Below are 243,793 nucleotides of genomic sequence, written 5' to 3'. Positions count from 1 at the left end.
AAAGATGCCCTTAAAACATTTGTAAAAATAATTTGTAAATATATGTAGAGTCTAATCGTGAAGACACCACAAATTATCAGTTTTATGTATTGCATTGTTTGACATGCTAGTCTTTGTTTCTTTCAAGTATTAGATAGCTCTTTCTAATTCACAGTAGTTTCTGTGATGAATGATATTTTTATATTTTGTGAATCTCAGTATAGCAAACGAATTAAGTTGTTTTGAACCATGTGATTACTAGCTTTCAAAGTCAAAATACAACTTTAAATACAACAAAATATAATTGCTCTACAGTTTTATTATTGTCTTTAAAATACATGATACATTCTGCAAATAATTTTAAACAAGAGTTATGTCTTTTTGAAAATAAGAATGTATTGCTTGCTTCTAATATGTAATTGAAACTATAAAAGTCTATTTTGCAGACTGTTTTTCACACTGAACTTTGAATCATTGATTTAACAACTGCACTAAGTGTAACTGTGATAGCTGTAGTAGCCCATTCTGAATTAGGACAATATATTTAAACGCTTATTATATGAAAAGTATATTCATAGGAAGTACACATCAACAAATGAATTGCAAAACAATCTCTATCCTAATACAATAAATGTGAAAAGTAAATGGAATGGAGCATATTTCAGACAAAAGTAAGTTAATAAAAGTGAAGCTTGCTTTGAGAAGTTAACAACTCGATTGTTCTAAGAATTAACCGAGATAGTATGCATTGACAGCTGTCATTGAAAGGGAACCAGTCATTTATCAATATTCTCTTACAAATTATTTTCAAACATTCAATTCCTTTCATGATTTGAGTTTACATAAATTGCATTGAATTACAGTCTACCACACAAAAAACAGGCTGTTCAGCCCAGATGGTCTAGCAATATTTGTTCTCCACATGAACGTCTTTTCACTCCTTTTCGTCTAAACCTACAAATAAATCCTTCTAAATAAAAACTGAAAGAACTGCAGATGCTGTAAATCAGGAACAAAAACAAAGTTGCTGGAATAGCTCAGTAGGTCCAGTAGCATCTGTGAAGGGAAAAACAGAGTTAACGTTTCAGGTCCGGTGACCCTTCCTCAGAAGGGTCTGGGGAAGGGTCACCGGACCTGAAACGTTAATTAAATAAGTCCTTCTGCTCCCTTCCCCTCCATATTCTCATCTAGCTTCTCTATAAATACATCTATGCTATTTACTTCAACAGATATAATAATAAAATAATTTGTATTGAAAAAAATTAAAAGTTGTATGTTTCTAATAGTTTGCAGGTCTAGTTTTCCCACCACAAACCAAATACATCTTAAGATTAATGTTCAAAAGCAATTTTGTTTACATTTTTAACACATTATGCTAGCTGCAAATATCCAAGTCTTGAGTGATGAGTGGATATGGTGCTCATATCCACATGAAATTGTGTATCACACTATTTTTCTTGACTACTCATTCCATAGACTGCACTGTGAAGATTTTCAGCTGAGGAACAAGGCATAATATACAGAAAAATCACGTGTGCTTGTCATTTCTATCACATACAAAATAGACAAATTTGAGCAGTGCACAGAAGTTACTATAATGCAGTAATGTTCCTATTAATAAAATAAGGTTACATTTTTGCATAAATCTACCTTACCAGTAAATACTAAACCTTGAATTGGGTTTTTTAGTGCTAGATTCCAGATCATCAGAAGTAGCATGCTTTACACTTGCTTCAAAATTGCTCAAATAAAATGTTCATTTCCTAACATGTATGTTTGTAGAAACCTTTCCTGTCAGGCCCTTCGAACGCCTCTGTTGAAAAAAAATGAGAAAAATAAGTTAAATAACATTTATTACCTCAAAATCTTACTGTTCCAATGCCTCTTACTGACCCTTCATCTACTATGCTCTGTTAACTACAGTTTAGTCCTTTGATACTACATGTTGTCAAATGCAGCACTTTTGTCTTAACTCTGCTCTGGAATTAAGCTTTTTTTTGTTCATGTTTGAATTAATTTTCAGTGAGGACTGGAGTTGAATGGTCCTGGCAGATTGAAACTTATGGATAAATAAATGACACTTGAAAGCTCTGTTGGCGGACTGGCACATATAATAGTGGGAATTTTGGTGAAGGCTGAAATGATTCATCCACTTTGCAAGGATCTACAATCAGAAATGCTAATGTTCAGTCAAGTCTTCTGTGGTAATGTACTTGGCTTTGCTGTTATTAAGGCTGGGGATGTTTGTGGAGCCTCCTCCTTTTAAATGTTTTAGCATCCGCCATCATTTATGGTGAGATGTGAAAAAATTGTAATGCTTTGTTAGGCTGGAAGCATTTAACTGTTTAAGTTAAGCTGCTTAAGTTTATCATGAATATCTGTCCTGTGTTGCAGCTTGACCAAACTTACACAAGGTTTTTGGTATACTTTGTGCCTCTTCTGATATGCTAGGGATGGGCAATAAATGCTGGCCAACCACTGATGCCAAGTGAATTAAAAAAAACTTCTGAAAGTTTTTCATGGGATGTGGATGAGGAGTAGGCGATGGCCTAGTGGTATTATCGCTAGACTATCAATCCAGAAACCCAGTTGATGTTCTAGGGAGAGAGATAGTAGGAACTGCTGATGCTGGAGAATCTGAGGTAACAAAGTGTAGAGCTGGATGAACACAGCAGCCCAAGCAGCAGAGGAGCAGGAAAGCTGAAGTTTTGGGCCTGGTTCTAGGGATGTGGATTTGATTCCCACCATGGCAGATTGTAGTATTGGAATTCAAAAAAAAAAGTCTGGAATTAAGAATCTACTGATCACAATGAAATGATTGTTGGAAAAAAAACACATCTGGTTCACTAATGTCCTTCAGGGAGGAAATCTGCCACCCTCACATGGTCAGGCCTACAGGTGACTCCAAGCCACAGCAATGAGATTGACTCTCAATTGCCCTCTGAAATGGCCTAGCAAGCCACTCAGTTGTACCAATTGCTACAAAAAAATCAAAGAAATGAAACCGCACAGATCACCTGGCATTGACCTAGGCACCAGAAAAGACAACGGCAGAAAAATTATTCTCACTATCATTTGGGGGCTAGTGCCAAAATGGAGACAGCTGTCTCACAGACCAGTCAAGCAACAACCTGACATAGTCATACTCACAGAATCATACCTTACAATGTCCCAGACACCACCATCACCATGTCTGGATATGTCCTGTTCCACCAGCAGGACAGTGGTAGACAGTCGGGAGGGCGTTGGTCTAGGGGTCCTCAATATTGTCTCCGGACCCCATGAAGTCTCATGGCTTCAAGTTAAACATAGGCCAGGAAACCTCCTGCTGATTACCATGTACCATCCTCCCACAGCTGATGAATCAGTATTCCTCAAAGTTGAGCAACACTTAAGGAAGTACTAAAGATGGCAAGGGCACAAAATGTACTCTGGATGGGGGATTTCAATGTCCACCACCAAGAGTAGCTCGGCAGCGCTGCTAGATTGGGTCTATGAGGGAATCAACAAGAGGGAAAAGCATACTTGACCTCATCCTTACTAATCTGCCAGCTGCAGTTGCATCTGTCCATGACAGTATCAGTAAGAGTGACCATTGACAGTCCTTGTGGAGACCAAAGTCCCAGCTTCACATTGAGAACAACCTCCATCATGCTGGGTGGCACTAATCACTGTGCTAATTGGGACAGACTTTGCACAGATCTAGCAATTCAAATTTGGGCATCCATGAGGTGCTGTGGGCCATTAACAGCAGCTAAATTGTACTCCAACAAAATCTGTTACCTCACAGCCAGGCACATCTCCCACTCAACTATTACCATCAAGCCAGGGGATCAACCCTGTTTCAAAACAGAGTGCAGGAGAGCATGCCATGAGCAACACTAGGTATACCTGAAGATGAGCTATCAACCTGGTGAAGCGATCAAACAGGACTACTTGCATGCTGAACAGCGAAAGCAGCAAGTGATAGACAGAGCTAAGCGATCCCACAACCAACGGATCAGATCTAAGCTCTGCACTCCTGCCACATCCAGTCGTGAATGGTGGCGGACAATTAAACAACTCAATGGAAGAGGCTCCGCAAATATCCCCATCCTCAGTGATGTAAGAGCCCAGTGCATCCGTGCAAAAGACTGAAGCATTTGCAGCAATTTTCAGCCAGAAGAGCCAAGTGGACAATTCGTCTCAGCCTCCTCCAGTGGTTCCCAGCATTACAGATACCAGTCTTCAGCCAATTTGATTCACGCCACATGATATCAAGAAAGGGTTGGAGACACTGGATACTGCAAAGGCTACCGGCCCTAACAACATTCCGGCAACAATACTGAAGAACTGTGCTCCAGAACTTGACACTACCCCTAGCCGAGCTATTCCAGTACAACTGTGGTATCTACCCGAAAATGTGGAAAATTGCCCAAGTATGTCCTGTAGATAAAAAGCAGGACAAATCCAATCTGACCAATTACCACCTCATCAGTCTCCTCTGAAACATCAGTAAAGTGATGGAAGGTGTCATGAACAATGCTATCAACCAGCACCTGCTCAGAAATAACTGCTCAGTGATGCCCGGTTGGGTTCCGCCAGGGCCAGTCAACTCCTGACTTCATTACAGCCTTGGTTCAAACATGGACAAAAGAGCTGAATTCCAGGAGGTGAGGTGACAGTGACAGCCCTTGGTATCAAGGCTGCATTTGACAGAGTGTTGCATCAAGGAACTCTAGCAAAACTGGAATTAATGGGTTTTGGGGGCAAACGCTCCAGTGGTTGGAATCATACCTGACACATAGAAAGTTGGTCATTGTTGTGGGAGGTCAATCATCTCAGCTGCAGGACATCTCTGCAAGAGTTTCTCAGGGTAGTGTCCTTAGTCCAACCATCTTCAGCCGCTTCATCAATGACCTTCCCTCCATCATAAGGTCAGAGGTGGGGATGTTCGCCGATGATTGCACAATGTTCAGCACCATCCCTGACTCCCAGATACTGAAGCAGTCCATGTTCACATGCAACAGTTCTGGACAATATCCAGACTTGGGCTCACAAGTGACAAGAAACATTCTCACCACACAAATACTAGGCTATGACCTTCACCAATAAGAGACAATCTAACCACTGCCCCATGGCATTCAATGTGTTACCATCACTGAATCCCCCACTGTCAACATCCCGGGGGTTACCATTGACCAGAAACTCAACTGGAGTCACCACATTAACAGAGTGGCTACAAGAGCAGGCCAGACGCTGGGAATACTGCAGTGAGTAACTCATCTCCTGACTCCGCAAAGCCTGTCCATTATCTACAAGGCACAAGTCAGGAGTGTGATGGAATACTCCTTACTTGCCTGGATGAGAGCTGCCCCAACAACACTCATGAAACTTGACACTGTCCAGGACAAAGCAGCCCACTTGACTGGCACTACATCCACAAGCATTCACTCCCTCCACCACTGACACTCAGTAGCAGCAGTGTGTACTATCTACAAGAAGCACTGCAGAAATTCACCAAAGATCCTCAGATGGCATCTTCCAAACCCACGACCACTTCCGTCTAGAAGGACAAGGGCAGCAGTTATATGGGAACACCACCGCCTCCAAATTCCTCTCCAAGTCACTCACTATCCTGAACTGGAAATATATCGCCATTTCTTCACTGTTGCTGGGTCAAAATCCTGGAATGCCCTCCCTAATAACATCGTGGGTCAACCTACAGCAGGAGGAATGCAAAAGTTCAAGAAGGCAGCTCACCACCACCATCTCAAGGGCAACGAGGGATGGGCAAGAAATACTGGCCAGCCAGCGACACCCACATCCCACAAAATGAATAGAAATCAAAGGCTTGCAAGGTCAGCAGCTGTCGCCCATCCTTACCTGCCTTTGAACTAAGTGGCTCACTAGGTAATTTCAGAGAGTTGTTCAATCATTTTGCTGTGGGCCTGTAGTTGAGTAGATCTGACCACGCAAGAATGAAAAGAATCTTGTCCCTTAAAGGATATTTGTGAAGCAGACATTTTCACAGCAAGAGACGATATTTATGCATACGCAATTTGGGACTAGCTCTATATTTCATATGTATCAATGGAAGTCAAAAATCTACCTGCTGTCGTGGGATTCAAATTGTTATGGACCAAACCAAACCCCCTCAAAATATGTATTAAGATGATAGTCTAGACCCTAACCTTTTCTTATTCTTGAGGCGTATGTAAGGCATTGCATTCCATACGCAAACTGATTAGTCAAACAGTGAACTTTAAGCGAAACACACTATTTTTTACCACAGTTAAAATACAGCCAAATTTAAAAGAATTGTCTTAAATATAACTATTGAAGTACTGAACAGAATAATAAGATAAACATCTGTATATGTTATATAATGGTATGGTTATAATCTGCTACTAGTTGTCTGTTCCAATGTCGTAATATCCCAAAAACACACACTTAGCAAAGGCAATTTCAGAAAAAAACATTGCCTCACATGCAATTCTAGTGGCAGGAGGAAAATCCCAGATTTGAACTGTAACAGAGAGAGGAATAAGAATTTACACATCTAGTTTCAAGATCACAGCAACTGCCAAAAGTTAAAACTAAAAATCCTGGTTCTGTGAGAGCTTGACCCCATACACTCAGGCTGCTTCTATAGTTCCATCTTAAAAAGAAAACACAAGGCCTCACACACTGTTTACTTAAATGGCTTTGAGCAAACTGTTCAGCAAGTCTGTCTCAACCCTTTTTCTTAAATAAAAAAACCCAGGACCAAATATAACGCTTAAAGCCATAGACTTGTCAATCCATTTCCCAAACAATTAGCTTCAGCCCGTGCATTACTCAACCAACGACATCCCCAATGCCCAATGATCTCCTGGGCTCCTCACTGTATCAGGCGGAGTGACGGATATGCCAAGCCATAAGATTACAGATTGGGTTAGAATACAATTCTGCTGCTGCCAGTAGTCCATACAGTTTCTTGAATACAGAGGTTCGAACTGCAATGTGTTTTGAAATGATCTTGTGTAATGTGGTGGTTATGCCACAAAATATTGTACAGGGTGCTTTTAATACAGAAGCAAACTTTCATCTTCACGACAACATTGTTGTGGTCACTGCTACCAATACTGTTACAGATAAACGCATCAGTAACAGGTATCTCAATGATTTGGTAGTCAAGTAGGATTTCCTTTTGTTGTATCTCTGACTATTTATTGCAGGTCCAGGCTAGCAGCTACGTCATTCAGTTTTCAGCAAGTTTGGTGAGTAATATTGTTACTGGGCCTCACTGGTTATGAACATTGAAACTCTTCACCCAGAGTACCTTTTGTGCTATTGCTACACTCTGTGCTTCTTTCAAGTGATGTTGAATATGAAGAAGTACAAATCAATCAGATAAGGAAAGGAGACCATCAACACAATATTTCCTTGGCTATATTTAACCTCAGAAGTCACAAAAACAGGTTATAGTGCAACAGAATAATAAAATGTGAGGCTGGATGAACACAGCAGGCCCAGCAGCATCTCAGGAGCACAGCTTTTGTGCTCCTGAGATGCTGCTGGGCCTGCTGTTTTCATCCAGCCTCACATTTTATTATCTTGGATTCTCCAGCATCTGCAGTTCCCATTATCACTTACAGTGCAACAGGTTTATTTGAAATCACAAGCATTTGAAGCACAGATCTTTCATCAGGCGGAGTGAAGAATAGTACACAGACACCTATTTTATTGGTAGAGAAATGTAAAGATTGTACAAATGGTGTGCGTGGAGTGTTAACAGGCAGAATAATAAGTCCCTGCAGGTGATCAAAAGTATCAGATAGTGTGACATGTCAACAGCAGAATAGCAAGGGAAGGGCTGACCCATAATTTCATTGATTGAGGCAGAGAGATATTAAAAATAATGTGGTGCTGCAAACAAACTAAATGGCTAGAATAACGATAGGTATAAGAGTCACATGCTGAGGGACTAACCAAAGTAACAAGTAATCTAAAACTATGCAAGCTAATTAAGGTAGAGAGACTATAAGTTATCAAGGTAATGGTGTCATAACAAGACAGTAAGGAAGATAGTACATTTTAGTGTGGTAACACGTAGCACAAAATGAACCCAAGATCACGGTTCAGTCTGTCTTCATGGGTACAGAACTTGGCTATCAGTTTCTGCTCAGCGCTTCAGCATGTTGTGTATCTCAAAGGCCGCCTTGGAGGATGCTTATCTGAAGATCAGAGGCTGAATGTCCTTGACTGACGAAGTGTTCCCCAACTGGGAAGGAACACTCCTGTCCAGTGACCGATTTCCAGAGCAGACATGATCAACAGTTAGTTTCTATCCAGTGTGTGGTGGATGGGAAACTACATATCAATGAGATGAAATAGCATAATAATGAGGATGTCAGCACATGTCTCACCATGTCTTCAACACCTGAAAATGTGACTTGTTGTCAGATGTCTCATGCAATTTTCCTGCCAATGTCCACATCATTCAAAGGCTGGGAAGATTCTGCCCCAGGTTGCTGATAAAGGCGATCTAATAAAGCATATTTTATGGGTAGAGGGGCAAGCAACATCAAGATCAGTGAAAGAACTTGACAGTTAAGAAATATCCATACTTCGAGTCATTGGGTTTCCTTGACCTCCCTATTTAAGGGACCAAATCAGGCTGTCAACATGGGTTTCAATTACATTTCAACCGGAGTGGAACATGACACATCTGCTACTGTACATTGTAAACCATTGCAAATCTTTCTTTGCAAACGATGAGATGTGTTTTGTTTTAAACAGGCCAAAAAGATTACAGTTCTGCATCATTTGCAAGTCTTCAGCAGAGGGATAAGCAAGTGTGACAAAGAGCTCTCAAAGCTTTAGGATCAAAAATGCGTGGTAGCTTTTGTAATCATAATCTCTTCTCAAGTGCATTGTGCGTTTGTCAGAGTGTGCTTGTGGATGTGTGAATGTGTACATATTTGGGTGTTAAATAATAGACATATTTCTTTTAGGCAACACTGGTCAGTCATCTGGTCGCGACAATTACAGCATTCAGGGGTTAAACACTTTTGTTTTAGAAAAGCACATATAAACACTCTGATCATTTAAGAGGTGGGATAAAGAAACTGTATTGCCATATCAGTTGCCTGTCTGTAACACCAGACATACGATTTTCCGTAAATCAAACCAAAATTAGTTGATGCTCCCAGGGTTCATTGTTGCTCTTTTCTCAGCTTGCTAGCAGTGAGACTTTCTTTCCCCACAGAGTGTCTCTCCCTCTCGAGTCCAAACCAACTGACGATTTCATATTTCTTTCACCTCACTATGAATTTGGACCTTTTTCATTTCAGCACAAACTCCATTCCACGTGCTGAGCCATTGAAACAGATTCAGGAAGATGAAAAAACATTTAATATCCTGCTACATTCTAGGAAAGCCTGCAAAGTGATCTTTATGATGTTTCCTCTGCACCCTTCCTCATGGCAATATGAATCAGAATAGCCTAGTATCTAAGCTGAAATGATAATCAGATTTCATGATAACCCAACTCGAACATAGAGTTCTCTAACATACGGACAGTTAAAAAGAACTGTTTAGGCAGTTCATTTAAACTGTTGCCATTTAAGGACGGATCAGGAAAGAGTAAATACAAAAGTAATATGAAAAACATTCTTCATTTAACAGATTATTAAGATCTGAAATGCACTGCTTGAGGAGGCAGGTTCAATTGAAATATTCAAGATTGAATGAGATTGCTATTTGAAAAGAAATAATGAGCAGCATTACAGGAAAAGGCAGGATAAAGGCAAGAGGTGAGGAAGGTGTTGGGTAGGTGATGCATCTTTTATGGTTACAGCGGAAGGTACAGGGGTGGGGTTTGGAGGGGAATGTGGCATGAACTAAAAAGTGGCATGAACTAAGGAGTGTTGAATGAAATGGCCTGAACAGAAAACAGAGAGGGGTGGGGAGTGGAAGATGTTTTGAGTGGTAGGGTCTAATTGGAGTTGGCTGAAGTATTTGAAGATGATATGCTGGATGCAGAGACTGGTGGGGAGGAAAGGGAAGACAAGGGGCCCAGTTCATTATTATGGTTGGAGGGGGATTGGTGGTTAAGAGCTGTGGAGTGGGGAATGGGGGAGGCATGGTGGAGGACTGTCTGGATGACAGAGGGAGGGAAAAGAACGTTGTTTGAAATAGGACGACATCTGGGATGCTTGGGCGAGGAACGTCTCCTCATCAGAGCAAATGTGATGGAGATGGAGGAATTGGGAAAATGGGACGGAGTTTTTACAGGATACAGGGCGGGAGGAGGCATAGTCCAGGTAGCAATGGGAGTCAATGGGTTTGTAGTAAATGTTGGTCAGTAAACTGTCACCGGAAATGGAAACGGGGAGGTCAAGAAAAGGGGAGGGAGGTGTCTGAGATAGACCAAGTGAATTTGAGGGCAGGATGAAAGTTGTTAGGTCAGTTGATGAACTGCTCCAGTTCAGCTTAAGTGCAGGATGCAGCGCTGAGACAGTCATCGATGTAATGGTGGAACAGTACCGGTGTACATCCTGAAGAGGGTCCATTCAACATATCCAACAAAGAGGCTGACGTAGCTGGGGCCTATGTGAGTGCTGATGGCACCCCCCTGGATTTGGAGAAAGTGGGAAGGATTGAATGAAAATTTACTGAGGGTGAGGATTAATTCAGCGAGGCAGAGAGGGGCATCTTGGTGGGATTGGGGGGCTCACTGGATGGGTTTGTTGGAGAGTTAAAATCTCAGGGCCAGTAGGCTGTCCTTGTGGGATACAGACATGTATAAGGATTGCACTTTTTTTGGTAAAGATGAAGCACTGGGGGCCAGGGAACTGGACGTTTCCGAAGAGGTAGAGGGTGGGGTTTGTGTCCTGGATGTAGGTGGGGTGTACCTGGACCAAGGGGGAGAGAATAAAGTCCAGGTAGGAAGAAACGAGTTCAGTGGGACAGCAGCATGCGGAGATGATGGGTCGGCCCGGGGAGCTGGTTGGTGGATCTTGGGGAGTAGGTAAAACAAGGCAGTGCTGGGCTGGGGGGCTATAAAGGTTGGAGTAATGGAAGGCAGATCATAGAAGGTAATGATGTCATAGACAGTGGGAATCGGAGGTTTGAAGGGCCATGATGGGGTCAAGGGGGGAGGTAGGACACGGTGCTGGAGCGTTGGCATTCGGCCTCTGCAGCAGAGAGGTTCCGTATTTCAGACTGCCACCGCCCTGCCTTTGTCCGTGGGTTTGACAGTGAAACAGGGAGGTGGGGGGATTGATGCGGAAAGAGTGGAATGTTGCATGTTTGGCGGTGATGTTTGAGTGGTGAAGGGGGTGGAGAAATCGAAGTGGTTGATGTCATGTTGGCAGTTAGCAATAGAGATCCAGGGCTGGTAAGTCCAAGGGGAGGACGATGATTGGAGGGGTCCCTGGAGGGTGGTTGGGAACATTTATTGAAGAAGCTGCTACAGGGACATAGTTACCGCTAAAAATGAAGGCAGTTGAGTATCAGTAAGGTAAGGAAAGGGAAGGAAACAGTGCAGGGATCCCCTGTCGTTGTTTCCCTCAACAATAAGTATACCGTTTTGGATATGCAGGGGACAACCTACTGGAGTAAGCCACAGAGACTGGGTCTCTGGCACTGAGTCTGGCTCTGTGGCTCAGAAGGGAAGGGGGGAGAATAGGACAGCAATTGTAGTGGGGGATTCAATAGTTAGAGGCACAGACAGGCGGTTCTGTGAACATGAACAAGATAAACGGATGGTATGTTGCCTCCCGGGTGCCAGGGTCCGTGACATCTCGGATCGCGTCTTCAAGATCCTTAGGGGGGGGGCTGAGCAACCAACAGTCATGGCACACATCGGTACGAGCTACATAGCTAGAAATAGGACTGAATGTGAAAAACACATACAGGGAATTACGTTGGAAGCTGAAGTACAGGACAAACAGGGTAGTTATCTCTGGATTACCACCAGTGCCACGTGATAACGAGATAAGAAATAGGGAGAGATTGCAGCAAAATACGTGACCACAGTGCTGGTGTAGGAGGGAGGGCTTCTATTATGTGGATAATTAGGGCACATTCTGGGGAAGGTGGGACCTGTACAGTAAGGACCAGGTTGCACCTGAACTGGGAGGGCACAAATATCCCAACCGGGAGGTTTGCTCAAGCTACACTGGATTGTTTAAACTAGATTGGCAGGAGGTGGAGAACCGGATTTGTAATTCAGAGGATGAGGTATTCAGCTTTCCAAGAGATACAACAGGGAGTGGGGTTGTTAATAAAGAAATACAGTCGTTGGAGCGTAATTGTGGACACAGGGATGGTTCGAAGTGTGTAAAGTAGAGGTATAGAAGTATCAGAAATAAGGCGGATGAACTTAGAACTGGGTCAGTACTTGGAACTACGATGTTGTGGCCATTACAGAAACTTGGGTAACTCAGGGACAGGAATGGTTGTTGAAAGTTCTGGGATTTAGATGCTTTAAAAGAAACAGGCAGGTTGGTAAAAGAGGCGGGGGAGTGGCATTGCTAGTCAGGGCTAGGATAGCAGCTACTGAAAAGCAGTTTGAGAATGATATGTTCACAGAGTCAGTTTGGGTTGAGGTCAGGAACAAGGAGCAGTCACTTTGTTGGTTTTTTTAAAAAACAGGCCTCCTACTAGTTGCGGGGGAGTGGAGGAGTGGATTAGGAGGCAGATACTGGAAAGTTGCAGAAGTCACAAGGTTGTAGTCATGCGCGACTTCAACTTTCCAATTAATAATTGGGAACTTTTTAGTTATAATAGTTTAGATGGAGTGGATTTTGTCCAGTGCATTCAGGAAGGATTCCTGATACAGTATGTAGATAGACCAACACGAGGAGTTCCCATTATCTCCAACACGGGGAGCGACCACTTTGGATTTGGTGCTTGGCAATGAATCAGGCCAAGTGTTAGACCTGTTGGTAGGAGAACACTTTGGCGGTAGCGATCACAACTGTTACTTCTACAATAGTCATGGAAAAGGGTAGGTACATACAGCTGGGTGAGGTTTATAAATTGGGGGAAAGGTAATTATAATTCTGTTAGGCAAGAACTGGGTAACATAAAATGGGAACAGATGCTGTCAGTGATGAGCACTGTGGAAATGTGGAGATTGTTTAAGGAATGCATACTGCATGTGCTCGATATGTTTGTTCCCGGCAGTCAGGGAAGATGCGGTCGAGTGAGGGAGCCTTGGTTCTCAAGAGAGGTCGAATGACCAGTTAAGAGGAAGTAAGATGCTTATATAAGATTTAGGAAACAAGGATCGGAAAAGGATCTAGAGGGATACAAGTTAGCCAGGGAAGAGCTGAAGAAAGGGCTTAGAAGAGGTATAAGGGGGCATGAGAAAACCTTGGCAGATAGGATCAAGGCAAACCCCAAGGTTTTTTTTTTATACATACATGGGGAATAAGTGAACGACCAGAGAAAGGGTAGGGCCGATCAAGGATTGTAAAGGGAATTTGTGCACGGAGCCTAAAGAGATGGGAGAAGTCCTTAATGAATACTTTTCTTTGGTATTCACAACTGGAATGGACCTAGTTGTAGGGGAGGGCAGTGTGAAACTGGCTGGTAGGCTAGAGGAGATTGATGTAAGTAAGGAAGATGTACTGGGAATTTTGAGGAACTTGAAGATAGACAAGTCCCCCAGGCCTGATGGGATTTATCCAAGGATTTTATGGGAAGTGAGGAAAAAGATTGCAGGGCCTTTGGCGATGATCTTTTCGTCCTCACTTTCACAGGAACAGTTCCAGAAGACTGGAGGGTGGCAAACATCATTCCCTTGCTCAAAAAAGGGAATAGGGATAACCCTGGAAATTATAGGCCAGTTAGTCTTACCTCAGTGGTGGGAAAATTATTAGAAAGTGCTCTAAGAGATAGGATTTATGATCACTTGGATAGGCACTGTTTGATTTATGATAGCATGGATTTGAAAGGGGTAGATCATGCCTCACAAACCTTACTGAATTCTTTGAAGAGGTGACCAAACACGTGGATGAAGGGAGAGCAGTGGATGTGGTATAAATGGATTTAAGTAAGGCTTTTGATAAGGTTCCCCATGGTAGGCTCATATAGCAAGTGAGGCGGCACAGGTAAGGGGGAAATGTGGCAGATTAGATTCAGAATTAGATTAGATAGAGTGGATAGCCAGAGACTTTTTCCTAGGGTGGAGGTAGCTATTACGAGGGGGCATAGTTTTAAAGTGAGTGGAGGTAGATACAGAGGAGGTGTCAGAGGTAGGTTCTTTACTCAGAGTGATTGGGGTATGGAACGCATTGCTGGAGAGGGTAGTGGAGTTGGCCTCATTAGGGGCATTTAAGCAGCTATTAGATAGACATATGGATGATAGTACAAGGTAGGGGTGGAGGTTAGATTGACCTTAGGATTAGGGTAAAAGTTTGGTACAACATCATGGGCCAAAGGACCTGTACTGTTCTATGTTTTAAGACACCATGCAGGTGAATGCAGCAGCAGAAGAACTCTATTTTGTGGCGGGCATGGAACTCACTGAGGTGGGGGCACAGACTTAGAGATCCGGGGGGGGGGGGGGGGGGGTGGTCATGGTAAATATGCGGCAAGGTTCTGGAGTGGGGTTTTATCGGGGGGTGGGTCTTGAGGAGGTTGGAGGGGGAGGGGCATGATGGGTAAGGGCTGGACATGGTGTGGTTGGTGGGGAGGGGGGAGTAGTTGTTGGAGGGAAAGGAAAGAGAGAGGGGAGCGAGCTGGGGAGTAGAATGGAGGTTTGGATGACGGGAGGGTGAGGGTTGTGGGGCAGAGGAGGGAGGAGTGATAGGGTGTATTGTGGGGGTGGACAGACGAGGAGGGAGAGGTGTGTTGGCTCGCTAAAGGTGCGTAGTAAGATCCAGGATTGACCCCGGGGATAGGAGTCCGGGAGTTAATTGGACAGTGGTTGGAGTCTGGAGCAGAGGCGAAAGTTGCAAGGAAGTTGAGGGAGGTCCCAGTCCTTTGGTCAGTGGAATCTAGGGCAGCGTTTGAGGAGTTGTGCAGAGCAGAGATGGAGGTTGAAGTTGAGTTTCTGTGGGTCTCGATTGATGACTGTGGAGGATCGGGTGGCGGAAGTGGCATCAGACCAGAGAGGCCCAATGCTGGGTGAGGTCTGCATGTGCATAATGACGGCAGCAGCACGAGGGGCCTGGAGGTGACCAGAAAGAGGGCGCAGATTCTGAGTGGTGAGCTGGTTCTCCCATTGTAGGTAAGTAGAAGACAGTCTTGAGAACTTACAATTTTTAACGTCTGATATGAAGCAGAAAAGCAGTTTTGTTGAGCGTCCGGATTATGAAGAGTACAGATCCTCCTCTAGTTTGGGAAAGGGTGGCCTTGAGCAGGGGGAGGGATGTGGAGAAGGAGTGGAGGTGCCAGCGCACTGAACAGAGGGTTGAGCAGAGAAGCCAGAAAGAGAATTGTTTCTGAAGGCATCTGAGGTGTTGAGTATGGAGCATCGAGAGTGGATCCAAATTTTGACGGTTTAAGATTTACCCATAGGCCTTGAGGATTGAGGTGGTTGAAGACAGGAGGTAAGCAAGGTCATGTGGCTGTAGTAGTGGGTTTGTTTCATGGTGTGATCGAAGAACTGAAGGGGTCCTAGCAGTGTGGCAGTGAGAAAGGGACTCACTGAGTTCACACCTGAGGAAGGCAGAGAACTTTCCACAATGGAGTATCTTTTGAAGAGACCTTGCAGTGGTATAAACTTGGTTAGAAACAAAAAAAGTACAGATGTTGGAATCCAATGTAGACAAACAAGAGGTTGGAACAACACAGCAAGCCAAGCAGCATCTGGGAGGAAAGGAGAAGGCAACGTTTCGTGTATTACCCTTCTTCAGGACTATTGGGGTAAGGGGAACTGCAGATAAAGAGATGGGGGGGTGGTTAGCAGAATGTTGGTGATAGTTGGGCATTGGCGGTAGGTGTGGCCTGGTTGGTTGATGGGAGGGATAAATCTGGTTGGTAGCTGGAATGGAGGGTCAGTAGGTGGAATGGAAAGGAGGCGGTGGGGCTGGAAAGGGAGCCAGGAGATGGGTGGGAAGGTTATTTGAAATTAGAGAATTCAGTGTCAAGTCTTCCGGGCTGTATGGTGCCTAGGTGGAAGATAAGGAATTGGTCCTCAAATTTGAGATCTGGTTTACTGCAACCCTGGTGGAGGCCAAAGATGGACATGTCGGAGGTGGGGGCGCAAATTGAAATGGGTGATGGCCAGGAGATTAGGCTAGCCGTTTCGGGCCAGGTGAAGCTGCTCAGCGAAATGTTTGAGAGAAATATGGGCCAAATGCTGGCAAATGCGACTGCATTAATTTAGGGTCTGGTTGGCATGGGTGAGTTGGGCCAAAGAGTCTGTTTGCATGCTGTGTAGCTCTTTGATGAAGTGAATGGCTCAGAGCACCAGTACAGTCACAATAGGCCAAATAGCTTCCACCTGCAATGTAACAAGTTTGTGATTCTGTGAACCCCAGACTTTCAATGCCTTTTGGAGGCTTTGGGAGACTCAAGGATCTAACTGTTGCAAACTCAGAGGCTGTTGTCAGTGTCCCCAACTGTCAACACCTCATATCATCACTTCAGTAACTCAATTTAGATCTTCCTTTAATCTTTAACCACCTAGGCCTGTTGTCAAGCAGACTTCAAGTCACATGATTCCTTCATTTTCACCTTAAAGACACTGTACCAAAACATAATTTTATAAACCTCAACTGTAACAATATATCAGTTGACTGCATTGAAAGTGCATATTAAGACGACATTTTTGAAATGGGAGGTGGTTGTATCAGGTCAGAACGATTGATTATACTGAGAATGAGTAATAAACTGTATCTGAAAGCAAGTAATTTGAATAGTATAATTGTCCTAAGTATGCAGCGCAGAAGACTGTTTATACCAATCTGCAAAGGGAGAAGTTGACAAAGAATAGTAAAATGCATGTCCTAAATCAATTGTGGACATCTAGGAAATGCAAGGTATGAAGACATAGATGTCTAAAATAGCTATAGGAAGCTACATGCAATGCCTACAATGTAAAATATAGCATCAGATAATTCACCAAGGCTCCTTAAACAGCAACTTCAAACCCACAATCACTACTATCTAGAAGGACAAAGGCAGCAGATACATGAGACTGCCACCACCTGCAAGTTCCCCTCAAGTCACTCACCATCCTTACTTGGAAATACATCATCGTTCTTTCAATATTGCTTAGTCAAAACGATGGAACTCCCTCCCTGACAACACTGTGGGTGTATTTCCACTAAATAGACTGTAGCAGTTCATCACCATCATCTTCGCAATGGCAACTAGGAATAGGCAATGAATTGTCCTCTTTGCTCTGTTACAATCTTCTCTCTGCTACCTCAGTTCAATAAATCTTCTACTACACAGCCTTCCACCAAAGCTCATAGTCTACCACTCCCACTGATATGCTACATTTTTGCTCAACCTTGTTATGCATTCCATCTATCCAGAATCCTATTCTCTGCACCTCTTACTTACTCACAAGGGACAGCTCACCACTTTTCTTGCACCATCACCAGCTGCTGTAGTAGCCACTTTCATCCCATTTAATCTCTGCTCATGTCTCATTCCAGGAGAAAACACCCTAAAACAGGACAGAGTGGCCAAGGCTGATGCTGGTGTGCCCAATATTCATCTGTTCATTGGGGAGAGAATCCTTGCCTTAGTGGGAGTGGATTGTGCCTACTTCGGCAGTGTGTAGATCTCCATATCTCAGCAACCAAGTAAGATTCATCATCAAATACTGCATTGCTCTCTCATAATGGCTGCGAGATTAATTTTAAACATGCAGAAAGCCTCCCCACATTTCATAAAACATTCTCTTTCTTGCCATCTGATGGCAGAAGCGACACCCTCACAGTGTCTGCCCTGAACAGACAAGTGCCTCTGGACATAATCTCCTCTACCTCAAATACTGATGACTACACGGGTACTTTATCTAGATTAGGCTTGGTGGGACATTCTAGTGAGCACATGGCTGGTATGCCTCTGTAGTTAGTTGAGCAAGTAATGTCCCAGGACACGGGCACTTAGAGCACTGCTGGAGATAAGGCATTTATTCAGCCCCAGGCAGGAGTGGAACGTATATTGTCATACATTAATAAGCTCATTAAAATGCATACAATAGCAACAGCCAGTTTGTTGGAAATGTACAGCAAACTGGATTGACATTTGGAGACCATCTACACCAGCTGTCCTGTGCTGGTTCCAGCACATGTATATTTGGCTGTCTCTGAAAACGGGTTAGGGACTGCCATGGAGAGTTAGTTTCAGCACTTGCTGTTTGCTGAATATGTGCACAGACTTACACACCATCACTGTAGCTGTTGGCATGTAGCACCAGTGGCAAGGTAAAAGGAGCACAAGGGACCTTGAACATACTCCAGTAAGGACTCAGTCAGAGAAATAATCACAAAGGCGGCACCACCACACGCACCCACCCCCCTCACCCCAACCCATCCCCACCACTCCCCAGAAGTACTCCCTCCTAGTACGCTAGAGGTGCCAGCACACTCTTACCATCACCATGCCTGTGAACTTCAATCTTGTAGATGTACAAGTCAAGATCCTGCATCTGGGATGGCCATGCTCACATGGGTGCATGGGGTCATTCACCTAAATGCACATGGGGTCATTCACCTAAACATACAAACAAACCAACAGGGCAGGCTCCCTTCACTCCAGCTGCAGACCCCAGAGCTGTACCCCGATGCAGTATGAGGGAAAGGGAAAAGAAAACTGTATGGGGCACATAAAGCACATGGGTAACACTTCATTCTGCACAGAATCTCACACTTGTAAAGTAACCTGTGCGATATTGTCATTTTGGCTGCAGCTACGAGAATATTAAGCAGAGAAGATAGTCATCATCACTGCTACACAACGCTGTAAAAGCCTTTCTGAAGGACAGCTAATTTTTCCATAGCACCTACTTAGCACAAGACTTCATAATTATTAAATAAGGGAAAATCTGATATTTTGAAGGCTTCCAACAGTTTGTAATGTTATATTTTGATTAACAAGTAGCAAAGGAAAGAAAGAACATTCGCAGATGGGAATTAACTGGGGATGCTTGACTCTCCAGGATTGAAACATACAACAATAAGTAAATGATGACTTCTTTCAATTCTATCCCTTTAAAATGATTGTCATGTCCTGTTTGTGTTGCTGCAGGTGATGAAGCTGTACCATAGGGTGATGAAGATAATGATCCATTTGATGAACATCCTTATGTTCCTAATTGGTACAATGCTGTGGCTTATCACTACCTGTCACATATACTTGTTGCATCCTCCAGTTTTCTGGAGGAAATCACACAAGGATTATGTCGTTCCTTCAGTGTACTGTACTGCAAAGAACTCCCAGATCAGAGAAATCATAGGAACTTCATGAAGGTATTGCATTGCACACACATTGGGTCTTATGACATGACATTCTGACTTCTACTTCTGCACACTGAATGCTGCTGACACAGGTTTGTTCATACAACTCATTCAATTGAGCCTCTGCCCCTCTCTCATCCGGACAACATTCCATTGAAGAATGAACGTGGGTTTCTGGCATTTTTCCACATTACGATGCTGGAAACTTTGGATTAGGAGGCTGTTATAAATCTGCGAGTGGATGATGCTTGTCCTAAATTTCCATATGCCTTGGTTCCTCAATTTTTGTAAACTCTCTTTAGTCATTGGACATAGAGACAATAGCAGCTGTTATGCCCAGATCACAGAAAGGCAGCACTGCATATAATGTAATGGCGATGATGCTTTAACTAAAAGTTGTGAGGTAACCCAATCCTGAACCTTGTGAAGGGTATTAGACCTCGCAACATGATTGTGAATTGGGGAATCTACATGAAACTTAAAAGCCTGGCTGACATATTTCACCTTCACAGCCGTTATGGGGGCTGATTTGTAATGATCAATGCTACTGTCAAAACCATAAGCAATAGGAACAAGAATAAGCCAATCGCCCCTTCGAGTCTGCTCTGAATTCAGCAGGATCATGACTGATCCAACATTTCTCATGTTCATTTTCCTGTATTTTCCGTATAACCTTCCAACTTCCGACTAATCAAGAAGCTCTCTGTCTATCTCAGTCTTAACCACACAAGTATTCTGCCCCTACTGCTCTCTATGGCAAGGAGTGCCAAAGATACTCAACACTCAGAAGAAATGCCTTCTCATCTCAGTCTTAAATTGACACATTTATTCTGATACTATGCCCTGTGGTCCTAGACTCTCCCAACAGGAGAAACATCTCAGCAGTTACCTTGTCAAACCACTTAAGAAACCCTAATGTTAGTTCTGGCCAGGACCTAGCTGGTCACTGCATGAAGTTTGCATCCAGAATTATGCAATTACAGATTGTTTTAACATGAACTGTGCAAATACTTAACTGATGCAACTGGACTTTGAAAGACATCTGATCACTCGCAAGACAACACACTGCCTATTCTCGGTGTGGTAGAAACCATTTTTCATTTTAATTACACACAAAATTCAGATGAGAATGGAAGGCAACACAAGTTGCACTTCATAGAGTGAGATGCAAATTCAGATTGTTATCCGTGAACCCCCAAACCTCATGTTCCTTTCTACCTTGCACTCCCTGTCAATCTCATCAAGCATGAGTCTTCCCATATGCCCACCCAACTTTTAATTTATGCAAAAACTGAAAGAACTGCGCAATAACAAAAACAGAAGTTGTTGGAAAAGCTCAGCAGGTCTGGCAGCATCTGTGAAGAAAAATAATCGGAGTTAATATTTTGGGTCCGCTGATCCTTCCTCAAAACTTGAACAACAGCCCCGAATAATGACTGATCAGATTCCAAAGCATATCTGTGCAGCTTCAAAACTAATTTCCTATGAATCAGTGGAGTTGTTGCACTGGACTGCAGGACTGACTGCTTCCCACTCCTGGACCACAAGGATAAGCAGCTCCTGACCCTGAATGGTAAACTGGCCATGTTCTAGCTCTCAGACTGATACTGAATGATACCCTTGACTTATTATGCTGGTATCGCTCTGACTGACAACCATCTCCCCAGAGCATGAGATATGGTTATTTGACTGAAGCATTTTCAGTGCATAGCCATTTAAGCTGCTGGTACATGCTGCAGGTGCGAGACTGACATACCTCAGTTTGTACATCAATCTGTTAACTCCAATGATTGATCATTCCTGGAAAACATGACAAGCTGCATGGCTTCAGGTCTGGATTAAAGTTCTGACTGAGCTGACAATGTGCAAAAAAGCAATGCAGACATACTGTGAGCATCCAAGTAGGTGCAAAGTGAATGAGTGCTAAGAAAGCCAGCTAAGAGCACAGAAATATGTCTTGTTCTGACAAATGAGACAGTTGCCTGTCCTTGCATGAAAAGTGGCCTGGGAGCAGCTTTGTACTGTAAAGCGTTGGTGACCTGCATACTACAGCATTGAGGTGGTGAACTGTTGTGAGTTGGAGATATGCCCTGATAATATATGGGCTTGGTGCCAGCCTTGATGGATGGAGGATGCAGACAGTCAATGCCCACGGAGTGTGACCCGAGGTGTTGTGGAGTTCTAGCCAAGTTGGAGGCCTGAGGAAGATGCCAGCAAGTTAGGCTCACCAGGCACCTGTTCAGGCCTCATATGTTGGGAATTGTCACTGTCTAGTTTTTCTCAATTACCTGGGGAAATAGCAATCTGGATGTAAACGAGGAAAGGTTAAATAATAATGAGATGTTAATGCATGAAAATAGCACCTTGTTACTCACTTGCAAGATTCTCATTTAGCTGTTCAAAGCTTAACAGAAAAATCAGACTTTCATTCCTTAACTGAGAATCTAATTTTTCCATTCTTGCTGTACCATTTCCCACATCATTTAGGGGCTAGGAAAACAGCATAAACTTACTTTTAAGCTGAGTGTAGAAATTTGGGGGAACAATGGCTATTCATTAGATTAGCTAAAATGAGCTCAAAAATTGATTGCTTGCTTAAGTTGAAGAGTTTTTTTAAACATCTGGCAATATAATAATTAAAATCATTGACTGATATGCTACTAGCATGGAAGTAAGCAATTTGAGCAGAACTGTAATTCAGTTCCGTTGTCACCACTTGAAGAGTCTTTTCCGAATCACCAGGTGGACTGTCAAATGTAGAAAGCAATTCCAACTTGAGGAATATTCGGAAGCACCGCTTTGATCCTAATGCATAACGAGATTATGGCCACAAACTGTTAACCATAAAAAAAACCTTTGATGGAATTGTATTGTAATGGTCAATGGTAAATATCAGAAATCACACGACACCAAGTTATAGTCCAACAGGTTTATTTGAAAATATAAGCTTTCAGAGCCTAACATCTGAAGGAGGAGTGAAGCTCTGAAAGCTTGTGCTTTCAAATAAACTTGTTGGACTATAACCTGGTGTGTTATGATTTCTGACCACATCCATCCCATTCCACACAGTACCTCCACGTCAATGGTAAATATGTTAGCCAAACCACAAAAGTATCACTTCAATAAGAAGCAAATTACAAATTCAACGTACTTATCTGGTGACAAATTCTTTCTTCAGGCAAACTTTGAAACTTGGGTATCCCTGTGTAGACTTGTAGCCCTATTGAGTGCAAGATAGAAAGGAAAATGCTGTAAGTGATGTACAAGTTGTAGATTTAATGAACTCTGATTATAAAACCTTAAAAGTTAAGTGTACATTATCCAAATCTGGTAAATTTTGTAGTAAATATTAGATTAGCAAAATCAGAGTCAGTGGAATTGTATCTTATTTTGATACAATACTTTGGTAAAATTAAAGTCATTTAAATGAATTTCTTTTACAAATTCTTTTAAAATAATGTAAGTTAGCACTTGAAGTTGAATCTTAGTAGTGTAGAAGCAAATCCGACTCATCCTGTTATACTCTGATTCAGTCTGAACAACACTGCTAAGGACCAAGCAGAGAGGATGCTGGAGAAACTCAACAGGTCTGGCAGCATCCGTGGAGAGAGAAAGAGCTAATGTTTTTTCAGACCTGCTGAGGTTTTAAGCACGACTTTCTGTATTTATTTCAAATTTCCAACATCTGTGATATTTTGTTTTTACGATGGCAAGTACTAGCCACTTTTACTAAGATCACTAATATTAATTTTTAAACGTTAACTCTTTATTAATTCACAGGATGAGCATGTTGGATTTAGGCAGCATTTATTGCCCATCCTTAATTGCCCAGAAGGCAGTCGAGGGTTAATCATATTGCTATGGGCCTGGAGTCACGTGCCGGTCAGACCGGGTAAGAATGTCTGTTTCCTTCCGTGAAAGGGATCAGTAAACCAGATGAGAGTTTCCTGACAATTGGGAACGGATACCTGGTTATCATAAGATTCGTAATTCTTAGAAGAAAGTATGGACCACTTTTCTATACAAAGAAAAAAGTTGTTACTTCTTATAAGTAATTAGACAACAGCTATAGTTAGGCACATAACTACCAATTAAAAACTTGATAAACAGCCTCTCTCACACACAGACAAAGAGTGAAAAGTGATCATCAGTGAAGGTAGAAGCAACCGGAAAGTCAATTCAGTGGTCTTTGCTGCCTAATTCGAATGTTGAGATCATCTTTCTTTGGCTAGCCAGGCCCTCAGTGTTCTGTTGTCTTTTTTTAAAGAGTCTTCCACTGGTTTGTAAGAAGTTCGGAGTGATTGATTCACTTGGAAAATGTCTCTGATTTATTAACTGAAAAGTCACAGCAACTGCTGTGACTGTCACTGTAACCCATTTCCGTTTCCAATCTGCTCAACTTCACTTGTAAACAATTCCTTGGCTCCAGGTTATCTACAATTGCAGGAGCCCACAACCACAAAAGCAGAGTGCACAATAGGTATTGGGGCATTGGGACCCATACAAACTGGACAGGTTAACTTGGGCAGGACCAAGACTGATGGCCTTGGGGAATACTTGGTAGAGCAGTTGGGAAGGTTTAAACTAGTATAGCAGGGGGATGGGAACCACAGTAGAGTAGTTGATGCATAATTTGAGGGAGAGGTAGAAACCAAGGCAAACATGATGAAGAACAAGAACAGGCAGGGAAATGCTGAAAAGAGCAGGGGAGTTGGTCTGAAATGCGTATATTTTGATGTAAGAAGTATAACAGGAAGGAAAATGAACTGAGAGCTTTGGCTAGTACTTGAAACATTACTACGATTATAGAGACTTGGCTGAAAAGGGGACAGGGCTGGCAGCTAAATGTCTAAGGATTTAGATGTTTCAGGTGGGATAGAAAGGCAAGTAAAAGGAGTGGAGGAGTTGCATTACTGGTACAGGAATATCTCTCAGCTGTACTGAGGAAGAATACATCAGAGGATTCAAGCAGCGAGGAAATATGGGTAGAACTCAGAAATAGCAAAGGTGAAATCACAATGTTTGGGGTATATGACAGGCCTCCCAACAGCCAGCGGTAGATAGAGGAGAGAATATACAGACAGGTTTTTGCAAGAGACCATTCAGGAGGGTTTCTTGGCACAATACATAAAAAGTCCAATCAGGGAAGGGGTAATACTGGACCTGGTTTTGGGAAATAAGCCTGGCCAGGTGAGTGAAGTTTCAGTGGGGGAGCATTTTGGGAGTAATACTTTGAATTTCAAGATACTCAAGGGCAGGGGTAACAGCAGTCCTCGGGTGAAAGTGTTAAACTGGGGAAAGGCGGACTATAACAATATTGGCTAGGAACTGGAGAATGTTGACTGGAGGTGGCTGTTTGAGGGTAAATCAAAATTGGACATGTGTGACTATTTCAAACGGCAGTTGATAAGAGTTCAGGAGCAACACGTTCCTGCGAGGATGAAGGATTGGTATGGCAGTGTTATATGTAACATGGATGACCAAGGATGTTATGGCCTTGGTCAAAGAGAAAAAGAAAGCATACATAAAGTCTACGACGATGGGAACTGATGAAGCCCTTGAAGTATATACGGAAAATAGGGAAGAACTTAAACAAGGAATTAGAAGGGCTAAAAGGGATCATGAAAAGTTATTAGCAAACAGGATTAAGGAGAATCCCAAGGCTTTTTAGAGGTATATAAAGCAGCAAGACGGTAGCCAGGAAAACGATTGGCCCACTCCACTCAAGGACAAATGAGGGAATCTATGTGTGGAGCCAGATGAGGTGAGTGAGGTTCCAAACATGTACTTTGTGTCAGCAATCAAAGAGAAGGAATTGATGGAAGATCTCAGGGAAGGGAGTATTGAGTTTCTGTGCCGAGTTGTTATTAAAAAGGAAGAGGTGTTGTGCGTCTTACAAAGTATTAAGGTAGATAAGTCCCCAGATCCTGATGGAATCCATTGCAGAATATTGAGGGAGACAAGAGAACAAATTGATGGAGCACTGACAGCCATGTTTGTATCCTTGTTTGCTACAGGTGAGGGCGCAGTGGAGAAAACAGCCAATGTTGTCCCATTGTTTAAAGAAGGGTAACAGGGATATTCACAGGCATGTAATTTCTAGGAATCTCATGTCAGTAGTAGGGAAATCATTCGAAAAAGATTCTCGGGGATAAGATCTATAAGCACTTACAGCAAATGGACTTATTAGTGATAGACAGCATGTTTTTCTGCAGGGGAGGTTGTCCCTCACTAACTTGATCCAGTTCTTTTGAGGAGGAGGTGGCGAAGATGATTGATGAGGGAAAAATGGTTGATGTTGTCTACACGGACTTCAGTGAAAGCTTTGACAAGGTTTCTCATGGCAAACTGGTACAAAAGGTGAAGTCACATGGTATCTGGTGTGAGCTGGCAAAATTGACAGAGACTGGCTTAGTCACAGGGATTACTCAGTAGTCATGGAAGAATGCTTTTTGGAATGGAGGGTTATGACTAGTGGTGTTCCACAGGGAAAAGAGCTGGGACTTCAGTTGTTCACGATCTATGTAAATGATTTGGACTAAATCGTATCTGGTCTAATTAGTAAATTTGAGGATGATTCAAAGATTGGAGTTGCAGAGAGTGAGGAGGGTTGTCAGGGGATATAGCAGGACATAGATCAGTAGGAGACATGGGGAGCAAAATGGCAGATGGAGTTTTATCCGGTGATGCATTATGAAAGGTCAAGTACAACTGGAAATTAGACAGTGAATGGCAGATTCTTTAGGAGTACTGATATGCAGAAGAATGTGTTTGTGCATGTTAACAGATCACTGAAGGTAGCAGGCAGGTAGATACAATATACAAAAGCTCAAAAATCTCCCCTCCCCCTACTGCATCCCAAAACTAGCCCAGCTCGTCCCCGCCTCCCTAACCTGTTCTTCTTCTCACCTATCCCCTCCTCCAACCTCAAGCCGCACCCCCATTTCCTACCTACTAACCTCATCCCGTCCCCTTGACTTATACGTCCTCCCCAGCCTGACCTATCCCCTCCCTAACTCCCCACCTACACTCACCTCTACTGGCTCCATCCCCGCTCCTTTAGCTTGTCTGTCTCCTCTCCACCTATCTTCTCCTCTATCCGTCTTTGATCCGCCTCCCCCCTCTCCCTATTTATTTCAGAACCCTCTCCCCATCCCCCTTTTCTGAAGAAGGGTCTAGGCCCGAAATGTCAGCTTTCCAGCTCCTCTAATGCTGCTTGGCCTGCTGGGTTCATCCTCCTCTACACCTTGTTATGTTAGATTCTCCAGCATCTGCAGTTCCTACTATCTCTTGGACAGACTCAGTTTGTTTTCACTGAAATGCTGGAAGTTAAGGGGCACCCTGATAGAAGTTTCCAAAATTGTAAATAACAGAGTGGAAAGAGTGAAGTTTTTCCCCCAGGGTGGAGGAGTCAATTACTAGGGGACATGTTCAAGGTGCAAGGGTTGGGGGAAGGGGTGTTTGAAAGAGATGTGCGAGGCAAGCTTTTGCACAAAGGGTGGTGGATGCCTGGAATGCACTGCCAGAGGTAGTAGTAGCAGACACAATAGCAGCATTCAAGAAGCACCTGGATGAATACATGAATAGGAAGGGAATAGACAGATACAGATCCGGTGAGTGAAGACAGTTTTAGTATGGAAGGACCAAATGTGTTGTCGTAGGCTGAGAGGGCCAAAGGCCTGGTCCTGTGCTGTACGGATCATTACTCTTTGCATCAAATTCGTTCCTGTGAAATTATGCAGCCGTTTTGGTAAATCCATGTTTTTAAAAGTAGTTCATTCTCATTGTGGTCCACAGTTTTTAAAGGCACATTAAAAAAATACATGGCCCTTACATTCATTACATATCCAAGTAGATTTTAGGATCAAAGGTGTCATTCATTACACTTACCTATGTATTTCTGCAGGGTTTGAGAGATTTTTAGCCGGTAGATAGCTAAAGTAACGTGACTGTCTACAAGGGGATCTGGGATCTAAGAGATTTAAGCAGGCGATGGTGTCTTTTCAACAAATCAAACTGAAGACTCCTTAAAGGAGCACATGTAGTCTAAAAGAGGAAGTGTAAATTGAAATATTCGATTCAATGTAAAATTACATGCCAAAGCAAACAAGATGACAAAACATACATTTTTTAAACAAGTGTGAAACAATAATTAAAATGAAAAGCAATGAGACGTGTCTAAAATTAAATTTTCAGTTGTTGTTTGGCAGTAATTAAAAATTCACTTAGGCTTGAATGATGACTCTTTTTTCTTAGCATTTTATTAGGTACTAACTGTCAGGATGTGATACAAGTCTCTGGCTAGGCAGCATTTATTGCCCATCTCTAATTGCTCTGAGGGCAGTACACAGAGTCAACCACATTGCTCTGGGGCTGGAGTCACATGCAGGCCAGGCCAGATAAGAAAGGCAGTTTCCTTCCATGAAGGGCATTAGTGAACCAGATGGGTTTTCCGACAATTGACAATGGATTCATGGTCATCATTGGATTCTTACTTCCTGATATTTTTTTGAATTCAAATTCCACCATTTGGTGCCATGGTGGGATTCAAACCTGGGTCCCCAGAACGTTATCTTGGTTTCTAATTAACAGTCCAGTGATATTACCACTAGGCCATCGCCTCCCCTGTTTTTCTAAAAATAAAACCACATGAACATTCTTGTGGTGCTAATAGGAACTAGTTCATATTATGAAAGTTTACCAACAAAGGAAAAGAAAAACTATTGAGTTGCTTTCAGTTCGAGGAATTAGGAATTGATTGCTTGAGGGAGAAAACCAGTAAAGTTTTTGATTTATTTTAGTTCACAGAAGTCCTGTTCAGATTTATATGTAATAACATAATTCCTTCCACAGAATTGAGATAATTCAAACCAAATATGAAATATGTTACCTTGGTATAAGGATTTCAGTTTGAAAGTTCCAGCCAGAAGAGCTGGTTCAAACCCTCAGGTGTTATAGGATAATGAAAAAGTTTAAACTCGATTGTGTGAATAGCAAAGAATGGGCTATCAAGCTCCCAAGAACTGGAACTGAAGTTAACCGTTAAATCTTTAGCTCTGATACAGAGGTGAACATTTTCTCTGGTGTGCGAAGTAATAATGTTGGGATAGGTGGGATTGTATATACCATATGTTTTAAAATCTTCTAAACTGTGTTTTATGCAAATAGCTTGATTTATTTTTATTAAATTTTCATAATGAACTTCTGCCTTATTGTTAAAATCAAATCTACAGCATTGTACGCTTATGTTTCAGTGAAAGTCTGTCTCGTTGAATAAAACCAAGACAAAATATGATTTATCAAGCTATATTTCATTCGTCAATCTGACTTGCCCAGCAAATAGCAAGAACTATGATCATAGCAGGGGAGACTCATTCAGGATTTGAATTTTCTGGATTTGAAAGAAATTTTAAAATATATGTAAGTAATATCTATGTGGTGGTTCTGGACACAAAATGGCATTGTGGTGATGTTTGTTTAAATAAATTTGAAGATATAACAGTGGATTATCTGAAATCTTTATCAAAAGCTAAGCAGAAGATAATGGAAAGGGACACAGTTAACAAAACTCAAAATGCAAAGTAATGAACAAGAGAAACAAAGAATAAGGGAAAAGAAGAAAAAATACAAAAAAGGCAAGTGAAGAGATGGGACAAACAGCTGACTAAAGGAAACTGGGGAGAAAAGGAAAAAGGAGAGAAGATGGAACTATTAAAACGTAAACTCAAGAAGATAGGGAACTGGGACAAAACATTGTTAAACAAGTGTTCAGAGTAAAGGAAGAAAGAGGTCGTAAAAGTGGATGATTCTCATTCCATTAAGGGATTTGGTCTTACAAAAGAATATAGTAGAGGATGAAAAGGTATTTTAACTAATTTAAGAAGGTAGCTAGACAGATGAAGTGACCTAAAGATGTTTAGACAGCTACATCTATGGATGTGTCAGCCAGTTTACCAGAAGAACGATCTGCAGAGTACAAAGCAGTAGAAAAAGGCAGTACTCAACGCTTATTGTCCCTGAAGCTCACCAATTAAAATTTAGGGCTACTAAGAAAGAACCTTAATCAATTGTTTTCGAAGTCGTAAGAGGAAAAGTGAGGTTCACCTGGCAACAAGTAGCCTGTGGCCTGCGGAGCTGTCATGACAAAAGTTTCCTGCCTACCAATAACAATATTAGGGCAAGTGAACAGCATGTGTGGGGGAAATGGACAGTCAAAAGTCTTTTGGATCTTTTTTGCTGTTAAAAATACCTAAAGTTTGAAGAAAGCCAATTTATTTCCCCTCACCGGTTTCTGTAAGCTTTTAACAATAAGTCAGACTTTATAAGTTGTGAACCTGTGACCGTGAGCCTCCTGCATCAACAATGTCTGGAGATGAGAGACTGAGAAGTAGCTAGCAAAAAGGAACATCTCAGCGAACCTTGTGTACAAGGGCCACTGAACTACCTTTCCAGTTTTTCACTCCACTAATATCCATGTCTTTTTTTGTCTGCCTGTGCCTCTTGGAGGGGTGTTATAAAGAATTAGAGTTTTAACTAGTAGAGTTATGTGCTGATGATTCAAACTTGTTTATCTGTAGCTAGAATCTATTTTTGTAACAAATCATAATTCTTAACAAGTACAGAAACCTGGTCCATGATTTCTGTTAACCTGGGTCTAACAGGGACAGGTAATTTGAAAAATTTGACATTCTCTTATAAAATCTATTTGTGCTTCAAAGATGAAGACTGCAAGCTACTCACAAAGAAACAAAGCTAGAACCTTGCCATGTTGAATCTAATGTTAACTGTACAATAAACTATACAAAAATTGCAGAAGTCTATTCAAATACACTATGAGAGAGAGTGGACATGTGAGCTGCCCATTGTGTAGCCCCTAGCCTTGAGTGTCAGTGCACACCCTTGAAAAACTGGCATATAGAATGAACCTTTTTCTGCAGCGAATGCTGATTCTGTACTTAGTTTAGCTCAGTTGGTTGGACAACTGGTTTGTGATGCAGAATGAAGCTAACAGCATGAATTCAATTCCCACACCAGCTAAGGTTACCATGAAGGATTCTTGTTCTCAACCTCTTCTCTTGTCTGAGGCATGGTGACTCTTGGGCTATACTACTACCAGTTATCTCGCTCTCTAGCGAGAGATCCTATGATCTGGCAAGCCTATTGCGACTTTACCCTCATCTTGAGGGAAGGTAAACGTGGAAAGATATGTGCAGGTCAGGAATTAAACAAAGCACATTCACTGCACATGTTTAGCCTTTGTACTGCCAATGTTAAGGTGCAATATCTTAGCTGCAGTCCTCAACATGATGTTTCTTGTATCCCTGACATGAGGTTATCAGAGTTGGCTGCCTGAGAGATGAGCAATGTTTGCCCACTACAATTACTTTCAGCCTCAGGATATCTCAAGAGGCTGCTCATCTTTCACATGGGTGTTACTTTACAAAGTCCGACAGTGAAAACTATACTATGGAGACACCATAAATGTAAGTAATGGTATAGTTACAGAAATGAATATTATTTTTCACCTGAGCCAGCAAGTATTCTTCATGCTTTTCCTGTTATTGCCTCCAAGGGCAGTTGTAACTTATGCAGGTCGGGTGGAGCAAGTCTGCTCTGTAGTTGGCTCTTTTGCCTGGGAAGACTTGGGATATCATCACCTGGTACAATTCAGCCAAGGGGGCCCAGTTTTGCTGACAGCATCCTGTCCAGCTGGAGGCTCATCCTCCTCCACTTGAATTCGAACATAGAACAGTACAACACAAGAACAGGCTGTTCAGCCCACCATGTCTGCACCAACCATGATGCCTTGGTCTAATTCCATCTGCCTGCACATGGTAACTATTCCTCTATTCCCTGCTTGTTCAAGTGTCTGGCTAAATGCCTCTTAAACATTGCTAATGCATCAGCTTCTATCTGGCACCCACAACACCATGTCACCAGAGTTGTGCCGCACATCTCCTTTAAGCTTTCCCCCTCGCACCTTAAACCTCGCTCACATCATACATCCTGGCTCCAAAAGTATTTGGCATTTCCACACTGGATTAAAAAAAAATCTCCAACTATCCACCCTATCCATGCTTCTCATAATTTTATATACTTTTATCAGGTAGCCCCTCAGCCTGACACTCGAGCAAAACCAACTCAAGTTTGTTCAAGAGATAGTAAGAACTGCCGATGCTGGAGTCAGATATAACACAACGTGGAGCTGGAGGAGCAGTGTGGGCCGGGCAGCATCAGAGAAGCAGAAACCTTGACATTTTGGGTTGGGACCCTTCTTCAGAAGTGTTGAAGAACTTCTGAAGAAGGGTCCTGACCTGAGATGTCAACTTTCCTGCTCCTCTGATGCTGCCTGGCCTGCTGGGTTCCTCCAGCACCACACTGTGTAATCTCAAATTTGTCCAATCTCTCCTCATGGCTAATATGGACCAATCCAGGTGACATTCTAGTTGGGAATAAATTACTGCAGATGCTGGAATCTGCACTGAAAATAACAAATGCTAGGGATCACAATGGGTCAGACAGCATCCATAGAGAATGAACTAACATCGAGTCTAGATGACTCTTCACTTCAGCTCTGGACTCGAAACTTTAACATTCCAACTATCTTATTTTCCACCCTCTCCCAAGCTACAAACAATTAATTTTTATTCCTCACACTTCAACACATTATACTCTGCCATCTTACTGCGTATTCACTTAGCTTGTCTAAATCCCTTTGCAGCATTTTGTATCCTCCCCATAGCTTACATTCTGACCTAGCTTTGTACTGTCAGCAATTTTACACCTAGAAAGTAATGTATCTCAGTCATTTAGATCATAAATAGTTGATCACTAATCCTGTGACAAAGTCTGCCAACTTGAAAGTGTCCCATTTATTGCTGCTCTGTTTCCTTACTGTTAACCGATCCTCTGTTACGTTACTCCCAACAATTGTTAGCACTGCTGCCTCAGCCCCAGGGACCTGGGTTTGACACTGGCCTTGAGCAACTGTCTGTGTGGAGTCTACATGTTATCCATGTGTCTGTGTGGGTTTTCTCCAGGTGCTCTGGTTTTTTTCCCCCACAGTCAAAAGATATGCAGGCTAGGTGGATTGACCATACTAAAATCACCCCACTGTGTCCAGGTTAGATGGGTTAACCATGGTAAAAACCCCACGTGGGCATCACATGAAGGGGTGGGAATGTGTGCGCATGCAAACTCAATGGCTAAATGACTGCCTCCTGCACTGTAGATGTTTTGTACCCACTCCAACACATCCACGTCCTTCTGGTAGTGCAGTGACCAGAACTGTATGCAATATTCCAAGTATGGCCTAACTAAAGCTCTATAAAGCTGCAGCATAACTTGCTTATCATTATGTTCAATTCCCCTTCCAATGAAGGGAAGCATACCATAGATACTACAACTCATCTTGCTCATTACATTGTTTGGAAATCCAGTTACACATCTGCTTCCCCTAATCCACCTTACTAGTTTGATCTCAAAAAATCCTCTAACAAACTTCTTAAATACGATTACCCTTCTGAAAAATCATACTGCCATTATTTGATCATTTGATTATTTCCTACGTGCTCTGTTAAAACTTCCTTAGTAGTAGATATCAGCTGGTGACTGATGTCATAACTAGCCTCCAGCTCACTGTTTTCTCTCTCCCATTTTTAAGTAATTCGATTTTCTAACCTCCAAACTGCTGATATGGTTCTAGAATGTAACGATGCCCATCTAATCCTCACTGAAATACACTTCCATTGTATTTAAGCAGCCACTATCATTGGATTTTTCTCACTATCAGGCACTCAATATCAGATCAAGGGACATGGCAGCAGGGAGGGTGGTGCCCTTTCTTATAAGGCAATAAAAATATAGGCACATTATCAGGCTATTTGCTCCCTCAAACTTGCTTCACCACTGCCACCTACTCTCCTCAGTCCATGGCCCCTTTCCTATCAATTGCCAGCCTGCACCCACAGGGCTTGCATTCTGGCTGATTCTGGGCCTGTGGTTACGTAATGCTGCCAAACACTGATCAAACTGATCCTAGGCGGATTAGCCATGCTAAATTGCCCGTAGTGTTCAGGGATGTGTAGATTAGGTGGGTTATGCGGGACAGGTCTGGGTGGGATGCTCTTAGAGTCAGTGTGGACTTGTTGGGCTAAAGGGCCTGTTTCCACACTGTAGGGACTCTACTATTCAAACAATGTCAGCAAGTTGTACGAATACCTATTTTTGACACAATGTAAACCAAACAGGGAACTCAGTCATTGGTTAACCACTAATTTCACTCCAATAGTTGTTTCTGGAAGCTTCCCCACTATGGAACCACTGCAATTCTCCAGTCTTCTAGCACCTCCTGAGTTTGGGGATGACAAAAATTATGGCTAGTACCTCCGTAATTTCGATTTTCGCTTTCTTCAATTTTATTTGATGCATCCCATCCATTCCTGGTATCTTATCCAGTTTCAATAACCTATCAATTCAATGAATAACTTTCCTGTCAATTCGCATGCCAGAACTTCTTCCCCTGTAAAACATTAAGTTAATTCGTCAACTATGCTGCTTATGTACAAGTGTAAATCCCCTATCTGGGCCTTAAACAGTCCTACTCTTTTTACTGTTGATATGGGTAAAGATGACTTTGGGATTCCCCTAAATGTCAGCCACCAAGCTTTTCTTAATCCTTCTTTGCTTCCCTAATATGCTTTTTTCACCTCCTCCTGAACCTTCCATACTACTGTTGGTTCTCTGTTATATTTTATACCTGACCCTGTCATAAGAACACTTCTTAATCTCAACTACTATCTTCTTTTTAATCCAATGAGCTCTGGAATTGTTTGCCCTCTCTTTCCCTTTTGAGGGAATATTTCTTAACTATAACTTACCATCTCCTCTTTGAACGTAGTACATTGTGTAGCGACAGAATTTCCTGTCAACATTTTGTTCTAGTCTATCTGACCCAGCTCTAACTTTGCCCTATTGTAGTCAGCTCTCGAAGGTGAATTATTCTTACCTAGAATCTTATTGTTCTTTGCGAATCATAAACCTAATCTTGTGATACAATGACTACCGTCTTCTAAACGTTCTCATACTGACACTTGATCTACTTTGTCAACCTCATTTGCATGAACTAGGTCTAAAATCTCACCCTTTTGAGTTGAACTGGACATCTGCTGATGTAGGAAACATAATTTCTGAACATTTGCCATTGTGCACCCTTAATACTACCACTGTGCCAATCTATATTTGGGAAGTTAAAGTATTCAATTATCACCACTCTGTAATGTTGCGATTTTCTCTTTTATTTAAACAGAATTGCTTCTCTACGTACTTCCCGCTAGTTGATGGTCAATAGAATACACCGAGCAACATAATTTTATTAGATAAGAAAGCGTGGAGCTGGATGAACACAGCAGGCCAGGCATCATCAGAGGAGCAGGAAAGCACATGTTCTGGGTCAGGGCCCTTCTTCAGAAAAACAACTTTATTGTTTATTTATGGGATGTGTGCCACTGGTTGGGCCAATATTTATTGTCCATCCTACTTGTCCTTGAAAAGGTGATGATGAGCTCCTTTCTTCAGCTGCTGCACTCCATTTGTTGCAGGTAGACCCACAATGCCTTTAGGGAGGGGATTTCAGAAATTTTGACAACACAATGCTGAGGGAACACCAATATATTTCCAAGTCAGGATGGGTGGCTTGGGAAGGAATTGTATACTTTTTTTTTCCTTAAATCGAGTCAGATTGATTTCATACTTAAATCTTCTGGACCATCCCCTTTCTCCAGCATTGCCATGTTTGATTTAACCAATATCAACACCCGTCTACTTTTCCTTCCTTGAGCCACATTCAGTATCACCACATGATACTTCCACATGGTTATCTATGCATGTGACACCTTAATCTTATTTACAATACTGCATGCATTCACATACATATGCATTAACTTTGATTTAGACTTTATTTCTTTCTCTGTTACTCTGACTTCAACTAATGATTTTCTATTCTTTATGCTACTACTATCAGGCTTTCCAAACATTTTGTGTGCAATAGTATTCTTCTTTAATACTCTTTTTTGGTTCCCACACCCTGCCAAGTTACTTTAAAGCCATTCCAATAGCAGTAGCAATACACTCCACAAGGAAATTGGGCGTTACTCTGTTCAGATGCAAACCAACCGCTATGTACAGATATTAACTTTCCCAGAGCCAATTCTGGAAATCTAAAGCTCTTCCACCTGCATCATTTTTCCAGCCACATATTCATCTGCCCAATTCTTCCATTTCTGTACTCACCTGCATATGACACTGGGACTAATCCAGAGATTATCACATTTAGGGCTTGCTTGCTGATTTTCTATCTAGCTCCCCAAATTCTGATTGAAGAACTTCTCCCTTCCTATTCAAGTCTTTGGTACCAATGTGAATTAAGGCTTTTGGTAATTCAGCATCCCTCAGAAGGATGATGTCACACAGCAGTTGCATAACAAAGAAGAATGAAGAACAAAGAACAATACAGCACAGGAACAGGCCATTTGATCCTCCAAACCTGCACCATCATAATTTGCCCTTCCATACTACAACTATCTTCACTTTCAGGATCTGTATCCCTCTATTCCCTTCCTATTCATGTATTTGTCCAGGTGCTCCTTGAATGCTGCTATTGTGTCTGCTTCCACCACCTCCTCTGGCTCCATGTTCCAGGCATTCACCACCCTTTGTGTGAAAACTTGCCTCTCATCTCTTTTAAACTCCACGTGCCCCCACACCCCAACACTTTGTGTCCTCTTGTAACTGATTCTCCATCCTGGGAAGATGCCTCACACTTTCCACACTGCATGCTATTCACAATCTTATAAGCTTCTATCAGATCACCCCTCAACCTCCTGCGTTCCAGTGAACACAAACCTAGTCTATCCAACCTTTCTTCATAGCTAAAATTCCCCACACAAGGAAACACCTTGGTAAGCCTTTTCTGTACCCACTCCAAAGCATCCACGTCCTTCTGGTAGTGCAGTGGCCAGAACTGTACGCAATATTCCAAGTGCGGCCTAACTAAAGTTCTATAAAGCTCCAGCATAACTTGTTTATCATTATGTTCAATGCCCCTTCCAATGAAGGGACACACACCATAGACACTTTCTACTACCTTATCTACTTATACTACCACTTTCAGCGATCTGTGGACTTACAGACCCAGATACCTCTGCATTTTTTTCCCGGTCACCTTGGAGGCAACATGCCATCCTGCAGTCATGTTCTACAGACTCAGAAAACTGTCTGTTCTTACAACTAATGGATCCCTTTCATCATTGCTCCTCCTTTCTTCTTTCTCCCCACCTACACAACCAAGTTGCTGTGATGTCACAAACTTGTGTCGGACTACACTCTTTCGAGGAACCAATATGTTAAACACCTTCAAAAATAGAAGACTGGTTCGAGAGCGGGTCCCTGGGGAACTACGACATGATATGCATGTTCGTCTTGGCTACTTGGTGGCCACCCATTCCTTTCTGCCTCCAGGCCTTTTTAACTGTGGTATGACCACCTCTCCGAACATGCTAACCATGTAAAGCTCAGTTTTGCCGATGTGCCACAGTGAATCCAGCTGCTGCTAGCATTTTGAAATCCAGAGCACAAACTTTCTGCGACTGCCAGCAATCTCTGCACACGTGGACATTTAGGACACAGTTTGGGTCTATAAAACTTCCCACATATCACCAGTCAGAGATTCCACTCCACTGAACTGAGCTTCCATATCTTAAAATCATTTACCTTACAATAAGCTTTACCCTGATGTGAATTACTCACATTACTTTATTATATTGACTCTAGCTTTTCTTTACCACTGAGGCTTCTCAGCCAAATCCAAACACGGCTACTTCTTTCAAATGATACACCTCTCTAATTTACACCAATTTAAAGACAATCCCCAGTAGACATTTTGTGCCAGTGATTTTACAGATTCTGTTACGTCAATGTTGCTTTAATCAGAGGGAAATCTCAATTACGTGGTTATCTTAGATTTTTATGTTTACTTGTAAGGCAACATGTTTGAAATAATAATTGATAATTAAACCACGAGTTAGTTTGTTCAGTAATCTGCATATTGAACCATGTAGTTGAACAGATTGTTGGAAAATAAAATAGCAAAGAATGGGTCCTCCACTGAGGACAAGACAGGCAAGCTAAACCCAAAAGACTATATTCCACATTAGTTGCCAACAGGTGATCTTATTAGCTGTGAAGAAAAGGTTTCTCATCAATATCTTAATTACATTAGCCTAAACACATTGCTATACTGGCTGAGAGAAACAAAAACAAAAACAAAATAAATTTGTAATAATGTGTAATGGCGACAGAATCATTAAACTGGAAAGAGATGACTGAGGAAAAGTTTATGAACAAAATATCTCTAACAAAAGTCTACATAATGTTTGAAGTGAGCTCAAAGTTACAACCGCATCTGACCTTGTGTTATGCGGCAACTATATTATCATACCTCACCGAGGAATGTGTAGTCAAAGCAGAACATGAAGGTCACCAGGAAACTGACAATACCAAACAACTCCTTTGGGGAAAGGTATGGTCCCTAGGTAATGGTTGTCAAAGTTAGTGCAGACTGAAACATGGAATTCAGAGCTATGCCTGACTTTCTTTCATTAACAGATCTCAGCCTTCCAAATATACTAAGCTCAAACCTTTCTTTCACCTCTGGGTTGATTCTGCCTTGCTCAGGTCCCAGGTGTAGCAATGAATGTGCGCTGTGGAACCCTGAATTCCCTCTGTGGTGGAAGTCCTGTTTGCACATGGTCTGCTGTTGGTAATGGTTTGCAATCCATGTTGAAAAAAATAGGCTGGGGTGTGAATAGAGTTGGAAAAGTTGGCATGAGTCTTCTCTCACTGCCATCCTACTTCAAAGACGAAAATTATGGCTGTTAATGCAACAGTGCTCAACTATTACATCTCAGAAGGGGAAACAATCTAATTGAACACCAGTAACCTGCTTTTAAAATGCTCAGAAACAAAAGTGTTAAAATAGACAAGTGTCTCAAGAGACAGTGGAGCACAGACCAAATCTTGGACCTTGTGCTCTGACCCACCATAGTTCAATAAAATGCAACTCCCAGGTATGTAAAGACAATTATTCTGGGTCACAGAATCCCTACAGTGTGGAAATAGGCCCTTTGGCCCAACAAGTCCACACTAACTCTCTGACCCCTCCTCCACCACCAACTATCCCTGCAGTTCACATGGCTAATCCACCTAACCAACACATTCTTGGGCTCTATGGGCAATTTAGTATGGATAATCCACCTACCCTGCACATATTTGAACAGTGGCAGGAAATGGGAGCACCCAGTGGAAGCTCACGCTGACACAAGAATGCGCATAACTCCATACAGCACTCGAGGCTGGAATTGAACTCAGGAATTCTGGTCACTGACATGGTGGCTCAGTGGTTAGCACTGCCTCACCATGGTTTTGGGAATTCTTTCCCAAATGCAACAAACCCAAGAATGTATAAGCTATTAAAATTCTGTTTTATTAAATACTTGTTTTAACTTTGACAGATATTTTAATACAAGTATAACCCAATAGATGGCAGCAAAGTTTACTGAAATTGCACTCATCTTCAGTAATAGTCCAAAAAATCCTATCAATAAAACGTGGAGCTGGTGAAGCACAGCAGGTTAGACAGCATCTGAAGAGCATGAAAGTCGATGTTTCGGGTCAGGATCCTTCATCAGGATTCTTCAGTCAACGTTGCTGCTCCCCAGATGCTTTTTGACCTGCTGTGCTCTTCCAGCTCCACATTTTATCAACTCTGACTTCCAGCATCTGCAGTCCTTGCTATCTCCTAGTCAAAAAAAAATCTTGTAATTGGTCAATGAACAGTGTCTGCAATAGAAAGATTTATCTGTGACACGTTGCAGTGCCAAATACTAAAATCTCCTTTCAAAGTCTAAGGGCTCATCTTACTAGCAATGGTAGAGGATGAACAACTACTGAGTCATAATGAGAAGTAGCACTCATATTAACAACAAGTCATAGTTTATTGTATGATAGAAATAATGACCAGTTGCATAGGCTAATTACACTGACCAACAGGAACCAGAGATGGAGCTTCCTGCTAGGCTCTTCCAGTTCTTCACCCAGGGCTATGTGATATCAATCAGACTGGGTGGAACTTAATGCAGTTTCAACACTAACATTTTCAGAGCTTATACAACATTAACCATGTCTGGCAGCATCTGTGAAGAAAAATAATTAGAGCTGATGTTTCAGGTTTGGTGACCTCTTCTCAGAATGGATGGTAGCTGGGGAAATGTTGGTTTATATGCAGAAAGTAGGGAGGGGGGATGGGGTAGGGAGTAAACGATAAGGTAAAGGATAGAGCCTGAAGAGAGAGAGGAGCCATTGGACAGACAAAGGAGTTAATGATGAACTGGCTAGGAGGGTGAATAGCTGTTAGTGGGGACTGTTAGTGATTAACAGTAGGTAGTATGTAAGGCAGGCTAGGAGATAACAAGGCCTGGTGGGTGGGGTACGGGGTTAGGACATGGGACAGTCTAGGCCCTAAAATTACTGAACCCGATATGGAGTCCGGAGGGCTGCAGGGTCCCCAAGGGAAAATAAGGTGTTGCTATTCCAGCTTGCACTGAGCTTCGCTGGAACTCTGCAGCAAGCCTGAGAGAGAGATGCTGGCCAGGGAACAGCTGGTGTGTTAAAAAGTGGTAGGCAATTGGAAGCTCAGGATCTTTTTTGCGAGCAGAATGTAAATGTTCTGCGAAGTGGTCACCCAGTCTACACTTCATTTTCCCAATGTACAGCAGATCACATTGTGAGTGCAATACAGTAGGATTCTGTGAAGTGCAGGTGGTGTTGCTTCACCTGGAAGTACATTTGGGCCCGTGGAAGTAAACAAAGAGTGGACCAGGGTGTCCCAGAGGGAACGGTCTATCCAGAAGGCAGACAGGGGGGGGGAAGGGAATGCATATCTGGTGGTGGCATCTTGCTGGAGATGGTGGAAATGACGTCTGATGATTTTCTGGGTGTGGATGCTGGTGTGATGGTGAGTAAGGACAAGGGGAACCCTTTTGCTGTTGTGGAAGGGAAAAGAAGGGGTGAGGGCGGAACTGTGGGTCATGGGTCAGACCAGGTTGTAGACCTTGTCAACAATGGTGCTGGGGATTCCTCGGTTAAGGAAAAAGTTGGATATTTTGGAGGCTCCCTTGTTCAGATGGGTTGGCTGATATTTAATACTTATCACCTTGTTAAAATGATACTGAAATTATTTCTCTTGACTTTGAGACGAGCTTGTTGCTTATCTATAACGCAAGGGCAGGAACCTCATACTGCCAAATGCAGTTAAACTGAGAACAGTCACTTATGTGAAGCTAATGGTGACAGTGCATCTCTAATAGCAAATCAATTTTCACAATCAATACACATCTGTCCCAGCTTGAGGTTGCTGTGAAAAATGACAGACTATTATCACCAGGCTATTATTTTTAACCATTTTTGGGCTAACGAATATTGTTTGCAACAGTATCTCCTATAAGAGCTGATTAATTTGATATCCATGATTGGAGATATTGGCTCGAATATTGTGGTCAAGGAACAGCACTTTCCACTGACTTTAAAGAAAACTGCTGGAAAAGTTTAGTGGTCACTAATTTCACATTCAAATGCAACTTTCAATCTGATGCATCTGTATGGTCTAGGAACAATGCTCTCCGAAAATAGCACATAAAAAGTTGAAATTCATGTTAAATGTTAGGAACGGTGGAAGGGATGATAGGCACACATCTTTTCTTCCTTCACATACCTCTTGACTAAAAGCATATATTTTAAAAAAAGAGATGTTTTAACTCCAAATGCTTTAATTGTCGGTAATAAGCAGATTACATGTTTTTCTAAGAAAATAAATATCTATTATTCAACACCCAAATATACACCACTATATACACACTCAGGAAAGGATTACATTGATAGGGGCAGTCATACAGTTATTTCTTATGGTTTCAATATTGCTTTATTACATTTGCTTTTCCCTCTGGTGAAGGCTTAAAAACAATGCAGATCTATAGTCTTTCTTGGCCACTGAAGCAAACCTCCAGTAATTTAGAAGAATGGATTGGCTGTTATATATTTGCTATAATAGAATTATCTTACTATACACCACTGAAGCTACAATTTTCCAGGTAGAAAGTTCAACTCAGGTCTGAAGAAGGGTCACTGGACCCAAAACATTACTTCTGAATTTCCTTCACAGGTGTTGCCAGACCTGCTGAACTTTTCCAGCAACTTCTAATTTTGTTCCTGATTTACAGCATCTGCAGTTCATTCAGTTTTTATTTATGTTTCAACTTGGGTCTCTGTCTAGATGTGGCGTCAGAGGAGATGTTTTTAGTAGGGCTCCTTTTTTGTGTTGACAGGTGTTTCTGCCTGCCTGACCAGCATATACCTTATTAAAACACTAATCAGAAACCTTGTGTCTGTCATGTGTCCAAAGCATCTCTTTTGATTGTCCTCGTAAATAGTTTCTGATAGTTAGGCCCATTGTCTGAAAATGGACTGCAGATATCATTCATCCACATATCATCCTCATTAACTAGAGCTTTACACGAATTGCTGAAGAAGGGTCTAGGCCCGAAATGTCAGCCTTCCTGCTCGGCCTGCTGTGTTCATCCAGCTCTACGTCCTGTTATATCTTTACATGCATTCTGCTGGTTTGAAAATTTGGAATTAAAGTGGACACAGCAGTACTTTTAATTAGTTGGAGATATGAAGCCACCACCAAAGGAAAAGAAGTTTTAATTACTTCATCACAGCTTATCCAGATATGAAAACTAGCTCAATGTGCTCATAGTTCCATGTGCAAGAAAATCAATCATTTCACCACCCAAATTCATTTTGAGGCTCTGGAAAGTGTCCAAGTTTATATTTTATAAAGTCATGCTTAATAGTTCATAAGATCATTTCACATAAGTGTAACTAAAAGAACTCATTTTGTTTTGATTCCGTCTCCAAAAACCGCAACAGCAGAGCCGGTGAACAAGGGCATCAATGACATTGACTTCCACATTTCCCTATTTAATTCCATATCAATGAACATCAGACGTTGCTGTCAATTTTATCAAGTAATGGTGGGAGATGCCAACACTCTGCTAACAACTACAATTGCAAATTTTGGACCAGTGTGTGTTTCCATCTGACTATTATTAACTTGGCCACACAATACAAAGCAGCAACTATTACACCTGGTGTCATTAACAATCCGAGAGATTTTGATCACTAACTGCACTACTGATATGATGCTCAAACATACTGATACATTGGAGGAACTAACTTAATATCCTCTCTGGAGCTCAATAATATGTGCTAAAAATTACACAAAGCCCCAGTAAATTGGAGTTACTAGATATACATGGCAGCAACACTGCAAAGAGCTGCTTCATCAGGACTTAAGTGGCTCTGGCAAAACCTAAACTGAGTGCCAGCAAGCAAGTTTTATTGGATGACATGGCTGCTTTCGTGCTAATAATTGTTTTTCTGTTTACTTTGCTTAGACATCCTCTAATGCAACACTTGATGCTAGACTCATATGTAAGTACATTCCGTAATGATGTATGTATGGCATTACTTGCCCAAGTTTCTTTTATATACTAGTCCCAAAATAATTGCTGGAAATTCAAGGTTTCAGAATTCTGCATAGTGGTCTTAATTCATCTATAACAAAGTACAAACAATGATTTTAAATAATTTTGCTACATTGACGCAGCACAAAATATTTGGTATAATAGCATTCTACAATTTTTTTCAAATTCTGCCAAAATGAAGACAGGAAATCTCCTTAAATTGAAATAATATGAATACCACTTCTGCAATGTGATAATGTGTAAATTTATGAAGCATTTTAAAAAATTGTCAAAGCAAATAGTGTAATAAACAAATTCTAAAAGTAACTTTGAATCTGTTCATGGTGGACTGCCATTTAAATAGGCCCTGCTTTCAATGGACAAAAGATTTAAAAGCAACATAGTTATTTACTGCGACTAAATTTTATAAAGGTATCCTTGGAAGTTTAAACATTAAATAGTGGTCTGTGATAACACTGGGCTAATCCAAGAGTGCTACTGTTTACTTCAGCTACACGTGCTTGGCATTCTAGTTGTTTTCAAATGCATTAAAGATGTAATATGTGTTTTTAGATTGCAAGATTCTAAGGTAATTATCACCTATTAAGTTGTAAAGATAAGCAAATATTCTTTCAAAGCAATCTGCCATTAATCTTTTGTAAAATTATATGTGCTTACCCTAAATCCTCTGTGCAGTCGATCTTTCATAACACCAATGAATTCTTTGTAACTTAGTTGATCATCTTTGTCCACATCAAAGATTTTGAAGACTGTATTTACCAAGTGTGAAGAAAGCTTCAGGCCTGTAGCCACATATACAGCACGCTTGAACTCATCTGGATAAATATGCAAAAACATTAAAAAAGTGAGATTATAAATTGCAATTTAGAAAAGCTTAAAGTTGAGAACCTTTTTATACTTTGTGGCCAAGTTAGAAACAAGAATTTTAACAATGTCTTCTCTACTGAAGTACACTTAACACAATAAAAGCTAACTTGCAGAATTATATGGACTCTGGAAAGGCAACCTTTTCAAAAGTTATATTGTATACACCACATCTACAAAAACATGACTTGAATGAGTAAATGATTTATTGAAAAAGTGATGTCTGTGATTTAAAGTATTAAGAATGACTTCAATTCAACGATTTAGTCAATAAGTAACCCTTTGGAAAGTGATACAGCTTGCTTTTTTGTTTCAGTTAGTGACAATTTTCTAAATACACAAGTGTTTTTCACATATGTCTATGACAATCTATTATCTAATACCATATAAACTCAAATAATGGTTGAAAATATGCAAGTTTGGATGCCCATCGTTTGGCCAAAAATTATTTTTCCCTAATTTTTTATATATCTCATGCATGAGATGAATCCTAACTTTAACTCCAAAGCATTTGCACTTATCACTTGCTCACCACAAAAGTCAAACTTGTTCTAGTTCAAATCTACTTAATGGAATCATTAAATAGGGCACCAGTGAAGGTTGCTTTTCAAGTCTTCGTGTCTTTATAGGCCAACACATGATGTCAAGCCTACCACCTCACTGATGCAAGCACCTACCATCCAATCTGCAACATGGTATGACAAAGAACAGGAAATGCACAGCCCAGTTCAAACTTAAAGGTATTAAAATTACATATTAGACTAACTGTATGGCAGCTAGAAAATTCAAGCTATCAGAAAAGAATATTAGTGATCAGAGAAAGGTCTCTGCACAGCCTTGACTGATGCCCAAACAGAGAAAAAACCCTGACTGGTGGGTGACATTAGATAACAAATTTGCAAAACACATTTTTAAAAAAATTGCCAGAATGAACATTTCGACTTGGACATCGGCTGAATCTTTGCACAGATATAAACAAGAGAAAGTATCAGAGATAATGGGAACTGCAGATGCTGGAGAATTCCAAGATAATAAAATGTGAGGCTGGATGAACACAGCAGGCCAAGCAGCATCTCAGGAGCACAAAAGCTGACGTTTCGGGCCTAGACCCTTCGGGCCTCTAGGTGCTGTAGTTTCCTCCCACAGTTCAAAGATGTGCAGGCTAGGGTCTAGGCCCGAAACGTCAGCTTTTGTGCTCCTGAGATGCTGCTTGGCCTGCTGTGTTCATCCAGCCTCACATTTTATTATCTATAAACAAGAGAAAGCTGGATTTCAAAACTAGTCCCAATTATCCACCAGATTTACGAACAGAAACAATTTCACACTGCAAAAGAAAACCAAAGTATCACACTGTCTTCTACCAGAATTCGATGACAGGCCTATTGGATTTCAGCAGTATATGTCAAACATTAGCAAAATAATGAAAATAAATTGGCCTATATTTATTAAAGAGGAAGAGTCTCTATAATTTTTGGCATGTCAGCCAGCCAAAGGTGAGCAAAATTGAGCAGTGACTATTGTCAAATCATTCAAGAAATGTGGGATACCCAATGCACCTGATGACATTTGTTTGTGGAAAGATATGGATGATTACAACATGACTTATGAAGATGATGAGGTTGATGATCCACATTATGTTGCCACTCATGGAGGAGATTGGGATCAATTACTTGATTCTGAAGGTAAGGAGGGAGGATTATTTGAGGTGGTTTGGTGGTTCACAGTGCCAGGAACCCAGGTTCAATTTCAGCCTTGGGTGACTGTCTATGTGGAGTCTGCACATTCTCCCAGTTGTTGCGTGTGTTTCCTCTAGGTGCTGTAGTTTCCTCCCACAGTTCAAAGATGTGCAGGCTAGGTGGACTGGCTAAGCTAATTGCCCATAGTATCCAAGGATGTGTAGGGATTCTATATGATATGGATTTTAATACAAGTTCAGAAAAAGCTCTGTTACTAATATTCTTTTCTATATTGTGAAAAAAGTGAATGAAATTGTCTAAGTATAAATGGCTTTTGTTATTGATGAAATTGATGAATTTAGTATGCAGAAATTAATGTCTATGTCATTGAAAGTTATTATTTAATAAATAAAAATACTTTTTGACTCCTTTCCACTAATTCTGGCTGTGAGGTGTGACAGGAGGATAGGCAGCATGAGCAGTCTCTGATGCAACAACTCTGCAATAGCATTGCAAAGGGAAATGATGAATTTCAAACTCTAAAATATTACTTGAGTAAGAATTGATGCCTTATTTTTTAAACTAAAAATTAGTCTTGGAAGCTCTACTTTTACATGAAGATACTTATTTCCTCACAATTCACTGCCAAATCTTATATTACTATGGAGTCAGTCAAGTGATGCTTTACATTTACATCAGACCATCATTCTCTTCATGACTGTTTCACCCTCTATCTACTGCATTCAGGACATGAACCAGATAACCTTAAGAAAACTATAAAACAAAATTTAGTCCATGTATTACGTGAAGAATATCTGTCAGTGAGATTAAAGTGGTAAAATCTACAAATTTGACTTAGCAGAACTAGCATTGAAAATAAAGCTGAAAACTAGCTAAAAATGGGATCAAAATATTTTATGATGTAACAATCTGAGGACCAAAACTAGGCAAATTAAACAAATGCTTACAATATCTATGGAACCTGTAAAGCTCAGCTAAAAGGCATTAAAACTGACTAGGTATAACATACATTTATGCTAATAACCCAAAATAAGTAAGTAAATATGCAAAGCAGACATTGAGTAAAGCCTACTTTACTAATCAAAGCACATAGCTGAAATAAGGTCATGGGCAAAAATAATTTTCCAATGAAATTGTCCTTATGAAAACACGTAGAAATGAATACAGTAACATTATACAATTTTGCTCACCTTGCCCAATTGATCGATTTGCAAAATTATACATCTGCATTGCAATGGCAAAGTCCTCCAAGTTATTCAGGAATTGAAAGAAGGACCTGAATTCATCAAAAGTGATGCCCTAAAATGTAAACAATATGTAAGTATCAAGTGAAACATTCTGCAACTCAAGTAGTATATAGGTTTCAATTAAGATACCTATAATTGTAACTGATTGGGTACTACATTTGATTTATTGTTGTGGGGTTCCATAACTAACACTTCATGTGTGATATGACCTAGCAATAGAAGGTTAATACTAGACTTGATGATCACTCAGAGCGAAAAATCTTTGAAGGTCAGCAAACTTTCCACAGATTAGGTCAAAGATTCTTTCACCTGCTCTTTTCAACACAATGAAGCTGAAATAAAGTTTTGGGAAAAAAAGCACTCTTTAATGAGTGCCAAGTACTAATTGTTTACTTACAGCATTCAGGCAACTTTTAGTGTCTGTAAACATTGCCGTCTAAGGCAGATCTTTTGACTTTTGACACTAAGTAAAAGATTTGCTCATGTCTGTCTGAAAATTTTAACCTTTAGAACATTGCACAACTTCACCTACTGCCTATTACCTTCTGAAGGTAAGAAAAGTAACTAAATCCTTAAAAAAGCAACTTACCTTTTTCATAGAAAATGGAAACAAAAAATATTACACTACAAAACCCAAGTAAATGGAAGAAATCATAGACAGTGTCTTCATCCAGTATTTTTGATATGACCAAGTATTAATGTGAGCAGAACAATGGCTAACTAACTTTTATATCAATAAAGTTTCATTCCTGTATTCCACATTATATTATTTCTTCCACAAAAATATTTAAAAACTATTGTAGTGCCTTCAGGGGCAACATTTTACTAAATTTTAAAACAAACATGCATTATAACACCTGTAGATTTTCTTAAATGGAGCATTATATTCAGTTGAGGAATAGGCAGTCAACTTGTTCCTGGTTTTTGAAGAATACTCAAACTCAAATTGAACCTTCCCAGGCCTGTAAGGCCGAGTTTAGAGGCAACATTGAAAATAGAGGAAAATAGAGGGGAGCTGCATGGGAGTGGGTGCCCAATATGTTCCCACCCTCAGGGAAATTTCCTTTCGTTGGGGATCTAGATCAGCTCCCCACGCTGTGGAGGCTGACAGCCAACTGAGTTGATTACGGATCCAAATTGATCTAATTATGCAAATGTACAAGTCTTTTGCCACTGGCAAGCTGGCCTACTGCAAATGAGGACACTGCCATCTCCATAGAGGCAGCCATTCTGCAGCAGGCTGAGGGATCATTGGAGTTAGCAGATCCATGCCATAGCAGAAAAATACAATCCAAATCATAAACCTAATGTGTTTTTGCTCTGTTTAAGGGACTGAAAAGCTTTGACGCTAATTAAATGTTAATCTGTTTTGATATGTTTTAGTCTATCTCAGCAACAATTGCCTCTCCAGGCAAGGCTGCTGAAGATCTAAAGTTACTGGGTCTCTAAATAAGCTCTCAGCATTGATCAACCTATTGGCCATCCTCTGGAAATGGCCTGCTAGGGGATTTTAACCGGACGACTACAAGATCAGGATAGCTGCTGGTGTGAACTACGGATCCACACCTGACCCAGATATTGAGGTACTGCTGAAGCCTGTAAGAATATCTAATCAGAATTGGTTCAGTGTATGCCCTCTTGCCTCAGAATTACAATTAAAATCCCACTCTAGGTGGCTGACCACATTGTCATCGCTAAGGGAGTGCTGTACTGTTGGAGAATCATATAGCAAAGAGGCCCTTCAGCGTATTGAGTTTGATCACCAAAATCAAAATCACTTTTTTGATGAGGCATAAAATTGTGGCTCCATTAGTTCTTTAAAGTTGATAGATGAAGACACGAATTAGGAGCAAGAATAGGCCATTCACCCCTTTAAGCCTGCTCTGCCATTGAATAAGATCATGGTTAATCAAATTATGGCCTCAACTCTACATTCCTGCCCACTCTGAATACTTTAGACTCTCCTGTTAATCACGAATAGAGGCTGGTAATCTCAGTTGGCCAAATGGCTGGTTTGAGATCCAGAGCGATGCCAACAGCACTGGCTTGATTTCCATACCAACTAAGGTCGCCCTGAAGATTCAACCATCTCATCCTCTCCTGCCTGAGGTGTGGTGAGCCTCAGGTTAAACTCATCATTAGTCTTATCTCTCTAACAAGAGGGCAGCCTGATGGTCCTCTAGGTCTATGAAGACTTTCATCATGAATATATCTACATCTGCCCTAAAAATAATCCATGACTTTGCCTCCTTCTCAGGAAGGGAGTTAAACTTAAAAAATTCAAAAGGTGAGAGGGTTACACTGATGTTACTACTTAAAAAAAAGACCAATTTCTCAGACTCCATTTCACAGAATGAACATAATCTAGTCTAATATTATAGTATTAATGTTTGGGATCTTGTAAGCAAATTGGTAAACACATCTGTCTACTTTACAATTGTGACTATATTTCAAAAGTACTTTATTGACCATTTCAGCACTTCAAACTTCAAGCCTGCTTGAGAGCCAAGACTTAAGAAAAAATTAGTTTGTTTGCACAGGCAAAGAAGAGTGTTGAACTGGATTTACACCTCAATCGCAATCTTGAGAATGCTAGAATACAACAGCAGGGATGTACCGCTGAGGTTGCATCATGGACTGGTCATATCAGAATATTTTTGGCAGTTTTGGGCCCCATATCTAAAAGAAGGATGTGCTGGCCTTGGAGAGGTTGAGAGAAGTTTAAGGCAGAAATGATAGTTGGATCAGGGGTATTTGGACATAGATTGTAGATGGCCTAGTGGGGTTCTTGGTTCTCGGGGACTTTGTCCCATTATTCTGTTCAGTATTAGGTCCTCTTGTCCTCAATTCCCCACAAATCCACATGTCAACTTATGTCGTAACCCTTCCCAATATATTCTACTTCCACGCCAAGACGTTTCCCACACATATAATCCCCACATAAACTGAACCAACTTATGACTGCCCACCCATCGACACTGGCCCTTACAGCTGGAAGGTGAACTTAGACCCTAATCATGATACTCCATATACCTGTGATCATGTGTCAACACACAGCCAGCTCTGCACCAATTGCTCTTAAATTCTCTGTGTCAACTTATCCAATATCCAGAGGCAGAGATAGTAGGAAGGAAGGTCCAGACCTGAAATGTCAGCTTTCCTGCTCCTCTGATGCTGCCTAGCCTGCTGTGTTCATCCAGCTCTACACCTTGTTATCCACCAGAAGCAAATGTCAGAAATCACGTTATTTATTGGAGAAAGTTCATGAAATACAGAAACCTTGCCCATTCATGAAATCCCAATTAATATATTTAAATCCACTCAGGTGCTCAAGCCCTTTATGAAATATTCTTATTCACTACCTCCACATCAAACACTACTAATCTTTTTGAATTTTGAACCTATTTGAACTTTCAAACTATAACTTTATAACCCCACCACCATTATAATTACAGGCTATGGAAAGCAGCCAATTCGTATGCACGATAGCACTTATGGTTATGGCAACAAACATCAATTGGAACTACTAGAATTTTTTTTGACTCTTAAATTCAGGCAGACAGTTTTCTATTCAATTATTAATGGGCTTTCTATTTAAATAATCCAATAGCTTTGCAGTTCTACAGATCCTATCTACCCTTTAGGGGCATTTATGAGCTTTCCACAGATTTGAAATGTCCACACTGCAGAATTATACACTTGCTCCCGCAGAAATGGGCCCTGCTGACTTTGGGTTTCTCGTCGTAGATTGGTTAGCAACATGTGGAATCCATGTGATCCAAGGGAGCTATCCAACCGGATACAAAATTAGCTGGAAGGTAAAAGACCGAGGGCGATAGTAGAGGGTTATTGTTTGGGTTGGAGACCTGCAACCAGCAGAATGCTGCAAGGATTGGTGCTGGGTCTACCGCTTTTCATCATTTATACAAATGATTTGGTTGTGAAGATAGGTATGGTTAGTAAGTTTGCAGATGACACCAAAATTGGTGGGGTTGTGGACAATGAAGAAGTACAGCTTTGAACGGATGGGCCAATAGGCCAAGGAGTGGTAGATGGCATTTAATTTAGTTAAATGTGAGGTGTTACATTTTGGTAAGGCAAACCAGGACTTATACAGTTAATTGCAGGGTCCTGGGGAGTGTTGCAGAACAAAGACACCATGGGGCGAAGGTGCACATTTCCTTGAAAGTGGAGTCGCAGGTACATCAGATGGTGAAGACAGCATTTGGCACAGTTGCCTTCATTGGTTACTGCATTGAGTATCAGAGGTGGACACCATGTTGCGGCCATATAGGACATTTGTGAGGCTCTTTTTAGAATAGTGTTCAATTCTGGTCTCCTTGCTATAGGAAAGATATTGTCAAACTTGAAAGGAGGTTGCCAGGGTTGAAGGGATTGACTTGGAGGAAGAGGCTGGGGCTGTTTTCCATGGAGCATCAGGGGTGGAGGATTGACCTTAGAGGTTTTTTTTGAAACCAGAGAAGTATGGATAAGGTGAATAACCAGGGCCTTTTTTCTAGGATGGGGGTTCCAAAACTGGAAGTAATAGGTTTAAAGGTGAGAGGGGAAACATTTAAAAAGGACTTGAGGGGTAAATTTTTCACCCAGTCTGTGGTGTGTGTATGGAAGGCGTTCCAGAGGAGGTGGGGTACGTGAATAGGAAGGGTTTAGAGGGATATGGGCCAAATTCTGGCAAATGGCACAAGTTTTATTTAGGATACCTGGTCAGCGGGGACAAGTTAGACTGAAGGGTCTGTTCCTGTACAACTCTATAACTTGACACTCTATCCTCAGAAAAGAAGTGGGAGGGTGGGGACTTCCTCTGTGTTATCTACGAATCTGCCAAAAGCAGCCTGTAATGTCTGCAAATTTGTAGGTGCACTTGTCAACTAGGTCGAGAAACAGAAGAACTCAAAGACAGTTAATGCGTTGTTTTGTGTTGCCTACTGGAGGATGAATATTGCCTGAAGTTCAAGGCAAACTCCCAGCTCTTGTTTGAAACTGTGCAATGAAACTCTTTATGCCCATCTGAACAAAGGTCAGTTTATTGTCTCATCTCAAAGATTATCCCTCAAAAACACATATTACTGCAACGAATAGTCAGCCATAATAAAGTCCCAGAATAGGTCTTAAACTGTCAATCTTTTTAATCAGCAATTAAAGTACTTTTAATGAACTAAACTGACAGTTATTTCCTAATAAATGTGAGAGAATATTACATAATTGCAAAAAAATAAGCAAATTTAAAAAAAAAATCAGAAATGAGATAATGATTTTGAAAATCGGGAACAGACAACGTAGAGCAAATTTTCTGTTTTAATATGAACAGTTTCTGATAAATTCTGATCAACATGGGCAAATCTTCAGGTTTCATTATTGTATTAGATATCTATTTGGACAAGTGATATGTAGTGGGTTTTTAATCTGACTACAGTTAATTAATTGTACATAATTATAGAAATTCAGGTTACTTCCACTTATTTCAATTCTGGCATTGTATACCTTAGTGACGCTATGATCTGAGTGTTGGTGAAAGAAAATAATGCTCTTGGGAGTGGGGAAAATGGGAAGGGAAGACATTAGGCATCTAGGTGTGTGTGAGCAGTATTTAATTGGTAAGACTTCTCAGTATACACAAGCCACAGAAAAACAGACACTGAAACATAGTTGAAAAGGGAAAACTAGTTTTTGAGGGGTGAAGAAATCATCTATGAGAAAAGTAAAATGATTCTATTATTGGAATTTGATTGCTATCAGAACTTGGTTCCATATTATACATTGATATCATGCGTCAGATGTTTGCAATATCAAAATGAAATTACATATAAATAAAAATTTTAAATACTGTATGCCACATTAAGTACAAAAACTGTAACTCAATTCAAATCAAATTTAAGTAGCTTACTACAAGAAGAACAGAATTCTTTAGTGCTACATTTTCTAAGAGGAGACCACAAAGTTATGCAATGCAACTAGTATGCAAAATAAACAGATTTTTCTCGTTTCACAAATTTAACTTTCAAAGCTGCTAACATGCAGCAATTTAAAGCAGCTAGAATGTTTGCACATTTTCAAAGAAAGATTAAGCTGATCCTTCTATAAACAAAAACAGAAGAAATATATCCAAAACATCCCACACCTGAAGGCTTACTTGTAACATCAGCTCTATTGATTTGCATTGATGCAATTACTTACCACAAGATTTTTCTATTGCTCAGATACACCACTGATAACAGACATCTGTTATCAACAAATGAAGTGATGAACAATAACACTCTACTATTCTCAGCGGTTTGGATTCTTTTAAAATCTCTCTTCACCTAATGATAAGCATCTGACATCAATAAACTTAATGACTGGCCAATTAAATCAATGATTTGATTTTAAACATGGTTTTTAAGGACGATGTTTAGGTTATTCTGTTTTAGAGAGTGATGAAATGTGTTTTTGTAACATGAGGTTTTCAGAATATAAAGACAACACCAGAGTGCCAAAATGGATTAAAAATACATTTATTTCTGCTCTTGTTTCTGATAATTGATAAATGGGCAGATGGCTCTAGAAGAGTACACAAAAAAGGATAATATAATGTGGGACTCTATGGTTCAAAATACTATTATCCAGTAGAACAGCTGGAAATGCTATGCCCACAATCACTGCACTGCTTTGCTTTCTTTACTTTTTCTCCACTCCTCCTTGACAGTTTAACACATTCCAATCCCCAAAGTAAGGTGGTATGATCAATGACTCATTCTGATTCATTTGCCAATCTATCACATACAAAAGAAATTGAAACCTATTTTTGTGATTAATTTTTAACATTATTGCACTGGTCTTATTTCACTTTCACCAGACTTTTTAATAATTATTCATAAAGGTCAGAAGACAAGAACAGACCATTTAGCCCCTAACTTCTCAATCATTCCTAAATACACGTTTTTTTCCTCAAATCTTAATTCCGTGATTAATTTTGAATACATTCACACTTTTATTTCACAATTAAACATGTCTTACTTTAAAATTTTCAACATTGATCCATGGCCTTCTGGGCAATACAATTCATACAATCTTTGGTTAAATTCCACAAGGATTCCTCAAATACTGCAGTCATTCATTTAAATCCCTTAATTATTGAAAGATCTCAATCAGGTCATACTTTAACTTGCTAACTTCAGGATATGAAGTTGTGTTATGTTTTACTGCTTCAAAGTATTAGACACTTACTTGGATTCAATATTGCTGGCTATATCAGAATGATGCTTTACATGTCTAATGTAAATTTTGCAATATCCTAAAATCAAATGAAGAGGTTTCTTTTTATTTTTTTAAACTAAAACTATATATCAATGGCTAAGCCACAATTCTTTACACATCATTAATTGCCTTCAAGTGGTGGTGGGAAGCCAATTTCTTAGACTGCTACAGTGTATCTCGTGTATGTAGCCCAAAGTACTGAATGGAGGAGTTTCACACAATGAATGTGTAAAAACAAAGTCCAGGTTTGAGCTGATAAATTGCAATTACCACTGACATCTATTTCAAGCCCATGACTCCCACAGCTACCTAGGCTACATCTCCTCTCACCCACCCTCTGCAAGAAGGTGATCTCCTACTCCCAACTCCTCTGCCTCCGCCGCATCGGCCCTCAAGAGGGAGCATTCCACTCCTGGACATCTTAGGTGTCTTCCTATTTCAAGGACTGCAACATCCCTCCTCCGGTGATCAATAATTTCGTCAACTGCATCTCTTGCATTTGCTGAACTTCTTCCCTCAAACCTCCCCCTTGCAACAAAAATAAAGTCAGAATCCCCTTTGCCCTCACATATCACCTCACCTACCTCCTCACCCATTGTATCATTCTCCACGACTTCCGCTACCCTACAATCCGACCCCACCCCGCCAAAGTCACACAGCTGGCTTTTGTAAGGACTACTCACTCTGCGACCACCTTGTTTGCTCCACACTCCCCACTAACCCCACCACACCCAGCACCTTTCCCTGCAACCACAGGAAGTGCTACACCTCCCAAATCACCTCCATTCAAGTTCCAAAGCAAACCTTTCACATCAGACAGGGGTTCACCTGCACATCTGCCAACTTGGTCTCCTGTATCCACTGCTCCCATTGTGCCCGTCTCTACATCAGTGAGACCAAGCATAGACTTGGAGACCATTTCGTGCAGCATCTGTGCTTTGAACACGGCAAACGACAACACCTTCTGGTTGCCAACCATTTTAACTCCCCTTCTCACTCCCTTGTGACATGTCCATCCTGGGCTTCCTCCACTGCCACAAATGACACCCACGCCAACTGGAAGAGCAACACCTCATATTCCACATCGGAAGCCTAGAGCCCGATGGCCTAAATATGGAATTTATCAGCTTTAAAATCTCCCACCCTGATGATTTAGGCCCTTGGAGGTGAGCAGGGAGGTGGTGAAGGGGCAGGTATTGCACCCTCTGTGGTTACATGGGAAGGTATCAGGGAAAGGGTGGGCCAGTGGTGTTAGTGGTTGAGGAATAGGCGAGGGTGTCCTGGGGGGAATGGTCCCTGCGAAATGCAGAGGGGGGAGTGAGGGGAAGATGTGTTTGGTGATGGCATTTTGCTGGAGTTGTCTAAAATGGCAGAGAATGATCCTTTGAATGCAGAGGCTAGTTGGATGAAAAGTGAAGGCAAAGCGGACCAGATCACACTGTTGCGAGTAATGGGAAGGGGCAACAGTGGAAGCACAAATGACAGGTCAGATGCGGTTGAGGGCCCTGTCAACCATAATGGACAGAAAACCACAGTTACAGAAAAAGCAAGACATGTCAGCAGCGTCTGGCAAAAGTGTGGAGAGAAAGCAGAGTTAATATTTCAAGTCCAGTGACCGTTCTTCAGAACTGGCAATATTGCAATGATATAACTGTATAATATGTCTGTGGCATGGTGGAACTGGACTGAGCTGAGCAGAGCAGATGGGTTGGCTTCCAGATTGATGCCACCAATGTTGGAGATAAACTATGTCACAGTATGTGCTGATCTTTACATGTAATGATGTAATCAGGTGAAAAGATCCAGGGGAATCCCATTCAGGAATGTGACAGGTGGCCATAATGACACAATCATGTGAACATGAAAGTGACAAAACTGGCAAAAATGCAGGTGATTTTGATTACTCTATCACTCAGTCTACACCAGCAAAACCTGAACTAGCTTCCAAGTATAGATTGGAATTTAAATTCTGCCAGTTGGGAGAATGGGATTTGGACCCGTGTTCACAGCGTTAAGCTGGGCCTCAGGATAAATTGTATGATAATATGATAATAAACTCTGTCCCTCCTAAATGTTGTTCCATGACTTGAGGCAGTGGCATCAGTTGTCCTAACCTTGGATTAAATCTGTCATCTTAAATTCTTTGTTATTTCCAGTGCTTTCATTATTTTTGAAAGCATGCTTGAGATCTAATTTTTCAACCATGTTTGTCTCTTAATTTCTTTGCATTTAAATCACACCCTTATCAAATGCAAAGTCCTTTCGATTTTAGTAAGGAGAGAAATCTGATTTAAAGTACTTCGTCTATTAAATACAGAAAAATATTAAATTTGATTTTAAAATCAAAGATTCTACCTTTCTTCTGGGGAAAGATTCTACAGATCACAAGTGCAAAACTAACTACCTTCTCTTCAGGAATTCTTTGACGAACAGACTCCAGGTAAGTGCTTGTGTTGTCTACATTTGTATAACGTAGCAGAATACGAGCAAAGTCCTCTTCACTAATTGTGGTCATGCCTTTGGAGTATGAAAGGAATTCAGTTTCCAAAATTTCAGTCTGAATATTATCCATGAACCTAATGCAATACAAAGACGAATAAGTGAGGAATCACAAATCAATTGTCCTTGTAATGTAAAAAATTAATTGGGACACTTTTTGGAGTAGGATAAAAGTAAAAATTATTAAAAACTGTAGTAGTTCTGAATAGGATGCATCTAAATGTGGAAATTGAGTATCAATTGGGTAAACACTTTCTTAAAACTGCTAGCGATTCAACGTATGTGCAAACATACTATCGTTTACAGTGCATTAACACCTTGTGAATCTGCCAGCCAGCATTCGAAGTACAATTAATAATGCATTAATAATGCAAAATAATAATTATGCTTAAAAACATTAGTGAAAAATAATGGAATGGTAAGTAACTTCTGTTGTAAGCATAAATTAATGGATAGAGCAGGTATGTTTCACAAATATAAACAGAATTGATGATGTGTAAAAGAAAAGGCACCAAGTATGGTTCTAGCATGGAGCCTACAGTCAGAGGCTACCACATGCAGCAGGCCATTCAGCCAATCACAGCCTGCTCTCTCTACAGAATCTAGTGTCAGTCGTCTTCCCTCATTGTATTGCTGCAGCCCTGCAAATTTATTTCCTACAAGTCCAATTTTCTTTTGATATCAATTAATCGTTACCACTTCCATCTCCTATATCGGCAGTTAGATCCAGATCATGCCCAGAATCTGCATATGATGTCAAAAATCAAACACTACCAGGTTATAGACCAACAGTTTTATTTGAAAACAAGGTTTCGGAGTCTCGCCTGAAGAAGTGAGACTCCAAAAGCTTGTGTTTTCAAATAAAGCTGTTGGACTCTAACTTGGTATTGCGTAATTTCTGACCTTGTCCAGCCCAGTCCAACAGCGGTAGCTCTGCACATAAAAGTTCTTATTCAGATTTGGTCCGCATTCATTACCAAAATCTTAAATATGTGTTCCATGTTTTTGCACCTTCAACTAATAATAGCTTTTCATTATTTACTTTAATGAAACTTCCCATAATCTTGCTCAAATCTCAATTTCAAAGGATCTATCAAATCGCAAATGATTTCAGAAAAATCAGTAAAATGTATTAGTCAGAGAAATTGTTTGGCCATTTAGATGAAATTCTGTACAATTGTAATCCTTTGCCTTTTATATAAGTGTCCACATCAGGAGGACAGTCTCTCAGCTTTGGAGCTAGTACATAAACTTTTGTTTTTCAATATCATCTCATATCTAAGGCTTCCAAAGTAGCTTGCAACAAATTGCAAACTGTAAAACAGTCATAAACATAACCAGGAGACTGCGTCCCTGGAGAAGGAGCACGCAGTGTCCACCAATATTCTTGACGTCTTTCGGGAGAGGTGGCATTGCAGGGTGTGGGGTACTTTATTTCCCCCTCCACTTCTATTTTAATTTGATCCCTACTCTGCTCTTCACCTTTTCGGCTGCATACGCATTGCCCCAGGGGGCTCTGCTTGCTACTGTTCTTTGGTTACATGGGTGTTCTTCCTGGTGGTGTACTATCAATAAAATTATTTACACATCTGGATGTTTCTTACACAGTAAGAATACCAGGAAATTAGAATTTCTTCTGTTCAGGTGACTGACTCTGAGCTGGCTGATCACAGCCAGTGTACTGGAAATAAGGAATGACTTTGGGATGGGATACCGACTTCTGTGCAGTTATTTCATGAGTCAAATGAAAGATCCCAGATCCAAAACAATGGCTGGGGTCTTGACAGTCACTGCAGCAATAAGCCCTGATAGGTAAAAGAAATATAAACAGGAGGCTCCCTCCCCTTCACTCTTTCTTACATGTAGGCATCGCCCCTATGGGGTTGTGCTTGTCACTTTTTTTTTGGCCACACGTGTTTTTCTTGGTGGTGGACTATTAATAAAGGTATTTACACAACGCGTGTTTTTCACTGTGTCCTGCACCTATACACACACACACACACACACACACAAACAACATGGGTGCTGGAGAAATGAGCACGACTGCTGTATGGCAGTTAGTCACAAAAGAAAAGCAAATAATTTAAAATAAACAGCAGACTAGAATCTCCTTAGTTCTGGTGATTGACTCTGAGCTGGATGGCCACAGTTTTCTGTGGAGGAAGAAACTTGGTGGAGGATTGTGCTGTGGGCTCAAGTCTCCTTTTGGCTGTATTAGCCTTCTATTTTAACTGCTGCTGCAGCCTGGGCCAATTCTGCTGTCACCGCTGTCGCCTTTACGCTCTAAGAACTGGGACTGTTGCTTTTGCTGGGGCCTATTGAGAATGGAGATTGCTGCAGTTGTTAAGGGAGCACCCACCAGAAGACCCCCAAAATATCGGGCCCCAGCCACACTTATGCTGGGACGTCCACAGCCTTAGGTTCAGCTGCCTCAACCCTGGCTGCAACCCTTTTTCCCTTTAGGCTCCTTACCAAGGGTCTAGGCGTTATGGCTTACCTGCAGCCAAACATGACCAGCAAGGCCATGGCGAGTGTGGTCAGCCCACTAGCCATTATTGCTGTGGCCAAGATGCATGGGAAAGCCATATTTTTCCTGCAGTCCAAGCAGGCAGTACACCTGGCCATGTGAAAGGGGCTCAGTGTGGACAGGGCATATTTACCTGTTGATCCTCTGGAAGTCATGGCCCAGTGGATCGTGATTTCCAACGTTCTGCCCTTTGCTGCCAGTGAGTTCCTTCGCCCCCACCTACAATCACTGGGGGAAATCTGCACGGGTGTTACACTGCTCTTGCTCAGATGGAAGGTCCCTGCCCTTAAACATGTTTACTCCTTCCAGTGCCTGGTCTTTATTTGCTTGGCCTGGGAGGATGTGACTGAAGGCTCATTTCCTGTGATCCACAATGGCGCGACCTACCATGTCTTCTGGTCGGCGGCTGGCATATAGTGCCATCTCTGCTGAGAGGTAGGGGCATGTAAGAAAGGACGGTGCCACCCTGAAGACCGACTGTATCACACCAGGTGGCACTGCTGCACCCACTCCTCCTGCCTTCAAAGCAACACTGGGAGCCTGACAATTGGGGCCCAAGCTGGAGGTCACTGTCACAGTGGCCTCTGGCGGGGAGAGTGTTGGGCATCTGGCCAGTAAGGCAGCATGGGGAACAACTACGAGCCCTAGGGCCTCCCTCATGGCTGCATCCCCTTGGGCTCTGAGTCCAACCACCACCTTGCAACACCAGACCTTGGGGACTCCAAGCCTGACCCTGTCCAGTGTTACTGGGTCCCCGCCAAACAAAATTGGACCTTGGGGGCTCTGTTGTCAGCCCCCATCCTGTGGTACTGACACTGAAGATTCCAACCAAAAGCTAGGCCCCTGCCATGTCCACTATCATTTGACAGCCATGTGCCAGGGCAGGAAGTGATGCAACTGGCATTTTCTGCCCTCACTATGCCCCCTGCCTTCCCCCAGCCAGTAGTGTTCCCGGAAAGGCTGGAGGAAGGGCCTTCAAACTCCTGACGACCAGGACAGGTCGTGGAGGGGAGGCCATTACAACAACCATCATGACCAACGGAAAGATGTGCTACTCGCTGCAGGGAGAAGACTTCCCTGTCACATGGGTAAATCGTCGTTCCTCCCTAGGGGTGAGCCTGCGGCAACTCCTGCCTCTCCTGTGCAACTGCTGCACCTCCACTGGTCCCCAGTGACGAGCCAGAGACTCATGTAGGCCACTGTGCAGGCACTGCAACTGAAAGCCCTGCTGGATCATTGAGCGGTAGAGAGGTAGGTGTTTTCTTTCCTCCCAGATTGTTTTCCTGGGCCCTCTAGCTCTGGGAAACTACCATTTCCCTGAGGACCTGGGCATCCCGGTGTTGGGAGAGGAGTGGGGTCCAAAGTATCTGCTGCCCGATGACCCAGACCGAGAGTGGATCTCAACGGAGCACATTGAGGACGTTCCTGCCAGTGAACCTAAGGGGATTGGAACCAGCTGGCGGTTCAGGACCAGCCCCCACACTTGCCACGAGTGACTTGCTGGCTGACAAGGATGACCACCTGGAGGAGTGTTCTGGCTCGGTGGTGGGTTCTGGGGATGACATGGATTCTGTCTCCAGCAAGATTTTAGACTTCCTACTGCCTCCCACCAAGCTCTGGGCCTTTACAGAGGGTACTTGTGGTTGCCATGATAGAGGACGGGTGGCTCTCGACTGTTGGGAAGATTTTGAGCTGGTCTTCTGGTCCAACCAGGCTGCTCGTCATGCACCTGGGTTCGACCAGAACGAAAGGTGGCTGTTTATAGGATTCCTTGCAATGGAAGGGACCTGTATGCCCCAGCTCCATTCTCCCAGTAAATGTTTCTAACAACAGTTTCACTAGTTGTGGTTACGCACTACTACTGACAATGTAGACTCCCATAGTCAGCCTCAACATGAACGGCAGCAAGGAGTCACAACACAGATTCCAGAACTTCTCAGTGCTTTGGGATGGGAGTTCGTGATATGCTTCCTGCAAGAAACCCGTACCACTTCAGAAGACAAAACTACCTGGCTCCTGAAGTGGCAAGGAAGGGGTCTGCATGAGTCACCTCACCCATAAATCTGGCGAGATGGTTAGTTTGTTAGCCCAACATTTTCAGCTAGAGATGCTGGGGGTCAAGAAGCCTGTGCCAGGCTGTTCGCTTCACCTGACGGTGTGACTGGGAGGCACAGTGTTTCACTTTGTGAACATCTATGCTCCCTTGGTCAGGACCAAGCAAACACACTTCTACGGAGAAGAGTCCACTCATTTCGCCACCATTGACAAAGGCCAGTGCGTTGTCCTTGGTGGGGTGTGGGGGCATTTTAACTGCATCCTTGAGGACAGGGACCATGGAGGCGCCGGGTCTGGTTTGGCATCAGGTAGGAGATTGGGGGATTTGGTCAAATCCTTCCATCTGGTGGATGTCTGATGAAATCTCCATCCCGATTCCATCGCCTTCACCTTTGACAGGCCTGGCGTTGGAGCATCGAGGGTCGACTGTCTATATATTTCATGGGCATATGCTTCCTGTGGTCCAGTGTCCTCCATTCAGCAGGTGCTGTTCAGCACCCAGCTCTGGTCTGCGTACTGACGTTTTAACAACCTGTTGCTGGAGGACAAGCAGTTCCTGGACTCATTTTGTATCAGAGATAATAGGAACTGCAGATGCTGGAGAATCCGAGATAACAAGGAGGGGAACTGGATGAACACAGCAGGCCAAGCAGCATCATAGGAGCAGGAATGTTGACGTTTCGGGCCGAGACCCTTCATTTAGGCCCGAAACATCAGCCTTCCTGCTCCTAAGTTGCTGCTTGGCCTGCTGTGTTCATCCAGCTTTACACCTTGTCATCCTGGACTCAATTTGTTGGTTCTGGGCCAGCTGGGGAAGGAAGCAGGGGGAGCTTCCACTCCTTAAGGCTATGGTGAGGTGTGGGCAAATCTCACATCCACCTCTTCTGTCAGGTGTACGTGAGGGTGTCAACAAAGAGGCGGAAGTTCAGGATCAAGGAGTTGGGGGGGGGAGGTGCTTGACTTGGAGTCACGTCTCAGTCAGCCCAATGTAGACCCAGCCTTGCAGGACGTATAAAAAGAGAAGGCCACACTTGGTGACCCACAGCTCGTCAGGTCCTGGGATGTGTACATGAGATCATGGATCAAGTTTCTCCAGGACCTGGACCGCAGCTCCCCCTTCTACTCTGCTGGAAGAAAGGCATGGCATCCATCAGCAGCTCCTTGTGGTGTTGGCTAATGAAGGGTCCCCGTGTCAGATCCACCACCAGGAAAACACCCATGTGGCCGAGAAAGCTGTGACACACAGAGCTCCAGTAGGGCCAAAGCTTGCGTTAAAGATAAAGTGAAGGAGAGGGTAAGGACTAAATCAAAATAGAATTGGAAGGGGAAATAAACCACTCCACACACATCCCCCACAGTGCCCACCTCTTTCTAGAGGCATCAAGAGTGTTGGTCGTCACCACAATCTCCTTTTCCAAGGACTCCCAGGCTCAAATATAACAGGAAGATGGGCAGAAAGTCAGCAGAAATAAATCCCTCCTTGGCCCACTGCCTGGACCTGTTAACAGCCAGCTTGGCCACTTCCAGGAGCAGAGGTGGGAGATCCTTTAACCTGCCTGCTCCCTTTTGCAATGGGTGCCCAAACAGCAGAGCATGGCATTGAAGTACAACCAAAATAAAGGAGAAGGTCTTTGAGAAAACTAAACAGGGGGCACAAATTTACACAACCAACATAGACATGGTTCACAGATTCCACAGCACCGCAAAAAAGACGGTTAGGTAGACAAAAGGGGTGACCATGGGTGCCCTCATGGGCCCATGCTAGGCCTGCCTCTTTGTACGATACATGGAACAGTCCCTCTTCCACAGCTACACAGGCACTATCCCACACTTCTTCCTCCATTACATTGATGAGTGGATCGGTGCCGCCTCATGCTCCCAAGAGGAGCTCAAACAGTTCGTCCATTTTACTAACAGCTACGACCCCAACCTTAAGTTCACCTGAAAAAAAACCTCACCCCCACTTCCTACCTACACAACTACTGGCTTCATCCCTGCCCCTTTGACCTGACCATCTTCCCTCCTACCTATCTGCCCCTCTCTCCTCACTAACCGACCCCCATCCCAACTCCGTACCTACATTCACCTTTACTGGATTCATCCCCGCCTCCTTGGCCTATCCATCTTCTCTCCAGCTCCGGCTCCACTACACACTTTCTATCACCACCTCCCCCTCTCTCCATTTATTTGAGCCCCTTCCTCTCCCCCATTTCTGAAGAAGGGTCCAGACCCGAAACATCAGGAAGCGGAGGCCTTCAGGTCAAGACCTCCCTGTACATGGACGATGTCGCCGTCTTCTGCACCGATCGTCGGTCGGTGAGTAGACTATTGGACATCTGCGGCCAGTTTGAACTGGCCTCGGGTGCCAAAGTCAATAGGGGTGAGAGCGAGGTCATGTTCTTCGGGAACTGGGACGACCGCTCCTTCATCCCCTTCACCGTCAGGACGGACTACCTGATGGTGCTGGGTGTTTGGTTTGGTGGAGCTGGGGCATGCACTAAGACTTGGGAGGAGCGTATCGCCAAATTGAAGCAGAAGCTGGGCAGGTGGATGCTCCGGTCCCTCTCCATTGCGGGTAAGAACCTGGTTGTCAGGTGCGAGGGGCTTTCGGTACTGTTGTATGTGGCGCAGGCCTGGCCTATTCCCCGGACCTGCGCCGCTGTGGTCACCTGGGCCATCTTCCACTTCATTTGGGGATCGAGGATGGACCGGGTCCGCAGAGACACCATGTACAAAGACCTGGGAAATGGGGGAAAGGGCGTACCGAACGCCACCCTCACCCTGACGGCTACCTTTGTGTGCGGCTGCATCAAGCTGTGCGTAGATCCTCAGTACGCAAACACCAAGTGTCACTACTTACTGAGGTTCTACCTGTCCTCGGTGTTGCGAAGGATGGGCCTGGCCTCGTTGCCGCGGAACGCTCCAAGTAGTTGGACCGTTCCGTACCACCTGTCCTTCGTGGAGAAATTTTTGAAAGGAAACACCTTTGACCACTCGGCCGTCAGGCAGCGGTCAGCACGTAGTATCCTCGGGACCCTTCGGGAAAAGGAGAGGGTGGCTCCCGTCGTGTGGTTCCGCACGCAGACTGCCAAAGTCGTTTGGCAGAATGCCTCATCGTCAGAACTTTCAAACAAGCACAAGGACATTGCTTGGCTGGCGGTGAGAGGGGCTCTGCCAGTGAGATCCTTTATGCATGCCCGGAATCTCTGCACCACCGCACGCTGCCCTCGAGGTGGCTGCGGGGGGGGGACGAGACTGTCGATCACCTCCTTCTGGAGTGTGCCTATGCGCAGGAGGTCTGGAGGGGGATGCAGTGGTATTTGTCGAGTTTTGTCCCGAGCAGCTCCGTGACGCGGGACTCCGTGCTCTACGGGCTGTTTCCGGGGACGCACACTGAGACCAACATCAACTGAGCCTGGAGGACCATCAATGTGGTGAAAGACGCTCTTTGGTCTGCCCGCAACTTGCTAGTCTGCCAGCTGAAAGAAGTGACCCCGACCGAGTGTTGCAGACTGGCGCACTCCAAGGTCCAAGACTACGTGCTGAGGGATGCGCTAAAGCTTGGGGCAGCTGCCGCCAAGGCGCAGTGGGGAAAGACCACCGTATGAGCCCCCTCGTCCAGAAAAGGGAAAAGAACCCTATCTGGTAACTGGGCCCAGCTGGCGCCTTCCCCAACTGGTCAGGGGGCCAACTGGGACTGTGCGGGGTGACGACGGGGCGGTTTCTTTGCTTTGTTTTTTTTTTCTCTGTTTTTTTTTCCCTTTAGTTGGTGTACGTACCCCCGGGTAACCCGGAGCGGCTTGCATGACTGGGTAGGCGTATAAATGTTTTATTTTTTGTACATTCTATGAATAAAGTATATTTTTTCAAATAAAAAAAAGTGTACCCTGCAAAATTAAATAAATGGCGACTTGGTGACGGGTTACTGGGCTTTGTGCAGTTATTTAGGCCCTTTAACCAAGAAAAAAAATACTGGCATTGCAGCAGTCCAGAGTAGGTTCATGAGGTTGATCCCAGCTGTGGAGGGATTTTATAAGGAGGTTTTGACTAGGTTAGCCTTCCACTGGAGTTTATAAGAACTAGAGGTAATCTTACTGAAACAAATAATATTTTTAGGAGGCTTGACAAAGTAGATATGGACAGATTTTTCCCTTGTGGGAGATTCTAGGACCAGAGGATATAATCTCAAGAGCTTGGTTACCCATTTAAGATGAGAATGAGGAGGAATTTCTTCTTTCAGCAGGTAATGAATAGGAAGAATTCTTTTGCCACAGAGATATATATAGGCTGGGTATAGTTTTAATCCTCAAGTATGTTCAAGGCTGAGAATAGCAGACCAATAATGTAATCAGTTGGTATGATGAAAGGCAGGAAAGTGGAACTGAGGGCTATTGGATCAGCTATGGTCTAACTGAATAGCGGATAGACTTGATGGGATGAATGGCCTTCATATGATCCTTTATCTCTGTTTCATATCTAAAAATAAAACTGATAAAACATCAAAAAAACTATAAACATGCTAAATATAACATGAACATCTGGAACAAAAACAAAGTTGCTGGAAAAGCTCAGCTGGTCTGGCAGCATCATTGAAGAAAAAAAATCAGAGTTAATGTTTTGGGTCAAATGATTCTTTCTCAGAACTGAGGAAGGATCACTGGACCTGAAACATTAACTCTGATTATTTTCTTCACAGATGCTGCCAGACTTGCTGAGCTTTTCCAGCAACTTTGTTTTTGTTCCTGATTTACAGCATCCACAGTTCTTTTAGTTTTGAACTTAGTGAATATCTGAAAGCTCGGTAATCACTAAATTAGCAAGCATATCTAAATTTATGAAGACTTTCAATTGATGACTTACCTATAAAAATCATCAAAATTCAGCTCAGCTTTGCCTTTTCTTCCAAAAAAATGCACAAGTAATGTAGTATCTACAAAGAAATTTTCTTCTGCACGCTGGAACAAAACAGATAAAAATGATCATAGTCACATGATGCTTTAAAAAGTTTCCGGTCTTAAAATTTATCACTTTTTAAAATCCATTTGTAAATTTACATGTTAAGGCTTTTTGTTGGAATCAAAAATCCCAAATTTAATCAAAACACTTCCCCGATGGAAGTATCAATTTTATAAAATAAACATATCTCTTGGTATATTGCATTGCTAACTGGTGAGTCTCATCTAGCACCTCTCCCATACTCCCAGTCGCAAACCATTTCAACTCCCCCTTCCATTCCTTAGACATGTTCATCCTGGGCCTCCTGCAGTGCCACAATGATGCCACCCGAAGGTTGCAGGAACAACAACTCATATTCCGCTTGGGAACCCTGCAGCCCAATGGTATCAATGTGGATTTCACCAGCTTCAAAATCTCCCCTCCCCTCACTGCATCCCAAAACCAGCCTAGCTCGTCCCCACCTCCCTAACCCGTTCTTCCTCTCACCTATCCCCTCCTCCCACCTCAAGCCACACGCCCATTTCCGACCTACGAACCTCATCCCGTCCCAAAGAACAAAGAAAAGAACAAAGAAAAATTACAGCACAGGAACAGGCCCTTTGGCCCTCCAAGCCTGCACTGATCAAGATCCTCTGTCTAACCTGTCATCTATTTTCTAACGGTCTGTGTCCATTTGCTCCCAGCCCATCCATGTACCTGTCCAGATATATCTTAAAAGACACTAACGTGTCTGTGTCTACCACCTCCGCTGGCAATGCGTTCCAGGCATCCACCACCCTCTGCGTAAAAAACTTTTCACGCATATCTCCCTTAAACTTTCCACGTCTCACTTTGAACTCATGACCCCTAGTAATTGACTCCCCCACTCTGGGAAAAAGTTTCTTGCTATCCACCCTGTCTATACCCGTCATGATTTTGTAGTCCTCAATCAGGTCCCCCCTCAATCTCCATCTTTCTCACGAAAATAATCCTAATCTACTCAACCACTCTTCATAGCTAGCACCCTCCAAACCAGGCAACATCCTAGGGAACCTCCTCTGCAACCTCTCCAAAGCATCCACATCCTTTTGGTAATGTGGCAACCAGAACTGTACACAGTACTCCAAATGTGGCCGAACCAAAGTCTTATACAACTGCAACATGACCTGCCAACTCTTGTACTCAATACCCAGCCCAATGAAGGAAAGCATGCCATATGCCTTCTTGACCACCCTATTGACCTGCGTTGTCACCTTCAGGGAACAATGGACCTGAACACCCAGATCTCTCTGTTCATCAATTTTCCCTAGGACTTTTCCATTTACTCTATAGTGCGCCCTTGAACTAAATCTTCCAAAATGCATCACCTCGCATTTGCCCAGATTGAATTCCATCTTCCATTTATCTGTCCAACTCTCCAGTCTATCTATATTCTGCTGTAATCTCTGACAGTCCCCTTCACTATCTGCTACTCCACCAATCTTAGTGTCATCTGCAAACTTGCTGATCAGATCATCTACACCTCCTTCCAAATCATTCATGTATATCACAAACAACAGTGGTCCCAGCAGAGATCCCTGTAGAACATCACTAGTCACAGGTCTCCAATTTGAGAAACTCTCTTCTACTACTGCTCTGTCTCCTGTTGCCTAGCCAGTTTTTTTATCCATCTAGCTAGCACACCCTGGACCCCATGTGACTTCACTTTCTCCATCAGCCTGCCATGGGGAATCTTATCAAATGCCTCAGGGAAGTCCATGTATATGACATCTACAGCCTTTCACTCATCAATCAACTTTGTCATGTCCTCAAATAATTCAATTAAGTTGGTAAGACATGATCTTCCCTGCACAAAACCATGTTGCCTATCACTGATAAGCCCATTTTCTTCCAAATGGGAATAGATCCTATCCCTCAGTATCTTCTCCAGTAGCTTCCCAACCACTGACGTCAGGCTCACGGGTCGACAATGACCTGGATTATCCTTGCTACCCTTTTTAAACAAGGTGACAACATTAGCAAGTCTCCAGTCCTCCGGGACCTCACCCATGTCTAAGGATGCTACAAAGATATCTGCTAAGGCCCCGGCTATTTCCTCTCTCGCTTCCCTCAATAACCTGGGATAGATCCCATCCGGACCAGGGGACTTGTCCACCTTAATGTCTTTTAGGATACCCAACACTTCCTCCTTCCTTATGTCAAGTTGACCTAGAGTAATCAGACATCTATCCCTAACCTCAACATCTGTCATGTCCCTCTCCTTGGTGAATACCGATGCAAAGTACTCATTAAGAATGTCACCCATTTTCTCTGACTCAGCGCATAACTTTCCTTCTTTGTCCTTAATCCTTTCTCTAGTTATCCTCTTACTCTTTATATAAGATTAGAAGGTTTTGGGATTTTCTTTAACCATGTTTGCCAGCAATATCTCATGTCCTCTCTTAGCCCTCTTAACCCGTTTCAGATTCGCCCTACATTCCCCATATTCCTCCAAAGCTTCATCTGTCTTCAGTCGCCTAGACGTCATGTATGCTTCCTTTTTCCTCTTGGCTAGTCTCATAACTTCAATGGTTCCCTAATCTTGCCATTTCTATTCCTCATTTTCACAGGAACATGTCTCTCCTGCATGCTAATCAACCTCTCTTTAAAAGCCTCCCACATATCAAATGTGGATTTACCTTCAAACAGCTTCTCCCAATATACATTCCCCAGATCCTGCAGAATCTTGGTATAGTTGGCCTTCCCCCAGTTTAGAACTCTTCCTTTAGGACCACTCCCATCCTTGTCCATAAATATTGTAAAACTTACGGAATTGTGGTCGCTATTTCCAAAGTAGACCCCTTCTGTAATTTCAACCACCTGGCCGGGTTCATTCCCCAACACCAGGTCCAGTATGGCCCTTTCCCGAGTTGGGCTACATACATACTGCTCCAGAAAACCCTCCTGGACACGCCTTACAAATTCTGCTCCATCTTGACTCCTAACACTGCGTGAATCCCAGACAATGTTGGGAAAATTAAAATCTCCCATCACCACCACCACCCTGTTTCTCCTACACCTTTCCATTATCTGTTTACATATTTCTATCTCATGCTCGCTGTTGGAGGCCTGTAGTATAGACCCAGCATTGTTACTGCATCCTTCCTATTTCTGAGTTCTACCCATATTGCCTCACTGCTCGAGTCCTCCATGGGACCCTCCTTCAGTACGGCTGTGATATCGTCTTTGACCGGTATTGCAACTCCTCCACCCCTTTTACCTCCCTCTCTATCCTGTCTGAAGCAGCGATATCCTGGGGCAACTAGTTGCCAATCATGCCCTTCCCTCAACAGTCTCAGTAATAGCAATAACATCATGCTTCCAGGTACCGATCCAAGCCCTAAGCTCATCTGCCTTACGTACTACACTTCTCGCATTAAAACAAATGCACCTCAGACCACCTGCCCCTTTGTGTTCATCATCTGCTCCCCGACTACTATTCCCTTTAGTCACACTGACTCCATTATCTAGTTCCCTACAGGCTTTTGTTACTACCACTTTTCTGTCCAATATTTGGTTCTCATCCCAAGCCACATTAGTTTAAACCCTCCCCCACAGGTCCCCTCGACCTGTCCGTTCTCCCCGGACTGACCTATCCCCTCCCCACCTCCTATCTACACTCTCCTCTTCTGGCTTCATCCGCGCCTCTTTAACCTGTCTGTCTCCTCTCCACCTATCTTCTCCTCTATCCATCTTTGATCTGCCTCCCCGTCTCTCCCTATTTATTTCTGAACTCTCTCCCCCTCCCTCTTTTCTGATGAAGGATCTAGGCCCGAAACATCACCTTTTGTGCTCCTAAGATGCTGCTTGGCCTGCTGTGTTCATCCAGCTCTACACTGTGTTATCTCGGATTCTCTAGCATCTGCAGTTCCCATTGTCTCTGTCCCATAGACAACTCTTCTCTCATCTCCATCTTCTGCACCATAATATTTTTGAGTCTTTTTCTATTTTCCACAGAACTCTTCTCTTTCCAAAGCTTCAAATATTTTTGTTTACATGCTCTACTAAACCATGCATTCATTTTATATTAAAATAAAGACTTGGAATCATTGAGATGTACAGCACAGAAACAGACTCATCGATCCAACTTGCTGACCAGATATCCTAAATTAATCTAGTCACATTTGCCAGCATTTGGCCCATATTCCTTCAAACTCTTCCTACTCGTAGAACATAGAACATTACAGCACAGTACAGGCCCTTCGGCCCTCGATGTTGTGCCGACTTGCCGTACCAATTTGCAGCCCATCTAACCTACACTATTCCATGTACATCCATATGCTTGTCCAACGATGACTTAAATGTACCTAAAGTTGGCGAATCTATTACCGTTGCAGGGAAAGCGTTCCATTCCCTTACTGCTCTGAGTAAAGAAACTACCTCTGACATCTGTCCTATATCTTTCACCCCTCAATTTAAAGCTATGCCCCCTCATGCTTGCCGTCACCATCCTAGGCAAAAGGATCTCCCTATCCACCCTATCTAACCCTCTGATTATTTTATATTATACCCATCCAGATGCCTTTTAAATGTTGTAATTGTACCAGCCTTCACCACTTCCTCTGGAAGTTCTTTCCATACACATACCACTCTCTGCATGAAACAGTTGTCCCTTAGGTCTCTTTTAAATCTTTTCCCTCTAACCTTAAAGCTATACCCTTCAGTTTGGGACTCCACCACCCTATTCACCCTATCCATGTCCCTTATGATTTTATAAACTTCTATAAGGTCACCCTTCATCCTCTGACACTCCAGAGAAAACAGGCCCAGCCTCTTCAACTTTCCCAATTGTTCACATCCTCCAACCCTGGCAATATGCTTGTGAACCTTTTTTTGAACGCTTTCAAGTTTCACAACATATTTCCCTCAGCAGGGAGGCCAGAATTGAACACAGTATTTCAAAATTCAAACTTATTCTTTCAAAACGACAATTTCTTCAATCTTCAATTTTTCCTTCAATCTAAAGTGTTTTATAGTTCTCATTGAGCTACCACTCAATTTTAGATGTGTCTCATCCATTTTATTTTTAAATTAGTGTTTTCACAATCGTTTATTTCACAAACGTTTGTATGGGATGTTTACCATTCCCTTGCATTACTGTTAGACAAGAGGATACAAGTTATGTGACCTGGATAAAGGGAAAATCATGATCAAATAGTCCTAAACATTCATGAAACACTGGCAAGATCTCAGTCAGACTACTACGTTCTGTTCTGCACACCATACTTCAGAAAGATTATCAAGGATTTGGAGAGGATGCAGGAGAAATCTACTAGGATTGTAGCAGGGATAAAGAACTTCAGTTACATGGGGGAAACTGCAGAAGCTGGGTTGGTCACTTTGAAGCAGCGAAGATCAACAGGACATTTCATTGATGTATCTAAGATTCCAACTATTTTGAGTGGAAATAAGGGGAAACAATTTCCGCAAGGGTCAATAACTGCAAGATTAAGGTAAGTTGCAGAACACTAGAAACAAAATAAGGAAATTTTTATATGAAAAAAATACAGCAAGTTTGTTGTGATCCAAAAGATGCTGCCTGAAAGACCAGTGCAAGTTCATTCAAATGGAAAATTTCAAAAAGGATACGAATAACAAATTGTAGGAAAAAAACAATTACATATCTCTAGACAAGAAACCAGGGTGGGGCTATTTGTTTACTTCACCAAAGCTGGCACAGGCTGAATGGTATCCTGCTGTGCTGTCTTTCTGTGATTCTAATGAGTCAAAACCATTAATTGCTGACAGAAAAATATCAAGAGACAAAATTCTCAATTGAAGAGAGCAAAAATCTCGCAGCTGGATAAAATTGATACCTGAACCTAAAACAAAATATTTTACTTCTAATTTTTGGAACCTAATACAATGAGAAAAATCAGGAGCAATACAAAATGGCACAAACATATTTCTAAAAATGTCAACTTAAGTACATCTGGTTAAACAGATCAAGGTAGAAAAAAAGAGCTCAATTTAAATTCAACTGCATCTGTCCACATTTCCTTGAGCTTAAAATATCAAAGTGAAATCAAGGTATCAGACAGCAAGTGCTTTTTAGAGCACTTTTTGATAGCCAGTTGCAGAAGCAGAAGCAGCAATATGCTTCAAACCGCACATCCTCCGCCCAATCTCACGTAAACCTGTGGCTTCTCTTCAGAATGTGGGCTTTCTTTTGCCTGGGACTATTGATAATATAATTGAATATGCAAGGAATGCAGGGAGTAAGAGCAGGCAGAAGTTTAGTTTAATTCGACGTCATATTTGACACAACATTGTGGAGTGAAGGTAACAAAGTGTGAAGCTGGATGAACACAGCAGGCCAAGCAGCATCTCAGGAACACAAAAGCTGACGTTTCGGGCCTAGACCCTTCATCGGAGAGGGGGATGGGGAGAGGGAACTGGAATAAATAGGGAGAGAGGGGGAGGCGGAGGCATGTGCTGAGGAAGGTGATGTGACTGTGGTACCTGGTTTGCTTCAGGACATGGTCGAGCAGTTTCAAGGCTGAAGAGATTACAAGAGAGTTGCAGTGGGAGAGAGATTCCCTGAGGTTGGTCCGGAGGGAGGAGGGTAACTTCTTCAGGTTAGGCATCCCTGGAAGAGGTTTCGCAGTGGGGTTGAAATTGTATCAGTGATAATGTGAACTGCAGATGCTGGAGAATCCAAGATAACAAAGTGTGGAGCTAGATGAACACAGCAGGCCAAGCAGCATCTCAGGAGCACAAAAGCTGACGTTTCGGGCCTAGGCCCTTCATCAGAGAGGGGGATAGGGAGAGGAAACTGGAATAAATAGGGAGAGGGGGGGAGGCAGACCAAAGATGGATAGAGGAGAAGATAGGTGGAGAGGAGAGTATAGGTGGGGAGTGGATAGGTCAGTCCAGGATGCGGTCGGTAGGTGGGAAATGGAGGTGTGGCTAGAGGTGGGAGGAGGGGATAGGTGGGAGGAAGAACAGGTTAGGGAGGCGGGGATGAGCTGGGCTGGTTTTGTAAAGCAGTGGGGGGAGGGGACAAGCTGGGCTGGTTTTGGGATGCAGTGGGGAGGGGGAGATTTTGAAGCTTGTGAAGTCCACATTGATACCATTGGGCTGCAGGGTTCCCAAGCGGAATATGAGTTGCTGTTCCTGCAACCTTCGGGTGGCATCATTGTGGCACTGCAGGAGGCCCATGATGGACATGACGTCTGAGGAATGGGAGAGGGAATTAAAATGGTTCGCGACTGGAAGGTGCAGTTGTTTATTGCGAACCGAGCGGAGGTGTTCTGCAAAGCGGTCCCCAAGCCTCCGCTTGGTTTCCCCAATGTAGAGGAAGACATGCCGGGTACAGTCGATACAGTATACCACATTGGCAGATGTGCAGGTGAACATCTGCTTAATATGGAAAGTCATCTTGGGGCCTGGGATGGGGGTGAGGGAGGAGGTGTGGGGGCAAGTGTAGCAGGGCCTGTTCCTGTGCTGTACTGTTCTCTGTTCTATTGCTGCATAAATGCCAGCTGAGTTGCCCTTGCAAAGGGCTAACATAGAAGGTGCCGGGTGTGGTGGGGGTGGAGGGGAGTGTGGAGCGGACAAGGGAGTCATGGAGTCATGGGCCTCCTGCAGTGCCACAATGATGCCACCTGAAGGTTGCAGGAGCAGCAACTCATATTCCGCTTGGGAACCCTGCAGCCCAATGGTATCAATGTGGACTTCACCAGCTTCAAAATCTCTCCCTCCCCCACTGCATCCCAAAACCAGCCCAGGTCGTCCCCGCCTCCCTAACCTTTTCTTCCTCCCACCTAACCACTCCTCCCACCTCTAGCCACACCTCCATTTCCCACCTACCAACCTCATCCTGCCTCCTTGACCTGTCCGTCCTCCCTGGACTGACCTATCCCCTCCCCACCTATACTCTCCTCTCCACCTATCTTCTCCTCTATCCATCTTCAGTCCGCCTCCCCCTCTCTCCCTATTTATTTCAGAACCCTCTCCCCATCCCCCTCTCTGGTGTAGGGTCTAGGCCCGAAACGTCAGTTTTTGTGCTCTTGAGATGCTGCTTGGCCTGCTGTGTTCATCCAGCTTCACATTTTGTTATCTTGGATTCTCCAGCATCTGCAGTTCACATTATCTCTGATCACAATTGTGGAGTGAAGGGCCTGTTCCTGTGCTGTACTGTTCTCTGTTCTATTGCTGCATAAATACCAGCTGAGTTGCCCTTGCAAAGGGCTAACATAGAAACAATGAGAAGAATGGCTTCCTTCTGTGTTGTAACCATTTTAGGTAATAGTAGGACAGGTGACCAAAAATATTATTAAAGAAAGTAGGTTTTAAGGAAGACAGGGAAGCAGAGAATTGGATAAGTTGGAGATAATGGGAACTGCAGATGCTGCAGAATCCAAGATAACAAAGTGTGGAGCTGGATGAACACAGCAAGCCAAACAGAGGATCCAACGCATCATCCTCTGCCGCTTCCGCCATCTGCAATCCGACCCCACCACCAAAGACATTTTTCCATCCCCACTTGTCAGCTTTCCAGAAGGACCACTCTCTCCGTGACTCTCTTGTTCGCTCCACACTCCCCTCCAACCCCACCACACCCGGCACTTTCCCCTGCAACCGCAGGAGGTGCTACACTTACCTCCATACCTCCTCCTTCACCCCCATCCCAGGCCCCAAAAAGACTTTCCACATCAAGTAGATGTTCACCTGCACATCTGCCAATGTGGTATACTGCATCCATTGTACCCAGTGTGGCTACCTCTACATTGGAGAAACCAAGCGGAGGCTTGGGGACCGCTTTGCAGAACACATCCGCTTGGTTCACAATAAACTGCACCTCCCAGTCGTGAACATTTCAACTCCCCCTCCCATTCCTTAGATGACATGTCCATCCTGGGCCTCCTGCAGTGTCACAACGATGCCACCCGACGGTTGCAGGAACAGCAACTCATATTCGACTTGGGAGCCCTGCAGTCCAATGGTATCAATGTGGATTTCACCAGCTTCAAAATCTCCCCTCCTCCCACTGCATCCCAAAACCAGCCCAGCTCGTCCCCGCCTCCCTAACCTGTTCTTCCTCTCACCTATCCCCTCCTCGCACCCCAAGACAAACTCCCATGTTCTACCTACTAAACTCATCCTGTTCCCTTGACCTGTCCTTCCTCCCCGGACTGACCTATCCCCTCTCTACCTCCCCACCTATACTCACCTCTACTGGCTCCATCCCTGCCCCTTTAACTTGTCTATCTCCTCTCCAACTATCTGCTCCTCTATCCATCTTCGATCCACCTCCCCCTCTCTCCCTATTTATTTCAGAACCCTGTCCCCCTCCCCCTTTTATGAAGAAGGGTCTAGGCCTGAAACATCAGCTTTTGTGCGCCTAAGATCCTGCTTGGCCTGCTGAGTTCATCCAGCTCCACACCATGTTACCTCAGATTCTCCAGCATCGGCAGTTCCCATTATCTCTGATACAAATTGAAAATCAGGATTAGTGGAGGTGGAGGCATCACAAAGCACTGGCTGACATCACTGGAAATTGGTTGGCAATAGCTGTTAATATTACTACATATTGTAGATTAATTTCAGATTGAAAACAAATAGAAGGTATATGTAGAGATTGCAAATGAAAAGACCTGTAAGAATTTTTAAAGAAATCAAATGAACAACTAATTTCTTAACTAACATCTGTTAAGATGGTGGCAGAGCAGTGGGGCTGCACGCAGGCTGTTGAGCACAGACTCGTCCACTGCTTTCTTCATTTTTGCTTTAGCTCTTTTTCTATTCTGTTTTCCTTTTTTTTAAAAAAGCCTTTTGCAGTGGGTGAATTGGCAGCATTAGCATGACTGCAAGAGTGAGGCATGCGTGGAATGGCGGCAGCCTTCCTGCAGTTGGAGGTAGCAGTGGGAACAACTCCTTCCAGTGACTGGAGATGGCAACAGCAGTGGCAGAAAGGGCACAATTCCTCCAACATTCAGGTATTGCAGCAGCATTGGCAGTGTCAGCAAAGCTCGCTTAATCATTGGAGGCCGTGACAGCAGTGTCAGCAAGAACGTGGCTGCTCAAGATGACGCTGATGAATAGTGACTGTAGACTTTTCACTGTATGCATGTGCTCCTATTGTGGAGTACACATGACAATGCAATCTAATGTGAGGGGTTCTTTTTCAGGTTGGTGACCAGTGGGATTCTACAGGAATCAGTGCTAGGACTATAACTGTTTACAATATATATTAATGACTTGGAGGAAGGAAGTGAATATACTTCAGACATTTCTAAATTGGCACAAAAATAGGTGGAATGGCAGACTGCGAGATAGATGCAGTTCACTGACAGATACTGATAGGTTAAGTAAATTGGTAAAACATTGACAAATAGATTATAATGTGGGAAAATATGAAGTTATTCAGTTTGGAAACTACAGCAAAAGAACAGTATTATATACATGGAGAAAAACTGCAGAAATCTGTAACAGAAGGGACTTGGAGGTACTTGTGCATAAAATGCAAAGCTAGCGCACAGGTGCAGCAGATAATCAGGAAGGCAAATGGAATGTGGGCTCTCATTTCAATGGTAGTAGGAACTGCAGATGCTGGAGAATCTGAGATAACAAGGTGTAGAGCTGGATGAACACAGCAGGCCAAGCAGAGGCATTTTGGGCCTAGTTTCTGAAGGAGGGTCTAGGCCCGAAACGTAAGTTTTCCTGCTCCTCTGATGCTGCTTGGCTTGCTGTGTTCATCCAATTCTACACCTTGTTATCTCTTGTTTCAATGGGGCTGGTGTATAAGAGTTGGCAAGTCTTACTGAACCATACAAGGTACTGGTGGAGTACCAGCTGGAGTACTGAGCTATTTTGGTCTCCTTACTTAAGGAAAGACATCATTTCATTGGAAGCAGTTCTGTGAAACTTCACTTGGATGACAGCCAGAAATGACGGACAATTTCATGAGCAAAGATTAAACAAATTAGGACTCTACTTATCGGAGTTTAGAAGAACAAAATGTGATCTCATTGAAACATACAGGATTCTTAAGGGGCTTGACAGGGCAAATGCTCATGGGACAGTCTAGGACCAGACGGCATAGTCTCAGGGTGCCAATTTATGGATGATATGGAAGTGCTGGTGGTGGACAGGGGTGGTAAAGGTCAAGTGATGAAGGAGCAGTGCTTCGAAAGCCTGTGATTTCAAATAAACTTGTTGAACAATAACCTAAGATAACAAGGTGTAGAGCTGGATGAACACAGCAGGCCAAGCAACATCAGAGATAGCAGGAAGGCTGACATTTTGGGCCTAGATACTTCTTCAGAAATGGGCTATATTCTAATGTCATGTGACTTCTGACTATGGATGAGATGAGAAGGACTTTCTTCTCTCAGAAGGCTGAGACACTTTGGAACTCCTTGCCACAGAGAGCTGTGGGGACAGAGTCCTTGTGTAAATTTAAGGCTGAGATAGATTCTTGATCAGTAGGAGAATCCATGATTACAAGGACAGGGCAGGAAAGTGGTCATAAGAAATGTCAGATCAGCAATGATCCTACTGAATGGTTGAGCAGGCTCAAAGGGGCAAATGGTCTACTCCTGTTCCTATTTCTTATCGTCTTGTGGTCTTCTTAATGAATACAGTTGAAATGCAAATAGAAGACGATGGTTTCAATATTCCCAATTGTTGTTTGGAAGTAATATCTGCTTATCCAAAAAAATAAAGAACTGCCGATGGTGGAAATCAAAACAAAAACAGAAATTTCTGGAGAAACTCAGCAGCTGTGGCAGCTGAAAGCAGAAGTGAGAAAGCAGAGTTAATGTTTGTGATCCAGTCACCCTTCTTCAGAACTGACTGCAGCTAAGGAATAGGAATGTGTTAGAGAGGGAGTTGGGGGAGGGGGAAAAGAGTAAATGATAGGTGGAGACGGAGCCCAGACTGAGAGAAAAACAGTTGGTACACAAAGTGGATAAAAGTCAGCCTGGGAGAATGAACTTTTGCTAATGTGGACTGTTAGTGGCTGACAACTGATGGTTTGTGGTGGCAGCCCATGTGATGGCAAATTTAACTTCTTTCTATGCACAGATGCTGCCAGATCTTCTGAGTTTTTCCAGCAATTTCTGGTTTTATATCTGTTCATACAATACTACAGAGTGGACAAGCTGCGTAACAAATCAGCAGCTGTGGATTCATCGATCCCCAGTCCCATGATCACTATTTCAAATCCATTCCCAGCCACTGTCCCTACTGTGCTTTACCACAACCAGCATTCATCTCATTCTGGAAGACGGCAGGAAACTTAAATAAAAAATAACAATGCAGTCCTCTGGTTTAGTTCAACAGATCTTCGGCACTTCCTGATTTTCTACTTTGCCAAAACTAGCTCTTGCTCCCAAACAACTCATTCCTGCACTCTCCCTCAGCCAAACAGATAGGAATTAGAGGATAAAAACCAAAAGAACGGCAGATGCTGTAAATCAGGAACAAAAGCAAAGCTGCTGGAAAAGCTCAGCAAGTCTGGCAGCATCTGTGGAGGAAAAAACAGAGTTGACATTTCAGGTCTGGTGACCCTTTCTCAGAACCCTTTCCTCAGAATTAGAGGATAGATTTTTCTTGGGTAAGGTAGTATTTGGGAAAATTTGGCATATTGGTGGAATAGCTTAATCAGTAATTTATAAAGGTTTAATGTCACTTCCTTGATTTTGTACTCTATGTCTCTGGAATGGCAAATGTAAGTTGTAAGGACAAGCACTGATTTTTAAACATCTCTTAAGGTGGTGCAGTCATTGGGCAGTGAGGAACAATGAGACAGAATAAGGGAACAGATAGTGTGTTTAGCAGCATGGTATAAAGACAACAAACACTCCATCAACATCAGAAAAATGAAGGAGCTGGTCACTGACTTCAGGAAGCGGAACGGAGGGCACATCCCTGGCTGCAATGATGCTGAGGTGAAGATGGTCGAAGGTATCACATTCCTGGGAGTGATGATCACCAACAATCTGTCCTGGTCCACCCATGTCAATGTGACAGTTCAGAAAGCACAACTACTTCCTCAGGAAGCTAAGGAAATTCAGCACATCCACAAGGACTCTTATCAATTTTTATTGATACACCGTAGAAAGCATCCTGTCTGAATGCTTCACGGCATAGTATGACAAATGCTTTTCCTAAGACTACAAGAAACTACAGTGAGTCATGAACATAGCTCAGCCCATCATGCAATCAAGTCTTCTGTCTATTGACTCCATCTGTACTTCCCACTGCTTCGGAAAAGCAACCAACATAATCAAAGGCACCACATCCCAACCCCAGTTATACTCTCCTTCACCGTCTTGTGTCACACAGAAGATGTAAAAGCTGTTCTTGAATACATGTATGAATGGATTCAATGACAGCAGCTTCCCCACTGTTATTACACTTTTGATAGGACCTCCCAAATATTAATTCTGATCTTTCTCTTTGACTTAGCTGCAGAGGATGTGCAATGTATTCTGCATTCTTGTTCTGATACCCTGATTCACTTTGTATGGTACCATCTGCCTATGTAGCATGCAAAATAACATCTTCCACTGTATCTTGATACAAGTGACAATAATAAATCAAAAATGTGCAATAATTTAAAATGGCCAATGTGATTCATCTGCACATGCACAGTATACATCTGATGTCATATCATTCGTGGAGAGAACAGAAACACAGTTTCACAGAAACACAGGTCTGGTAAGTGATATCACTTACACGGCAACCTAAGCTCACTGTTTGCTCCTCTAGACCTCCACTGTGAATACGCAGCACCACCATCTCAGGGCATGCTCCACAGACAGGCCGCATGCATGTCCATGGCTATTGGCATCTGACATGTGCCAACCTCAATGCATCATTAAGGCACATCTCCAATCCACCTACAGTATATTTGTACACTTCAGTATTGAACTTTGGAGTGCAATGACACCTCCCATTGGAATGCTGCTGCTGGAATATTTTATGTGCAGGGATGGGTACTCTGATCATGGATTGGATTGGGCAGCATCTCAGGCCTCCTGGCCTGCTCTTAGCGCTCACATGCTTTTTACTTACTTTGGCATGCACAGCATCCTTGCCTTGACTTCTTGTGCTTTATCCCCTAAGCAAAAACTAACAGTCACATTAGCTTTGCCTTGCCTTTCAGCACAAACACAAAACTTGTTATGATTGTAAGCCATCTTCACGGGATAAGGCATGTTGTTATATGAAATAGTGCAGTATCAGTGTAACACTTGCATCACATGCCAGCTACAGAAACAGTGAACACACTGCATGCGCTTCTAACAAACAGCCATGTCTCAAAGTCTAAGGTGGGAGGGGGGCGGTGGTAGCCCTCTGTCAAGTCCTTTAGTTAGGGGGTCCTGATACAGTAAGTCAAGGGCAGCTTCTTACTATCATATGAGGGGTTTAGGTATGGTCAGTTAGCTGGCTGCTCTGAAGTGGTCATGGTCAGAAGGCTCTTGCCTTTAACAAACTGGGGAGTAAGCCACCATCAATCCTGTTAATTCAGTGCAACTAGTCGTATGAAGACAGTTGGAAAGCTGTGGACATCAGTCAGGTCACTCATTCTTCCATGCTGCTCAAGGGAGTGTGCCGCAGTCTGTCCAAGGGGTCCACCCATTAAAAGTCAAGATGAGGGTGACACTAGCCCTTAGAGACGACAGGAACGGACAGAAAGATCCGGTGAACTCAATGTTATGAATGAGGCAGAACGCTGGGATGAAAGGGGATTAATTATGAAAGGGGAGGGGTGTAGCTCACCAGTAAAGTCAGGGAGACAACTGAGCATTGAACGGGAGGGGGCATCATTGACAGTCTGCAGCACATTGGTTTTGAAGGTGAGGGTTGGGGCATGAAAACAATATATTACTAGATCTGGGATGCTTATTAGATATGCCTGCGGCTTTGGGGTGGTTAAGAGAGGTGGGAGATAAAGATTTAGATAGACTCTATTCCCTCCCCCAACACCCCCACCTCTTGTTGGGTAATCACCATCCCTCCTAATCTTCCGCTCTTCAATGCTGAACGCTCTGTACTCAGCAAAGGCCTCAGCTTTATCCCTCTGCGTCCCTACATTAACGAATTTCGGGCACGACATGACGCTGAACTGTTCTTCTGCCATCTTCACCTCTGTGCTCATTTCTTTGGACAAGAGTCCTCTCCCCAGCCCACAGACCCCTTTGCCCAACTCCAACACTCTCCCTCCACCTGGACCCCTCCCTCCGGCCTTTTACTTGCACTTGATCTTTTCATTCAGAACTGTAGATGTGACATTAGTCACCTCAATTTCACTGCCCCCTCCACAAATACAACCTATCTCCCTCCGAACTAACTGCACTCCATGCACTCAGATCTAACCCTGACTTTGTCATCAAGCCTGCCGATAACGGTGGTGCTGTTGTTGTCTGGTATACTGACCTCTACCTTGCAGAGGCTGAGTGCCAGCTCTCAGACACCTCCTCCTACCTCCCCGTGAACCATGATCCCACCATGGCGCATCAGGTCATTGTATCCACTACGGTTACGGATCTCATTTCATCCTGTGATCTCCCCCCACCCGCTTTCAAGCTAATAGTCCCCCACCCCTGTGCAGCTTGTTTCTACCTCCTGCCAAAAATCCACAAACAAGGCGGCCCAGGTAGGCCCAATTGTTTTAGCCGGCTCCTGTCCCACAGAACTCATCTCTTCCTACTTTGACTCAGTCTTCTCCGCCTAGTCTAACCCCTGCCCACACACATCCATGATTCATCTGACGCCTTACGCCAGTTTCAAAGCTTCTAGTTTAGCGGCTCCAGCCACCTCCTCTTTACCATGGATGTGCAATGCCTTTACATTTCCATTCCCCACCAGGAGGGTCTTAGGGCTCTCTGCTTCTTCCTGGAGTAAAGACGTGAAACATCCCCATCCACCACCACCCTCCTCTGCTTGGCCAAGCTTGTCCTCACCCTCAACAACTTCTCTTTCAACTTCTCTCATTTTCTTCAGGAAAGAGGGGTTGCCATGGGTACCCGCATGGGCCCTAGGTTTGCCTGTCACTTCGTGGGGTCCTTGGAACGTTCCTTGTTCAGGTCCGATTCTGGCCCCCACGCACAACTCTCTCTCCGATACATTGATGATATCATTGGTGCTGCTTCCCTCTCTCGTCTGGAATTGGAAAACTTCATCAATTTCGCCTCCAATTTCCACCCTACCCTCACTTTCACCTGGTCTATCTCGGAGTCCTCCCCTCCCTTCCCTTCCTCGACATTTCTGTTTCCATTTCTGGGGATAGACTGGCCACTAATATCCATTACAAACCCATTGACTCCCACAGCTACCTGGACTATACATCCTCACACCCCACTTCCTGTAAAGACTCCACCCCATTCTCTCAGTTGCTCCGTCTCTGTCGCATATGTTCAGATGAGGCCCTACTTTGACAAGGGAGCCTCTGAAATGTCCATCTTCTTCCTCAACCGAGGATTCGCCAGATCTGTTGTTTTCAGGGCCCTCAACCAGGTCCGAATCATCTCCTGCACTTCTGCCCTCACCCCTTTCTCTTCCCTCCAGTAACAGCGATAGCATTCCTCTTATCCTCACCTACCATCCCACCAGCATTGGCATCCGGAAGATCATCAGACACCATTTCCGCCACCTCCAGACACATATTCCCCTCCCCTCCTTTGGCCACCTTCCGCAGGGACTGTTCCCTCCGGCACACCCTGGTCCATGCTTCCATCACCCCCAACACCTCCCCACAACCCTACGGCACCTTCACCTGTAACCGGCAAAGGTGCAACACCTGCGCATTTACATCCTATCTCCCCAGAATCCAAGGGCCCAAACATACCTTTCAGGTGAAGTAACACTTCACCTGCGCTTCCAAGAATCTAGTCTACTGCATTCGCAGCTCACAATGAGGTATCATCTACATTGGGGAAATGAAGCGTAGACTTGGCAACCACTTCGCAGACCATCTAGGTTCTGCTCGCAAAAAAGACCCTGAACTACCTGTTGCCTGCCACTTCAATGCACCACCTTGCTCCCTGGTCAAAATCTCTGGTTTGCTACAGTGTTCCAGTGAAGCCCAACGCAAGCTGGAGGAACAACACTTCATTTTCTGCTTGGGGACCCTACAGTCTTCCAGACTCAATATTGAGTTCAATAATTTTAGGGCCTGAACTCTCCCGGGTCCCATCCCCCCACCTGACACACCAGGCCTTGTTATCACATAGCCTGCCATTACACACCCCCTATTGTTAGATACTAACAATCCCCATTAACAACGCACCCTTCCAGCCTCATCATTAGCAACTCCTTTGTCTGTCCAACTGTCTCTTTCTCTCCCTTTGGGCTCTATCCTATCATTTACTCCCTACCTCACCCACCTCCCTATTTTCTGCATATAAACTGACATTTTCCCAGCCACCATCAGTTCTGAGGAAGGGTCATGGGACCCGAAACATTTTCTCCTTCACAGATGCTGCCAGACCTACTGAGTTTTTCCAGCAACTTTGTTTTTGTTTAGATAGAGGGGTTGGGTGTGGGACTCAGGAAATTCAAAACCTATGGGGTTGTTGGGGAGGGCTACCGAGAAAGAATGTGTATATTTGGGAGTTCACCAGCCAAGCCCAAAACTTTCTGCTGAAGGAATGATCACTGTTTCCTTACATCATGTGGAAAATGTCAATAACAGAATAGCAAAATATTAGATATCAATGGAGATAAAAATTGCTGTGACCACATCCGGGGTTGGAGCGGTAAGTGTTTTGTTTTGAGGGAGGAGCTTGAATTTCAAACAATTTGAGGTCCTTAAAATAGCAACAGCATTACACAATATCCATTCAATAAAGCGGAAACACAAATGTGAGCACCATAATTGAAAAAGCTGTGTTCTTCCCTTTCTTATTTCTCAGGCCCACTTAAATAACTTCACTGAACAATCTCCATGAAATATCTTCCGTAAGTACAGCCATAATGTTTCTCCTAAACAAAAATGCTAGCTACCCTCCTCTCTTGCCCCTCTTTCTATCCTTCCTACAGCAGCTATACCTCAGAACACTGAGCTGCCAGCCCTGTCCATCCCTCAGCCATCTTTTTGTAATGTCTTTGATAACCCAGCTACTTATTGCCAACCATATCTTATGTCTTAGCTGTCAGCTCTCTTGCATTGAAGTAAATGCAGTTTAATTTATAGTTTTACCTCTGCCAAGCTCTTGTCCGCCTCGACTATTAGACTTGCTCCCCTTATCTACTGTACCAGCCTCAGCGTTTTCATTTTTTTCACAACTGCTTTAGTTTATCCTCACCCCTGCATGAGTTTAAAGCCTGTCAACTATCGATAACAAATCTCCCCGCTATGATATTGATCCACCCCAAAATCAGGAGGTATCTATCCTTCTTATACAGGTCATTTCTAACCCTGAAGAGATCCCAATGGTCCAAAAATGTAATCGTTGCACCCTACACCAGTTCTAGACCAGATATTTCTACCCTCAAGGACCTAATTTTTAACCTCCTGCCTAGTTTCCTCTACTCTCCCTAAAGAACCTCATCCCTTTCCCTTTCAATGTCATTGATATTAACGTGCACAATGACCTCCTGGTGATCACTCTCCCCTTCCAGAATATTCTGCACCCTCTCCGAGGCACCCTTGACTCTGACACCAGGGAGGCAACACACCAACCTGAAGTCTCACTGACAGCTGTAGAAACATCTGTCTGTGCCCCAGACTACAGACCCCCGTTACAGTTGATCACTTGGAACCTGACATGCCCCTCGTTACTATAGAGTCAGTCACAGTACCAGGAACCAGGCTGCCAGTGGTATCCCTCCTCTGAGAGGCCATCCTCCCCTACAGTTCCAAAACAGCACATCTGTTTGAGATGGGGACAGCCACAGGAGACTCCTGCACTACCTGGCTAACTCTCCTACCATTCCTCGCAGTCAACATCTACCTATCAGTCTCTGCGGATTTTCTACATTCCTGAAACTGCCATACAACACACCCCTGTGCTCTAATAAACTCCTCACTGCCTGTAACTGCTGTTTCAACCAATCCATGTGGACCATTTGCAACCAAATGAATTTCCGGTAGCCATTCAAATTCTCCTTGATCTCCCACATCTGGCACCATGTTCCACCAAATGTTGCGTAGAACTACGGCATCAGTGTTATAGCTGTGGTTAAATGGGCATTCATGCACACAGTTGAAAAAGAGTAAAAATATATACAAATGCAATAATGCGTTTAGTGATGAGCCACTGGTGCCAATACCATGTGTTCAGAAATTTTGTCTTATGTCTCTCCCCGTATCACAGTACTGTCTCAAGTTCAACAGCTGGAGTGGAGGGGACCCTTTGGTGGAGTCAAAACCAAAATTTTGGATTTTGGTTGTCGATGCCAAAGGCTACTTGTGGCTAGAGGACCCACATATCTGAAGTGTGTCCTGCCAGAAGCTGGCGCATCCTCCTTGGCCTGGACTCCCGAAGTTGAGAGTGGCAGACATGGAGGTGGAAGGTCTGGCCAACTCCAGAGTATCCTGTGACTTCTGGAAGGTCTGTTTAAGGTACCTGCTTCGCCTGATTGCTTATTGGCACTGTTTTTCCTTCTGAGGAAGACAGACCTGGAATGAGGCCAATGTTCTTTGCCCCCTTGTCATCCTTCTGTTAATGCAGATGGCTTGAGTGGAGTGCATATAACGAGCAGACTCTGAGTCTTGGACCTGTCTGTCTGTGACAGCTAACCTGTCCATGGACGCAACAAAACACTTGCACCTGAGGCAACAAGACCCCACAACATTGCTGCAGTTGTGCAACCTGTCAGAATTGCCAGTGCTCCCAAAAAACTTGCCTGCTCCTCCTGTGTTAACTTGAACACGTCGATGAAGTCATAAATTGCTAATAACATGGAACTCCCTCCTGTCCGGGGCCAGGCAGGTGCCTGGATATTGGCTGACCTCTGAATGCAAGTGACCTATGGGTTTACTCCTCAGCCAGCTGCAGGTGCACAAATGTATTTTAAGTACAGCAGCAGCACAAGGGATCCCCGGATATTCCGGCAGCAATGAGTACTATGGGCTAGCATCAGATGGGACGGGCGATATAGCGGCATGGTACCAAGCAAACAAACTGAGCTTCAGATAATCACATGATAACACCTACTCGACCTCACAGAGGTAAATCTCCACAAAACTCATCAAAACTTCAGCTCATGCTTTTGCTTGAGAAGAATGCACTTTGACTTTGCTGTATAATGGGACATATATGCAGCGCCTAGGTTGTCAGTTGTTTAGAATTGCCTTTTTACCTATTTGATTTTAAAACAAAAATCCAATGTTCAAACAGCCATTGTGGGATTTCATTCTCAGGATTATTAGTTCCAGCTTTTGATTACTGGACCACATAGTCCTCAAGTGTTGGGCCTAACTTAATAGTTGCACTGCCATTTGTACGCTGCAAAACACAGAAGTGACAGTATAACCGTATTCTAAATACAATGCACCTGGAACAATTAAAGTATTAAAAAAACTTTAAGTTTTGTGATTCCACACAGATTTTATACCTCTGCAAGGTCTGAAAAGAGTGCTTGGCTGGTGTTACGTCTTAGTGTATCCCAGTAACTTCGGTCTGTGGTTTGATTTGGGGTTTCTTTATTTACCACCTGCAGAGTTTGAAAAGGTAAAATTGTTGGAAAGTTTGACATAAATGACAAATGGTGAAAGTTCATTCAGGAAGAAACAAACTGTAGCATAAATTATTCCAGTATTTATTTTTATATTGAAATAGAATAAAAAAAGTTTTAAAATATCCCTTATATAATTTCAACAATGATTGCTATTTATCTCTGCACATAACAGTTCAGAAAAACAAAACTGGCAACAAATAACAGATCTGCCACTACAGCTCTCCTCCAGTTCAGTGCGCTTGTTCTTGCATTCAACATCTTCACGTTCCACTTCACTTATTTTCACTATGTAAAAGGCATGGCTAATGGTGCCTGCATAGGTTCTAGCAATGCCTGCATTTTTATACAATGCGTAGAACATCCCTCGTTCCAGTCCTACTCTGATTCCCTCCCTCATCTCTTTCCAGTAAACTGATGGCTTAGTATGGTTGCCCTCTATTTGAAGTGGAAAATTTCACACATTTAGTTTTCAATTTTCACCCTCTACTACCTTCACTATCTCTTTTATCTTACCTTCCTCTACCTTGGTTTCCATTTTTGGGAATATGTTATAAAAGAATTCTTTATATGTCCCCTTATATCCACAGCTATCTCAATTACATTTCCTTACATCTTGCATCTGTAAGGACTCCATTCCTTCTCCCAGTTTCTCTTTCACACCTGTTCCGATGATGCAACCTTCCATAAAGCTGATATTCTGCAACATTCCTCAACAGAGGACAGCACTCCTCTTTTTCCACACCTCCACTCAACAAATTCCAGAGTGCTGGGCATGGAACTTGGCTGTGTCTAGCTTATTTTCTGTTCTCAACTCTCACCCATTTATCTCATTTCCAAAAGCATGATTGGGTTTTCCTTGAACATAACTTCCACTCCAACAGGCTCGATATTCAATTGAACATCTCAGTCATTTCTGTCGTCCTCAGTATGATGTCATCAGCAAACATGTCTACCTCTCTCTTCTCCTTTCAGCATACTAAAGCAACCATTTGCTCTGTGCCACCCTGATCCACTTCTCAATCATTCCAAATACCCTCTTTAATTCCCATAGTACCATGCTGTGTAAGTGAAGGGGATACTCTTTTACTTTCTCACTTTCTTCTTACTATGCAAGGCCGCAAATACTCCTTCCAAGTGAGATGGAAATTAACATTCGTAACTTAAACAGACTGTACGAGAGAGGCAGAATGCAAGTTTTGAATTTTATTCTTGAAATGGGTAATTTGCCTCACTACAGGCTGATAAAGGAACATGCACATACTTCTACACTGGGATGGAAACTGTCGGGGTGGGGGGTGCAAATAATTTGCACAATCTTGAGAATGAAAACAGAAGAACAAACATGATGTATGGCAAAAATATAGCTAATAGGTGTGTGGCTGCACAAGTAATTCTATGAACAGGACCAATAAAAAAAAACTGAAAGATGCTGGAAATCAGAATGGGTCTTCAGTTCTGAAGAGTCACTGGACCCGAAATGTTAACTCTGGTTTCTCTTTACAGCTCCTTAAAGCTGTTAAGCTTTTCCAGCAACTTCTGTTTTTGTTCCTGATTTACAGCATCCACAATTCTTTTGGTTTTCATAAGGTTTAGGAAACAGGCATAGCCCTCAAAGAACATAAAGAGATCAGGAAAGAACATAAACAAGGCGTTTCAGGGGGAGGGGAGCTAATAGGAGCCATGAAATCTCTTCAGCAAGCAGGATTCAGAAAAATCTAAAAGGAGCAAGAGGTAGCTAGGGAAAGGGTAGGTACACTCAAGGGCAAAGGAGGGAATTTACACATGGAGCCGGAAGAAATAGGAGAGATCCTTAATAAATACTCTGCATCTGAATTCATAAAGGAGAAGGACTTAGTGGGTGGTGAGTCCAGAGAGGGGTATGTTGATATTCTTGGGCATCTCAATATAATAAGAGGTGTTGGGTGCTTTGAAAAACATGAAGGCTGACAGGTCACCAGTGCTTGATGGGATCTAGAACATAGAACATTACAGCACAGTACAGGCCCTTCGGCCCTCGATGTTGTGCCAACCTGTCATACCGATCTCAAACCCATCTAACCTACACTATTCCATGTACGTCCATATGCTTATCCAATGTCGCCTTAAATGTACCCAAAGTTGGCGAATCTACTACCGTTGCAGGCAAAGCATTCCATTCCCTTACTACTCTCTAAGGAAAGAAACTACCTCTGACATCTGTCCTGTATCTTTCACCCCTCAATTTAAAGCTGAGGAAGTCCAGGGAGGAAATTACTGGGGCCTTGTGAGAAATCTCTGTATCCTCTTTAGTCAGAGTACAGGTCTCAGAGGAGTGGACAATAGCCAATGCTGTTGCTTTGTTTAAGAAGGGCAACAGGGATAATTCGAGATGTTACAGACTGATAAAGTTTGTGTCAGTGGTACGCAAATTATTGAAGAAAATTCTTAGGGACAGGATTTACTCACATTTGGAAAATGTTAACTTTTAACGATGAGCAGCATGGCTTTGTGCTGGGGAAGTCATGTCTCACAAACTTGACTGAATTTTTTCAGGCGGTGACAAGGATGATTGATGAAGGCAGGCAGTGGATGTTGTCTACACCAACTTTAGCAAGGCGTTTGACAAATTCCCTCATGACAGGCTGATATAGGAGGATGGAGAAACCACACAGGATCCACAGTGAGCTAGTAAGATGGATACAGAGATAGTAAGAACTGCCAATGCTGGAGTCTGAGATAACACAAAGTGGTGCTGAAGAAACACAGCAGGCCAGGCAGCATCATTGGAACAGGAAAGCTGATGTTTCAGGTCAGAACCCTTCTTCAACAATGGGGGAGGGGAAAGTAGGTGGGACGGTGATAGGTGAGTGCGGATAGATACTGGTGGGGATTGGTCAGTGAGGTGGAAGGAGCTGCACTGTCTACCTACACGCACCTATCACCATCCTACCTACCTTCCCCCGCCCCTCTTATTCCCACCTCCTCGACCTGTCCGTCTTCTTTCTCACCTATCCGCTTCTCCCACCTCACTGACCAATCCCCACCCCTACCTACCTGCACTCACCTATCACCATTCCACCTACCTTCCCCAGCTCCACCCCTCCTCTATTTACTTCAGAGCCCCATTTGTGAAGAGTCCTGACCTGGAATGTTAACTTTTCTGCTCCTCTGTTGCTAAGATGGATACAGAACGGGTTTGGTCATAGAAGACAGAGAAGCATGGTGAAAAGGTATTTTTCTGGAGATCTGTGATCAATGATGTTATCCATGTTGTATAATATTTACATAAAAAGTGGTGTGGAGGAGAATATAGGTGGTTTGATTAATAAGTTTGCAGGTGACACAAAAACTGAGGCACCTGAAAAAAGTGAAGTGGATTGCCTGAGGATAGAACAGGATACAGATATGCTGGAGACTTGGGTGTAGAAATGGCAGATAGGATTTAACCTGGGCAAATATGAGGTGATACATTTTGCAAGGTCTGGTGGAAGAGGCAAGTATACAGCAAGTAGCAGAATCTTTAGAAACATTAACATACAGGGGGATCTAAGTGTACAGGTCCACAGCTCCCTTAAAGCAGCAACACAAGTAGGTTGTAGTCAAGGAGGTGGCTGCCTTCATTGGGCAAGTCATAGAGTATAAAAACTGGCACGTCATGTTGCAGCTATATGGAATTTTACTTAGATCACCTTTTGGAATATTGTGTACAATTCTGATCACCACACACCAAAAGTGTGTGGGGCTTTGGAGAGGGTACAGAAAAGGTTTACCAGGATGTTGCCTGGTTTGGAGGGATTTGGCGACGAGGAGAGATTGGACAACCCTAATTTGTTTTCACTTAAACACTGAAGACTGAAGAGCAACCTGTCAGAAATTTACGAAATGATGAAAGGCGTGGATAAAATAGAGAGTCAGAGTCTCTTTCCCAGGGTAGAAATGTCAATTACTAGAGGACACAGGTTTAAGGGGTAAAAGGATTAAAAGGTAAAAGTTTAAAGGTGATATGAGGCAACGTTTTGTTTTACAGAGTGTAGTAAGTGCCTGAAATGTGCTGCCAGACGAAGTCGTAGAAACAGATACGATAGCAATGTTTAAGAGGCATTGTGACAGATACATGAATAAGCAGGGAACAGAGGGATACGGACTGTAAAAGCAAAATGTTTTTAAGTTTAGAAAGGCATCATGTCAGCAGAGACTTAGTGGGCTGAAGGGCCTATTCCTGTTCTGTACTGTTCTTAGTACTTTGTTTAAATACAATGGAGGGAAATGGTGAGGAGCTGCTTCTCTAATACTCCTATGCCCAACCAAACTTGGCAAAGAACACAATATCCATTACTCTGTTGAAATGTGTGTCCCTGTTTGACTGGCAGTGCAGGCTATTGAACCTTAAAGGGTCTGTGACACTTTCTACTGGGCTGCAGTGGATTCAACGTTGAGTAAACAAATCATAATGGAAAGTTATGAATAATTCATTTTACTGAGGTTTCTTATTAAAACCTTGCAAATGTCACTTCAGGGTTTTTCTTCCATGCAGTGTATAGTCGGTAAATGGGCATGGAAATATCATATCTTGGCATGGTACATGAATTGAGGGTAGGAGGAGTAGCATGATAAGTCATTGGGAAATACCTTGACGTGGAGGGCATGAGGTGACATGGTGGATTGAAGCTGTGATAGGTATCAGAACTGTAAGGAATTTTCTTTTTAACTATTCGGCAGTATTGAGATAGGGCTTTAAACAGTCTGCCTCAGCACCTAGCAACCCCTGTGGATGTGAAAGAATTGAGGGCATGGTATCATTTATAAATTTAGCAACAAAGATAGATGAAGGGATAAGTAGACTTGAGGAAAGGGGGAGATTGCAGGAGAACTTGGACTGGCTAAGAGAGTGGACAAAGAAGTAGCAGATGGAATACAATGTGTAAGTGAGATTATGCACTTTGGTAGAAAGAAGAGGTGTGGACTATTCCGTAAACAGGGAAAGGCTTCGGAAATCTGAAGAACAAGATTTGGGAGTCCTAGTTCATTCTCCTAAGGTTAACATGCAGGTTCAATTGGCAGTTAAGGCGGCAAATGCAATGTTAGCATTCATTTCAAGAGGGCTAGAATACATGAGCAGAGATGTACTGCTGAGGCTGTATAAGGCTCTGGTCAGACCAATATTCCAAATTTTGTAATATTGTGAGCAATTTTGGTTCCCATATCTAAGGATGGATGTGCTGGCCTTGTAGGGGTTCCAGAGGAAGTTGATAAATGATTTCAGGGATGACAGGCTCGACATACATGAACAGCACTCTGAGTCTGCACTCTGAGTTTAGAAGGATGAAGGTGCATCTCATTGAAACTTAGAATACGGACAGACATACATAGAGTGAATGTGGAGAACATGTTTTCACTAGCGGGAGTGACTATGACCAAAAGGTGCAGCCTCCGTGCAAGAGGACGACCCTTTAGAACTGAGATAAGGAGGAATTTCTTCAGCCGGAGGTTGGTTATGGGTGGAACTCTGCCTTCATAGTCCTCTGTGGCAATAAGTCAGAGGATACATAAGACTGAGATGGACTGATTCTTGATTGTTAACAGGATTAATGCTTTTGGAGAAATGACAGGAGAATGGTGTTTCGAAACACATCAGCCATGATTAAATGATGTATACTTTATGGACCGAATAGCTTAATTCTGCTCCAATGTCTTGTGCAACCAAGCTTTTATCAGGGTTTGTTGGCCTGACTTCAACCAGCATCTGTCCAGTCAATAAAAATTATGTCCCTGGAACCAGTATTTCCAGAGATGGGCTTTGAAGCTAGGAATTTTTCTGACTCTCCCAACATTTCCATTCAGAACACTACAAGTAGAGGGCACAGTTTCAAAATAAGGGCCCCATTTAAGGCAGAGGAATGGACAAATTTCTTCAGATGGGTATTCATCTTTCGCATTCCCTGGGTCATTGAATATATTTAACCTAAGTTTGGCAGATTTTTGATTTACAAGGAAGTGAAGAGTTCTGGGGGGCAAGCAGCAAAGTGACTTGCTCCTGTTCCCATTTCTTATGTTCATAGTCTTCCGCCTTCACAAAAGAATCTAAGCTCATACTAGCTGCCTTCAAATGCATTTTTATACTCAATAGGGTATAGAACACAAATATACCTAACAGGATTAAGGAGATGAAACAAAGGTGTAGAAATGGAAAGAAGGCTTAAAATAAACCCCTTGCACCATCTGTAAACTTCATGCCAAATCATTGACATACAGGAAACATTTCAGTGATTTTCACGAAAACATGTAATAATAACAAATGCACTTGAAATTATATTTATTGCTTTGAACTTAAAAGACATGAGCTTGTTGCAAGCGATAAAGCAACAGTGTTTGTCAGTAACCTTGAAGAAAACTACCCATAAACATTTGGAAATTCAAAATACTGTGGATGCTCAAAATGTGAAATCGCAACAAAACTGAGATCATTGTCCTGAGATATTAGCTCTGCTTCTCTTACCACAGGTCTTGACTTAAGTATTTCCAATATTTTCTGTTTCTTTTCTATAATCTAATACATTTTGTACCTTGAATTTCCCCTCATGGCAACAGGATATTTAGCAAAAATGACAATTAACTAGGGTCACAGCATTTTCACAGACAAGAACTGCAGAATTTCATATCACAATGCAAAAATTTGGAATTCCACACATCTAAAATTCCTCATTCAATGGCACTCAGAAGGCTGTTCAAGCTACCCAGCTACTATAAAACCCAGATTCACTGCAGGCAACAAGGTATAATTTTATGAAGTCCATTCACATGGACGTTGTTGTCAGGTCAATGACTTCCAAATGAATGCAGTCTGAGTGAACCCAATAGCACATCCTCTGAGGAATAAAATCACTGACAATGGATGTCAAGTTGCTACCTACTGTCACTACAATTACAAATTGAGACATTAGAAATGGTAACAAATTACTATGTGCAGCATAATTTTTAAATCAAAATAATTGTCAAGTGATCCAAATAACTAGATATCCCTTTACATTAATCCTCTGCTTCCCAATTTGTGTGTCAGGTTTCTTATGATAGAAAGAATCAATGAATTCAATCCCTTTGCCTTAATTTTAAATTTCTGTTTTTTTTTAAAGATTAGATTACCTACAGTGAGGAAACAGGCCCTTTGGCCCAACAAGTCCACACTGCCCCTTGAAGCATCCCACCCAGACCCATCCCCCTATAATCCACACGCCCATGAACACTACGGGCAATTTAGCATGGCCAATCCACCTAACCTGCACACCTTTGGACTGTTGGAGGAAACCGGAGCACCTGGACGAAACCCACGCAGACATGGGGAGAATGTGCAAACTCCACACAGTCGCCCGAGGCTGGAGTTGAACCTGGGTCCCTGGTGCTGTGAGGCTGCAGTGCCTACCACTGAGCCACCGTGCCGCCCTAATGGTTGATCATTCCTACTCTGTCTTGAAATCTTCCTAGTTTTGTCTATTACCTGCAAAGTCTCCTTCTCTCCTGCCAATGCCTTTCTTTTGGTGGTTTTCTGTCTTTTACACTAGGATTTTATTCCGGGGGTAGCGTAGTAGTTTACATGGCTTCTCCACAATGCCAGGGACCCAGGTTTATTAGCCTTGGGTAATTATCTGTGTGGGTTTCCACCACATGCTCTATTTTGCTCCCGCAGTTCAAAGATGTAGAGGTTCGGTAGATCAGCCATTGTAAATTGCTACGAAGTGTTGAGGGATGTGCAGGCTAAGTGGATTAGCCATGATAAATGAGAATAAGGTGGTGAGGTGGATCCGGATGGGATGCTTTACGGTGCAGACCCGATGGGCTGAATGGTCTTTACCCACACTGTAGGGGTTCTATGATTTTCAGCCTCCCTTTTTTAATATAGCTTACTCTTCTGATGTGCACTTTTCTTCTTACTGTGTCTCATTCATTTGTTTTCCTTTGACAGAAGCTTGATACAGAAATGTCCCATTTCACCAGCATGAACGTGGTACACATTCTGTTGGATCTGCAGAAATGGTGATGGTAGGTACTGGTCTAACCAGTAGCTGCTATTATATAGTATGAGAAAGAAATTGGAGGGTCCATGTCTAATGGAAGTAGGGAGCACCACAAGTCTTTTAACAATATAGGTGTGTAAAGACTAAACCTCAAAGAGGTACTGGATGGTAGGCAAAGGTCTTCAAGCATTTTGCCGTTGCAGCACATGTACATGTACCAAAGCTATGTTAGGCTACAAAGTATAAATTATTATTCTGATTAATTTACATACATCTTAAGCTGCAGGCCCTAGAGTTATGAATGAGGATTTTTCATCACTGAGGCAATAGCTCTAAGAACACGTTTTCAAGTTACAAGACAGGGCTTTTCAAAAATAATACAAGCGCAAAAGAACAGAATTGCCTGGACTTTATACTCAGGGTTTTGGGACACCCCAGCCACAAGTAGCAATTTGGATCATCTTCCCATTGACTATCATATACTTCTTTGGCTGTTGGTCTTCATATCACAAATGTGCCAGTTGAAGTTTCTGCAGTTTATGTAGCACAGAAATAAATTGGCCTGTGGAACACAGCAGCTTTTACTTGGGCTGAGAAGGAATGGAGCTGCTAGGAGCTGGAATAGAGCACAGATGACGAGACAGATTTAGACATGAGAAGGCCAGTTGAAGAGCTGTGGCAATGATAGCTCTGCACTGATATGATCCATCGCAAAGGAAAAGGAGAAATTAGCCAAAGGGATTGGTGGTATAGTTGGCTTATCTCAACAATGTTTGGATGCAAATTTTGTCTGTTTGCGGTGTTAGACTCAGTGGAGCATCCTTGGTACCCATATTGTAATTAAGATTAATAAACTGAGATGTTTGACGATCATGGAGACCTTTCATATATTGTGTAGATATAAAATAATGATTATTTTGTTTCTTGGTTGAACTTACATTTATTATGTTTCCCACCTGCTCAAGATGATGAAAATGCAGATGAAATATCTGGTTCACATTACTTACCTCAGGCAATGGGATTTCCCCATCTTTACTTGATCTAGATTATGCCATCCCCAACATATAATCAAAATAGTCTTATAATAAACATATATACTTTCATCTTTTAAAAATATACACAATGGTACATGCTGCAAGTTTACGATTAACCAGTGTTATGCTGTTATTAGATCCAACCATAATATTAAAATGTGTACAAGAGTTAGAATATGTTTGAAAATTAACATTATGAAATATTAGAATTCACCAATTCTATGTCAGTTCAGAATAATATTTTAATTACAATTTCATTTACCATGTTGATTAGAGTTTCTGCGTAACTTATTTTCTAAAAGTAGAATAATGGAATTTGTAAAGTAAAATTCAAACTCTTTTACACTAAAAGATACATTTGAACATCTGAATGTTGTTCATCAAGTTACACATTTTGATGCTACTATAATGCATCCTGCAAAATTTAATATTCTAGACATAATTAAAGAACAATACATACACTGTGAGGAGGAGCATATTGATAACCAAAAAGTTGCAGATTCTTACATGCCATATGGTGCAGTTTCAAATTACAGATTGTAGTCAGAAATTGAGAAAAGAAAAGGGAAAGAAAAGACAAAGCAATTAGAACATACAATCAGTCATAGAAGCAAATTCTCAGGTTACCCCAGGCAGGCAGAACAGAATGGACCCATGGGTCTAATATTAGTACTTTCCCCCTTTATTCTGGAACCTTGATCTGTTAACTAAGACTTATATCTCAAACTCAAATTATCACTAACAGCAAGGTTTTTGAAGTTATAGTAATTAACATTGCGAAAAGTGATACCATTAAGGTTAAGCTGGTGTTGATATCCTTTTTAACTGGCCACCTTCCTCACAGATCACAGGATCAAAAACAGGAAAATACATGTGCTCACCACCTGTGCAGACTTCTCATCATCATCACCCCTTCTCCCTCGTTTCTCATTTTTCTTTCTAAAAATTTCCTGAAGCTACAATAAAATCAAAATAGAATTATATTACAAAGTCATCATTACACTATTATAGCTAAGTTCAGCTAAATTAAAAACGCAATTTTGAAACCCACTTCCAAACCAACTTCCATAGCATGGCCATTAAAATCAACATGAAGTGAATAATGTTACTGTAATCACGCTGGCTTGCAATGAAGCAAGCTCCAAAGCAAAATTAGTTTTGAAGATTGTTTATAAGACAAACAACATAGTTAAATAGTAATATAGGGCAATAGTTATATTGTTTGTTGCTAAAATGTGGTGGAAATACTCAATTCTAGTATCACTTTTGCTGTGTATTTTGTAGTAGTAATACTTAGATGTTTACTAATGCACCAAACCAGATCAAAAAATTGCTTGCTAAGTTTAGTGCCAATTATGGACAGCTATTATGACATAGAAGTTTATGAAGTGCATAATCAACTGAAAAATAACCCATACATCAAGAGAATAAACATTTTTAAAAATCCAAAATATTCAACATATGTTGAACACTGCATTTATTTTGAGAGTTATACATATATTTAAACTCACTTTTTGCAAGTTTGGCTCAATTAAATTCAATTGTCTTTTAGGTAGACAGATGGTTCACACCAGGCATTTTGAATTGCAGAACGGCTCAGAATACGCCATTTAGTATTAAACATAGGCAACTAGGATCAATTTACTGTGCATAAAATAATTAGTAGGTAATTTCAATTATTTTGTTAAAACTATGAGCAAACAGATTCAATGCTTTGTCTAGATCTCACACAGAGCTCAAAATCACTCTGTACGGATAAGATAAGAAACCAAAGTGACCAAAGGAATAGCTTCTAACGTGTATAAGATTCGGCCCACATCAATTTATTCTTCTGTATCCTAAAAGAGGCACTGACCTTAAGCAGTCAATTATAAGCCCAAAATGAACACAGAACATTTTAGTGTAATTTTAAAAAATGATTCTGCCACTGAAGCTTTGCTATGATGGACTTAGTGGTGTGAACAGGTCAAGTTCGAAAAGGTGATGGAAAAAGTGCTTACATATTTTAATGCATTGTACTGCATACAGTACCACTCAGGAAGATGTTCTGATGCCTGTTGTCTGCCAAGTGAGGGGGATACATATTTGCTAATTGCCCCTCATTAACTGTCCCTCTCCCTGGGACTTATGTTGCAGGAAGTGCAGAAGAGAATCACATAATATACAATTATTACACGACAGAGGCTAATCACTCCATGGTGCCTGCACCAGCTCTTCAAATGAGCACTTCTTATTGTGCCATTCTCCAGCCTTTCCGTGCAACTCTACATCTTGCAGAGACAGGTTCCATCAATGCATTCAAATAAGTCTAACTCCCTTTTAAATGCTTTGATTTGAATCTGTCTCTACCAAACTTAACTGTTTGCTTTGACAGAAATCCTTTCCTCAACTCACTTTTGTTTCTTTGCCATTATCTGAAATCTGTGCCCTTTTGTTCTCAATCTCTTCACAAGTTGGAAGTTTCTCCAATCTACCCTATGCTGACCCTCATGATTTTGAATACCTCTATCAGGTCTCCCGTTTGTTTCTTTTGAAGAAGGTAACACTGTCTTAACTTCTCCAAAATATTTTCATAACCAAAATCCCACATCCCTGGAATCCTCTACAATGTCTTCACATCCTTCATAAAGCACAGCACCCAGACATGGACACAATTCTCTAGCAGAGGGTAAAGTGGAAATGAGGAATATTGGATCAACTATTATTCCATTGAATGGCCTACTCCTGTTCCTATTTCTTATGGTCTTATATTAGAGTTGGCACTCTGTAGCAATTACATCAGATTACTGGGAGTTCTGAGGAAGGGTCACAGACCCAAACATTAACTGATTTCTTTTCTTCACAGATGCTGCCAGACCTACTGAACTTTTCCAACAACTTCTGTTTTTGTTTTTGATTTACAGCATCCACAGTTCTTTTGGGTTTTTATATCAGGTTAATGCATCATTCATGCAGATTTACAATATCTTGAGGAATATTTGATTATTTACTGGTTTGACCCACTGATTGCACGTGAAGCAGCAAAGATCCAGAGCTGTGGTACAATAGCCTTCCACATTTCCCTTCTTTTGTAGGCTTGTGACCTGATATCCTGAAATAATCAGGATGATTTTACTTGGGCAAACAGTTTACCTGTACATTTGAGCTAGTTCGTAGCATGGATATAATCACAAACTTGAGAAAAATCTCTATACGTTTAGGGGTCACCAACTTTTCTTAAGCATGTGCAGGGAAATGAGGCAAGTACTTACGGGGGGAAAACATGATCTTTAATGGGCAAATGACAAAACTACCAAAGTAGGTTTCTTTGCTGCTTGCTTTGGAAATTCTCAAATTCTGTGATGGGATTTCACGAATTTCAAGCACATAGTTAAGTGAATATAGATGTATCATCAGCAGCACCAACAGTCTGTAAAGACAGACAACAACCACCTTTGGGCTGTATCCTATTGTTTACTCCTTACTCCACCCACCTCCCTATTTTCTGCATACAAACTGATGTTTTCCCAGCCACCATCAGTTCTGAGGAAGGGTCACTGGACCCAAAACGTTAACTCTGTTTTCTCCTCCACAGATGCTGCCAGATCTGCTGAGCTTTTCCAGCAATTTTGTTTTTGTTCCTGATTTACAGCATCTGCAGTTCTTTTGATTTTTATTTTGTAAAGACATACAACTAATTAGGAACATAGGTAGATCATTCAACTCCTCAAATCTTTTCTACTGATCAATTGGATTTTGCCCAATTTAGAATCAAAGTGGGTTACAATTTAGAAGGCATTTCACCCATTAAGTCCATGCCAGAACTTCAATTCTACTTCATGGTGTTCAATCTTCATAGCCCTGCAAGTTTGTTTCATTCAAGTGCTAGTCTAACTTTTTGAAACTATTGATCACTTCTGTGCCCTTCGCCCTCATGAGGAACGAGTTCAAGGCATTAATACTTGCCATGTAAAAAGGTTCCACCTTATATCTTGCCTGCATCTTTTGCCCCAAACCCTAAATCTGCATCCCTTTATAATACCAGCTTGAAGGAACAACTTTCCTTTTTCCACCTTACGGAAATCAGTCATCATCTTGGACGCCTGTATCAAATCTGCCCTCCAGCTTCTTTACTCCAAAGTGAATGACTATTCAAAGCAAACCTAACTAATATTCCTCAATTTGGAAGAATTCTAGAACTCTCTCCGCATTCTTTCAAGGATACTCCAATCCTTTCTAAAGTCAGAACTGAATGTCACAGTTGACGCTTAACTAGTGCTTTATAAATGCAAAACAAAATGTCCCTGCTTTGGTATTGAAGGACTTTGTTTATTGCTAAGCCCACAAATAGGTCCCTAGAACTTCAAAGTGTAATCCACATGCAACCCAAGGTCTCTCTGTTTCTGCACACTCTTCAGATTATTGTTATTGGGCAGACTTTAATAATGTCCCTGAGGCAGAGAGGCATTAAATCAGGAGTGAGGATGCCAAATGAGGACACCATCATCCTCGTGTCTCTGCTCTGGTTAAGTCTTGGACAAGAAGGTACATGGAAGCCCTTTCTACCTGCAGCTAATTGAGACCCTTAAGCTGGCAATTGAAGACTGTTATACATCTGTGATTTCATAGAACATAGAACATTACAGCACAGTAGAGGCCCTTCAGCCCTTGATGTTGTGCCGACCTGTCATACCAATCTGAAGCCCATCTAACCCATACTACTACATGTACATCCACATGCTTGACCAATGACGACTTAAATGTACCTAAAGTTGGCGAATCTACTACTGTTGCAGGCAAAGCATTCCATTCCCTTACTACTCTGAGTAAAGGAACTACCTCTGACATCTGTCCTATATCTTTCACCCCTCAATTTAAAGCTATGCCCCCTCGTGCTCACTGTCACCATCCCAGGAAAAAGGCTCTCCCTATCCAACCCTCTGATTATTTTATATGTCTCAATTAAGTCACCTCTCAACCACCTTCTCTCTCATGAAAACAGCCTCAAGTCCCTCAGCCTTTCCTCGTAAGACCTTCCCTCCATACCAGGCAACGTCCTAGTAAATCTCCTCTGCACCCTTTCCAAAGCTTCCACATCCTTCTTATGCGGTGACCAGAACTGTACGCAATACTCCAAGTGTGGCCGCACCAGAGTTTTGTACAGCTGCGGCATAACCTCATGGCTCCAGAACTCGATCCCTCTATTAATAAAAGCTAAAACACTGCATGCCTTCTTAACAGCCCTGTCAACCTTGGTGGCAACTTTCAAGGATCTGTGTACATGGACACTGAGATCTCTCTGCTCATCTACATTACCAAGAATCTTACCATTAGCCCAGTACTTTGCATTCCGGTTACTCCTACCGAAGTGCATCACCTCACACTTGTCCGCATTAAACTCCATTTGCCACCTCTCAGCCCAGCTCTGCAGCTTATCTATGTCTCTCTGTAACCTACAGCATCCTTCGTCACTATCCACAACTCCACCGACCTTAGTGCCGTCTGCAAATTTACTAACCTATCCTTCTACGCCCTCATCCAGGTCATTTATAAAAATGACAAACAGCACTGGACCCAACACCGACCCTTGCGGTACACTACTAGTAACTGGTCTCCGGGATGAACATTTCTCATCAACTACCACCCTTTATAATAATAAAATGTGAGGCTGGATGAACACAGCAGGCCAAGCAGCATCTCAGGAACACTCCTGAGATGCTGCTTGGCCTGCTGTGTTCATCCAGCCTCACATTTTATTATCTTGGAATTCTCCAGCATCTGCAGTTCCCATTATCTCTAACTACCACCCTCTGTCTTCTTTCAGCAGCCAATTTCTGATCCAAACTGCTATATCTCCCACAATCCCATTCCTCTGCATTTTGTACAATAGCCTACTGTGGGAAACCTTATCGAACGCCTTGCTGAAATCCATATACACCACATCAACTGGTTTACTCTCATCAACTTGTTTGGTCACCTACATTTCCCTGCAGATTTACTCATTTCTCCTTTTCTCATTATTTGGAGACCTGTAGACTAGCGTGATCATGCCCTTGATGTGTCTCAGCTGAAACCAAATGGCCTCTATCCTTGCCCCTTCAAGGCTGTCCCCTCCGTTAAACACTGCATTATCCTTCTTAATTAAAACTACCACCTCAACTCCCTTTTCGTCTGTGTTATTTCCCGAAAATTTTACACCCTTGTATATTAATACCCAGGTTGCACCATTTTCAGAGCACGTTTCTGCTACTGGGACAATATCATATTTCCACATGGTTATTTGTGTGTTTACAATTCACCAACCTTCGTGCATATCTACACACACTTTAATCGTGTTTTTCTGTTTTCTCTCTACATGATATAGAATGATTCCATCCTCTAGAACTGTCTGACAAACACTTCAAGCACGCTAATCCTATTTTTACTATTTCTAAATGTTGCATACAACGTCCTGCTGTACCTCACAAATCCAGTTTTCCTTGCCTAACAAAAATCTATCAATCTCTGTCTTAAAAGCTCTAATTTGCTTCATATTCAAAGTGGACAGAAGCAGCTGCCACCACAACGAAGGGAAGATCTATGGAGCCAGCCATTGTTAGTCATGCCTCTTTGTTGATCCTCCTCCATACTATTACAAAAAGGCAGAGATCATCTTCTCAAGGAATGGAAAGAAGTGAGTTAACTAAGCAAGTCTGAGGTTGCAGAAGGGGTCAGAGGTCACCAGTCCAAACTTAGAAGCAGTTGTGCCAATTGCTCAATAGCCTTCTCCACCCCGTTAGACTGAGTTCTTCATATCACTCTCCCCACTGGCACTTGCATGGGGCAATATAGCACCATGCACTAAATGGGAAATGGATGATAGAAGCGTAACTTTCAAACGCATTGCAACATCTTGGTGACAAGCAATCACAGATGATTACCTATGTCTACCACATTCCTCCAGAGTGGCAGCAGGGTTGAGGCATTAATGAGCTTCCATCAGGGACCAAAGAATAATTATCTGTCCAACAGCAGGGCTTATTTGTTGTGTGCAAGTTGACAGTATTCCTCCATCTGCTTACAGAAAAAGCAGGCCCACAATAATGAGAAACTAGCTAAGACTGATGGAGGAATCCAAGCTATAATGCCTGACCCAAATCATAGGAGAAAGCCCTTCCCATGTAACCATAGAAGGTGCAACACATGCCCCTTCACCACCTCCATGCTAGCCATCCAAGGGCCTAAACAGTCTTTCCAGGTGAAGCAGCATTTTATCTGTACCTCCTCTAATTTTGGGTATTGTAGTTGCTCACCCCATGTGGCCTACTCTATATTGGAGAAACCATACCCAGACTGGGTGGCTACTCTGCAGAACACTACAGGCCTGTGCACAAGCACGTCCCCGATCTACACATAGCCGGTCATTTTAACAGGGTCCCGCTCACTCACTCTCACTTACTGGTCTTCCTCAGCATGCTACAATGCTCTAGCAAATCACAGCAAAACTGGAGAAACAACATCTTATCTTCAAACTGGGTACTTTATAGCCTTCTAGGCTCAATACTAAGTTCAACACCTTCAAATTCTGAACCTGTTCATTCCCTTTCTTTTAACTTTGCTTGTCACATTCTGTCATGTTTTCTCCCCCCTTCGTCCCTCTGGAGTGGGACTATCTGTTCTTGCCAATTTGGCAGTTAGACATACCATTGTCCTGCCATTCTCACATTCTGATCACTTAGTCTGAACTATCAATGTCCTTTCACCCCAGCACTCCAAACACACCACCCCCTCAAACCCTCACCTCAACTACTGCGTAAATGCTTCCCCTTCCACTCTATATTTTTGCCCTGATGAACAGTCATACAGATTTGAAATGTTAGCTTACTTTCTCTCCATCGATGCTGCTTGATCCGCTGTGATCTCTAGTAGTGATAATGGGAACTGCAGATGCTGGAGAATCCAAGATAATAAAGTGTGAAGCTGGATGAACACAGCAGGCCAAGCAGCATCTCAGGAGCACAAAAGCTGACATTTTGGGCCTAGACCCTTCATCAGAGAGGGGGATGGAGTGAGGGTTCTGGAATAAATAGGGAGAGGGGGAGGTGGACCGAAGATGGAGAGAAAAGAAGATAGGTGGAGAGGAGCGTATAGGTGGGGAGGTAGGGAAGGGATAGGTCAGTCCAGGGAAGACAGACAGATCAAGGAGGTGGGATGAGGTTAGTAGGTAGGAAATGGAGGTGCGGCTTGGGGTGGGAGGAAGGGATGGGTGAGAGGAAGAACAGGTTAGGGAGGCAGAGACAGGCTGGGCTGGTTTTGGGATGCAGTGGGGGGAGGGGAAGAGCTGGGCTGGTTGTGTGGTGTGGTGTGGTGGGGGGGAGGGGATGAACTGGGCTGGTTTTGGGATGCGGTGGGGGAAGGGGAGATTTTGAAGCTTCCCATTCTTTAGATGACATGTCCATCATGGGCCTCCTGCAGTGCCACCCGAAGGTTGCAGGAACAGCAACTCATATTCCGCTTGGGAACTCTGCAGCCCAATGGTATCAATGTGGACTTCACCAGCTTCAAAATCTCCCCTTCCCCCAACGCATCCCCAAACCACCCCAGTTCGTCCCCTCCCCCCACTGCATCCCCAAACCAGCCCAGCCTGTCTCTGCCTCCCTAACCTGTTCTTCCTCTCATCCATCCCTTCCTCCCACCCCAAGCCGAACCTCCATTTCCTACCTACTAACCTCCTTGCCCTGTCCGTCTTCCCTGGACTGACCTATCCCCTCCCTACCTCCCCACCTATACTCTCCTCTCCACCTATCTTGTTTTCTCTCCATCTTCGGTCCACCACCCCCTCTCTATTCCAGAACCCTCATCCCATCCCCCTCTCTGAAGAAGGGTTTAGGCCTGAAACGTCAGCTTTTGTGCTCCTGAGATGCTGCTTGGCCTGCTGTGTTCATCCAGCTTCACACATTATCTGTGATCTCTGATTTCACCAGCATCGGCAGTAATTTGCTCATTTGGAATTCCATATCATGTACAGTTCAGATGAGATTGTGTGAGGATATTAACTCTATAAACGGTTGTGTGGTGTATACCGGCTTTGAGATTCATTGAAGCTGGTAGAAATTGGTTACGACTTTACTACAGAGAAACAAGTAGCTAATTGTCGGCTTTCGTATGGATAAAGCCCTTTGTATTCTTAAAATTTAACATAGGACACAAATTGCTGATGAAGTTAATACAATATTTAAGACATAACGTAAGTACATACTATAAATCCATTAAGGGGATGACCATTTAGTGTATGGGAGGCTCCTGGATACCAATGATTCGGAGAAAACACATGGTTAAATGTTTAAAATCTTGGCAACTTCAGTTCTGAGTTTGAGCTGAGCTAGACATTAAAATGCAGATACTATGACGCATTTGAAAGGGGGAAAACATTACCTGAAATCTTTGTACCAACAGACAGTCACAACACTTGGGATAGGATATTCTGATTTGGTCAGTGGTCAAGGTCAAGGGTGTGAAATTTTCTCTGAAGGAGGCAGGGACCAGGAGGAACGTAGGAGTGTCAGCCTCTGAAATTATCCAATAGGTCTGAGATTCTCTTGCCTGTTTGCATGAGAATGGGGGCTGCAAGGTGTACGTATAAACTGACCATGGTGTTATGTTACAGGAAGCCACTTAAGTGAGGAAAGCTAAAAGGACTGCAGTAATAGATGATACTATTAGGAGGGGGCCTGACAACAAATGTGCTCCCCAGAGGAGCTCGAACAGTTCATCCACTTCACCAACACCTTCCACCCCAACCTTCAGTTCACCTGGGCCATCTCCAGCACATCCCTCACCTTCCTGGACCTCTCAGTCTCCATCTCAGGCAACCAGCTTGTAACTGATGTCCATTTCAAGCCCACCGACTCCCACAGCTACCTAGAATACACCTCCTCCCACCCACCCTCCTGCAAAAATTCCATCCCCTATTCCCAATTCCTCCGCCTCCGCCGCATCTGCTCCCACGATAAGACATTCCACTCCCGCACATCCCAGATGTCCAAGTTCTTTAAGGACCGCAACTTCCCCCCCACGGTGATTGAGAACGCCCTTGACCGCGTCTCCCGCATTTCCCGCGACACATCCCTCACACCCCGCCCCCGCCACAACCGCCCCAAGAGGATCCCCCTCGTTCTCACACACCACCCTACCAACCTCCGGATACAACGCATTATCCTCCGACACTTCCGCCACTTACAATCCGACCCCACCACCCAAGACATTTTTCCATCCCCACCCCTGTCTGCTTTCCGGAGAGACCACTCTCTCCGTGACTCCCTTGTTCGCTCCACACTGCCCTCCAACCCCACCACACCCGGCACCTTCCCCTGCAACCGCAGGAAATGCTACACTTGTCCCCACACCTCCTCCCTCACCCCCATCCCAGGCCCCAAGATGACATTCCACATTAAGCAGAGGTTCACCTGCACATCTGCCAATGTGATATACTGCATCCACTGTACCCGGTGCGGCTTTCTCTACATTGGGGAAACCAAGCGGAGGCTTGGGGACCGCTTTGCAGAACACCTCCGCTCAGTTCGCAACAAACAACTGCACCTCCCAGTCGCAAACCATTTCCACTCCCCCTCCCATTCTCTTGATGACATGTCCATCATGGGCCTCCTGCACTGCCACAATGATGCCACCCGAAGGTTGCAGGAACAGCAACTCATATTCCGCCTGGGAACCCTGCAGCCATATGGTATCAATGTGGACTTCACCAGTTTCAAAATCTCCCCTTCCCCCACTGCATCCCTAAACCAGCCCAGTTCATCCCCTCCCCCCACTGCACCACACAACCAGCCCAGCCCTTCCCCCCCACCCACTGCATCCCAAAACCAGTCCAACCTGTCTCTGCCTCCCTAACCGGTTCTTCCTCTCACCCATCCCTTCCTCCCACCCCAAGCCGCACCCCCAGCTACCTACTAACCTCATCCCACCTCCTTGACCTGTCCGTCTTCCCTGGACTGACCTATCCCCTCCCTACCTCCCCACCTATACTCTCTCCACCTATCTTCTTTACTCTCCATCTTCGGTCCGCCTCCCCCTCTCTCCCTATTTATTCCAGTTCCCTCCCCCCATCCCCCTCTCTGATGAAGGGTCCAGGCCCGAAACGTCAGCTCTTGTGCTCCTGAGATGCTGCTTGGCCTGCTGTGTTCATCCAGCCTCACATTTTATTATCTTGGAATCTCCAGCATCTGCAGTTCCCATTATCTCTAACAAATGTGCGTTAGTTGCCTGTGCCATTGTTCAGGAGATCTGATGGAAATGAATTCCCAGTGGGAAGGGGAGGATCCATTGGTTGTGGTCCATGTAGATGCCAAAGAAATAGTAGAACTTCCTAGTACAACCAGGAAAGAGGTCCTGCATAATCAGTTTAAACAGCTCGACATTCAGTGAAAAGCAGAACCTCAAAGATTAGCTCTGATAAGGAGTCGTCTAGACTTGAAATGTGAATTTGCTCTCTCTCCAAGGATGCTGCCTGAAGCACAATTGCCAGCATTTGTGGTTTTCAACTCAAAGATTATAATCTTGACTTGTCACCTGAGCTATATGCAAATTGGCTTGGGGTACATAAATTTAAAGTATTGGATACATGGCTCAAAGACTGGCAATACCATTGAATGATCCACACCTGAACCATGCTGGGTTAAGTACCTCGCAAGCCACAAACCAGGGAGGCAAAGAATGTTTCAAATTAAATAGTGGACATGAGATCAAAAGTGGAAAGATCTTTTTTATTGAAGAGTAGAGACACAGTGAGAGAGGATCTTAGGAATATGGGAAATAGGGGTGAGAGAATAGCAGGGTGGAGAATACAGCAATCAAGATTAGATTTTTCATAGTGTTTTAGAGTCGGTCATACAGCATGGAAGCAGACCCTTCGTTCGAACTCGTTCACACTGACCAAACATCCCAATCTGATCTAGACCCACTTGCCTATATCCTGATTAAATCCCAACTATTCATATACCCATCCAGATGCCTTTTAAAAGTTGTAATTGAACCCACCTCCAACACTTCCATTGGCAGCTTGTACCTTACATGCATTACCTTCTGCGTGAAAAAGACACTCCCAGGTCTTTTTTAAATTCCCCCACCCTCCCCCTTAAACCTATGCCCTCTAGTTCTGCACCCCCCACCCTAGGAAAAAGACCTTGGCTTTCAACCTGTCATGATTTTGTAGGCCTCCATAAGGTCACCCCTCAGCTTCTGATGATCCAGAGAAAAAAAAGACCCAGCCTATTCAGGCCCTCCCTGTAACTTAAACCCTCCAGTCCTGGCAACTTCCTTGTAAATCTTTTCTGCACCACAAGTTTAACAACATTCTTCCCGTGGAAGGGCGGCCAGAATTATACACAATATTCTGAAAATGGCCTCATTCACGTCCTTTATAGCCACAATAAGATGTTCCATTTTCTATATTCAAAAGGTCTCAGCATGAAAGCAAGTGTGCCAAATGCTGCCTTCACCAACTTTCTACCGGTAACTCCACCTCCTGAGGATCTATGCACCAGCACTCCTCCCCCCGCCGCCGCCCCCCCCCCCCACCCCACGGACCAGCCACACAAGGTCGTCTTGCGCCCCAGGGCCCTACCATTAACCATTTAAATCCAGACTTGGTTTGCCTTACCAAATACAACACCTCACATTTATCTAAATTAAACTCCACTGCCACTTCATGGCACATCTGATCAAGGTCTCACTGAACTCTGAAATTATCATCACTGTACAACACACTACCTATCTTGGTGTCATCTGCAAACTTACTAATCATATCTCCTATACAGGTAGTTCTGCTATAACACATGTTTCGTTAAAGCAAATTGGCTGTAACTTGATTGATGAATAGTGGACGCTGTCTGGATAATATAAACTTTCTGTTGTACAAGTATAGCCATTTTCTGTAGTGCGAGGTCACACAACAACATAACAATATCATTATAGGAGATCTAACTGTATCACATCTAGATCACTTATATAAGTGACAAAAAGTAGTGCACCCAGCACCCATCCATGAGACACACTGCTGGTTACAGGCCTCTAGTCTAACAACAATCCTCTATCTCCAACCTTCATGTCAATTTTGTAAACAATTCGCTAGTTCACCCAAGATCCCATGTAATCCAACCTACCGTACGGAACCTTATGGGATGCTTTGCTGAAGTCCGTATGCACAATATTCACTGCTCTTGCCTTCGTTAAGCTTATTTGTCACTTCTTCAAAAAACCCAAGTTAGTGAGACATGGTTTCCCATGTACAAAGCCATTTTGACCATCCCAGATTAGGCCTTGCCTTTCCAAATGCTCATAAATCCTCTCCCTCAGAATCCGCTCCAACCATGTACCCACCACTAACATAAGGCTCACCAGTCTATAGTTTCCTGGCTTTTCCTTACAGCCTCTCTGGCTAATGTGCTGCCATTATTCAAATCTCCAGTCTTCTGGGACCAGACCCGTGGATGCCAAAGATACAGATATCTCAGCAAGGAGCCCAGCTACCTTTTCCCTAGCTTCCCACAGAGTCTGGGAAATATCTGATTAGGTTCTGGGGATTTATCTACCTTTGTGTTTACGGATACCAGAGCCTTCTTTTTTTGCAAGGTAAACTCTTCAAGCTATTGTAATTTATCCCTCCAACCTTTCCAGCTTCCATGTTCTTCAATTATGATAAAACTAAAGGTTTTGTACCTGAATATGTCGCATTCATAAAGTAAATAAGAATATGTGACAACACCTTGTCTACTATAATCCTCAACACCAGTGACCCATAAGGCTGTGTACTCAGTGCCCTATTATACTACTTATACACTCATGATTGTGCAGCCAATTCTGCCTAAGGTTTGCTGACAACAGCACTTTTGTAGTTCAGATCTTAAATAAAAATGAGACAGAATACCGGAAGAGAATAAGTGCTTAGCAGCATGGTGTAAAGACAACAATCTCGTCATCTCAGTCAGCAAAATGAAGGAGCTGGTCACTGACTTCAGAAGGTGGAGTGGATCTACATCAACTGAGCCGAGGTGAAGATGGTTGATAGCTTCAAGTTCCTGGGAGTGATGATCAAGATGATCTGTCCTGGTCCACCCAAATCAATATGATGGTCAAGAAAGCACAACAATATCTCTACTTCAGGAAGCTAATGAAATTCGGCATGTCCGTACAGATTCTTACTAAGTTTTATCGATGTACCATAGAAAGCATCCTATCTGAATGCATTACAGCACGATATAGCAACTGTTTTTCCCAAGACCATAGGAACCTACAGACAGCTGTGAACATAGCCCAGTCCATCACACAAACCAGTGTTCATCAGTTAACTCCATCTAGATTTCCCACTGGCTCAGGAAAGCAACCAACAGAATCAAGGTCCCCTCCCACTCATGTTATATTCTCTTTTAAAGATAATGAAATATGAGGCTGGATGAACACAGCAGGCCCAGCAGCATCTCAGGAGCACAAAAGCTGACGTTTCGGGCCTAGACCCTTCATCAGAGAAGGGGATGGGGAGAGGGTTCTGGAATAAATAGGGAGAGAGGGGGAGGCAGACCGAAGATGGAGAGAAAAGAAGATAGGTGGAGAGAAGAGTATAGGTGGGGAGGTAGGGAGGGGATAGGTCAGTCCAGGGAAGACGGACAGGTCAAGGAGGTGGGATGAGGTTAGTAGGTAGGAAATGGAGGTGCGGCTTGGGGTGGGAGGAAGGGATGGATGAGAGGAAGAACAGGTTAGGGAGGCAGAGACAGGTTGGACTGGTTTTGGGATGCAGTGGGGGGAGGGGACGAACTGGGCTGGTTTTGGGATGCGGTGGGGGAAGGGGAGATTTTGAAGCTGGTGAAGTCCACATTGATACCATTGGGCTGCAGGGTTCCCAAGCGGAATATGAGTTGCTGTTCCTGCTTCCACATTGATACCACTGGGCAGCCCAATGGTATCAATGTGGACTTCACCAGCTTCAAAATCTCCCCTTCCCCCACCCCATCCCAAAACCAGCCCAGTTTTTCCCCTCCCCCCACTGCACCACACAACCAGCCCAGCTTTTCCCCTCCACCCACTGCATCCCAAAACCAGTCCAGCCTGTCTCTGCCTCCCTAATCTGTTCTTCCTCTCATCCATCCCTTCCTCCTACCCCAAGCCGCACCTCCATTTCCTACCTACTAACCTCATCCCACCTCTTTGACCTGTCTTCCCTGGACTGACCTATCCCCTCCCTACCTCCTCACCTATACTCTCCTCTCCACCTATCTTCTTTTCTCTCCATCTTCGGTCCGCCTCCCCCTCTCTCCCTATTTATTCCAGAACCCTCTCCCCATCCCCCTCTCTGATGAAGGGTCTAGGCCCGAAACGTCAGCTTTTGTGCTCCTGAGATGCTGCTGGGCCTGCTGTGTTCATCCAGCCTCACATTTCATTATCTTGGATTCTCCAGCATCTGCAGTTCCCATTATCACTTTTATATTCTCTTTTGTTGGGTAGAAGATACGAAAGTTTGAAAACCTGTACAAATAGATTCGAGAACTGCTTCTTCCCCGCTGTTGTCAGGCTTTTGAATGGATCTCTCAAATGTTAATGTTGATCTCTCTCTTTGCCCTGTCTCTGTAACTGAAACACCGTATTCTGCACTCCGTTCCGCTACTTTGTGTTTTGCATGCTGCAATCTGCCTATATAGCACACAAAACAACACTTTTCACTGTATTTCAGTACATGTGACAACAGAAGATCAAATTCACATAGGAAGTTTGATTAAAGGTGGAGGGACAGTGCTGGAAATTTAAGGATGGCATTTATACAATAGTTAGAAATTACCTTGGTATTGAAGATGGGATATAGAACTGTGTGTGGCTGGAGATGGGAAACAGAAGGGGAAAGAAGCTGGAGGTCTACATGCCCCCTAATAGTAACCACAATGTGGGACAAAATATACCTGAAAAAATATTGGGTGCTTGCAACATAGTGGTGGTAACAATCATGAGTGACTTTAATCTACATATAAACTGTAAAATCAGACTCGCAGTCGTAACCTGCATGAGATCATACAATGCTTTCAACAGTTTCTTTACATGAGCACCTTTTGAATCTGACCTGAAAGGAAGTTACAGTGGACAAATCAAGGTGCCTGTGTAACGTCACAGGATTAATTAAATTACATTAATTAATGTCAGAGTTAAGGCATCCTCAGCAGCTGTTACACAACATGAATTAATTTTACATTCAGTTTAAAGAGAGAAGATTGGAAATACCTGACTTAGATACAATGTAAAAAAGGGCAACTAAGTGGGCATGAACGACAAAACAAAGTTTCTAGAAAAGCTCAACAGGTCTGGTGGCATCTGTGAAGATAAAAACAGAGTTAACAGTTCGGGCCTGGTGACCCTTCCTCAGTTCTAACAAGTGAGAATTGGTCTCACCAAGAGACACGACCAATTTCACTACACATGGACAACGAGGGGCACAAATTCGACTGGGACAACACATTGATAATCGCACAAGCCAAACAGACACAGCACAGAATTCCTATAGGCCTGGTATTTCAACCGGAGCTCTATCAACAAACACATTGAATTAGGTCCTGTATACAAACCACTGATAAACAAAAGTGGAAATAATACCAATCACCCCAACAAACTGAGGCATATAACTCACAAGTGGGGCAGAACACCAAATTCACCGGAGGGGCACTGACAATGTTACCTAGCAGGTGATGAAACATTTGCAACCAAACCCACTGGCTTGGTGAGCGTGACTACAGCCTCATCTACAACCCCAGCTACACATTTTATCAAATACTTTAGGGAAGATATGATTCAATTATATAAGGCATTGGTAAGATCACATCTTGAGTGTACAGTGTTGGCTTCCATATTTAAGGATGGGTGTAAATGCACTGGAAGCAGTTCCGGGAAGATTTAGGAGACCTGGGATAGTTCTCTTCTGAACTCTCTCCAGCCTAATAAGATCTTCCCTTTCACAGGGAGACCAGAAAGGACAGTGTACTCAAGAAGAGGTCTCACCATTGTCACATACAACCTCAACATGTTGTCCCAATTCCCATATTCAAAAAGAGTAAGCAATCAAGGCAAGCATGTTAAATACTTTCTCAGCTACGCTATTTATGCAAACTTCAAAGAATTATTTACCTGAACCAGTAGGTCTCTCTGTTTAACAAAACTACCCAACACACCTTGACTGACTGACCATCTCCTCCACAGGATCCCAGTTCTCATTCAATATCTGTTGTTTGCCCAAGCACAAAATTTTGTTCAGACTTGCTGGCTCCAGTTCTCAAGTACTGACTTCATTAATAGCCAATTTCTACAATGTGTTGGAACATAATGCTCTACCCCAGTGACAAAGCATCTGCAGAACCTTTTATCAGGAGCCAAACTGCAACAAATTCTAGACTTGGGGTCATAAGTAAACAAAAACTTGTTTAGTCTGTTTTCTTTTAACATAAACTGTTACCCACAGTCAAAATCACCTTTAGCTCACGATTCTCAGTTAGCAGCACCAGCCAAAACTGATAGAAGATTAAAAGAAAAATAATGGAACATCAGCAAGGGCTCTAACATCTGGGATAGGCCAGAATGCAGAAGTAAAATCACAATCAGACAATGGGCAGGCTTGACGAACCGATTCATGCTGCTAACACGTTTGTTCGCATTCACCAAGGAGTAGATTTTACTCAAAGACTTAAAAATAACTTTTATAATAAAGCCTTATAGGTGAAAAGAAGAGATGACGAAAAACATATGGAAGGTTTAAAAAGGGTGAATAATGAAACATTGTTTCCAATGGTTGCAAATCAGTGCCAAACATGGACAGCCATTTGAATGCACACTGCTGTATTACAAGGTGCTATTGAGGCAGAGATCACGATGCAATTTAAAAGGAAACTGATATTTATGATAATATCAGCTGGAGATCTAGGATTAATGCCATCCCAGTAGCATAATGATTCTGTTACACAAAAATCAAATACTGAATGAATATTTATGGGTTGTCACAAATAAGGTTTGCTTCAAAAGTTGGTGTATGTTAGTGTCATTTGAGACATGCGCAAGCATAATCTGGATTGTTGAGGGGAAGTAACTCCAATACACAAGACCATGTTGCAAAAGTAATACGTTAGCTCATGTAAGCTTTTTTCTATGATTCATTTTTACAATTTGAGTTAACTGGTCAATCCAAGCAACTAATAAATAGATGTGTAGAGAATAGAAAATACTGAGCTTGCTAAAAATGAAGAGCAATGAGAAAGGCACATGAAAAGAGGTTAGCCTTTTTTGCGAGAGATAGTTAAGTACTGGCGATGCTGGAGTCAGCGATAACACAATGTGGAGCTGGAGGAACACAGCAGGCCAGGCAGCATCAGTAGAACAGGAAAGTTGACGTTTCAGATCAGGGCCCTTCTTCAGAAATGTGGGAGATGCAAGGGAGCTCAGAAATAAAGAGAGAGGGGAAGGGTGGTGCTGGGGAAGGTAGATGGGTTGGTGACAGGTGAGGGCAGGTGGTGTGGAATGGTCAGTGAGTTGGGAGGAGTAGATAGGTGTGAGGGAAGATGGACAGGTTGTGTCAGGTCAAGGAGGGGGTTTGAGAGGGAGAGTTGGTCAAGGGGTGAGGCTGGGGGTAGAGATATTTTGAAACTGGTACAATCCACATTTAGGCCACTGGGCTGCAGGCTCCCAAGGCAGAATATGAGGTTCTGCTCCTCCAGTTTTTGGGTGGCGTCTTTGTGACACTGGAGGAGGTCTTGTCACCCAGGGAATGGGAAGGGGAGTTGAAATGGTTCACGACCGGAAGGCGTTGTTGTTTGTCGCGAGCAGACTGCAGGTGCTCTAGAAAATGGTCTCCGAACCTCCAGCTGGTCTCACTGATATACAGGAGGCCACATCGGGAGCAGACCACATTGACGAATGTGCAGGTGAACCTCTGCCTGATGTGAAAGGTTTGTTTTGTGCCTTGAATGGAGGTGAGGAGGGGAGGTGTTGCACTTCCTGCGGTTTCAGGGAAAGGTGCCGGGGATGGTGGGGCTAGTGCAGAGTCTGGAGTGGCCAAGGGAGTTGCAAAGAAAGTGGGCCCTAGGGAAGGCAGATAGGGGTGGGGAGGAAAATATATATCTTTGGTTGTGGGGTCAGATTGTAGGTGGTGGACATGGAAGAGAATGATACGTTCGATACGGAGGTTAATGGGATGACATGTGAGAGAAGGGGGTTCTATCTTTGTTTTTGTTGGGGACAGGGGATGTGTGGGCAGAGGTATGGGAAACGTAAGAGGTGTGGTCGAGAGTATTTTCGATCACCGAAGGAGAGAAGTTGCAGTCCTTGAAATAAGGCGGCTTCTGGGATGTTCAGGAGTGGAACGCCCCACCTTGCGAGCAGACACGGCGGAGATGGAGGAATTGGGATTAGGGATCTCATTCTTTCGGGAAAGTAGGTGAGAGGTGGTGTAGTCTAGGAGCTGTGGGAGTCGGTGGGCTTGAAATGGATATGAGTTTCGAGCTGGTTACCAGAAATGGAGACAGAGTGGTCCAGGAAGGAAAGAGAGGTATCAGAGATGGTCCAGGTGAACTAGAGGTTGATGCGAAAGGTGTTAGTAGAGTTGATGAACTGTTCAAACTCCTTGTGGGAGCACAAAGCGGCACCGATACAGTCATTGATCTAGCAGAAAGCGGGGGTGGGGGGGATAATGGCAGCCTAGCTGTGGAAGAGGGACTGTTCCACGTATCCTTAAAAGAGACAGGCATAGCTTGGGCCCATGCAGGTTCCCACGGTCACCTGCTTCATTTGAGTGAACTGGGAGGAGTTAAAGGGGAAGTTGTCAAGGGTTAGAACTGTGGAGGGTGTCGTTGGAGGGGGACTGGTTGAGCCTGTGGGAGAGTAAGAAATGGAGTGCTTTTAGGCCATCTGTGTGGGGGATACAAGTGTGTAGGGATTAGACGTCCATAGTGAAGATGAGGTGTTAGGGGCCAGGATGTCTTGGAGGTGGAGGAAGTTGTTGGTGGTGCCCCAGACATACATGGGGGGAGAAACAGAGTCAAAGTAGGTGGGGCTAGGTTCAGTGGGGCAGGAGCAGACAGAGACAATGAGTCAGCCGGAGCAGTCAGGTTTGTGAATTTTGGGAAGGAGATAGAAATGGGTGTTGTGGGGTTGGCAAACAATGAGATTGGAGGCTGCGAGTGCGAGGTCACCTGAAGTGATGAGGTTATGAATGGTTTGAGAGATGTTGTTTTGGTGGTCAGTGGTGGGGTGATGATAGAGGGGGCAGTAGGTGGTGTTTGGCGCCTGGCCTTGGCTACGTAAAGGTCAGTGCACCATACCACTGCTGAGCCTCACTTATCTGTGGGTTTGATGTGTGGGTTAGAGTTGGAGCGGAGGGAATGGAGGGCTGCATGTTTCTTGGGGGGGGGGGGGCGAATGGAGTGAGTGAGGAGGGTGGAGCGGTTGAGATGATCGATGTTGTGACGGCAGTTGGAGATGAAGAGGTTGAGGGAGGGTAGGAGGCCCTGGGCTGGTGTCCAAGAGGGTGGGGTTTGTTGGAGGCGGGAGAAGGGGTCTGTAGAGGGTGGGTTAGACTCACACAGTTAAAGAAATAGGAACGGAGGCAGCAGAAAAATTGTTTGACGTCCAAGCGTGAATGGAGGGGAGATGTCAGTGGAGGCATGAGTGGTGATGTTGGTGGAAGTCACATCATTCTTGATGTAGGCGATGCTTCTGCTGCTACACTGTCCCTGTCCCCCAACTCTTCCTTCGCTACACTGATGACTGTATCGATGCTGCCTCATGCTCCCACGAGGAGCTTGGGCAGTTTATCAACTTTACTAACACCTTTCACTGCAACCTCAAGTTCACCTGGACCATCTCCGTCCTAGACCTCTCTGTCTCCATCTTTGGTGACCACCTCAAAACTGAAATTTATTTCCAGCCTATTGACTCCTATAGCTACCAAGACTACACCTCCTCTCCCCTACCTTCCCCTACTCCCAGTTCTTCCACCTCCACCACGTCTGCTCCCAAGATGGGGTGTTCCATTCTTGACCACTCTAGATGTCTTCTTATATCGATGAACGCCACATTCCCCCCTCAGTGGTCGAAAATGCTCTCGGTCGCATCTCGTGTTTCCCGCATCTCTGCCCTCACATCTCCTCCCCCAAACAACAACAAAGACAGAACCCCCTTCTCCTCACAGATCACCCCACTAACTATCATATCAGTCTCCACCACGTCCACCATCTTTATCCGACCCCACAAACAAAGATATATTTCCCTTCCCACCCCTACCTGCCTTTCGTAGGGACCATTCTCTCCGCGACTCCTTTGTCTGCTCCACAATCCCCACTAGCCCCACCAACCCCGGCATCTTTCCCTGCAACTCCAGGAAATGCTACACCTGCCCTTACACCTACCCCTCACCTCCATTCAAGGCACAAAACAAATCTTTCACATCAGACAAAGGTTCACCTGCACATCTGCCAATGTGGTCTATTGATTCTGCTGCTCCTGATGTGGCCTTCTCTACATAGGCGAGACCAAGCAGAGGTTCAGAGACCACTTTACAGAGCACCTGCGCTCTGTTCATGACAGACAATGCCACCTTCCAGTCGCGAACCCTTTTAACTCCCCCTCCCACTCCCTGGGTGACATGTCCATCCTGGGCCTCCTCCAGTGTCACAATGACACCACCTGGAAACTGGAGGAGCAGTACCTCATATTTGGCCATCAGAGCCTGCAGTCCAATGGCCTAAATGTGGATTGTACCAGTTTCAAAATCTCTCCACCCCCGGCCTCATCCCATGACCAACCCTCCCTCTCAACCCCCCTCCTTGATCTGACACAACCCCTGTCCATCTTCTCTCACACCTATCCACTCCTCCCACCTCACTGAGCAATCTCCACCACTGCCTACCTTCCCCAGACTCACCCTTCGTCTCTATTTCTGAGTTCCCTTCCCCCTCCCTCATTCCTGAAGAAGGGTCCTGAACCAAAACATTAACTTTCCTGTTCCTCTGATGCTGCCTGGCCTGTTGTGTTATTTATTTATTTATTATTATTGGAGCTCCAAACAGCTCCACAGTGTGTTGACATTTTGTGTTGGGTTCCTTTTAGACAAAAGAGGGCCCTTCAAACAATGGAAAGGCAGTGGACATGATCTATTGAATTTCTAGGAGGCGTTTGACAAGGGGCTGCATAGGAAGTTGCGAAATAAGACAAGAGCCCATTATGGTTGGGGCAAGGTACTGGCATGTAGAGAGAATTGGTTGGCTGGCAGATAGCAGAGAGCAGAGATAAAGAGGTTGCTTTCAGGATGGGAGCTGGTGACTACTGGAGTTCTGCAGGCGTCAGTGTTGGGACCACAACCATTCATGTTATGAATTAATGATCTGGATGGAGGAATGAGGGCATTGTTCCTCGGTTTGCAGACCACACAATAGGTGGAGGGACAGGTAGTGCTAAGGCAACAGAGAGGCTGCAGTAGGACTTGGACAGGCTAGGAAAGTGAATTAAGAAACTGCAAATAGAATACAATGTGGGAACGTCTGAGGTTATGCATAGGAAGAGTAGAGGCATAGACCATTTTCTAAACAGGGAGAGGCTCCAGAAATGTGAAGCACAAAGAAACTTAGCAGCCCTAGTTCAGGATTCTTAAGGTTAATGTGCAGGTTCAGTTGGCAATTAGGAAGGCAAATGCAATGTTAGCATTCATTTCATATGGGCTTGAATACAAGAACAGAGATGTACTGCTGAGGCTGGATAAGGCTGTGGTCAGACCACATTTGGAATATTGAGAGCAGTTTTGGTCTTAGTATTTTAGGAAGCATGTGCTGGCATTGGAGGGGATTTAGAGGAGTTTACAAGAATGACACAGGGGACTGTGGGTCTATACCCAGAGTTTAGAAGAAGGGGTTGATCTAATTGAAACTGACAGAATACTGTGGGGCCTGGATAGAACAGACAGAGATGATGTTTCCACTGGTAGGACAGACCAAGACCCAAATCAACAAACCAAGACCCAAGGCAATAGACCCAGAATGAAGTGACGAACCTTTAGAACCGAGATAAAGAGGAATTTCTTAAGCCAGAGGATGGTGAATCTGTGGAATTCATTGCTGCAGAAGGCTGTGGAAGTAGAGTTATTGGGAGTATGTATGACAAATGTTACGCAAAGAAGGCAGGAGAATGGGTTGAAAAGCATATATATTGAATCAGAGGGGTGCAGAGATGTTACAGAGGAATTCTGGGAGGCGGCACTGCATTACTGCAACTGGGAAGCAGATCACGACAGGACACCCTTCGTGATTGATGAGACGAAGAGCATCGAATCAGAGGGTGGCAGAGATGTCACTGAGAGGAATTCTGGGAGACAGTACTACAGTCACCACAACTGGTCTGAATAGAAATATTGGAGGCAAAGAGTGGTTAAACTCAAAACACTACATCAGGGTAGTGTTCATTCCCTACCTCCTCTAACCAAAATAAAATGGCACTGTGAGGAAGTCATGCAAAGTAGGAGTCTGACGATAGTAAGAAGTGCAGATGCTGGAGTCAGAGTTAACACAGTGTGGAGCTGGGGGAACCCTGCAGGTCAGGCAGCATCAGAGGAACAGGGAAGTCGACATTTCGGGTTGAGATGCTTCACCAGAACTGATAAAGGGTTCTGACGCAAAATGTCGACTTTCCTGTTCTTCTGATGCTGCCTGACCCGCTGTGTTCCTCCAGCTCCACTCTGCAGGTAAGATTTTTATTTTCTTTTTAAGTGAATGGGGCGGAGATAGCAATTAGGACAGTGATATGCTTTTCCTGCCAAATGTGGGAAATCAGGGAGCAGTCTAGTGTCCCTGACAACTACATCTGCAGGAAGTGTGACCAGCTGCAGCTCCTCACAGACCGTTGGAGATGCAGCTGGACACACTGTAGTGCATACGGGGGCAGAGAGAATGATAAATGCTAGCTTTAGGTAGGTGGTCACATTACAGGCGCCCCCATGGATAGGTAGGTGACCGACAACAGAGACAGGCAGGTTGTGCAGGATTCTCCTGTGGCTCTTCCCCTCTCAAACAGGTATACTGTTTTGGATGCTCTTGGGTGGATAGCCTCTCAGGAGATTGTGCAAGCAGCAGCCAGATCTGTGGCACCACAACTGGTTCTGCGGTACAGCAGGCTAGGGTAAAGTCCAGGCGAGCAATGGTAGTAGGTGACTTGATAGTTAGGGACACAGACAGACATTTGAGGCCATGAACGAGACCCTACGACAGTGTGTTGTCACCCTGAGTCATGGTCCAGGATGGCTCCGAGCTGATACAGGATACCCTGGACAGGAGAGGAAAGAGACAGAAGCCATTGTCCACACTGGCACAAATGACATAGGTAGGAAGAAGGAAGAGGCCTTGCAAGAGCAATTCAGGGAGTTAGGTAAGTAGCTAAAGCAAAACTACCAGGGAGTAATCTAAGGATTAGTAGCCATGCCATGGGCTAATGAGGCTAGGATCAAAGAGACAGTACAGTTGAACACGTGCCTATAGAGTTGGTGTAGGATGGAGGGCTTTAGATATATGGATCATTGGAATGTCTTCTGGGGAAGCTAGGACCTGTACAAGAAGGATAGGTTGCACCTGAACTGGAGGGGCACCAATATCCTTGGTGGGAGGTTCAGCAGAGCTCTCCAGTAAGGTTTAAACTAGTGTAACAGGTGAATGGAAACCAGAAAACCAGGCCAGTAAGTGCAGGGACAGATGACAAATGAGAGACTGGATAATACAAAGAAACAAAGAAACCTACAGCACAGGAACAGGCCCTTTGGCCCTCCAAGCCTGCACCGATCAAGATCCTCTGTCTAACCTGTCATCTATTTTCTAACGGTCTGTGTCCATTTGCTCCCTGCCCATCCATGTACCTGTCCAAATATATCTTAAAAGACGCTAACGTGTCTGCGTCTACCACCTCCGCTGGCAACGCGTTCCAGGCGCCCACCACCCTCTGTGTAAAGAACTTTCCACGCATATCTCCCTTAAACTTTCCTCCTCTCACTTTGAACTCATGACCCCTAGTAATTGAGTCCTTACTCTGGGGAAAAAGCTTTTTGCTATCCACCCTGTCTATACCCCTCATGATTTTGTAGACCTCAATCAGGTGCCCCCTCAATCTCCATCTTTCTCACGAAAATAATCCTAATCTACTCAATCTGTCTTCATAGCTAGCACCCTCCATACCAGGCAACATCCTGGTGAACCTCCTCTGCACTCTCTCCAAAGCATCCACATCCTTTTGGTAATATGGTGACCAGAACCGTACACAGTACTCCAAATGTGGCCGAACCAAAGTCCTATACAACTGCAACGTGACCTGCCAACTCTTGTACTCAATACCCAGCCCAATGAAGGAAAGCATGCCATATGCCTTCTTGACCACCCTATTGACTTGCGTTGTCACCTTCAGGGAACAATGGACCTAAACACCCAGATCTGTGTTCATCAATTTTCCCTAGGACTTTTCCATTTACTGTATAGTTCTCCCTTGAATTTGATCTTCCAAAATGTATCACCTCACATTTGCCCGGATTGAACTCCATCTGCCATTTATCTGCCCAACTCTCCAGTCTATCTATATTCTGCTGTAATTTCTGACAGTCCCTTTCACTATCAGCTACTCCACCAATCATAGTGTCATCAGCAAACTTGCTGATCAGACCACCTACACCTTCCTCCAAATCATTTACATATATCACAAACAACAGTGGTCCCAGCACAGATCCCTGTGGAACACCACTGGTTACAGGTCTCCAATTTGAGAAACTCCCTTCTACTACTACCCTCTGTCTCCTGTTGCCCAGTCAGTTTTTTATCCATTAAGCTAGCACACCCTGGACCCCATGTGACTTCACTTTCTCCATCAACCTGCCATGGGGAACCTTATCAAACGCCTTACTGAAGTCCATGTATATGCCATCTACAGCCTTTTCCTCATCAATCAACTTTGTCACGTCCTCAAAGAATTCTATTAAGTTGGTAAGACATGACCTTCCCTGTCCAAAACCATGTTGCCTATCACTGATAAGCCCATTTTCTTACAAATGGGAATAGATCCTATCCCTCAGTATCTTCTCCAGTAGCTTCCCTACCACTGACATCAGGCTTACCGGTCGATAATTACCAGGATTATGCATAGCACAAGGCAAGAGCAGGCATAGTAAAGTCGTGGGGCCCAGAGGGACTGGAGGTCTGGAGTGCATTTAGTTCAATGCAAGTAGTACAGCAGGCAAGACAGACGAACTAACAGCATGGATTACAGCACGGAATTGTGATATTATTGCCATTACGGATACATGGTTAAAGGGTGGACAGGACTGGCAGCTTAAAATTCCAGGATATCGCTGTTTTAGATGGGACACAAAGGGAAACAAAAGGGGTGGGGGAGTTGTATTGCTGATTAGGGATCACATCACAACTATGTTGAGGGAGGACACATTGGGGGGATCTTGCATTGAGGCAAACAGGAGGAGCTCAGGAATAGGAAGGGTGAAATTACAACGTTGGGAGTTTTCAACAGACCTCACAATAGCCCACAGTAGACAGAAGTGCAGATATGAAGTCAGGTACTGGAAAGGTATGGAAAAAAGGAGGGTAGTTGTACTGGGTGATTTCAACTTTCTTCTTAATGACTGGCACTCCCTCAGAGCAAGGGGCTTGGATGGAGAGCGTTTTTGTTAGCTATGTCTCGGAGGGCTTTCTGAGACAGTATGTTGTCAATCCAAACACAGAGGAGGCCATACTACACTTGGTACTAGGGAATGTGCCAGGACAGGTGATTGATATTTCAGGAGGAGACGATTTTGGGCTTAGTGACAGATTTCGAGTAGTTATAGACAAGGACAAGAAGTGGACCTTGGGTGAGGGTGCTTAACTGGGCAAGGGCCAAATACATCCACATCAGACAGCAATTGTGGAATGTGGATTGGGAGCAGTTATTTGAGGGAAAATCTACATCTGGCATGTGGGTGGCTTTTAAAGACCAGTTGATTAAAGTCAGGGCATGTAAGTCCCTGCAAAACTGAAGGATAGGAATGGCAGGATTTAGGAACTAAGGACGACAAGGGAAATTGTAAGCTGAGTCAAAAGGAAAAAGGAAGTATGCGATAGGTCTAGGCAGCTACAACCTGACAATGCATTGAAGAGTATGGAGAAAGTAAGAAGGAGCTTAAACACGGAAGCAGAGGCTAAAAGGGACCATGGAATGTCTTTAGCATACAGGGTCAAGGAGAATCGGAAGGCTTTTTATGCACATATTGGAAGGGAGAGGGTAGCAAGGCAAGGAGTAGGCCCATGCAAGGGCAAAGGAGGTAAGTTTTACACAGAGCCACAGGAAGAGGGGGAGATCCTTTAATGAGTACTTTGTATTAGTATTCACTAAGGAGAAGGACATGACTGGTGTCAAGGCCAATGGTAAGTGTGTGAATACTCTAAAGAATGTCAATATATTGAAGGTGGAAATTTTTGGTATCCTAAATTGCACTGAAATAGACAAGTCCCCGAGATTGGAAGGGATCTATCCCAGATTAGTGCAAGAGGCAAGGAAAGAAATAGCTAGGGCAATTAGCTGACATCTTCACATCCTCTTTGACCACAGGTGAAGTTCCAGAGGACTGGACATTAACTAATGTTGTTCCCTTGTTTAAGAAGTGAGGACAGGGAATATCCAAGAAATTATAGGCCAGTGAGCCTGATATCTATGGTGGAGAAGCTCTTAGAGAAGATACTGATGGACAAGATATATGCACATTTTGGAAGAAAATAGACTAGTTAGTGACAGGCAGTACGGTTTTGTACTGGGAAGGTCATGTCTCACCAATCCTGACTGAATGTTTTGAAAAGGGGACAAAGATAATTGATGAGAGAAGGGCTGTGAATGCAGTTTGTATGGATTTCAGTAAGGCATTTGGTAAAGTCCCACCTGGCAGTTTGGTACAAGAACTAAAATCACATGGGAGTCGGTATGGGCTGGCTAGATGAATACAAAACTGGCTTGGTCACAGAAGGCAGAGGGTAGTAGTGAAAGGGTGTTTTTCCACATGAAGACTGGCAATAAGTGGTGTTCCACAGGAATCAGTCTTAGGCCCAATGATCTGGAGGAAAATGTGGATAGTCTGATTAGTAATTTTCTGAATGACATGAAGATTGGGGGAGTGGCTGATAGTGTCAGTGACTGTGAAAGAATACAACAGCATATCGACTGATTGGCGACATGGGCACAGAAATGGCAGATGGAGTCTATCCTAGACAAATGTAAGGTGATGCATTTTGATGGCTCAAATTCAGGTGTAAATTATACTGTAAATGGCAGAGCCCTTAGGAACATTAAAATTCAGACGGATTTGGGCGTACAGGTCCAGAGTTCCCTACAAGTGGCAACACAGGCAGCCAAGTTGATTAAGGCGGCATATGGCGTGCTTGCCTTCATCGGCCAGGGCATGGAGTACAAGAGTTGGCGAACCATGTTGCAGCAATATAAAACCCTTGTTAGGCCGCATTTAGAGTATTGTGTGCAGTTTTGGTCACCACACTACCAGAAGGGCACGGAAGCTTTGGAAAGAGTATAGAAAAGGTTTACCAGGATGGTGCCTGATCTCAAGAGCATTGGCTGAGGTAAGTTTAAAAAGACCAGGATTGTTTTCACTGGAAAGACAGTAGCTGAGAGGAGACATGATAGAGGTCTACAACATTATGAGAGACATTGATAGGGTGGATAGTCAGGGGTTTTTTCCCAGGGTTGAAGTTTCAATTATAAGGGGGTACAGGTTCAAGGTGAGGGGGGAAAGTTTAAGGGCAATGTGCGAGGGAAATATTTCATACAAAGTGGCAGGAGCCTGGAAGGCACTGCCAGAAGAGGTGTTGGAAGCTGGCATGTTGGCAAAATTTAAGGGGCACCTGGACTGTCACATGAAAAGGGAGGAAATAGAGGGGGATGGGTTGAATAAGGACAGAAGATTTGTTTTTCAGATTAGTAAGGGCATGATCGGCACAAGCTTGGAGGGCTGAAGGGCCAGTTTCTGTGCTGTACTTCTCTTTTGTAAGCCATGATCAAATGGTAAAGAGGACTTGATGGGATGAATGGCCTAATTCTGTCCCCATATCTTATGATCTTCTGATATGGAGCCAGCCCCTAAGGTATAAAATGGAATGTATTTGAAAATGCCTTAATGAGTGGATGTGTGTGGACAAAGGAGGTCAGACAGATGGTGGCTTCATGAACAATTATGATTAATCTCAGAAAATTTAAACTTAACTTCTATAGCATTAACGTGGTACAAGAAAAATTCTTGAACAATATCAGTCTTCCTAATTATTAAATCCTTTAAACCCACTGAAAAAAAACAAATCTTTATTAAATTATAATAAACTAAAACGGAGATACAAACATTCAGTGTAAAGTACTTACCACCAAGAATTCCTTCTTGTCCACCATTTCGTTGCCATCAGTATCAAACATGTTGAAAGCTATTTTAAAACCTGCATGAGGTTCTGCAACATATACACAAAATAACAAAAGATTAGTTAGAAAAATGTAATAGCAGCACTATGTCAAATGCATACTCCACCCTCCTGTGCACGTATTATCACATAAATCTAAAGGTGGTGCATGGACCAGTATTTTAATTAAATATTACATAAGCATTTAAAATGTTATAACTTATATAGTGTTTTGGACATTGGAAAATATCTCAAGGCACTTAATAACAGTGATATCACCGTAACAATGTACCAACACGTAGTGCTGTCAACTTAAGACTGGCACAAATAATCATAGGTGAACCTTCTAAAGGATATGAAATTAAAAAGCAAACTGTGGTATGATTCAATAATATAAAAACAGTTTGCCCTTGTTTATAAAATAAAAATCTACAAAAAAGAAACATGATAGTACAAATTTGAAATATTTTAATATTATGTTATGCACAAATAGGGTAAAGCAAAGGCAGAGGAACAGTGTAGAAAGTACAGATATACAAGGGTCAAACTTTCTCCTTCACATCCCGTAGTTCATACTTACTTCCTGCTTCATTCATGATATTCTATCTTAATTGTGTGCTTTAGTCTTCGAAGGCATCACTCAACTTCCAACAGTTGAACAATATTTATTGTTGAGTAGAAATAACTAAGTACTTAAAAAGTGTACCAAATATCTCCTATTAAAAAAAAATTACCCCCCTTATCAATTTTGACAAAAATCTCCATCAGAAATTTTAATTATTTTCATCTTTCTATATCTGCTATGTGCTTCCAGCATTTTCTGCAAGTTTGATAAGGATTCTGAATGGAAAGAGGTGGTAAATACCAAGATAATGGCTACACAAATTCATTGGTAACGAATTAGTAATGGATTTTTTTGCACTTCAATTAACTTCTACTACACTTATCAAAAGGTTACAAAACAAGTTTACAAGCTACTGGATTATTCACTTATATTCACAAGCAAAATGGTGCAAGCATAACCTTAAAATATGCACATCACAGCAGTTAAGTTTATTAAACATGCTGGTTGTTGACTCACTTGTTAGTATGCACAAAAGAAACAAATATTCTGTGTAGGCAATCAGACCTAGAAATAGGGAAAAATGGCATTTTTTATTATTTAGAAGAAAAAAATGCAGGTTGGTAGAGCATAAAAACTTTTCAAGTAGCAACATTCATCACGATACTTCTGCAATGTGTGGCCTGGACTGTTGATCCCCATTTTTTTCAGTATGGTATTGACAATTTTGCATTGTAAGTAAAATGCTCAGTAATGAGGTTTTCATCTTTACGAATGATTTCCTGTTTACACTAAAACTGAAGACCGTAAAATGATTAGTTGAGGTTAGTCTTCTGCATTACAACTTGTTGCTTTTGTTCCTTAAAGCATATAAAAATAGAGAACAAACATGATTGACCTTTCAAGTGGTTACAAATGCAAATAAAATTGAGGTACACCTGTGACATTCACCGACAGATAAGAAATTCCTTGAATTTTGATTAGAGGATGTAAAACATCCTTAAGTAAATCACACAATTAATGTGAAGACATTTTATTTTTGTTTTTATTTGTTTTACAAAGAGATTGTCAGCTAACAATGAGAAACCATTTGTTGGGCAACAAATAACTAAACATGAAGACAACTGTTTACCAGCCTCTAAAAGCATTCAGCCCTTTGTGATTGTAAATCATGACCTATGCTCAGATAGTTCTGGTTGACTGCATTGAGTGCTATGGGAGAAAGATTTTGAAATGGTCACCACAAAACAAGAGGCCTATCCAGCAAGACCACAGAGATGACAAAAAGTTGATAGGAAGTTTTAAGAAAAATATTGTTAAAAATTATGCACATAGATTGGATGTTAGTTTCAGCAACAGAATATTTTAAAAAAAAGACGTTTTACTGTTGCTCATCATATTTTAATCAAGCTAATATGCTAAAACATAAACAATGGCCTAACATTCCACAGTTTCTGCTCCACTGTTGGATTTGTTAAGCTGGAAAAAAACTAGCCACAGTATGAATCTTGTGCCAAATCAAGAAGCCAGGTTATTTAAACATTTGGGCAGGGAGTCCATTGATCATTGAGGTGCTGCAGAAGTGTCCAACCTAATACTTCTTGTACGTTGGAGCAACACCCTGCTAGTATAATGGAGGAAATTAAGGATTCCTAATACACAAAGTTAAAATTTGGAAAATAAGAATCCCCAAATAACACTGCCAAATCTTAGAGAATCAGTTTTCTCTCTCCTTTATAAAAATGCTCAAATTACTTAACATATCTGGCTACATCCATTATGGCAGAAACAGCTAGCCATTTCTGAAGGGTCTCGACCTGAAACGTCAAACTTTCCTGCTCCTCTGATGCTGCTTGACCTGTTGTGTTCATCCAGCTCCACACCGTGTTAACTCAGATTTTCCAGCATCAGCAGTTCCTACTATCTCTGAAGTGTGTTCTGATGAAAGTCACACCCGAAAAATATTAACTCCATGGAAAGAGAAACAGAGGCTGACAAATCTGCTGGGTATTTCCAGCATTTTCAGTTTTTAATGGCATGTTCACAGCTGTATTTCACTTTTGTCCTTTCTTCACTGTTCATGTCTTTTGAAAGCAGTGCAGAATCTACACTTCTCAGCAAGATGGGTCTTACCAGGGTAGGCAGGGTATACTCCTAAAGTCTCACCAAAGAAAATCTAGAAAATTTACACCCCGAAGTTCTATCTATCTGTTTCCACTACACTATGAGCTTTGACACTGGTATGTATAGAACTCTTATCTATTTGAGAAAGCAAATAGAATTATCAGTAGGATAATAGGAGGATTTTAACAGTGTGATACACCATACATTATGTACTCAAGTCATAGTGGAATTGAACTCAATTGTTTGATTCAGAAATAGAGTTTGCATGCCAAGTTCATAAATACCAATGAGCCAAAAACAGATGACCGTAAATGTTAAGATTTTTAGAAAACTTGACCTAGTCAAGTTAAAGCACGTGAAAGGTTTCTCAGCCTTATTTTATCTATTCATCCAAGCCACATGTAATAACAAAATGCAGGTCAAAAAATTATATTCATTCTTGAGCCATGGGAGTCACTGGCTGGTCAAGATTTAGAGTCATAGAGATGTTCAGCAATGAAACAGACCATTTGGTGCAACTCGTTCATGCCAACCAGATATCGTAAATAAATCTAGTCCCAGTTGCCAGCATTTGGCCCATATCCCTCTAAACCCTCTAAACTCATATACCCATCCAGATGTCTTGTAAATATAATTGTACCTGCCTCCACCACTTCCTCTAGCACTTCGTTCCATACATGTACCACCCTCGGTGTGAAAAAGTTGCCCCTTGGCTCCCTTATATATCTTTCCCCTCGCCTTAAATCTATGCCCTCAAGTTTTCAACTCCCCCACCCTGGGGAAACGACCTTGGCCCTTCACCCTATCCATATCCCATTTGATTTCATAAACCTCTCTAAGATCCCCTCTCAGCCTCTGCCACTCCAGTGAATATAACCCCAGTCTATTCAGCCTTTCCCTACAGCTCAAACCCTCCAACCCTGGCAACATCCTTACAAATCTTTACTGAACCCTTTCAAGTTTCATAACATTCTTCCTAGAGCAGGAAGACCAGAACTGAATGCAGTATTCCAAACATGGCCTAACCATTGTCCTTTAAAGTTGCAATATGACCTCCCATTTCCTACACTCAATGCACTCACCAATAAAAGCAAGCATACCAAATGCTTTCTTCACTATCCCATCTCCATGTGACTGCACTCTCAAGGAACTATGAACGTGCACTCCAAGATCTCTTCATTTAGCAACAACCCCCAGGACATTACCATTAAGTGTATAAGTCCTGCCCTGATTTGCCTTTCCAAAGTGCAGCACTTCATATTTATCTAAATTAAACTCCATCTGCCACTCATCAGCCCATTGGTCCACTTGATCAAGATCCCATTGTACACTGAGGCAAGCTTCTTCGCTGCCCATTACACATCTGCAGACTTACTAACCATACTTCTGATGTTCATATCCAAATTATTTTGACCCATCTTCAATTGCCCCTGAGAGGGTGATAGTGAGCTGCAATCCATGTGCTGTAAGTAGATGTAGGGAATGAATTCCATGACTTTGACATGGATACTTTTGTACATTTTAATGACTCCCCAAGTGCACCATATGATATAAAACAGCTTCACAACAGGTTTTTAATGGTTTTACTGATATAAAAGGTCTGGATTTAATCAAGTTACCACGGTGGAATTGTAATATATTTCATTAAGAGATACTGCGGGTAAGTTCTGAGGAAGGGTCACCTGACCTGAAACGTTAACTGTTTTCTCCTCCACAGATGCTGCCAGACCTGCTGAGCTGTTCCAGCAACTTTGCTTTTGTTCCTGATTTAACGCATCCGCAGTTCTTTTGATTCTTAAATAGAAACAGCTGTGCCTCTTATTCGAAAGCTCAGTAACAAGGGAACATAATTTTAAGGTTAAAAGCATGAAGTTTAGGGGATTTGAGGAAAAGCTTTATCACCCTGAGGATGGTGGGTGCCTGGAACGCTCTGCCTGGGAGAGTAGTTGAGATGAGAAAATGCACAACCTTTTAAAAAGTACTTGGATGAACACTTGAAGTGTCATAACATTCAAGGTTAAAGGCTTAATATGGGAAAGTGTGACGAGTGCCTTTCCTGTACTGTAAGGTTCTAAGTTCAAGAATCATTCTGTTTAGTCTGTAGAATTTACTTTTGAATATTCACTGCCCGGTTTAGACGTGTAATGGGCAGCGAAGAGGGTTACCTCAGAGTACAATGGGATCTTGATCAGGTGGACCAATGGGCTGATGAGTCGCAGATGGAGTTTAGTTCCTCAGAGCTGTTTCTATTTACCTAGTCCATTCTCCTCAATCTTATATACCTCTACCAGGGTCCCTTCAACCTTCGCTGTTCCAAAGAAAATAACCCACGCTTGTCCAGCTCTTCATAACCGAAATGCTCTATCCCAGTCAACATTCTGTTGAATCACCTCTAACTCTCTCCAGCGCAATCACAACCTTCTTATCGCACAGTGATTGAGAATTGCACATAGTACTCTAGCTGTGGCCTAAGCAAGGCTCTGTACAGCTGCAGCTTGACCTTCCTGCTCTTATTATCTATGCCTCAACTGATAAAGGCAAGTGTCCTGTATACCTTCTTGTCCACCTTATTTAACCTGTTGCACCACCTTCAAGCAATCCAAGCTTCCTCAGCTTCTTAGTGACCTGCCATTCACTGAGTAAGACTGCTCTTTCATTAGAGAGACAACTGGTGATGATTTAAATTGAGGATGACCACATGTGAGTAGTGTGGTTGAGAAGGTGAAACATCCCTGTTAACCTCAGCCAGTGCAGGAATTGATCACGTTGGTGTCACTCTTCATACCAAGCCAGCCATTCAGCCAACTGAGCTAACTAACATCAAATTTCAAGGAACGTTGGTCACCACGTCTCAGGCAAGGGTGAGAAGGAGGCACTTTTGTAGTAACCTCGACTGGTGATGGAATTAAACGTTTGGTTTTCAACATCTTTCTGCATTGCAAACCTGCCATCCTGCCAAATGAGTTTATCAATTCCTCCCATGATTAGCCTTCAGATTTCATACATGATTTTTCTTGCAGTTTCAGTGCACATTTTATCACGGATTCTCCAGGGTTCCAGAGTTACAATTTTGTATTGAGACTTTTAATTGGGATAACATTTTCCTATGAAAACATTGGTATAAGACAGAACAAGAGCTCAATCGAAGCGAGAGAGGAGCTAACGAGCTCAGCTGGAGAAGCAGTGGAACAGGAGCGGCTCAAAGTGACAGAGGGTTAGAACAAGAAATTGGCTACCTGGGAACCAACTTTAGAGACTCAGTGAGTAGTACTGAGAGGGAGACAGAATGTTGTTGCAGTTTGTTAGAAAGAGATAGATAGAGCGCACAAGACAGAAACATCTGATCTGGTGATGAGTGAGTAAGTTTGAGTAATTTGTTCCTAGTGTATTCATGGTAGTTAGTAAGGTTCACAAATGACAGGAGAACTTGGCCCCATGGCCTCGCAGGCAGAAAAGAGTTGGGTGATCACCAGGAAGACGAGTAATTGATGGCAGGCATGACAGGAGTTCCTGATAGTCACCTGCCTCTCAACCAGGCATGCAAACAGCAACAGCCAAGTTTGTGGCACCACAGTTAGTTCTGCTGCACAGCAGGGGAGGTAAAAGACTGGCGAACTCTTGAGACAGGAAGATTTGATTATAAGGGGAACTGACAGATGGTTCCGCGGCAGCAAATGAGGCTCTTGAATGGTATAATGCCACCTTAGTGCCAGGGTTGGCAATGTCTCAGAACGGCATAGGATATTCTGAAGGGTGAGGGTACACATCCAGCAGCTGTGGTACATGTCAGTGCCAACATCGGTGAATACAATAAGTGAGGTCCTGTAGCAGGAATTGACAGGGATAGGCAGTAGATTAAAGAGGAAGACGACTAAGGTTGAAATCTCCAAATGACTTCCATTGTAATTATCTATTGAGTATAAGACTAGGAAGAGAGATCAGATGGATTTATGGCTAAAGGAATGGTATAGGATGGAGTATTTAGGATTTTTTTCATCACTGAGACAGCTTCTGAGGTGGGTGGGATCTATAACAGCTGGCCAGGTTGTACCTGAACTTTGCTGGGAGGTTTGTTTTTGCTGTCAGGGAGGTTCTAAACTGATCTGCCTGGAGATGGGACAGTAGATGTAAATTTGGAAGCAAGATCCAATCAGACATAGAAGGAATGCTAGGATAGATCAGTAGGCAGAGGGGACTTGGGCAGGATAAGGCACTTGGGAGCAAAGATAAAATTATAATTATCTTAATGCAAGGAGCTTGAATGATAAGGCAGATGAATTTAGAGCACAGATCAGCACATGGGAAAATGATATTGTCGCAATCACTGAGACATAGTTGAAGGAAGAACACGACTGGCAGTTTAACATTCCACAGTATAGACGCTTTAGGTGAATTAGAAGGGGGAAGTGAAGTAAGAGCAGTGGGTCATTGCATTATTAATAAAGCAAACCATTACTTCAGTATTGAGAGACGACACCCTAGAATAGTCGTCAACTGAGGCCATCTGGGTGGAACTTAGAAATAAAACAAAAGCAGTGATTACCTTGCTGGCCACCTAGTCAAGGGAGATAGAGGACTAGATATGTTGGCAAATCACAGAAAGATGTGACAGAAACAGTGCTGTAGTTGTAGCAGACTTCAACTTTGCAAACATTAACTAGGATCGGCTTAGTGTGGAAGGATTAGATGGGGTGGAATTTTTAAAGTGTATCCAGGAGTGATTTTTTTGTACCAGCCGGGGGATAGTCCTACTAGAGATGGAGCAGTGCTGGACATGACCATACAGAGTGAAGTCAGTCATGTGGTTGAAGTTTCAGTGGGTGAGCATTTTTTTGAGGATAGTGAATGTAACTCTATGTAAGTTTCAAAGTCATTATGGAAAGGGATAAGGATGGTGCAGAAGATGAGTGTCTAAACTGCAGGAAGGCTGACTTCAATATCATTTGACTGCAACTGGCAAACCTGTAGCTACTAGCAGGTAATAAAATGTGAGGCTGGATGAACACAGCAGGCCAAGCAGCATCTCAGGAGCACAAAAGCTGACGTTTCGGGCCTAGACCCTTCTAGCAGGTAAGTCTACTTTTAGAAAGTGGGAGTCTTTTAACAGCAGTACAGTTAAAATTCAAGGCTATCGTGTTCCTCTAAAAGTGTTGGGCAAAGGCAGCAACTCCAGGTACAGCGCATAATAAACTGGGGAGGCCCTTCACAAGTATAGTGTGTGCAGGAGGTTGCTTAAAAAGGAAGTTAGGAGGGCAGATAGGATCAAGAAAAACCCCAAAGCTTTAATTAATTATATTAAGAATAAAAGGATTTATCAGGGAAAGAGACGGACCTACTACAGTCCTAAGTGGCAGCCTCTACGTGGAGCCAGTGGACTTGGACGAGGTCTTAAATGAATATTACTCATCTGTATTCACAGTGGAGAAAGACATTGTTGATGAGGATCTCAGTTGGGATGGTGATGTTCGAGGGCACATTAAGATTAAAAACGTGATGGTATTAGGTGTTTTACCAAGCACATGGGTGCATAAATATCCAGGGCCTGATGAGATATATCCCAGGATATTATGGGAGGCAAGGGAGAAGACTTCAGCGGCCCCCTGGAGGAGATACTTCACTGGCCTTAGGTGAAGTATCAGATAATTGCAGGATAACTATTGTGGTTCTTTTGTTCAAGAAAGGCAGCAAGGACAGGTCTGGTAATTACCGACAAGTTAGTCTGACGTGAACGGTAGTTAAATTATTGGAAAAAATTCTCAAGGACAGGATTCATCAATACTTGGAAAGGCAGAGAGTGATCAGGGATAGGGAGCACAGATTTGGTTGAGGAAGATCCTTTCTGACTAATTTAACTGAGCTTTTTGAAAAAGGGACTAAATATATTGATGAGGCTACTGCAGTTGATGTGGTCTTACGTCGGTAAAGCCTTAAAAGTGGGACCTTGTCAAAGGCCGTTCTAAAAAGGTAAAGACCCATGGGATCCAGGGCAAGTTAGCGAACTGGATCTAAAATTAGCTTACAAATAGGAGGCAAACAGTGATGGTGGAAAGTTGTTTTTGTAATTGGAAGTTTGTGACCAGAGTGCCACAAGGATCGGTGCTGAGACCCTTGCTATTTATTATGTACTTTAACAACTTGTATGTGAATTTAGAAGATTTGGTCAGTAAGTTTGCAGATGACACAAAAATTGGTACTGTTGTACTTAGCAAGAAGAACAATCTCAGGCTATAGTCCGATATCGATAGGTTGGTAAAGTTGGCAGAGCAATGGCAGATGGAATTCAATCCCAGTAAGTATGCGGTGATGCATTTTTGGGAGATCTATAAGGTAAGGATAGACACAATGAATGGTTGGTCCCCAGGAAGTTTTGAGAAACACAGGGACCTTGGCATACGAGTCCATAGATCCCTGAAGTTGTAAGGGGCGTCCAATATCAAGGGAGCCTGGTTGCAACTTTATAGAGTGATAATGGGAACTGCAGATGCTGGAGAATCCAAGATAACAAAGTGTGGAGCTGGATGAACACAGCAGGTCAAGCAGCATCTCAGGACCACAAAAGCTGACGTTTCTGGCCTAGACCCTTCATCAGAGAGGCTCTCTGATGAAGGGTCTAGACCCGAAACGTCAGCTTTTGTGCTCCTGAGATGCAGCTTGGCCTGCTGTGTTCATCCAGCTCCACACTTTGTTATCTTGCAACTTTATAGAGCATTGGTTAAGTCACAGTTGGAATATGTGTAGTTCTGGTCACCGCAATCAAAGATGTGATTAAATTATAAAGGATGCTGGAAAAATTCACTAGGGTGTTGCCTGGGATGGAAAGTCTTGGGTTTGAGGAGAGACTGGATTGGCTAGGCTGTTTTCCTTAGACTAGAGGAGGCTGAGGGGAAATCTGATTGAGATATAAAAAACAATGTGTAGTGTAAATCAGGGTAGATCATGAGGACCTCTTTCCCATGGCAGACATCTCTCGACTAGAAACCATAAATTTAGGGTGAGAAGCAAGTAGTTTAGAGGAGATTGGAGAAGAAGTATTTCACCCAGAAGGTGGTAAACATACATAACCTGCTGACAGACAGTGGAGCATTTCATGTGAAAAAAGGATAACTGAGGACAAAGAAATAGCAGTGTTCAAAATGGTTCAGGATATAGTGAATAAGAGGGAGGCAAGAGAAAAGAACAGGGAGGGAAAATAATGAAGAGAGGTCGTTGAAGAGGATTTCAATTTTGAATTTGCACACCATACTATTCTGGATGGGAGTTTGCTCGCTGAGCCGGAAGGTTCGTTTTCAGATGTTTCGTCACCTTTCTAGGTAACATCATCAGTGAGCCTCCGACGAAGCGCTGGTGTTATGTCCCGCTTTCTATTTATCCGGTTAGGTTTCCTTGGGTTGGTGATGTCATTTCCTGCGTTGGTGATGTCATTTCCTGTTCTTTTTCTCAGAGGATGGTAGATTGGCTCCAAATTAATGTGTTTGTGGATGGAGTTCCAGTTGGAATGCCATGTTTCTAGGAATTCTCGTGTGTCCTAGGACAAGCCAAACAGAGACACGCACGAGAATTCCTAGAAGCATGGCATTCCAACCGGAACTCCATCAACAAACACATTGATTTGGAGCCAATCTGCCATCCCCTGAGAAAAAGAACAGGAAATGACATCACCAATGCAGGAAATGACATCAACAAACCAAGGAAACCTAACTGGATAAATAGAAAGCGGGACATAACACCAGCGCTTTGTCGGAGGCTCGCTGATGATGTTACCTAGAATGGTGACGAAACGTCTGGGAACAAACCTTCAAGCTCAGTGAACCAGCTTACATCGGGAACAAAATAAAGACCCACTCTCTTGTGGACCGAGAGGAGGAGAGTGATGTGTTGGAGGTGAAAGGAAGATGTCGGGTTGGCTGTGCACGCTTGCGACCAGTGGATCTTAATGCTGGCTTCGGCCTAACGCTGGTTCAGGGGAGCAGCCAACCTGCAACGATGGCTGCGGCAAGTATTCGTGCCCCAGGTCAGGGGGTCTGGAACACCATCCGTGTTTCTGTAAAGAAGGTGGATGAAGGTGCACCTGTGGACCGCACCTTCTTCGTGAAGAGGGTCCTGTTGGACTGTTGTGGGTTTGCTGCTGCGGACATTTACTGCCTGCAGGATTTCCCCGGAGGAGGTTTTTACGATGTGACCTTCAGGAGTGCCAAGCTTTGCGAGCGCTTCCTGGAGGTTTTCAAGGAGAAAGGAGGTGGGGGCCCCCTCTCTGTATTGACCGCTGTCCCACTGTTTGCGATGCCAGCACAGAGGAGCCGTATGGTGACTGTACACATGTACAACCCGCATGTGCCAGCAGTTGATGTCCTGACCTTCCTCGGAAGGTATGTGAAGGTGGAAGGGGACCTAACTGACATCGTGGACCCCTTTGGCATCTGGACGAGTAAGAGGCAGGTCAAGGTGACGCTGAGGATGGGCGCAGACGGGAATGTCGCACACCCACCGTCCAGCTTCGCGATCGGCGGGAGCAGGGGCTACCTGACCTATGCAGGGCAACCTAAAGTCTGCCATGCCTGTGGTAGGTCAGGTCACATGGCGGCCGACTGCAAAGCCACCATCTGCAGGAACTGCAGGGAGGAGGGACACCTTGCAAAGGATTGCCCATGAGAGAGAAGCTGCAACCTTTGCGGGGAAGCGGGCCACTTCTATAGGGCATGCCCGTGGTGGGGTACCACCTACGCCCAGGTCGCCGGCAGGGGAAATGTGGGGCCAGCCCCCCTGGAGGAGCGGAAGGCACCAGGGCCCAGCAAGGACCCCACTAATGTGCAGGAGGGCCATGCCGTGCAGGAGGGCCCAGCCCTGCAGGATGGGCCCGAGGCCAGCAAAGCACCCCTGCAGGCTCCGATTCCCCCCCCGACAACCCGGAGCCAATGGAGGCGGCGACAGGCGGCCGAGGGGAGTGGACAACAGTCCGGAAAGCAAGGAGGAAGGTGCGTCGACGGGCCCAGGAACCGCAACAATCAGGCGGGAAGAGGCAGCTACAGGGGGGCTATAAGAGCTCCTCTGACGAGGAGGATTCGGAGAGGGCCCACCCGAAGCAGAAGTTAAAGGTCTCGAGGGGGAAGGAAAGCAGCACCCCGCTTCCAGGTGATGGGAGGCGTCCTGAGGCTCACACCGACACCCAGTCAAGTGCTGCTGGAGCACTGGAGGGCCCCCCGGAACTTCCAGGCAGGAAGGAGGAAACAGCATGTTCCCCAGCCTGACCCGGAGCCGGACCCTCCTGCCTCCGCACCCCTGACGGGGGGATGCCACCCGGAAGGCAGCACGGACGGTTTCCTGAGCCCAGAGAGCGTCCAGCAGTTAGCCCGGGCAATGGGCATGAAGGGACAGATGGAGGTGCTGGACCTTGGACTTGGGGAGGGTACTGCGGTCACTGCCCACAATGGGGGTACGAATTGCGAGCATTAATGTGCGCAGCGTCAAGTCAATCGCGAGATGTGTGTCCACGTTGGCCTACCTGACCACCATCAAGGCGGACCTCCTGTTTCTGCAGGAGTGCGGGATACCGCACCTCGGCAGGTACGGGAAATGGTCCGGCGCCTGGACCTGTGGGCCTTCGATCTGGTCGGGGGGTAACGGCTGTCGCTCCTCGGGCCTGGCTATTCTGCTGCGGGGGCACAACTTCACCATCTCTCAAGTTCAGGAGGTGGTGGGGGGGCGCCTCCTAGTGGCTGACATCACCTACAGGAATGCTCCCCTGAGGCTGATCAACGTGTACGCCCCAGCGGTACGGAGTGAGCGGTTGGCCGTCCTGCAGCGGCTTCCACCCCTGCTGGCTACGTCCAGGCCGGTCATCCTAGGCGGAGACTTCAACTGCATCATTGATGCAGATGGAAGATCCGGCGTGGGGACAGCGGGTGGGGGGATTCAACTGGACGTCACGTCCAGATTCCTGATAGCACGGTGAAGGACGCCAAGCTGCTCGACGTCTTCAGCACCCCTGCAGACGGAGCGCAGCAGAGGTACACCTGGTCGCGGCCAGACGGGTCTATCCGCTCAAGGATAGACTTCCTGTTTGTGTCACGGACGTTCTTGGTCAGATCCACCGGTGTCGAGCCGGTTTCTTCTCTGACCACTGCCTCCTGTTGGCCGACTGTCACTTACAGGACGACCAGCCGACCGGCAAGGGGACGTGGAAGCTCAACACGACTCTGTTGACCCCAGAGAACGTTGAGGAGCTTAAGAGGGAGTATGCCGGTTGGAGAATCGTGAAACCCCTCTTTGAGTCTCCAGGCGACTGGTGGGAGACGGTGAAGGAGAACATCAAGAGGTTCTTTGTCCTCAAGGGTGTTCAGAAGGCAAGAGAGAGGCGGGGAAAGCTGTCGCGACTCCAGAAAAGGGTGCAGAACCTGCTCCTTCTGCAGTTGATTGGGGTCGATGTCACGGAGGACCTCCGCCAGGTGAGGGGCCAGCAAGCTTCGCTCTTCGCCGCGGAGGCCTCCAGGATAATCTTCCGGTCCAGGGTCCGCTCCGTGGAGCAGGACGAGACGTGCTCGCGTTTCTTCTTTCAGAAGGTGCACAAAGAGAGCTCTGTGCTTAGCCGGCTGAAGGAGGACGACGGCTCGGTGACGTCGTCTCGGCCCGACGTTTTGAGGATCAGCAGATCCTTCTATGCCGGACTGTACGACACGAAGCCCACGGACAGCACGGCCTCTGAGTCGTTCCTGTCGTCTATCACGGAGGTCTTAGACGACGGCACAAGGGAGTGGCTGGGCTGGCCGATATCCCTGGACGAGCTGACCAAAGCCCTCAAGTCCTTGCAGAGGAATAGGACTCCCGGAAGCGACGGCTTACCGGTTGAGCTGTATTCTGCTCTGTGGGGCCTGGTCGGCCAGGACCTGCTGGAGGTGTACGATAGTGCGCTTTGGGCAGGGGAAATGTGCAAGTCCATGAGGAAGGGCATCATCACCCTCATTTACAAGAGGAAGGGGGAGAGGGAAGAAATTAAGAATTGGCGTCCCATTTCACTTTTGAACGTGGACTACAAAATCCTGGCCAAGGTCATTGCCAACCGGGTCAGGTCTGTCCTGGAGTCAGTTATTCACCCTGACCAAACCTGTGCTGTGCCGGGCAGCAAGATCGCTGAGAGCCTCGCGCTCATCAGGGATACGATCGCCTACGTACAGGACAGGCGGGTGGAGACCTGCCTCGTCAGCCTGGACCAGGAGAAGGCCTTCGACAGGGTCTCTCATGCTTACATGAGGGACGTCCACTCCAAATTGGGGTTCGGGGAGGGCATCCGCAATTGGATCCGGTGCTCTACGTCAACATCGTTAGCGCAGTCTCGGTCAACGGGTGGGAATCAGACAGTTTTCCTGTTAGATCTGGAGTCAGGCAGGGTTGCCCGCTTACTCCTGCCTTGTTCGTGTGCTGTGTGGAGCCCTTCGCCGCATTCATCAGGAAGGACGTGAGCCTGAAGGGCGTGACTATCCCAGGCAGCGGAGGCCTTCAGGTCAAGACCTCCCTGTACATGGATGATGTTGCCGTCTTCTGCACCGATCGTCGGTCGGTGAGTAGGCTGTTGGACATCTGCGGCCAGTTTGAACTGGCCTCGCGTGCCAAAGTCAATAGGGGTAAGAGCGAGGTCATGTTCTTCAGGAACTGGGACGACCGCTCCTTCATCCCCTTCACCGTCAGGACAGACTACCTGAAGGTGCTGGGTGTTTGGTTTGGTGGAGCTGGGGCATGCATTAAGACTTGGGAGGAGTGTATCGCCAAATTTAAGCAGAAGCTGGGCAGTTGGACGCTCCGGTCCCTCTCCATCGCGGGTAAGAACCTGGTTGTCAGGTGCGAGGGGCTTTCGGTACTGTTGTGTGTGGCACAGGCCTGGCCTATTACCTGGACCTGCGCCGCTGCGGTCACCTGGGCCATCTTCCACTTCATTTGGGGGTCGAGGATGGACCGGGTCCGCAGAGACACCATGTACAAAGACCTGGGAAATGGGGGAAAGGGCGTACCGAACGCCACCCTCACCCTGACGGCTACCTTTGTGTGCGGCTGCATCAAGCTGTGCGTAGATCCTCAGTACGCAAACACCAAGTGTCACTACTTACTGAGGTTCTACCTGTCCCCGGTGTTGCGAAGGATGGGCCTGGCCTCATTGCCGTGGAACGCTCCGAGTAGTTGGACTGTTCCGTACCACCTGTCCTTCGTGGAGAAATTTTTGAAAGGAAACACCTTTGACCACTCGGCCGTCAGGCAGCGGTCAGCACGTAGTATCCTCAGGACCCTTCGGGAAAAGGAGAGGGTGGATCCCATCGTGTGGTTCCCCACGCAGACTGCCAAAGTCGTTTGGCAGAATGCCTCATCGCCAAAACTTTCAAACAAGCACAAGGACATTGCTTGGCTGGTGGTGAGAGGGGCTCTGCCAGTGAGATCCTTTATGCATGCCCGGAATCTCTGCACCACCGCACGCTGCCCTGAGGTGGCTGCGGGGGGGGACGAGACTGTTGATCACCTCCTTCTGGAGTGTGCCTATGCGCAGGAGGTCTGGAGGGGGATGCAGTGGTATTTGTCGAGGTTCGTCCCGAGCAGCTCCGTGACGCGGGACTCCGTGCTCTACGGGCTGTTTCCGGGGACGCACACCGAGACCAACATCAACTGCGCCTGGAGGTCCATCAATGCAGTCAAAGACGCTCTTTGGTCTGCCCGCAACTTGCTGGTCTGCCAGCTGAAAGAACTGACCCCGACCGAGTGTTGCAGACTGGCGCACTCCAAGGTCCAGGGCTACGTGCTGAGGGACGCGCTAAAGCTTGGGGCAGCCGCCGCCAAGGCGCGGTGGGGAAAGACCACCGTATGAGCCCCCTCGTCCAGAAAAGGGAAAAGAATCCTATCTGGTAACTGGGCCCAGCTGGCGCCTTCCGCAACTGATCAGGGGTCCAACTGGGACAGTGCGGGGTGACGACTGCCGGGGCGGTTTCTTTGCTTTGTGTTTTTTTGTTTCTTTTTTCTCTGTTTTGTTTTTTTTTTCCCTTTAGTTGGTGTACGTACCCCCGGGTAACCCGGAGTGGCTTGCATGACTGGGTAGGTGTATAAATGTTTTATTTTTTGTACATTCTGTGAATAAAGTATATTTTTTCAAATTAAAGAAAAGTGACGAAACGTCTGGGAACAAACCTTCAAGCTCAGTGAACCAGCTTACATCTGGAACAAAATAAAGACCCACTCTCTTGTGGACCGAGAGGAGGAGAGTGCTGTGTTGGAGGTGAAAGGAAGATGTCGGGTTGGCTGTGCACGCTTGCGACCAGTGGATCTTAATGCTGGCTTCGGCCTAACGCTGGTTCAGGGGAGCAGCCAACCTGTAACAATGGCTGCGGCAAGTGTTCGTGCCCCAGGTCAGGGGGTCTGGAACATTATCTGTTTTTCCGTAAAGAAGGTGGCTGAAGGTGCACCTGTGGACCGCACTTTCTTCGTGAAGAGGTTCCTGTTGGGCTGTTGTGGGTTCGCTGCTGCGGACATTTACTGCCTGCAGGATTTCCCCGGAGGAGGTTTTTACGATGTGACCTTCAGGAGTGCCAAGCTTTGCGAGCGCTTCCTGGAGGTTTTCAAGGAGAAAGGAGGTGAGGGCCCCCTCTCTGTATTGACTGCTGTCCTGCTGTTTGTGATGCCAGCGCAGAGGAGCCGTATGGTGACTGTACACATGTACAACCCGCATGTGCCAGCAGTTGATGTCCTGACCTTCCTTGGAAGGTACGTGAAGGTGGAAGGGGACCTAACTGACATCATGGACCCTTTTGGCATCTGGACCAGTAAGAGGCAGGTCAAGGTGACGCTGAGGATGGGCGCAGACGGGAATGTCGTACACCCACCGTCCAGCTTCGCGATTGGTGGGAGCAAGGGCTACCTGACCAATGCAGAGCAACCAAAAGTCTGCCATGCCTGTGGTAGGTCAGGTCACGTGGCGGCCGACTGCAAAGCCACCATCTGCAGGGAGGAGGGACACCTTGCAAAGGATTGCCCACAAGAGAAAAGCTGCAACCTTTGCGGGGAAGCGGGCCACTTCTATAGGGCATGTCCGCAGCGGGGGACCACCTATGCCCAGGTCGCCGGCAGGGGCAATGCGGGGCCAGCCCCGCCAGAGGAGAGGAAGGCACCAGGGCCCAGCAAGGACCCCACTAATGTGCAGGAGGGCCCAGCCCCGCAGGATGGGCCCGAGGCCAGCAAAGCGCCCCTGCAGGCTCCGCTACCCCCACCACCCCCTCTCCCCCGCCAACAACCTGGAGTCGATGGAGGCGGCGACAGGCGACCCGGGGAGTGGACGACGGTTCGGAAAGTGAGGAGGAAGGTGTGTCGACGGGCCCAGGAACCGCAACCATCAGGCAGGAAGAGGCAGCTACAGGGGGGCTATAAGAGCTCCTCTAACGAAGGGGAGTTGGAGAGGGCCTGCCCGAAGCAGAAGTTAAAGATCTCGTGGGAGAAGGAAAGCAGCACCCCGCTTCCAGGTGATGGGAGGCGTCCTGAGGCTCCCTCCGACACCCAGTCAAGTGCCGCTGGGGCACTGGAGGGCCCCCCGGAACTTCCAGGCGGAAAGGAGGAAACAGTGCATCCCCAGCCTGACCCAGAGCCGGACCCTCCTGCCTCCGCACCCCTGACGGGGGGATACCACCCGGAAGGCAGCACGGACGGTTTCCTGAGCCCGGACAGCATCCAGCAGTTAGCCCGCGCAATAGGCATGACGGGACAGATGGAGGGGCTGGACCTTGGACTTGGGGAGGGTACTGCGGTCACTGCCCACAATGGGGGTATGAGTTGCGAGCATTAATGTGCGCAGTGTCAAGTCCACCGCAAGATGGCCTACCTGACCACCGTCAAGGTAGACCTCCTGTTTCTGCAGGAGTGCGGGATACCGCACCTCGGCAGGTACGGGAAATGATCCGGCGCCTGGACCTGTGGGCCTTCGATCTGGTCGGGGGGTAACAACTGTTGCTCCTCGGGCCTGGCTATTCTGCTTTTGGGGCGCGACTTCACCATCTCTCAAGTTCAGGAGGTGGTGGTGGGGGCGCCTCCTAGTGGCTGATGTCACCTACAGGAATGCTCCCCTGAGGCTGATCAACGTGTACGCCCCAGTGGTACGGAGTGAGCGGTTGGCCGTCCTGCAGCGGCTTCCACCCCTGCTGGCTACGTCCAGGCCGGTCATCCTAGGCGGAGACTTCAACTGCATCATCGATGCAGATGGAAGATCCGGCGTGGGGACAGCGGGTGGGGGGACTCAACTGGACATCACGTCCAGATTCCTGATGGGCACGGTGAAGGACGCCAAGCTGCTCGACGTCTTCAGCACCCCTGCAGACGGAGCGCAGCGGAGGTACACCTGGTTGCGGCCAGACGGGTCTATCCGCTCAAGGATAGACTTCCTGTTTGTGTCCGGGCGTTCTCGGTCAGGTCCACCGGTGTCGTGCCGGTGTTCTTCTCTGACCACTGCCTCCTGCTGGCCGACTGTCACTTACAGTACGACCAGCCGGCCGGCAAAGGGACATGGAAGCTCAACTTGACTCTGTTGACCCCAGAGAACGTCGAGGAGCTTAAGAGGGAGTATGCCGGTTGGAGAACCGTGAAACCCCTCAGCGTCTCTGGGCGACTGGTGGGAGACGGTGAAGGAGAACATCAAGAGGTTCTTTGTCCTCAAGGGTGTTCGGAAGGCGAGAGAGAGGCGGGGGAAGCTGTCGTGACTCCAGAAAAGGGTGCAGAACCTGCTCCTTCTGCAGTTGATGGGGGTCGATGTCACGGAGGACCTCCGCCAGGTGAGGGGCCAGCAAGCCTCACTCTTCGCCGCAGAGGCCTCCAGGATAATCTTCCGGTCCAGTGTCCGCTCCATGGAGCGGGACGAGACGTGCTCGCGTTTCTTCTTTCAGAAGGTGCACAAAGAGAGCTCTGTGCTTAGCCGGCTGAAGGAGGACGACGGCTCGGTGACGTCGTCTCGACCCGACATTTTGAGGATCAGCAGATATTTCTATGCCGGACTGTATGACACGAAGCCCACGGACAGCACCGCCTCCGAGTCGTTCCTGTCGTCTATCACGGAGGTCTTAGACAACGGCACGAGTGAGTGGCTGGACCGGCCCATATCCCTGGACGAGCTGACCAAAGCCCTCAAGTCCTTAGAGGAATAGGACTCCCGGAAGCGACGGCTTACCGGTTGAGCTGTATTCCGCTCTGTGGGACCTGGTCGGCCAGGACCTGCTGGAGGTGTACGGTAGTGCGCTTCGGGCAGGGGAAATGTCCAAGTCCATGAGGAAGGGCATCATCACCCTCATTTACAAGAGGAAGGGGGAGAGGGAAGAAATTAAGAATTGGCGTCCCATTTCACTATTGAATGTGGACTACAAAATCCTGGCCAAGGTCATAGCCAACCGGGTCAGGTCTGTCCTGGAGTCGGTGATTCACCCTGACCAAACATGTGCTGTGCCGGGCAGGAAGATCGCCGAGAGCCTCGCGCTCATCAGGGATACGATCGCCTACGTACAGGACAGGTGGGTGGAGACCTGCCTCGTCAGCCTGGACCAGCAGAAGGCCTTCGACAGGGTCTCTCATGCTTACATGAGGGACGTCCTCTCCAAATTGGGGTTCAGGGAGGGCATCTGCAATTGGATCCGGCTGCACTACGCCAACATCGTTAGCGCAGTCTCGGTCAACGGGTGGGAATCAGACAGTTTTCCTGTTAGATCTGGAGTCAGGCAGGGTTGCCCGCTCACTCCTGCCTTGTTCGTGTGCTGTGTGGAGCCCTTTGCCGCATCCATCAGGAAGGACGTCAGCCTGAAGGGCGTGACTATCCCAGGCAGTGGACGCCTTCAGGTCAAGACCTCCCTGTACATGGACGATGTCGCCGTCTTCTGCACAGATCGTCGGTCGGTGAGTAGACTATTGGACATCTGCGGCCAGTTTGAACTGGCCTCGGGTGCCAAAGTCAATAGGGGTAAGAGCGCGGTCATGTTCTTCGGGAACTGGGACGACCGCTCCTTCATCCCATTCACAGTCAGGACAGATTACCTGAAGGTGCTGGGTGTTTGGTTTGTTAGAACTGGGGCATGCACTAAGATTTGGAAGGAGTGTGTCACCAAACTGAAGCAGAAGCTGGGCAGGTGGACGCTCCGGTCCCTCTCCATCGCGGGTAAGAACCTGGTCGTCAGGTGCGAGGGGCTTTTGGTACTGTTGTGTGTGGCACAGGCCTGGCCTATTCCCTGGACCTGCGCCGCTGCTGTCACCCGGGCCATCTTCCACTTCATTTGGGGGTCGAGGATGGACCGGGTCCGCAGGGACACCATGTACAAAGACCTGGGAAATGGGGGAAAGGGCGTACCGAATGCCACCCCCACCCTGACTTTTGTGTGTGGCTGCATCAAGCTGTGCGTAGATCCTCAGTACGCAAACACCAAGTGTCACTACTTACTGAGGTTCTACCTGTCCCCGGTGTTGCGAAGGATGGGCCTGGCCTCGTTGCCGCGGAACGCTCCAAGTAGTTGGACCGTTCCGTACCACCTGTCCTTCGTGGAGAAATTTTTGAAAGGAAACACCTTTGACCACAAGGCCGTCAGGCAGTGGTCAGCACGTAGTATCCTCGAGACCCTTCGGGAAAAGGAGAGGGTGGATCCCATCGTGTGATTCCCCATGCAGACTGCCAAAGTCGTTTGGCAGAATGCCTCATCACCAAAACTTTCAAACAAGCACAAGGACATTGCTTGGCTGGTGGTGAGAGGGGCTCTGCCAGTGAGATCCTTTATGCATGCCCGGAATCTCTGCACCACCGCACGCTGCCCTCGAGGTGGCTGCGGGGGGGGGACGAGACTGTTGATCACCTCCTTCTGGAGTGTGCCTATGTGCAGGAGGTCTGGAGGGGGATGCAGTGGTTTTTGTCGAGGTTCGTCCCGAGCAGATCCGTGACACGGGACTCCGTGCTCTATGGGCTGTTTCCCGGGACGCACACCAAGGCTAACATCAACTGCGCCTGGAGGACCATCAATGCAGTGAAAGACGCTCTTTGGTCTGCCCGCAACTTGCTGGTCTGCCAGCTGAAAGAACTGACCCCGACCGAATGTTGCAGACTGGCGCACTCCAAGGTCCAGGACTACGTGCTGAGGGACGCTCTAAAGCTTGGGACAGCCGCCGCCAAGGCGCGGTGGGGAAGGACCATGGTATGAAACCCCTCGTCCAGAATAGAAAAAAGGGCCCTATCTGGTACCTGGGCCCAGCTGCCGCCTTCCCCAACGGTCAGGGGGCCAACTGGGACTGTGCTGGGTGACAACTGCCTGGGTATTTTCTTTGCTTTGTTTTTTTTTCTTCTTTGTTTGTTTTTTTCCCTTAGTTGATGTATGTACCCCCTGGGTAACCTGGAGCGGCTTGCACGACTGGGTAGGTGTATAAATATGTTTTTTTTTTGTACATCTTATGAATAAAGTATATTTTTTCAAATTAAAAAAAAGTGACGAAACGTCTGAAAACAAACCTTCCAGCTCAGCGAGCAAACTCACATCCAGAACCTCAACCTGAGCTACAAATCTTCTCAAAACTCGCTAACACCATACTATTATAGTTATATATATTGATTTTACATTTAAAGTTAAATATCTTTACAGTTGAATAGAAAAGCTTATGAAAATTTGATTTGAAAAGTAATCAGTGGAATTTAGCAATTTCTACTCAATACAAGATTTTAAAAACTTCACTGTTCATACTAGAATGTAATTAGCACGACAAGATTACCAGAAGCAAGAATGTTAACTACTGACAAATCTATAAATAAATTGGCACTGTCGATACAGTTGCATAAGGATACCATGTGCTACAGTTGTATTCTCACTACTTTATATCAGCAAGTTTAGGTCTAAACGACCATGTCAGAATATCCTTTAGCGTTTTCCTCTGCTAAACAAAACTGGTCTTAGAAAGAAACTCTCAATATTGTGTCTTCAAATATACCAGAAAATGGATCCTTCTCTGGTAAATATAGTCTTGCAGTGGTCTAGCAGGATTACACGAGAGCTTGAAAAATTCAAATCCAAAATTCTTCCCCTCCAGTCAAGTTTTTGACAATACTACCCTCTGTTAAACTTCTCTCCAGGAATAAGCAATGTTTATATTACCAAAATACTTAATACCCACTGAATTACAAAGTGTCGCTGTGTTTCTTTGTAAACGCCTTCAAATTCTAGTTCAAATAATTGACACTGACAAGGCAAAAGTTCAAATAGATGTTGTTAAGCAGCAAAATTCCACAGCAACACCTCACAAAAAGGTTTCTTGCACACACTGTAACTCAATGCTATTCTAACAGTTAATTCTATTCACAAATATCTGTAGTAAGAACATGAAATTGTCTTGCTAGCCAGGGACCTCAAATAGACTTAGACATTCTCGAGGGCCTTCACAAGCCCTTCCAAAGATGAGCTTTGTTTGATGGCTAGCATAATACCTTTGTGAGTAACTTTGCTTTGGTTTGAAACTCAACACCAGGATTAACAGGTTTCAACCCAGTTCTGGTGCTCAGTTTTCAGTTCCAACCTTGGTATTTGGTCTGAGTGTGAAAAAGTACCTACATCACAGGTATTCAGAGTGTAGGAATTAACTTCTCAAAGCTCAAATGGCAGCTTTATCCATCAACAATGAACAACATTCTGGAAATGTAAGGTTTTAAAAATCACAAACTCCTACCAACAAAAGGAATGAAAATTCACAGTAATTTCAGCATTTTTTCATGGTTATGCTTTTGAAATTGCAACTGACTGCACTCTCTAGTTTCAGAAACATTTAGTTTTTCACATTTAATACTTAAGTAAAACTACCTATTAACAAATTGTGAACATGACTACACGTATTGAAAGTCTGATGAAAAGACATTAACTTCCTTTTGGAGACCAAATATTAGATTTATGTTAATAGATATAGAAACTACGTAGTAGTAGGATGTTAGTGCACAAGAATGTTTATAAAAAGGTATGATCCTCTTGATATTTAGTGTTGCATACCAAGGCTTTCATTCCACATTCTTGTTAAAATTGCATTTTAGACACTTTGATTACTCATCCCAAACTACAGTAAGGCTCTGTGTATTTTGGAAATCATCTGAACTTAATACATTTTGATCCAAATATAAGCTATGATTTTAAAGCACTTATCTTCCCCTAATTTCAACCAATTTCTGTATTGTCCCAACTAAAATAATTATCTTTTAAAAAGTACATTAAACAATCAAATGTACACAATAACTTAATTATATTGGCTGTGTTTCGTTTTAAATGATATATTGTAAAATGCATTGGCAAATAAAATTCCCTTGGTCTTGATTAACTTTGATCACGACATGCCAAATCACTTGAACAGCACTCTTCCGTAATGAAGTGGAAATCATGCTTTCATAACCTCCCGAACACACCATTTCAATTTACTTGACATAGATGCTATATTAAAATTCAACTTTTCCACAACTCTGCTAGATGTACCATATCCTAAACTACGTCCTCTTCATTTACTGCAGACTTCAGTGTCAAGTAATGGCCACTCATCCCTAAATAACCAGTGTTATCACACCATGGCTTCTCCTGACCCCACTCCAAATCCCCCATTACATCTAGCACATTTTGTATTTTTTCTTTGATACTGTGGTGCATCTCTTCCCATTCCCTTCACTACACCTTGCCAGAGTCTTCAACTATTGGATCCTCCTGTCTGAAATCTCCACCTATACCTCTACTTCTCCAGTACTTGCTCCTGTTTTAAAACCTCCTCCATTTTCTCCTACCATTAACTATTTGTTATCATTGAAATTCAGTTTAAATGTAAGCAAAGTTTACGGAATTATAATACTATGGCACCTAAAGTGCAATTAAAAGTAAGTTGCTTTTTCAGCACAAAATCTATGAAGTCCATACACCTCACAAATACATTTTGACCTTGGTTGCAAAGAAGTGTTGCTGTATTTTTACTAAATTTGCTCACTGATCATAACAAGTTCCTTTTGAACTAAGCAACATGAAAATGAGGCAAGGGAGCAAACCAGACGAACCAAAAGTCTCTTAGAACCATGTTTACCCATGGTCCATCATCATTATACATAAATATTTTGAGTTATCACTAAACCAGGACATCAATATTGGCTACAAGATGAACCTTGTTTGCATGTTTTATAAATTCATGACGAAAAACAAATGCAATGCCAACTCATCTGAAGCATTTCACTAACCTCTATCATGTAAAGTTCGAAATAGTCTTGAAGAGCCTTTCCATACCGGAGGTGTTTCTGCAAGCATGTTTTCCAATTCCTGTAAAACCACGTAAAGAAATAAAATGCTTGAAGTGGAGGAAAAAAAATATATCTCAACAAGATTTTGTTTAAAGTAGATTTTCATCTACAGATCTAAATCCATTCTCATGTGTTTTGGTAAAGGTGTTCATCCCACTTGCAAGGGACAATTAAAAGACCGCACTGATATGGGGCAAAATGTCTGAAAGCATTCCCAAGATTTCTCAACACATTATTGGCTTTTTCAAAGGCTAGTAAAAAGTTCCAGGCAAAAAGAATAGAGAACTTCAGGCACAGGCAGGCGTTTACAAGAAAGCGGCTACAGAGGACTACCACAAGCGTCCAGGGAGAAGATGGAATTGCTATACATCAGTTTTTGTATTGACCCAAGTTCTGAGAAAATATTCCTCACATCATTCAGAAATTTATGTCAGCACACAAAGCAGTAATGGGTACAGTTAATCAAACACAACTAATACAGCCTCCTTTAGGAAAATGTACCTCTCTCAACACAACAACTGCAAAAATGAGATAATGTCACCTTGCTTTGCAGATAGCAATGAGAGGTCACAAAGAACCTCTTGGTAGTCTGACTAGCATGGCATCCTCTGAAAACAGCAAGTTGTAATGTAGAAAACTATCTGAAAACACTTAACAGAGAAATGAAGACTGGGTGAAAGGAGAATATCAAGGATTAACAAAATATTCGTAGATTAAGTCAATTTTAAAGGGGGTCTTAAAGAGGAGAAGGAGGAACATTAAAGGGAAAGGAATGACAGACCATAAGGTGTAATTAGCTGAAGGAAATAAAACATCATTAGTGGAATGACTGTCATTTATGGAAGAGCTCTAAACTTGCACTATGCTTTACTTCAATTCATGAAAAACCTGGCTCTCAATTTTAGGCCATATCCCATAACGAAAGGAAATAGTTTATTTCCATCTATCAAGGTGCTCTCCATAGATCTTAAAACATTGATTTAATCCTCTGTGTTTCAGGGAACACAACCCCAGAATGGACAAATAGCAAGTTTGAGGGGAAATATATGAAAACACCAAATATGATCTTTAATATTTTGTACAGGGTTAATTTACATAAAATAAAAAATGACATTTTTGAATCCGATCCTTTTAATTTACACTAACGTTAGTATTTATAGTGCATACAAATCCTTAAAATAATGTACTTTCAATCATATTAAATATTTTACGTTTGTGTATTTAGCATATCGTAAACATTGTGCAATCATTTTATCCCCTATAATTTATTTAAAAGCTACAGAGGCAAATTTTACTTTTGACATGAAAAAGGGCGGAAAATTCAATTGTGGATCAGTCATTAGCAACATAACCCCCTCAATTATACACTGTATCATAAAGAGAGGAAGAAGAGGCAAGGTGTAAAATAGGCAATCATTCTTCTACAGCCAGTTTTCCACATTCAACCAAATGTTGAAATCAGCCTCACTGCCTCAGGATTGCTCACCTGTTTTGAAAGGGATTTCCGAGGTCTAAAACCTGCAAAACAAAGTTCACTTATTTCAATCATTGCATTATATAAATTGTGAAAATAAAATCGGTGTATATCCTTTAAGATTCATAAATCAATACCCATTACTGTCAAAGTACATTTAAGCCTGAAAGATTAAAGGTAACTAGATAGAGGTCTTCAAGATTGTAAAAAATTATAAGATAGTGATAAAGTGTATTTGCTGGTTAGCAAGATGACAATGAGGACACAAATTTAAGAGGTATATTGCTGAAGTAGAACCTATATGGGTTTAAAATAAATTAGACCATTGCATGAAAAGGAACAACGTTAACTGTTCAGCAGGAAAGCAATATTAGATTAAATAGCTTGTGCTAAATGACACAAATGTGTACTAGGTGAGGAAATTTGCTTCCTGCATATCATATTTCTGCTGCACCCTGTCTTCGTACCCAACTTTTGTCAGCAGGTACCCCAACTTTGCCCAACGTTGTGAATGTAGTGAGAGAGGTGGGAAGGGAGCACTTATTCTGAACATCAGATTTTCCATGTCCTCATCACTCAATAAGACGTGAGACATAAAAAACACATTACTCTTTTCTGCCAGTCTGAAATGATACATTATGATTAAAGAGGTTAAAAATCAGGAACAATATATTTCAATATAATATTCAATGCCCCCTTTTAAGTAGGAAGTCTTTCAGCTATCAGATTTCCTAGGAATTAAAATGTAGCAAATGTTCTAACGCACTTCTTGCAAGTTGTATTAAAAATGAGCCTAGAAACTGACTCCATTAAGAATAAACACTTAAGTCCAGAAAACTGGCAAGTGAGGGAATTTGGTGCAGTTAAGGAGGACAGCCTGTTCAGGCCTTTTACACAAGAAAGGGAACTAGCAACTGTGAGTCACAAGAGCTGAAGCCTGCAGGAATTAAATGGGTATACAGGTAGGTAATTGCTAAGTTGCAATCCTTCCCCCACCCTTTCTAAACTGGGGTAGTAGTTTAGACAGATACTGTTGAGATAAAAAGTATTGTATTAAGTTTATAGCAGTACTAGTTAAGCTTCATAACATAACCACAGATCACCTCAGTGATATTCTAAACTTGGATACAACAGCACAGAAATAGGATCAGAAGTGGACCATACGACCCAGTGAAATCTCCTCCACTGTTCAATTCAATCGTGGCTATTCTTAGCTTCAAACTCACTTTCCTGCCTCCCTTTCATCTCCCAAGAAAACAAAAATCTGTCTATTCCAGCCTTAAATGTTCTCAACAATGGAATATTCTGGAATAGAAGATTCAAAAGTTTCATATTTCTTTGGGTGAGGTAACTTATCTCAGTATTAAATGATTGGACCCTTCTCCTGATATTGTGACCCCGTTTCAAATGTCCCAAACAATGGTGAAAAAAGTCAGCATTGATCCCATCAAGCAGCTCAGAATCTTGTACATTTCAAACAGAATGCATCTCTCACTTCCAAATTCCAGAGAAAATAAACCAAATGTGCTCAATTTCTCACCACAATCTTTTAACATAATGATCAATTTAGTGAATTTAGTGAATTTAGCTGAGCTTTTCTTCAATGTGCATACCAAAACTACACATTATACTCCAAATGTGGTCTCACCAAAATTCTGTGCAATTCTAGCAAGACCTTTTTATTCTTGTACTCCAGTCCCATTACAGTAAAGACCAATATGCCACCTGCCTTCCTGGCTGCTTGTTGTACCTGTATACTTTGTGTTCCTTGTAGGATGCCACACATCTCTCTTTGAAAATCAAAACTTAAGTTTCAGACCTTTTAAAAAAATTCTTTCATTCTTACTAACAAATAAATCATTTCACATTTCTACATGAAATACTCTATCTACCATATCTATAACCAGCGGTGACAGTTTAAGGATGCAAGCCACGCTGTTTATGGCTGGTATGAGGAGAAACTTCTTCACCCAGTGTGCATTGAACCTGTGGAATTCTCTGCTGCAGAAAACAGCTGAGGCTAAAACATAGAGTTGGATGATCAGCATAATCATATTCAAAGGCAGAACGCAGATTCAATGGTCCAAATGGCCTACTTCTGCTCCTATTTTCTATTTTTCTATGTTATGACCCACTTATTTAACCTGTCTCCATCTCCTTGTGTCTACCCAATAGCTTCCTCTCCACAAATTTAGATATATTAATTCTGCCTCTTTACCTCTGTCACTACTATAGATTGTAAATAGCTAAGGCCACAGCATGGACCTTTATGGTACTCGACTTCACTGTGCACACTAAAAATGCCCAGTTTATGCAGATTTTACGTCCCTTCCATTAACTAATCTTCTATTCCTGTTGAAGTATTATTCCAAACCCCATGAGACATTATCAGGCTTGCTTATGTTTTTTGTGCAACCTTCTCAAATGTGTTTTGGAAATCTAGGTATAGAACATTTACTAGTTCCCCTTATAAACTCCTACTTAAATCCTCAAAATAAAAGCTGCAGTAAGTTTGTCAAATAAGATTTCACTTTATAAAATCATGTTGACTTGGTTTAATCAACTATGATTTTCTTAGTGAATTCCATACAAGATTCCAGTACTTTCTCCATAATTATATCAGGTTAATTGGCTTGCCATTGTTTTCTCTCTATCGTGTCTTGCCAAATCTAATGGGACCATTCCTGAATTAACAGCTAATGCATCCACCATCTCTGTACCTTTCTCCTTTAGAACCCAAGAGTTTAGGCCATTGAGTCCATTGTGCCAAATGTCATGAACCCTTTTCTAATATTTTTTTTCCAGATGGCATATGCCCCTGCAAAAAAAACAGGAATGTTGGTTGTTTCAGGCACCTGGTGTCAGCATCAATTATTTTCTGGTCAACTACAACAGGCATTAATTGCTGGGTAATGTTTCCTCTATATCATCAATGTACCAAACCCTAACTGAACAGCAATTTCTATGTCAGTCACAGTTACAGACTTGGACTTGAAACGTGAAAGAACAATCCAAAAATCAGGGTAGTTTTTATATGGAACAAAATTAATGAGGATAGAGAAAAGTATAATGCTAAATTATCTGCTTTAAAGGGATGCCATATTCCAGATTTCTCCAGTTGGTGAACCTGACAATGTGCTGATATGGCACAGTTGATAGACTACTCAGTGTAAGTCTGTAAATAATTATAATAAATCTGTTAACAACTTGCATGCTAAACTGTTGGCTGGCCAACAGAAGACAGCGTGTGGTAGTAGAAGGAAAATATTCTGCCTGGAAGTCAGTGGTGAGTGGGGTTCCACAGGGCTCTGTCCTTGGGCCTCTACTGTTTGTAATTTTTATTAATGACTTGGACGAGGGAATTGAAGGATGGGTCAGCAAGTTTGCAGACGACACAAAGGTCGGAGGTGTCGTTGACAGTGTAGAGGGCTGTTGTAGGCTGCAGCGGGACATTGACAGGATGCAGAGATGGGCTGAGAGGTGGCAGATGGAGTTCAACCTGGATAAATGCGAGGTGATGCATTTTGGAAGGTCGAATTTGAAAGCTGAGTACAGGATTAAGGATAGGATTCTTGGCAGCGTGGAGGAACAGAGGGATCTTGGTGTGCAGATACATAGATCCCTTAAAATGGCCACCCAAGTGGACAGGGTTGTTAAGAAAGCATATGGTGTTTTGGCTTTCATTAACAGGGGGATTGAGTTTAAGAGTCGTGAGATCTTGTTGCAGCTCTATAAAACTTTGGTTAGACCGCACTTGGAATACTGCGTCCAGTTCTGGGCGCCCTATTTTCGGAAAGATGTGGATGCTTTGGAGAGGGTTCAGAGGAGGTTTACCAGGATGCTGCCTGGACTGGAGGGCTTATCTTATGAAGAGAGGTTGACTGAGCTCGGTCTCTTTTCATTGGAGAAAAGGAGGAGGAGAGGGGACCTAATTGAGGTATACAAGATAATGAGAGGCATAGATAGAGTCGATAGCCAGAGACTATTTCCCAGGGCAGAAATGGCTAGCACGAGGGGTCATAGTTTTAAGCTGGTTGGTGGAAAGTATAGAGGGGATGTCAGAGGCAGGTTCTTTACGCAGAGAGTTGTGAGAGCATGGAATGCGTTGCCAGCAGCAGTTGTGGAAGCAAGGTCATTGGGGTCATTTAAGAGACTGCTGGACATGCATATGGTCACAGAAATTTGAGGGTGCATCCATGAGGATCAATGGTCGGCACAACATTGTGGGCTGAAGGGCCTGTTCTGTGCTGTACTGTTCTATGTTCTATGTTCTATGTTCTAAACTGCATTTCTTAAAGTAAGCGTGTAACTGTTACTTTTAGCCATTTGGTGATTTTTGTGCTAACTATCCGTATTAGTGTGAAAATTTCAAGAGAATATGATCTTTTGATAGTAATTTTGGAATACTGCTTTCAATTCTGGTCTCCCTACTATAGGAAACATGCTGTTAAACTTGAAATGGTGCAGAAAAGATTTGTGAGGATGTTGCTGAGGTTGGAGGGTTTGAGCTATCGGGCCAGGCTGAATCGACCGGGGCTATTTTCCCTGGAGCATTGGAAACTGAGGGGTGACCTTATAGAGATTTATAAAATAGTGAGGGGCACGGACAAGGTGAATTGCCAATGTCTTTTTCCCAGGGTAGGGGAGTGCAAAAGTAGAGGGTATAGGTTTAAGGTGAGAGGGGCAAGATATGAAAGGGACCTAAGGGACAACTTTTTCATGCAGAGTGTGGTGCGTTCATGGAATAAGCTGCCAGAGGAAGTGGTGGAGGCTAGTACAATTACAACATTTAAAAGACATCTGGATGGGTACATAAATAGGAAGACTTTAGAGGAAAATGTACCCAATGTTGGTAAATGGGACGAGATTAGTTTAGGATATCTGGTCAGCATGGGCGAGTTGGGCTGAAGGATGTGTTTATGTGCTGTACAAGTGTATGATTCTTTGGCAGGACTGTCTTTTGTAGTACGTTGAGACAATGTCTCTTCTTTTATAACAGGCTAACAATGAAGATTATGAAATTTAAGGTTGGGTATACGTATGGCAGGTAGGAAAGCATGAACAATTGCATTCATCACGCAGCATAAAGTATGCTTCTATGAAAGTATTAAGAGTATTAATTGGTTGTGTCAGGAATTACTCTCATCTTACCTGAATGGCCTCAGTTCCTTCAATAATCAAGAGTTTCAAAACCATCTAGGAAAAGCAACCTACTTAATCAATACAGAGATAATGGGAACTGTAGATGCTGGAGAATCCAAGATAACAAAATGTGAAGCTAGATGAACACAGCAGGCCAAACAGCATCTCAGGAGCACAAAAGCTGACGTTTCGGGCCTAGGCCCTTCATCAGAGAGCCTCCGGAACTCCATCAACAAACACATAGATTTGGAGCCAATCTACCATCCCCTGAGAAAAAGAACAGGAAACGACATCACCAACGCAAGGAAACCTAAACAGATAAATAGAAAGCCGGACATAACGCCAGTGCTTCGTCAGAGGCTCACTGTTGATGTTACCTAGAATGGTGATGAAACATCTGGGAACAAACCTTCAAGCTCAGTGAACCAGCTTACATCTGGAACAAAATAAACACCCACTCTCTTGTGGACCGAGTGGAGGAGAGCGCTGTGTTGGAGGTGGAAGGAAGACGTCGGGTTGGCTGTGCACCCTTGCAACCGGTGGATCTTAATGCTGGCTTCGGCCTAACGCTGGTTCAGAGGAGAAGCCAACCTGCAACGATGGCTGCGGCGAGTGCTCGTGCCCCAGGTCAGAGGGTCCGGAACACCATCCGTGTCTCCGTGAAGAAGGTGGCTGAAGGTGCACCTGTGGACCGCACCTTCTTCGTGGAGAGGGTCCAGTTGGACTGTTGTGGGTTCGCTGCTGCGGACATTTACTGCCTGCAGGATTTCCCCGGAGGAGGTTTTTACGATGTAACCTTCAGGCGTGCCAAGCTTTGCGAGCGCTTCCTGGAGGTTTTCAAGGAGAAAGGAGGTGAGGGCCCCCTCTCTGTATTGACCGCGGTCCTGCTGTTCGCGGTGCCAGCGCAGAGGAGCCGTATGGTGACTGTATACATGTACAATCCCCATGTGCCAGCAGTTGATGTCCTGACCTTCCTTGGAAGGTACGTGAAGGTGGAAGGGGACCTAACTGACATCATGGACCCCTTTGGCATCTGGACCAGTAAGAGGCAGGTCAAGGTGACGCTGAGGATGGGCGCGGACGGGAACATTGTACACCCACCGTCCAGCTTCGCGATTGGTGGGAGCAAGATCTACCTGACCTACGCAGGGCAACCTAAAGTCTGCAATGCCTGTGGTAGGTCAGGTCACGTAGCGGCCGACTGCAAAGCCACCATCTGCAGGAACTGCAGGGAGGAGGGACACCTTGCAAAGGATTGCCCACAACTAAAAGCTGCAACCTTTGCAGGGAAGCGGGCCACCTCTGTAGAGCATGCCCACGGCAGGGGACCACCTATGCCCAGGTCGCCGGCAGAGGCAATGCGGGGCCAGCCCCGCCGGAGGAGAGGAAGGCACCAGGGCCCAGCAAGGACCCCACTAATGTGCAGGAGGGCCAGGCCGTGCAGGAGGGCGCTGCCCCGCAGGATGGGCCCAAGGCCAGCAGAGCGCCCCTCCAGGCTCCGCTCCCCCCCGACAACCCGGAGTCGATGGAGGCGGCGACAGGCGACCCAGGGGAGTGGACGATGGTCCGGAAAGCGAGGAGGAAGGCGCGTCGGCGGGCCCAGGAACCGCAACCATCAGGCGGGAAGAGGCAGCTACAGGGGGGCTATAAGAGCTCCTCTGACGAGGGAGATTCGGAGAGGGCCCCCCCAAAGCAGAAGATAAAGATCTCAAGGGAGAAGGAAAGCAGCACCCTGCTTCCAGGTGACGGGAGGCGTCCTGAGGCTCCCTCCGACATCCAGTCACGTGCCGCTGCGGCCCTGGAGGGCCCCCTGGAACTTCCAGGAGGGAAGGAGGAAACAACACGTCCCCAGCCTGACCCAGAGCTGGACTCTCCTGCCTCCGCACCCCTGACTGGGGGATGCCACCCGGAAGGCAGCACGGACGGTTTCCTGAGCCCGGAGAGCGTCCAGCAGTTAGCCCGGGCAATGGGCATGAAGGGACAGATGGAGGGGCTGGACCTTGGACTTGGGGAGGGTACTGCGGTCACTGCCCACAATGGGGGTACGAGTTGCGAGCATTAATGTGCGCATCGTCAAATCCACCGCAAGATGTGTGTCCATGTTGGCCTACCTGACCACCATCAAGGCGGATCTCCTGTTTCTGCAGGAGTGCGGGATACCGCACCGCAGCAGGTACGGGAAATGATCCGGCGCCTGGACCTGTGGGCCTTCGAGCTGGTCGGCGGGGGTGTGGGGGGGGGTGTGGCTCCTTGGGCCTGGCTATTCTGCTGCGGGGGCGCAACTTCACCATCTCTCAAGTTCAGGAGGTGGTGGTGGGGGCGCCTCCTAGTGGCTGACGCCACCTACAGGAATGCTCCCCTGAGGCTGATCAACGTGTACGCCCCAGTGGTACGGAGTGAGCGGTTGGCCGTCCTGCAGCGGCTTCCACCCCTGCTGGCTACGTCCAGGCCGGTCATCCTAGGCGGAGACTTCAACTGCATCATCAATGCAGATGGAAGATTCGGCGTGGGGACAGCGGGTGGGGGGACTCAACTGGACGTCACGTCCAGATTCCTGATGGGCACGGTGAAGGATGCCAAGCTGTTCGACGTCTTCAGTACCCCTGCAGACGGAGCGCAGCGGAGGTACACCTGGTCACGGCCAGACGGGTCTATTCACTCAAGGATAGACTTCCTGTTTGTGTCACGGGCGTTCTCGGTCAGGTCCACCAGCGTCGAGCTGGTGTTCTTCTCTGACTACTGCCTCCTGTTGGCCGACTGTCACTTACAGGACGACCAGCCAGCTGGCAAGGGGACGTGGAAGCTCAACACAACTCTGTTGACCCCAGAGAATGTTGAGGAGCTTAAGAGGGAGTACGCCGGTTGGAAAACCATTAAACCCCTCTTTGAGTCTCCGGGCGACTGGTGGGAGACGGTGAAGTAGAACATCAGGAGGTTCTTTGTCCTCAAGGGTGTTCAGAAGGCAAGAGAGGGGTGGGGAAAGCTGTCGTGATTCCAGAAAAGGGTGCAGAACCTGCTCCTTCTGCAGTTGATGGGGATCGATGTCACGGAGGACCTCTGCGAGGTGAGGGGCCGGCCAGCCTCGCTCTTCGCCGCGGAGGTCTCCAGGATAATCTTCCGGTCGAGGGTCCGCTCTGTGGAGCGGGACGAGACGTGCTGCTTAGCTGGCTGAAGGAGGACGACGGCTCGGTGACGTCGTCTCGGCCCGACATTTTGAGCTTCAGCAGATCCTTCTATGCCGGACTGTACGACATGAAGCCCACGCACAGCACGGCCTCCGAGTCGTTCCTGTCGTCTATCACGGAGGTCTTAGACGACGGCACGAGGGAGTGGCTGGACCGGCCAATATCCCTGGACGAGCTGACCAGAGCCCTCAAGTCCTTGGAGAGGAATAAGACTCCCGGGACTGACAGCTTACCGGTCGAGCTGTATTCCGCTCTGTGGGACCTGGTTGGCCAGGACTTGCTGGAGGTGTACGATAGTGCGCTTCGGGCAGGGGAAACGTGCAAGTCCATGAGGAAGGGCATCATCACCCTCATTTACAAGAGGAAGGGGGAGAGGGAAGAAATTAAGAATTGGCGTCCCACTTCACTATTGAACGTGGACTACAAAATCCTGGCCAAGGTCATGGCCAACCGGGTCAGGTCTATCCTGGAGTCGGTGATTCACTCTGACCAAACCTGTGCTGTGCTGGGCAGAAAGATCGCTGAGAGCCTTGCGCACGTCAGGGATACGATCGCCTACGTGCAGGACAGGCGAGTAGACACCTGCCTCGTCAGCCTGGACCAGGAGAAGGCCTTCGAAAGGGTCTCTCATGCTTACATGAGGGACGTCCTCTCCAAATTGGGGTTCGGGGAGGGCATCCGCAATTGGATCCGGCTGCTCTGCACCAACATCGTTAGCGCAGTCTCGATCAACGGGTGGGAATCGGACAGTTTTCCTGTTAGATCTGGAGTCATGCAGGGCTGCCCGCTCTCTCCTGCCTTGTCCGTGTGCTGTGTGGAGCCCTTTGCCGCATCCATCAGGAAGGACGTCAACCTGAAGGGCGTGACTATCCCAGGCAGCAGAGGCCTTCAGGTCAAGACCTCCCTGTACATGGACGACGTCGCCGTCTTCTGCACAGATCGTCGGTCGGTGAGTAGACTATTGGACATCTGCGGCCAGTTTGAACTGGCCTCGCGTGCCAAAGTCAATAGGGGTAAGAGCGAGGTCATGTTCTTCGGGAACTGGGACAACCGTTCCTTCATCCCCTTCACCATCAGGACAGACTACCTGAAGGTGCTGGGTGTTTGGTTCAGTGGAGCTGGGGCGTGCACTAAGATTTGGGAGGAGCGTATCACCAAACTGAAGCAGAAGCTGGGCAGGTGGACGCTCCAGTCCCTCTCCATCACGGGTAAGGTCCTGGTTGTCAGGTGCAAGGGGCTTTTGGTACTGGTTGTATGTGGCGCAGGCCTGGTCTATTCCCTGGACCTGCGCCGCTGCGGTCACCCGGGCCATCTTCCACTTCATTTGGGGATCGAGGATGGACCGGATCCGCAGGGACACCATGTACAAAGACCTGGAAAATGGAGGAAAGGGCGTACCAAACGCCACCCTCGCCCTGACGGCTACCTTTGTGTGCGGCTGCATCAAGCTGTGCATAGATCCTCAGTACGCAAACACCAAGTGTCACTACTTACTGAGGTTTTACCTGTCCCCAGTGTTGCGAAGGATGGGCCTGGCCTCGTTGCCGCGGAACGCTCCGAGTAGTTGGTCCGTCCTGTACCACCTGTCCTTCGTGGAGAAATTTTTGAAAGGCAACACCTTTGACCACAAGGCCGTCAGGCAGTGGTCAGCACGTAGGGTCTCGAGGATACCTCGGGAAAAGGAGAGGGTGGATCCCGTTGTGTGGTTCCCCACGCAGACTGCCAAAGTCGTTTGGCAGAATGCCTCATCGCCAGAACTTTCAAACAAGCACAAGGACATTGCTTGGCTGGCGGTGAGAGGGGGTCTGCCAGTGAGATCCTTTATGCATGCCCGGAATCTCTGCGCCACCGCACGCTGCCCTCGAGGCAGCTGCAGGGGGGACGAGACTGTTGATCGCCTCCTTCTGGAGTGTGCCTATGTGCAGGAAGTCTGGAGGGGGATGCAGTGGTTTTTAGAACATAGAACATAGAACAGTACAGCACAGAACAGGCCCTTCAGCCCACAATGTTGTGCCGACCATTGATCCTCATGGATGCACCCTCAAATTTCTGTGACCATATGCATGTCCAGCAGTCTCTTAAATGACCCCAATGACCTTGCTTCCACAACTGCTGCTGGCAACGCATTCCATGCTCTCACAACTCTCTGCGTAAAGAACCTGCCTCTGACATCCCCTCTATACTTTCCACCAACCAGCTTAAAACTATGACCCCTCGTGCTAGCCATTTCTGCCCTGGGAAATAGTCTCTGGCTATCGACTCTATCTATGCCTCTCATTATCTTGTATACCTCAATTAGGTCCCCTCTCCTCCTCCTTTTCTCCAATGAAAAGAGACCGAGCTCAGTCAACCTCTCTTCATAAGATAAGCCCTCCAGTCCAGGCAGCATCCTGGTAAACCTCCTCTGAACCCTCTCCAAAGCATCCACATCTTTCCTATAATAGGGCGCCCAGAACTGGACGCAGTATTCCAAGTGCGGTCTAACCAAAGTTTTATAGAGCTGCAACAAGATCTCACGACTCTTAAACTCAATCCCCCTGTTAATGAAAGCCAAAACACCATATGCTTTCTTAACAACCCTGTCCACTTGGGTGGCCATTTTAAGGGATCTATGTATCTGCACACCAAGATCCCTCTGTTCCTCCACGCTGCCAAGAATCCTATCCTTAATCCTGTACTCAGCTTTCAAATTCGACCTTCCAAAATGCATCACCTCGCATTTATCCAGGTTGAACTCCATCTGCCACCTCTCAGCCCATCTCTGCATCCTGTCAATGTCCCGCTGCAGCCTACAACAGCCCTCTACACTGTCAACGACACCTCCGACCTTTGTGTCGTCTGCAAACTTGCTGACCCATCCTTCAATTCCCTCGTCCAAGTCATTAATAAAAATTACAAACAGTAGAGGCCCAAGGACAGAGCCCTGTGGAACCCCACTCACCACTGACTTCCAGGCAGAATATTTTCCTTCTACTACCACACGCTGTCTTCTGTTGGCCAGCCAATTCTGTATCCAAGCAGCTAAGTTCCCCTGTATCCCATTCCTCCTGACCTTCTGAATGAGCCTTCCATGGGGAACCTTATCAAATGCCTTACTGAAGTCCATATACACCACATCCACAGCTCGACCCTCATCAACCTTACTAGTCACATCCTCAAAAAACTCGATAAGGTTTGTAAGGCATGACCTACCCCTCACAAAGCCGTGTTGACTGTATTTGATCAAGCCATGCTCTTCCAGATGGTCATAAATCTTATCCCTCAGAATCCTTTCTAACACCTTGCAGACGACAGACGTGAGACTTACCGGTCTATAATTGCCGGGGATTTCCCTATTTCCTTTCTTGAAGAGAGGAATTACATTTGCCTCTCTCCAGTCCTCAGGTACGACTCCAGTGGAGAGCGAGGATGCAAAGATCTTTGCAAGTGGCGAAGCAATTGCATTTCTCGCTTCCCAAAGCAGCCGAGGACAAATCTGATCCGGGCCTGGCGACTTGTCAATCTTAATGTTTGACAAAATTTTCAGTACATCAGCTTCCTCTATCTCTATCCATTCCAGCATGCACACCTGCTCTTCAAAGGTTTCATTCACTACACAGTTCGATTCTTTCGTAAAGACAGAAGCAAAAAACTCATTTAGGGCTTCCCCTACCTCCTCAGGCTCCACACACAAGTTCCCTATGCTATCCCTGATCGGCCCTACTCTTTCTTTGACCATTCTCTTATTCCTCACGTAAGTGTAAAATGCCTTTGTGTTTTCCCGGATTCCTTCTGCCAAGCCTTTCTCGTGCCCCCTCCTGGCTCTCCTCAGACCATTTTTGAGCTCCTTCCTTGCCTGCATGTAATCCTCTCTAGCTGAACTTGACCCTAGCTTCCTCCACCTTATGTAAGCTACCTTCTTCCTTTTCACTAGAAGCTCCACCGCTCTCGTCATCCAAGGTTCCTTTATCTTACCCCTTCTTGCCTGTCTCAGAGGGACATATTTACTCATCACTCCCAACAACTGTTCCTTAAACCATCTCCACATGTCTATAGTTCCCTTACCATGGAACAACTGCTCCCAGTCCATGCTTCCTTTTTGTCGAGGTTCATCCCGAGCAGCTCCGTGACGCGGGACTCCGTGCTCTACGGGCTGTTTCCCGGAACGTACACCAAGACCAACATCAACTGCGCCTGGAGGACAATCAATGTGGTGAAAGACGCTCTTTGGTCTGCCCGCTACTTGCTGGTCTGCCAGCTGAAAGAAGTGACCCCGACCGAGTGTTGCAGACCGGCGCACTCCAAGGTCCAGGATTATGCGCTGAGGGATGCGCTGAAGCTTGGGGCAGCCGCCGCCAAGGCACGGTGGGGAAAGACCACCGTATGAAACCCGTCGTCCAGAATAGCGAAAAGGGCCCTATCTAGTATCTGGTCCCAGCTGGCGCCTTCCCCAACTGGTCAGGGGGCCAATGGGGACTGTGCGGGGTGACAAATGCTGGGGTATTTTCTTTGCCTTGTTTTTTTTCTTCTTGTGTTTTTTTTTCCCTTTAGTTGGTGTACGTACCCCCTGGGTAACCCAGAGCGGCTTGCATGGCTGGGTAGGTGTATAAGCATGTTTTATTTTTTTGTACTTCTGATGAATAAAGTATATTTTTTCAAATAAAAAAAGGTGATGAAACGTCTAAAAACTAACCTTTCAGCTCAGCGAGCAAACTCACATCCAGAGATACACTAGAGGTATTTAAAATAGCTAAGGATTAGGTGGTCTGTCTATATTCGAAAATTGATACAAGACCAGATGATCTGTATTCAAGAATACTGAAGGAATTGACAAAAGCAATTATGGAGGCACCAGTCAATTTCCGTGTTGCAACCATATTAGGTATGTCAGGGTGGTTGTGTACTAATAAATTTGTATAAGGTCAGATATAGCACCCTTATAGTTTGAGCGTTTCAATGTAAAAAGTAACTAGCAGCACAGTTTTATGCTATAAAACATGGTAAAAGGTGAGTTTATTACACAATGAAAGCTATTTAGGTAAAAGAGTGAAATTATAGCTAAAATGCAGACAAAGGCTTAAAGTAAACAAGAATACAAGTTACAAATGAAGATGAAAACTACATCAATCACGATAATCATTGCAGGCCTGGTGTGTTTGAGGATTCACTTTCTAAAGCAAGTTAGCTAAAGTTATCAAATTCATGACTCTGTCACTCTGATAGCTTCTACAGTCAGATAGTGAGAGGTTAATCCTATAGAACAAAACAGATCCTGGGAACCAGTGAAGGCTACTTTGCTTTGCTTTTAGGAATTGCAGGTCATGGCTGTTGGCAGCTAGATAACAGGCCTAGACTCATTCGTCTGCTTCTCTGTTGAGAAACAGTAGTTGCTTCAAGAATGTCTCTCCAATGGTCTGTGCGCAAAATCATTGTTCACAGTCAGACTTATGTACAAATGAAAGCTTATGAAGACTCATGGTGCAGTGATGGCGCCCTACCTGAGTGAGGAGACCTGGGTTCAAGTCTCAGCTGCTTCAGAGGTGAGTCATAACATTTCTCAACAGGTTGATTAGGAAAATATATAAAATGGCTTCTATGCCAAAGCCGTTGAATCTTGCTTCCATATTAGGTTAGCGTCTGTGGCGCAGATCTATTCATTGTCCTTTCATTGAGATAATTTCATTTTTTAAAAATGGTATCAGCAATTAACTTAATTGGTTCTTATCCTGTCAGGTCAATTCTGAGACATAGGATCTATGTGCATTTGGAAAGGCAAAGACTGATTAGGGATAGTCAGCATGGTGTGTGGAAATTCACGACTTACAAATTGGATTGAGCTTTTTGAAGAGGTGCCAGAAAGAATCATGAAGGCAGAACAATAGACATTGTTTACATGGACTTTAGCATGGCCTTTGACAAGTTCCACACAGTAGACTGGTTCATAAGGTTAGATCACATGGGATCCAGGGAGCGTTAGCCAACTGGATACAAAATTAGCTTGACAGTAGGAGACAGATGCTACTGGTAGAGGGTTCTTGTTCCGATTCGAAGCCTGTGATGAGTGTGTGCCACAAGGATTGGTGCTGGCTCCACTATTGTTCGTCATTTATATAACAATTTGGATGAGAATAAAGGAGGCATGGTTAGTAAGTTTGCAGATGACACCAAAATTGGTGCTGTGGTGGACAGTGAAGGAAATTATCTAAGAGTGCAAAGGGATCTTGATCAACTGGGCCAACAGGCAGAGAAATGCTGATGGAGTTTAGTTTAGATAGATGAGAGATGTTACATTTTGATAAGACAAACCACAGCAGGACTTGCACAATTAGTAGTGGGGCCCTGAGGAGTGTTGTTGAATAGGAAGACCAAGGGACACAGGTGCATTGTTCTTTGACAGTGGCGTCACAGGTGGACAGAGTGGCAAAGCTGTTTGGCACACCTGCTTCATCAACCAAAGCACTGAGTACAGGCATTGGGATGTCATGTTATGGATGCACAAGACATTGATATGGCCACATTTGGAGTACTGTGTACAGTTCTGGTCGTCCTACTACAGGAAGGATATTATTACACTGGAAAGGGTGCAAAAATAATTTACAAGGATTTTACTGAGACTGGAGGGCTTGAGTTATAAGAAGCGGCTGAGTCTTTTTCCCCCGGAGCATAGGAGGCCGAGGGGTGACTTTATAGAGGTTTATAAAATAATGAGGAACATGGATAGGGTGAATAGCCAAGGTCTTTTTTCCCAGGGTAGGGGGGTGCAAAACTCAAGGGCATAGGTTTAAGGTGAGAGGGGAAAGACATGAAAGGCACCCAAGGGACAGCTTCTTCATAGAGAAGGTGGTGCATATATGGAATGAACTGCCAGAGGAAGTGGAGGAGGCTGGTACAATTACAACATTTAAAAGGCATCTGGATGGGTTTTGTTCTTATTCCTTCATGGGATGAGAGCATCGCTGGCTAGGCAGCGCTTATTGCCAATCCCTAATTGCCCAGAGTGCAGTTGAGAGTCAACCACATTGATATGGGTCTGGAATCACATGTCAGCCTGACCAGGTCAGGACATTAGTGAACCAAGTGGGTTTTTCCCAGCAATCGACAATGGATTCATGGTCATCATTAGACTCTTAATTCTTAATGGACTAGTGGTATTATCACTGAAATATTAATCCAGAGACCCAGATAACGTTCTGGGGACCCAGGTTTGAGTCCTGCCCTGACAGATGGTGGAATTTCAATCCAGTAAAATATTTATTGGATTGAAATTCCACCATCTGTCACGGCAGGACTCAAACCTGGGTCCCCAGAACGTTATCTGGGTCTCTGGATTAATATTTCAGTGATAACACCACTAGTTCATCGCCTCTGTCCCCTTATATGAATAGGAAGGTTTTAAAGGGATTTGGGCCAAATGGGACTAGAGAAATTTAGGATATCTGGTCAGCATGGACAAGAGGACCGAATGGTCTATTTCCATGCTGTACAGCTCTATGACAAAGTGAAAAAAATCCTCCTCATTCCAATTGTAAATGGCCTGCCCCCTTTTCTGAGGTGGTACCCCCATGCCAGGGAAACCATAGTTACTTTGTCAAGTTCTCCAAAGTTTTTATTACTTCTCACTCTTCTAAACACTATAGAATACGGCCCAATCTCTCCTTTTAGGACAATCCTGCAATCCTAGGAATCAGTTTGTTGCATTGCCTTTAAAGGTAAGTTTTTGTCTCTTAAGCAAAGAGAACAAAACTGCACATAATATTCTAGGTGCAGTCTTACCACCCCCTGTACAGTTGCCGCACAGTATACTTACTCCCGCATTCAAATCATCCAGCAATAAAGATCAACATACTGTTTGCCATTCCTAAACGTTTTCTGAACTTGCAAGTCAGTGTTCAGTGGCTCATAAGCAAGGGCACATAGGTCCTTTTGGAAATGAAGATTTCCTAATCTCTCAGCATATACGAAATATAATGTGTTTGTTTTTCCCACCAAAAATAGGACATGTTAAATTTCTTTTCTCCCACAATAGATTCCACTTGTCATGTTCTTGCCTGCTCACTTGTTTTAAGTCCTACAGAAGCCTCTATGTATCCTCCTCACAACAAACGTGTCCATCTTGCTTTATGTCCTGATAAATTTGGAATTATTACAGTTGAACCCCGCACCCAATCATTGATATGGATTGTGAATAACTGGAGCCCAAGCACTGACTCTTGTAGTACTCCTCTATGTCTGGCAACGTGAACCCAACTCGTTTATTCCTCCCCTCTATTTTATGTCTTTCACCTAATTCATGCCAGTATATTAATGCATAATTCCTGTGATCTAATTTTGCTCAGTCCTTTCAGAAAAGATTATCAAAAACCTTCCTCTTCATCTTTTCAGCTGCTGAAATCTTCAAAAGATTCTAACTCCAAGGTTCATTAAACATAATTTCCCTTCCATAAATGCATGTTGACTGTGCCTAATCATATCACTATTTTCTTAGTGTCGAGTTATCACATCCTTTATAATAGATTTCAGTATTTTTTCCTAACAGGCTCCCTCCTTTAAATCCTAGATTTACACATACAATCTTCCAATCTGCAAGAATTAATCCAGAAGCTAGAGGAATTTGGGCAAGCAATGTGTCCACTATCCCCACAGACACCCCTTTGAACAATTTGGGCTGTACATTAAGTCCAAGGGATTTAGCAACTTTCAGTTCCATTAACTGATCCAGCACTAGACTTTCACTGAGACTAATATCTTTCAGTTCCTCATTCGTACTATCCCTTTGGTCTTCTAGTAAGTTTTCTGCAAAGTTTTTTTCCATCTTCCTTCAAGACAATAAAGCACCTGTTTCCTTGCTTTCCTCTATGAATTCTACAATCTGTATTGAACACACAGTTTTACTTTTTCTTTTTACATTTCTATAAAAAGTTTCAGTCTTTTTCCATGATTTTTACTAGTTTATTTTTATAATCATATTTTCCTTTTCTTGGTCTTCTGCTGAATTTTAAAATCCTTCCCATTCTTAGGCTTACCACTTATTCTTTTCCCCAGAGGTAAAGTTATTCATTTATGAAGATAGATGGGAGATACTGAGTCTTTATTCTTTAGAGAAGAGAAAGTTGAGAGAAGATGTGAGAGAGACGTTCAGTCATGAGGAGCCCAGAGTGCCTAAACAGGGGCAAACTGTTTTCACTCATGAAATGCTCACGAATAAGGGGTCAAATATGTAAACTAATTGGCAAAAGAAGCAAAGAAAAAAGTAATAAAATGACAATAATCATTTTCCTCACAGCAACTCATCGAATATTGGAACGCACAGCTTGAGCATACTGGGAAGGCAGGTTTAATACAGGCATTTTAATCTCATCCCAAGTCTCCCCCATCTTTTTCATCTAAATCTACCACTATAATTTGTTACTGGGTTTTTTGACAGCTTCTGATTGTTCTCTTCTCTCAGTAGGAGATATCCTCTAGGTATCCATGCATCATTGTTTTATTAAATTCCATTAGCTCATCTCACAACCTATTTTTCCCCAAGAGAAAAGAGACCTAGCCTGTCAAACAGTTCTTGAAAAGTATACCAGAAACCTGGGTATTATTTATTCTTGTAAATTTTCTCCACATTCATGCCCATGCTTCTGTCTTTTTCATGAATAAAATGGCCTACCAAAGTTCAGTGCTAGTTCACCAGAACATCACTACTTTACAATTGTAAACTTCTAACAATAAGGTTGCTGCTCCGTTTATTGCCTTTTTATTGTACCGGCTTGTACTTGCTATCTTTCTGCCACAGGTTAACTTAGAATCCCTACAGTAGCAACGGGCCATTTGGCCCACCGAGTCCACAATACCCTCCAAACAGCACCCCACTCAGACCGGCCCTCTATCGTATCCCTGCATTTCCCATGGCTAATGCATCTAACCTACACATCCCTGAGCACTACGGGTAATTTAGCACGGCCAAAGCACCTAACCTGCACATCTTTGGACTGCAAAAGGAAACAAGAGTACCCAGCGGAAATCCACACAGGCATAGGGAGAGCATGCAAACTCCACACAGACCATCTCTTGAGGATGGAAGCGAACCTGGGTCCCTGGCACTGTGATGCAGCAGTGCTAACCACTGAGCCATTGTGCTGCCCGTTAACGTGGAAAACCACATTTGCACGTTCCCCTTCAAAATGGAAATATACTGCTTATTCGGCACGGACTGTGGGTGAGAATCCTTGAAACTCTGTTTAATAGCATTTGAGTGTACCAACACCACACAAACTGGAAATGTTCAAGCTAGCAGCTAACCATTGCTTTTTGAAGGGCAATTAGAGATAGGTAATAACAGCAGTGTCCACATCCCAGGATTGAATTAAATAACGCAAATAATGATAATCCTGATGGTACAAATTAAGTCAGCAATTAATACACAAGTAAAGTTTTACTGTCTCAAAATCCATGCAGCTGTAATAATTTCATTTCAGTTCTTCTTAGAGTGCAATTTGTTCAGAATTAGGATTCACCAGACTTTGTTTTAAATAGTACATTCAAATTTTGATACAGCATTTGTCATATAGATTTTTAAAAACACTTAATCATCTCTCTTGCCTAAGTACATTAAAGCACACAGTACTTTTTTAATGTAGCTTTATATACAGATGTGAAAATTGCAGTCTTTATAACAGACCTCAGTGAAAACAAAATTAAATTTGCAAATCCTAATTATATTGGAAATTGAATGATGTTGAACTAGACACCATGTATTTAGTTAGGAATAAAGAGGTTTACATAAGCATTTGCATGAGTACCAAATCCAAATTATTGTTTATGTACCAAGATAATAAACCAACCAATGTCCCCATTGATTTTAATTGCCCACCATCAACATACTTCACACAACTAGCTTTACTGTGTACATAACTGCAGTCCTCTTTAGGATAAGGTCATAAAGCAATAAATTTCATTAAACTGTTACATCACATTTCATGAGTCAAGATTTTTTAAGAATCTAAACAAGGCAAGCTCAATGCACAAGATGGAAAAATAAAATACACTCAAGGAAAAGTTCTGAAGGGCAGAAATATCATTAACAAATGTGTCATTATTTCAAATAATACAGTTTGGATCTGCCTTCAGAGGGATCTAAAATGAATTGTGTTCCTGTATTTGTCAACCTGTTTTCATAAAAATTAACACCCTAAAATACAATACCTTTTAATGATTGGTAATCCACTAATATATTTCACAGCCTGATTAGAAAAAATCTTTCATGGGCATGACATTGAAGTGCAAAATTAAAATGAAATATGTTACAAAATTCACATAGAAACAATAATGGTAAGTTTTAAAATGAGATTCTGTTTACACTGCTCTGACAGATTCAAAATGAACCATTCTATTCTTGTAACTCGCTTATAAAATAATATTTACTCTTCCTTGAAGTCTATCTCACAGCATTGTGGGATGTTGAAAGGCAAAGTATGGTTGCAGCAGCAACTTATGTGTTCATCCACCCAGGATCAGATGGCTTCTGCACAAACTGAACTTTGGTCTTTTCTACAATCACAAAATATTTGAGACCTTGATCCTTTACAGAGAGGTGTGTCAGAAATCATATCAAACAATACTACCCCTCGGAATCATCAAAAAGAAAGCAATATGATGTCAACACAAAATCATTTTAGAAGCAAGCTGAAGTTCTGGCAATGTCTTGAAAATTCTAATGGACGCTTAAGGGGTTCAGAGTACCAAAAACAGCTGCTACAAAACAACCGATCAAAAAAAAGGAGGCAGCGGTTGCAAGTTGGAATTGTTAAATTCACAAGCCTGTAAAGTTCCCAACTGTTTGGAGTCTCATTTAAATTTGAGGGCTACCAGCGCTTGATAAACTCACAGGAAAAGTAAACTGTAATAGCTCAAGAAAATAGAAGTATTTTACAATGCTTCATTTGGATCAGAATTAGCAAGGAGTGCTTTGCCTACCTTGTATGCGTGATATTTTACAAACACGCACACACACACAATACACAATCTACACTCAGTTACTTCAAACAGCTCAATCTGATTGGTCCAATGTGATTTCACCTTTAACTAACCTCTGCTGGCTGTTGGTTATTAAATCACTCTGTTTTTAATTTTAAAGAAAAGTATTTTTGTTGGTGATAATGATGTTTCAGACTTGCCACCACTGAGATTAGGCTATTGGCTAGTAAGTGGTAGTTTTCTCCCTCTCCTTTCTCAGAACAGCAGCATAACAATTCTAATCCTCTATTTCTCCAGCAGTGTTCCCTTATTCAAAATGCTTAGATGATTAATTGTAGTCAAAAGGTCTGCTGGCTGGCTCCACCTTAGTTTTCCTCAACAACCTCGGATACATTCCATCCAAACCAGGTCTGCTGGCTGGCTCCACCTTAGTTTTCCTCAACAACCTCGGATACATTCCATCCAAACCAAGGGACATTAACTTTGAAAGTTGTCCAACTATTTAGCTGGTCTTTTCTATGTTTTCCATTCAATAGACAAAATCCTGTGGCATTAAGTGTCTTGAAGGCATGATTTAACTGCGCAGTTTAACTTTCACTCAGGCAGGTCTGCTAGCTATACACAATCACACAGTGGTGAGTCAATTTGATATTCATGAACGAGGTTCCTGACCAAGTATGTTGTGGCATCAGAACAAGTATCATTGACTTCCCCATTACCTCGTGAAAGGTGAAGGTCAAGGCACCACGTTTACAGAGCACTAGGACAGAAACTGAATCATTCACTGCAATCCATCAACAGCAGGCCGGCTGTACAAGTAGATGCCTTTAGATTACAGCTGTTGCAAGCGCCTTCCAATTTTTCTCTCACTGATGATTACAACTGCTGCTACCACAAACTAATCTGGAGTGATGTCTCACAGCAGACTATGGGTGATCCCACAGTTTACTTGTGCTTCTTCCAAGTCATCCAGGAATGACAAGGAGCTACGTTTCCTAGTGATTGCCTGGCTTCACGATTGATCTTCCCCAATAAACCTTTCCAGCCACAGATCTCTCCGCAATCATGTTTGAACCCAATATACGTGTATTGGTCTTCCACTTTCTTCCCTCTGTTCCTATAAAAGCCCACAATTGACTCCCCCTTCTCAGCTAGTTATACCCTGTTCCACTCAAAAAACCAGCACCATTCACCCTCCCTTCTTCAGATGTACCCCAATCCCCTTACAATGCCACCACCCAATCTTAACACATCAAAATCTCCTTTCCTGTTGACTACAAAAGTTCCATGTGAAAAGAAAAGCAGGTCCTTCTTGATTCAAATCTACCAAATCACCTTGCCTCTTGTACATCACAATTAACCAGTCTGAATCTGAAGGCCTTGTTTCCCATTCACTCCTGAGTTTATTGCAATTTAATATAGTGAAATGATATTTTACTGAGTCTGCTTAACATACTAATACATTAAATTTAGGTTCTGCCACTTGTCATTCAGAGCTTAATCAACCTCCAATATGCTGCAAACCTAACTCTGTAATTTCATCACACTACCCGAAATTTCAGCCTCCACAAAATTAAGTGTGTCTGTCAGCCTTGATTCCCACTGCCAGTAGCAGCATAAGATTTCAGCCAATACCTCCATAGTTCCATCTCTATGGTGATATCAATTTCATTCTTCTTTGTAAGACTGATGCAAAATAATCACCTAGATCCTCAATCCTGCTCATTGCCTTCTTTAGAAGATTTTTGTTTTAGTCCTAATTGGCCCAATCTTTGATTAACTTTTTATTTTGCCTTTTATAGAAAAAAATACTTTGCATGCATTTTATGGCATCAGAATAGTTGATCAAACTCTTTGCCCTTCTTACATCATTTTACAGTTTTCCTTCATACTATGCTTGGTTTTTGATTATATTCGACACTGGACAATTATCAGAAATTTAATTTTTTTTCCCTTTATTTCCCTTGTCACTCAGAGTTCTGGCTTTGAAATCTCTACATTTCCTCCGTGTAGAACAATGCTTACTTTGTACCCAAATAATCACTTCCTTGACATCCCTATCAATGCTTATCCATTGTTTTTGCTGCCTATCAGTTTCCAATTCACCTATACTGGATTCGTTTGACTATTTTTGCCTTCTTCCATTAATATTTTAAAAGCATTCATATTTTGATGATTAGCCATGCATATGTTCCCCCACTGAAACATGCTCCTTTTTTTTGCTTCATTAACCAGAACTAGATTCAACAGTGTTTTGCTCTATGTTGGAATAGAAAGACACCGATTAAGTCCTCCCGTAAACGTTTTATAAGTTCTTCACAGACCTTGCCTTTACTATTCCACCATTACTGTATATTAGGATATTTGAAACTCTTTACTATTTTTAGATTTCTCTGGAATTTGTTTCCAGATTTCCTTTTCTGTTTTATTCTAACTTTCTAGAGCTTTATTGTAAACAGTCAGCAATATAATAGCTCTTCTTCTGTTCCTTAAAGTGGTCACATTTAAAATAATTTGAGAGCACAAAATCCTTACCTCTTGGTTCATCTGTAGTAACAGATTCAATAAAGTCTCGTGGAGTCATATATAGCTGACCTTCATGCTCCAGTGATGTAAACAGCCTAAATCTTTGTTCTTGGGAAGAAACATATAGTTCCACATCTTCAATATCGGATTCTTCCATTATATTCTGTAAGGCACAAAATCCAGAAGTTGAACTTTTTAAAAAAAATCTTTTCACATCCTGATTTTTTTTTCCCGCAACACAAGGAGATACTGAAATCTCTTTGGTATGAAACTTAACTGCATCTCTCTGATTAGATCACTTGAAACTTTGATCAAAAAACTCTTTTAAATATCTAAAAAAATCATAACTAATAATAAAAAGGAAAGAATTAGAGATGCTGGAGATCTGAGATAAAAACAAACTGCTGGAGAAACTCAGTAGCTGATAACAGTGAAGGAGTCATATCGTATTTAGAATTACACAGTTATAGAAACATACAACACAGAAACACACCTCTCAGTCCAACTGATCCATGCCAACCAGACAACCTAAATAAATCTAGTCCCATTTGCCAACATTTGCCCCATATCTCTCTAAACCCCTGCTATTTATATACCCATTCATGTGCCTTGTGAATGTTGTAACTGCACCTGCCTCCATGACATACCCTAGCAACAGATTCCATTGACACATCACCCTCTGCATGATAAAGTTGTCCCTTAGGTCCCTTTTAAAATCTTTCATCTCTCAACTTAAACCTATAACCTCTAGGATTGGGCTCCCCTATCCCAGGGAAAAGGCCTTGTCTATTTACCCCATCCATGCCCCTTATGATTTTATAAGCCCGTATAAGGTTACCCTTCAGCCTCTGTCACTCCAGGGAAAATAGCTCCACTCTACTCAGCTTCTCCCCATAGCTCAAACCCTCCAACCCTGGCAAAATCCTTGTAAGTCTTTTCAGAACACCTTCAAGTTTCACAACATCCTTCCTATAGCAGGGAGACCAGTATTCCAAAAGTGGCCTAATCAATGTCTTATACAGTTGTAGCATGACCTCCCAACTCCTACACCCAATGCATTGGCAAATAAAGGAAAGCATATCAATTGCCTTTTTTCACTATCCTATCTACCTGTGACTCTACTTTAAAGGAACTATGAACCTGCACTGCAAAGTTTCTTCATTCAGCAACATTCCCTAAGACCTTATCATTAAGAGTACTAGTTCTGCCCAGATTTGCCTTTGCAAAATGCAACACGTCACATTTACCTAAATTAAACTCCATCTGCCAGTCCTTGGCCCATTCGCCCATCTGATTAAGATGTCATTGCACGCTTCGCATTCCTTCAGGATTCCCTCCAACAAGATGATATCAGGCTCGCCAGTTTATAGTTCTCAGGCTTTTCCTTACCACCTTTCTTAAATTGTGGCACACGTTAGCAGACAGGGGTGGGGATGGAAAAATGTTTTGGGTGGTGGGGTCGGATTGTAGATGGCAGAAGTGTCGGAGGATGATGCGTTGTATCCGGAGGTTGGTGGGGTGGTGTGTGAGAACGAGGGGGATCCTCTTTGGGCGGTTGTGGCGGGGCGGGGTGTGAGGGATGTGTTGCGGGAAATGCGGGAGACGCGGTCAAGGGCGTTCTCGACCACTGTGGGGGGAAAGTTGCGGTCCTTGAAGAACTTGGACATCTGGGATGTGCGAGAGTGGAATGCCGCATCGTGGGAGCAGATGTGGTGGAGGCAGAGGAATTGGGAATAGGGAATGGAATTTTTGCAGGCGGGTGGGTGGGAGGAGGTGTATTCTAGGTAGCTGTGGGAGTCGGTGGGCTTGAAATGGACATCAGTTCCAAGCTGGTTGCCTGAGATGGAGACTGAGAGGTCCAGGAAGGTGAGGGATGTGCTGGAGATGGCCCAGGTGAACTGAAGGTTGGGGTGGGAGGTGTTGGTGAAGTGGATGAACTGTTTGAGCTCCTCTGGGGAGCAAGAGGCGGCGCCGATACAGTCATCAATGTAACGGAGGAAGAGGTGGGGTTTGGGGCCTGTGTAGGTGTGGAAGAGGGACTGTTCTACGTAACCTACAAAGAGGCAGGCATAGCTAGGGCCCATGCGGGTGCCCATGGCCACCCCCTTTGTCTGTACGAAGTGGGAGGAATCTAAGGAGAAGTTGTTGAGGGTGAGAACGAGTTCGGCTAGGCGGATGAGGGTGTCGGTGGAGGGTGACTGGTCGGGCCTGCGGGACAGGAAGAAGCGGAGGGCCTTGAGGCCATCTGCATGCGGAATACAGTTGTATAGGGAATGGACGTCCATGGTGAAAATGAGGTGTTGGGGGCCAGGGAATTGGAAGTCCTGGAGGAGGTGGAGGGCGTGGGTGGTGTCACGGACGTAGGTAGGAAGTTCCTGGACCAAAGGGGAGAAAACAGAGTCCAGATAGGTGGAGATGAGTTCGGTGGGGCAGGAATAGGCTGAGACAATGGGTCGACCAAGGCAGGCAGGTTTGTGGATTTTGGGAAGGAGGTAGAAACGGGCCATGTGGGGTTGGGGAACAATGCAACTCCTCCCACCCACCCTCCTGCAAAAATTCCATCCCCTATTCCCAATTCCTCCGCCTCCACCGCATCTGCTCCCACGATGAGGCATTGCACTCCCGCACATCCCAGATGTCCATGTTCTTCAAGGACCGGAACTTTCCCCCCACAGTGGTCGAGAACGCCCTTGACCGCGTCTCCCGCAACACATCCCTCACACCCCGCCCTCGCCACAACCGCCTAAAGAGGATCCCCCTCGTTCTCACACACCACCCCACCAACCTCCGGATACAACGCATCATCCTCCGACACTTCTGCCATCTACAATCCGACCCCACCACCCAAGACATTTTTCCATCCCCACCCTTGTCTGCTTTCCGGAGAGACGACTCTCTCCGTGACTCCCTTGTTCGCTCCACACTGCCCTCCAACCCCACCACACCCGGCACCTTCCCCTGCAACCGCAGGAAATGCTACACTTGCCCCCACACCTCCTCCCTCACCCCATCCCAGGCCCCAAGATGACTTTCCATATTAAGCAGAGGTTCACCTGCACATCTGCCAATGTGGTATACTGCATCCATTGTACCCGGTGTGGCTTCCTCTACAGTGGGGAAACCAAGCGGAGGCTTGGGGACCGCTTTGCAGAACACCTCTGCTCGGTTCGCAATAAACAACTGCACCTCCCAGTCGCAAACCATTTCCACTCCCCCTCCCATTCTTTAGATGACATGCCCATCATGGGCCTCCTGCAGTGCCACAATGATGCCACCCGAAGGTTGCAGGAACAGCAACTCATATTCCGCTTGGGAACCCTGCAGCCCAATGGTATCAATGTGGATTTCACCAGCTTCAAAATCTTCCCTTCCCCCACCCCATCCTAAAACCAGCCCAGTTCGTCCCCTCCCACCACTGCACCACACAACCAGCCCAGCTCTTCCCCTCCACCCACTGCATCCCAAAACCAGTCCAGCCTGTCTCTGCCTCCCTAACCTGTTCTTCCTCTCACCCATCCCTTCCTCCCACCCCAAGCCACACCTCCATCTCCTACCTAGTAACCTCATCCCACCTCCTTGACCTGTCCGTCTTCCCTGGACTGACCTATCCCCTCCCCACCTATCTTCTTTTCTCGTCATCTTCGGTCCGCCTCCCCCTCTCTCCCTATTTATTCCATAACCCTCACCCCATCCCCCTCTCTGATGAAGGGTCTAGGCCCGAAACGTCAGCTTTTGTGCTCCTGAGATGCTGCTTGGCCTGCTGTGTTCATCCAGCTTCACACTTTATTATCTTGGATTCTCCAGCATCTGCAGTTCCCATTATCACTGATACAATTTAGGAACAAAATATTAGTGTTTTCAGGCTAGCAGCAGTAAACAGCAATTCTTTTGAATAGTAAACAAATATGGATATTTAAAAAATAAAGTCATGTCTGAAATTTAAATTTAATGATGAGACAATGCATCAAACTACAGTAAAAGGGAAGCTTTTGAGAGTTACAAATCAACTTTCTGAAATTGCAAATTGATTTAATATCACACAAATATAGTCTTTGAGAAAAATAAAAGGCAAAAAGGAAGATGGGGCAAAAACAAAGTTGCTGGAACACTACGATCAGTTCTGAGGGTGGGTGACCAGACACGAAACGTTAACTGTTTTCTCCTTCACAGATGCTGCCAGACCTGCTGAGCTGCTTAAGCAACTTTCTTTTAGTTCCTGATTTACAGCATCCGCAGTTCTTTTGGTTTTTAAGAAAGATGGGACCTCCAGTGCCATTACAGATGACACATCAACTGTACAGAGTAGGTGGGTTCTGAGCTAATCAAAAACTAGCTGAAGCGCGTTTCAAAAACTTTGCAGCCAGTCAACACTATTGAAATCAAATGTCTATTTTTAAGTTCAAGTGGATTCCCCATACCACCCCAATAAAACAGATATTAATACAAATAGCTGATTACTACATACTTGGTGATATTGACAAAATGTTATAAAATATCTATAATACGGTCACTTTAAATGGCTTCTGCAAAATTCATTTGGGAAAATATTCTAGACTCCCTTTTTGCTCATTAGAAGAAATCCACAGCACTAAGTCATATTCTGATCAATTCTATAAAGTATCTCTGTTTGATGGGGAAGATTCAGATAATGTAAGTAATAACAAATACTTCATAACGCTGACTCGTTCCCTACAGAATTAAAAGACTTTTATATACAATGAGACAAGTACTTTGACAAGCTGAGCACAATTAAATAGCTGAGTGAAGGAGGTAGCAATTTAATAGATAATTAGCTCTGCATTGAGGAGTAGGTGATTGATAGCTTAAACTTGATATATTGAAAGCTACTTTGGCAACTATAAATCCAGCCTGTGTAGAGTTTTGCTACTGCCAAGTGTTGAATTTCAAATCATTACAAGAATGATGAAGGCTTTAACGTTGGATTATTATTTGGGAACTTCAATTCCAAAAGTGAAGTAAATAGCTAAGTTCTTGGAGGGGATTATGAAGGGCAGGATTTACATGTATTTGGAAAGGCAAGGGCTGATTAGGGATAGTTAACTTGGCTTTGTGCATGGGAAAATATCTCACCAACTTGATTGAGTTTTTTGAAGTAGTAATGAAGAAGACAGATGAAGGCAGAGGGGTGGACGTTGTCCATATGATCTTCAGCAGGGTGTTTGACAAGGTTCCACACGGTAGACTGGTTAGCAAGGTTAAATCACATGGAATCCAGGGACCGCTAGCGATTTGGACACAAAACTGACTTGAAGGTAGGAGACGGAGTGTGGTGATGGTGGGCTGTTGTCTGGACCAGGGAGGCCTGTGGCCAATGGTGTCCCACAGGGATTGGTGTTGGCTCCATTGCTTTTCGTTATTTATATACATGATTTGGATGTGAATATAGGAGGTGTGGTAAGTAAGCTTGCAGATGACACCAAAATTCGTGTTGTGGAAGACAGCCAAGAAGGTTATCTCAGAGTGCAATGGGCCCTTGGTCAGATAGGCAAATAGGCCGTGGAGGGGCAGATGGGGTTTAGTTTAGATCAATATGAGGTGCTGCATTTTGGTAAAGCAAATCAGGGCAGGATTTATATATTTAGCGATAAAGTCCTGTGGAGTTTTGCCCAACAAAGAGACTTTGGGGTGCAGGTTCTTAGTCCATTAAAAGCAGAGTCACAAGTAAATAGGGTGGTGAAGTTGCCATTTGGTACACAAGTAATATATGTCTTAGCTTATTTTTGTCTCAGTTTCTGACTAATTGAGATAAATGTCTTTTTATGCATGCCTTTAATAACATTCATAAGGCTATTTCTTCCTAACTCTGAGGCAGAATAGTGTATTTTTAAGTATCTGTAGCTCCACAAGTACATTCCACAGGGGACATGAATAATTTTAACGAAATAACAAACAGTAGTTCGTATTGAAATCAGCATGATACTCGACTTCAGGGAGAACGTGGAGATTGTGCTATTTCGGCAACAGTATTGGTTGTGGCCTGCTGAGACAGGCTGGTCGGCACTGCTGAAGATAAACTTGATGAATTACTGCAGCACATCCTGTAAATCATGCACTTAAACTCAAATTACTTGTCTAGTTTCCCCATCTGATGGGCTCAGGTTAACGGAAAATGCTGACCAGGTTTCTGCACTTAACCATAATCTACAGGGGGTTCTCCAAAAACGCGTGTTCCAGTAACTTGAATTGGCTATAATGTGACTGACAAATAGGGGAATGGTATTTGTTAATTGTGAAACTGTGTTGGTTATAACATGATTCCATCGAGTAAGAATTGTATGTCATAAACCTCAGATATAATAACACAGAAGAACCATCTTATTTGGAAAATATATGAAGTCTTAGTTTGAAGAGTTTATGATGAACACATTAAATGCATCAGCATTATTTAAAAATGCAGCTCATTTAAATAGCAGAATGGACTACAATGCTAAATTGATGGTAGAAGTAAAAATATGAAGTATAGTTTAAAATATGAGTGTTGTTAAAACATGCACCTTTGTGTAGTTGCCTAGATTGTGTAACATATTTAGTATGTAAGAATTTTTGAACTTGCTCTTGTAAATCATTTACACCAGAAGTCTTTGTTACAACCTGTTCTTTTCCAGCACTATTTTAAACACAATGTTACTCAGGTTTAGAATGCATTTTAATCCTGCCATTAACATGAATGCCAATGGGCTACATAGGAAAGAAAGTTCAGATTCCTCAGTTTCACTTATCTGAAAATCTATCCAGAAGTCTGTGTCAATGAATGTCAGGTCAGATCTGCACTCAAATGCCAGATGGAATTTTACTAAAAACTGCCGATATGTCAATTTCGATAGAGTTTCATCGAGGGTTGCTGGCTGTGAGCCCCCCGTCTCACAATTTTGCAGTGCTCACTTCTTTTGCAATATGCGGTACTGACCATTGCTGGGATTTTCAGCAGCAGAACTCTATTCAAAGCCCATCTCTCACTTTGTTGCATATACAAGGTTAGATATGCAAATGTATTGCCTCTTTACAGCATCACCTGTCTGATAAACTATTATAACTGCAGCTGTAAGAATGAAGTTACACAGGTGAGGAAGAATTTTGGAAAATATAATTGTTATGTGTCCTTTGTGCTCCAACCCCTCTGAGACACAATAATTGTTCAGATTTTCAATTGGTGGCCAAAGTAAACAGCCTACAGCAATTGATGGGAGAGGACAGCTAGCTTTCTTCCAGTTTTGGTCTGCTAAGCCAGAGAGAAAAAAAAGATGGTGTCTCTTGTAGTTGAGAGACCTTCTGCCTTTGTATTGTTCACACACAAAGTGTCAGAGTTGACGAGCATGCTGATGACTCCTGGCCTCCACAAAACTGTCCTGACTGTTGATTGGGCAAACTAATCTGTCTGAGTGAAACTTGTCATGCATGCTCACTGAAAATGCTGTAGCATCTTGGACATCTCCTCCCACTTCTTGATCAAAGCAATACTGCGAACACAAATCAATGAATTCCAGCAACTTGTTTTTAAACGTTATGTTAATATTTTTCCCATTTTTGCTTCAAAATCCAACATAAAGAAAAATAAAAAGATGTGTTCTTTACAATTTAAACCATGTGGATGCTGAAGAGACTGTGGAGTCAGGGTGTGAGCCACATTTTGTTTGAGAGAATAGTTTGGAATTGAGGGAGCTAAAGAAATGCCAGGCAAAAGACAAGTTTTTGATCATGTTATGCAGAGAGAATATAATTACACAACTGAACGGGTTACTTTTGTTACATTGAAGGCTTGCGTGTCTGACCTCAAATGTTGCCAAAAATCACGAGAGCACTGCCAGCATTGGACTGTTCTCCCATTTGAGAGGGATGCCTTGTGTTGGTTTATAATTGGAGGGTCACCAAGCCTCAGGTAAGGGGAACGGTTAAGAGGTCCTTCACGGGAACCCATGCAGTTGGTGCGACTCTGCATCACAAACTAGCCGTCCAACCAAATGGAATGGTTCCCCCCTCATGGTTGTCGCTGTAATTTATCGGACCATCTTGGGCATTGTCATGCTGTATGAACTTGACCTTAGTTGAGGGCCAACAACAAGAATATCAAAAAGGACCATAAGCAGTAGTAGCTTTTTCCTCACTGTTCCCCTTTCCAGGGAACAGAATGGATGAATAGAACAGTGCAGTTCACAGGAAGTTATGTTGTATGAGGTAACGGTTCTGGAGGAGTTAATGTCCATGTTACATTGGCTCCATCCATTCTACTAATGTCACACACAATCTGCATAGACACAAGATATTCTACACTGGTTTTTGGAGGGAGCAAATGTTTACCAGTTCCCTAAAATTCTTAGTAATTTTGTTTTTCACATATCCTGTCAGATATACCCTGTTCTTTTGTCTTATTTTGCCCAGTTGGCAAGATGGAACAAGTCGGAGTCACAGGGATTGGTGCTGGGACCTCAACTGTTTACAATTTACATAAATAACACCAAAGAAGGGATAAAGGCATGGTATCTGAGTTTGCTGATGTCAAAACATTGGCAGAAAAGTTGTGAAGAGGACATACAGAGGCCACAAAATAAAGATAGGTCGACAATGGGCAAAGATGCGGCAAACATCCATCTATATAGGTACAGGTAAGAAATACTTTTGAGGAAAACAACTGGGGTAGTCGTCTACAAGCTGTCAAACAGTAACTATTTGTTAGGATTGATAATAAATGACGGTACAGAAAAATGGTAATGTTAATCATGCGATCTTCATTGGGATAAGCAGATTGGCAGAGCTAACCACAAGGAAGAATTCAGTGTGATTGGGACTGCTTCCTAGATCAAGGTGTTGCGAATCTAACCAGGGAACAGCCTATTTTGGATCTTGACATGTCTAATAAGATAGGTTTAATAAATGACCTAAGTAAAAGATCCCCTCCAGAAATCAAAGGAAAACCAAAGTAACATTAAGAGGGAGAAGATAACCTTTGAAAATAAATTTGCACATAAAATCAAGGCTGATATAAAAACAGGAGCAGGTCATTCAACCCTTCAAGCCTCTTCAACCATTCAACAATTTCATGGCTGATCTCTGGCCTAACTCCATATCTCTTAATATGTTCACTGAAGAAAAATTCATCCATTTTAAAATTAACCGATCCAGTATCCATTACCATTTGTGGAATAACGTTCCAAACCTCGACCACCATTTATGCGTAGAAGTGCTTCTAAACATCTGTCCTGAACAGCATGGCCCAACTTTCAGGCTATGCCCTTTGGTTCTAAAATCCTTAACCAGTGGAAATAGTTTCTCCATGTCTACCCTGTATTTCCCTATTAATATCTTGAAGACTTCGATCATATCACTCCAACCTTCTAAACTCTACACAAAGCACAACAAACTTGTATAATCTCTCCTCATAACTTATCTGGATTTCAGGGCTTACTATTCTTGTAAGCCTACATTGTATTGCTCAAAGTATTCCAAATGAGCCAGTGTTTTTTTTCATACAGCAACAGCTTCTTTAAGTATGTAAGAAGGAAGACAGGCAAAGTTATCATACACCCCTTGGAGAATGAGAATGGGGAAATAATAGGCAACCGGTAAATAATAGAAGATTTGAATGAATGCTTTGCATTAGTCTTCACGGTACAAGACGCTATCAATATTCCAAAATTACTAAACAATCACAGGTCAAAAAGGGAAGAGGAAATAGATACCTTTTCTCTAGTGATAATTACTGTAATAGGGAAATTAATAGGTAGAAATGGCCCTGGACCCGATGGGCTGTATCCCAGGATGTTAAGAGAAGTAGCTACAGAGATGTTGGATGAACTGGTAATCGTCCAAGAATTCTCAGATTCTGGAAAAGTCTTACAGGATTGGAAAACTGCCAATTTGATGCCTTTATATCAGAAGGGAAGGAGCCAAAAACACAAGTAACTTTTGGCCCGTTAGCTCAGTCTGTTATTGGGAAAGTTAGAATCTATTATAAAAGAATTGAAACAGCAAAGCGCTTAGCGTCTAACATGATCCAGCGAATTTACTAGAAATCTGAAAAGGTAACAAATAGCGAAGATAAAGGGAAAGCAGTGGATGCAATATATGTGAAGTTTCAGAAAGCATTTGATAAGGAATTACTTGTTATGCTACTTAAGGTAAGAACCCATGGTGCTGAAGATAGAACGTGAACAATAATAGAAGATTGGCTCATAGAGGGCAGAGTTGGGGTAAGGGAGTCATTTTCAGTACAGAAATCTGTAACTACTAGAGTGCACAGGAATCAGCGCTGCAGCCACAATTATTTACAATATACATTGCTGCCAGTGGGTGGCACGTTGGTTCAGTGCCAGGGACCCTAGTTCAATCCAGACTCGGGCAACTGTGTAGAGATTACACATTCTCCCTGCATATGCGTGTGTTTCCTCCAGGTGGTGCAGTTTCCTCCCACAATCCAAAGTGCAGGTTAGGTGGAACGGCCATGGAAAATACAGGGTTATGGGTTGGGGGTGTCGGGGAGCGGGGGGTGGGGGGGGGGGTCGGTGGCTGGTGAGGGGAGATCTGGGCGGGATGGTTTTCAGAGGGTTGCTTTGGATTCGATGGCAAAATAGCCTGCTTCCACATTGTACGGGTTCTATGATTCTTCACAGTTCTCTTCTGACATTGATTTAAATATTCTAAATTAGATGATCTGATTCATACACTGCACGTTTCAGTGAGGATTCTTCAACTTGATTGGTTAAGACGAGAGACTTGTTTATCCTGATCTCTCAAGAACCAATGACAGTATGGCACTGTGATGAATTGCGAATGATCACAAATTCCGGTGCAAAAGAAAATAAGAATGGTTAGTTATAGCCTGCGACATGTTGCATTTCCAGACAGGCTACCAGCCACGTTGAAGTCCAAGGTCAGAACCAAAATATGAAGATGACTGCTGAAAGGAACATCCGAATACAGATCATCTCTAAAATCAATCGGAAAGAATGCAGAGAGGTAGGATTACTTTAGTTTGGGAATATGGTCGACATAGACTATTCAGATCAAATGCTCTGTTTCTGTGCTGTATGACTCTATCTTCTCTCCAGTTTTATTCATGGCACTTTTGCTACTACAATCTGACCTTTTCCCCTTCAAGACTGCAGGGGGTTCCACGATTTTATGATCCTCCTCCAGTTGCCAATGAAAACATATTCCTCACTGAAATCACAAATCCTACCACAAAAGTCATTAAGCAGCAATACCGACAGCAGACACCACAAGGCTTTTGAGGTTTCCTTAATAATATCAAAGTTGAATGGTCCGTGAGGTGTGCCCGTGTCCTGCTACCTCTGCGAAATCAACATCTGCAGATTTATACTACACTACCTGAACAAAGTTCTCTCCCCTGCCTTTTTACTTCTAAACAACATTGATATTAAATCACCACCTAATCATTAAACCTGCAAATTAATACAGACATTCCTGTATGACTGTGAATTCAGTAGTACAAGAGGAGGAGCAGGAACAGGCAATTTGGCAATTTGCAATTGCTGTGGTATTCAATAAGATCACAACTTACTTTTTATCTATAATCTTCTCCTTTATACCCCAAATCCTTTAAATTCTGTTAACACCCAAAAATCTCTCAATCTCTGTTCTGAATATACTCATTAACAAAGCATTAGCTGTTCTCTTGGGAATAAAACTCCAAAGATTTAGAACACTTTGAGTCAAGCATTTCTTCTCAGTCCTAAACAGCTGACCCTTTACTCAACTGTAAACCCTTGTTTGAGAATCCTCAACCAAGGAAAAATTTTGCAGCCTCTACATTATCCAACAGTGCTTGTTTCAATCATCCTAATTCTTCAGACATCCACGGAATTTAGGCCTAGTTTTTTCAACAATTCCTATTAGTACAATCCAAAAAGAGATACAGAATGTAAAAACAAGGTGATTATGGTGAACTATTACAAAACTGGTTCAACTGGAGTAGTTGCCTGTCCCTTGACTTAAGAATGACACCTACCGTCAGTTGAAAGTTTCTGCCATGGGCCTTCATGTGAAAGGACAGGCTAATTCTTTGGGCGAGGCAGGAGATCCCAAATGTAAACAAAGAAATAAAGAAAGAAACAAAGAAACCTACAGCACAGGAACAGGCCCTTCCGCCCTTCAAGCCTGCGCCGATCAAGATCCTCTGTCTAACCTGTAATCTATTTTCTAACGGTCTGTGTCCATTTGCTCCCTGCCCATCCATGTACCTGTCCAAATATATCTTAAAAGACGCTAACGTGTCTGCGTCTACCACCTCCACTGGCAACGCATTCCAGGCGCCCACCACCCTCTGTGTAAAGAACTGTCCACGCATATCTCCCTTAAACTGTAGTGGGATTTGGAGTGCGGAATTTGTTTCCTTCTCTGTTCTCTCTGTCTCACTAATATGGCATTTGACATCAAAACATGTTGCATCTTGATGGAAAGCTGTCACCAGTTTGAGTCTTGGGACCAAGCTCCTCTCAGTTATTAACATCAATGCTGTCATGGTTGAAGGACAGCCTCAGGATGCCTTTGCAGTATTTGCTTTCTCCTCATCTGGAATGCTGGCCCATTCGATAGTTGAGAAAACAGGACATGGCAGGGAAGGCACTTTACAGTCCATTACATCATTGATTTTAATGGAGTTTTTCCTGAATGCTTATAGATTGAGATTCTAGAGAGCACTACTGATTGTTTGAAGGTGTTCTCATTGAATCCAGAGAGGTCAGCAGACACATCACTTCTGGAATTTATCAAGAGTTCTTAGGCATTGCTAGTAAGTAAAGTTACCATAGTCCCACTAGCCCACAATTAGAACATAGAACATAGAACATAGAACAGTACAGCACAGAACAGGCCCTTCAGCCCACAATGTTGTGCCGACCATTGATCCTCATGGATGCACCCTCAAATTTCTGTGACCATATGCATGTCCAGCAGTCTCTTAAATGACCCCAATGACCTTGCTTCCACAACTGCTGCTGGCAACGCATTCCATGCTCTCACAACTCTCTGCGTAAAGAACCTGCCTCTGACATCCCCTCTATACTTTCCACCAACCAGCTTAAAACTATGACCCCTCGTGCTAGCCATTTCTGCCCTGGGAAATAGTCTCTGGCTATCGACTCTATCTATGCCTCTCATTATCTTGTATACCTCAATTAGGTCCCCTCTCCTCCTCCTTTTCTCCAATGAAAAGAGACCGAGCTCAGTCAACCTCTCTTCATAAGATAAGCCCTCCAGTCCAGGCAGCATCCTGGTAAACCTCCTCTGAACCCTCTCCAAAGCATCCACATCTTTCCTATAATAGGGCGCCCAGAACTGGACGCAGTATTCCAAGTGCGGTCTAACCAAAGTTTTATAGAGCTGCAACAAGATCTCACGACTCTTAAACTCAATCCCCCTGTTAATGAAAGCCAAAACACCATATGCTTTCTTAACAACCCTGTCCACTTGGGTGGCCATTTTAAGGGATCTATGTACCTGCACACCAAGATCCCTCTGTTCCTCCACGCTGCCAAGAATCCTATCCTTAATCCTGTACTCAGCTTTCAAATTCGACCTTCCAAAATGCATCACCTCGCATTTATCCAGGTTGAACTCCATCTGCCACCTCTCAGCCCATCTCTGCATCCTGTCAATGTCCCGCTGCAGCCTACAACAGCCCTCTACACTGTCAACGACACCTCCGACCTTTGTGTCGTCTGCAAACTTGCTGACCCATCCTTCAATTCCCTCGTCCAAGTCATTAATAAAAATTACAAACAGTAGAGGCCCAAGGACAGAGCCCTGTGGAACCCTGTGGAATTCTGCTCTCTCATTAGAATTGAGCTGAATTAATTGAATTAGCTTTTATTGTCACATATATTCAAATGAATACAGTGAAAAGTTTACAAGTTGCCACATATGGCACCATCTTAGGTACAAGGTATAGATTCTTCATTACAACTTCTTTGGGAAAGAAAAATTACAGAAGTAAAGATAGATGCCTGGTAATGGTTTAACTTGAAGGTCACCACAGTTCAAGTGAAGCAGGAGGACTGTATCTCATTGTAACCTTGGCCAGAGAATCCATGCTGTTGGTATTACTCAGCATTGTAAACCAGCTAATCAACTAAACCAGAAGTCCAGGCTTCACTCCAATAACTGCTCAGTATACTTGAACTTTTGTTGACTTGCAGAGATCTTCCTCAAACATTCACTGTTGCAGTTTATACAAGGCTAAGCTGCACAGCAGATCTGATATTGCACCTCTTCAAAGGTGGCCTTTTGAAAGAAGGTATGGAAGCTGCTCAATATTGTCCAGAATCTCCCCTTCAATAATAAGGTAGAATATTTGACTAAGTCTAGATCAAAATGGGTTTTGCTAAGGTCTCTACAGCAGGCTTGGAAAGCTCTGGTGTGAAGAGGGCAATGAAAAGTGCAGTCAACTATATACTACATGTCACATATGTTCATGGTGGTCGGTTGAGTTGTGGCATAGAGATGACTTGAATTTTCCATCTGTATAATTTTTAATGTCCATGCCAGAAGACAGTCAAGCTTTGATCAGGTGAGTAACCATCAGGTAAATTGTAAACAGTGTGGTGGGGTGGGGTGGGGGGGCTGGTTTGCATTTTGAAAGCATTTGATTTGAAGGCCTGTAATTTCAAAGTCAAAATGTCAGACTATCTGAAGTGAAGGCTTGAAAATTGCTGGATTGTCTCCACAGATGTGATGGTTTTCATAATCAAACCACCAGAGTACTCAAGAGGCAAGTTTTGCAGTTGGAACAACAAGGGATGGAGAGTTGTTGTTTCTCTAGATCTGAAAATACTACCTTTTAGCTGCCCAAGTGATTATAGCAGATGACTAATTGTTTTATGATCTTTCTGTCTTTCTCTTCCAGGGCTGATGCTCTCATCTATCTCTGAAGATGTTTCAATGTCTCTTTTGTGATGTTTCTGATTCCAGGTAGCTTTCCCTGGCTTTTGTAATATTCTTGGCAAGCCAGCAAAGATGGCCATTGTGTCAAGGGAGCTGTAACAAATTGCTGAATCATGTGTTTTAAGGTAAGCAGTAACTCCATTTAACAGACCAGAATCTTTTTCATCATCTGCAGTGTTCAAGGAAGCCCAGCCTTTTCACACCTTAAGGGTCCTTATTATACAAGTTTTTTTGCACTTCAAGGAAAGCCATCAAGTCAAACGAATGTTATTTGCACTTCATTGACTTTCAAATGTCTCTTTGATATATCAAGATCTGAGAATTACTGCTTTCTCTCTCTTCAGAAGTGCCTGACAATGACAGAAGGAGAAATTGTTTCCATTTCTGATGATGAGAGCTAGGAGGCACAGATTTAAGCTGTTGGACAAGAGGTATAGGGCAAATGTGAGGAAGACCTCTTTTCACATATCCTACAGTAATGCACTGAAACTTACTACAAACAAGTGGTGGAGGAAGGGGAGACAATTTCAAAAGGAAACCGGACAGGCACTTGTAGGAGATAACAAGATGTAGAGCTGGATGAACAGAGCAGGCCAAGCAGTATCTTAGGCCATCTATCCACCTTGTTATCTCGGATTCTCCAGCAACTTCAGTTCCTATTATTTCAGGCACTTAGAACATAGAACATTGAACAATACAGCGCAGAACAAGCCCTTCGGCCCTCCATGTTGTGCCAACCAGTGAACTAATCTGAGCCCATCCCCCTACACTATCCCATCATTATCCATATGCTTATCCAAGGATTGTTTAAATGCCCCTAATGTGGCTGCGTTAACTACATTCACAGGCAGGGCATTCCATGCCCTTACCACTCTCTGAGTAAAGAGCCTGCCTCTGACATCTGTCTTAAATCTATCACCTCTCAATTTGTAGCTATGCACCCTTGTACAAGCTGAAGTCATCTTCCTCGAGAAAAGGCGCTCACTGTCCACTCGATCTAATCCTCTGATCATCTTGTATATCTCTATTAGATCCCCTCTTAGCCTCCTCCTCTCCAATGAGAACAGACCCAAGTCCCTCAGCCTTTCTTCATAGGGCCTGTGCTCCCGACCAGGCAACATCCTGGTAGATCTTCTCTGCATCTTTTTCAATGCTTCCACATCCTTCCTGTAATGGGGCAACCAGAACTGCATGCAATATTCCAAATGAGGCCACACTAGCGTTTTGTACAGTTGCAGCGTGACATCACGGCTCCGGAACTCAATCCCTCTACCAATAAAACCTATCACACCGTAAGCCTTTTTAACAGCACCAACAACCTGGGTGGCAACTTTCAGGGATCTATGTACATGGACACCAAGATCCCTCTGCACGTCCACACTACCAAGAATCTTTCCATTGACCCAGTATTCTGCCTTCCTATTATTCTTCCCAAAGTGAATCACCTCACATTTATCCATATTGAACTCCATTTTCCACCTGTCAGCCCAATTCTGCAGTTTATCCAAGTCTCCCTGCAACCTGCAACATTCTTACACAATGTCCACCACCCCACCAACTTTAGTGTCATCTGCAAACTTGCTAACCCATCCACCTATGCCTGCGTCCAAGTCATTTATAAAAATGACAGCCAGCAGTGGTCCCAAAACAGATCCTTGTGGCACACCACTAGTAACTGGCCTCCAGGCAGAGTATTTTCCAACAACCACCACTCGTTGCCTTCTTACAGAAAGCCAGTTTCTCATCCAAAATGCTAAATCTCCCTTAATACTGTGCCTCTGTAATTTCTCCAATAGCCTACCATGTGGAATCTTATCAAAGGCTTTACTGATGTAAAGGAAATTACCCTCCACAACCATCATGATTATGCAGGGGAGTATGACTTACTTGACTGCTCCGTGCACAGCTGGCATTGGCCAGACTGGCCAGACCATCTTTTCCTGTACCATCAATTATTTTTATGTTTGTCTATATTTTTCCTCTCGGGCAAGAGATTTACCTGAAATAAAGATCGCAAGTGCTGGAGAAACTCAGATGTGGTAACATCTGCAAGGAAGAAAAACGGTTAACATTGTGAATCCAGTAACCCAGTCTACGGAATTAAAAATAACACCCAGAAGGGGCCCCTCAGTGGCATGCTGCAACATGTTGCAAAATAGTGACAGGGAACAGGTCTGTGTTGCAACCACTGCTGCTGTTAGTGGAATCTTTTCATAATGGAGACAGGCATCATTTAGGATTTAGCTGGGCACCCATTTTGCTGTAACACCTTCCAAAAGAAATTCAACACATCAAGTCAAGGCTATTGAGAGATAAAAGAAATCCATTTGTAAAGGAATGCTTGGCTCTCTTTACTTTTCCTGAAATTGATGCGCTGAGAAGAGCTGTTTTTCTCTGGCAGATTGGAAACCACAGAAACTTCAAAAAGAACTTCCCTGTAAATGACGAATGCAAGTAATAAATACTCTGGTAACGACACTGCCAAGAGTTGCAAGCAATGTTTTTCAACCCGTCTCCTTTCTCGAATGTTATCATGGCATTTCAAAGATATTTTAGAATTTTTGATTCAGCTAGAACTCCACAAATAAGGTAGTAACAGATATCAGCAGGCCATTTTCAAGTTCCAGTATTTCTGCAGGGGTGCAACAGCCTTGCTTTGATTTTCTCAAACAAATTCACCGTAGTTATCACTTTGTATTAACTGTATGTTATGGGAGGCTTTCCAGTAGGTGCATGTACACCATGGAGCTCGGATAGAGTACTTCTAAACAATGCTTTTTACGGGTGTCAACAATGACTGTACGAGAAGAGAGTCTTGCCATCTTCTGGATCTTACTGGTGTTGGTCCCCATGTTGACGGTCCATAGATCTTCTTGGAGAAACCGGTCTCATGCATTTGAGTGAGGAGTTGAATTTCCTCATACTCTCTGCCCATTTTTTGTTCTTCAAAGCATGGACTTTTTGAACTTCAGATTTTTTCAGTGTGATACAGTAAGCTTCCTTTCTATGGAATTTGAATCCTGTTGCCAGATATGGAACGCTATTTTCAATAACTGATGCATTGAAATGCAAACTTACTCTCAAGATAAGCCACAGTCTTCAGCCAGAAATGCTCAGTGGATGACCCATCCCAACCTGCCTCAGATATCAGAGATACAGGGATAACAATCTTCAACCAATTGGATTCCATGTAACACTAAGAAATGGCTCAAGGCACTGAATACTGCAAATGCAATGGGCCCTGACAATAGCACTGAAGACTTGAATATGCCACACCACAGCCAAGCCATTCCAGTTCAGCTCCAAACACTGGCAACTACCCAACAATGTGGAATTTTTTCAGGTTAGTCCTGGGCACAAAAAAAGGGTCAAATTTAACCCAACCAACTACCAGGCCATCAGTCTACTCTAGATAATCAGTAGGATCTTGATTAATTAGGACAACGGGTTAAGGTTGGGCAGATGGAGTTTAGTTTGGATAAATGCAAGGTATTGCATTTTGGTAAAACAAACAAAAGCAGAACATGTACAGTTAATGATAGGGCCCTGGGTAGGGCTGTCAAACAGAAAGACTTAGGGTTTGAGGTACACAGTTCTTTGAAAGCTGTGTCACAGGTAGGCAAGGTGGTTAAGAAAGCGTTTAGCACACTTGCCTTCACGGCTCAGACGCCTGAGTATAGTAGTTGGGATGTCATATTGAGGTTGTACGGGATGTTGAAGAGGAAAATTTTGGAGTACTGTGCATAGTTTCAGTCACCCTGCCATTGGAAGGATATTATTAAATTGGAGGGGGTTCAGAAAGGATGTTGCTAGAACTGGAGTGTTTAAGTTATAAGGATAAATTGGATAGGCTGGGACTTTTTCCACAGGAGCATAGGAGGTTGAGGGGTAAACCTGGAGATTTATAAAATCATGAGGGGCACAGATAAGGTGAATAGCCAAGGTCTTTTTCCTAGAGTGGAGGGTTTCAAAACTAGGGGGCATATTTTTAACATGAGAGGAGAAAGGTTTAAAACAAACCCGAGGGGCAACCTTTTTCATATAGATGGTGGCTTATATGTTGAAAGAAATGCCAGAGGAAGTGATAGATGCAGGTGCATTTACATCATTTAAAAAACATTTCGATAGTTACATGAATAGGAAAGGTTTAGAGGGATGTGGCCCAAATGCAGGCAATGGGGACTAGTTTAGTTTGGGAGACTTGGTCAGCATGGACAATTGGGACTTTCCATGCTGTATGACTCCATAAAGCAATGTAACGTGTCATCAATGGTGCTATCAAACAGCAACTTGCTTACCAACAGCCAGCTTGCATTCCACCAGGCCATTTGGCCCTTAGTCTGGAATTAAGTTAAGAGCCTTCGGTCAAACATGGATAAAAGAGTTGTATTACGCAGGTGAGGTGAGAGTAACTGTCCTTGACATCAAGGCGAAATTTCACCAAGAGTGGCATCAAGGTCCTTTGGAGTTAGAGTAAATAGGAATCTAGGAGAAAACTCTGCTGGTTTGAGTCATATCTGGCATAGACTAAAATGCTTGTCAACAACACTCTTTCTAAGATGCACTGCCACTTGAAAGCTTTATGCATACTGATTGGTATGTGGACATATTGAATTCCAGTTCTGGAATTAGTTGGACCTCAGAGGTCCACACAATAGTAGGAAAATCTAGAGCGAACATATATTGTGATTGTTACTGCGGTTACCATCATCAAATTCCCCACTAAAAATAATCTGGGGGTTACCATGATCAGAAACTGAACTGGACCAGCCACATAAATACAATGCCTCCAAAAGTAGTTTAGCAATACTGCAGCAAGTCACCTCTTGATTCTCCAAAGCCTGCCCACCATCTATAAAGGTACAAATCAGGAGCATGTCAGAATACTTCCAACTTACCTAGATGAGTACAGCTCTGAAAAACACTCCAGAAGCTTTGCATCATCCAGAACACCACACTAACAACATCCACCCCCTCCACCACCGTTATTCAGCAGCAGTACATACAGTCTACAAGTTGCACTGCAGAAATTCAACAATGTTCTCAGATAGTACCTTCCAAACCCATGACTTCTACCACCTGGAAGGACAATGGCAGCAGATACATCAGAACACCCACATGCAAACTGCTCTCCAAGCCTCTCACCATCCTGACTTGAAATATATTGCTGCTTCTTCAGCGTCGCTGTGTCAACTTCCTGTAACTTTCTCTCTTAATGGCATTTTGGGACTTCCTATAACAATGAACTGCAGCAGTTCAAGAAGGCAGCTTACCACCAACTTCAAGGGCTACTAGGGAAGGGCAATAAATGCTGGCTGAGCAAGAAACACCCAAACCCATGAGTGAATAAAAGAGTACACGTACCAGTTCTGCTCCAGTACTGGTGAGACTGAGGAACTGAAGGGTGTTACAAACAGTTGCATTAATGCTTTGATATTCCTCCTGTTTTAAAAGGGGTATACAGCCGCTAAGAGTAGGTCTAAATTAATCGAGTAACTAGAAGTACATTTACGGAAGAATCAAGCAAAGTTTACCCACTGAGAGAACCAGCAACATTGGTTTCTGAAAACCATTCTGTGAAACAATAACTTCCAAGTTTCAGCACAAGTTGGCTTCGCATAATTTTATGCTCTGTTACAACCCTCAACTGTGGCAAAATTCTCACTTTTTGCTGATGTTGGGGCTACAAATTCCAGGCAGCCATTGCAGTTTAAGGCACTGGTCAAATGCAGTGATTGATTGATTTATGGTCATCACATGAACTGAGACACACTGAAAAGTTGTGTGCTTATATAAGAAAAGCTTACCATACCAAGTGCAACAAGATAGCAGAACAGAGTGCAGAATATGGTGTTATTATAGCTGCAGAGAAAGTGCAGAGTGACAGTTATCAACATTAACATTTGAAAGGTCCATTCAAAAGTCGATTAACTGCAGGGAAGATGCTGTTCTTGAATCTATTCATATATGTATTTAAAACTTTTATATCTTCTGCTCGATGGAAAAAGGTAGAAGAAAGTATAACTGGGGTGCGAGGGGGTATTTGATTATGTTGCTGCTTTCCCAAAGCAGCAAGCAGTACACATGAAGTCAATGGATGGAAGGCTGGTTTGCGATGACCTGGGCTGTGTTCATGACTCTCCTGTTTCTTATGATCTTGGGAACAGCAGTTGCCAAACCATGCTCTGATACATCCAGAGAGGATGCAATGGTGCATGTTTAAAAATTGGCAAGAGTCCTTGTGGACATATCAAATTTCCTTAGCCCCCTGAGTAAGTCAAGATGATGTTATGCTTTCTTGACCATCATGTTGATGTGGGTGGACCAGGATTGATTGATGATTACCACTCTCTCAAACTTGACACTCTTAACCATCTCTACCTCAGCACCATTGGAGCAGAGACGAGTGTGGCCTCTACTCCACTTCCTGAAGTCAACGACCAGTTCCTTCGTTTTGCTGACTTTGGAGAGGTTTTTGTCTTTAAGCCACGTCACTAGGCACTCAATCTCTTCCCAATATTCTGTCTTGTCATTGTTTGAGATCCAACCTATAACAGTGGTATCAGCAAACTTGTAAATGGAGTTGGGGTGAAATTTGGCCTCACAGTTGAGAGTGTGTATGGAATATAATGGGAGGCTGAGGATACAGACTTGCAGGGCACCGGTGCGAGGATTATAGTGGAGGTGGTGTCACTGCCTATCCCTACTGATCATTTTATGTTGGGACCTCTGACTGCTTTGCCAAGACTGAAAACTACCAAATTAAATCTGGATCCGCTACACTCAGCTTTGAGGGAAATATGCCTAAATATGGGCAAGGCAACTGCTGAAACACTGCTTTATAACTGGAGACAATGAAGCATCATTGACCCAGGACAGTCAGTGAGGTTACTTTCCAAATTCAGGACATTTATGTTTATGAAATAAAACTTTTTGATAATTTAGATTTGGCCTCACATTAATATTAATCAGTCCAGAGTTTAGAAAAATATGCCATAGTATGCACATAACAACAGGATCCAGCTCACACAACAAATGGATGCAAGTGTTATGGCCTTTTAAGTCACACAACTAGATATTAGATTTAAAGGGATACTTTTAGTTGCAAGGAATACAAATCCACATGTGATTGTATCAAGTACAACACTGAAGTCTGTAACCCCATCTTGAGTAATATACATTTACCATTCTGCTCATCATATAGTGTGGCTACCTTTGACCAAGTATACAAGTTAGTAACCCAGATTAAATACAGCTTTTATGGGTTAAAAGAATGCTCAGGACCAAGGAATTTGATTCTATTTACAAAGAAATACAATTCAAATTTAAATGTTAAAGGGTGTTGATAAATTTAATCCAGGCAATTCATTTAACAGAACAAAATGTTAAAAATGCAGGAACAGGTTAAAAATATGTATATTATTTGTAGGATAAATCACAAGTTTTTTTTAAAACCACAGGTTAATAAAATGACAATACATTTAGTTGTAAAAGATAACTGGGTAGATTTCTGGGATAAATGAGATACAACTGAAACAATGAAAAGGCAGAGGGAGACATCTTTGCTGCATCTGGAAACTTGCATATTTCCTGTTATATCAATCACACAGCAACATTATTAACTGCAGTGTCCTGTGGTCTGGATTACCTTACCAGTGTGATACACAATGTGGTGTGTATGGCACATGGTAATAAAGATCAGATTCAAAATTACTCAACTACCTCCTTACTCATATGCTTCAAATACTTTGGATATTAAATAGTTATGGATTTCTGTTTTCACCACTCTGAATTACAATCCACTTATTTAACTGATGAATCACCCATGTCTGACATTGATCCTTAGAAACACAAGTATAACCTCCAGCACATCCCTCACCTTCCTGGATCTCTGAGTCTCCATCTCAGGCAACCAGCTTGGAACTGATGTCCATTTCAAGCCCACCGACTCCCACAGCGACCTAGAATGCACCTCCTCCCACCCACCCTCCTGCAAAAATTCCATCCCCTATTCCCAATTCCTCCGCCTCCGCCACATCTGCTCCCACGATGAGGCATTCCACTCCCGCACATCCCAGATGTCCAAGTTCTTCCAGGACCGCAACTTTGCCCCCACAGTGGTCAAGAACGCCCTTGACCGCGTCTCCCGCATTTCCTGCAACACATCCCTCACACCCCGCCCCCGCCACAACCACCCAAAGAGGATCCCCCTCGTTCTCACACACCACCCCACCAACCTCCGGATACAACGCATCATCCTCCGACACTTCTGCCATCTACAATCCGACCCCACTACCCAAAACATTTTTCCATCCCCACCCCTGTCTGCTTTCCGGAGAGACCACTCTCTCCGTGACTCCCTTGTTCGCTCCTCACTGCCCTCCAACCCCAGCACACCCGGCACTTTCCCCTGCAACCGCAGGAAATGCTACACTTGCCCCCACACCTCCTCCCTCACCCCTATCCCAGGCCCCAAGATGACTTTCCATATTAAGCAGAGGTTCACCTGCACATCTGCCAATGTGGTATACTGCATCCACTGTATCCGGTGTGGCTTCCTCTACATTGGGGAAACCAAGCGGAGGCTTGGGGACCGCTTTGCAGAACACCTCCGCTCGGTTCGCAATAAACAACTGCACCTCCTAGTCGCAAACCATTTCCACTCACCCTCCCATTCTTTAGATGACATGTCCATCATGGGCGTCCTGCAGTGCCACAATGATGCCACCCGAAGGTTGCAGGAACAGCAACTCATATTCTGCTTGGGAACCCTGCAGCCCAATAGTATCAATGGGGACTTCACCAGCTTCAAAATCTTCCCTTCCCCCACCGCATCCCAAAACCAGCCCAGTTTGTCCCCTCCCCCCACTGCACCATACAACCAGCCCAGCTCTTCCCTTCCACTCACTGCATCCCAAAACCAGTCCAACCTGTCTCTGCCTCCCTAACCTGTTCTTCCTCTCACCCATCCCTTCCTCCCACCCCAAGCCGCACCTCCATCTCCTACCTACTAACCTCATCCCACATGACCCACTTGACCTGTCCGTCTTCCCTGGACTGACCTATCCCCTCCCTAACTCCCCACCTATACTCTCTCCACCTATCTTCTTTTCTCTCCATCTTCGGTCCGCCTCCCCCTCTCTCCCTATTTATTCCAGAACCCTCACCCCATCCCCCTCTCTGATGAACGGTCTAGGCCCGAAACGTCAGCTTTTGTGCTCCTGAGATGCTGCTGGGCCTGCTGTGTTCATCCAGCCTCACATTTTATTATCTTGGATTCTCCAGCATCTGCAATTCCCATTATCACTATAACCTGTCATAAGTGTTTGTAAAATGTGTCAACTTTGCAGCACTACAGGATATTGTATAACTGATATGCCTCATACTTTAATATAAAAGTAAAGCAGTGACCAGAATCTTCCCATGTCTGGCATAGCAAAATCTGAATATAAGTAGGGCAGCACGGTGGCTTGGTGGTTAGCACTGCCACCTCACATCTGCCCCACCCCCAAATACCTTCTCCTTGCATCTTCTACCCACAGCTTCTTAGCCCTCGATTTGCGCCTTTAGTCTTTCTCCGTTTCCGTTTATGTTATTTTTTAATGCCCTGCTCCTACTTCTCAACTACTGCCTATACAACTTTGCTACTTCCAAAAAGGCTTCTTTTTCCCCAAAGACACTGCCATATTTTATACAATTGTACAACGCAAGCGACTGAGGATGCTGCAGCGTCACCAGACAAACATTAACTCCGCTTTCTTCCCACATATGATGCTGCTGAGTTTCGCGACGCAAGCGAGAGAGCCGAAGTAAGCCTTCTGGGCTATTTAGTTTGTTCCGTTATTCATTGTGATGATCAATCCCGGTCCGATAATCCTCAATTCCACTTTTCCTGCCCTTTTCCTCTTAACTCTTGAAGAATCAGTAATTCGTCAGATAAACGGGGTGGGAGGGAGAAACAGACCAGACAGACAGACACACGCGCAGTCTTAATTACTCTTCAATGCGTTGCTTATTTCAATCTTTTCGGGATTACTGCAGAAAATCCGGGCCACGGGCAGCAGCCGGGATGTTGCTGAGCAACATCTGACAGGATCAACACAGACCGAACTGACAGCAAAAAGGGACAACGCCTCAACCTGCAGGATATACACCAACACAAGAATGGTGCAAGTGTCAGAACAAATGAGTAAGCTTGTTAATTTTCTGGTCGATCTTGCTGTTACGATGTCTACGGATAAATGTTAAATTGAGGCCGGCTGTTGTGGCGAGCACCCGCGGCTCATCTCCAGTCTCCCTCCCGGCGAAAACCTACCTTGGCCTTTCCCGTGGCTTCTACAGTTGGTACAGAGAGCGGAGCGAACACATCCCCACCGGGGAGGCCCAGCGTGGACCGCCCTTCCCGGCGGATCCCACTCCCCGTCTCCAGCGAAAGTGGACAGTAGTGGTAATAATAATAACAACACGAAACCACCGCCGCGCCTCCGGCAGCCGCCAGCACGGCGGGCCGTCTCGAGCGGACAGCGCTACTGAGAGCGGGCTGCAGCCGCGTCAATCGCCGCAAAGCTGCCATTCCTACCGTTAACGGTCGGATGGAGCTGTCGAGGGGAGGAGGCGGGGCTCTGATGTCAGGGGTGGAGTCTGTCCTGAGGCTAGGGGGGCCGGGGGGTGGGCGGGGTGGTGGTAGGAGTGGTCCCTCAGGATTGTGGGGAGAGGGGAGGTGCTGCCCTGGTAAGGGCCCTCCTGGGGGAGGAGGGGCTGTCCTGAGGCTGGGGAGATGATGTCCTGATGTGGGAGGAGTCTTTCCTGTGGGCGTAGAGCCTGTCTTTGGGTGGAGTGGCTGAGGTGGATGATCCTGATCTGCCAGTAGGGGCTGTGCTGAAGTGATTTTTGGGGGCGGGGGGGGGGGGGGGGGTGCAAGGAGGTCTGCCCTTGGGGAATTGGAAGAGACAGGCTGTTCCGTGAGGCTGGGTAGGAATGTGAGGCGGGGAGAGGGATGTTTTGTGTATTGAAGCAAAGAGGAGGGGCTGTCCTGTTGGGAACTTCTGCGGAGAGTTGTAGGGGCAGAAGAGAAGAATCCAATGTGCCAGATGTGTCTGGTTGTCATGTGCCCAGGCTGCCTACTGCATGACAAGAACTACTCCATACTGTGGGGGTGATCAGAGTCCTATGTGTGGAGTAGAGCGAGGGTGTTTGCTCAGTGCTCAGACTGCTCTGTGATGGAGAGCAGTGGTGTATTTTGTGAAAATGGATGCCCAAAGACCACAATAGGACTGGGGATGGATTTCAAACTCACTCATGACATTAATAGCTTTCAGTAATAAATTGGTCCAAATCAGAAGTCACAAACTACAGTGGATGTTATTAAAAGGTTTGCCTGTAAAAACAGTTATTCTTATCATTTTCTTGGTATTTACAATTGTGTAATTCAAGTAAGTGCAAAACAACAAACCAGCTCGGCGTGCGAAAACCCACAAACTGAGCTGCAGATCTACTCCAAGTAAATTGATATGCCCGAATTATTCAAATAATTTACTCTTCTGGCTCTAGCTCATCTTGAAGCTCTGCTCCTAGCTAAATGAAGTACAGAAATGAAGAGGCACAGATAGTGCTGAAATTGAAGCATGTATCAGACCACTGTTGTTTGTGATACACCTAAATAATTTGGAGGAAGGTAAAGGAAGGATTAGCAAGTTTGCAGATGAGATGAAGATTGGTGGAGTAGCAGATTGTGAAGGGGACTGTCAGAGATTACAGCAGAATTTAGATAGATTGGAGAGTTGGCCAGATAAATGGCAGATGGAATTCAATCTGGGCAAATGCGAGGTGATGCATTTTGGAAGATGTAATTCAAGAACGAACTATACAGTAAATGGAAAAATCCTGGGAAAAATGGATGTACAGAGAGATCTGGGCATTCAGGTCCATTGTTCCCTGAAGGTGGCAACGCAGGTCAATAGGGTGGTCAAGAAGGCATACGGCATGCTTTCCTTCATCGGACGGGGTATTGAGTACAAGAGTTAGCAGGTCATGTTGCAGTTGAAAAAGACTTTGGTTTGGCCACATTTAGAGTGTTACATACAGTTCTGGTCGCCACATTACCAAAAGGATGTGGATGCTTTGGAGAAGATGCAGAGGATGTGCACCAGGATTTTGCCTGGTATGGAGGGTGCTAGCTATAAAGAAAGGTTGAGGAGATTAGGATTATTTTCATTAGAAAGACGGAGAGTGAGGGGGGACCTGATTGAGGTCTACAAAATCATGAGGGGTATAGACAAGGTGGATAGCAAGAAGCTTTTTTCACCAGAGTGGGGGACTCAATCACGAGGGGTCATGAGTTCAAAGTGAGAACAGGAAAGTTTAGGGGAGATATGTGTGGAAAGTTCTAAATGCAGAGGGTGGTGGGTGCCTGGAATGCGTTGCCAGCAGAGGTGGTAGACGCAGACATGGTAATGTCTCTTAAGATGTTTCTGGACAGGTACATGGATGGGCAGGGAGCAAAGGGATACAGGCCCTTAGAAAATAGATGACAGGTTTAGACAGAGGATCTCGATTGGCACAGGCTTGAAGGGCCGAATGGCCTGCTCCTGTGCTGTAATTTTCTTTGTTCTTTGTTCTTTGTTGAATCAATTGGCTGTGTGATTGGAAACCTTATCTTGTTTTGATATTTTAACAACTAGCTTGATTATCAGCCAATTAATTTAAAGCAAACATTTGGAGATTTGAAAGCCAATTGAATTTAAATCTGATGGTTTTGACAAGCTCAGATGCCCTATTATAAGAAAATTGACAGGTCATCGGGGCATATAAGAAGAGGGCTTTTTAGAAAAACCATGGTGAGGGCAAACCGCCATCTGAGGAATAAATATCTAGCTCTCACAGAAATCTCTGAGGTCTCTGAGAAAGCACAATCAATCCACAAAAGGTACCATGGCACTTCTAGCTATAAGTCCTCACAGAAGAATTCACAGAGAAGACATCCCTGACAGAATGATCAACGAAAGAGAGACGTTTATGACTTGCAAACAGCAGAATTAAGGCATGTAGACTTTGAGAGACTAAGTTTTTTTTATTACTTGAGTTTATATAAATGGGAGATAACAAAGTGTGGAGCTGGATGAACACAGCAGGCCAAGCAGCATCTTAGGGGCACAAAAGCTAACGTTTCAGGCCTAGACCCTTCATCAGACCCTTTTCTGATGAAGGGTCTAGGCCCGAAATGTCAGCTTTTGTGCTCCTAAGATGCTGCTTGGCCTGCTGTGTTCATCCAGCTCCATACTTTGTTATCCTGGATTCTCCAGCATTTGCAGTTCCCATTATCTCTTATATAAATGGGGCTTGTGCTTGTTGGTACAGCATACCAGTTGAACTTAGTTCAATTAGGGAATAGTTACTAGTTAATGGGGAATTATTTGGTTTGTTGGCAATTCTATTAATTTGTTCACTGTTTGAGTCAAATAAATAAATTGTTACTTGTTACTTATGAAGTGAATATTTTCATTTAATCACACTTTTTAACATTTCAAAAGTGAGGCGAGCTTCTCTGGGTGTTTCGGGTTTAATTATTAGAAGGGAACCTCTACTCCCACCATAACAGATTAATGGTTTGTGTTTCAGTTTAATTATCAGAGAGGTTCAACTCCTTTCTATCACTCTATGGAGGTCAGTACCGTCACGGAGAGACAGCAGAAAATGCAGCGCATTCCAGAAGATGCACCTTGCATGAACTTTGATGTGTCAATGTTTTAACTTAGTTTTCTTATTACTTAGGTTTATATAAGTGAGACTTGTGTTTATTGGAACAGAATACTGGTTGATGCTTATTCAATTAGGGAATAGTTAGTAGTTAAGGGGGAATTGTTCAATTTATCAGTAGTTCTGTTAATTTGTTCACTGTTAGGGTTAAATTAATAAATTAATACTTGTTGATTATTAAGTGAGTATCAAGGATTTTCTTTCATTTAGCCACTGCTTTTTAATAGATTAGGCAAGGTGAAGCGAGCTTCTCAGGCTGTTTTGGGTTTAATTATTAGAAAGATCCTCTATTCCCTAAATGTTGTTAGATCCACCTCTTCCCAAGAGATTCATGTATGGGATAGAAAGGTAATACTGTACTGATGAAGCTCTCTGATGAAGGGTCTAGGCCCGAAGCGTCAGCTTTTGTGCTCCTGGGATGCTGCTTGGCCTGCTGTGTTCATCCAGCCTCACATTTTGTTATCTTGGAATTCTCCAGCATCTGCAGTTCCCATTATCTCTAATACTGTACTGCTGTTTGCTGTAGTCATGTGACCATTACCATGAGGTACTGGCTGGCTAGATCCGCCTTGCAGTCACTTCAATAAATCAACATAAAAGACAATATACTGTTGGTTTGAAATAATAGCATGGTGATGGAATGGAGCTCAGATTGAGTGATGAGGACCTGTGTAGAAGCATGGCTACTGGCAGAGAGACAAAGGAATGCTTGGACTAATGAATGCTGCCATTAAAAACTACTGAAAAGAAGCAAAGAACCAGGCCACAGCTGAAAAAGTGGATAAGACACAGGGACTGGGAGAGGAAATATTACAGCTCAACTGAAAATGAAAAAGTAGATTTGAAACAGAACTGAAATTATTCCACATACAATGGCAACATTTTTAAAAATTGCAATAGATATATTTAATGAGCAGAGAGGCTGTGTTTTGCTACAGTCTTATTACAGTTGCAAAGAGAGTAGTCCGCTCTAAATCTCTGTGAAGAACAGGAAAAAATATCTGCAGAGATTTTGAAAATATTGAAAGGCATGCTTTAAACTCCAAATGAGCATAGCTTAGGAACAACACATTTGCAAAATTAGGGTTTAAGCTGAAAAAAAGGGACATGGATAAACTCACTCAGAGAACTGCCTATGCTGGAGTCAGCGATAACACAGCATGGAGTGGAAGAGCCCAGCAGGCCAGGCAGCTTTTGAAGAAAGGTCCTGACCCAAAACGTCAACTTTCCTGCTCCTCTGAAGCTGCCTGGCCCACTGTGCTCCTCCAGCTACATGCTGTGTTAACTTAGCCATGGATAAACAACTGAATTCATTACCACAACTTGCAGATTCTTGTGAACTTGTGCAACTAATTAAAACAAGATTATATTAGGCATTAGAGATCCCACAATGAGAACATGTCTACTGCGAGCTGAGATCGACATGTGCAGAAAAGAAAGAGTAAACTGCAAATACAGCTTATTCATGGCAGAACAGAACAGGACTTATACTGATAGGTTTTCCAGGCCTAAAGAACAAAACAATCATATACAATAGACAGGATGCAAATACTGCAGAGTTCATCACACAAAGGTAAAAAAGGCATGTCCAGCATGGAGGAAGCCGTGTTCACAATGCAAGGAACTGAACCATTTTACGCAGAAGTATATATCTAGAAGGAAGCACAACAAACGAGGGGAGGCAATGGCCTAGTGGTATTATCACTGGACTGTTAATCCAGAGACCCAAGTAATGCCCTGGGGACCTGGGTTTGAATCCTGCCATGACAGATAGTGGAATTTGAATTCAAAAAAACATCTGGAATTAAGTGTCCAATGATGACTGTGAATCCATTGCCAGTTGTCTAGAAAAGGAAACCCATCTGGTTCAGTAATATCCAATAGGAAAGGAAACAGCCATCCTTATCTGGTCTGGCCTACATGTGACTCCAGATGTAAAGCAATGTGGTTGACTCATAACTGCCTTCTGGGCAATTAGGGATGGGCAATAAATGCTGGCCTAGCCAGTGATGCCTTCATCCCATGAATGAATTTAAAAAAACAAATACAGATAACCATTGCAGTGTTAATAGCTAAAAATTCTGATGAATCACTGTATACCATATAATAGATTGTGTCAGTTAGGTCGCAAGGTAATAAGTGGTTTGTTACACTGGAATGGTGAAGGAGAACATCATGACAGCACGAAGTGTCAGATAGACGCCAGTGCATCTTGCAATATCATGACTTGCACAGACCTGCGTGAGGTGCCTCAACACAAAACCTGAAATGAATCCTTTGAAAATAAGGCCATACGAAAGCATCACGCTCATGTGGAGAGGACAGATTCCTCCATGAGCCAAGTGTAATGACAAGAACAAACATCTGGAGAGATCTGCAACTGATCTTATTGTTAAACCACAGATTGTGGAATAGATCCTAGTAGACCACAACGATGTGTTTTCAGGGTTAGGGTGTCTTCTTGGAGAATATCATTTCAAAGTACATAATGTAAATCAATTTCAGCATCTGCATAAGGAAATTCAAACTGTCTTCATGACCAGCTTGAAAGATGAGATAGAAGAGTTAGAAAAGAAGGGAGTAATCAAACATGTGCCAACTTTTTGGTATAATCAGCAGCATGATAATAGTTAAACAACCTAGAAGGTTGGGAGTTGTAAACCCAAAGGAGCTAAATAAAACTTTGAAATGATTTCACTACTCCATGCCAACCATCAAAGGAATGTTGCCATGACTTGCAAATGCAAAACTCTTCACCAGCCTAGATGCAAAGATGGCTACTGGAAAGTGAATCTAGATGAAAGCTGTAGTTTTATAATTACATTCTAGCTACTGTTCAGGTGATCAGATGGTTGCATATGTCATTTAGTATTTCTCTATTTCCAGAGGAGTAGCAACACAAATAAGAGCGTACATGGAATAGTGTAGGTTAGATGGGCTTCAGATTGGTATGACAGGTCGGCACAACATCGAGGGCCAAAGGGCCTGTACTGTGCTGTAATGTTTTATGTTCTATGTTCTAAGATGATGGTGATCCTTCTGCAGTAGAAACTGTAATGGATGCTGCAAAGAATACTACTCCGGTTACAGAAGTATCATCTGGATGTAACATACAAGGAAGGGAAACAAATGCATGTTGCACACATGTTGGCAAGATCAGCCCTCATGATGAAGAATGTGGAGGATGCTACAACAGAGCGTGAAATCTTCCAGATTCAACATGAAGCAGCATCTTATCATGCTCTGGAAGCCATCAACTCAGTACAGGCACTGAATATAACTGACAGTGTGTTGCTAAAATCAACAAGATGCAAACCTCCAACTGCTGTGAAATGATAAAAGGATCACCAAAGACCATCAAGGCTGTACCTGCTGCTATGGGGAAAGTAGAGTTCTGGTTAAGCAGGAACAAAGACAAAGTTACTGGAAAAGCTCAGCAGATCTGGCAACATCTGTGAAGAAAAAAACAGAGATAATGTTTCGGGCTGGGTGACCCTTTCTCAGAGTTACAGCAACTTTGTTTTGGTTTCTGATTTACAGCATCCCCAGTTCTTTTGGTTTTTACTGTGGTTCATCAGATTAGACATGATCTGATTGAAGGGCGAGCAAGTTGGATGAGTGGAATGTCTTCCTTCTGCTCCTATGGCTTTGGTCTCATGGTCCTCAAATCCACTGTTCTGCCTTTTCCCCATAACCCTTGATTCATTTACTGAATAAAAATCTGTCTATCTTATCCTTGAATATACTTAATGACCCAAACTATACTGCCTTCTGCAGAAAAGCATTCCGTAGATTCACTACCTTCTGAGAGAAGAAATGTCTTTTCATGAATGTCTCAATAACTGAACCTGTATTCTGACCCTTTATTCCTATGCAGCCTGATCTTAGACTATTTTGTAAACAGAAACAACCTCTCCACCTCAATCCTGTCAAGTTTCAACAATGTTTGTGTTTCAATAAACTTGCCTCTCATTCTTTTAAATGTTAGTGAGCACAGGCCCAATCCACTCAAACTCTCCTCATAAGACTATACCTCCATTGCTGGGATCAACTTAGTGAACTATCTCTGGACTGTCTCCAGTACCCAAATCTATTCACAGTGTTCCAAGTATGATCTAACTGGTAACTTGTATAGTTAAAGCAAGACTTTCCAGCCTTCTGTAATCTTTCTCTATTTGAATAATATTCAGGTCTTACTCACTTAAAATATCTTTTTCTCTCTGCAGACCCCTGACTGACATTTGTACAAAAAAGGAAAGAGCTGTGGATGCTGGTAACCAGAAACGAAAACAGAGAAATTGCTGGGTCTAGCAGAAGGGTCTCTTGACTCAAAATGTTAACTGATTTCTTTCCACAGATGCTGCCAGATGTGCTACATTTTTCAGCAATTTCTGTTTTATTGTTTTTGATATCCGTATGGCTTCATGTGATTCCCAGTCTTGCTACATTGGATCCACAGGGCTGACTGTGGTCCCTTTAGTGGACTGTAGAAGTCTGCAACCCCTGATCCTAACTGCCTGAGCTGCAAATTGACTGTACCAATTTTGTGGACTGATATCAGTGGCTGCCCTTCAATTATCTTGTCAGGACCACCTAACCGAAGGGTATCTCCCTTGGTGAAGAACTAATCTCCTTACACTTTGAGACAAAGCAGTTTGATTGAAGCATATGCCGTGCATTTGGTGCAGCTGGCACATGGTGCAAGTGTTCCACTAATGGATACTATCCAGCAACATGTCCATCCTCTTGACCCTTCTCTAATAACTTTTGACAACCATGTCAAGCTGCCTGGCTTTGAGTCCATGATAAAAGGCAAGTCAGCTGAAAAGTACTGTGAGACTTTAAGCTCTGACTGGGTGGGCAAAATACCAAAAACAAGACAAATCATGAACCAGGTGCTCCTCTCTGCACGTGAAGTCTCCTGGCAGCAGCGTTTCAATTTCAGGTTCTCTCCAATTTGCAGTACTGAAGTGATGTGTACTGTAAGTAGACTGGAGATTTGCCATGGTGTGATGAGGCTGTCACATGCCAGATGCCAATATCTGTGAGTGAGGGATTTGTGTGATCACTGCCTATGGGTATGCATTCAAATATTGGTGACTAATGTCCAAAGTGCAGGTCTAATAAAGCAAACAGCAAGCCGAAATTGCCAGATAACTCTGACTTTCATGTTGGGAATTCTTGGCATCTAATTTCTACCTCATTGTAAGAGAATGGGAAACTGTGTTCAATAAAATAAGATTAGGAATGAAGATAATAATTAGTGATAATTGATGCCAATAAGCCTCTCCATTCAGTAGGGAGAATCTTGTCTCACGGTCCATCATTTACTTGGAAAATGGGACTTTTTGATATATAAATTAGGAAAATCTTTGCTGGACATCTCACCAGGTTTTCTCAAATTTCTTCCGCAGTCCCTCTTCCGCACCTACACAGGTCCCAAACCCCACCTCTTCCTCCGGTACATTGATGACTGTATCGGCGCCGCCTCTTGCTCCCCAGAGGAGCTCGAACAGTTCATCCACTTCACCAACACCTTCCACCCCAACCTTCAGTTCACCTGGGCCATCTCCAGCACATCCCTCACCTTCCTGGACCTCTCAGTCTCCATCTCAGGCAACCAGCTTGTAACTGATGTCCATTTCAAGCCCACCGACTCCCACAGCTACCTAGAATACACCTCCTCCCACCCACCCTCCTGCAAAAATTCCATCCCCTATTCCCAATTCCTCCGCATCCGCCGCATCTGCTCCCACGATGAGGCATTCCACTCCCGCACATCCCAGATGTCCAAGTTCTTTAAGGACCGCAACTTTCCCCCCACAGTGATCGAGAACGCCCTTGACCGCGTCTCCCGTATTTCCCGCAACACATCCCTCACACCCCGCCCCCGCCACAACTGCCCTAAGAGGATCCCCCTCGTTCTCACACACCACCCTACCAACCTCCGGATACAACGCATCATCCTCCGACACTTCCGCCATTTACAATCCGACCCCACCACCCAAGACATTTTTCCATCCCCTCCTCTGTCTGCTTTCCAGAGAGACCACTCTCTCCGTGACTCCCTTGTTCGCTCCACACTGCCCTCCAACCCCACCACACCCGGCACCTTCCCCTGCAACCGCAGGAAATGCTACACTTGTCCCCACACCTCCTCCCTCACCCCTATCCCAGGCCCCAAGATGACATTCCACATTAAGCAGAGGTTCAGCTGCACATCTGCCAATGTGGTATACTGCATCCACTGTACCCGGTGCGGCTTCCTCTACATTGGGGAAACCAAGCGGAGGCTTGGGGACCGCTTTGCAGAACACCTCCGCTCAGTTCGCAACAAACAACTGCACCTCCCAGTCGCACACCATTTCCACTCCCCCTCCCATTCTCCAGATGACATGTCCATCATGGGCCTCCTGCAGTGCCACAATGATGCCACCCGAAGGTTGCAGGAACAGCAACTCATATTCCACCTGGGAACCCTGCAGCCCAATGGTATCAATGTGGACTTCACCAGTTTCAAAATCTCCCCTTCCCCCACTGCATCCCTAAACCAGCCCAGTTCGTCCCCTCCCCCCACTGCACCACACAACCAGCCCAGCTCTTCCCCTGCACCCACTGCATCCCAAAACCAGTCCAACCTGTCTCTGCCTCCCTAACCGGTTCTTCCTCTCACCCATCCCTTCCTCCCACCCCAAGCCGCACCCCCAGCTACCTACTAACCTCATCCCACCTCCTTGACCTGTCCGCCTTCCCTGGACTGACCTATCCCCTCCCTACCTCCCCACCTATACTCTCTCCACCTATCTTCTTTACTCTCCATCTTCGGTCCGCCTCCCCCTCTCTCCCTATTTATTCCAGTTTCCTCTCCCCATCCCCCTCTCTGATGAAGGGTCTAGGCCCGAAACGTCAGCTTTTGTGCTCCTGAGATGCTGCTTGGCCTGCTGTGTTCATCCAGCCTCACATTTTATTTTCTCAAATTTCTTGCCATGTTGACACTTGAAAGAATCCGCCCTATGAGTATAATCCATATGCAGACAGTGGTGAAAATAATGAACAGCTCTTGCATGAGAACAATTGCATGCATAGTTAGTAACTTTAAGTAACTCAAAATAGAAATTACAGTTTGTGCAAATTTTTTGAGAGATATTTGCCTCGAAAATGCAATGTTGTGCCAGTGTGCTTCTTTGCTTTCCGTAGCCATGTGATGTCTACCACGAGGCACTAACTGCAGAAATTGATTGTGCTGCCAGTTCAATAAAAGACATAGTACAGAGAACATAATAGTGCTAGCCCCTAAAAGTGGTCTACACTTTGTGTCACACATTAGCATGCCTCTTGCTGAGCATTCTCATGTTTCAATTTTGAAAAATCACTTGAACACCCTCTGCCAGTTAGGTTCAAACACCTATCCCAAGAAAAAAAAGTGCATATTTTGGAGATCTGGGGAAAAAAAACGGGAATGCTGCTGAAACTCAGCAGGTCTGGCAACATCTATGGAAAGTATAACAGAATTAATAGAACATAAAACATAGAACATAGAACATTACAGCGCAGTACAGGCCATTTGGCCCTCGATGTTGCGCCGACCTGTGAAACCAATCTGAAGCCCATCTAACCTACACTATTCCATTAATATCCATATGTTTATCCAATGACCATTTAAATGCCCTTAAAGTTGGCGAATCTACTACTGTTGAAGGCAGGGAATTCCATACCCTTTCTACTCTCTAAGCAAAGAACGTACTCCAACATCTGTCCTATATCTATCACCCCTCAATTTAAAGCTATGTTCCCTTGTGCTAGCCATCACCATCTGAGGAAAATGGCTCTCACTGTCCACCTTATCTAATCCTCTGATCATCTTGTATGTCTCTATTAAGTTGCCTCTTAACCTTCTTCTTCTAACGAAAACAGCCTCAAGTCCTCAGCCTTTCCTCATAAGTCCTTCCCTCCATACCAGGCAACATCCTGGTAAATCTCCTCAGCACCCTTTCCAATGCTTCCATATCCTTCCTATAATGTGGCGAACAGAACTGTACACAATACTCCAAGTACAGCCGCACCAGAGTTTTGTACAGCGACAACCTCTACAAATAAAACCTAACACACCGTATGCCATCTTAACAATGCTATCAACCTGGGTTGCAACTTTCAGGGATCTATGTACATGGACACCAAGATCTCTCTGCTCATCCACACTACCTAGAATCTTACCATTAGCCCAGTACTCTGTATTCCTGTAACTCCTTCCAAAGTGAATCACCTCACACTTTTCCATATTAAAATCTATTTGCCACCGCTCAGCCCAGCTCTGCAGTTTATCTATGTCTCTCTGTAACCTGTAACATCCTTCGTCACTATCCACAACTCCACTGACTTTAGTGTCATCCGCAAATTTACTAACCCATCCTTCTATGCCCTCATCCAGGTCATTTATAAAAATGACGAAGAGCAGTCGCCCCTAAACAGATCCTTGCAGTACACCACAAGTAACTAACTCCAGGATGAACATTTCCCATCAACCACCACCCTCTGTCTTCTTACAGCTAGCCAATTTCTGATCCAAACTGTTAAATGACCCTCTATCCCATGCCTCCATATTTTCTGCAATAGCCTACTGTGTGGAACCTTATCAAAGGCTTTACTGAAATCCATATACACCACATCAACTGCTTTACCCTCATCCACCTGTTTGGTCACCTTCTCAAATAACTCAATAAGGTTTGTGAGGCATGACCTACCCTTCACAAAAACATGTTGACTATCCCTAATCAACTTATTCCTTTCTAGATGATTATAAATCCTATCTCTTATAATCCTCTCCAACACTTACAATCGAAGTAAGACTCACTGGTCTCCAATTACCAGGGTTGTCTCTACTCCCCTTCTTGAACAAGGGGACAACATTTGCTATCCTCAAGTCTTCTGGCACTATTCCTGCAGACAATGATGACATAAAGATCAAAGCCAAAAGCTCTGCAATCTCCTCCCTGGCTTCCCAGAGAATCCTAGAATAAATCCCATCTGGACCAAGGGACGTATCTATTTTCACACTTTCCAGAATTGCTAAAACCTCCTCCTTATGAATCTCAAGCCCATCTAGTCTAATAGCCTGTATCTCATATTCTCCTTGACAACACTGTCTTTTTCCTGTGTGAATACTGGCAAAAAATAACCATTTAGCGCCTCTCCTATCCCTTCGGCCTCCATGCACAGCTTCCCACTACTATCCTTCACTGGCCCTAAACTTACTCTAGTCATTATTTTATTCCTGACAGACCTATAGAAAGCCTACCTGCCAAAGATTTCTCATGTCCCCTCCTGGCTCTTCTTAGCCCTCTCTTTAGGTCTTTCCTGGCTAACTTGTAACTCCCAAGCACCTTAACTGAGCCTTCATGCCTCATCTTTACATAAGCCTCCTTCCTCCTTTTGACAAGAGATTCAACTTCTTTAGTAAACCACGGTTCCCTCACTCTACAACTTCCTCCCTGCCTGACATACTTATCAAGGACACGCAGTAGCTGTTCCTTGAACAAGCTCCACATTTCAATTGTGCCCCATCCCTGCAGTTTCCTTCCCCATCCTATGCATCCTAAATCTTGCCTAATAACCTCATAATTGACTTTCCCCCAGCTATAACCCTTGCCCTGCCGTATACACCTATCCCTTTCCATCACTAAAGTAAACATAACTGAATTGTGGTCACTGTCACCAAAGTGCTCACCTACCTTCAAATCTAACACCTGGCCTGGTTCATTACCCAGTACCAAATCCAATGTGGCCGCTCCTCTTGTTGGCCTATTCATGACCTCACTACTCTCAAAGTTCTGTACACTGGAGCTACAATTCAGTTTCCCATCCCCCTGCTGAATTAGTTTAAACCCTCCCAAAGAGCATTCGCAAATGTGCCCCCTAGGATATAATGTCTCAAGTCTAGTGGCCCTTCATCAGAACTGAAAGCAGTTGGGAAATGGTGCTTTATGCTGATAATGGTGGGGTGAGGCGAGTGAGCTGAATGGATGGAGATGGTGCACAAAGAGAGAAAGGAGAGGGGAAGCAGACAAAACCATTGCTTACACATAGTTTCGCTGATGCACTGCTGCAGGCCTGAGACCTAACTTGTCCGCCACCACTCAATTTACTCCCTAACCATAGGATTCTCATTTTCTTCCGGATGCAGAAGATGTAGCACTGTCCTCACCCTTCCACAGTCATCTAATCTTAAATCCTCATTCAATGGTTCAATTTCTCTGTTACCTGTGTGCTGTGTTGTCTCCTGCATTCCCCAAGTTGACAAAGAAGATAGAGATATGGAATTTCCTGTTTGTAGAATGGAAAATTTGAATAAAGAGTGTGATTAAAATCAAATATAATCAGATAAAATGAAAAATGGAGACGGAAACAGTTCAACAGAAAGACAAAAAGCAGGGACACAGAAACAAAGACTAAAAATGTGGAAACAATAAGAAAAATAAGCTCTGCATTCAAATAATTCCATATTGTGATGAAATAGCTATGCATATGATTATGCCTAAAGTCCAGTATTTGTTGTTATGCTTCTGCTTTAGCTGTGCTGGCATCACAGACTATCCCATATTCTGCTAACACCTGTTCAACTGGGTATTACCTGCTGAGATAGTCATCCTGATAATTAAACATTTTAAATGGAAATAATCTAAAAATGAGTCTTGAGGATTTCAAGGGATGTGAGTGTGACTATCTTCTTTGGCATCTTGTTGCAGTGTGGGATTGTCCTTGAGAAAAAAGATTGTTGATGCATTGACTGGGAAACATACGATCATTGTAGTTTGTATGGATGACAACCTCGTGTGTTATCATTGCTGAAGTCACCAGTTACTGGGCTGTTTCTATCAATTCCCATCAGTCCATTTCCATCAGGCCCATTTAAGGGGAGGTGTTGGCCTAGAGGTAATTTTACTGGACTGTTAATCCAGAGAACCAGGTAATGTTTGATTAATCGTTTGATTAATGTCAGATGGTGGAATTTGAATTCAACAAAAACCTGGATTAAAGAGTCTAATGATGACCATGAAAACATTGTTAATTGTTGGGAACAACCCATCTGGTTCACTAATGTTCTGTAGGAAAGGAAACTACCATTCTTACCTGGTCTGGCCTAGATATGACTCCAGACCCACAGTAACGTCGTTGACTCTCAATTGCTTCCTGGCAATTACAGATGGTCAATAAATGCAGGTTTAGCCATTCATCCCGTGAATGAATGAAAAAAATTGTATGGAAGACAAACAGTCAGTTTTCTTCCGCTCTTGATGTAGTGATTCTTGTTCCAAATTTTTGGTCAAAAATATGGCACTAACGTATCTCACAGGCAGTTGCAGCATTGTGCAGCATGTTTTAGGATCTTCATTTACCCAAACACAATGTGCATGCTACAATGTTGTAAATATTTGATCAACCATAACTCTGGTAAGTTTTGTTGCAAAAAACCCTGCTCAGAAATCTGGTCAGTACAGTGAAGTGGTGAAATGTTTAATGATCACTCTGCACATTTACACTCTGAGTTTACCTTTAACAAACCTATACTTGCCCACCCATGCAAAAAATAAACTTCCTATTCTTCCTGTCAAAATGCAGCACCTCACATTTATCTGTGTTACCCTAAATTTGCTAATTCTTCAAACATTCTACAAGTTTACGTACGTCCTCCAGTAATTTGTTGCAGTCATTAACAGTCCTGCCTACTCCTCCAGTTTGTGTCACCCTCACTGTTCTCCACCAGTTTGGCATCAATCCAGGACAATGCTGCCAATTTTTGTTGATCTCTCAATATATGTTAGAAAATAACATCTTTCCAATTCATGATCAAAGATGATCTGTTACATTTTAAATCTTGGATATACCACCACTGTTTCACGAACAAGAATGAATGTAATCAAGTCTGAGCACAGGTAACGGGACAAACATCAACTTGCTAATTTGAATCACTCTTAAAATTTTTAAAGTAAACCTAGATCAAAATAATGAATTTGTTAAACATGAACTTAGAATAATTAACTGATGAATTAATATAATTGCTGAAGTTGCAATATTAATTCAATTCAATGGTGACTTCCATGAATGTGACACATGTGAAACAAAATCATTAGAGTTTAAATATCTTTAATGATCAGCAACTAGAAAGGTTTGAGCATGACAGGTATAAAGTGATAACCTAGGGATCCTCCTGTGCTGCAGAGGTAGTGACCAAGCTCTGGACCAGGCAGCCAAGGCCCAAGTCCCACCTGCTCCAGAAGTGTGTACTGACATTGCTGAACAGGTTGAATAGAAAAATAGTTCAAATAATAAAAAAAAGTAATAACCACTTAGTACATATTGTTATTGTATGACTACATGAGTCTCTCGGTTTCACGTTTCCGCTTGAGGCTGCTTTTTCCTTTGTGTATCTCAACAAGATTCCTACTACAATATACAACTTGAAGTTGAATGCACAGAAATACATTATCAAAGGAAGTCACATTCAATCCGATATTGCAGTTCAAAATACCCTGTGGGAATGTTCAAAAGTAATCGTTTTTACATTCTTAAAGCCTTAAAGATTTGGTACAAAGAAAATCTTTCTTGGTGATTTTTCTGTGGTAATTTTTAGTGTCAAGATCTAACATATTAATGGTTCATATTAATACAGGATGTTAATAATAATGATAGTTCTGTGTGAGTTCGCCTTGATCCGAAATTGTTTCTGAACTTTCTTTTTATCTTCTAAATATGAAATTGCCATTTCTCATATGTATAAACATATCATTGCCTATTAGGACATCATTTAGCATCGTATCCAGATAAGTGAACTGAATGATGACATTTCAGGATGAATTTCCTCGGAGTTCCCTCCATTATGCTACTGAAACGAGGTGGAAGCTCTGTTTACCCATTTAAATAGTATCTTTAACAATCTTGGAGTGGCATTAGGTGATGTTCAATGGAAATGCATCCCCTTATTAACAGTGGATAAAAGTACAAAAAGGAAAAAAAGCAAATCCTAACTTCCAAATCTGCACACTGTCTTCTGGAAACAACTGGTGGAGAAGCAATGTGAACTACCACATAGGAATTCATATGGACAACTTTCATGAGTTGACTAGAGTTATTAACTTAGTACATTTTTGTTGCATTTAACACTATGAACATGAACTGCAGTAATATTTTGATTTTTTTTCATTATGACTAGATATAAAGGAACAGGTATATGGATAGGAAAGGTTTAGAGGGATATGGGTCAAATGCAAGCAAATTGGACGAGGTCAGTTTAGAAAACCTGGTCAGCATGGACAAGTTGGGGCGAAGGGCCTAATTCCATGCTGTATGGCTGTTTGACTTCATGACCATGATAATAAGATCAAAAAGATACAAAATGATCTCCAGGTCTGAATGAGTTGTATGCCAGGGTGCTGTGGGAGATGAGCGAGGGGCTCTGACCCAAGCTTTTAATTCCTTTTTGGCAACATAGGAAAATGCCACAGGACTGGAGGACAGCTATTCTGGTTCCAGGGAATTACAGACCAGTGAGTTTCACATTAACGGTAAAGAAACTATTGGAGAAAATCGATAGGCTCCGTAGAATTGGCAGCATTTGCAGATGCAGCACAGCTACAGAGTCAGCCGGCCTGAGAAGCCTGGATTGGGACTCATGCTTCTGCCTGGAGTGAGCCCTGGTGTAGCCCGGAGGGGGACTGTAGCAGTGGAGATGGGAAAGTTAGATTCTCTTTAAGTTATCTTTCTTTATTTTTTATTTTATTTTAAGTTAATGTGAATGGCGATGGTAGACACTTTTTGCTGTATTTTGTATTGAATGCGTGTCACAATAAATGATTCAATAAATAAAGGAGAGAATTAACCTCCACTTGAGAGTTAAGATTTGATCAGAGATAGTTGGAATGACTTTGTCAGAAGAAAGTTATGCCAAAAAAATGTTGAACTTTTCAAGGAGGTGATCAGTTGTGTAGAAGAGGGTGATGTAGTTGATGTAGTTTTTATGGATTTCATCAAAACCTTTGCTAGGGTCCCATATGAGAGAGTGATACGGAGGCTAAAAGCACATGGGATCCTGGGTAACTTGACAAGATAAATCCAAGATTAGCTGAGTAGTAGGAGACGAAAATTTCTGAAGAGGGGTCACTGGATCCAACACATTAACTCTGCTTTCTCTCCACAGATGTTGTCAGATCATCTGAGTTTTTCCAGCAATTTCTGTTCTTGTTGCAGATTTCCAGCAACCGCAGTTCTTTAATTTTTATTTAGTACTTAATGAATGGCAGAATACCAGGAAGCTCAAAGGAACTGAGGGATCTTGGAGTGCTTGTCCACCGATCCCTGAAGGTAGCAGGGTAAGTTAGTAGGGTAGTAAAGAAATTTGCCTTTAACAGCCATGGCATAGATTGTAAGAGCAGGAGAGTTATATTGGAGCTGTACAAGACTTTAGTTCATGTACAGCTGGAGCACTGTGTGCAGTTCTGGTCATTGCACTGTTGGAAGATTATGATTGCATGGAGGGAGTGCAAAGAAGATTCAGAAGAATATTTCCTCAGTAGGCATAGTTTAGCTATAAAGAGAGACTGGATAAGCTTGAGTTGTTTTCTTTACAGATTGAAGTGTATAAGACTTTGATGGACGTAGGTTGGATAAACAGCATCTGTTCCACTCAGCTAGAGAGTCAATAATGAGGGGAAGTAATTTTTAGGTGAAAGTTGGAATGTTTAGGAGTTTTGAAGAAATTTATTTTCAAGCAGAGAATGGTTTGAATTTGGAATGCAATACCTGGGAGGGTAGCAGAGGTGCTTTTAGAAAGTAGATGGATGTGCAATTGAAGAGTCATAACATTCAAGGTTATGGGTCTAAGTATGAGAAAGTGGGACTGGTGTGAGGTAAGTATAGTAGTAAATTTTTGATGGTACACACTTGATGATAGTATAAAATTGCATCATTCTAAGTTTCTGTAAATTATTTACAGCTGTAGCACAAAAAAGTGGAGCCAGAAATTTGGAACTCTCAGCATGCAGCCAGGTGGGGCTTGCAAAAATGAAACCCTAAGCAAGCTAATATTTTGACACCTTTTAGAACATAGAACATAGAACAGTACAGCACAGAACAGGCCCTTCAGCCCACAATGTTGTGCCGACCATTGATCCTCATGGATGCACCCTCAAATTTCTGTGACCATATGCATGTCCAGCAGTCTCTTAAATGACCCCAATGACCTTGCTTCCACAACTGCTGCTGGCAACGCATTCCATGCTCTCACAACTCTCTGCGTAAAGAACCTGCCTCTGACATCCCCTCTATACTTTCCACCAACCAGCTTAAAACTATGACCCCTCGTGCTAGCCATTTCTGCCCTGGGAAATAGTCTCTGGCTATCGACTCTATCTATGCCTCTCATTATCTTGTATACCTCAATTAGGTCCCCTCTCCTCCTCCTTTTCTCCAATGAAAAGAGACCGAGCTCAGTCAACCTCTCTTCATAAGATAAGCCCTCCAGTCCAGGCAGCATCCTGGTAAACCTCCTCTGAACCCTCTCCAAAGCATCCACATCTTTCCTATAATAGGGCGCCCAGAACTGGACGCAGTATTCCAAGTGCGGTCTAACCAAAGTTTTATAGAGCTGCAACAAGATCTCACGACTCTTAAACTCAATCCCCCTGTTAATGAAAGCCAAAACACCATATGCTTTCTTAACAACCCTGTCCACTTGGGTGGCCATTTTAAGGGATCTATGTATCTGCACACCAAGATCCCTCTGTTCCTCCACGCTGCCAAGAATCCTATCCTTAATCCTGTACTCAGCTTTCAAATTCGACCTTCCAAAATGCATCACCTCGCATTTATCCAGGTTGAACTCCATCTGCCACCTCTCAGCCCATCTCTTTTCTTTGAATATGTTGCAGTACTAGTGAAAAGAAACCAACATTTCTGCCTCTATTTATAACAAAATCAACCTGCAAATTGGTTTGCATTCTCTAGAAAAAATCACTAGAAGCCTCAGCAAAGAAAGCAACTCATCCCAGACTGTGTATTTATATTTTTAATACTTACCTCTTAAGCAGAACTCATTAAAGATCTATGCATTAAAACGAGATTTGATATATTTCATGAATTGAGAGATTTATTGAGAAACTTGTGTGAGCTCATTTTGGCACCCACCACCTTGGTAACTGCAGATCTACATGATGATCTGTGTGGGAAAGTGGGAATTCTTTTTAAGTAACATTGGAGCTAATGCAGAAATAGGAAAGGACTGTACAGTTGGGATGGGCTTCACCTGGATTGGAGTTGGACCAATGTTCTATTCAAAGGAAAGATTAAATAGGGCTGCCAATAGGACTTTAACCTAAAAAAAATGGCGTGGCTGGGGAAGGGAATGGGCAACCTGGTCAAAATAGCCTGTGTCTGAAAAAAAAACAAATAGAAAATCAAGAAGGTCAGACCAAAGGTAAGGAACAAGAGTGGTACAAATGTTCAAGGAACAAATACAAGTATATATGTTAAAAATTGAAAGCAATAATTCATTGCAAAGAATTGGATTTAATCAGAACAATTGAAAAATGATGACATAAAGTTCAAGGCTGACAAATATATTTAAGAAGTTATGACTTAATATGAAAATATGGGCGAAACCAACATAGATGTGGTCTTGGTAATTAGAGATAACCACTTGGCAATAGGAAAAAAAGGGACTTTAGAAATGGAGGGTTGGGAACAGAATCCAAATGGATGAAAATTTAAGAAAAAAGAAGGGATCTCTCAGTCTTATAAGGCTGATCTGTAAACCAACTCAGAGTAGAAAGGAGATAGAAGAAGTAATATATGAGTGAATACATAAAATGAGTGAAAGACATAGATTAACAACTATGGAAGATCTTAATTATGTTTTAAAATATAGACTGAAAAGGGCAAAAATAAAATTGGAAGAATGGGACAAACTATATTTTAAGGAAAACATAAAACATAAGGGAGAAAGAAATATTTTCAGCATTATTGATCAGCAATGGAAAACATTCAAAATGGTAATCACTTAAAACTGAATGAAATGTATCCCATGTAAAGGAAAGAAAAACCTAATCAGTAATGACATACCATGGATCATTAAGAAAATAATAACAAACTAAAGTAAGGTGAGTATACTAGGTACATAGACAAGACATTAAGAAAAGCTTGCAGAATATGAAAATTTAAGGAAACAAATTTAGAAAGGTGAAGAGAAAGTGCGAAGCAGACTTACCAAAGAATACAAAAGGGAATAGTAATGTATTCTGCAGACACAGAAATAACAGAATGTTGTCCTCATTTTGGACACTTTGACCAGTTTATCTATAAAAACAATTTACCCAAGCACTCTATTGGTGAGGTGGACAAAGTGACAAAGGACTTGGTTTGCAGTTCATCTCAATTTTATTAACAAAATGAGAGCATTTCCCAAATTCCCACAATACTTACTCACTATCTAGTTTTGTCCTTCTGAGAAAAGATATAGAACATAGAACAGTACAGGCCTTTCGGCTCATGATGTTGTGCCGAACTTTTACCGTAATCCTAAGGTCTATCTAACCTCCACCCCTACCTTATACTATCATACATACGCCGATCTAATAGCTGCTCAAATGCCCCTAATGAGGCCGACTCCACTACCCTCTCCGGTAATGCATTCCATGCCCTGACCAGCCTCTGAGTAAAGAACCTTCCTCTGACATCTCCCCTACATCAACCTCAACTCACTTTAAAACTATGCTCCCCCTCATAATAGCTACCTCCACCCTAGGAAAATGTCTCTGGCTGTCCACCCTATCCATACCTCTGATTATTTTGTACACCTTTATCAAGTCACCTCTCATCCTTCGTCGTTCCAAAGAGAAAAGCCTTCATTAAAACTTCCCTCCATTCCAGGCAGCATCCTGGTAAATCTCCTCGGCACCTTTTCCAACTCTTCTACATCTTTCCTGTAATGAGGCGACCAGAACTGGACACAATACTCCAGATATGGCTGAAACAGGCTTTTGTATAGCTGGAGCATAACTACATGACTCTTGAACTCAGCTCCTCTATTAATAAAAGCTAACACATCATACGCCTTCTTAACAACTCTATTAACCTGGGTGGCAAATTTCAGGTAACTGTGGACATGAACCCCAAGATCCTTCTGCTCCTCCACACTGCCAAGAATCTTTCCGATAACCCTGCATTCTGCTTTCAAGTTTGTCCTTCCAAAATGAATCACCTCACAATTTTCAGGGTTAAACTCCATCTACCAATTCTCAGCACAGCTCTGCATCCTATCAATGTCCCTTTGTAACATAGAACAGCCTGACCCACCTTCGTAACATCAACAAACTTACTAATCCACCCTTCCACTCCTTCATCCAAATCATTTACAAAAATCACAAATAGAAGAGGGCCCAGAACAGATCCTTGTGGTACACTACTCGAACTGAGCACCATGTTGAATATTTTCCGTTCACTACCACCCTTTGTCTTCTAAGGGTCAGCCAATTCTGAATCCAAACTGCCACATTTCCCCCTGTCCCATGCCTCCTTACTTTCTGCATGAGCCTACCATGGGGAACCTTATCAAACGCCTCACTTAAATCCATGTATATCACATCCAGTGCTCTACCTTCATTGATGTGTTTGGTCACCTCTTCAAACAATTCATTAAAGTTTGTGAGGCATGATCTACGCCTCACTAATCCATGCTGACTATCATGAATCAAGTTCTTAGAGCCCTTTCCAGTAATTTGCCCAACGCTGACATAAGACTAATTAGCTGAAATTTGTGGGGTTATCCTTGGTCCCATTTTTGAACAAGTGAATGATGTTTGCCTATCTCCAATCTTCCGGCACTATACCATGGACAGTGAGGATGAAAAGATCATTGCCAAAGGTCTGCGATCTCTTCCCTCATTTCCCATAGAATCCTTGGATAAATCCATCAGGCCTGACGGACTTATCTATCTTCAAGTTCCTTAAAATTCCCAGTACATCTTCCTTACTACCATCAACCTCCTCTAGCCTACCAGACTGTTTCACACTATCCTCCCCTTCAACTAGATCCCTCTCAGTTGTGAATGCTGAAGAAAAATATCCATTAAGGCTCTCTCCTATCTCTTTAGGCTCCATGCACAAATTCCTTTTATAATCCTTGATCAACCCTACTCTTTCTCTGGTCATTCTCTTATTCCTCACATACGTGTAAAAAGCCTTGGAGTTTTCCTTGATCCTATCTGACAAGGTTTTCTCTTGTCCTCTTATAGCTCTCGTAAACCCCTTCTTCAGCTCCTTCCTGGGTAACTTGTATCCCTCTGGAGCCTTTTCTGTTCCTTATTTCCTAAGCCTTATATAAGCATCCTTCTTCCTCTTAACCAGTCGTTTGACCTCTCTTAAGAACCATGGATCCCTCAGTCGACCGCATCTTCCCCACCTGCTGGAGACAAACATATCGAGCACACACAGTGTGCATTCCTTAAACAATCTCCACATGTCCACAGTGCTCATCACTGACAGCATCTGTTCCCATTTTATGTTACACAGTTCTTGCCTAACAGAATTGTAATTACCCTTCCCCCAATTATAAACCTTACCCTGCTGTATGTGCCTATCCTTTTCCATGACTACTGTAGAAGTAATAGTCATGACCACTACCGTCAAAACGTTCTCCTACCAATAGATCTAACACTTGGCCCAGTTCATTGCCAACCACCAAATCCAAAGTGGCCTCCCGTCATGTTGGTCTTTCTACATACTGCGTCAGGAATCCTTCCTGAACACACTGGACAAAATTCACTCCTTCTAAACTATTACAACTAAAAAGTTTCCAATCAATATTTGAAAAGTTGAAGTCACCCATGACTACAACCCTGTGATTTCTGCAACTTTTCAGTATCTGCCTCTCAATCCACTCCTTCACTTCTCTGCAACTATTAGGGGGTCTGTAAAAAACCCTCAACAAAGTGACTGCTCCTTTCTTGTTCCTGACCTCAACCCGAACTGACTCTGTGGACATATCATTCTCGACCTGTCTTTCAGTGGCTGCTATACTAGCCCTGACTAGCAATGCCACTCCCCCGCCTCTTTTTCTACCCTCCCTATGTCTTTCAAAGCATCTAGATCCCAGAACTTTCAACAATCATTCCTGTCCCTGAGTTACCCAAGTTTCTGGCCACAACATCATAGTCCCAGTACTGACCCATGTTCTAAGTTCATCCGCCCTATTTCTTATACTTGTAGCACTGAAGTATACACACCTCAAACCATCTCTGAGTCCACAATTACGCTCCATCGACTGCATTTCTTTATTAACAACTCCATTCCCTGTTGTGTCTGTTGGAAAGCTGAATACCTCATCCTCTGAATTACAAATCCGGTTCCCCCTGTCAATCTAGTTTAAACTATCCTGTATAGCTCAAGCAAACCTCCCTCCAAGGACATTTGTGCCCTCCCAGTTCAGGTGCAACCCGTCCTTACTGTACAGGTCCCACCTTCCCCAGAATGTGCTCCAATTATCCACATAATGGAAGCTCTCCCTCCTACACCAGCCCTGCAGCCATGTGTTTAGTTGCATTCTGTCCCTACTTCTTACCTCATTATCATGTGGCACTAGTAGTAATGCAGTAGTAACCCTGTTTGTTGTGGACTTCAGCTTCCAACCTAACTCCCTGTAGTCGTTTTTCACATTCTCAGTCCTTTCCCTACCTATGTCATTGGTACCGATGTGTACCATGACTGCTGGTTGCTCACCCTCCCCCATAATGATCCTGAAGACTGGATCCAAGACTTCACAGACCCTGGCATCCGGGAGGCAAAAAAAAATCCGTTCATCTTGTTCATGTCCACAGAACCGCCTGTCTGTGCCTCTTACTATTGAATCCCCCACTACACTTGCTCTCCTATTCTCCCCCCTTCTCTTCTGTGCCACAGGGCCAGGCTCAGTGCCAGAGACCTGTCCTCTATGGCATTCCACTGGTAGGTCGCTCCCCCCCAACAGTATCCAAAACGGTATACTTACTGTCGAGGGGAACGGCCACAGGGGATCCCGACACTGTCTGTCTATTCCCTTTCCCTTTCCCGACAGTCACCCAGCTAACTTTTTCCTGTACCTTGCGTATGGCCACCTCCTTATAACTCCTATCTATCGCCCCCTCAGCCTCCCAAATGATCCGGAGTTCATCCAGGTCCAGCTCCCATTCCCTAATGCAATTTGTGAGGAGCTGGATCTGGGTACACTTCTCGCAGGTGAAGTCAGAGGGGACCCCAGCAGTGACCCTCACCTTCCACATCCTGCAAGAGGAGCATGCACCTACTTGAGCTTCCATTCCCTCTACTCTAGATTTCCAGAAGAATTTAAAAAATGCCTTACCTTACCGACCTTCCACATAGTCTTTTGTTTTGGTTAGAGGAGAAGGATGAGTGGGAGACACTACATGTGTAGTGTTTTGGGTTTAGCCAATGCCCGAATATTTTAGTTCCTTCGTTGTTCGTGTTCTCTCCACACATTCGCTGCTCCAAACAAGAAGCTATGAGCAATGATCCATATATTTGAGCTGGCCCATGGAAATATCCTCACTGTGACGTATGGATGGCTCCTTGCCATGAAGTTCATAGGTCAGGGTGAATCTTCTCCTAGGACTTCCTGTGTTGCAGCGTGATCTTCTGCCACAAGCCTTGCTGCAGGTCTTACTGTGTGTATAAGTGGGTCTTGTTCTGATTCTTTGCTGACAGGGTGGCTTCTAGGTGTGTGCTCTTATCCTAGCTCACCCCACACCTACATGAATATTTGGCCAATGGGGTCATGAACTGGCTTCAAACTATCCAATGGAGTCATACCTTTCACTGTTACCTTTCTGGGAAGGTGCAAAGTGCGTGTCCTTACCTACCATCCCAACTGCAACCACATCCAAATGATCATGAGGTGACATTTCCACTTCCACTTTAATCTGCACCTCTAATTCTCGTGTTTCTTCTTCATTCCCATGTCATTTGGACATTGTTGAAAAATGATGTGTAAGTATGAGAAAGATGAAATCAGACTGAAATTTTTCCTCATTTCTATTTGGCTTTAATTGCTGACATGATGGATTAGACCAGATAGATAATTCATAGAAGCATGGCATTCCAACCGGAACTCCATCAACAAACACATTGATTTGGAACCAATCTACCATCCCCTGAGAAAAAGACCAGGAAATGACATCACCAACGCAGGAAATGACATCACCAACCCTAGGAAACCTAACCAGATAAATAGAAAGCGGGACATAACACCAGTGCTTCGTCGGAGGCTCACTGATGATGTTATCTAGAATGGTGACGAAATGTCTGAAAACGAACTTTCCAGCTCAGCGAGCAAACTCACATCCAGATGGATTAGTGACTGGTTTCTAATAATCATGTCCCTATATTGCTACATAGACAGTCACATACTTGAATACCAGCTACTGCACTACCTTAAGAAACTAGATCTTCACACGGATTACCGCTTTTTCTAAAAGCGAAATACCTCAAATGCTGAGTGTCTAGAATAAAAACAGAAACTTGGAAAACTCTTGAAAATCTCAGCAAGTCTGGCAGCATCAGCGGAGAGAGAAAAACAGGGCTAATATTTCAAATCCAAAGCCTTTTGGTGCTCAACCTTCTGAGATTCTTTAACGCTCTCCATTTGCATTATTGAAGTTTACATTAAATGCTCATTCTTTTTGCCAGAATTTGGAGTTCTTTCATGAAATTACACGATTAAATATGCCTTTGTCTTCCCAACTTCATTAATTCTATACCAGCTAATTGTTAGTTTCTTTGCCAGTACAGTTATCAATGGCACCCTAATCTGGCACCAATAGCACTTCAAAAAATTGAAAACTAGAAAACAAAATTAAAATAAAGACTAGCCTTTGATGCAAGCGTTACAGAGGATTTGAGTTGTTTTCTTCCTCTGAAATAACCTGGTGTTCTGAAAAACATTGCATCTACATTAGTTAATTGCCTCAATATTCAGAGTGCGTATCTGATGGAAGCAGTGACCTCCATCAAACCCTGCTGGTACCTTCAAAAAGCTACTCCTGAAGTATTTAACGAGAATATCGAGTAGATAATCGTAGTCGGGATCCAGGAGTTATATAACTAAGTATTACTGGTATCTAAACAACCAATAATGCCAAATTTGGACATAAGGTTTTACTAGTGACCGCGTCTTACAAGATATCAGCAATTGAGACGTTTTGCAAATGTGTGCTCTGGCACTGTTGACGATCTCCTGACTCATTTGATTCGAATTCAGCCAAGTAATTAAAAAACACAGCCAGTGCCGGGTTTTCCCCGCCACCTCGCCCACGCTAGGTCGATGGATCTTCCTGTAATTTGACTTGCAAGACATCGTGGGCTGCGGACCACCGCAGTTAACCAGGCTGTTCATTATTCCACATAAAATGGATCAAAATCGAAAAGTTTTCAAAGTAATCAAATCCGGATTTACGATGTAATAACTATTAACCTTGCGACTGAGAATGTCAGTGTTTTGGCGGAATTGGTTTTGCCAGACCCAAACAAATTGGAATAAACTCTAGAAATACAATAATAATTAAGAATGTTGAAGATGATTTGAAGGAATCGAGACATTTAATTAAGTTACTTCCTTATCATCATTCCCAGGGGAAATATAATTTGCTGTGTAATCAAATCCTCCTTAGCAATTGAGTGCGGAAAATGTTCAGGGTGCCCCCTCATCTAGAGAATAAACATTGATTAACAATATTGCATGTTACATTAATGGCATTGCACCAAACAGTGCTCCGTATGAGCGATACGTTTCGTTTAATATTACAATCGTTTTCAACGTGTAAAGACCAGATCCCCAAGCATTGCCTCTTGCTTTTCAAGCAGTCATAAAAGTTACTTTGAGAAGGTAGTGTTTGAATATGGGATTTTTCCAAACTTTGATCTGCTCGCTTTGATTCCACACTACAATCAGAGATTTCAAAGTACTGATCAGTGGAAGTGTTAACATTTCAGTTATTGTGTTCACACAGATATGCTTTGAGATTGCAATTCTAGCGGTTAGCAGCTCCCACCACATGACTTCATAGTTTACAATGTGCAATGATACAACAGACACCTGTTATGAGGTCGTTGATACTCGTTTTGTGTAATTCATCATTACTGTTGAAGACAAAAATATAATTAAGGTGGAAATCCCTCCATTGCTGGACGGTTGCCAACTTGATTCGTAGGCACACGCAGCCTTTTAAAGTAGTTTTTGGCATTTACCCGCGTGCTCAATGGAAGGATCGTTCTTGTCAAGTGGATTAAGTTAGGCATTGAAGTTACTTATTCCGTTAATGTATATTGCCAAGGTGACCGCAGTAAGAAAGGACCCATTTCGTTGAAATTGGAACCATGGCGATTATTACAACAAAACAAGACGGACAGAAATTCCGAAACAGAGCCCAAATATTAAACACACACTTTCGAATGATTCCTAATGCTGTCCAATCATTATTTTGCTTTTTTGATGTACTTGGATTCGGAAAGCACATGCCGCCGTTTGTTTTTAGTCAGCTGTTTGTGAAGAATTTGAATTCAGTGTTTCCTGGAATTGGATGACTGATAAATTGATGCAGCTAGCTGCTATAATGCTTATATCCTTGTACTATTTCTACACCATAGTCTGGTAAATAAGTGGCTAAGACACAATAATACGCCCATGTGTTTTTCTTAATCCAAAACAAAATGACTTCGAAATGAAACTCATGTTCCTGTTCAGAAAAGGACTTTGAGAAACGTTTCATTAGAGTGTAATTGCGGCTCAAGTTGTTATTTTGCGTTTCTGAGAACTCCCTTTACCAGCACTGCAGTATGTTATCATCATATGTTGTGTATGCGATTGAAGTTTGGTTCCAGAAATCACTGGGTTTTTTTTCCGCTGTAATGTGTCTGGGCAGGTACGAGTGTCAGGTAACGCCTCCACTTGTACCTTCCCTTTGCACCTGTTCCACGTAATACACAGACATCAAGCAGTACTCATTAAATCAAACTCCCCGGTGTTTATATAAAATGCATGTCTTGGACCAGGGAAATAACTCGAATATATTACTATCTTGAGGAAAAGGTAAGAGGAGGCTTCCGACAGTTTTTCGGCACCAAATATGGAGATTAGGAGCGCAGCCTGTTACTACTCCCTTTCGCCTTCTCAATGTGCTGTTTGTACTGTTGAACACTGCGCAAAATATGGTGGTCGTGTGCGTTGCAGTTGAAAGTAAATAAATAAAATCTCTGGCGATCGGAATGAGACGAGTTTATTAGCATATGCCCAAAGGGCTTATTTACATACGGTATGTATATAAATAGTCGGCTAATCTGACCCGTTTCAGAACCAAACTAGAATATGTTCCTCCTGGCGCTAAGCCTCTGCACTTTTTAAGAGTATGAAATAGATAGTGCACCGCTGAGTGAAAACCACGCAGATCATAAGGGGCGCGACCTTTCATTTTCTGCTTTTTCTGAAAAGTTTTATTTTGTGTGTTTTTTTGGTTTTCGTCTCCACCCCCATTTTAGTGTTGGACGGTGTTCTCAGTCAAGCGGCTCACCATGGCTCCGCTAGCCGACATCACGAGCTACTTGGGCGGTCTGGATGCTGGGCACATCGCGGCTCCGTTCTTCCTGCCCGCGGCGGACTCGCCGGTTCTTCTGAGTGACCACCTCGCCCAGAGCGAAAGCAGGTTATCGCGAAGCGCCACCACCGACTTGGTGCACTTGCAGGGGATACTGCGAAGGAGACAGCTGTACTGTAGGACTGGCTTCCATTTGGAAATCCTTCCTGGCGGAACAGTGCAGGGGACCAGGCGGGACCACAGCCCATTCGGTACGTCTGCGTTTTTACTTTCCAAATTCAGTAATTTTTGCTATTTCTCAATTTTCCTTGCCCATTAAACTTCAGTAAGTTGCTATGTGTAGAGACGTTCTGAAGATTGACTGATTCCGATTACAATCAGAGATACGATTATTCTTCTTAGCCTTGCTTTCGCGTCTCTGGTATCATCTCCAATTAATTTTTCTTTTAGCTGAACGTTGGGAATTTCTGCATCAGTCTGTCTGCAGGAAACTATTAACCATTTATGAAATTGGCAGGTGCTATGAGCATGAAAATAATTGGATCAGTATTTTGTATATGTGGATTAGGTGCCATCCGTGCATTTTTTTTTGGATATTTAAGATTCAGGATGAATCCCCCAGCTTTTGAATGAATATCAGTGAAGCACGCTGCTCGGTTCAAACGTGTCCCCAAACCGAGACCACTCGCAGTTTTCCTTATGGACGTGGTGGGCGTGGGGTGGGGGTGGGGTGGGGGTGGTTATCGGAGAGGCGGACCATCATTTGCACTTTTATTTTTATCCAACGTTTTACCAACAACAGTCCGGTGTCTCCGTCACCACATCAGTCATCAGCATCAGGGCAAGCGTAAATTCAAATACCGACAGCAAGTTATCAACCATCCTGAGAAACGCTTGTTACTCTGTAACTCTGTGCCCGCCTGCACCCTCTTACTGATGTGGTTTGGACAGGAGATGAATCACATTTTTTTGTTCCCGTCAGAATCCTGGAATTGGAGAGCTTTATTGCCGACCCAATAACCCCTCTATGTTTGACCGGTAATGCCTCATTTATACCGAGTGGCGATTATGCTGAGGCTCTTTTTTGTTTAAAATTTAATGAACCTCATTCAGAAAACAAAAGTCAACCTCCCCCGTTCAGAAATAAATAAACGGCCTGTTTGCAGTATTGCAATAAGAACTCTTACAAATCAGTGGCTCTATTCTTAGCGCTGCAGCTGAGACGTGGGAAATGAATGGTGTGGAGCCGCAGATATTGCAGTCACGCCGGGTTCCCCAGCGACCTCACTACCTATTCTAACAGGTCGTGCTATCCGGGCCCAGCACCTTATTGTCCAATCTTTGGGTTTTAACCAACATAACGTCTCCAGGAGCGGATTTTATCCACTTTCTCATTTCTGCTCCAATATCACCGATTTAATGCCAATAAACACATTTCAGAGTTGGCGATTCTCCCAGCGTCGCGAGCAGTTTAGGCTTCAGATATTTCCAACCCGCCGTTCAGCAAATTAAAATAAAGCTTTAAAATAAAATAGTATTAAAAAGCCTCTTCTTGCCTATTTTAATCCTGTGTCATCAAGAGACCTTTATGGAATGGTGCCCGAAGCAGCTTCAGGTTTTGGCAGGCACCAGCGGAAATTATAAAGACTATGTGGGTCGTGATGTAAGGACAAAATTATACAACTCCTTCCAATAAGGGCTTATTTCCAGCGCACAAGCCAAGCCTGTCCGCTCTGAAAGTCGTTTTTTCTTTTGCTCGCTAGTACAACGCAAAAACTATTGCAGCATATCGCGCCATGGTCGAACGAAACTAAACATTTCATTTGTTAACTTGTTCAAAATTCTTTGGGAATACAAATTGTCAAGTCTTTCCTTTTTTTCCAGGGATTCTGGAGTTTATCAGCATAGCTGTGGGATTGGTCAGCATTAGGGGTGTGAATAGTGGCCTCTACCTGGGAATGAACGATAAAGGAGAACTGTATGGCTCAGTAAGTATTGCGATTTATTTTAATTGATGGACGTTCATATTAGTAAAGCCGATTACATTTAATATCGCAATGCGAATATTTTGTGTGAATCGTGTGCAACATAAACCAGAATCCTAACGCCATCAGTGCTTCTCCGAACTATGAGCTTCTACACTTGCTGCTTAGGAATGCTGGGGAGAAAACAACAGAAGATTTTCAATCTGAGAATTATGTATCAAGAAACCTCATAATTAAATAAGTTATTGTGTATCACCAAATCCTTTGTATCACTGATTGAAACAATATCGGTATAACAAAAAGGAATTTCTCTAGACATCGTCATAACTTATAAACCAGAGCTATTGTGATTCAGTTTTTAGTTTGTACAAAACATATCTACGCAAATTTCTCAAATATTTTCAAAAGCATCAAATGGGTAATTTTCCTCAATGAGATTTAGGAGTTTCACCTGTCTGTTCAGTACCTAGCAAAGATGGATGTAGCTTGCTGGGAAAGTTCAGTTCCTTGGACAATTAGAAATAATCCCTTTTGAAAATGCTTCTGAAATTCTGATATAAAAGGAAAAGTTTAATTGTTGGCAGTTACAAAATATGCCTCTATGAAATTTGTACTACAATTTATGTTTTTAATTTTATTACCATTCAAAACCAAACAATCTAGAAACAAAGCATCAGATGTAACTGCTGTTTAACTAGATGGCTATGACATTGCATTTTAAACCCCCACAATCAGGCCTACAAGTCTACAGTTTTACAGATCAATACTTATTTGTACTAATTAAGTAATCTCACTCAGATAGATAATAAATGTAGAATATGATGGAAACAAAAATAGCACTTTGGTGCTGTGGGGTGTCTGTGACTCTGATTCGGGAGCGTTGCTGGGAGGTGGAGCTCTGCCCCATGTATAATCTGTTACGCACCTTTATCGAGTTCCTGTCAGTGTCCGTGAGTGCAAGGAGAATTCAACGCTTTTAGCACTTTTGGTCCAATGAATATAATTTGTAAAAGAAATATACCATGTTAGAATTTTAATGGTGGTAGTGGATTGGAACAATGATCAGCACATTTTGCATTTACATTTGCAGTTTTATGACTACTTTTTCATGTAGATACAATAATGTGCACCGAACATGTCATATTAAAATGAAAATCTAACTGGTAATTAAATACACATAGTGGATGAATATTGTAGCATTTGTAACATTAATGTTAGTAAATTAATATAATTTATTGAAACCATTACAGCAATTAATGACCTAAAATAAATATAAAATGTTGTGTTTAAATAGCGAATAGAGTGGAAAGTTGATGTCAAGCAGCAGTGTTTTCCGCATAATCAAAATTATTGTTTACTCATTTCTTTTCCTGTAATAGATTTAAATTCCAGCAGGTGGTGCTTAAATGACAAGTTCCCTGCAATGTCTGAGCATTGCTCTCTAACCCATTAGGAACCGATTCTTTCTAAAGAAAGAAACATAATTTCCCATCTTCTGTTGACTTAACAATTGGTTATTTTATACCAGTCTAGTCATCACTAACCATAAAAAAAGTTCCAAGGTCAAAGTAAAATAACCTAATTGATTTAGGTTTTTATGACTGAATATAGGTTAATTGCTGTAGTCAAGGGTTTAGAAGAAATGATTATTTATTGAGTAAAGTTCCCCAAAACAGCCAAAACCACATTCACAATTGTACATTTGGAAAGACAACAAAAATAACATACTGGGTCTTTGTTGGCACTATTTCTATAACTACTGGTGCAATTATCACAGCTGTGATCTGTATTCCTTTTTATTCTAGCAGTGAAGAGCCAACCATATGCTATCCAACATGTCCAGGCCCAACAAGAACATTTGTCTAATATTTTTTTATTTGTAGAATCTATATTATGCACCCTTATAGTCTAAAGTATCTGCGCAAGATATAAAATTTATTTCATTCAATTTGTGAGGATGTGACAAGTTTCTATGTCTGCAGACATGCCTATATTTATTTAAATAAACCAGAAGATACTGGAAAAAATCTCACCAGGCTAGGCAGCATCGGTGGAGAGGAAGAAACAAAATTAATGTTTCAGGTCTGTGAATTTATCAGAACTGGGAAAAGTTATAGATGTAATAGGGTTTGAACAAAGGATGGATAGGACAAGGATAAAGTAAAGGTCTACAGTAGGGTGGAGGGATTGAATGACATAAAAGTTAGTCCTCCCGGACTTTAGGGAATTGTGATAGAGCAGAAAACGTACAGAAACAAAAGATGTGTCTAGATCATGTTTGGTATTGATTGAAAGATATGGAAAAACAAAATAAGCAAAGGAAACAAAAATAGGGACAATAATGTGTTGCGTTCAAAAGGCTTTGAAATGCCTCAGTGAATGAGAAACAGTTGTTTCTGAAATTTACATTGAGTTTCACTGGAACAATGCAGCAAACCGAGGGCAGAAATGTCAGCGTGAGAGCAAGCTGGATTATTAAATTACAGGCCACCAGAGGCTTGGAACAGAAGCATAGAAATTACAGACAGGAGTAAGTCATTTGACCTGTGAGCCTGTCCTTTTCTTCAATATAATCATGGCTGATCCTCTATCTCAATGCCATACTCCCATTTTCTCTCTGCACCCAAGGAGTATGAATCCAGCCTTTAATATCTAAAAAAAATCAATTTCTTTTTGAAGATACTCAGTCCTCTGGCCTCCATCGCCTTCTTGGGTAGCAATTTCCATAGGTTGCGCACCATCTTAGTGAAGAAATAGCACCTCAGCTCAGTTCCAAGTGCCCTACTCCATAACCTGAAACTGTGAGCCCTGATTCTAAACTCCTGAAATGGGGGAAACACCCTCCATGCGTCTAGCCATGTTAGAATTTTTACACTTCAATCAGAACCCCTCCATTGTTCTAAACTCTAATGAATACAGGCCCAGTTGAACAACTCTCTCTTCATTGTTATCCCCAGTATCAGCCTGGTGAACCTTTGCTGCACTCCTGCGAAAAGCATATTGTTTCCAAGGTAGTGACACCAAAATTGCACACAGCACTCCAGGTACAGTCTCACCAAGGCCCTGTATAATGAATGGAACATCCCTAATTTGGAATATAAATTCTCTTGCAACGGAGGCTAACATACCTCCCAATTGCTTGCTGGATCTGTCTGTTTATTTTTGTGGACTGGTATACAAGAACATGCCGATCTCTTCCAACATTCCCCAACATATTATTCAAACAATATTGAAATGCGTAGCTTCACATTTATCCATGTTACACCACATGTGCCACGTATTTGCCCACTCATTCAACTTGTCTAGAGTGTCCTGAAGCTTCCTTGCACTTCTCTCAACTCACAGAAGGGCACCTAGTTTTTTTGACATCAGCAAACTTAGAAATATTGCAATGGGGTCACTAGCCCAAGCCATTTCTACATGTCACGAATAGCTGGGACCCAAGCGTTGATTCCTATATTACACAACTGGTCATTACCTGTCACCCAGAAAATGAGCCATATATTCCCACTGTCTGTTTTCAGTCTGTCAGCCAATTCTTAATCAATTCCATAATATTTCTCCACAACCTATGTTCTTGCATGTTGCCCACTTGATTCTTATATGATAAACCTGCTTGAAATTAAAATATTTTGCATCCACTTGTTCTCCCTTATCCATTGTCCTAGTTACATCCTCAAAAACTCCAGTAGATTATTTAAGCATTATTTCCCTTTCATAAACCCATGCTGACTTTGTCAAATCCTTATAGTGCTTTCCAAGCATTCTGTTATCATGTTGTTTATAATGAATGCCAGCATTTTTCCCATTACTGATTTGAAGCTAATTGGTCTGTAATGCTCTATTTTTTCTTTTCCTCTTTTTTAAACAATGGGATTACCTTTGCCAACTTCCAATCAGTAGGAACTGCTGCAGTGTCTGCAGAATTTTGGAAGATGATCACTAATGCATCTAGTATTTCCAGTATGTCTTCCTTTAGTAATATGCAAATTATCAGGTGCTGTGGATTTTAAGGTTTTTAACCCCATTAATTTCTCATGCACCATGTTTGTTTTACTAAAACTGATGTTCTTCAATTCTTCCCTCTCACTAGTCACTTGGTTCCCTAACAATTTTGGGAAATTACTGTGTCCTCTTTTGTGAGGACAAACCCAAATGTATGTTCAATTCTTTATTCCCCATTAAAGTTTCCCCCATTCCTGACTGCAAGGGACCTACTGCAGACAGAACAGAGGTATTTTGTAAAGCAATCACCTTAATGTAGAGGAGACCACATTGTGAGCAGTGAATACAATACACAAACATTGCAGTTGTGTTTGAAGGCATTTTTGGGTCCTTGAGTGAAGAAAAGAAAGAAGGTAAAAGGTTGTTTATACATCACCAGTGTTTGAAAGGAGAGGTGCAGAATAAAGGTTTGAGATTTTTGAGATATTTAAAGGATGGTCCAGAGTATCTCAGAGGGAGTAATTTCCTTAGATTGTTGAAAGGAAATGGAAGGAACGTGCATTTAGTGAAGTCATCATGCTGAAGCTGACAGAAATGGTTCAAATGGTTGGTTGAGTATAGAGTTTGGTGAGGTGGAAGATGAGGACAAAGGGAACCCTGCATTGTTTTCGGAGGGAAAGGGAAGGAATGAGAACAGAAATGTGATCAATATGGCAGAACAATCAAGGGTCCCATCTACATCACTCACCGTATCAAAGGCTGAGAACAGAAATTGAGGAAAAAGGAAAAGATGAACTGATGTGGAAGGTTGCATCATGAGAAGAAATGTGACAGAGACAGAGGAACTGGAAAAATGGAATTGAATCCTTTCAGCGAGAAAGGTGTGAGAATACATAGTCAAGATTTTTCTTTACTCAGAGAGTGGTAAGGGCATGGAACAGCCTGCCTGCCAATGTGGTTAACTCAGCCACATTAGGCGCATTTAAACAGTCCTTGGATAAGCATATGGATGATGGGATAGCGCAGGGGGATGGGCTTAGATTAGTTCACAGGTCGGTGCAACATCGAGGGCTGAAGGCCCTGTTCTGCGCTGTATTGTTCTGTGTTCTATGTTCTGTGTAGATAACTGTGGGAATCGGTGGAGTTATAATGAATAGTAGCTGATAGCCTATTGCCAGAAATGAAGGCAGAGAAGTTGAAGAATAGAATAGGAGGCTTGCTGAAATTTAAGACAAGGATGTTTTGTATTCTGAAAAACACTATATTTCAAGAAATAAATTAATTCCCCAATATGGTCAAGATACAGCAATCAATCTGTTTTACAATCTTACAGAAATTTGTAAAGAATTAGTATTTTAACCTACTGTTTATAGTTTTGTAGTTTTCATTTTCCATTATTTTCCTTGCAGGAGAAACTGACAGCAGAATGCATCTTTAGAGAGCAATTTGAAGAGAATTGGTACAATACGTATTCTTCAAATCTGTACAAACACAATGACACAGGAAGACGATATTTCATTGCACTCAATAAAGATGGATCTCCAAGAGACGGGAGCAGATCCAAAAGGCATCAGAAGTTTACACATTTCTTGCCAAGACCCGTGGATCCTGAGAAAGTACCTGAACTCTATCGAGATTTATTAGGATTTAGCTGAAGCTGTTCAATATCTGATGAAGAAGAAATATTTAACTTTTCTTCACAGAAGCAAGGACATCGAACAACAGCTTCCTACAGCTGTAAGCAATGTGGAGAGAGGGTGCCCTCTCAGAGATGTGGCCTTAGTTTCTTCAAATAGGAAGCGCTACAAATGCGCAAATCAGCTGCTTCAAAGACCTCCAGTCTTCAGAAGGTCAGAAGTGCACAGTGTTCAATGTCATTCCTGACTATTCAGAATGGAAGAAATGTGTATCCATATGTAGCAAGGCCTTGACAATATCCAGACTTGGTCTCAAAAGTGGCAAGGAGCAGGCAATGACCATCTCTAACAAGAAAAAACCGACCATGTTCCCTTGACATTCAATGGCATTATCATTGCTGAACACCCATTATGAATATCATCTGAATTACTAACGTCAGGGCTATCATTAGCCAGAGACTAAATTTGACCAACAGCTGCTCGGAAACTAGGAATTCTGTGACTCACTTCCTGACTCCCAAAAGGTAGCTTACTGTCTACAGGCACAAAAGATATGTTGGATACTGTCTACTTGCCTAAATGAATTCAGTTCCAACAACACTGAAGAAGCTCAACACCAAGTAGGATAAAACAAGTTTGATTTGTATGCCACCCACCAATCTCAGCTTATCCTTCCATCACTGAAACATATTGGCAGCAGTACTTACCATCTACAAGATGCACCACAGCAACTCACCGAGGCTGCTTCAGCACATCTTTTAAAACTTGTGACCTCTACCATCGAGGACAACAAGGAAAGCACATATATGGAACACCACCACTTGCAAGTTCAACCTGAAGTCGCACACTGTCCTGACTTAGAGCTACATTGCTGATTCTTTATTGTCACTGGGTCAAAATCCTAGAACTCTCACCTTAATAGGTCTGTGTGTATCCCTATAGCTCATGAGGGGAATTGGTTCAAGAGATGGTGTACCACCAACTTACCAATGGCGATTAGGGATGGACAACAAATGTTGGCTGAGCCTACAACGCCTACATTGTCTGAAAGAAATAAAAGTACCTGGCCTGGATTTTACACTTTAAATTTTACGAGTTTGCAAGTTATTGATATCAGCAATGTTATGTTTTAGCAGCTGATGAAGGGAGGTGGCTTGTTTTGATCATCGGCTTCAACGTGCCCTGCTGCCAGTGCCTTCTTCTTGGGATTCAAGTTAAATTCACACAATAGTGTCACAAAATCTTTTCTTCGGTAACTGGAAGAATATCACCTCGGTAAAATGTCAACTGTGAAGAGTACTACTAGACTTTTCACTCTTAACACAGAATATCACCATATTGAAAGAATTACTTTTCGTGCATTGACATGACCTTTGACCAAAAATGTGGGCAGAACCTAAATTCACATTGTCTTAGGCAACGTTGGATGTATTTATACAATTCCAAATGACATATATTTATTTTATATAATAATTTATTAAGCAGAGTTTATTTTTACTGAGCAATGTACAGGTGAGATTAAGAAAAGCACAAAATGAACTGTGCCATTATTCACTCAGAGAATCTTTCAATGCAAACAGCAATTACTGTGTAATTGAACAAGAGGTACCATCCAGCGACCTCCCTTTCAGAGACATTTTTATTACCTGTAATAATCTATGCGTAGCTGTTTCTCGACTGTAATATGAGGGAAACACATGTGTCTTTTTATTTTATAAAGAATCATTTCTACTCCTGTACTAAATGCAGTATACCTCAAAAAGGGAATTAAAGTATTGAAAATGTTTCACCGACATGGTGTCTTCTTTCATCTCTAGATCTAGCAATGAAAGAGCAATAATTTTCATGATTAAGGTGTTATGTTTGAGTAATACTATAAGGCATTCCAACAGAGTTTTTTGTTAAAATTGTGATCTTAACTGTTATAGATCAAATGGGGTGGATTTAATTCATAGTTGTGTTTTAAACAACAGTTCTGCTACATAATTATGTGCTTTGGCATCCATGAAATTATAATTTTCTTATAGTTGATACATCACAATTTCTGTAATGTTTGCCAGTTTTGAAATGACCAATCCATACTGAACTGCCAAATTAAGTATTCATTGCTTTATTTGAAATATCTGTCTGAATCACTCCTACATTAGTCTGCAAATCCAAATTCACCATTGAAAAAGTTCACAGAGAGGCATTGAATATTTTATAATTATGTACAGTTTCCTATATCTTGTGAATATCTAAATTAACATTTTTTCAAAAAAGAATAAAATGATAATAAATGTTGGTCCTTAATATATACTTTGGAATGTGTAAGTAGATGCCTAAAGTATTTTAGCTCAGCAAATGCTGGTGCACAATGTTCTTTGAGAAGACAGCTAAAGCAAAGTATGATCCAAACTGATAGGCTGCAGGTTAAAATTATTTATAGCAATACTAATCAACAATGTTGAAGTGAATAATTAATATTTTGATTCATTTTGTTTATTCCAAGCCTTGTCATTTAGCGTTTAACGATAAAGTAGTAGCTCTTGTATGCCATAAATTATTTAAAAAGGACAGATAGAAAATGGGTCGCTGGCACGCAATGACCCACTTACAGAATTGTATAAAAGCAATGTCTACTTCACATATCTAGGTGCAGCTTAGATTAATATTGATTAGAAAAAGAATAAATAGGATTGCGAAGTCTGATCAACGCCAACTTCAAACCCATCTGATATGAAAGCAATTCTTAATCCTTAACTTACAATTACTGAAATTAATATTAGCACTTGTCAGAATTAAATAACAAATATTCATTGTTTAGAGTCCTTATCTCATCACTGTTGCCAAAGTATCATAAATAATGCAATGGATGACAATCACTGAACTTTGCTGTTGTCCTGACAACGAGGAAGAATCTTCACAAGTGGACTGCATTCACAGTTCTCTTGAATTATAGATCTTTTACACTTAAGCATACAATGATAACTTGAAAGATCAGCGCAATATTCTGTAGGAATAATGCTGCAGCACACTTGAACAAATTCTACCGACACTGGCTATCGTATATTTTAACGCATGTAATGTATATTCTTATCCCTGATTTTAGGTGTCTTATGGCCCAAGTCAACAGCTGTGTTCAATGGTATGAAATGTATGTTTTGAGATATAGGATATGATTTAACAGAGAAAAAAATGCATGTCTATTATCTTAAGATAGAAAGAACATGCTGTAAAAACACCAGCCCTCATCACTCATAGAAAGACAGTTATGCTAACCACCTAGATTTAGTGTAGCTTCTCCACATTTTGATATTTGAGTAGGGCTGGATTTATTGGATCAAATTACTTTTTCCTGAAAGTTCTGATCCTTATTTCTAGTGCATCTCCGGTGGTCATTAGAATTACATAAAAATGAATGGCTCTGAACATATGAATTAGAACGAAAAGTAGAACATTTGGCTCCTTGAGTCTGCTGTGTAATTCAGTAAGTTCATGTTTGTTTTGAACTCCACATTCTTAACTACCTCTGATAGTCTTTGATTCCCCTTCCTAGCGAGAATCGACCTACCTTGACCTTAAAAATACGAAAAGCTTCCATTGCCTTCTGTGGCAAAGAGTTCCAAAATTGCATAACCCTCAGAGAAAAAAAAAATTCTTCTCATCTCTGACCTAAAAAGGCAATCCTTAACTTTTGAATAGTGCCCCCTGACTCATCCAGAATGTAAGAATGCAGCTTTGGGTCAGTTAGGAGATGACAAGAGGATCATATGAAGAAAATTCCAATGATGATGCCATTACGCAACCTACTGTAGTGGAAAGACTGCTACAACTGTCACCTGAGCCAAATAATTTCCTGAAGCAAAATCACACTCAATGATCCCAATTAAGAAAAAAAACTACAGTCATTCTTCCAGCCTATGTATGGCAAAGTATACCTTACAAGGCTTCAGTGATGAGAATTGGCTTTTAGCAAGGCTTTTGATTAGGTCCCTCATGACTTACAGGTCAAGAAAGTAAAAGCTAATGGGATCCAAGGCAAAGTGGCATTTTTTTTGGCTCTTAAATTGACTGAGAGGCAGGAAGCAGAAAATGATGATAGAAGAATCCTTCTGTGTTTTGAAGTCTGTTTCTAGTATTGTTTCTCAGCACTCTTGCTTGTTTGTGGTGATGATTGGACTTAAATGTATTTGGCATGATGAAGAAGATCATGAATGTGACATGAATATTGGTAGAGCAATATATGGGAGTTTAGCCATAAACCGCAGGACAATGTTAATTGGTCAGGCGGGCAAAGCAGTAGCAAATGGAATTCAACCCAGCAGAGTGTGACGTAATGAATTTCAGGAGGGCTAATAAGACAAGGATGTACATTATGAATTGTAGGATCCTGGAAAGTACTAAAGATTAAAGGGGCTTTTCATATCTACAGATCCCTGAAGGTCGCAGAACAGGTAGATAAAGCAGTTAAGAAGGTACATGGTAAACCTATCTTTATAGGCTGAGGGATAGATTACAAGAGGAAGGAAGTTATGCTGGAAGAGTATAAAATGTTAGGCCACAACTGGAGTACTGTAGTTCTGGTCACCGCATTATGGAAAGGATGTGATTGCATTTGGTGGTCCAAAGGAGTTTCACCAGGATGCTAGATAACAAAGTGTGGAACTGGATGAACACAGGAGGCCAAGCAGCATCTCAGGAGCACAAAAGCTGCCGTTTCGGGCCTAGATATCTCTGACCAGAATGTTGCCTGGGCTTCAGGGTTTAACCAATGGCGAAAGATTGAATAGGCCGGCATTGTTTTTCTTCTATGAGTAAAGATTGAGAAGGCACCTGATAGAGGTATGTAAGATTATGAGGGACATAGGTGTGGTGGACAGGAAGGTACATTCACAAAGTGAAAGGATGCATAAATGTAAACTGATTAACCTTGACCAATTTTAAGTAACTGCTTTTTAACTTAAGTACGTTACACAGTGAGGTGGACAAAGTGGGCAAGAGTCAGAAAAAGATCCAACAAAACTTCATTGAACACAACACTTTATCAAGGAAAAACAATATTTATCAGATTTTACTATTGTACTTTAATTAAACTGTAACAACTCTATTAATGTCTTCAAATGACTCTTCAGTAAACAGTCTCAAATCTACACTAACTATCTACTTTTGACACGTGCTTTTGAGGATTCACTACACTCTATTCACAGGTCCCTACCACTGTATTTCAATTGTTGGATTGGGAATAGGCATTCAACAGGGCAGAGACAAGCAGGTCCTCCGTCTCTTAGGGTTGGCTAATGTCTCAGAATCTGCAGTTGCCAACTTGAGAGTCCATTCTTGACTAGGACTGATCTGGTCTTTGGGTCATCACACTGAGGTGGTATTTCTGGAGATGCTGTTGAAGAAGTCGCAAAAAGCAGAGAGAGTGAGTGAAAGAGAGAGAGAGAGAGAGAGAGAGAGAGAGAGAGAGAGAGAGAGAGAGAGAGAGAGAGAGAGAGAGAGAGAGAGAGAGAGAGAGTGAGGGCTCCAGGTTACCCCTTCTCAAACATTCTGTGGCCAGTGTCCAATCCTAAGCAGCGCCAGGAAGATCCTATGAGGTGGCTACTTTCCATATTTGGAGGTTGCAGAGCACGGCTTTGAATTTTCAATTATCAGGTGCTCTCCTTGTCACACTATGCCTCTGGCCTCCTGCCCCAATTCAGACTACATAACAAAGACTTCTAACAAAGCAGGTTCACTGGAGGTATAAACAGTTTGTTCTAAAACAATGCAGCCATTAGCACCTGCCCAGGCTGTTCCTATGGGAAACTGCAAGATAATAAAATGTGAGGCTGGATGAACACAGCAGGCCAAGCAGCATCTCAGGAGCACAAAAGCTGACGTTTCGGGCCTAGACCCTTCATCAGAGAGGGGGATGGGGGGAGGGAACTGGAATAAATAGGGAGAGAGGGGGAGGCGGACCGAAGATGGAGAGTAAAGAAGATAGGTGGAGAGGTAGGGAGGGGATAGGTCAGTCCAGGGAAGACGGACAGGTCAAGGAGGTGGGATGAGGTTAGTAGGTAGCTGGGGGTGCGGCTTGGGGTGGGAGGAAGGGATGGGTGAGAGGAAGAACCGGTTAGGGAGGCAGAGACAGGTTGGACTGGTTTTGGGATGCAGTGGGTGGGGGGGGAAGAGCTGGGCTGGTTGTGTGGTGCAGTGGGGGGAGGGGATGCACTGGGCTGGTTTAGGGATGCAGTAGGGATGCAGTAGGGATGCATCCCTAAACCAGCCCAGTGCATCCCCTCCCCCCACTGCACCACACAACCAGCCCAGCTCTTCCCCCCCACCCACTGCATCCCAAAACCAGTCCAACCTGTCTCTGCCTCCCTAACCGGTTCTTCCTCTCACCCATCCCTTCCTCCCACCCCAAGCCGCACCCCCAGCTACCTACTAACCTCATCCCACCTCCTTGACCTGTCCGTCTTCCCTGGACTGACCTATCCCCTCCCTACCTCCCCACCTATCTTCTTTACTCTCCATCTTCGGTCCGCCTCCCCCTCTCTCCCTATTTATTCCAGTTCCCTCCCCCCATCCCCCTCTCTGATGAAGGGTCTAGGCCCGAAACGTCAGCTTTTGTGCTCCTGAGATGCTGCTTGGCCTGCTGTGTTCATCCAGCCTCACATTTTATTATCTTGGAATCTCCAGCATCTGCAGTTCCCATTATCTCCTATGGGAAACTACCTGGTTTCAAATTGAAGTTGATTGTTTAAGTCCTGGCTGCATGAATTCTGTCTGTTCTATCTCTGAAATCTGTAAATTGCAGAGTCTGACTAGGTTAAATTTGACTTCCACATTGAGTTTTCATCCGTGCTCATGAAAAGAGGTCAATACCTATGTAACAATCTTGGAGGTTGAGCCAACTGACCACACAAGGTAAAAGATAAAAGCTAAGAGGGGACTCGAGATGAATTGTTTTCAAATCTGTGGATAGTGGGAATCTGGAGGTCATTGTTTGAAAGGGTGGTGGAGCCAGAAACTCTCATAACATTTGAAGAGTATTTAGATATTTACTTGCTTTGCCATATCCTCCAGGGCTATGGAACAAAAGCTTGAAAATGAGGTTAGTGTGACCAGAGCAACGTGGATACAAATGGCCTCTTCAAGTCCTATACATATCTTTGAGCCTATGAGAATGTTACAAGACAGAAACTGACATTTTGCCTCACTAGCCTATATTGGTGTTTATGTGCTGTACAGGTGCAGTTTTATACATTCACATGAAAATAGGTTTACCACGCAAGAATAAGCATGTTAATAAAAATGTCTAGTTCAAAACTGCTCAAGATCTAGTTTGAAATAACTTTAGATCAAAATATGGAAAATTTAATAGCTCATTTGGTGTACGTGAGTCAATTTCTTCGAAATTGACCTTTTATATATTTAAAGTTTATCAGGATGCCTATTATTGCCTGTGCAAGTAGAGAAAAAAAAATTAGGAGCCAATTGGCAAGTGTTTGTTGTACTAATTATATTGCTCTGAAAGGTGATCGGTTTTGGGTGGAGCTGACTTTCTCTGCAATTATTTTTAAACCAATGTAAAAGGATAGCAAAAGCTTGATTCATGTTCGATGCAATTTACTTTTGAAATTCCTCAATCTTCTGAGCTAGTTTGGCTGATTTCAGGCCCAGTAGAAACTCTAGGTGTGATCTTATACTTTAATGAGAGTAATGCTGGGCCATGCAGCAACAAAATGGACTTTGATTTTAGTTAATTTTGTTCTATTGCCTAGTCAAATTCTAGATTGTTGTACCACATCAGTGTGCTGAAGACCTTGTTGTCAGTGTGACCTAATAAGGATGACACTATGATAAACTTAAGAAGAATCATTCTAATACATTAAAATCAACATGACAGTTACCTAAATCAGGCCCTGACATTTTTTAGAGATAATGGGAACTGCAGATGCTGGAGAATCCAAGACAACAAAATGTGAGGCTGGATGAACACAGCAGGCCAAGCAGCATCCCAGGTGCACAAAAGCTGACGTTTCGGGCCTAGACCCTTCATCAGAGAGGGGGATGGGGTGAGGGTTCTGGAATAAATAGGGAGAGAGGGGGAGGCGGACCGAAGATGGAGGGAAAAGAAGATAGGTGGAGAGAGCATAGGCGGGGAGGTAGGGAGGGGATAGGTCAGTCCAGGGAAGACGGACAGGTCGATGAGGTGGGATGAGGTTAGTAGGTAGATGGGGGTGCGGCTTGGGGTGGGAGGAAGGGATGGGTGAGAGGAAGAACAGGTTAGGGAGGCAGAGACAGGTTGGACTGGACTGTCTCTGCCTCCCTAACCTGTACTTCCTCTCACCCATCCCTTCCTCCCACCCCAAGCCGCACCCCCATCTACCTACTAACCTCATCCCACCTCCTTGACCTGTCCGTCCTCCCTGGACTGACCTATCCCCTCCCTACCTCCCCACCTA

At 43.4% G+C, this 243,793-nt stretch overlaps 2 protein-coding genes across 5 annotated transcripts; one reads left to right on the top strand and one right to left on the bottom strand.

Moving 5' to 3' along the window:
* Positions 1–278: 278 nt before the first annotated feature.
* On the bottom strand, positions 279–199,032 carry micu3a (mitochondrial calcium uptake family, member 3a). 4 transcript variants are annotated; one of them, XR_007248902.2, is made up of 15 exons: positions 198,727–199,032; positions 173,505–173,658; positions 150,712–150,743; positions 149,166–149,244; positions 126,347–126,394; positions 125,234–125,316; positions 96,694–96,768; positions 86,668–86,766; positions 66,040–66,134; positions 56,503–56,674; positions 46,788–46,896; positions 43,694–43,851; positions 27,267–27,422; positions 22,528–22,596; positions 279–1,792 (listed from the first exon to the last, which is right to left on the bottom strand). XR_007248902.2 is itself a non-coding variant. In XM_048544469.2 (15 exons), the coding sequence occupies exons 1-14, from the start codon at positions 198,982–198,984 to the stop codon at positions 22,528–22,530; spliced, it is 1,473 nt and encodes a 490-aa protein (XP_048400426.2). In that variant the 5' UTR covers positions 198,985–199,030; the 3' UTR covers positions 279–1,792. The 4 variants fall into 4 exon arrangements, 2 of the variants coding, with proteins under 2 accessions (XP_048400426.2, XP_059503926.1); XM_048544469.2 differs by lacking the exon at positions 27,267–27,422 and adding an exon at positions 96,273–96,314 and having other exon boundaries at positions 198,727–199,030; XR_007248903.2 differs by lacking the exon at positions 86,668–86,766.
* A 28,231-nt stretch (positions 199,033–227,263) lies between these two features.
* fgf20a (fibroblast growth factor 20a) lies at positions 227,264–236,970 on the top strand. The gene is made up of 4 exons (XM_048540009.2): positions 227,264–227,289; positions 227,736–228,042; positions 229,676–229,779; positions 235,131–236,970. The coding sequence occupies exons 2-4, from the start codon at positions 227,769–227,771 to the stop codon at positions 235,374–235,376; spliced, it is 624 nt and encodes a 207-aa protein (XP_048395966.1). The 5' UTR covers positions 227,264–227,289; positions 227,736–227,768; the 3' UTR covers positions 235,377–236,970.
* The last annotated feature ends 6,823 nt before the right edge of the window (positions 236,971–243,793 follow it).

This window comes from Stegostoma tigrinum, chromosome 1, assembly GCF_030684315.1.
Source record: "Stegostoma tigrinum isolate sSteTig4 chromosome 1, sSteTig4.hap1, whole genome shotgun sequence".
NCBI lineage: Eukaryota > Metazoa > Chordata > Chondrichthyes > Orectolobiformes > Stegostomatidae > Stegostoma > Stegostoma tigrinum.
This window is presented reverse-complemented; position numbering and strand designations above follow the sequence as displayed.

Bases quoted from the DNA above. Each gene is read 5' to 3' on its own strand.
- micu3a (XM_048544469.2), bottom strand. From the start codon at position 198,984: ATGGCAGCTTTGCGGCGATTGACGCGGCTGCAGCCCGCTCTCAGTAGC. The intron at 150,744-173,504 runs GTAAGGATTTTG...TTTGTTTTGCAG, and splicing joins TACTACAGATGAACCAAGAG to GTTTTAGACCTCGGAAATCC. The intron at 96,769-125,233 runs GTAAGTACTTTA...ATTTTATTGTAG, and splicing joins ACAAGAAGGAATTCTTGGTG to CTTCAGGAAATTTTTAGAAA.
- fgf20a (XM_048540009.2), top strand. From the start codon at position 227,769: ATGGCTCCGCTAGCCGACATCACGAGCTACTTGGGCGGTCTGGATGCT. The intron at 228,043-229,675 runs GTACGTCTGCGT...CTTTTTTTCCAG, and splicing joins GCGGGACCACAGCCCATTCG to GGATTCTGGAGTTTATCAGC. The intron at 229,780-235,130 runs GTAAGTATTGCG...TTTTCCTTGCAG, and splicing joins AAGGAGAACTGTATGGCTCA to GAGAAACTGACAGCAGAATG.